This window comes from Macaca mulatta, chromosome 5 (assembly GCF_049350105.2).
Source record: "Macaca mulatta isolate MMU2019108-1 chromosome 5, T2T-MMU8v2.0, whole genome shotgun sequence".
NCBI lineage: Eukaryota > Metazoa > Chordata > Mammalia > Primates > Cercopithecidae > Macaca > Macaca mulatta.
Genome location: NC_133410.1, coordinates 163,907,774 through 164,196,131, shown reverse-complemented (window position 1 = coordinate 164,196,131; position 288,358 = coordinate 163,907,774). Strand labels below are relative to the sequence as shown.

The 288,358-nt window shown below is 37.8% G+C and overlaps 2 protein-coding genes and 2 long non-coding RNA genes across 11 annotated transcripts; 1 reads left to right on the top strand and 3 right to left on the bottom strand.

Moving 5' to 3' along the window:
• Positions 1-39,823: 39,823 nt before the first annotated feature.
• On the bottom strand, positions 39,824-78,809 carry LOC144340863 (uncharacterized). 2 transcript variants are annotated; one of them, XR_013417360.1, is made up of 5 exons: positions 78,724-78,809; positions 56,585-56,697; positions 53,947-54,044; positions 52,900-52,993; positions 39,824-40,404 (listed from the first exon to the last, which is right to left on the bottom strand). It is a non-coding gene; the product is annotated as an uncharacterized LOC144340863 (long non-coding RNA). The 2 variants fall into 2 exon arrangements; XR_013417361.1 differs by lacking the exon at positions 53,947-54,044.
• An 11,588-nt stretch (positions 78,810-90,397) lies between these two features.
• LOC144340862 (uncharacterized) lies at positions 90,398-219,613 on the bottom strand. 3 transcript variants are annotated; one of them, XR_013417359.1, is made up of 5 exons: positions 219,480-219,613; positions 119,944-120,852; positions 99,823-99,921; positions 99,658-99,697; positions 90,398-91,062 (listed from the first exon to the last, which is right to left on the bottom strand). XR_013417359.1 is itself a non-coding variant. In XM_078002389.1 (5 exons), the coding sequence occupies exons 1-5, from the start codon at positions 107,360-107,362 to the stop codon at positions 91,008-91,010; spliced, it is 399 nt and encodes a 132-aa protein (XP_077858515.1). In that variant the 5' UTR covers positions 107,363-111,533; the 3' UTR covers positions 90,398-91,007. The 3 variants fall into 3 exon arrangements, 2 of the variants coding, with proteins under 2 accessions (XP_077858515.1, XP_077858516.1); XM_078002389.1 differs by lacking the exons at positions 119,944-120,852; positions 219,480-219,613 and adding exons at positions 104,683-104,787; positions 107,263-111,533; XM_078002390.1 differs by lacking the exons at positions 119,944-120,852; positions 219,480-219,613 and adding exons at positions 104,683-104,787; positions 107,263-111,533 and having other exon boundaries at positions 90,398-91,059.
• Positions 219,614-227,885: 8,272 nt separating this feature from the next.
• On the bottom strand, positions 227,886-234,471 carry LOC144340861 (uncharacterized). Its single transcript, XR_013417358.1, has 3 exons — positions 234,176-234,471; positions 233,174-233,438; positions 227,886-232,929 (listed from the first exon to the last, which is right to left on the bottom strand). It is a non-coding gene; the product is annotated as an uncharacterized LOC144340861 (long non-coding RNA).
• Positions 234,472-239,464: 4,993 nt separating this feature from the next.
• MAP9 (microtubule associated protein 9) lies at positions 239,465-269,659 on the top strand. 5 transcript variants are annotated; one of them, XM_015139384.3, is made up of 14 exons: positions 239,465-239,531; positions 240,443-240,585; positions 241,339-241,423; positions 242,934-243,254; positions 247,445-247,668; positions 254,297-254,396; positions 256,023-256,270; positions 258,879-258,949; positions 260,485-260,653; positions 261,214-261,303; positions 263,123-263,284; positions 263,406-263,551; positions 263,733-263,865; positions 269,277-269,659. In XM_015139384.3, exons 2-14 carry the CDS (start codon positions 240,511-240,513, stop codon positions 269,397-269,399), a joined length of 1,947 nt encoding a protein of 648 aa, XP_014994870.3. In that variant the 5' UTR covers positions 239,465-239,531; positions 240,443-240,510; the 3' UTR covers positions 269,400-269,659. The 5 variants fall into 5 exon arrangements, with proteins under 5 accessions (XP_014994870.3, XP_014994869.3, XP_028704664.2 ...); XM_015139383.3 differs by having other exon boundaries at positions 247,442-247,668; XM_028848831.2 differs by having other exon boundaries at positions 239,465-239,947.
• The last annotated feature ends 18,699 nt before the right edge of the window (positions 269,660-288,358 follow it).

Below are 288,358 nucleotides of genomic sequence, written 5' to 3'. Positions count from 1 at the left end.
CCTTTGGGGCTGAGGGTAGAGACGAGATGGAGGAATCATATGAAACTGTTAGCTCCAATTTGTGACATGCAAGGTTAGACTGAGAAGGAGAAACTGCCTGACCAGGTACATGTGTGCTGCTATGTAGTTATCAAGGTGTGGAGCTCCTCTCTAGAAATATATTGCAGAATGCGAGATAGCTCACTATCAGGGAGTACATTATATTAAAAACCCTCTCTGTTTACTTATCTCTGCTAGCTTTGCCAAGTTCATAATTATATACTCTCTATGAATTACATTAAATAATTTAACATGTCTGGCAATGACTCAAAACCTGAGACACATTTAGGAAAATGTCCAAGTTTCTGTGGTTTTTGTTCTAAGAATACTGAAGACTTAGTCAGAGACGTGGAGTACCTGTTGGGTTGTGTCCAGTGTACTTGAAGTGATGGTGGTTATGCTTACTCCAAAGATCAAGAATAAAACATTTTTCTGAGCCCAATCACTTTGAAAGCATGATAATTCTAAACATTTTATGCTTTTCACTTTCAAAAAGATTTTCAAGATAACCAAGAGTACTAGTTGATAATATAAAGGTTTTTTTTTTTTTTTAGAAGCATTCCAGCTAATACATATAAAAGAAATGTGGTAACTAGAAAATCATCAATTTGCAACTTGTAATGAAACAAATGTCAAAGGCAACGACAAAAATTTGCTGAGCTAAGGCCAAGATGACAAGGTCTTCATCATGAGAAAAACAAATACAATGTGATTGGACCCTTGCATGGTTTACCTTCGGTTAAGGATGCCCTGATGGTTTTTCTGCTATCTTCTGTATTCTCTTCACTGCATATCCTTGTTCCTCCCTCTTTTCTTCCTTGAATCCTTTTTTCCTTCTTTCACTCCTCTAATAACTATTTATTGAGACTATGTTGTAATTGGCATTGAAAATGCAAAAACTGTCAATGTGCATTCCTTGTCCTGTCCTTCAGGGACAGCATTGAATAAGAAAAGGGCAAGAGTGGCTGGGCACAGTGGCTCATGTCTGTAATCCTAGCACTTTGGGAAGCCAAGGCAGGTGGATCACCTGAGGTCAGGAGTTCAGGACCAGCCTGGCCAACATGGTGAAACCCTGTCTCTACTAAAAATACAAAAATTAGCCGGGCGTGATGGCACACACCAGTAATCCCAGCTACTTGAGAGGTTGAGGCAGGAGAATCACTTGAACCCAGTGGGGCAGAGGTTGCAGTGAGCCGAGATCATTCCACTTCACTCCAGCATGGGCGAAAGAGCAAAACTCCATCTCAAAAAAAAAAAAGGATAAGAGCCAGACACCAGTAGGGTTGAATACCGGCTCTATCATTTCTATGCTGTGGAATTTGGGGCATGAGACTTAGGACCTCTGAGCTTGATTTTCCACTTAGAGTTATTGTGAAGATAAATGAGAGAGAACTCTCAAAGCACCTAACACAACCACGTGGTAACACAAGCACTTGAGAATGGCAAGTCTACTACCTTTCCTGTCCCCCTGCCCCACACAATGGTGCGTGAGAACAAATAGGGCTTTCATTCCTAGCCCTGTCTCCAGTGTGGGATCTTCGACTTTGCTTGGGCCAGGGACCTGGACACTTCCGCCGTAGCTGCACCCCCCCAAGTCGTTGAATCACCCACAGTCCCTCTTGTGAGCTGTTCATGTCAGGTCTAATCACCACCAACTGAAGAAAGTCCATGGGCAGAAGCACAAGGGAAATGGAATCTGGTCCAGCAATTCCAGTTTAGCCTCCTTTAACCAAACAAGTATTGGCTGACAGGATGCAGCATGCCCACTTATACCATGTGCACCAGTTCTGAGTCTCATTTTTATTTTCACAAAAAGTTGAAGCTGTAGATGTGATTATGATACATGATATACTTCTGTAAACATAATAAACTTTTGGAAATATATTTTCTTCCATGATCTGTTAACTCTATTGACAAAAATTAATACTTAGTTGATAACTCACGAGAAGGAAACATTCTCATCTGTTCTGGCCTCAAGCCTTTCATTCTTCTTTCAGCCTGACACTCAGAGGTCTCTGTAACTCTTGAAATCTTGACCATCTATGAACTCTCAAATCTGGAAGAGCAGGGTTTCTTTATATTTTTCGAAGTCTCTTTTGCTCTATGTGTCATGTGTATAATCTACAGTTTTAGATGGTTCTGAGGGTTTTAGTTTCTCCCTTTCCCCTTGTTGTCCTGACAAGGGCAAGTAGGTTTTGATGGGCTTTGGGTGGGTGTTCTAGATAACAAACTTCCATAGGAGAAAGAGAATTTGCATCAGAGCCTATCTCCACCACTCTCACACGAAAGGCCTGTGCACAGGGACCTGAAACTGAGGTCTTTAGCCTAGATAATGTCTTCTATTTCTTACATTATGTGACATCATTATGACTTTTTGCTACTTCTATGGGAATTCTCTTGTGAAAAATTGCTGTAAACGAGTTTTTTAAAAGTCAGTTACGATGAGGGGAAAGGACAGGGCAATTAATACTTGGTTGATAACTCACAAAAAAGGAAACATTCTCATCTGTCCTGGCCTCAAGCCTGTCATTCTTCTTTCAGCCTGACACCCAAAGGTTTCTGTAACTCTTGAAATCTTGACTGTCTATGAACTCTCACATCTAGAAGAGCTGGTTTCAATCAGTGTAACACAAAGTACTGGTGACATTCCTTAGGCTGGATGGTCAGGAATGGCTTTGCTGAGGAGGTAATAATAGTAAGATGAGATAACTGCTCTACTAGGATCTGGGGAAGAGCATCAGAAGCTGAGAGAGCAGCAAGGTCCTAAGGCAAGAAGGAAGCTGGCAGGTTGGATAACAATAAGGACAATGATCAGACTGAAGCATAATTACAGAGGGCAGACTAGCAGGGATAAGTGGTTGGAGGCCAGATAATGTTCTCTTATAGGCCAGAGGTATGGTGGGCCAGGACAGATGTGGTTGAGATTGTCTTCTCCAGCACTTTAAGGAGCTGTGAGTTGGGGCAGGGGTTGAGATCGTTCCTTTAAATCTGGAGGAAAGGTCACCAGCAATATCTCCAGAAATAATGCTTAGTATTCTAATACCATGATACACTGCTAGAAATGATTTTTCAAAAGACTTAAATCCAAGGTGTAACCTAGTACCTTTTATATGAGGAGCGTTCGCTTAAGAAGAACCCAGGAGGCAGAGGCTGCAGTGAGCTGAGATTGTGCCACTGCACTCTAGCCTGGGTGACAGAGTGAGACTCTGTCTCAAAAAAGAAAAAAACAAAACCACAGTGTGATACCACCTTATTCCTGCAAGAAGGGCCATAGTCAAAAAATAAAAAAATAATAGATGTCGGTGGGGATGTGGTGAAAAGGGAACACTTTTACACTGCTGGTGGGAATGTAAACTAATACAACCACTATGGAAAATAGTGTGGAGATTTCTTAAAGAACAAAAAGTAGAACTACCATTTGATCCAGCAATCCCACCACTGGGTATCTACCCAGAGGAAAATAAGTCATTGTACAAAAAAGAAAAAAAAAAAAGATACATGCACAAGCATGTTTATAGCAGCACAATTCGCAGTTGCAAAAATATAAAACCAGTCCAAATGCCCATCAATCAACAAGTAGACAAAGAAATTGTGGTGCACCACACACACACGCCACATCTATACATACATATATATATGTATATATATACACATACCACAATTGTATATATATGATATATACATTGTACATATTATCTATTGTAGACTATATATATATATATACACACACACACACTGTGGAATACTACTCAGCCATAAAAGGAATGAAATAATGGCATTTGTAGCAACCTAGATGGAAATGGAGACTATTATTCTAAGTGAAGTAACTCAGGAATGAAAAACCAAACATCATATGTTCTCACTTATAAGTGGGAGCTAAGCTATGTGGATCCAAAGACAGAATGATATGATGGACTTTGGGGACTCAGTTGGGAAAGGGTGGGGAGGGGGGTGAGGGATAAAGGACTACAAATTGGGTACAGTGTATACTGCTCAGGAGATGGATGCACCAAAATTTCAGAAATCACCACTAAAGAACTTATTCATGTAACCAAACCCGATCTGTTCCCCAAAAACTTATGGAAATAAAAAATAAAAAGAAAGAAAAGAAACAGAGTTATAGTCTATTTTTTTTTCCATGTAGGATGCTTTTGGTCAAAGGATACCACATAAAATCAACAGAAATAAATTACAAAACAAACTCCAAGATAAGTGACAAAGTTCAAAATATAATGTAATTTTAAGATGCCACTCAATAGAAATGTTCATTAGGTAACAATGCAGGGTTCAAACATCGAAATGAATATATTATATTTTAATTTAAAAACATGACAGGCAATATCAACTTTTATTACTGAGAATTTCATATAAGTACTGTGCGCTAACCGATAGCACTACTGGAGCTCCTTATTACTGGGAATTTTAAACCCAAGTTCCATCTGTAGTTTTGTTAACTGATGATATAATAGGATGAGTTGCTCTCACAATTAAAGTAATTAATGAATGTAGATTTTAAGAGTAGACTGGTAATGACACTGTTTCATAATGTAGACTGAGAGGGAATATTATATATTAATAATTGTGACGATGATAAAAAGAGAGTTTTGTTGAGGGTGATCTAGTAAACTGAGTAAATGTTTTGCAGACAGATTTCTGTTCTAGTCCCTGCTCTCCTACAGAGAACTCATATGAATTGCTAAAAATCCTTTGACATGGCTTAGGCTCCATAACTTCATCTGTAAAATAGGAATGATCGTGTCTATCTGTCAAAATTATCTTTCTTTAATAAATGAGATAGTGTTTGGCAAGCCTCTACTGAAGTGGACTTATACTCTGTAGTCCTCCCATCATCTCTCCTGTTACTCGAGCCTCCCTTGCCCACAATCTACCCGTACCATAAATGTAAGGCACACCAAAAACTGATGTGCTTCAATAATGTGGTTAGTTTCATTTGGGTTTTGAGAGTTACTCATCAGAGTGATTTATGATGCATCTTATCCCAGAATAGTTTCTGCAGAGATAATAATTTAGATGCCGGTCCAGTCTTTCTCCCATAGAAAACATATCCATCATGATAACGCATTAGGGTTTAAGTCTTAGAATTAACAAAATGAAAACTCCCTGAAAAATTTAGCACAATTTAATACACAGCCTCAAGTAATGAAAGAGAATGTACCACATTCCAATATATATGATACATACCAATATACCATATACCAATGTAGTATACATATAAACTAGTTACTGAGGTCATTGATGCTATTATACCTAATGAATCCATTTTTAAAAAAGAGAAAATAATAAAAATAACTAGTTAAGGAATAGATATGAGTTAGGGTTCGTGGAAATAAAATTTTGACTGTTCATGTTCCCAAACCAAGAGTAGGACTGTTGTTTTATAATTAATGAAAACAGAGGAATCTTATCATCTGCATGCCAGACTGAAAGAAATGGCATATCATAAATTTGTCTTCCTTGTTCTTTTGCAGTGTTTCAAAGTAAGTACCTTATCTCCAGGGAAATGCATGCAGCTTGCTTTTAGTCAGTTTACTGATTAAAGGAAGGAAAGCCGAAGGCACATTTGCTCAAAACATGTGGCCCCAAATTTGGCAACTCATTTGTTGCTGTGTGGTCTGCACTGTGCCCTGCTACCTTGCTGATGCCATTCTCCATAATCTGACTGTGAGGGGAAGAAAAATCAGCTTCACAGAATGTGTTCTTCTCTATTTGTATTATGAGGTAAAAGGTAGCATGCACTTTTAAAGCTAACAGAAGCAAATTTTAATAGATGCTAAGTTCATATTAATACTATCTGATATGTTCACATATAATTACAGTGTTAAAGGATTTGGGATAAAAAACAATCTTATGTAAGGTTATGTAAGGACTGAAATGGAGGACTGGGTAAGGCTATCATAAGGCAAAAAACAAACAAACAACAACAACAACAAAAAACCAAAAAACAAAACCAGCAAAAGTGGTGACTTGCAATCAGTGATTACTAGATTTGTTTGAATTGTTAGTAACCAGGGCAAACAGCAACAAGCTGGTCAAGATTTATGGCTGTCAGTGCACACTCTTTCCAAACCACTACTCAGAAACTTAGAAGAAGACATATTTCTAAGAAGAGAGAAAGTTTTCCCTAAGTTCTGGTTTTTGACATGTTTGCTCATTATCTGTCTCACTCAGCTGACCCATCACAGCAAATATATCTGTATCTTTTTCTTAAATGGAGCAGCAAATCCTATTTGCATTTGTTTCCCACTGTCCCCTTCCCTTGGTAAATCTAACTATAGTATTTAAAGAGTTTATGTATTGACTTGCGCGGTGGCTTACACCTGTAATCCTAGCACTTTGGGAGGCCGAGGCAGGTGGATTGCCTGAGCTCAGGAGTTCAAGACCAGCCTGGGAAAAATGGTGAAACCTCGTCTCTACTAAAATTTAAAAAAAAAAAAAATTATCTGGGCATGGTGGCGTACACCTGTAATCCCAGTTACTTGGGAGGCTGAGGCAGAAGAATTGCTTGAACCCGGGAGGTGGAGGTTGCAGTGAGTTGAGATTGTGCCATTGCACTCCAGCCCTCGTGACAGAGTGAGACTCTGTCTCAGAAAAAAAAAAAAAAAAAAAAAAAAAAAAGGTAGTTTGTGTTTATATAGGAAATAAGTAGGGCTAAATCCCTACTTATCCCTAATAAGTAGGGATTTAGCCCTACTTATTAGCCCTGGCTAGCAGGAAAGTAAGGAGTTATTTTATAAGAAATGTTACTAATTAATGTGGCGATGAATCAAAATGCATGATTCATATCATTGCTGCAAATAAATTTATATAGGATCACTTGAAGTTTGGTAACAGCTATGCCTTGCTAATCAACATAAGTCAAATGTGAATGTTGTAGAACATCCTAAAATGACCTGAATAGCAGCGATACCCATGAAACTTCTATGAAAAATCATTATCTGTTAAACAGAATGGTATTTCTTATAACCTACACAATCCCATCATAATGTATATTCTTTTTTATTATTTGGTTAAAAAAACACATACCAAAATTTATCCTTTCAACAGTTTCCATAATGTCTGTTCCTAATGTTGCTTTTAAGATCCAGCAAGTTTGTAAAGCACCTTTTGTGAATCAGCAGAGGTGAATACATTCAATATCATTTTAGGACCACATTATTTGCTGCAGTTTAATACTTGAAAATATTTTATTCATATAAAGTACTTTTTTCCCCAAGCTAACCACATCATTAGAATTGCCTGGGGAGTGGGCATTAAAAAAAATAGATTCTTTCCTGGAACATTTGATTTAGTAGTTCTGGGGTTGAGACGAGGGATCTGGGTGTTTAAAAAATTCCCTAGGTGATTGGTTTGATCAGGCTGACTAGGAAACACAGATACAAAGAATGCGTATCCCTACTTATTAGAAATATCCTATTTCCCATCCAGCATGGGAATTCCCATCCAGCATGGGAATTTCTACTTATTAGAAATATCCTATTTCCCATCCACCCATGCTGGATGTAAAAGAAGATGGGAAATATGTATTACTGAGTAATAGGACTTTTCTTCATTCGTGTAGGGTTTGAATACTTGAGGGTTCTCAGGAGCTGTTGCTGTCACTTTGATGCCACCCTCCTAGCTTAAGACTTCCCTTTTAATACCAACCATGGGAGTAGTGGGGCAGGTGGGCTACATGTTATGTGCTAGCCTGATATGTCTTAGGGGCTTAGCATGCCTAACTTATTTCTACAAATCTTTTATTAAACAAAAATTATGCAAGGGAAGTTCCTAAAACATAGCTTTAGGAAAATTGTCCACCCTAAAGGAAAATAGTGGTTCAACAAATAGTCAATTAATAAAGGTAAGTGTCACCTTGAGTGTTTTATTTAGTGCACAGACTTAAATATTGGATATGAAGCATAAGTCTCTTTTTTTCTTTTAAAATAAGAACGACTTCTCTATTTAATAAACTTGTAATTTGCTCCTTTCTATGTCACATTTTGTAACAAGTACAAGTGATAAGCATCTGGCTTTTAAACAAAAGATAAGTTTGTGCAAGCATAATGTAAATATTAGAACACAAAAAGAGAACCGAGGCTATTAGAAGCCTATGAGCTGATATAAACATTTTAAAAAAGCAAGTTTATAAAACAGATACAATTTAATTCCATTATTTTACAATAAAAATAAACATATTAAATCAACACCTATATGAATAAAAAAAATGAAGACCGGAAGGAAATATATAAAAATGTCAATAGTGGCTTTTTATTTTTCTGATTCTGAAATTCAGGGTATTTTACTTTTATTCTCCCTTTTTATTTGTATTTTAAAACTTTTAACAAGATGTATATTTATGATAAAGAGCTATTTACAATTATCTTGAAAAAGTCACATTGCTTTTCCTGAAACATTACTGAGAATATGTTTTTTCGTGACTTGCTTTTCAATTCCTCCTTTAAAATTGACCTTGGAAATTTTGTCTGATATTTGTATGTTCACCCAAGCAGTAAATTTATGCACCAAAAATCAGCTACAGAAAGTTCACACTGAAGGGTGTGTTTGATAAGGTGACATTAATAATATACTGTCAATTCTATATTTATATATCTTCAACTCATTTGGAAATTTTTAGCTCTAGATAAAAACAATTTAATCTTTTATGTGAAAAGAAAATGGGAACAGTGTTCTGAAGAAATAATTTAACAAAAGGATTAGGGAAAAGGTTATGCATTATAACCTTATAAAGAAGTGATTTTTTAAAACCTCAAACTACTTACGTTTCAAAGTAAAAATGTCCTTTTTATGACATAATTGTTTAGAGAAAAATTGTGGTTGGATGCAGTGCCCCCTTCACCTCTCTCTCTCTTCTCCTTTGAGAGAGGCTTGATTCTGATGCTGGCATGTCCAATAATGGAGTGAAGTAGTTACAGGTAACTATCAATTTCCTCAAAGGTTTTATATGAAGATAATTATGCTCCCCTTAAACATCCTATAGGTGTGATTTAAAGATAAAATTAAGATAGCGGTCACTTTGATGTTTTAAAATCACACCCAAAGAAAGCATACTTGGATCTAGTCAAGTTGAAGATGGTCCAGATTTACTCTCCCTCCAGATACCACCAATCCACTGAAAACCATGTATGAAATAATGGTATTCAAAGATTGACATGAGACAGCAGAAGGGAGGATCCCTAAAAGAAGGAAAATAAACCTGGTAAACTCTATGATGGTTTCAGAACTGCAAAATTTGTAAGTTTTCAGCTGAGTAGTGATAAAGTCATGCATGTGAGGAAATTATCAGATGCTGGAGAAATAACTGCTTTTGAGTTTTAGAGCTCACTCAGAATACTTTGTGTCCTCAACAACCAGAGTTGAAAGGCCTTTTTAATTCAGAGTATCTTACTTAGAAGAGTGTTGCATCAAAAATAAGGTGAAATTAGCCTTAACCTACAAGATACTCTAGGACAACATATTAATGCAAAAGTATAAAACTGTTTTCAAATACCTTAACTGCATTGTAGAACATATATCCAGAATATTAACAGGAATACAAAAATATCTAGCACAGAGAGAGGTGTAATTATCAATTTATGGCTTCTAACTAAAAATTAAGAGACATGGAAAATAGTAGAAAAATAAGATATACAGCTAGCTTAAAAATTAAAACAAACGAACTCAGAAATGACCAAATGATAGAATGAGTAGATAACAAACCTACAATTCTATACATTCAACAAGGTGGAAGAAACATGTTGAAAGAGACCTAAATGAGTTTTCAAAATTTAAATTAAACTTCTAGAAATGAAAAAACAGTGTGCAAAATAAAACTACAGTGAATAGGATTAACACAAGATTGGACATTGCAGAAGAAAATGTTAGTGAACTTGAGACATAGTGATATTGACAGGAGGCAGAGAAATTCTAGGCAGAAATGGGTTCCTCACAAAACTCCATCCTCAAGGCAAAAAGCCTGAAATGGCCGCCCAAAGTGAGAACTTCTATTCCTGTTTTCCCACTCAAATGCTGCCTTTTCCTAAATCACTCATGACCCACTACATTCCCCATCCTGTGCTTATAAAAACCCCAGACTCAGGTAGCAGAAAGGGGAAGCAGCTGGATGTTACAGCTGGATGTTGGGGAAAAGCAGCTTGACTTCAGAGGGACGGCTTGGCATTGTAACTTCAAAGAATTCAGCCAGAGATGGCTGGACTTAAGGGGAAGATTACCTACCTACCCCATACCCTTTCCAGCTTCCCTTTCCACTGAGAGCCAATTTCATCTGCAATAAAATTCACATTTACCATCCTTCAATTCGTTTGTGCAATCTCATTTTTCCGGAGCCACAAGTGTGGATGCAAAAGACTGTCAAACCGGCCCTTTGCCCTCGCTGGCAGAAGACAGCCATCTCAAACAAAAAGGCAGAGGGCCCACTGAGCTGTTAACACTGAGGCATCCATGGATGGCAGAGCTAAAAGAGCACTGTAACATACATTCTGGGGCTTCAGGGGTCGCAGGGCCCACAGAGATGCTGCCGCAGGGCCTGCACAGAGTTTGCTCCTGCCGGTGACCATATTGCTCACCCAGCTCCTGCACCGCTCACCTGTGTGCGCCCTCCCACAAGAGGTGGAACACAGCGAGTTCAAGTGAGTGGAGTTCACTCCTGCTGGCGCTGAAGTGGCCAGCTGGTTCCAGCACTCGTGCACTCCAGTTCCCACCTCGTTCACTCACATGCTCCCTCCTGCCAGGAGTTGAAGCTGTGGGCTGAGTAAACGAGGTACCCCTATTGTGAGTCCTGTTAAGGGGTCAGGGAAATATCGTGCTTCAATAGTAATAGGAAATTTCTAAAATGAGACACAGAGAGAAAAAAAGACTGAATAAAGTAAATAGAGCATCAGTCAACTGTGGGAAAACTTCAAGATGCTTCAAATATGTAGTTGGAGTCCTTGAAGAGTAGAGAGATGGCTAGGTGCAGAAATAAGGACAAAAAAATGTTCCAGATTTGATGAAAACTACAGAACCACAAGTCTAATAATTTCAAAATTCCAAATACAAGAAATACGAAAAAAGCTATCTTAAGAAACATCATAATAGAATGGCTTAAAACAAATGACTAAGAGAAAAACTTAAAAGCAGTAAGTGAAAATAAGACAAATTAGGTACAGGAAAACAAAGATAATGACAAGAGGCTTTCCATCAGAAACACTACAAGTCAGAAATAGTAGAGCAGTATCATTAAAATTATGAAAGAAAAAAAACCTCAAACTGTCAAATTATAATGTTATACCAGTAGAAATATTTTCAGAAAATGAATACCCAAAAAAGGGACATTTTTAGATATATAAAAGTTAAACAAATTTGTCACCAGAAGGCATGTACTATAACAAATGTTAAAGGAAGTTCTTTAAGCAAAAGGAAAATTTTATCAGATGGAATCTTAATCAACAAAAATGAAATCTCTTTAAAATGTAATTGGCTGTTCAAAACAAAAATAATAACTATGTCTAGAGAGCTCTATAACATATGTAGAAATAAAAAGTATGTCAATATTGACCCAAAGTTGATAGGGGACATGGAAGCATCTTGTTGTAAGGTTTTTACTGTAAGTGAAGTGCTATATTATTGCTTAAATGTAGACTGCGATAAGTTAAGGATGTTATAGTATAGGCCATGGATTGGCACACTCTTTTTGTAAAGGACAAAATGAAAAATAATTTAGGCTTTTTGAGAATATGATTTCCATTGCAAGTATTCAACTCTGACAATATAGAAAAAAATCGAAGACAATACCTAAGTAAATTAATGTGTCTGTGTTATACTAAAACTTTATTGACCAGAAAACAGAGTGAACTGGATTAGGCCTATGGGTTATAGTTTTCTGACTCCTGATATAGAAAGACCTGAAAGCACTCACTTAAAAAAAAAGAGTTACAGTTAAGCCAACAAAAGAGATAAAATGGAATAGTAATAATAATAAAAAGTATATTAATACAAAGAAATACAAAAAGAAAAGTAGAACAAAAACAGATGTGACAAAGGGATGGGAAATAACAAGATAGTAGATTTAAACCCCAAAACATAAATAATCATATTAAACACAAATGACCTAAAAATCTGAATTAAAAGGCAAAGATTTTTGAATGGCATAAAAAAAAGATTCAATTAAATGCTGCCTACAAGAATCCCAATTTCAATGTAAAGAAACAAATAAGTTAGATAAAAGGATGAAACATATGACATAATAACACAAATTTAAAAAAAGGCTCGAGTAGCAATATTTGAGACAAAGAAGGTTTCAGAGAAATAATTTTGCTAGGGCTAAAAATCCAAGCCTGGGTTTTCAGAAAATAAAATTATGGCTTTTTCCTTTTGCAAATTAAGGAGCTCTTTAATGAGAAATTCTCATTCCATCTTAAGTGGGGTCTCATATTAATGGTGCACTTGAGGTTGGCAGCAGAAACAACTTCCCCATCCCCAGTACAAGCATTGCTGTGCATATGCAGATCAATCTCTTTATGTCCCAAAGTGGCCTCGCATCTTCTCTGGGAGAATAGCTGAATGGAAAATTTCTCAGGGGTGATATTTATGCCCCAAAGTTGGTTAATTCCAGAAGTATCATGAGAAAAATATCTTTACATTAAGATTTTTTGGAAACTGGTATTTTATCATTGTACCAAATATCTGATTAGCTTTTCTTTACTCAGTTTGCTAGAAAACAAAACAGGTGAAATTATTTTTTAAACACTTGTTGTTCCACAGCCAACATATTCATTACATTGGAAAAGAACATTTATTCACTTTATACAATTAAGAATATTCTGGGTCAGGTACAGTGGCTCACACCTGTAAATCCATCACTTTGGAAGGTCAAGGTGGGTGAATCACTTGAAACCAGGAGTTTGATTGAGGCCAACCTGGCCAACATGGCAAAAACCAGTCTTTGCAAAAAATACAAAAGTTAGGTGTGGGAGCGCATGCCTGTAGTCCCAGCTGCTCGGGAGGCTGAGGCATGAAAATCACTTGAACCCAGGAGGTGGAGGTGCAGTGTGCTGAGATCGTACCACTGCACTCCAGCCTGGGCAGAGTGAGACCCTATCCCCACCATCAAAGAAAAAAAAATTATGTAGCTACTCAAAATAGACCTATTATTGCATAGAAGTAGAATTCCTTGTATTGTTTTGTTTTTTTCCCCCCATGGAAAATGCAAAAATGTAGCCAGGGTTGGAGAAAAGATTTACAGTAAGGATCCAAGAAATCAAAAAAGACTGGTCAACACTTCAAAAAAAAAAAAAAAGAAAGAAAGAAAAAAAAAGTACTTTGAAAATACAATCAGAATACGATATATAGCTGCAGCATGAAAAAGCCAAGAAAATTCTGACAACTTACTCTCTCAAACGGTAAACAATTCCAAAGAAAATTGTGTTTTACCCTAGAGATCTTGTGTTATTCTATGTGAGCCAAAATAAGAATGAATATTTCCTTTGGAACTTCAGGAATCTTGGTTAGATAAGATGAACTAAATCTACCTTAGGCTATTCAATTAAGAATGGGGAATCTAGTGTGCCATTTAGAATAACTCACACTGTTGTCGTTGAACATATAGTTAGCTGTGCTCTATAACATAATAAAATGAAAAAAATCCCTAAAAGGCTAACATCATAAAAAATCAGTTAAATTATGTTAGTCCTTATGGCTGACATTTTATAATGGAGCCCAGATTAGATTGCTTTATATATAATATTAAAATTTAGGGCAGAAAAGGAGTGATTGATCAGGTTGCTTTTCTTCTTTTCTGTACTTTTACACAGGATCAGAGCTTTGTTTTCTGTGAATAGAGGGGTCATAAACTCAAATTCCAGAAGATGCTGCCAGGTAACACACTACCTTGAAGTTGAGAGCACATAACACATCTGAAGATATTAATTTAATTAAAAACAAAAGCATGTGTCCTCTAACCAAACACCTGCCTATAACTCAAGTGTTTGTGACTCTTGGAACAGACTTTGATTTCTTAGAACAATGGGTACCTCTGTGTCTAGAAAATTATCTGACCTAGAATGACACCCCGTAGATATTTAGTACAGAGAGTTGACTTATCTCTGGTGATCTATAGAATGGCTTGACATTATTGGAGGCTTCCTTGAAGAGCTTAATTTTTAGGGAGTGTGAACTAGGGATTTTTACAAAAAGAATTAATAAAAAAAAAAAAACCTTGAAGTGATTTTAAAACTTAATGACATTGTGAACTCTATTCTTTTTTGAAGAAGGTAAAGTGTGACTAGTGCCAATAGTCATCTAAAGCATCCTTATTTAAATGGATTTCCTTCAAGCTGATGTTTTGAACCTCTGTCAATGCCTAAGTAATTCCACTAACTTAAGGCTAGGTGCCAAATAGTCACTTAAAATAAAAAACAATACGTTAGCAACAGCATGCTTATCACAGATGTATTGGAAGGACTGATGACTGAAATTGATTACACATACTATGATTCTTATATAATCCTCAAGAGACCTTTAAGGGAGCATAAGCAGATTCAGTGACTGCAAGAATTTCAGAAAGAACCCCTTCTAATCACACTCAGTGGATTGTTTAGCTTACCTGAATATTTCTGTCCACTATCCAAGTGAACAGTGAACTCTATTTGGAATTTGTGCTGAAAATCCCCCATTTATCTCTCACTCATTTATTTTATTAGAGACAGGGTCTCACTCTATCATACAGACTGGGGTGCAGTGGTGCAATCATAGCTCACTGTAAGCCTGAAACTCCTGTACTCAAGTGATCCTCCTGTCTCAGTCTTCCTAGTAGCTAGGACCACAGGCATGTACCACCATGCCCAGCAGATTTTTAAATTTTTTGATAGAGACAGGGTCTTGCTATGTTGCCCAGATTCGTCTCAAACTTCTTGTCTCTAGTTATCCTCCCACCTCTCCCTCTCAAAGTGCTGGGACTACAGGTGTGTACCATTGTGCCCAGTTCCCTTTACCTTTTGAGATCCTTTATCCTCCCCGGTTTGTTCTGTGCCCTGGGAGCTTGGCCTGTGAGGAATGCATCAAAAGGCTGCCTTGCCCTCTGACTTCTGATTGGATTCAACAAATGAGTGAAACTGAGAAGAGATCAGAGGGACGGAGGAGCATGAAGTTGTGGTATTTATTTCATTGGCTCCCTCTCTTGGAGGTTGCCACAGGTGGGTTGCATCCCTCAACCAAAGTACACAACTCCCATGAAGAGGTCTTCCTTCCCCGGACAACTCTCTCTGTCACTGTGAATCTCAGTAAGGTCCCCCTGTCCTTCGCCTTCAAGTGTAAGAATAGAGATAGCTCCACTGTTAGGATCCCTAGGCTGGAGCAATCATTCCTATTGCTTTTTCTAAGCCCTGTCCACATCTTTTATATAGTCCTTATTTTCTGCTTCCTCCAGGTATTGTCTATTTCCTGCTGGGAGTCCACTTAATACACATGCAGAGTGAGGACAATGAGCGTTTGGTTGGGTATATGAGCAGGGAGAGAGGAGGCCAGCCGCAATGAACGAACCATCTCGCACACTCATCTCAGTGATCTGATAAGTGGCACACAAGAACGTGTGTGTTTGATAGTACGTATTACTAAAAAAAGAAAAAAACCTACTTTAAAAGGATCCTAATAATTCTCTGAAGCTTTTTGTTAAACTTAGTGAATAGCATTCTAAAATCACACAGTGAGGTACAGCTTAGTTTGATTACTGAGATGTTCTTAGTCAAATCAACAAAAAACTTTTGAAATGCTTTATCGTTGATATTATCAAATATAGTCATGAGCAAAGAATAAGCAGAAAATGATAGTGAGAATGTAGACAAATATGGAGGAGAGAAGACTGGGGAAAAAGTCTGACATTAAAAAAGTCATCATATGACTGTTTATCCATAAGTAGGTTTAAAGTCTGCCCAAGTAGTGGGAAAGTTAACAATGGCCATGTAAATCAGATGTGCTTAAAGTCAGTTTATTTTGTATCTTAGAATGCTTCACTTTTGGGGTAATATCTCCATGGTTGAGTGCTTCCAGGCTGTTAGTGTTGCAATTCTTCTTTCATCTGGGCGAGCTTTATTTGATCACAGAAATGTTAATAGCACTGCATCTGGTCAATTCTCTAATGAGCAGAAGTGTTTTCTTGATCAAAACTTCCCAGACAGCAGAGGCATAAATAGATGTTTGCATATATCATTGACTTCATGTTTCATTAAGCTTGAATTCAGAAAACATTTCTCCCGTACAAATATGCAATACTTGGAAAGCTGAAATGTGCTATAAAAATGAAAATGGCTTACTAGTGCAACCAGCTGGATTCTCTCACTGCTCAAAATGTGGTTTTTATTACGAATGAATTGGCCTTCAGGGGAGAATTTCAAGAATATGAACTCTGATTACTTAATATTACCAGTAAGTACAAATTAAATAAAGTGAACTGTGTAAATGAAGGCTGTGAATACTGGAATCCACCACTGAATACATTTCACAAAGATATCTTTGGGCATGTTTTAAAGATGTGTGCCTGGGAGTACTCAGGCTATGGTGTGGTAAATCACTGGCAACCTATTTCTCACACTTAGGTCTGCCATGAAGAGATAAAGAGAAAACATTTTATTTTCATGCAGCAAAAGTATATTCCCATGAAGAGGTGGAGAGTTCTTTTCTAGAGGTCTCTGGGAAATGGACAATTTTATTTCTGGAAAAAAACTAGTAAGAATTTATTCAATACAAAGAGTAGAATACAGGTATCCTGAATGTGTTATGAAATCTGGTTTCTCCACCTCCAATGACACGGCTGGCCACAATCACTTTGAGATCCCACCATATTTAACTTCCATTTTAGGGTCTAAAGCCATAAAAGTGAAGCAGTCTCTCCGATGATTTAAACCAGTTAAAGTCACCCTTCTGCTTAAAATCTTGCAGGAGTCCCTCATATCTTTTGGAGCAAAAGTGAAGTCTTTACAATGGCTCTCAAGGCCCTGCTCCCACCTCTGGTCTCTGACCCAATCCTTCTTACTGTCCTCTATCTGTCCTTGCTTACCAGTCACTCCTCTCCAGTCCCGTTGTCTCCCCATCTGTTCACAGTTCACATAGGCACAGGTCTTGGATCCAGCCTTTCCTCCACCTGGATGCTCTTCCAAGATATGCACATGGCTAACTCCCCCATCTTCTTCCAGTCAGCTTAAATTCACATTCACTACAAAGTCTGCCCTAACAGCCTGATTTCGTAAAGCACACTGCCATCCATCTTCCAACTCCCTCTTATCCTCTCTACCCTCTTCTACTTTGATTATGTTTCCAAAGCGTGTATCATCATCTAACAAACTATACAATTTATTTACATGATGTTTACTTTTATTATTAATCTCTCCTCCACTGGGATATAAGCATGAGGCAAAAGTCTTTGACTGTTGTTCACTGAGATACATCAACACCTAGAATGGTAGCCAGCCTAGGGTAAATGACGAATACATATTTGCCTAATTTTAAGGACTGTAGATAAAAACAACGACATCCAACTTTTTTAAAAATTCATTTAAAAAGCCCCAAACCTAAAAATACCTGAAACATATGAATTTCTACTGAGAAAGGAAGAATAACACTAAATAATTAGCTGTAAGCCTTTAATATATACTACTTGCTATTTAGACAAGTAGTCAACAAACTTTTGCCTGGGCCGAATTTAGCTGGCCACTTTTTTTTTTCTTTTTTGTGATCAAACTTTTGTTGGATCACAGCCACACCCATTTGCTTGCATATTGTCTAAGACTGCTTTTTCTCTACAACAGCAGAATTGAGTATTTGTGACAGAAATCTTCTGGCAAGGAAAATCTGTTAACTGGCCTTTTAGATAGTTTGCCTACTGACTCCTGATTTAGATCCAAGTTAACGACATTTTGCAAAGAAACCGATGTCCAAATGATAGCAATTATCCAAATAAATGTTTTCAGTTTATATATTTGCTATAGTTTGAATGTCCCCTTTAAAACTTATGTTGAAATTTAGTGGCCAGTTTGACAGTTTGGGGAGGTGGGGCCCTTAAGAGGTGATTAGCTCATGACAGCTCTGCCCCCATGAATGAATTAATGGCTAGTTATTGTGGGGGTAGATTTCTGGTAAAGGGATACATTTGGTTTCCATTTGCTGTCTTGCCATGTGATACCTTTCATCATTGGATGACCTGGCGCCGTGCTCTTGGACTTCTCAGCCTACAGAACCATGAGCCAAATAAACTTCTGTTCTTTATAGATTACCCAGTCTGTAGTATTCTATTACAGCAGCAGAAAATGGACTAAGAGTAGAGGAAATCTAAACAAGAGAGACTGCTTAAAGTGCTATTGCTTCATGCTGCAGCTATCTTTGTATCTCTCTCTGATATATTTTAAGTGTTTAAATTTTTTCTATAATTTATGGACTATAACTGAAATTGAAATATGCCAGAATTCTAAACCAAATGCCCTCTTGAAATCCCATCTTAATTTATTATTCAAAATTCTATGTACTTTATAATGTTATTTTACATTTTATTTACATTTTATAATATGCTAAAATTTTGGTAATATGTCCTTAGCGCCCTGTTTCTATTTAAAAACAGTTCCTTTGATGTTCTCTGAAAGGTATTGTCAGATATCATTACACTATATTTATCCCTCAAAAATTTTCTTGAACAAAGATATAATTTTTCTTAACCTTTTATCCTAGAAGTACAATTGGCATACCTTATTTAGCAACATAGTTGTTAATCTAATAGATGCATTATAATTAATAATAGAAAAGGCAGATTAAGATGACGGATTTATTATTATGCTTAGTAAAACATATGATAACTAGTGCTTTTAAAGGAATGCATTTTGGTACTATTTTAAATAACACTGAATATACTCAAAAGTCTTTTCTAAACAGAAGTTAAAGTCAACCTGAGGCAAATATCTGTATAATTCAAATGAAAAAACCCTTTTGTCAATTCCCCAAATATTTTTTAGATTATTTTCTACATGTGTGGTATGTGAATGTGTGTGGTTTATATGTGTGTGTGTTTGTGTGTGTGTGTATGCAGATAGACAGACGGACGGACAGACAGACAGAGAGATAGATACATAATATAGAGGGTTCTGCCTGGAGGCTGGCATATAGGAAGTTTTTAATAAATATTATTGTTCTTTTTCTGTATAGTCTTTCCCTTTCACCAATAGGTATCAGAAGTTGAGAAGACCTTTAGAAAATTCTTGCTAATAGAAGAAATGGAAATAGACAAATTAGGTAAACATGACCTTAAAGTCTTCATGATAGACCTGAATTTTACAGCTAGTCCTTTTATATGGGCCATCCAACCAGACAATTGACTGCTTCATTTGGAACTTAGGCTTCAAAAGAAAATTTATTTTGGGGGAAACTAAGCCTGAGAAGATTAATTTATCACCAATTTAAATACCATTTTTCTGTCATTAGCATATGGAAGGGTATGCACATCAGATTCACAAACAAAGATTTATTCAGCCCCTACCAATGTCAGATGCTTTCATAAATGAGTTATTAAAGTTAAACATGTAGAGACATTTATTAAATAGTTGTTAAATATGTCAATAACTTGGATTGAATATGCCATTATAACCCTCTTTGAATGAGGAAATGAGGCCACAATGGTTTAACGACTGAGTTTCTTGATAAAAAGGAATATTGCTTATAACAACTTGTATTGCCAATAGTTATCACAATGCATGGTATATAGCAAATGATACATATTTAATGCATAAATGGGGATAGCCTGAATCCATATTGTCAGTAAGATGTAGAACCCTAGATTTGAAAGAAAATTCCTGATTTCAATACCAGTATTTTTTTTTCTAGGGTAAAGGAAAGCATTCTTGCACAGGGTAAAGAAAAGCGTACTGCATATATCATTCTAAATAAAAATATACCGTCTTTTAAATATTTGTTACAAAAATAGTAGTAGCCAGGTGAGTAACAGCAAGGAAGGGTTTAACAGCTTAAAACAGGGGAATGTACTTAAGAATGTTTCAGATTATTGCTCGATTTAAGTCAGAGACATCTTTGTAGACAATCATATGACAAGGATGAAGAAGATTCTAGAAATAAAGTGCAAAGCTTATACTTAAGGAAAATAGTTGCTGGAAAATATGAGAGCCTCTGGCTTATTTGATATAACACCATTAGTCAATAATCTGTATAACTAGTCAATATTCTCTACTATATTCTGTACAATTAGAATGATTCTGCTATGTTGTAAGTTACAAGGATCTGATATAGTACATTTATGGGATGTGCAGTTAGAACTGAAACAGGGTTGGGAGATGCTAAAATAAGATACTTATCCCAAATACTTTACTGGGGAAAAGAAGTGAATCCAGGGAGAATTTCATATATACATTCTTCAGAAATTGTTCATAATGTTTAATTTACTGTGGGTTCTTTGAATTCACACTGGATTCCCATAAGCTGCAAGAATAAACCATTAGCTTTATTTCCTCAGAATTTGCTTAGTAAGCTCTTTCCTTTTTTTCAGCTTACATAGCTAATGCCCACACCTCTTCAAGTCTATGCTTAAAACCCTCTTAGTATGGGAGACCATCTTCAAATTTTAGAATTTATTTGGACGCCCAAATTGTGCTTCGATAGGACTCTTTTTCCATTACATTCATAATTATTAATTTAATGTATATTTTCCTTGGTAGCATAAAATCTATATCTAATGTATATATTTTGTGTCAGTGCAACATCTGTATCTCCAGTGAATAGGACACTGCCTGACACAGGTAGATGCTTAATAAATACTTAATGAACAAAAAAACTTCTAGTGAGAAGACTGTGAAAGTTTGGATGATGCGTTCATTTAGATTGACTGAGAAGCAGACACCAAAATGGAATCAGGTGTGCAAGAGATTTATTGGTGAAGGGAGCAAAAGAAGGCACAGAGAACCTTCAAATTGTGATATGGGTCTGACCTCTGTGGAAGGAGAGAGGGAAGGAAGGAGTATTGGGTAGAAAGAATGGTGACTATGGTACAGGCACAAAGGATGTTTAACCAGGCCAATAGGGAGCCTTCAAAGTAAAGATGTCCACTGGAAGAGTCCCATGTTTTCCCAGAATGGGTCTCCCTGAGAAATTCTGCTATACTTAGTCATTGGTTAGGAGCAACCACAATGGTCGGTGTAGAGAGACAACAGCAGTGGCCATCAATCAAGTATGCTTCCTGCAGGAGATCAGAGCAGCACATTTTGATGGCTGCCACACATGGAAACATTGAGGGAGATTTCCTACCAAACTGTCTTTTGGAAGGCTCATTTACACAAAGTTTCTAAAAGTATATGTGATTTTAGTCATGTTAGTTTAAAAATTGTTTTCTAAGGTAAGACACTGATTGTTATATCTTATTTGGCATAGGTATCACTGATCTAGTAGTGATAAAGTTTTGCTTCCTGCGTTTGTTTTCCTAAAATCAAAATAAATTATTGAACTTTTGCTAGAAAATGTGAAAATGAAGGGGAAAATCGTGCTTATAAATGGCAGCGATGGCATCTTTTCCAGAACTGAACTGTAAACTATGTACTTAAGCTACATCAGTGGAACAGGCATTTCTTCTCTCATTAGTAATCTGTGATGCACGGTTGATAGCTTACCATAAAAGACTAGTTAGGGTGCAAACACCTGCACAATATCTTTAATGTTCATAACCAGGCAGTATGCCTCTGGAATCCAGAATATCCTTCAGTCTCTAGGCCTATTGCTGTTGCATTTCAACAAGCAAGGTGATTTGAATCAGGAAGATATATTGCCTGTGTTACCAGATTTATTTAGCAAGCAAGTGGAAGATGATTTGACTGATACAACCTTCTCCAGGGACAGAAAGCAAAACCATAAATACACTGTTGTTAAGATATCACAAGACCTGTGGGATATAGGCTGCTGACAATGCTTTATGTCAAGATCATTGGTTTTCTCCATAAAAAAATCTTAGGATCAAATTATGTGGGCCTCTGTAGCCTGGGCTAAACTCAAAGCCTGGGTTCAATGAAGATATCCCGACTCACTGTTACATGACTTGAAATTACTAAGGACTTCTTTTTTGTTGTTGTACTTGGAGAACTGACATTTAGGCAGTCAGTTTCCTTCAGAAGCTTCTAAGGCATCCAAGTATTTATTTAAGATATGAAAAAATTATGCCTACAATGGCTGGTGCCTATAAAATCTTGCAAAAGCACTGACTTTGAATATTTGATGTTTTTCTTCCTTTAGAAAGATAACATTTATAAAAAGGGTATGTGAATAGATAGGATTACCAAAGATAAGGTAAATAAAAGCATAATTCCTAACAGCATGAAAGAATATTTTCAAGTTATTACAAAGTTTAAAAACTTAGGTTTAAACAAGAAAGATACAAGGTATGATATCTTTATGAGTGAGACCAATCACTCTCTGGTGGCCTAAATATTTGCCTTCCTAGTCAGTGATTGCATTTCCATGACTGTTACCCATCTTTTTAAACTAAGCACATATTTATTGCTTGCCAACTACGTGCTAAACACTATTGAAGGAGCGGGAGATACGTCCAGGAAAGTAAGTCCCTGTCTTCTTGAAGCTTATTTTATAGCTAGAGAAAAGAGTTAATTAAACATATAAGTAAATATATCATATGCCAATAATTATTAAGAACTGTGAGAAAAATAAAGCACAGTAAGGGACCAGGTAGTGGGGAAGAGGGAGAGGGGTGGCAGGGATACTGCTTCCTCTTTCCTAAAGAATTGCCATGGAAGGACTCAGTGATAAGGTGACATTTCAGCAGAGAACTTCATGAAACAAGGGAGTAAGATATGCATATATCTGAGAGAAAAACATTACAGGAAGAGGAAACATCAAAGTCAAAAGCCCTCAGGTAGAAGCTTGACTGAGAAGTCAAGGAACATTGAGAAGGCCAACGTGGCCAAAGGGAAGTGAACAAGGGGAATAGTGGTAGAAGAGATTCTGTGATAAAAGAGATGCATGTGATTTATTGAATAAAACATCCCTAGGTATTCCCTGGTTTTATCGAACACGTAGGTCAGGGTGAGAAATCTGTCCATGATATTTTGGAAGAATTTGAAGCATGACCTGCATTGCAAACTAGGAAGGTGAAGATTTAGAAACCAGTGAAGGAAAATGAGATCTGACTGTATCCCCTGAAAAAAAGCCATTCTTAGGTCGCATTTGAGGTGCTTCCGTTTATTTGAGGTGTGATTGAGGGGTATCTTCTAATTCATTTGCTGCTGCCCACACTGTTCGCTACTTGAATCCTCATTGCAAAGCTCCGCCTTGTCTCTTGAAAGTTTTAAGGGCAACTACATAACTGATCAACCGAACTAGAAGCCTCGTAAGAGTATAATAGGGTGCAAGTAAACTTATGACAGAATAACAGAAAAATCTAGACCGTTGCAGGGAAGCTCACATGTGTGGTCATTCCATTTAAATCTAGGAACTCAGCATCTTTGCAGCCAGCACTGGCTACTGGATGCTGGTGAAGCTGGAGACACTGAGCTGAGTGTTGAGGTTTGTGAGATGCACCGCATAGTCGTTCCTCCAGGTTTTGCTAATCCACTAGGGTGCTGCAAGGGAGCTGGACACAGATCTATAATACCAAAAGTCCCATGGACCTAGTCTCCATTCAGACTTAAGGAACCTCATCATTACTCTCGGGATTTGAGTCTTCCCATTTTCAAAGTACATGTGGATTCTCTTGTCCTTAATTGTAAAATATCCTCAAGAGTTCAGGCTTTAAGAATATACAAAGTAGGTAGAAACAGAAAATATTTTTAGATATATTTAACTGTTATCCATATAATAAAATCTAACTCTTTTGTGGGAGTGGCAAATAGTTCCTTTCTTCTGCTCATTATTTCAGAATTATTTGAGAGGTAGACAGAGATTACCAATAGAGATATCTGTAGGCCAGCTGTATTACTGATAAAGCTGATTGGAGAGGTGGTTTGAGATGTGTGGCCAGATGCACTTGTAAATACTTTACATGTTGAGAATTAGACCTATGCATCCACTTAGTAACCAGCATACTGGACAACTTCAGTTCTCCTCAGAAGGGATAGAGCCCCTGAGAAAAGGTCAGAACATGAATGGGTAGAGGATATGACAGGCTGGTTTCAAAAGTCTAGCAGGGGCTCCAATCCTACCCCACAGAGAAATTACTTTTTCTTCCATTGTGAGTGCTGCGGTCTCAATGTATGTGCTCCTCAAAATTCATGTGTTGGAATTTAGACCCCAAAGTGATAGTATGAAGAGGTAGGGCTTTTGGGGAAGTGATTTAATAATGAAGGCTTTGCCTTCATGAATCGATTAGTACTGTTATAAAAGTAGTCAGGCCGGGCGCGGTGGCTCACGCCTGTAATCCCAGCACTTTGGGAGGCCGAGGCGGGCGGATCACAAGGTCAGGAGATCGAGACCACGGTGAAACCCGTCTCTACTAAAAATACAAAAAATTAGCCGGGCGTGGTTGTGGGCGCCTGTAGTCCCAGCTACTCGGGAGGCTGAGGCAGGAGAATGGCGTGAACCCGGGAGGCGGAGCTTGCAGTGAGCCGAGATCGCGCCACTGCACTCCAGCCTGGGCGACAGAGCGAGACCCCGTCTCAAAAAAAAAAAATAAATTAATTAAAAAAATAATAATAAAATAAAAGTAGTCAAAGGGAGTGTGCTTGTCCCTTTTTAGCCCCTTTCACCATGACAGGATACAGCAAGGGGCACCATCTTTGAAGCTGAAGCTGGGAGAGGAGCCCTTGCCGGACGCTGAATCTGCTAATTCCTTCTTTTTTTTTTTTTTTTTTTTTGTTGTTGTTGTTGTTTGAGACGGAGTCTCGCTCTGTCACTCAGGCTACAGGCTGCAGTTCGGTGGCGTGATCTCAGCTCACTGCAAGCTCCACCCCCCAGGTTCACGCCATTCTCCTGCCTCAGCCTCCAGAGTAGCTGGGACTAGAGGCACCCGCCATCGCTACGGGCTAATTTTTTTTTTTTTTCTGTATTTTTAGTAGAGTCGGTTTCACCGTGTTAGCCAAGATGATCTCGATCTCCTGACCTCGTGATCTGCCCTCCTCGGCTTCCCAAAGTGCTGGGATTACAGGCGTGAGCCACCGCGCCTGGCCGCTACATTTCTGTGTGTTTTTTTTTGTTTTGTTTTTTTTGTTTTGTTTTGTTTTGTTTTATTTTTAATACTTTAAGTTCTAGGGCACATGTGCACAACGTGCAAGTTTGTTACATATGTATACTTGTGCCATGTTGGTGTGCTGCACTCATCAACTCGTCAGCATCCATCAACTCGTCATTTACATCAGGTATAACTCTCAGTGCCATCCCTCCCCTCTCCCCTCTCCCCTCTCCCCATAATAGGCCCCGGTGTGTGATGTTCCCCTTCCTGAGTCCAAGTGATCTCATTGTTCAATTCCCACCTATGAGTGAGAACATGCAGTGTTTGGTTTTCTGTTCTTGTGACAGTTTGCTGAGAATGATGGTTTCCAGCTGCATCCATGTTCCTACAAAGGACATGAACTCATCCTTTTTTATGGCTGCACAGTATTCCATGGTGTATATGTGTCACATTTTCTTAATCCAGTCTGTCATTGATGGACATTTGGGTTGATTGCAAGTCTTTGCTATTGTGAATAGTGCCACAATAAATATACGTGTGCATGTGTCTTTATAGCAGCATGATTTATAATCCTTTGGGTATATACCCAGTAATGTGGTGGCTGGGTCATATGGTATTTCTTGTTCTAGATCCTTGAGGAATCGCCATACTGTTTTCCACAATGGTTGAACCAGTTTACAATCCCACCAACGGTGTAAAAGTGTTCCTTTTTCTCCACATCCTCTCCAGCACCTGTTGTTTCCTTAGTTTTTAATGATTGCCACTCTAACTGGTGTGAGATGGTATCTCATTGTGGTTTTGATTTGCATTTCTCTGATGGCCAGTGATGATGAGCATTTTTTCATGTATCTGTTGGCTGTATGCATGTCTTCTTTTGAGAAATGTCTGTTCATATCCTTTGCCCACTTTTTGATGGGGTTGTTTGTTTTTTTCTTGTAAATTTGTTTGAGTTCTTTGTAGGTTCTGGATATTAGCCCTTTGTCAGATGAGCAGATTGCAAAAATTTTCTCCCATTCTGTAGGTTGCCTGCTCACTCTGATGGTAGTTTCTTTTGCTGTGCAGAAGCTCTTTAGTTTCATTAGATCCCATTTGTCAATTTTGGCTTTTGTTGCTGTTGCTTTTGGTGTTTTAGACATGAAGTACTTGCCCATGCCTATGTCCTGAATGGTATTACCTAAGTTTTCTTCTAGAGTTTTTATGGTATTAGGTCTAACATTTAAGTCTCTAATCCATCTTGGATTAATTTTTGTATAAGGAGTAAGGAAAGGATCCAGTTTCAGCTTTCTACTTATGGCTAGCCAATTTTCCCAGCACCATTTATTAAATAGGGAATCCTTTCCCCATTTCTTGTTTTTCTTAGGTTTGTCAAAGATCAGATGGCTGTAGATGTGTGGTATTATTTCTGAGGGCTCTGTTCTGTTCCATTGGTCTATATCTCTGTTTTGGTACCAGTACCATGCTGTTTTGGTTACTGTAGCCTTGTAGTATAGTTTGAAGTCAGGTAGCGTGATGCCTCCAGTTTTGTTCTTTTGACTTAGGATAGTCTTGGCAATGAGGGGTCTTTTTTGGTTCCATATGAACTTTAAAGCAGTTTTTTCCAATTCTGTGAAGAAAGTCATTGGTATCTTGATGGGGATGGCATTGAATCTATAAATTACCTTGGGCAGTATGGCCATTTTCATGATATTGATTCTTCCTATCCATGAGCATGGTATGTTCTTCCATTTGTTTGTGTCCTCTTTTATTTCACTGAGCAGTGGTTTGTAGTTCTCCTTGAAGAGGTCCTTTACATCCCTTGTAAGTTGGATTCCTAGGTATTTTATTCTCTTTGAAGCAATTGTGAATGGGAGTTCACTCATGATTTGGCTCTCTGTTTGTCTGTTACTGGTGTATAAGAATGCTTGTGATTTTTGCACATTAATTTTGTATCCTGAGACTTTGCTGAAGTTGCTTATCAGCTTAAGGAGATTTTGGGCTGAGACCATGGGGTTTTCTAAATATACAATCACGTCATCTGCAAACAGGGACAATTTGACTTCTTCTTTTCTTAACTGAATACCCTTTATTTCTTTCTCTTGCCTGATTGCCCTAGCCTGAAATTCCAACACTATGTTGAATAAGAGTGGTGAAGGAGGGCATCCCTGTCTTGTGCTAGATTTCAAAGGGAATGCTTCCAGTTTTTGCCCATTCAGTATGATATTGGCTGTGGGTTTCTCATAAATAGCTCTTATTATTTCAAGATACATTCCATCAATACCGAATTTATTGAGCATTTTTAGCATGAAGGGCTATTGAATTTTGTCAAAGGCCTTTTCTGCATCTATTGAGATAATCATATGGTTTTTGTCTTTGGTTCTGTTTATATGCTGGATTACGTTTATTGATTTGTGTATGTTGAACCAGCCTTGCATGCCAGGGATGAAGCCCACTTGATCATGGTGGACAAGCTTTTTGATGTGCTGCTGGATTTGGTTTGCCAGTATTTTATTGAAGATTTTTGCATCAATGTTCATCAGGGATATTGGTCTAAAATTCTCTTTTTTTGTTGTGTCTCTGCCAGGCTTTAGTATCAGGATGATGCTGGCCTCATAAAATGAGTTAGGGAGGATTCCCTCTTTTTCTATTGATTGGAATAGTTTCAGAAGGAATGGTACCAGCTCCTCCTCGTACCTCTGGTAGAATTCGGCTGTGAATCTGTCAGGTCCTGGACTTTTTTTGGTTGGTAGGCTATTAATTATTGCCTCAATTTCAGAGCCTGCTATTGGTCTATTCAGGGATTCAACTTCTTCCTGGTTTAGTCTTGGGAGAGTGTAAGTGTCCAGGAAATTTTCCATTTCTTCTAGGTTTTCTAGTTTATTTGAGTAGAGGTGTTTATAGTATTCTCTGATGGTAGTTTGTATTTCTGTGGGGTCGGTGGTGATATCCCCTTTATCATTTTTTATTGCATCTATTTGATTCTTCTCTCTTTTCTTCTTTATTAGTCTTGCTAGCAGTCCATCAATTTTGTTGATCTTTTCAAAAAATCAGCACCTGGATTCATTAATTTTTTGGAGGGTTTTTTGTGTCTCTATCTCCTTCAGTTCTTCTCTGACCTTAGTTATTTCTTGCCTACTGCTAGCTTTTGAATGTGTTTGCTCTTGCTTCTCTAGTTCTTTTAATTGTTATGTTAGGGTGTCAATTTTAGATCTTTCCAGCTTTCTCTTGTGGACATTTAGTGCTATAAATTTCCCTCTACATACTGCTTTAAATGTGTCCCAGAGATCCTAGTATGTTGTATCTTTGTTCTCATTGGTTTCAAAGAACATCTTTATTTCTGCCTTCATTTCGTTATGTACCTAGTAGTCATTCAGGAGCAGGTTGTTCAGTTTCCATGTAGTTGAACGGTTTTGATTGATTTTCTTAGTCCTGAGTTCTAGTTTAATTGCACTGTGGTCTGAAAGACAGTTTGTTATAATTTCTGCTCTTTTACATTTGCTGAGGAGTGCTTTATTTCCAACTATGTGGTCAATTTTGGAATAGGTGCGATGTGGTGCTGAGAAGAATGTATATTCTGTTGATTTGGGGTGGAGAGTTCTGTAGATGTCTATTAGGTCAGCTTGGTGCAGAGTTGAGTTCAATTCCTGGATATCCTTGTTAACTTTCTGTCTCATTGATCTGTCTAATGTTGACAGTGGGGTGTTGAAGTCTCCCATTATTATTGTATGGGAGTCTAAGTCTCTTTGTAAGTCTCTAAGGACTTGCTTTATGAATCTGGGTGCTCCTGTATTGGGTGCATATATATTTAGGATAGTTAGCTCTTCCTGTTAAATTGATTCTTTTACCATTATGTAATGGCCTTCTTTGTCTCTTTTGATCTTTGATGGTTTAAAGTCTGTTTTATCAGAGACCAGGATTACCCCTGCTTTTTTTGGTTCTCCATTTGCTTGGTAGATCTTCCTCCATCGCTTTATTTTGAGCCTATGTGTATCTCTGCATGTGAGATGGGTCTCCTGAATACAGTAAACTGATGGGTCTTGACTCTTTATCCAATTTGCTGGTCTGTGTCTTTTAATTGGAGCATTTAGTCCATTTACATTTAAGGTTAATATTGTTATGTGTGAACTTGATCCTGTCATTGTGATATTAGCTGGTTATTTTGCTCGTTAGTTGATGCAGTTTCTTCCTAGCCTCGATGGTCTTTACATTTTGGCATGTTTTTGCAATGGCTGGTACCGGTTGTTCCTTTCCATGTTTAGTGCTTCCTTCAGGATCTCTTGTAGCGCAGGCCCAGTGGTGACAAAATCGCTAAGCATTTGCTTGTCTGTAAAGGATTTTATTTCTCCTTCACTTATGAAACTTAGTTTGGCTGGATATGAAATTCTGGGTTGAAAATTCTTTTCTTTAAGAATGTTGAATATTGGCCCCCACTCTCTTCTGGCTTGTAGAGTTTCTGCCGAGAGATCTGCTGTTAGTCTGATGGGCTTCCCTTTGTGGGTAACCTGACCTTTCTCTCTGGCTGCCCTTAACATTTTTTCCTTCATTTCAACTTTGGTGAATCTGACAATTATGTGTCTTGGAGTTGCTCTTCTTGAGTATCTTTGTGGCATTCTTTGTATTTCCTGAATTTGAATGTTGGTCTGCCTTACTAGGTTGGGGAAGTTCTCCTGGATGATATCCTAAAGAGTGTTTTCCAACTTGGTTCCATTTTCTCCCTCACTTTCAGGCACACCAATCAGATGTAGATTTGGTCTTTTCACATAATCCCATATTTCTTGGAGGCTTTGTTCATTTCTTTTTCCTTTTTTCTCTAGAGTTCTCTTCTTGCTTCTTTTCATTCATTTGTCTTCAATCATTGATACTCTTTCTTCCAGTTGATTGAGTTGGTTACTGAAGCTTGTGCATTTGTCACGTATTTCTCATGTCATGGTTTTTATCTCTGTCAGTTCATTTATGGCCTTCTCTGAATTGATTATTCTAGTTATCCATTCTTCCATTCTTTTTTCAAGATTTTTAGTTTCTTTGCGCTGGGTACATAGTTCCTCCTTTAGCTCTGAGAAGTTTGATCGACTGAAGCCTTCTCCTCTCAACTCGTCAAAGTCATTCTCTGTCCAGCTTTGATCCGTTGCTGGCAATGAGCTGCGTTCCTTTGGAGGGGGAGATGCGCTCTGATTTTTTGAATTTCCAGCTTTTCTGTCCTGCTTTCTCCCCATCTTTGTGGTTTTATCTGCCTTTGGTCTTTGATGCTGGTGACGTACTGATGGGGTTTTGGTGTGGGTGTCCTTCTGTTTGTTAATTTTCCTTTTAATAGTCAGGACCCTCAGCTGTAGGTCTGTTGGAGATTGCTTGAGGTCCACTCCAGACCCTGTTTGCCTGGGTATCAGCAGCAGAGGCTGCAGAAAATAAAATATTGCTGAACAGCGAGTGCTGCTGTCTGATTCTTGCTCTGGAAGCTTCGTCTCAGGGGTGTAGCCCACCGTGTGAGGTATGAGGTGTCGGTCTGCACCTAGTGGGGGATGTCTCCCAGTTAGGCTACTCAGGTGTCAGGGACCCACTGGAGCAGGCAGTCTGTCCCTTCTCAGATCTCAGCCTCCGTGCTGGGAGATCCACTGCTCTCTTCAAAGCTGTCAGACTCCACCCAGAGGTGGAGTCTACAGAGACAGGCAGGCCTCTTTGAGCTGCTGTGGGCTCCACCCAGTTCGAGCTTCCCGGATGCTTTGTTTACCTACTTAAGCCTCAGCAATGGTGGGCGCCCCTCCCCCAGCCTCACTGCGGCCTTGCAGTTAGATCTCAGACTGCTGTGCTAGCAATGAATAGGCTCTGTGGGCATGGGACCCTCCGGACCAGGTGTGGGATATAATCTCCTGATGTGCCGCTTGCTAAGACACTTAGTAAAGCGCTGTATGAGGGTGGGAGTTACCCAATTTTCCAGGTGTTGTATGTCTCAGTTTCCCTTGGCTAGGAAAAGGGATTCCCTTCCCCCTTGTGCTTCCCAGGTGAGACAATGCCTCACCCTGCCTCAGCTCTGGCTGGTCGGGCTGCACCAGCTGACCAGCACTGATTGTTCGGTACTCCCCAGTGAGATGAACCTGGTACCTCAGTTGAAAATGCAGAAATCACCCATCTTCTGTGTCGCTCATGCTGGGAGCTGGAGGCTGGAGCTGTTCCTATTCAGCCATCTTGCTTCCCACTCCACATTTCTGTTTTTTTACAAATTACCCAAAGCATTTTGGTGTAGCAGCACAAATGAACTAACACAATGAACTTCAAGGGAAAAGGAGCTTTCCCATAGGAGCTCTCATTCTCTAATTTGTTTTCAGCAGCAAAAACAAACAACAAAAAACCAGCAAGTTAATATTTCAGTGCATAATTTTGCCTAAACCATGGGCTTTCTGAGTACAAACCTTTAAAAAAGAAGATAACTCTCTTACCCTAATGTTTAGTTAGTTCATAGTAGGTTTTATTACAATTACTACTATTGTTATTATCATCATTATTTGAGACGGAGCCTCCCTCTGTCACCCAGGCTGGAGTGCAGTGGTGTGATCTGGACTCACTGCAACCTCGGCCTCCTGGGTTCAAGTGATTCTCCTGCCTCAGCCTCCCGAGTAGCTAGGACTACAGGCACCTACCATCACACCCGGCTATTTTTTGTATTTTTAGTAGAGATGATGTTTTGCCATGTTGGCCAGGCTGGTCTTGAACTCCTGACCTCAAGTGATCCACCCCCCTTGGCCTCCCAAAGTGCTGGGATTACAGGCGTGAGCCACCAGCCCGGCCAGGTTTTCAATATATATTAGTTATGCATGCCAGCATGAACAGATGAATCATGACTTTTTCATTTTATTTCCCTAAACAGAGACTTTCAATTGAACTACTTGAATTTATAAGTTATTTCTTATCCTAGAATCCATATGTTTTTATCTTGTTCTAAGAAAACTTACCACATTAGCTTCTACACCTTTCCAATATAATATTTCCATTCCTGTCCAATGGCTCTAGTGAAAATTAGTTATGCCGTGTTCACTTTTGCTTTGTGATTGTTTAGATTGTAATATTTATTCCCTGTTCTAATCCTCTACACCACTCTTCAATGTCATGTTGAAACTACACATTTTTTCTCATAAATTCCTTATTAAGGAAGCCAAAGTATTTTTTCTCCTCAGACTACTATAACTTATACTGATTCATAGAACTCAATTGTTACTTTTCAAATATTTCCTTGTGTGACTGCTGTATATATTTTTTCTCTTCAAATAAAATTATTGAGAATAAGAAACATACCTACATTTTCCCCCCTTGCTTTCATACCTGGAAGAGCACTGAGCAGATAGTAGCTGCTAAGTACATCTCACTGACTGTGTTAAATAAACAAAAGCCTGATGTTCTACGTCATTTCCTGCCTGTGCTCTGTAGTTTAATGGTCAACAGAAGATCTTTTGTGGCAATTTATGTTTCTGAGTCAAGTGCATTGTAATCAAACATCCTCCACACGAAGTCAGAAGTTAAACTCCTGCCACTGTCTTCCCCTTTTCCAAGCACAGAAGACTATTTTTCTAAGGAAGTTCTGAGAAATTATATTTCATCATAATTAGCACGTAATTCCAACTCAGTTAACCTTTGCATGTTACATGATAACATCTCTTTGGTTTAGCTTCAGGATGTGATGATGTCATACAGTGTAGGTGGGGAGCATATGTTATTACAACACTTTTGGAGGACAACCTAGCAATGACATCACATTTTATACATTTTATGAAAATGTATAAAATCTTGGCTATTAAGTTCTGGTTTCTTATCCTGAGGGAATGGTTAGAAATACGTGCAGGATTTAGATGAGAATGTTGTGACATTATGAAAAGTGGAAAACAAGTTCTATGTCAAGAAATAAAGATTGATAAAATAAACTAATATATGTATCATGTGTATATGTGTTATGTATCAACATACATGGTTATGAAAAATAACAAAATAATTTCATTGTGTAAGTTAGAGTTAAAAATAGATGAAAAATTTTAAAAATTAAAAATTGATGAAGAAATGCAAAATATGCAAACATAACAGATAAAATGGAGGAAGGTATAAACATTTACACAATGGTGATACTGGTGTTTCTCACTAGATAAGTGGAGTGATATGTATTTTTCTCTTATTCAGTTACTATTATCCTATATTTATTTTGGTTATCTTGGGTTGCTCTGGAAATGAGTAAAAACAGAAGTCATTTTAAATTTTAAACAAAGGTGTTAAAGTATGTAATTGTCTAGGAAATTTGTAAAAGATCGCTATATTCAATCAATTTAATAATGCTTGTGAATACCCAATTAATTCCGGAGAGGGGATGTGAGATGGGGCTGACACACTTTTGAGATAAATGGGCTCTAGGTTGAATAAAAGGATGAAGTTACCAAGGTTTGAAAAATATTTTTTACCTGGGTACACTGGAAAAAATCCATCCTTTCCTAGGAGCTAATGGCCTTTATGCACAGCAATCTGCTACAGCAGCCTGCACAATTTTATTTGCCTCCTCCAGATGATGTGCATACTAATTAGTCATGAGAATTCCCTTCTCACAAGGTCAAAGAGTTAATGTTAGAAGCATGGTTTATAGGCACTTCTTTCTTTCTACAAACAATGATAAACTTTCACATTTGGCTTATTAGAAATAAGTTTAAAATAACATTGAAAAATAAATATTTTAACAAAGAAAATTAGGGCATTAAGAGGAAGAGACTGGATGATGTGTTCATGGAAGAGGCCTGTAGACTTTATAACAATAATAGTTATCATTTTTGCAGTATCTTTTGTCCTGGCTTCATGAGGATATTTTAAACAATAGTTACTTAAGATTTTTGAGCGAATTTAATGAATTTCTTATTGTTGCTTTATTCTTTAATGTCTAGGTCATTCATTAATTCATGGCATACTTACAGGCAACTTCAGAATTATTGTAGATTCCATTCTAGACCACCCCAATAAAGCTAGTATTGCAATAAAGCAAATCACACTAATTTTTTTTTGTTTGCCAGTGCACATAGAAGTTATATTTTCACTATACTATGGTCTATTCAGTGCACAATGGCATTAAATCTTAAAAAAAAATGGACATACCTTAACTAAAAATACTTTATTGCTAAAAAACTGCTAACAGTCATCTGAGTTTTCTTTTTGCTGGTGAAAAGTCTTGCTTTGAAGTTGATGACTGCTGATGGATCAGGGTGGTGGTTGCTGAAGACTGGGTTGGATGTGCCAATTCTTTGTTTCATGAAAGATTTCTCTGTAGTATGTGATGCTATTAGATAACATTTTACCCACAGTGGAACTTATTTCAAAATTGGAGTAAATTCTTTCAAGTCTTGATGCTGTATCAATTAAGCTTATGTAATATTCTAAATCTTATATTGTCATTTCAACAGTGTTCATAGCATCTTCACCAGGACTATATTCTATCTCAAGAAACTCCTTTTCTTGCTCATTCATAAGAAGCAATCCCTCATCTGTTCAAGCTTTATCATAAGATTACAACAATTCAGTCAGAGATTCTGGTTCCACTTCTAGTTCTCTTGTTATTTCCACCACTTCTGCAGTTATTTCCTCCACTGACCTCTCACCCTTCAAAATCATACATCAGGGCTGAAATCAACGTGTTTCAAACTCCTGTTAATGTTGATATTTTGACTTCCTCCCATGAATCACAAGTGTTCTCAGTGACATCTAGAATGGTGAATCCTTTCCAGAGGTTTCCAATTTATTTTGCCAAGATGTTTCAGAGGAATCACCATGGCACCTACAACCTTACAAAATGTATTTGTTAAATAAGACTTGAAAGTCAAAATTATTCCTTGATCCATGGGCTGCAGAATAGACAAGATGTTCTGTTGGAAGTCATGAAAATAACATTAGTCTCCTTGTATATCTTCACTAGACCTTGGGTGACCAAGTGCGTTGTCAATAAGCAGTAATATTTTGGAAGGAATCTTTATTTCTGAGCAGAAGTTCTCAACAGTTGGCTTAAAATATTGAACAAACCATGCCATAAACAGATGTACTGTCATCCATCCAGGCTTTGTTGTTTCATTATAGAGCATAGACAGAGTAGATTTAGGAAAATTATTTAAGGCTCCAGGATTTTTGGAATGGCAAGTGAACTTTAGCTACAATTTAAAATCGCTAGTTGCATTAACCCCTAACAAGAAAGTTAGTCTGATGTTTGTTTTTTGTTTTTGTTTTTGTTTTTTTTTGAGACGGAGTCTTTGCTCTGTCACCCAGGCTGGGGTGCAGTGGCGCGAACTCAGCTCACTACAAGCTCCGCCTCTTGGGTTTACGCCATTCTCCAACCTCAGCCTCCCGAGTAGCTGGGACTACAGGCGCCCGCCACCTCGCCCGGCTAGTTTTTTTTTGTACTTTTAGTAGAGACGGGGTTTCACCGTGTTAGCCAGGATGGTCTCGATCTCCTGACCTTGTGATCCGCCCATCTCGGCCTCCCAAAGTGCTGGGATTACAGGCGTGAGCCACCGCGCCCGGCCCCTAGTCTGATGTTTGAAGCGAGGCATTCACTTTGCTGTAGATATGAAAGTCCTAGATAGCATCTTCTTCCAATAGAAGGCTGTTTAATCTGCACTGAAAATATGTTGTGTACTGTAGCCACTTTCACCAATTATCTTAGTAGATCTTCCAGATAACTTACTGTAGCTTCTCCGTCAGCACTTGCTGCTTCACCTTGCATTTTTATGTTATAGAGACAGCTTCTTTCCTTAAACCTCATGAACCAAACTCTGCTAGCTTCCAACTTTTCTTCTACAGCTTCCTCACCTCTTTCAGTCTTCATGGAATTGAAGAGAGATAGGGCCTTACTCTGGGTTAGGCTTTGGCTTAAGGGAATGTTCTAGCTGGTTTGTTCTTCTATCCAGACCACTCAACATTTCTCCATATCAACAATAAGACTGTTTTGCCTTGTCATTCATTCATGTGTTCACTGGAGTAGCACTTTTACTTTCCTTTAATAATTTTTTCATTTGCATTTACAGTTTGTCTATTTGGTGCAGAAAGTCTAGCTTTGTGCACATCTTGGCTTTCAACATGCCTTCCTCATTCAACTTAATCCTTTCTAGATTTTGTCTTAAAGTGAGAGACTTTGAGATTCTTCCTTTCACTTGAACACTTAAAGCCAGTTGTAGGGTTATGAATTAGCCTAATTTCAATCTCACTGTGTCTCAGAGAATAGGAAGACTCAAGAACAGGGAGACAGATGAGTGGATAACCAATTGGTGGAGAGGTCAGAGCACACACAACATTTATCAATTAAGTTTCCTGTCTTATGTAGGCACAGTTGCAGCCCCCCAAAATAATTGTGATAATAACGTCAAAGATCACTGATAACAGATCACCATAACAGATATAATCATAATGGAAAATTTTGCAATATTGGAAGCATTACCAAAATGTGACACAGAGACAGGGAATAAGCACATGCTGTTGGAAAAATGACACCAATAGATTTGCTAGATGCAGGGTTGCCACAAATCCTCAATCTGTAAAAATCACAAAACCTGTGAAGCACAATAAAGCAATGTATAGTAAACCAAGGTATGCCTGTATTTTTATATGTATTTATTGAGCACCTGCTGTGTTCTCAGTGCTGTGCTGAGGTTCAGAAGTTCTGCTCTTAAGGAGTTTATAGTCTAATTGAGGAATAAAGGGAACTCAATTTATATTCCTGTGCTTTTCACTCCTAGCTAACAACCTTGATTCTTAGCACATTCCTATGGTATTTTAAATGGGTTCTTTTAGACAGAAATAGCATATGACAGGATTTCCCTGGTTGGCACTTCACCACCACAGGAAGCTGTTCAGGCCAGGCCTTTATAAATCTGAGATGCCTGAGTACCCACAGACAGGACTCTTGGGACTCAGTATTCTGGGAATCCCTCAGCCTTAGCCAGCCACACTCTCTATGTCTTATCATTTTTTCTCATACTCTGACCAATGTATAAGTCCCTTAAGACACACTGCAATTTTCCCTCAGGCTTTAGCTCCTTGGATTCACCATTCCACTCCTCCTTTCCTCTCTTCATCTTTTCTCTGAGTGTTCCCTGCAGCTCCAGTAAAGTCACTTCCAAGTCAACATATACAACAGAACTTCCTTACAACCCTTGGCTTCAATTCAATGCCTATGTTTGTCCACACACCACAACTCATTATAAATGCCTAGCTTCAGCCCCCAGCATCCACTGCAAATAGCCCACATAGTCATGAAATCTGTTTGTTGTTGTTGTTGTTGTTGTTTTTCAGAGTTTTACTCTGTAGATGAGGCTGGAGTGCAGTAGCGATCTCAGCTCACTGCAACCTCCACCTCCGGAGTTCAAGTGATTTCCAGCTAATTTTTTTGTATTTTTAGTGGAGACGGGGTTTCACCATGTTGGCCAGGCTGGTCTCAAACTCATGACCTAAAGTGTTCCACCCACCTCGGTCTCCCAAAGTGCCGGGATCACAGGGGTGAGCCACTGCACCAGGCCTATAGTCATGAAATCTATTGCGCACTTTTGAATCATTCTCTTCAATGATCTGATAATAACGTTCTGTACTTTACAAAGCAATTTCTTCACTTGGCTTAAAAGATAACACGTCTTTTTCTTCCCCTTTCCAATGTTTCTCTCTCCCCAGTTCATTTTTTTCCCTTGAAATATTGCTGCATTTCATCTTGCATCATGGATCTTCTGCTTCTCTCACAGTAGATATCCCTTTCGGATGATTTCATTACTGCCGTGACCTTAATCTACTTACGTAAGACTGCCAAATCTCTCTCACAGCCCAGATCGCGCTCTTAAATCTCTCCCTTTGAAACTCCCCAAGGTATATTGTACATTCTCTGTTCACTAAGTGGAATTCAAGATCCTTTCTGCAAATATGCTTCCCCTTCACCAATCCCCAGTTCAGTAAATAGTACCACACTCCGTCCTTGTCTAGAAACTTTGGAATCACATTTAATTTTTTTGTTCTTCCTCACTCTCCTTATCTAATCTGACACAAGTCTTATCAATATTTTTCTGTCTGTAGAAGCAGTCTATTTCTCTCTGTCATCCTGAAAAGATTCTGACACAGGCCACCTAAATTACTGAAACTGCCCCTAAACTAGCCTCCTTGCATTCCTCTTTTATAAAACATTAAAACTCTTCACTTAATAAAGTTCAAACAACTTAAAACTCTTCATTATAATAAAGTTTGGACAATTTCCCATGGCTTACAAGATGTGATGGACAGACTCTAGGGTGGCCCGCATTACGCCTACTTTATGTTTCTGGTACTCATAGCCTTGTACAGGCCCCTCTCACTGAGTATGGTGAGGTCTGTAACTGGCTTCTGAACAATAAAATGTGGCAAAGGTGATTACATTATGTCTTGCCAGCTGATTCACTATAGAGACTCCTATTGCTTGTTTGATGAATCAAGCAGCCATGTGGAGGAAATACATGTGGCAAAAAATCTCAAGGCATCCTCTAGAAGTTGACCTCTAGAAGTTGAGACTCACATTTAGTAGCTGATAGCCAGCAAAAATCCGGGCCCCACAGTCCTATATCTTTGGGGAATTCTACCAACAACCTCAATGAACTTGGAAATGAACTTATACCCTGTTGAGCGTTCATGTGAGAATTCAATAAAGGAGGGGCAGGGGAGGCATGGAGGACTGAATTGGGGCAAGGAATTATTATGATTATTATTTTATTTATTTATTTATTTTGAGACAGAGTTTTGCTCTTGTTGCCCAGGCTGGAATGCAATGGCGCGATCTCGGCTCACCTCATCCTCCGCCTCCCGGGTTTAAGAGATTTTCCTGCCTCAGCCTCCCGAATAGCTGGGATTACAGGCACTGGCCACCATGCCCAGCTAATTTTTGTATTTTTAGTAGAGACGGGGTTTCATTATGTTGGCCGGAGACGGGGTTTCACTATGTTGGTCTCAAATTCCTGACCTCAGGCGATCCATCCCCCTCGGCCTCTCAAGGGGCTGGGATTACAGGCATGAGCCACCGTGCCCGGCCATTATTGTTATTTTTTAAAATTCTCCAAGTACCAAACCTTTGCCAAGTATTGGGCTGTATAGCCAAAACTGAACAAAGCAGGCCCAGTCCCAGTTTTTGTGGAACTTATAGAATATAATAGAAAGCAGATATTTCACAATTAATTATCCTAAAATAATTCCTTGTCCTGAATCAGTTCACCTCCCCTGCCCCTCCTTCATTCCTTACTCCTCTCAATACATGAACTCATTCCTTAGATCTCAGCTTAAGTGTTAATTTCTCAGTGAGGACTTCTTCGATCCTAGAGCAGTTTAGAGCCCTGTGATAACGTGCCTGATACATGCTCCATAGTACCCTGAACTGCATGTGATAGGACATATGCCAGTTGAGGATAATTAATTGTGAAATATCTGCTTTCTATATATTCTATACATTCAATAAGAACTGGGACTGGGCCTGCTTTGTTCAGTTTTGGCTATACAGCCCAATACTTGGCAAATATTTGGTACTTAGAGAATATTTTTTTTAAATGAAATGAGTTAAGTGAAGCAGGAAAGACTGACAAAAGAATTTGGGGCAGAAAGAAGATACTCAGATTTTCTTGTGCTTGAATTGCTATTTAATAACAACTTACTGCACAGATATTTATAATAGTCAAAAGTGATAGAGACTCTTTATTTATCATGTATATTTAGTAGACATGGAGCCAGAATTTTTAATATTGAAGTGATGAGAGTGAGAGGAAGAAGGGTAAACTCCTACCAAAGAAACACAACCCAAGGTGAAAAGCACATTCTCAGATATGAAAGAAAACATCAAACCTTGGTTTTCCTTTGGTTTATTTATAAACAATGACAATAACAAGACAGCAACAATAACAACAAAACACAAATGTGTCAAGCCCTATGCTGGGTGTTTGGAATACAGTGAAAGACAAGAGGGGTCTCATTCAGGAGGTGAGAGAGGAGTCCTGCAAACACAATTTGTTTGTTGGAAACACAACAAACACATGGGAAAGAACTATATGGGAAGACTACTGGTCTGTATGAGTGTTTCAGTACCAGTACCATGCTGTTTTGGTTACTGTAGCCTTGTAGTATAGTTTGAAGTCAGATGGGAAAGAACCGGGGCTCAGGAGGGATTACACACCATGAAAGGTCCTTCTGTGGAGGAGATCAAGCCCCTAGGAGGGGAAGACGTTCATTTCTTCTTGATCACCAAAGTTCTGGGAACAAGAGTAATACAAACATTCCAACTTTTAAAATATGTCTCTGAGAATAAAGCATAAAACAGAAAGAAAGAAAAAACAATTCATAGTGAAAATAGATGAATACAAAAATCGTATTGGGTTTAATGATAAAATATTTTTTAAACCACTTAAATTTATATTTTGTCATTTGATTTTCATAGCAATCTTTTACAGAAAGTAAAGCAATCATAGGTAATTCCTTTTATACATGTGAAAATAGGACCTCAGAGAAGTTAAATAAGTGGCTTAAGATCACAGATGGTCTTTGAATCATTCTGCTGATTCCAAATAAAAAATACTGCTCAATGGATCCCATACAAATAATTAATGAGAAAAACCTTAGTGTATTGTATGGGCAGCAGTTTTCAAAAAAACTTTGTTTATTTTATTGGTCAATATCTAATTAAGCACATAAAACAGATGATGGCATTTAAACTTAATCCTGTGATTAACTTAGTCAAATAGGTATATAGTGTCCTTCAACTACGTTTTGTCTTCTTGCATGTATTGATGAGTGTGTATTAATTAAGAAGCCTACTAATATCTATAGGATTTCTTTTTGATGTAATTTAAAGACATTTCCATGTCTTATATCCTCTAAGGAGACAAAGAACAAATGATAGCATTAGGAAAAAAGGCAATACTCCGGATATTTGTCGTTACTTTGTCACCTTTGTCCCACTTCAGATGCTCTGAAATTCTCATCCCTCCTTTTTGATATATGCCCATAACAGCAGAAAAATGAGGATATCAGAGATACGAAACACAACAATCATAATAATTTGCAATTATAAGGAAGTGAATAACAATAGCTACTATAATGCCAAATATGTGGCCATCCCTGTGTTAGAGGTTTATTGGCGTTATTTATTTTTATTTTTATTTTACCTTAAGTTCTGGGATACAAGTGCAGAATGTGTAGATTTGTTGCATAGGTTTATGTGTGCCATGGTGGTTTGCTGCACCTATTAAACTGTCATCTAGATTTTAAGCCCTGCATGCATCAGCTATTTGTTCTAATGCTCTCCCTCCCCTCACCCCCATGCCCCAGACTGGCCTCAGTGTGTGTAGTTCCCATCTCTGTGTCCATGTGTTCTCATTGTTCAATTCCCACTTATGAGTGAGAACATGCGGTGTTCATTTTTTTGTTCCTGAGTTACTTTGCTGAGGATGATGGCTTCCAGCTTTATTTATGTACCTGGAAAGGACATGATCTTATTTTTTTATGGCTGTGTAGTATTCCATGGTGTATATGTGCCACATTTTCTTTATCCAGTCTTTCATTGATGGGCATTTGGGTTGGTTCCACGTCTTTGCTATTGTAAACAGTGCTGCAATAAACATATGTGTGCATGTGTCTTTACAGTAGAATGATTTATGTTCCTTTGAGTATATACCCAGTAATGGGATTGCTGGGTCAACTGGTATGTCTGGTTCTAGATCCTTGAGGAATTGCCACACTGTCTTCCACAATGGTTGAAATAACTTACATTCTCACCAAATCAGTGTATGTTTGTTGGCTGCATAAATGTCTTCTTTTGAGAAGTCTCTGTTCATATCCTTTGCTCAGTTTTTGATGGGGTTGTTGGTTTTTTTTTCTTGTAAATTTGTTTACATTTCTTATACATTCTGGATATTAAATCTTTGTCAGATTGGTAGATTGCAAAATTTTTCCCCCATTCTGTAGGTTGCCTGTTCACTCTAATAATAGTTTCTTTTGCTGTACAGAAGCTCTTTAGTTTAATTAGAGCGCATTTATCAAACTTGGCTTTTGTAGTAATTGCTTTTGGAGTTTTCATCATGAAGTCTTTGCCCATGCTTATGTCCTGAATGGTATTGCCTAGGTTTTCTACTCAGGTTTTATGATTTTGGGTTTTACATTTAGGTCTTTAATACATCTCTAGTTAATTTTTGAATAAGGTGTAAGGAAGGGTCCAGTTTCAGTTTTCTCCATATGGCTAGCCAGTTTCCTCAGCATCATTAAATTGGGAACCCTTTCCCTGTTGCTTGTTTTTGTCAGGTTTGTCAAAGATCAGATGTTGTAGACATGTGGTGTTATTTCTGAGGTCTCTGTTCTGTTCCATTGGTCTGTATGACTGTTTTGGTACCAGTATCATGCTGTTTTGGTTACCGTAGCCTTGTAGTATAGTTTGAAGTCAGGTAGCATGATGCCTCCAGCTTTGTTCTTTTTGCTTAGGATTGTCTTGGCTATACAGACTCTTTTTCGGTTCCATATGATTTTTAAAGTAGTTTTTTTACATTTCTGTGAAGAATGTCAATGTTAGTTTGATGGGAATAGCATTGAATTTATAAATTACTTTGGGTGGTATGGCCATTTTCATGATACTGATTCTTCCTGTCCATGAGCATGGAATGTTTTTCCATTTGTATGTGTCCTCTTTTATTTCCTTGAGCAGTGGTTTGTATTTCTCCTTGAAGAGATCCTTCATGCCCCTTGTTAGGTGTATTCCTAAGTATTTTATTCTCTGTAGCCTGGAGCTATAGAGATGGCTGCCACCATTCTCCTGGCCTGGGAGCTTAGTGTGTTAGGCAGCTATCAGTCCCACTGTTGGCTGTCGCTCCTCCCATGAGATGCTCAAATGGTTTAGACAGCAGGCAGCCTCAGCTTTGGTGCTTGTCTCCCATCATCCCTGGGGAGCTGGGCAGGCTTAAGCAGATTCTAACTTAGTGGCTGTTAAGAATCTGTGTGGCTCTGTGATTAGGACACTAAGCCCCTGTGGCATGGGGTCATGAGTGGGATCTGCTGATCCGTGGGGTGCACAGTTTTCCCAGGGTGGGTAGCACCCTCACTCACCACCTCCTTTGGCTAGGGGTGAGGGATCCCCTGCCCCGTGTGGCTCTCAGGTGGGCTGCTGCACCACACTGCTCTGCCTTCCTCTCAGTGGGTCACGCCAGCCGCCTAGTCAGTTCTGATGACAGAACCTGGATACCTCGGTTGCCTGTGCAAGATTCACATGCTGTTATGGTTCTTTTCTTTTCTTTTCCTTTTTTCTTTTCTTTTCGTTTTCTTTTTCTTTTTTTCTTTTTGAGATGAAGTCTCACCCTGTCACCCAAGCTGGAATGCAGTGGTGCAATTTCGGCTCACTGCAACCTCCACCTCCCAGGTACACGCAATTCTCCTGTCTCAGCCTCTCGAGTAGCTGGGACTACAGGCACTCGCTACCATGCCCAGCTAATTTTTGTATTTCAAGTAGAGACACGGTTTCACCATGTTGTCCAGGCTGGTCTCGAACTCCTGACCTCAAGTAATCTGCTCACCTCAGCCTCCCAAATTGTTGGGATTTTAGGCGTAAGCCACCGTGCCCAGCCTGTTATGGTTCTTTTGACAGAAATGTCAGATTGCTGCTGCTTCTAGTCAGCCATCTTGGCCCCGCCTGGCATTATTTCATTTAATCCTTGCCACAGTACTATGTTGGGATTACTTAGGAAATTCTGAGAGCAAACCAACTATACACTTCAGTTAGGGAAAAATGAGACTGAAACCAGAACTAGAAGGTCATCAGATCTGTGACCACACCAGAGATCAACTTCTCTTGCAGTTTCTCTCCCAGGTCCTACAGAGCCTGTCTCTTGTAGTGTTTGTGTTTCTCTCAGCATGTCTCTTAAATTCTTCTTTTGTTTCTGAGTGTCCAGTCCTCTGTGAATGCTCCAATCCCAGTTTTCAGGAAGAACACCTGGAATGTAATCCAAGTGCCTAACCACAGCCACGGGCCCTGCCTTGTCAGGATGCTTTCCAGCTGCTAGTCTTCTGCTGCCTCACTCTCTGCCTTATTTCTGGCCCCATTCTCAGTCTTCTGACATTTTGCTTGCTTTCCCCTTTCTCAGCTTAAGTCTTCTTCTTGGGTGGCTCCTTAGGGTTTCAGCTTAAATGTTCCTTCTTCAAGAGAAAATTCTGTAACCTAATTTAGGTCTCTTAATAGTTTCTATCTAACCACCTCCACCACTCTCTGTTTGTTTCTCTCACAGAAATAATCACAGCCTGTAAATATTTTATTTCATGCTTATTTGTGTATTGTTCATCACATCCATTAGACTATATGTTCATGAGGGCAGTAATACTATTCCCCTTCGTTGTTGACTCCTTAGTGCCTGGTACAAGTTATAGAACAAATAAAAGGCCATTGTAACTATTTTTTTTTTGAATGAAAAAATGAATCCATAAATTGGCTAACTACCATCACCTTCCTTTAGCGGAGGGCTTCCAGAATACCCCATTGGATTCCTGGCAAAACTCTGGTTGGAGAACAGGTCAACTGATCTCTGTAAGATGAGTGACTGTCTCCGGAAAAAGAATTTCTAGGTGCTGCCTTCCAGAGCAGGGGACTGTGAGTGGGACAGTTCCATTTAAAAGACTTGAAGATGTGACTGAAAAGTAACATTCAGTTTTAAAGCAAACTCAGAGAGGTTAATTGTCTTTTTCAAGGTCAGTATTTGAATTTGGATTTGCGTGACATTAAAGCGCAGAACGTGTCCATGCCAAAGAAGCCCCAGCTGATATGATAAAATTGACTTTCTTATCTGTCAGTCTTCAATTGACATTGTGTTCTGCACCTCTGCAGGAGGAAAAAAAAAAAATAGGAGGAGAATGGTTGCTGGGCAACCAAGGCACCAGGATGTCCTGGTTGCAGCATAATCAGTTGAAACCTGGAAAGCCTCCCAGGATTAGATTACCAGGAGTAATTATTTATCTTGCCTCTAATATCCTATCTGAGTTGCCTTGAATTCCAGTCTCACATATGAAAATTATAAGCATTATCTCCCATTTCAGATCATCTAGAATGTAATTATGCTCTGTGAGATAATTTAAGTCTATTGGCTGATGATTTAATCTATTGAGAAATTTATCCAAAATTATGGTATCGGCCCAGGGAGAGTTTCTGTATGAGCCATAATTTTGTAAAAAGGAAGTTTTCTTGATTTTACGACAGTTATATTTCACCTGCATGAACTCACACATCCAAACAATTAAATTATTTAAAATATAACCAATAATTCAGATTTGTTTTGGTAGTGGATTAAGATTATAGAAACCCAGCTTCACGTTTCCCAGTAAGGTACAAGTCAGCCCAACTATGCAGAACATGCAAAAAGAGGTTCCCAAACCTACTTGTTAACACTTAGGCACTCACTGGAGAGTATGAAGGGTGTGAAATGGAAGTCGTTGGGCTAGTTGAAGATTGGTGAGGCTTTCTTTGGAGAGATTAGTGCTCGGTGTCCATCCTCCCTCCCCACCTCCAATCACAGTGAAGGAATAGAGTTGTGTGTTCACTTCAAGACCAGCAAGGAGGTTTCAACTGACCACCAAATGAACTTGCTGTGTGCCCCTGCATTTGAAGGACAAAGTGAACTGATAGCATCACCTATGAAATCCCAATTGTGAGAAGTTGCTTGTAGTAAGTTTCTATAGCAGGGTTGGGGTTATGTTTTTGAGAGAAACTGCCCTGCCCCTGACTACAGTACTAATGTATGTATTTCCTATGCACCTATGGGCCATGTTTGAGAAGGATGGAGGTGTTGTTTCAGACGTTATGTGGAAGGTGGAAAGACTTCGTAAGAAAGATGCCAGAAATGGTCAAAATTAAGTTAGATGCACAGGGACTGAGAGAGAAGTCGTAAGTGGTCAGCTGGAAATTAAAGTTCCATTCTTAATCATGGGATTCAGGGGCAACGTCTCCTAAGAATCTCTGTAAAGGCTCCAGGAGAGAAAATGGCAGTATTGGGATGAGTCAAAAAGAGAAGAAGACCACCACAGTCCCTTTCCACTGTAGGCTTTCTGCTGGACCAAGGCCAAGCTGCTAATCACATTCAGAGATGAGACTGGTACGTTGGACTTATTGCTAAATGGAATTTGTTTTGGAGAACCACAGGGCTGAAGGTCTTTTCACTGTGAAAATATCCAGAAAATATATGGAGCCCACGTATGAGAGAAGAACCAGCTATAGAAGGACATTTCTAAACAGTGATGGAAGATAACAAAACAGTTTTCTTGGTTTCTTATGATGCCTCCTTATTAAAGGCTTCAGCTATTTTCTCTTCTCTTCTCTTCTCTTCTCTTCTCTTCTCTTCTCTTCTCCTTGCCTTGCCTCTCTTCTCCTCTCCTCTTCTCTCCTCTTTCCTCCTTTCCTTTCCCTTCCTCCCTTCCTCCCTCCCTCTCTCCCTCTCTTCTCTCTTTCTTTCTCTCTCTCTTCCTTCCTTCCTTCCTTTCTTTCTTTCTTTCTTTCTTTCTTTCTTTCTTTCTTTCTTTCTTTCTTTCTTTCTTTCTTTCTTTCTTTCTTTCTTTCTTTTTCTCTCTCTCTCTCTTTCTTTCTCTCTCTCTTTCTCTCTCTCTCCTTCCTTCCTTCCTTCCTTCCTTCCTTCCTTCCTTCCTTCCTTCCTTCCTTCCTTCCTTCCTTCCCTCTCTTTCTCTCTTTCTTTCTTTCCACAGTGTCACTCTGTCATCCAGGCTGGAGTGCAGTGCTACAATCTTGGCTCACTGTGACCTCTGTCTTTCAGGTTCAAGCAAGTCTTATCCCTCAGCCTCCTGAGTAGCTGGGACTCCAGGTGTATGCAACCTTGCCTGCCTAATAATTTTTGTATTTTTAGTAGAGATGGGGTTTCGCTGTATTGGTCAGGCTGGTCTCGAACTCCTGGCCTCAAATAATCCACTCCACTGGGTCTCCTAAAGTACTGGGATTACAGGCATGAGCCACTGCACCCGAGTGGCTTCTGCTATTTTTCTAAAAAGAGCACTCCACTCCTGTCCTAGCTCTGTTAACATCTGTGACTTAATTTCCAACACTTTATAACTGAATTTCCCAGTCCCCAGAAAATAAGAGCTGAATGATGAGGAGTAAGATAAAGAGTGAAGCTAGAATAAAACACAGTGACAAAAATTATACATGCAGACATCATTTAGGCTCTATATTATTCAAGAGTTTTCACCAAATACAGAAAAGACTCATATTTATTTATTTATTTATTTTTGAGAAGGAGTTTCACTCTGTCACCCAGGCTGGAGTGCAGTGGCGTGATCTCGGCTCACTGCAACCTCCACCTCCCAGTTCAAGCAATTCTCCTGCCTCAGTCTCCTGAGTAGCGGGCATTACAGGTGCCTGCCATCATGCCTGGCTAATTTTTGTATTTTTAGTAGAGACACGGTTTCACCATATTGGCCAGGCTGGTCTCAAACTCCTGACCTTCTGATCTGCCCACCTCAGCCTCCCAAAGTGCTGGGATTTCGGGCATGAGCCACCGTGCCCAGCCAAGTCTCATTAATTTGAGCTAACCAAGTGGAACTAACACGATGTCTTCTGTGTGCCAGGCACTCTGGCATTCATCAACTCTGTGTGAATCTCCTTGAACCAGAGCTTCTCCACAGGGTGCTGGGAATGGGTTTTAGGATGGTCAATATATTCAGAGCCAGAAGGGTCTGAGGTTGAGGCAGGCCTTGCCTCTTCATCCTGTGCCTCTTCATCCTGTGAGCTACTCAGGCAGGACTATTTCCCTCTCGTGTCCTAACTCGTAAAAGGTTGAGAAGGTATCCTCTAGGAAATTCTGTGAGCTAGATATTAATAGCCTCATTTTATAAAATAGAAAATGGAAGCTCATAGAGATGCTATTGCATTTGCACTGAAGAACTAATGTTCAATCTAACTTATACTCTTCACTACATATTTTCTTCCAAATGAAGAGCAAATTAGAAGGCTAGATCTTTTCATGATCACTTATGAAGCATGGGTTTGTGAATGAAGCATTAAAAGCAGAGTTTAACTCCTTAAATAAAGTTTCAGAGTAATTTAACATTATTTGTATATGGTGATACATACACTATTTCTTTTTATTTTTTATTTTTTTTGCTTGTTTGTTTGTTTGTTTTTTGTTTTTGAGACAGGGTCTCACTCTGTCGCCCAGGCTGGAGTGTGGTGGCACAATCTTGGCTCACCGCAATCTCTGCCTCCTGGGTTCAGGCGATTCCCCTGCCTTTGCCTCCTGAGTAGCTGGGACTACAGGCGCGCACTACTATACCTGGCTAATTTTTTGTATTTTAGTAGCGATGAGGTTTCACCATGTTGGCCAGGATGGTCCCGATCTCCTGACCTCATGATCCACCTGCCTCAGCCTCCCAAAGAGCTGGGATTACAGGTGTGAGCCACTGCACCCAGCCACATACACTAATTGTTAATAAGAGCTAATACTATATGAGAAGCATTATTCTGAATACCTAATACGTATGCATTCATTTAATCATCACACAAAAATCAATAGCGGATACCATTTTATTCCCATTTCCCAGAGCAGGAAACTGACACAAGGAGAGCATCAGTAACTTACCCCAGGAAGTAAGGTTAAGATTTAGGCTCAGCAGAGTCTGACCTCAGAGTGAAAGCTCTTTACAATAATGAGCATTGCCTTATTTTTTATTGGATAAATATTAAATGAATATATAAATGAGAGAAGCCATGAAGAAAGGGATATTATTAAATTTAATAACTATGTTATATGGATTATTTTATGGATATTTAAATGCATAAAATGAAATACGTTTAAACTGATTTAAGAAGAAAACTCTGTGAACGGGGTTGAATAGGGCAACCGTCAAGTAGTAGGTGAAGCAATAGTAATACACTAATGAAACGCACAGGATGTTGAACAAGTACCATGCTTCAAATCCCCACCTATCACTGCATGCTCTTAAGAAAATTATTTATCATCTTAAAGTTTTAGTTCATTTACATAAAATGGATGATTATAATATCCTTGTCGGTGTTGAAGGAGTTTATGCAGGTAAAATGCCTAGCACAACGTCTGTCACACAGTAAGCACTCAATGGTGGTTAAATAATAATAATAATAATAGCAATAGTTTGCATTTAAAAATATCTGAAAGTAATTGTTACAAAGATTAAGATTATAATTGCCATATTAAAACAAAATATCCATATCAGAGTTATTTTTGTCCTTCCATGCAAAGACAATACAGAATAAAAGGTATATTAGAAGTTAATTAACTAAACTTTCTGTGATTTTGAGCAACTGACAATCTAAGCGTTAGTAAAATGGTAGTAATATGTTACATGGTTTTTCTGACTTTTTGAATATGGAGGTCAAGAAATTGAAAGCTTTGACTGAAGTTACTTTTTCTAAATGTAGAATTATTATTCTTGTACCACATGTTTCTTGCACAGACAATAAGGTTGGTAACTGTGGCACTGTAATGTGTATGTTACAGAACATCCTGGCCATATCTGTGAGTCTTGGCAGGGAAAAGGGCACACAAATCTCTGAGCAGTCTTTTCAATCTTGGAGGGAAGATCGAAAAGCTAATGCCATAGAAGATCCTAGCCCAATATATTCGCTTTATAATACTATCTTTATCTAATAAGGTTGCCACAAATATAGAATCATATACTATTCGTTGCTGCCAAGGAGTGTTGTGAATATAAAATGGGAATGCAAATATAAAAGTTACAAATGTAAAGAATTATTGTTATTGGAAAGTGTGTGTAACAATGAGAATTCTTAAGACTATCTTACAATTATGTATTTTCAGATAGTCACTGTTTTCAACATGGATAACAATGTTCAAATTTGAGTTTTTAATCTTGTTCACTTTTATCTCCAAGTGGTGTTTGAAGATGATATACTCAGAAGAGAATAATATATTTACTGCATTTTCAAAGTATCAGTAGCTGTTACACAGCGATCATATTTTTGAACTGTATAATCTTATATTGAAAGAGTGATTGCTTGCAAAACATTTAAGAAATGATAGTTTTTATTTATAATTAAGATGGGCTCACTGTATGATTTTAGCAAATAATGTATTCTTCCTATGCTTCCTCTGAAACATTTATTTGATAAGCATTATAAAATCTGCCATTTTCGCCTTATGTTTCTTATGCACAGTGAAGTAACTTGACTGAAGATAAGTTGAAACCTTTGAAATGTTGGAACTATTTGATAGTATTAGACAACTTTGACTATGCCCCTTACCCTGAAAAAAGTATGCGTTGACCAAACCAGATGAGGAAAGCTATTCAATTCAGTTCAATCTATATTTACTAGCCCTTTAATGTACCTATCAGTGGATTCAATCACTCTATTCGAATTATCTATCTGTAATTTCTACCCAATATCAATTTCTTTATACAATTCTTTTTGCTCTCATTGCAATATGGAAACTATTAAAGTGGGTGGGGAATGTGGCTGGGGCCATGGCTGGGAGTCTGAAAGAAGGTTGTAATGTCTCATTCACTGTGCATGCAGCATCACTCAGGAGACGGGGCTGCGTGGGAAGATAGAGTGAGCTGTGGTAGATGGGTGTCAGGGTTTATGGGATGAAGGCAGTGCTATGTTGGTAAATCTTTTGCAATGGGCTCTGATGGGGAGGTCTGGTTTGAGTGTTGGCCAATTTTCATTGTGTAAATACTCCTATTTTGGCTGATTTCAAGTCACCTATGTGAGTCATTGAACTGGGAGCTGGAAACATCAGCACAATTGGTTCTATTAAATTAATGCAGTCCAGCTGCAGCACAATACTGGCTCAGGGGCATGAAACTTAGAAGAAAAAAAAAATGACTGCTCTTGTCATGCCCATAAAAGAACCACTAGTGAGATTTGCCTTTCAAACAGAACTAAAAACCAAGACTACACTTGGTATCTTCCCACCCTGAAACTAGAGAGTCTCCGAAAGCCATAATTTGAAACATTATTCCTTCATACTTGAACCATCTAATTTAGGAAAATTGTAGTTATATTATAAAGTCTCCTCCCTTCTCCAGGGGCTGTCTTCCTCAATATTCTGGCATTAGTGAACTTTGTTTTCATTGTCTATTCTTTACTCAGAAATGTATACTCTTTGAGTTTTTAATAAGGACATAATTGTTATTATGCTTGCTTTTTATGGATGAATATAATCATTTTCTAGACATAACATACTGTTTTTCTGACTTTTTGAATATGGAGGTCAAGAAATTGAAAGCTTTGACTGAAGTTACTTTTTCTAAATATAGAATTATTATTCTTGTACCGTATGTTTCTTGCACAGACAAAAAGATTGGTTACTGTGGCACTGTAATGTGTATGTTACAGAACATCCTGGCCATATCTGTGAGTCTTGGCAGGGAAAAGGACGCACAAATCTCTGAGCAGTCCTTTCAATCTTGGAGGGAAGATCGAAAAGCTAATGCCATAGAAGATCCTAGCCCAATATATTCGCTTTATAATACTATCTTTATCTAATAAGGTTGCCACAAATATAGAATCATATATAGTCATGCATTGCCTAGCAATATTTTAGTTAAGGACAAACTGCATTTGGTGGACCCATAAGATTATAATGGAGATGAAAATTCCTGTCATCTAGTGACATTGTAGCCATGGTGTTCCAATTGCCGCAAGATTTAGCACAGTAACATGCTGTACAGGTTTTTAGACTGGGAGCAATAGGCTATACCATGTAGCCTAGGTGTGTAGTGGGCTATACCATCTAGGTTTGTGTGAGTACACTCTATGATGTTTGCACAAGGACAAAATTGCCTGATGACATTTTTCTCAGAACATAGACCTGTCATTAAGGGACAGTCAACTGTAGTAATATCTTTAGAAACATTTTAGCTGATAAAACGGTGTGCTTCTCTGGTGATTCATCACCTTCCCAAGGTCACACTGCCAGTTGGTGGCAGAGTCGGGGGTCTCCTGACTCACCGTCCAGTTCTTTCATACTCTACATGGCCTCTCAAGGTAGACCCAAACCTGGATTCTCTCCATGAAGGTTGTACCAGCTAAGATGTAACTTGTCCTGTTTAAGAAGTTGCCAAATGGTTCTCAAAAATATACTAAGTTGGATTAAGAGGCTATTTATATCTTGCTGTAAGCAAGGAGTGATATAAAAGCAGCTGACATGTCAGAAAGCCTTTGTGTGGTTTCTAATGTTGGCCCTGTGTGTTCCTTATTGCCAATAAGCACTATATTCAGACTACTTGGTAGTGACAGAGCTGCAGAGATACCATAGGCATAGAAGGCGATCAGTATTTCTCCCAAGAACAGCATATTGTGTGAGGGAGAGTAGTGCCACGCTCAGATGCAGAGATAAGAGATGACTCTGCCTGGAGTGAAGGAGAATAGCTTTATTTTCCATCCTGATGCCTATAACATTTATCATATGTAAGTGAATTAAGTAACTAATACAGGCTAAAACAACCCTTCCTTGAAATATTTGAGAAGGATTTTCTCGATTGTCCAAGGAGATAATGCATCACATTTATTAAGAGCAAAGTGTTAAATATAGAGAGACTACAAAAAGGAAACCTTATATTTTACTCAGGTCTGAGGGGAAGATTAAACTTTTCCCACTTATCCAATCAGTTTATTTAACACTCTCCAGAGATTCCCAAAGAAGAGGCCCAGCCTCTTACTAATCAATCAATATATATTTACTTTAAATAGGTATTTTAAATATCCCATCACTTACGAGAATGTTAAACAAAAACTTTATGATTGAAAAGTTTTGTTGTAGAATTATCTTCTTGACAAGTAGATCCTAAGAGAGCACAAGAGCTCACATTCTGGAAAAAAAAAAAAAAAAAAAAAAGGAATTAAGTAACAATACCCAAGGTGACACGGGTGCATAAAGAGATACAGGGGAGGGGAGGGGAGGTATGCACTTAAATAGTTCACAGAAAGGAAAGTGACAATAAAAATCCAAAACCTCATCTCATATCCTGAGTCACAATGGGCCACACCTGCAGAAATGACAGGATTTTGACATGCAAAAGAACTGGAAGTAATTTTCTCTTGACAGTAATATGAATTTCTCCTCCAAGACAGGCTGGCAAAGAGTGCACAGAAGAATAAGAAGTCACAAATTTGGAAATTCCAAGGTCAAACCCCAGTAGAATCTCACTTAATAAAATCAGTAAATGCCACTTCAAGGTTGGTTGATGGAAATGAGAGAAATTGACAGCATCTACGATGTAGTTATCCTCCCAAAGGTCAGAGCAAAGGGACAGAGCAGGCACATCTTCCAATATTCCAAGACTTAGTTGTAGAGATTTCACTTCCCAAGACTCACCATGCCAATCTTTTGAAAAATATTTTCATAAAGTTTTTGTTTACTTTATATGCAGCTTAATTATGTGCAGTTTAATAGAAAGAATACTTGAGCACAAAAAAGTATATACTATTTCAAATTTTAAAATACAGTGTTTTAGCTCGTAATAATCTTCCATTAAATGGAAGCATTTGCTTATCTGCTCTCACATCCTATATAAACCTGTCCAAAATCATCGTCGATTACTCCTTCAGAATGCCTTCTAACCCCAACCACGCTGATCGCACCTACTGTTAAAGTGCTCCTCTGAGCCACGGGCAGCTCTCATGTGGACAATCATCTCTTAACCCATCTCTCTGCTTTGACCCTTGGGTTCTCCATAGTGCCTTCTCAACACAGTGGACAGGCTGATCCTCTGATCCTTTAAAAATCTAAAATGCAAAATAAGCCGAGCGTGGTGGCACACACCTGTAGTCCCAGCTATGCGGGAGGCTGAAGCAGAAGAATTGCTTGAACCCGGGAGACAGAGGGTGTACTGAACTGAGATCATGCCACTGCACTCCAGCCTGGGTGACAGAATGAGAGTCCATCTCAAAAAAGAAAAAAGAAAAAAAAAAAAAAAGCAGCATGCGAGAGCATTATGAACCTGTGCTCACACACTCCATTGCACTCCAAGAAAAAGACAAAGTCCTCCAATGGTCTCCCCTCCACCACTCCTCTCCCTGTCTCTGCTTCCAGCCCCGCAGGAGCCTCCTCCAGCCATTGGTCTTCTCACTGGCTGTTCCCTCTGCTTGGAACACTCTTTCCTCAGAATGGCATGAATAAATTCCTAATCTTCTTCAAGTGTCAAATGTCACTTTCTCAATGAAAACTACCCATCCCACTCCAAGTTTCCCTTACCCTATTCTGCTTTTTTTCCCTTTTATGGTACTTTTTGTCTGCTAATATTCTCTACAATTATTACACTTATCGTTAACTGTCTGTCTCCCTGTTTTAATGTAAGATTTATGAGGACCAGGGTCTTCATGATAATCACTATTATATTTTGGCACCTAGAACACCAGACACAGGGTTATTACTCAAAAAATATTTGTCAATGAATGAACTATAGACAATGGCATAAAAACTCAAATTACAGGACAGGGGTAAAATTTCATTAGAAAAAAATTTTGCTCACTTTGGAAGACATAAAACATAGGCTACATCATAAAGATATTTTGAATAAATAATTTGCACATTTAGTTTAGTGCTTATAAACAGTGTCAATAACATTTTGAGCTGATTACACAAATTAGAATGTGATTAAGAAATTTTATGTTAGGAAATAAATGATTTGTAAAGAACAGTTGAAATGATCAATCTGCTTAGAATAGTTTTTACTTATATTTTAAATGAAATGAAGATAATAAATAGCATTTGAACAGCTGTTATGCTTTGTAATGTTCCTGTTCCTGTTAGTGCTGTAAGTCAATGGATAAGCACTTTGACAAGCTCATTATATGCCCCTTCCCTAATCTCAAACAAACCAAAAGGTTGGCATTAGGATTTATGTCCAACAGACAAGGAAGTTAGAGCTGAGAGAATATTGGGAGACTTGCAGGTGCTTAATTAGCTAACTTAAGACCCTACCCATGTGCCATATTTCTTGATGATGCCCAAATACATTTGCTTTGTCACAAAAAGCAATAGGAGTGATTGTCTTTCCAAATCCTAGAAGAAGCGTCTTTTATTCATATTTGTTTCACACTAGTCTAAGGCAGTTTGGACATACTAATTTAACACATCTAAAATAATCGTGTAGATATGTTGCTAATAGCTTCTGTCATTTTGATGTTACATTATACAATTTTAAAATTTTATGTTAGAAATTTCTCACTAAATAGGAAAAAATTATGAGTTCTAAAATTGTAGCAAACCAAGTTAAGTGAGGCATGCCAAATTCAGAGACATTTAAGTATGATTTACTAAAAATCTATTGTAATCCACTGCCAACTAGATGTAGGCATTGTTTCAGTGTCCCCAAATATACAAAGCTTGTGTGTAAGAAAATCAGGTTAATATACCTAAAAACACTTTACAATGATTAAAATGGAGTAAACAAATCAGGTAAAATGAATATATATGTATTTTCTTCAACTGATTCTAACAAATGCTGTCTTAAAAAAAAATTGGTCTGCAAACATAACAAATGGTTAATTTTCACAGAACCTGGAGCAGCAGGCCAGGCGGGGTGGCTCATGCCTGTAATCTCAGCACTTTGGGAAGCCAAGGCAGGTGAATCACGAGGTCAGGAGTTCAAGACCATCCTGGCTAACACGGTGAAACCCTGTCTCTACTAAAAATACAAAAATTAGCTGGAGGCGGTGGCAGGCGCCTGTAATCCCAGCTACTCGGGAGGCTGAGGCAGAACTATCGCTCGAACCCAAGGGTCGGAGGTTGCAGTGAGCTGAGATCATGCCACTGCACTCCAGCCTGGGCAGCAGAGACTCTGTCTCAAAATGAAAAAAATCTGGAGCATTATTAACGTGATTAATTATTTTGATGAAAGAAAAACTTCAGCTGAATTAAATTTAAATAAGTTTAACTGAGCAATGAAGGATTCGCGAATCAGGCAGCCTTGACAGTCAGAGTAGGCTCGGAGACTCCAGTGCAGCCACTTAGTAGAAGTAGATTTACAGACAGAGAAAAGTGAAGTGACTTGCAGAAAATGCAAGTGAGGTACAGAAACAGCTGGAATGGTTACAGCTTGGCACTTGCCTTATTTGAACACCATTTAAACAGTTGACTACATTTGATTGACCAAAACTCAGTGATTGGCACAAGTGTAGGCTACGGTCTGTTTACACCTCCACTTGTTATAGTTCATGATGTACAGAAAAACCTTTACTCCAAACTTAAAATGTGTAAGGAAGCAGCTTTAGGTGAAATTTGACTTAACAGTATGGAACGTATGACACATGTCTTAAGTGTACAACTTGCTGAGTTTTTGCCAACTGAACACACCTGTGTAACTGACATCCAGATAAAGAGACAGAACCAATGGAATTCCAGAAGCTTTCCTTGTGCTCCTTCCCAACCACCACAATACAACCTCCAATTCGCTTACCCCCATAAATGTTCATCACTATGCTTGGTGAAATCCAGATTCTTCATTTCTTTATGACATTTCTAAACATCTGGAGACAAAACTTATCTTGGAGAGTAGTAGAGGCTGCCACTCTACAAAGAAATAAATAAACATTGTGCAGCTGGTAGGTCATGAGTGACCGCTGGAAAGCAAGACAAAGTCACGCTTCGTTTCTCCATTGCCTTCTCATCCTAATAGATCAGATTCAAGGTCTATAGTTTAAGTCTTCATGTTCATCTAAATTTCCTGGAGTGTTTATATTACTGAAAAAGGATTGGAGGGAATGGAGAACCTGGAGAATTCTTCCTTTTATATTCTCATAAATAACCAAAAAGGAATTATTTTAGATATGTATTCATGGTGTTAATCTAAAGGTTAATCTAACCTTTAGAAGGGAATCTCAGGTCAGGGAACAACTGATAACACTAAATATTCAGTGATCTCATTTTGGGGGATTAAATTCCTTAGCAAGAACAATATTGTAATTTTATTTTCATTTCTAAGGAACTGACCTTTTACACAATTTCTCTGGTGATATTAGTATTAAGACATTTTTAGAATGTCCAAATGAGGTTAATATCTTGTTCAAGAAAGGATGTAGTAGTTTGTATATCTGTGGTTAGAGTTTCTTAAAGGAATCTGTGCTGGGAAAGATGTTATGTTGAAACCAATCTGCTTAGTGTCATGAAGAGGAATCTTAAAAGCAGCACCATCTGTCTGCTCCGTCACATTGAAAATGCAAACACGCTGACCTCTTAAATTATAGCAGACTCTATTTTCCCCCAAAACTTCATTCGCTTTATCCTGGTCTAATCAGAAAAAAATATATGCTTTTTAAAATATTTCTAAATATAAAATAATATCACATTAACGATAACATTTTATAAAGTAAATTTTAAAAGAATTTTTAAAATCCATAATTCCATTATCCACAGTAGCTTTTAAAATGTTACTCTAGATGGTTTATCTATTATCCTGGACATATATGTACATGTGTTTATTAACAAAGATAGGGTAATACATTATGTATTGTTTTGTAATCTGATTTTTGTCACTAATGCATTTTAAACATATTGTCTCATCATCAGTTATTTATTTGTAAAATGTATTTTATTTCCAAGATGTATTTTAATGAACACACTGATGACATATTTGATAAGTATTTCCAAATTTGCCTTCAGGTAAATTGGTAAAAAGATTGTGCCAATTTACCTTTCTACCAACTCTAGGAGATTCACTTTTCCTACACTTTTACTAAAATTGGGATAGCAGTTGCCTATGGTGAAAACGTTTTCTAAGTTTGCGATCTTTGGCTTAGTACTCTGGTTGAATATTTTTATATGTATCTGTTTATATTTGTATGTTGGTGTATATAAATTTTCAGTATCATTTTCATGTTTTTTCATTGATGTGTTTCTCTTTCTTATTTTCTAATGAATGAACATATTCAGGATTCAATTATCAGATATTCATGACACAAGCAAGTCTTAGTTTAAAATTTGTCTTTCAGGTTTGTTCATTTCTCAATTTAAATCAAAATTTTTTTCTTTACAGAATGAATAAGACCTACTATTTAATAGCACAGCAGGGTGACTATAGTCAATAATAACTAACTGTACCTTTTAAAATAACTTACAGTATAATTGGATTGTTTGCATCTTAATGGATAAATGATTGAGGAGGTGGATACCCCATTCTTCGTGATGCACTTATATGACATTTCATGCCTGTATCAAAGCATCTCATGTACCCCCCCAAATATATACACCTGCTGTGTACACACAAAATTTAAAAAAAAATAAAAAAGGTTTTCTTTATAGATTATTGGTTGTGATGCTTCAGTAAGATATTGCCTTTATTAAGTTGTATAAATCTTCACCCATATTTTCCTTTATTCCATATATCACTTTTTTTTAACATTTAGTCATTTTTTTCATTAAAAAATTGTCAATAAGTTTTTGGGAAACAGGTGGTGTGTGTTTACATGGATAAGTTCTTTAGTGGTGATTCCTGAGACTTTGGTGCACCCATCACCTGAGCAATAAACACCTCACCCAATTTGTAGTCTTTTATCCCTCACCTCCCTCCCACCCTTTCCCCTCAGTCCCCGAAGTTCATTGTATCATTCTTATGCCTTCGCGTCCTCATAGCTTAGCTGCCACGTATGAGTGAGAACGTAAGATGTTTGATTTTCCATTCCTGAATTACTTCACTTAGAATAATCATCTCCAATTTCATCCAGGTTGCTGCAAATGCCGTTTTTTTTTTTTTCCTTTTTATGTCTGAGTTGTATTCCAGAGAGAGAGAGAGAGAAAGAGAGAGAGAAAGAGAGAGAGAAAGAGAGAGAGAAAGAGAGAGATTTATATACCACATTTTCTTTATCCACTCTTTGATTGATGGGCATTTTGGGCTGGTTCTATATTTTTTGCAATTGTGAGTGGTGCTGCTATAAACATTTGTGTGCAAATATCTTTTTTGTATGAGTTCTTTTCCTCTGGGTAGATACCCAAGAGTGGGATTACTGGATCAAATTGTAGATCTACATTTAGTTCCTCAAGGAATCTCCAGACTGTTTTCCACAGTGGTTGTATTAATTTACATTCCCAACAACAGTGTAAAAGTGTTCCCTTTTCACCACATCCACACCAACATCTAACATTTTTTTGATTTTTTGATTATGGCCGTTCATGCAGGTGGTATCGCATTGTGGTTTTGATTTGCGTTTCCCTGATAACAATGTTGAGCATTTTTCATATGTTTGTTGGCCATTTGTATATGTTCTTTTGAGAAATTTTAATTCATGTCCTTAGCCCACTTTTAATGGGATTGTTTGCTTTCTTCTTGCTGATTTGTTTGAATTCCTTCTAGATTCTGGATATTAGTCCTTTGTCTAATGTATAGGTAGAGAAGATTATCTCCGACTCTGTGGGTTGTCTGTTTTCTCTGCTGATTATTTCTTTTGTTGTGCAGATGCTTTTAAGTTTAATTAAGTCCCATCTATTTTTCTTCGTTTCTGTTGCATTTGCTTTTGGGTTCTTGGTCATGAAGTTTTTGCCTAAGCCAATATCTACAAGGGTTTTTCTAATGTTATCTTCTAGCATTTTTATGGTTTCAGGTCTTAGATTGAAGTATTTGATCTATCGTGAGTTGATTTTTGTATAAGGTGAGAGATGAGGATCCAGTTTCATTCTTCTACATGTGGCTTGCAATTATTCCAGCACCATTTTTTGAATAGGGTGTCCTTTCCCCACTTTATATTTTTGTTTGTTTTGTGTAAGACCAGTTGACTGTGAGTAGTTGGCTTTATTTCTGGGTTTTCTATTCTGTTCCATTGGTCTACATGCATATTTTTATACCAGTACCATGCTGTTTTAGTGACTATGGGTTTATAATATAGTTTGAAGCTGGGCAATGTGATGCCTCCAGATTTGTTATTTTTGCTTAGTCTTGCTTTGTCTATGCAGGCTCTTTTTTGGTTCCATATGAATTTTAGGATAGCTTTTTCTAGTTCTGTGAAGGATGATGTTGGTATTTTGATGGGAATTGCCTTGAATTTGTAGATTGCTTTTGGCAGTATGGTCATTTTCACAATATTGATTCTACCCATCCATGTGTATGAGGTGTGTTTCCATTTGTTTGGGTCGTTTATATAATTTCTTTCAACAGTGTTTGGTAGTTTTCCTTGTAGAAGTCTTTCACCTCCTGGATTAAGTGTACTCCTGAGTATTTTTTTTTCCAGCTATTGTAAAAGAGGTTGAATTCTTGATTTGATTCTCAGCTTGGTTGCTGTTGGTGTATAGCAGGGCTACTGATTTGTGTACATTAATTTTGTATCCTAACTTTGCTGAATTTATTGATCAGTTCTAGGAACGTTTGGATGAGTCTTTAGGGTTTTCTAGGTATACAATTATGTCATCAGCAAAGAGCGATAGTTTGACTTCCTCTTTACTGATTTGGATGCCCTTTATTCCTTTCTCTTGTCTGATTGCTCTGGCTAGGACTTCTAGGACTATGTTCAACAGAAGTAGTGAAAGTGGGCATACTTGTCTTGTTCCAGTTCTCAGGGCGAATGCTGTCAACTTTTCCCCATTCAGTATAATGTTGCCTGTGGGTTTTTTGTAGATGGCTTTATTTCGTATACATATTTTATTTTATTTTGTAGATGGCTTTTATTACCTTAAGGTATGTCCCTTCTATGCCAATTTTGCTTAGAGTTTTAATCATCAAGGGATGCTGGGTTTTGTCAGATGCTTTTTCTGTGTCTATTTAAATGATCATGTGATGTTTGTTTTTAATTCTGTTTATGTGGTACATCACATTAATTGACTTGCAGATGTTAAACAATCCCTGTATCCCTGGTATGAAATCCACTTGATCATGGCGTATTATCTTTTTGCTGTGCTGTTGGATTTGGTTAGCTAGTATTTTGTTGAGAATTTTTGCATCTGTGTTCATCAGTGATATTGGTCTGTAGTTTTCTTTTTTTTTTATGCCCTTTTTTGGTTTTGATATTAATGGGAAACTAGCTTCACAGAATGATTTAGGAAGGATTCCCTCTTTATCTTGTGGAATAGTGTGACTAGAATTGGCACTCATTCTTCTTTGAATGTCTAATATAATTCAGCTGTGAATTCATCTGGTCCTAGACTTTATTTTTATTGGTAACTTTTAAATTACCACTTCAAACTTGCTGCTTGTTATTGGTCTGTTCAGAGTTTCTATTTATTCCTGATTTATCTAGGATGCCTTTATATTTCCAGGAATTTATTCATCCCCTCAAGATTTTCTAATTTATGCACGTAAAGGTGCTCATAGTAGCCTTGAATGATCTTTGGTATTTCTGTGGTATCGGTTGTAATATCTCCCATTTCATTTCTAATCGTGCTTATTTGGTTTTTCTCTCTCCTTTTCTTGGTTACTCTTCCTAATGGTCTATCAATTTTATTTATCTTTTCAGAGAACCAGCTTTTTGTTTCATTTATCTTTTGTATTTGTTTTTGTTTCAATTTCATTTAGCTTTGCTCTGATCTTTATTTCTTTTCCTCTGCTGGGTTTGGGTTTGGTTTGTTCCTGTTTTTCCAGCTCCTTGAGGTGTGACCTTAGATTGTCTAATTGTGCTCTTTCAGACTTTTTGATGTAGGCATTTAATGCTAAGAACTTTAATCTTAGCAACAATTTTGCTGTATCCCAGAGGATACAGGCTTTTTTTCTGTATCCTTTTTGATAGGTTGTAGCACTATTATTCAGTTCAAATAATTTTTTAAATTTCCATCTTGATTTCATTGTTGACCCAGTGATCATTCAGGATCAGGTTATTTAATTTCCATGTATTTTCATGGTTTTGAGGGTTCCTCTCGGAGTTGATTTCCAACTTTATTCCACTGTGATCTGAAAGATTACTTGCTATAATTTCACTTTTCTTAAATTTGTTTAGACTTGTTTTGTGGCCTATCATATGGTCTATCTTGGAGAATGTTCCATGTGCTGATGAATGTATGTTCTTCAGTTATTGGGTAGGATGCCCTGTAAATATTGTTTAGTCCATTTGTCCTAGGGTATAGTTTAACTCCATTGCTTCTTTGTTAACTTTCTGTCTTGATGACCTGTCTAGTGCTGTCAGTGGAGTATTAAAAGTCTCCCACTATTATTGTGTTGCCATCTATCTCATTTCTTAGGTCCAGTAGTAATTGTCTCATAAATTTGGGAGCTCCAGTGTTAAGTGCTATATATTTAAGATTGAGATATTTTCCTATTGGACTAGTCCTATTATTGTTACATTATATAATGTCCCTCTTTGTCTTTTTTAACTGTTGTTGCTTTAAAGTTTGTTGTGTCTGATATGAGAATACCTACTTCTGCTCTCTTTTGGTGTCCATTTGCACAGAATAACTTTTCCCACCCCTTTACCTTAAGTTTATGTGAGTCCTTATGTGTCAGGTGAGTCTCTTGAATACAGCAGATACTTGTTTGGCGAATTCTTATTCATTCTGCCATTCTGTATCTTTCAAGTGGCGCATTTAGACCATTTACATTCAACGTTAGTATTGAGATTTGAGATACTGCTCTATTCATCATGCTATTTATTGCCTTAATACTTTAGTGTTATTTTGTGTTATTGTTTTGTAGGTCTTGTGAGGTTTATGTTTTAAGAAGATTCTATTTGGGTGTATTTCAAGGATTCGTTTTAAGGTTTAGTGCTTCTTTTAGCAGTTCTTTTAGTGCTGGCTTGGTAGCAGTGAATTCTCTCAGCATTTGTTTGTTTGGAAAAGACTGTATCTTTCCTTTATTTATGAAGCTTAGTTTTGCTGAATACAAAATTCTTGGTTGATAATTGTTTTGTTTGAAGAGGCTAAAGATAGGACCCCAATCCCTTGTAGCTTGTAGGGTTTCTGCTGAGAAATCTGCTGTCAATCTGATAGGTTTTTCTGTACAGATTACCTGATGCATTTGTCTTACAGCTCTTAAGATTCTTTCCACTGTGTTGACTTTTGATAACCTGATGACTATGTGCCCAGGTAATGATATTTTTACAATGAATTTCCCAGGTTTTCTTTCAGCTTCCTGTATTTGGATTTCTAGATTACTAGCAGGGCCAAGGAAGTTTTCCTTGATTATTCCTTCAAATATGTTTTCCAGACTTTTAGATATCTCTTCTTCCTCAGGAACACCAATTATTCTTAGGTTTGGTCATTTAACATAATCCCAAGTTTCTTGGAGACTTTGTTCATTTAAAAAAATTCCTTTTAGTTTGTCTTTGTCTGATTGGGTTAATTCAAAAGACTTGTCTTCGAGCTCTGAAGTTCTTTCTTCTACTTGTTCAATTCTATTGCTGAGAGTTTCCAGTGCATTTTGCCATTTCTAAGTGTGTCCTTCATTTCCAGAAGTTGTGATTGTTTTGTATTCATGCTGTTTCACTGGAGATATTTCCACTCATATCCTCTATCATTTTTTTGATTTTTTTTAAGTTGGACTTCACCTTTCTCTGATGCCTCCTTGATTAGTTTAATAGTCAACCTTCTGAATTCTTTTTCTGGCAATTCAGAAATTTTGTCTTGGTTTAGATCCATTCCTGGTGAGCTAGTGTGATCTTCTGGAGTGTTGAAAAACCTTGTTTTGTCACATTACCAGAATTGTTTTTATGGTTCCTTCCTATTGGGTAACCTATGTCAGGGGGAAGTTCTGGGACTCAAGGGCTGCTATTCAAATTCTTTTGCCCCACAGGGTGCTCCCTTGATGTGGTGCTCTCCTCTTTTCCCTGGGGATGGGGCTTCCTGAGAGCCAAACTACAGTGATCGTTATTTTTCTTCTGGATTTAGCCACCCCGCAGAGCTAATGGGCTCCAGGATGGTACTGGGGAGTGTCTGCAAAGAGTCCTGTAATGTGTTCCGTTTTCAGGTCTCCCAGCCATGAAAATCAGCACCTGCTCCACTGGAGGTAGCAGGGGAATGAGATGGACTCTGTGAGGGTCTTTGGTTGTACTTTTGTTAAGTGTGCTAGTTTTGTGTTGGTTGGCCTCCTGCCAGGAGGTGGCACTTTCAAAAGTGCATCAGCTGCAGTTGTATAAGGAAGAGACAAGCTTGTCCTAGGGTAACCTTTGGATAAGTATTCAGGTTTCTCAGGTGGTGGGCAGGGCCATAGAGCTCCCAAGGGATTGTGTGCCTTGTCTTTGGCAACCAGGGTGAGTAGAGAAAGCCCATCTGGTGGCGGCAGGGTTAGGCATGTCTGAGCTCAGATGTTCCTTGGATGGGGCTTGCTGCGGCTGCTGTGGGGGATGAAAGTGTGGCTCCCACGCCAATGGAGTTATGTTCCCAGGGGAATTATCACTGCTTCTGCTGTCTCACACAGTTCACCAGGGAAGTGAGGGAAGACTGGTAGCCACAGGCCTCACCCAGCTCCCTCACAGCCCACAGTCCAAAAGGCCAGTCTCACTCCCACCATGCCCCCGCCAACAGTCCCAAGTTTATTTCCAGGCAGCTGGTGTGGAGGGCTGAGGACTTGCCCCAGGCTACAAGCCTCCCAGCTGAGAAAGCAGGCTGACTCACAGTTCCTTAGCTGTCCCATGGAGACTGCAGCATCAGTCCACCTCCTTCAAAGCGTCTGTGGATTCTCTCAGCTTTCCTGGTATGTTCCTGTGGTAGTTTATGGAGCAAAATTCAAGATGTGGGTCTCCACACACTGCTCAGTTTGCCCGAACAGGAGCTGCAAAATAGTCCTGCTTGCTATCTGCCATTTTCTTAATAAGCAGCCTACATTTAGTCCTTAATTCTTATCTGGAATAATCTAACACTAGAAAAGCAGCAAAAATATTATTTCATTTAAAAATTATTGCATAGTTATAAACAACATTTATTGGATGATGCATTCTTTTCCTACTGATTTAAAATGAACTATTTGTCACAAATTCTTATATGCATTTCGATGTATTTCTAGCCTTTTTCTTGTTCTATTTATTTAATTTAATATTTTATCATTTTCATACTATTTTTTAAACTTTTTAAACTTTACAATCTATTTTAATTTCTGATAGGGCCTGCTTTCCTGCTTAATTTACATAATATTACAGTCCTTTGTTCATAGTAAAGGATCCTTCTATCAGTATGCTTCCGTTTACTTCCTCCCAGGCTTTGACCTCTGTTGGTACACATTTTACCTTTACACATTACAAACCGCATGTACCATGGGCTAGTAACATGTAATAGCAACATATTGTTATTATTTTTGCTTTAAATAATTACCTTTAAAGAGATTTTAAAAATGTATTTTATGTTTACATGTACATTTGCCATTCTGCAACTCTTCATTCCTTTGTGTAGATACAGATTTCCACCTGGTATTGTTTCTCTTCTGACTGAAAGACTTTCTTTAACATATCTTGCAACTTAATCTTACATATCTTACAAATTTGTTCAGATCTCTTTTATGTTCTAAAAAGTCCTTAACCTTTAGTTTGAAAATTTGCTTTTTCTGTGCATAGACTTCTACATTGACACACTTTTTTTTTTTTTTTTTTTTTTAGACAGAGTCTTGCTCTGTCACGCAGGTGGAGTGCAATGGCACGATCTCATCTCACTGCAACCTCCACCTCCCAGGTCAAGCAATTCTACTGCCTCGGCCTCCCGAGTAGCCGGGACTACAGGCATGCACCACTACGCCCAGCAAATTTTTGTATTTTTAGTAGTGACAGGGTTTCACCATGTTGGCCAGGCTGGTCTCGAACTTCTGACCTGAGGTGATGCACCCACCTCAGTCTCCCAAAGTGCTGGGAGACAAACTTTTCCTCACTGTCTTTCAATGCTTTAAAATGTTGTTTCACTGTTTTATTATTCCCAACAGAAAGTCTCACATTATTCTTATCTTTGTTTTCCTGTATTATATGTCTTTTTTCTCACACTGCTTTGTCTCCAGGATCCTGTGTCATCTTGGTGTCCCAACCTGCTCCTTTTCCCTCTCTTAGGATGGGGACATTGGGTCCAGTCTCCCCAGCTGTAGAGGAGGGTGTAGCCTAAACCGGGCCCCACCCTTCTTTTTCCCGTTTCACCCCAAACCCCTTGGTGAGCACCACATCTCTCAGTTTGTCCAGAGAGAGACATTTACAGAAATAATAAAAAGAATTGTTTAAAGAGAGAAAAAAGGCTGGGGGGGTCTCTTTATCTCTGTTTTTTAGCATTTTGATTATGATGTGCCTTAGTGCAATGTTTCTTCTTGATAGGTTTTTAAAATTAGGTACTAGGGGTTTCTTTGAACTTCTCAGACAAGAATCTTTATAGTTTTCATCAAATTGTAAAAATTTCCAGCTACTATTTCTTTAAATATGTTTTCTCACCTCCCCACCTTTCTTTTTATTTATTTATTTATTTTTTTGAGACAGAGTTTCACTCTTGTCACCCAGGCTAGAGTATAGTGGCTTGATCTCTGCTCCCTGCAACCTCTGCCTCCCAGGTTCAAGCGATTCTCCTGCCTCAGCCTCCTGAGTAGCTGGGATTACAGGTGCCCACCACCACGGCCAGCTAATTTTTTGAATTTTTAGTAGAGATGGGGTTTCATCATGTTGGGCGGGCTGTTCTCAAACTCCTGACCTCAGGTGATTCGCCCACCTCAGCCTCCCAAAGCACTGGGATTACAGGGGTGAGCCCCTGCGTCCGGATTGTTTTCTTACCTCCCCACCTTTTTTGGAGACTTCGATTACATATATATTAGACTGATTTAAATTGTCACACAGCTCACTGATACACTGTTTTTTTTTTTTAAATTTCTTCTTGTATTTTACTAAATACTGTCTACTTCTTCAACTTTACTAACCTTTCCTTCTATAGTGTCTAATCTGCTGGTAATCTTCTCCACTGTATTTTTTATTTCAGATGTATTTTTCATCTCCAGAAATTGGATTTTTATTCTTTTTTATATCCATTTATCTCATTATGTTCATGTTTCTTTATACTTCCTTGATCATATGCAGTATGTCCTTAATAGGCATTATAACATCTACTAATTTTATCCTAGTTCTGTTTCTACTGACAGATATTTCTCCAGATTAGGCATATTTTCCTGCTTTTGGGGGGCATCTCTGCTAATTATGGTTTCAGATTTTGCAAATAAAAATACCGCATGCCAGTTAAATTTAAATTTCAGATAAATAACTGTTATGTACTGAATGTACACCTCCAATTTATATGTTGAAATCTCAACCTTCAATACGATGGTATTAGGAGGTGAGGCATTTGGGAGGTGATGAGGTAGGTCATGAGGACAGAGTCTTATGAATGGGATTAGTGGCATTATAAAAGAAGTTCCAGATAGCTCTCTAGCCCTCTTTCTGCAATGTGAGGATGCAAAGAGAAATTGGCAGTTTTCAGTCTAGAACAGGGCCCTGACCAGAACCTGACATTCTGGCACTTTGATCTCAGACTTCCAGCCTTCGAACTGTGAAATATATAGTGCCATTGTTTTAGTCTATGATAATTTGTTATATTAATCTGAACAGACTGAGACAAAAACACAGTGGTTTAGTGTGAACATGTCTATGAAATATTTGAGACATGCTTATACTAGAAAGACATATACTGTTTTTCAGAAATTCAAATTTAACTAGATTTTCTGTGTTTTATTTGGCAGTCATCATTCTGGTAATTTTTTTTTTCAGATGTAAAATTGACATTATTGTGTGCTGCACTATTTATATTTTAAAAAATATTTTGAGCCGGGCGTGGTGGCTCATGCCTGTAATCCCACCACTTTGGGAGGCTGAGGCGGGTGGACCACGAGGTCAGGAGTTCAAGACCAGCAGCCCACAGAGTGAGACTCCATTCCCCCAACCTTACAAAAAATATATATATTTTGAACTGTTTTCTAAGATTTAGTTAAATTACTTGGAATCACTTTGAGACTTTTGGGGTTTGCTTTCAGGTGTTGTCAAGGTAGATCAGACACAGCTACTAATCTAAGGCTAATTTGGTTCCCCTTCTGAAAAACACATCCTTCTAAGGTTTCTACTCAATGCCCTGTGTGTTAAGAAATCTTTCCATTCTGGCTAATGAGAACCAAAACTTTTCCCAATCCTTCCTTGTGATTATTCTACCAACTCCTTTCCAGTGGTTACTCCCTCCAACCCACCCCTGGGATCACTTCCTCACATACAGGAAGTGATCAGTACTCAAAGACACAAGCGGTATCTCTGGGGAATTCTGGAACTTACCATCTGTGTGACACCTTTTCTCCAGAGCTCCACCATATGAATTTGAGCAGCCTTGACCTCCATGAACTCAGAGCTCAGTCTCTTTACTTATTGAGGCTTTTGACTTTGTTTTGAGGTACTGATTCTTGTGCTGGAATTTGAAAATTCCAGGCAGTAAGTTGGAACCCGTGTGGGGCTGCAAACCGGGAACTCTCTCCAGGCAGTGAGTTGGGACTCTTGTTGGGTTCACTTGCTTTGTTTCCCTGTCCTGGACTACCTGTCATCCAGTGATCTAAAATTGTTATTTCATATATTTTTTTTCTTCTTTGTTTAAGCCAAGAATGTAAACTTAGTAACTGTTATTTCAACATGGTGAGAATCAAAAGTTCATTGAATTTTGATCAGAAACATTATATTTTTATAATAATTTAGGAACATTGAATATCATTATAATATTAAGACTTCCCATTTAGTAATGTGTTAAAAAGTTTAATTAATTCAAGCCTTTTAGTATATTTTAGGTAAGCTGAACTTCATATGAGTTCTGCATATCTCCAACTAAAGTTATTCAAATGTATTTAATGCTTTTTTATTGTTGTCATATAATAGTTAATGAGATATTTTACATTTATATTTCAAATAAATTTTTGTCATATTGGAAAACCACTGATGTAAATATTTTGTTACTTGACAAGTTCCTTCACAATGCATTTTCATTTTGAGTAGTTTTACAATTATTGTTTAGATTTTGAAAATAAAACGAATTCTACCATTTATACTTCTGTCAGTAGCATGACCGCCTCTAATGCTACTCATTGAGTGTTTGTTATGTGCCAGTTACTGAGGTATGCTCAAAAACTGCCTAATTTATTCTCATCAAAACCTTATGAGGTAGTTATTATGCTCATCACTGAAAGTTAACTAAGGCTCAGAGAGTTATTAATTGCCAAAATATAGACAACTAATAAGGGATAGAGACAATAATTTACCTAACTTGCTGGATTGAAATAGTGTACTATTGTGTTTTAAAAATACTTATAATTAAAAGAAAAAAACATAATTTTATCTCTTTTTTTTTTCTTTTTTTTTGAGATGGAGTCTCACTCTGTCGCCCAGGCTGGATTGCAGTGGCGCAATCTTGGCTCACTGCAAACTTGGCCTTCTGGGTTCACGCCATTCTCCTGCCTCAGCCTCCCGAGTAGCTGGGACTGCAGGCTCCCATAACCATGCCCGGCTGAATTTTTGTATTTTTAGTAGAGACGGGGTTTCACCATGTTAGCTAGGATGGTCCCGATCTCCTGACCTCGTGATCCACCCACCTCGGCCTCCCAAAGTGCTGGGATTACAGGCGTGAGCCACCTCACCTGGCTTATCTCTTTTTTTAACACTAAAATTCTCTGTTTTATTTTTCTTATTTTATTAGATCAACTGGAAATTCCATATCAAAATGAATGCATAGTTTTGATAGAAGGCATTATGAGTATCTTCTTGACTTTAATGAGTATGTCAACGATAGTGATAATAACAATTATAATAATAATGGCTATCATTATGGTAGAGGTAATGTTACCTCACAACATTGTTCCAACCAAAACAAGACATAATAAAAAGGATAAGGTTCCAAAATGAGAGTCACATGGGTTTTTATTCTAATTTTGATAGTATGTTGGAAAGTAGGTGATGTGTAATTCTTTACCCCTTGACTGTGGGCCTGGGGTGTGTGACTCATTTGCCACGACATAACCAAAATGTTGCAGAGTGTTTTTATGATGGGCTTGATGATGTGGGCCTCTGCCATCATCACAGAACTTGCTCCAGTCGCCCCCTGATTGTAGGAGGCTGAGAGATGTGCAATGCAGGCTAGAACCACAGCCCCTCAGGGTGAGCAGAGCTATCGCAGCCACCTCAGCCTGAAGCATAGCTGCACCAGGCAGCCAAGAATAAATGCTTGCCATTTGATACCACTTGGTGTTGGGATGGTTTTTTATACAGTATGATAACAGGAATAGCTAATTAGTATAAGTATTTCCTTAAAATATTGTTTTCATTTCTTCATTAAATATTTATTAAGCATTTACTCTATGCTGTTGTGATGATACGTGCTAAGTCTGAAATAGCAAATAAGAAAGAGACAATATCTACCCTCATGACACATATTCTCTGGAAGTGTGAGAAGAGTTTTTTGAAGAGTATAATTTTCAACATAAAGAAAAGCAGAAGAGTCCATTAAAAGAATCTTATTTTGGCAGTGTTGTCAGACTATTTTTTTAAATTTAAATATGCAAATAATCTTAGAGAAGTGGAAGTACTCAGAGAGGAAAAATGGTTGAAAAGGATTGGCAATCGATTTACTAAGAAATTTGAAAAATTCTTTTGACTTAAGTAATGTTAGTTTGGATTAGAGGAATGAAGATATAAACCTAGGTAATATCCATATGAGGCTGTTCTTATGGGACCTTGTGTAACTGTGTACCAATTTATATAAATAAATGTGTAACATATATAAAATACATGTACATAAATGCATATATCATACAATGCATCATTTTATAAACATAAGAGAAAGTAATACATGTAAGGAAAATATATGGAGAAAATGAAATCAATAATGAAAATGAGCTACTCTCTATAGACTGTCTATTCATCATAAATTCTTATAAGATAATTTGCACAGTCCTGCAGTGTGCTATTTAGTTAAAATTGCCTTTGGAAGGATGTGGAAGTGTGCCAAAGCGAGATCTAGATATAATTAAAGGGAGCTGTTTCTCGTTCCTGTCATATAAATCTTCTGTAGAATACTGTTGGTTGTTATGTAAGAATTGTTAATATTCTTAATTCCATCAAAGTATCACACAAATGAAAACTCGCTTTAGATGTGGATGACAAAACTTGCCACTCGCCTTGTCTGGGGTACCAGGCAACAACTCTGGTGGCCTGTATTCGTGCTTGACCAAAATGATATGATACTGCCTGCAAATGATACTTTTCTGTGGCAGAGATCCACATTCCAGCTGCACCAAACCCATACAAATGTGGTCCCTTATTCAAAACCAGGAAAAAAACCTCTTTCTTTCTTCTGCATGCTACAAGTATCTTTGGATCTGTTATTGTATTTTTTATCTGCTATTTAGTGTCACGCTCCCTGAACATGGGGATACTCACCAGTTAAGTGCACATCACTACAGACTCCTGGGGCCCTTGAACACCTGACCATAACCTTCCCTGTTCCTGTGCTCAGGCCCCTACTGGGGGCAGAGGGCAGCAGTGGTTGCTGGGGAGCAGCAAAAGCCCATCACAGAGAGATGGAAAGGCAGCAATGGAAAGTGTGCCAGTAGGAGGTTAGACAAGCATGAGCAAGGGTTTTAAGCTCCTAGCAAATGCTCAATTGCCCCATTAGCTGTCACTTATAAAACACAAATTCAAAGACAAAATTATTAAGAATTTCAAGAATGAGACAGAAGGGCATTAAACCCCAAGAAAGGGTCCTGCTTCTGGGTGTGAGGTTTTGAGCTAGAACTCTGACCACAGGACCTGTGAAGTGGGCCCTGGGGTACAATTGTCTCATGGATAAAGACAAAACTGAAGTTTCTGTCCCTGCCCTAGCCCACGACATTGATGTCCAGTGCTGCAGCTTGGCAGTGCACTCTAACAGTTATTACTCAGCTGCAGCTGCTGGAAATTAGGCCATCCCCACCCCCAGCCCCAGGCTGGTATCCTCTAGCTCTGGGTTCCTGAGCTTTTTGTCTACAGATGGAGGGGGGATGAATGCTCCATATCCTGAGTTCCCCGGCACCCTGCCCCTGTTCTCAGCTGCTCCTCCACCACTGACCAGAATAAAATTCAGAGGTCAGCTGGCTCCTGTGTTGTGCTTTCTCCTTCAGAGTAACTGTAGCTAAAATTTCTAGACTCATAGGCTGTATTCTCTACAGCTGTATTCGGTGTGTGACTTGGAGCAAATCAAATCTACTTCTCCAGATAGCTCATTTCAGCAGGGATCAACTATCCCATTTTCAGTGAGAACTTCAAAGTCATTATGTGGTTTATATCTTTAACTTCATCATCAACGCCACCTATGTAACTTATACACTTTCTCTGGGGTTGGGGGTGCTATAGTCTGAATATTCATTTCCCTTCAAAACTAATATGTTGAAATCTAAACCTTAATACGTTGTTATGAAGAGGTGGGGCTTTTAGGAGGTGATTGGGTCATGAGGGCTCCACGTTGTGAGTGGGACTGGTGTCCTTACAAAAGAGGCTGACGGGGAATGTCTGCCACAGTGTGGGGACCCAGCCAGAAGTGTCATCTTTGAAGCAGAGAGGACGCCCCTCCAGACACCAAATCTGCTGACGCCTAGATCCTATACTTCCCAGCCTCCAGAATTTTGAGCAATAAATTTATTTTTTCTTTTTCTTTTTCCTTTCTTTTCTTTTCTTTTTTTTTTTTTTGTTTTGTTTTGTTTTTGAGACAGAGTCTCCCTCTGTCGCCCAGGCTGGAGTGCAACCCCACGATCTCTGCTCACTGCATCTTCCGCCTCTCAGGTTCAAGCAATTTTCCTGCCTCAGCCTCCTGAGTAGCTGGGATTACAGGCGCAAAAGCACCACACTCGGCTAATTTTTGTATTGTTAGTGGAGACGGGGTTTCACCACGTTGGTCAGGCTGGTCTGGAACTCCTGACCTCGTGATCCACCTGCCTTGGCCTCCCAAAGTGCTGGGATTACAGACTTGAGCCACCACACCTGGCCTGAACAATAAATTTCTATTGCTTACAAAGTATCCAGTGTAAGGCATTTTGTTATAACAGCCTGAATGGACTAAGACAGGAAGTGAAGGGAAGGCTAGAAATTAATGACTCTCAAAGAGTCACATCCTGCAATAGCTGAGTCAGACCAAGAAGCTCAGTTCAGGCCAGACTGGGTGGGATCCTTTACTTGAGTGTATCTATTCTGCAGTCTTCCATGTGATCAGCTGTAAGTGTTGGGTTTACCACTTGAAAGCAGAGTTTCCGGGGACAGAGGAAAGAGGACATCCTGACAATTCATCTGATCCGTGAATACTGAAAATATTCAGTTCTGGAAAGGCCAACTGTAGGGACCAGTGAGAAGATGCAGGAGCTGAGATTCAGTCAAAGGCTTGCAATCCTGGAGACATAGATTGCAAAAGCCCTGTCCATAGCAAGGGCTGGGTAGAAATTTATCTCCAGTAAAAGAGTCTTTGCCAAAGTATTTTGCTATATGAGTTCACCATGATAGCCAACCACTCTCCCTCTTTTTATTTATTTTTATTTTTATTATTATTACTTTTTTTGAGACAGAGTCTCACTCTGTCGCCCAGGCTGGAGTGCAATGGCACGATTTCGGCTCACTGCAACCTCTTCCTCCCAGGTTCAAGCAATTCTCCTGCCTCAGCCTCCCAAATAGCTGGGATTACAGACGCCCACCACCACACATGGCTAATTTTTTGTATTTTTAATAGAGACGGGGTTTCACCATGTTGGCAAGGCTAGTCTCAACCCCCCGACCTCAGATGATCCACCCACCTTGGCCTCCCAAAGTGCTGGGATTACAGTCATGAGCCACTCAAAAATAAATAAATAACAAAAAGGAATGTGAAAAAATTACCCAGATATTACCTGCACTTCCTCCACACTCTGCCTGAAGGAGGGTAGCTTAAATATGTGAAATAGTATGAGCTCCCAGAGCAAGCAACACTGCTCACTCAGGGTTTGGGAAGGCGCACTAGCACAGGTCTTTTAGCAGGACGCTGCCGTGCCCCTTTAGGGGTTGCTGTAGACACCTCCAGAGATGGGGAAGGAGTTCATGATTGCTTATATTAGGTTGGTGCAAAAATAATTGTGGTTTTTGCCATCGGTCATAGGTTTTGCCTATGGCAAAAATCACAATTACTTTTGCATCCACTTAATATTACTTTGCTCACAAGAAAAACCATTGGTTTGTAGTGAAATTCAATTACAAGATATTTTTTATTAAGATATAAACAGATACATGTCTTCCATAACTGTGGAGATACCAAGATAAAAAGGCAAGAAACAAGAAGAACTAAAAAGAAGGGGATGTTGGATAGAATATCCTTGGATGTTACTCATTTTTTCCTGAGTGCATCTATGTAGTTGGTTATATTTTAGAAAAGTTTGCAACAACCCTGACAGACATTTCTTGCAAATAGTCACCATATTTGTATTAGTTTGCTAGGTAACATGATTGAAACACAGAAATTACTGTCTCACAGTTCTGGAGGCTAAATGTCTGGAATCAAGTTGTGTGTGGGGTTGGTGCCTTCTGAGGCCTGTGAAGTTCTATGCCTCTCCTGTAACTTGTGGTGTTTTGCTAGGGATCTTTGGCATTCTTTGGCTTCTCTGTTGCATCACCCACATCTCTGCCTTCAACTTCACATGGAGCTCTCCCTGTGTGCTGTCTATGTCCAATCACCCCTTTTTAAAAGAGCACCAGTCATATTGGATTAGGGTCTCACCCTACTCCAGTATGATCTCATCACAACTAATTTCATCTGCAACAGCCCTATTTCCAAATCAGGTCCCACTCTGGGTACTGGAGGTTAGGATTTCAACATATGCATTTGGTGGCAGTGTAGGGGACAATTTAATGCGTAACAGTAATCTATTTGACCTATCTGCTTTTCAGAGATGAATCATTAGACAGTGGTACCAGTGGTTTCAGATTTCATTTAGTAGATTTTCATGAGTTCCCTTAGGAATCCAGCTTAGCCATTTTCCAGGGGACATTGAGGTCTTTTATTCTGTAAACCCAGGGGAATTTCAAACCTGTCCTGACCTAACAGGGTAGAAGAGGTGTCCAGCAAAAATAGCTTCTTCTTTCTGAGCCATTACAGAGGACACTAGTTCCATCAATCTTTGTTTCTCTTTTCTTGAATATTATAAAAATCTCAACCTAGCCGGGGGCAGTGGCTCATGCCTATAATCCCAGCACTTTGGGAGGCCAAGGCAGGTGGATCACCTGGGGTTAGGAGTTCGAGACCAGCTTGGCCAACATAGTGAAACCCCGTCTCTACTAAAAATACAAAAAATTAGCCAGATGTGGTGGCAGGCACCTGTAATCCCAGCTACTCAGGAGGCTGAGGCAGGAGAATCGCTTGAACCTGGGAGGTGAAGGTTGCAATGAGTTGAGATCGCACCATTGCACTCCAGCCTGGGCAATAAGAGTGAAACTCCATCTCAAAAAATAATAATAATAAAAGAATAAAAAATAAAAATAAAATAAATCTTAACCTAATTCCCAAAGAATATAATGTTTTTATTTTAATTGGTAATTTTTATACCTTAAATCTTGAGAATAGAAGTATTAAGTTGGAAGTGGAAACCACAGTGTTCTCGTAATTGCTCTAACAAGACTTCATGAACTTTATCTTTTCCAAAAATAATAATTCTATGCACAATACACTTCTACAATAACATATTAAATGAACTATAAAATGAACAATTCTCAATATGCGTTCTTTTATAAACTGAAAATCAAATTGAAAATTGACCATTTTAGCTAAAAGAAATCATTGGGCAAAATGGAATGGAAAAGTTTACTTTTATGGTTAAATATCCTCTTAAAAATGGTGCAAAGAATCAAATGCTTTAAAACAGACATTATAATAGCAAAAATAGGCTTACAGAGGAAAATCAAAGAATATCCTGTAAATTTTACATCTTAGGTAGTGAGAGAAATGTATGTTATAAGTAAGAATGTCATTGAGCATCACATTCCAATCAATTTCTATACAACTTGTTCCTGAAATGACTGTCAACAGGGTTTACTTAGTTGCATACTCACTTTTGAAAAGTAAGATTGATGGGTCAGTTACTGAAATATGTGGGAAGAGGGGCTGGAAGAGCAAGAGATTCATTTCCTGTCAGAATTTTTTGTAGTTATGTACCCAAACTGGTAAGAAGTCAGGACAGGTGTGAGAAAATGAGGGAGCACCAAGAACAGGATCTAGGCTCCACAGGGTTTGGGAATGGGCATACATCAGGTAAAGCCTTCAGTCCTCCTGACAACTCGCTGCAATAGAAAGTTGGACAGCCCTGGATTCCCAGATCTCAGTGAAAGGTGAAGTGGATATTGCAAAAAACTTAGGGAGTATTTACAAGAGCAGGAGGTAAGAAAAACATCTATCGATGATTCAGGCATAAGTAGCAAGCCAGGGCCAAAGATTTTACGAAAGCTTATTGACTAAACTCCATCCAAGTTATCTGGGGCCTAAAACTGCACAATACAATTGGAAGGATGGTTCTCTTTTTAAAAAGAATGCAAAATTACAAATACAAAAGTAGGTACAAAAGTAAATATTAGTTTAGAACGACAATAGAAAACATTACCCATTTCCAGAGTCTTAGAGCCTCATTTTTTGGAATATTTTCAGTCAATTTACCATAAATGTCTTCTTAAACATAATCCCTGACTGCAACTTGGCTTCTCTTCTCATCTAAATTCTGCTAGGCCACCTGACAAATGACAGAGCTCAAGGGTTCCAGATAAGGAAGGAGCCCTGAAGCTTAATCCTCCTTAAATTCTCTAGAAATCCATCTTGTTTGGATCATGAATAGCCAGATTATGATTTTATTTTATTTTTTATGTATGTATGTATGTATGTATGTATGTATGTATTTATTTTTGAGATGGAGTTTTGCTCTGTCACCTGGGCTAGAGTGCAGTGGCACGATCTCAGATCACTGCAACTTCCGTCTCCCAGATTCAAGCTATTCTCCCGCCTCAGCCTTCCAAGTAACTGGGATTACAGGTTTGCGCCACCACACCTGGCTAATATTTTGTATTTTTAGTAGAGACGGGGTTTCACTATGTTGGCCAAGCTGGTCTCGAACTCCTGACCTCGTGATTCACCTGCCTCGGCTTCCCAAAGTGCTGAGATTACAGGCATGAGCCACTGTACCCAGCTTGCCAGATTATTATTTTAAAATTGCAGTCAATGATGTTCCAAATTCCATTAATATTGTGGAATTCTAAATCAACCTAAGTGTTTATCAACAGATGGTTCGATAAAGGAAATATTGTATATAATACCATCTATTATGTATAATTACATGTTGTTATTATTATCATATATAATATTATCTATTATATAAAATTATATGTAATTTTTATTATATACTCTATTTGTTATATATAATTATATGTAATTATAGTTATATATAATATGTAATTAGTATCTAAATATATATTTTATATAGTTACACATATTTATATATATTATATATTTATATATAATATATATCAATACAATTATGTATTATATAATTGCATATTATATATTATTATATATTATATACAATTATATATTATATGTACAATATAACATATTATATAATTGTATATTGTGTATATAATTATAAATTATATTGTATATAGTTATATTGTATGTATTGTATATTATATACCATATATAATATTATATATTAAAGTGTATATATTATATACAATGTATATTACATATAATTATAATTATACATAACGTATAAATATATATTATATATAAATAATAATATATAAAGATATATAATATATAAACATATATAATTATATATATGCATAATGGAATAACATTCAGCCATAAAATGAAATCATGTTTTTCACAGCATCATAGATAAAACCAAAGGCCATTGTCTTAAGTGAAACAACTCAGAAATGGAAAGAAAAGTACTACATGTTCTCACTTAGAAGTGGGAAGTAAATATTGTGTACACGTGGACATAGAGTGTGAACTGGTACACACTGGAGACTCAGACGGATGAGGAGTTGAGGGGGATAAGGGATGATAAATCACTTAATGGGTTCATTGTACTTTATTCAAGTGATGGATAAACCAAAACCCCAGACTTAATCATCACACAATATATCTCTGTAACAAAATTGCACTTGCACATTTGAAATTTATACCAAAGAAAACCTAGAAACCTAGAGATTATCGAGATGAAACAGAGCAATTTTATATCAGTCAAATAGAGTTTATAAAGGCAGGGAATTACCAAGGTTATAAAAGCCAGAACTCCTTGCCTGATGCTCTTTCTAGTACAGCCCACTGCCCACTACTAGTTGCCTCACCTCAAGTCTCTTTTGTCAGAACTAGAAGGATATCTTCAAGAATATGTGGTCTATTTTGTTTCAGTTTGTTAAACAGCATTAGCTGAGTGATGTCTAGATGTATCTATATATCATTTATCTATCTTTCTATTATCTGTTTACCTATCTGTTTATCCTATCTCTCTATCCTGTCATCTATCTATCTATCTATCTATCTATCTATCTATCTATCTATCTATCTATCTATCATCTATCTATTTAATCTATCTATCCTATCTATCTATGTTACTTTGTTCTCATGCTGCTAATAAAGACATACCTGAGACTAGGTAATTTATAAAAGAAAGAGGTTTAATTGACTCACAGTTCCACATGACTGTGGAGGCCTCACAATCGTGGCTGAAGGCAAATGAAGAGCAAAGTCACCTCTTACATGTCGGCAGGCAAGAGAGCTTGTGCAGGGGAACTACTCTTTATAAAACCATCAGATCTCATGAGACTTATTCACTACAACAAGAACAGTATGGGAAAGACTCATCCCCATGATTCAGTTACCTCCCACTGGCTCCCTTCCACAACATGTGGGAAGTATGAGAGCTACAATTCAAGATGAGATTTGGGTGCAGGAACAGCCAAACTGTATCACTATCTATTATCTGTCTATCTATCTATCTATCTCTCATCTATCATCTCTCCTATCTGTCTGTCTATCTATCTATCTATCTATCTGTATATCTATCAATCTATCAATCATCTATTTATCTACCCTATCTGTCTATCAATCAATTGTGTATCAATCAATCATCTCTCTGTCTATCTACCTATCCATTCTCCTTACGTATATATTGGGAAGACAGAAATACATCAAAAGCTTTTCCACTTCCTTTCCCCTGAGCACAACAGAGCAGCTTAGCAGGTCAGCAAGCATGGACAATAAATGACTATAAATCAGCAAGTCTGCCTCACAACTGAGCAATATCTGTTAGTCACTCATAATCTAAATAATATTGAATTAATCTTTGTAAAGTGCTTAATATGTTAATTAAGTGCTAAGATATTAATCCTATTAATACTAATTCCTATGGATATAAATATGTTTGTGTGGGTTGCATACTATTTTTAGATACAAATGTCACCCAAAACACCTGATTAGTGTCACTATTCTGCATCTCCCTCTAGACAGCCTGACCCAGCTTTATGCCATTGTCATCTTATCTCCCTGTTGCTGTGTGATTTTCAATCAACCTGACCCTACTGAGTCCTATCTTCAGGTTTAATAGGCTAACTTTATTTGCAAAGCTCTAAATAGTTTTACTTCAGCTTGGATTTGTAAGATCTGAGCCTCATTACTCTCTCCACGCCTTCCTTTCATTCACTGTAAGAGTTATTTGCTGATGGCATTTCTTGTTTGGCTCACATATCCTGACCTCCAGAGCTAAATCTTTACACTCCTTGTCTCAGAATGAAAGAATTTGACTCAAGTGTCTTATGCTGTGCCTTTTGGATATAAGAAGATAGCACTGCTGCTTTCAGGATGGTGACTACGTGGTCCACAGTGGTGTTAGCAGAGCTGGCTCCTTTCTTTGACTCTGTCTTCTCCAGTCCCTTGTGAATGTGAATTTCTGAGGTGCATCTTTTACAGATCTGAGGCTTTGTTCCTGAGTCTATTTTCCAGTGTCTCGGAGATGAGAATCCATGTCCCAGCATTTCTTCCTGTGACACAGGCCCTGCTGTTCAATCCTGCTTTCAACTCCAGTCCCACATTGATGCCATAGTCTGCCTACTTGCCTTTTAACAGGAAGTTTATGATGGTCTTATTCTGTTTGTGCCATTCCTATTACAGTCCTAAATCATCCACTTGTATTCTTTCAGCAAATATTGATAATACCTCCTAGGAGTTAATACCTCTGAGGTGTCAGGCACTATATTGGATGGACATGATGATAAGCAAAACTTGCCTTGCACAAATGAGTTGTATGGGCTTTCTTTCTGTTTGTCAACTATCATATGAATTATATACTAATAAACACTTGAGGAAGGATAATACATTTATATTTACTATTTTTATAAACAGCATGTATTTTGGTTGGCTTTAAGTTCTGATTAGTGTCTGGTTGGCAGATGACCTTTCTCATGTAGCCCTTCATACTTGAATACTCTGAATCTCTGTACATTAATAAAAAATGTATTGTACACCTGCTGTTGTCTCCGTGTGAAGCATATGAATCAAAGTGAAATAACTGTTCTGTAATCTGAGTTGATAGCTTTAGACAATTCCAAGAAGAGGATAGTTTAATCAAATAAAACATTTTTTTAAGAACAATCCTTACAAATCCTATTTTAGAGTTATGAGATTGAATTTAATGGCAACATAGCAAAAAAGTAATAGGTAAAGACCTAGCATATAACAGAAATGGGTTGCATAAAGAGACTAAGTTAAATTTGCTCATAAACTATAAAGTAACCTGTGGGGTTTTTTAACTTTTATAGAAGCAAGAACAGTAAGATTCTATACCAGAAGATTCCTGACTAATTGTCAGGCATCATGGGAATTTGTTAATCTATTTTTACAGAGAGAATACTCCTACCAGCACATCACTGCTAATTATCAACTGAAATGGTACAAAAGGGGATAGTATTCTGCTCGCAGATTTATAAATCCAAAATAATATAATTTTTTCCAGGTATTAGAAAGTGCTATGTCAGAATCGTGAAGCAATTGCTAAATGAACCAAAGGTGTGATTGGGTGAGAGTCAAGGTAGAACTTATGTTTTTAACACTTTGCAACCAGAAGGTATTATTTTTGCTAAATATCTTTAGGATACATTTTGAAGTATGTTTCAGATGCATCCTCTGCTCTCAAGTCTGCTTCTTTGCCTCAGGGCAATGGAAGCAGTGGGCCTCAGTTCTATTGTTTGCCTGTTTGGACAGCATGGACATCTGGCCAGGCAGAATAGCTGAGTTGTCCAGATTGGCCTTCTCAGGAATTGGACTAAGACACACTAAAAATTGGACTAGCATTAGGTAGTGGATCCTTGGAAATAGAAATGGACAGAGACTTGAGAATAAGGAGGTCATCTGGGGCCAAACTGGGGAGAAAGCACAGAGAGATGCCTGCAGAGGAAACAGGATGAGCTGGGATAAGAGGCAGAGAAAGGAGGTACTTTGATTCTTTATAGATTATCTCTTGAGTTCTGGGAGATTCAACCAGCCCCACCCCCAAAACCTATTGAATAGTCATGGTAAACCCCACTCCTTTCCCTAAGTGGGCGTGAGTGAGTTTCTCTTTCTTTTAAATGTCTTTAAGTTCATTTTTGATGACTAAAATGATAATACATTCCCAAACTTGTCATGTTGATACAAAGAATTCAAAGTTAAGGTGACTGGCATATAGAATTGCTATTAGCTTTCTCTCAGTACCAGCATTTTGGAGGGATTCTGGAATACAATGAAATAAACTAAAGAGGTACTTATACATATTGTCAACAAAAAGAGTCAAACTCTGAGAAATATTTAAAGAGACATATTCTGAGCCAAATACAAGTGACCAATTGTGCATGACACAGCCCGCAGGATATCCTGAGAACATGTGTCCAAGATGGTCAGGGCAGAGCCTGGTTTTATACATTTTAGGGAGAAATAAGACATCAATCAAATATATGTGAGATATAGACTGGTTCAGACCAGAAATGGGGGACAACTCAAAGTGGGAGCTTCCAGGTTATAGGTAGATTTAAAACTTTTCTGATTGGCAATTGGTTGAAAGAGTTATTGTTGATAGAAAGGAAAGTGTAGGTTATGATAAGGAGTTGTGGAGACCAAAGTTTTATCATGCAGATGAAAACTCCAGGTAGCAGGCTTCAGAGAGAATAGACTGTAAATGTCTCTTATCAGACTTAAGGTATGTGTTGATGTTAAATGCTGGTTGCCTTTTCCTGAATTCCAAAAGGGAGGAGGGCATAATGAAGCATGTTTGATCCTCCCTTCCTGTCATGGCCTGAATCCATTTTTCAGATTAACCTCGAAGTGTCCTGGCTCAGAGGAGGGGTCCACTCAAGTGGTTGGGGGCCTTAGAATTTTATTTTTGGCTTACAGTGTTTTATAATAATGAGGGATAAAAAAGGAAATAAACTTTCTCCTTGTTTGTGTGGAGCTGTGGATGGATCGGAAACAACATGTGGCCCATCATGCTCTCTGCTGCCTATCTCCAGTGCACCGCCATAAATACAGTTTCCAGAGCAGTTGGAGGAACAACTGGGACACAAGGAGATTAGTGAATATTCATTACTTTTAGCTGCTGCCAAGGTGAATCTTCCCAAATCCTGATTATGTTTATTTAAGTGAAACATCTGCCAATAAAAGGGAGACATGTTTATAGTAACGGCAGCTCCATGGCTTCTGTTCTCTGAATAATCATCACACTGACACTGACCGTATTGCCTTCTCCTTGGCAATTTTCTTTTGTTCTTTTTTTATTATTACTGAGTAATAAACTCGGTAAAGTGAACTTTCTCATGCTACTGGGATTGCTAGCAGCTACAGCAATAAAAGAGCTGTTTGTTGTCTTTCCTGTTGGAAAATGGTTGGTGGGAGCAAGGGAAGCACTCAGGAAGCAACCGGGTTTGCTAACATAAACCACACTCGAGCATTTCTGTCCAGAGTTTATACACTAACCAGGGATAAGCCAGCTGAGAACTGTGGGAACACGCTGTATATCCTCACAGATACAAGCAGCCCAAGTGTGAACTGTGTTTTCAATATTTCAGTAACAGTAATAAATATGAAGTCAACTATGAGGAGATAGAGCTGTGGAAGATATGCGAATAGACTTCATCTGTATTTCCTGAGTATTCTTGTTTCCGTTATTTGTCCATAACTTTATTTTAATAAAAATGGGCTATTATAAGAAAATAAAACTTGAGGTCTTCCATGTTTCTATTCAACAAATACCTTAGGGCCCATTTTGTGAAGTATCCTTTCTCTAAGGGTGACTAAGATGAGTCATGCATAGTTTCTGGCTTCATGGAAATTTCAGTCTAGTAGAAGTGGGAGAAAGGCAGGTACATATTTACTTGTTTGTACCAAGCACCCACTACATGTAAATCATCAGGTCAGGCAGTGGGGATACAACAGCAGCTAATAATAACACAAAATACCACACGATGTGTGGTTTAAAACAAGAGAAATCCACTCTCTCATGGTTCTGGAGACTAGGAGTTGGAAACCAACATGTTGGTAGGACCATGCTCCCTCTGACGCCTCTAGTGAAGAATGCTTCCTTGCCTCTCCCAGGCTCTGGTAGCCCCAGGTGTTCCTTGACTTGTGGCAACATAGCTCTGATCTCTGCCTCTGTCTGCACATGGCTGTCTTCCTTATGTGTTTGCATTTTCACATCATCCTCTTCTAAGGATAGCAATCATATTTGATTAGGGCCCACTCTACTTTGGTATGACCTCATCAGAAATAATTACATCAGTACTGACCCTATTTCCAAATAAGTTCATATTCCAAGGTACTGCGGGTTAGAACTTCAAAATATCTTTCCGTGGAGGGACATAATTTAACCCGTGACAAGGAACACTTAGGGAAATACGCTGTGTATAAAAGTGGAACAATCACATGTCTGTAGAAAATAATGAGATATAAAAATAAATGAAGACTTAATAAAGAATTTTGAACAACTTGAGGCTTAGGTAGAAAAGGGAGAGGAAGAGCCTTGTAATCCTAGTTATCTGGCCCATCCTCTGATGGTCATCTTGAAACCAGTCTTGTTCTGAATTTAAGAATGTTGATCTTTCCCCCTACCCACTAAAAACTTCTGTACTTCGTTGCCTGTGAAGTTCACAGTAGCAGGGCCTGGACCCCTGAGCTCCACTATCAGATCTCCCAAACTGGAGGCTGACCTGCTTGAATTCCTGCCAACACTCTACCTGGAGAATTTCCTAGTTACTTATTTCAGTTAGAACAGGACTGAAATCCAAGTTGTAGCTGTGCTCAGATCTCGCCTTAAAGTACTGAAACGCCGTCAGTCCTGGGTTCAGTTCTTAGTCCTACATCCCTGTGTAATAAATAGTCTTTGGAGAACCTTCCTCTGACAGCACCCCGTGTTCAGCTTTCTCAGCTTTGCCTACATTTGTGGGTCAGCCAACGCGTGGCCCTTCCTCTGTCACTCAGCCCCAGTGTTGGTGGGTGGAAGGAAGCAAACAGATCTGAAAGATGCATTTACTATTATGTGTGGAACAATGGGCAGTCTGGAGAGTACACGTGGAATGGTGGGCAGGCAGTATGATATTGTACAGAGCATGGACAGAACTTGGGGGAGTCAGATCAATAGATAATAATTTTGGACTTATGGTACTGCAAGAGATTCATGTTATCAAAATAAATTAATACAAAAGGTGGGCTTACTTAGGAAGTTTTAGTTTCTAAGGAATAAAAACTGAATATGCGACCAATACTAACCAAAAAACTGCACGCTCAACATACTAGTACACTTTTAGCTTTCTCCTTTTTCAAGGAAGCACATATCACCTGTTTAAACACTCCAACACAAATGATGTTGCTTGCAGCTTTTCAGAACAACGAGCTAGTTTATTTTGAAAACGGACCATATTATTTATTTGCCAGCAGACAATTTATCTACAGGAAATGATTATACACAAACACTCACAATGGCTTATTCAACAGGAATCCTGTCTTAGAACAGGTATTTCCAGTGGTATTCTTCCATGAATAAATACAATGCCCACTGAAATACAAAGTTCTCACGAATGGCATGTTGCAAACAGGTTTCAACAGCACCAGTGGGGTTCAGAGTCACTGTGACATGACTTAGCAGAAAGAATCACTTTTGCAAAGGCACCTCCATGAGGTTTGGTTAAGAAGCTTGTAATCACTACCTCAGGTGTTTACTCATCAATGTAGATTCTAATTTTAAAAGATAAAATATACACACCGCACTCTTTAAACTCTTTTTGTTTCTGAAAACAATAGTACAATTCTTCCCCCTCTAGAATATTTATCATCAAGTTTATTTTCACAGATAAATGAAAGCACTTAATAGAATTGGTTCTCTTTGATTCAACTCGTTTATGAGCTTTTTTTCCCTCCCTACTTTAATTTTGAAATATTAGGTGACTGTACAAAATGACCAAAAAAATTTGGGCGATTGTTTTATGTAGATACTTCCCAGATTAAAGAACATTTATGGGTTTTTTTGTTTTTGTTTTTGTTTTTGTTTTGCAATGAAACTTATCTGCTTCTGGAATCCTTGCATTTCCTAGTAAGAGCTGGCTGCATTTACTCAACCACTACCGGGTTGTTGTACTGATAATACAAGTATGCTATGGTCAGAAAACATTTTTCACTTTTATTTTTTGCTAAAAATTAACTAACACTGCTAAGTTTTTCTTCATTTGGTTTTCAAAACGCCTGCCTGGAAAAGATAAATTTTAGGAAGTACGAGAGATAGAAAGAAAAAAAAACAAAAAAGAAAAACTTTGAAGAGTAGATGAAGAAAGATTGTTTCAAGTAAGAAGAGAAACTTGGAGGTCTGCATGATTCATGATGGTAACAATAAATAAATCCACCCAGGACAGGTAGAGTACTAGGAAGAATTCAGGAAGTAAAGGCATTCTTAGCAAGATCTAAATGTAGTGGTTGATATGCCAAGCCTGTACATAAATGCTTTGATTTAATTTTTCCTTCAATTTTATATAGTAGATACAATTATGTTTATTTCATAGCTATTAAATTGAGAAACAGAATAAATTGCCTAAACTACCACAGCTGGGAAAATTAAGACTTTATTGCCTGCCCCATGACCACTGTGCAATAATGCCACCTGGAGAAAAGGAGGTTAAAAGCCAGATCCTAAGAGCTATAAGATTGTTTAAAATTTTTTGCAGCTTTGTGTGTATAGGGAAAATTACCAGTTAGTTCATGCAGATGTTAAGAGTTTGTTCTCCCTTGGAGAAACATAGAAGTAATAGAATAAAATCATCATTACTTTGATTTGATTTCTATTTAAATAGAAATTGTCTCTGTGAGAAAATAATTGACAAATAAGAATGCATATATATATATATATATATATATATATATATATATTTTTTTTTTTTTTTTTTTCTGGAGACAGAGTCTCGCTCTGTCGCCCAGGCTGGAGTGCAGTGGTGGGATCTCGGCTTACTGCAAGCTCCGCCTCCCAGGTTCACGCCATTCTCCTGCCTCAGTCTCCCGAGTAGCTGGGACTACAGGCGCCTGCCACCTCGCCCGGCTAATTTTTTTGTATTTTTAGTAGAGACGGGGTTTCACCGTGTTAGCCAGGACGGTCTCTGTCTCCTGACCGCGTGATCCGCCCATCTCGGCCTCGCAAAGTGCTGGGATTACAGGCGTGAGCTACCGCACCCGGCCTATAAATAGGATTTCTTTTTCTTTCTACTTTTTCCCCTTTCTCAGTTGCACTTAAGATGCAGAAACTGGAGTTCATTGTACTCTTCAATTAAAGGCACACTGGTATTAGTGGTCTTCATAAGGCCTGTCTCTCTTATTTTTCTCTTCATCCTTGCAAATGTGTTTAATGAATGCTCTAGGATATAGTCATATCCTTAAGAGATGTGAGAAATTGCTTTCTCAACATATTTGTCATTGAGTAGACACCACTCTTTTCATTAAGGAATGCTGGATTGAGATCCAAAATGTTTCAGTCTGCATTCTCACCAGACATGCCTGAGGATTCCCCTTTCCTTCTGTAATTGCCAAATTTTCCTATAATTTAACTTTCTACATTTGTATAATTTTAGGAGTCAAGAGTAAAAAAGGAGTATTTAACTACTCTGGCTACTGTTGGTGGTATTCACCATTTTGTACCCTTGTTAGCCACTCAAGTTTCCCCTTTGGTACTATCTATGTAGAGATTTGACTGATTTTTCTATTTCATTTCCCCTTTTTCTCAGTGACAGATTTCCCAACTATCTATTACAAATATATCCTCCTTTATTCTAGTAGCCTTTTAATTTTAGGTATCAAGTTTAGGACATCTAGGGTTTATTTTTGTTTATATTTTGTGCAACTTAGTTTTTCTCCATATAATAAAATCTCATACAATTATCCACTTTTAAATACTCTTTTTATTTCTGTCAATGACAACAGATTTATTTCACCTCTATTATGCTCCAACTTTCTATCCAAATGATACTTTGTTTGTGCCTCAATATTGCATTCCACTGGTCTTTTTGTTTCCATGTGGGAACCATACTACCTATTCTACTTTATTTTGTATCATTAAAATGACGTTGTGACATGTCTTCATACACCTTAGGTTGAGTCTCTTTCTTTCTTCGCTCTTCTTATTCGTAATCTTTGTTTCTCACAGACCTTTGTTTGCCCATATGATCTTCGAATCAGTTTGCTCAGTTCCTCAAAAACTTCTCCTGAAATGTTGTCAAAAAAGGTACTGAATTCGGCCGGGTGCAGTGGCTCACGCCTGTAATCCCAGCACTTTAGGAGGCTGAAGTGGGTGGATCACGAGGTCAGGAGATGTTACCATCCTGGTAACATGGTGAAACCCCATCTCTACTAAAAATACAAAAAAAAAAAAAAAAAACTAGCCAGGCGTGGTGGCTGGTGCTTGTAGTCCCAGCTACTCGGGAGGCTGAGGCAGAAGAATGGCTTGAACCTGGGAGACAAAGCTTTCAGTGAGCTGAGATCGCACCACTGCCTCCAGCCTGGGGACACAGCGAGACTCCGTCTCAAAAAAAAAAAAAAAAAAAAAAGAAAGAAAAAAAAAGACAAAGAAAATGTACTGAATTCATAAGTTAATTTGAGAAGAATGGCATCCTACAATGTTAAATTTTACCAATCATGAACATTTGTTTATCTCTGCATTTGTTTAGGATATTTATTTATTTATTTATTTATTTATTTTATTATTATTATTTTTTGAGATGGAGTCTCGCTCTGTCACCCAGGCTGGAGTGCAGTGACAGGATCTCGGCTCATTGCAAGCTCTGTCTCTTGGGTTTATGCCATTCTCCTGCCTCAGCCTCCCAAGTTGCTGGGACTACAGGCGCCCGCCACCAAGCCTGGGTAATTTTTTGTATTTTTAGTAGAGACGGGCTTTCACTGTGTTAGTCAAGATGGTCTCAATCTTCTGACCTCGTGATCTGCCTGTCTCCGCCTCCCAAAGTGCTGGGATTACAGGTGTGAGCCACTGTGCCTGGCAGGATAATTTTAAAAATATTGGTGATAGAATCCTTAACATGGATTTTCTTATTTGCTTATTATATGTAGTAACACACAACAGAAGTATACACACCTATGTGCATAGTTCAGAATTATCACAAAGCAATCAAATCCATGTAAATCACCATTTAGATCAAACATAGGAATGTTGTCAGCGTGCCGTAAGCTTCCTCATACTCCACTCTTCCCCAAAAGTAAATGGTGTTTTGACTTCTAATATTCTAGATTAATTTTGTTGATTTTTAATTTTATATAATGGAATCATATAATACACAGGTGGTTATGGGGCTACATGTGAGAAAAGCGATTTCCAGAATTCGTCACTTAGCACAATGTTTGATTTCATATTGGTGTATCTGTCCTTCTTGGACCCTTGGTCTTTGGCATCAAACAGTATGGAAAGTGGGCTGCTGGAATAGAAATACGCTGACTCATGATGGCATCAACAGCCATTTATTGAAATCCCAAGTCTTTTTTTTTTTTTTTTTTTGAGACAGAGTCTGGCTCTGCCGCCCAGGCTGGAGTGCAGTGGCGGATCTCAGCTCACTGCAAGCTCCGCCTCCCGGGTTCACGCCATTCTCCTGCCTCAGCCTCCCGAGTAGCTGGGACTACAGGCGCCCGCCACCTCGCCCGGCTAGTTTTTTGTATTTTTTAGCAGAGACGGGGTTTCACCGTGTTAGCCAGGATGGTCTCGATCTCCTGACCTCGTGATCCGCCCGTCTCGGCCTCCCAAAGTGCTGGGATTACAGGCTTGAGCCACCGCGCCCGGCCTTGAAATCCCAAGTCTTAAACTTTGAATATAAATTCACAAATGTATTTTTCTTGATTTGGGATAAAACATACTAAATGACTAGATTGTCTAACAATCCAAAATTTTAAAGTGTTTTCCCTCAAAAAATGTGGAATTATTTAATGAAAGGATGATCTGCCAGATCAGGGAACAGAGTTAAGGGCATTCTTAAGGTTGATACCCTATGATATGGTGCTAACCTTGCCTCCTATTGACAGTGGGGTATAAATAACCTAAAGGTCAAGTGAATTTGGAGCTTTCTCTGCTGAACCATCTTCTGTGCACTGTGAAGTTGGTGGAGCCAATGTGAAGGCACCTACTCCTCTCTGGCAGGTATGTTAATACTCTCACTTGTGCCAACTAAAGAAAGCGAAATCATTTGCTTTTCTATTTCTTCATAAAATCTTAAACTTTCACCCAGCTCTTTCAGTTGCTGTGAAAATTTGTGTTTCTGTGATGAACTGCACAGGCCTTTGAGGAGCAGGCTTTTCCTTTCCCACACAATATGCTATTAATAGTCCTATTTTAATTGGATGAAACTTTCATTTTCATTTTTTCTTTTGAGAAAATCAATCTGTGCTAGTTGTGGAAACAATTATTCAACATGCAGCTTTAAAAACCTGTTAGAACACTCCCTTAGGAAAGTCAAAACCAGGCAGGATTAGCTTTCCAAGAGGGACGACAGTTGTTTACACTCAAACGTCGTGCAATCCAGCAAATCTGCAAGGTTTATTTTTAGCATAAATTTAGCTATTTCATTTTCCCCTACAACTGAGAACATTAAAATGATTAACATGATTTTAAATCACTCAACAATCTCATGTTAGAAAGATAGGAATTAGACTATGTGCAGAAGGAAACAGAAAAAGACTGGGTACATTGTAATTACCACTTCATTTTTCTTTTAGTATTTTTCCAAATGCTTTTTTCCTCTAATATTTTATGTAATCCAATAGTAAAAAATAAAATACACAACTTCAGAGAAAAGTCAATGGTGCCTTTGGAGAAATCAATTTGGCGGTTTTATTGTCTCTTTAAATTCTTGATGATAAAATAAAATTATAAATGTGATAATAATAGTACACACCTGTTCAAGTTCCAAGATCATTGACACATAAAGAGCAAAATAAAAGAAATTTGGAAATATTCTGAATATTTCCCCTTAGGAAATTGATTTTTAGGCCAGTTAACCTCTGGGGATATGGTTTCCTTATCTATAAAAGTGAGTGATTGAGTTTATTGTTATTATAATGTATTCATCAATAAAATAAGCAGAAATAAATTCAAATATACTTGAAAGACAACAAAACATAGTCTATTATGGTAAGAAAAAATTGTTCTGTTAATAGGTAATATAATTTGTAGGCTTAAATAGAATCTTAAGTTAATCAGCTGGCTTCTATGAGATTCAGTTTGTTATCAAAATGAAAGAGTTGGACTAAATCAAGTGTTCCTTACCTGGGTTATGATTTTTGGCCCAGAAGAACAAAAGGCCCCTGATACAGTATGAACATGCTGAATGCATGTATACTTTTTCCGAGGAGGGTTTATAGCTTTCTTTTCAAATTCTCAAAGAGGTCCAAAGCTGGGAACACACTAGATGATCCCCAGCGTCTCAGTTGCTCTGACATCCTAAGGTTCGTATGACTTGCAGCTCCACTTGGCTTCTGCTGAAGGAAGAGACGGTTTTTTTCGCTGAATTGACAGTCCAAGTGATTATTTTAAAATCAAAATTATCCGTTGTCTATAAAAATATTTCACTATACATAAGACAAATATCCTGGCTAACCGGGATATTCTGTCAATCAACTGTCATGAAGTTCCTGCAATATTTTTGTTGTCTAAAAAGAAGACCCAACTTGATTACAAATTCAATTTACATGGAGACATAATGTCCATAAAAAGGAAAAAAGTTGTTTTCATATGTAATAGGGTTTGTCTTGATGAACAGATGGAAAGTAACCCAGAAGCAGGTGGGTTGTGTACACATTTGTTATGTAAGAAGAGGCAAAAGCTTTGGCTTAGTAAGAAAGTCATCTCCAGTGAAGAGCGTGGGAGAACTTTTTTCCATTGAAACAAAGGCATAATGATGAAATGCTAAAGCTGTCAAAATAAAAATTGCTTTAGCAACAATGTTAAGTTTTGTCCTGTTGTCTGAAGAAGGGAAGAGTACAGAGATGGAGCAGATACAAAGCTTTCCTCATCCCCAACAGATGGGAAACGTGTTGACACCTGGTGGAAAATGCTTCTGGCTTAGTCAGGTTTATTCTTTCAAATTTCTGTTCTCCTTGTGAATTGTCTCAAGTGACAAGATGCAGACCTTTGGTATATAATAAACTCAACCACTGATTTTTAGTTCCTGTAATATAAAGATTTTTGTTCAGATATCCTGGGGCTAATCTGTTGTGGGTTACCTAGGAACTGTTCTAGTTCTTTAGACTCTTGAAGGGAAACATTACTTAACATTTTTTTTCCTAGTTTATTTTAATGTTTTTGACTATGGAATTGTATGCATGCTAACGTATACAGTTGATATAGGAGAAAGAGAAGGAAAGGGAGGACATTCCATCAGGCTGGATCCAAAGGACCTGCATCATAATTGAGATAGAGATGTCTCGGTGGAAGTGGACCACATCAAACCAGACAAAACAATCGTCTATTGACAATTGATATGCATGCATGTAGCCAGGCATGGTGGCTCACACCTGTAATCCCAGCCCTTTGGAGGCTGAAGTGGGCAGATCACCTGAGGTCAGGAGTTTGAGACCAGCCTGGTCAACATGGTGAAACGCTGTCTCTACTGAAAATACACAAATTAGCCGGGTGCAGTGGTGTATACCTGAAATCCCAGTTAGGTGGGAGGCTGAGGCAGGAGAAACGCTTGAACCTGGGAGGCAGAGGTTGCAGTGAGCTGAGATCACACCACTGTACTCCAGCCTGGGTGACAGAGCAAGACTCTGTCTCAAATAATAATAATAACAATAATAATAATGATAAATGATAATAAAGATATGCATGCATGTACCTTGCTATTAATGCAAATGATTTCCTCAAAGATGAGGCTTCAAGGATTCCTATGGTAATTTTGGAAGAAGATGCTAATGTTAGAAGGTACAGATGCAGCACAAGCAGTTGAGAGCTTTTAGATGGGCATTTATTCACTTTCTCTCTGTTCTATGGACAGGAATTCAAAAATACCAAGGCATAATTACTGTCCCAAGAAATTAACTGTTTTGTAGTAAAGAAAGGCAAAAAGAAGAATGGACATAAGATAGGAGATGGAGGATTTTCAGAATATGATGACTGAATCTAGATGTAGGTGATAAAGAATGATGATCAGATTGTTATTTCTTAAACAAAGGGAAAACTAGTAGTAAAATTGTAAGTGGAAAGATCACAGGACTGTATCTTTGCCAACTGTTTAGATGACTATGGAAAGCAGTTTCCCTCTGAAATTTGGATTTCAAGCCCCTGAGAGAACTTTGTTCCAGGACTTAAAGGGTACTAAAAGAAAAATTAAGTCTTGTCCTACCAGGTGAAATGTCCCAGTGAAATAGCAAGAAAATGAAATCGAGGAATCAATGATTGGAGTTAGAGGGAGAACATGCCTAGAAGATACTCTTTAACATATGTAAACCTGCTTAAGCTAAGTGAGTAACCAGAGACTGTGTGTCTATAATTTATCTCTTGTGTATAAATTGTATACCACAGTCCTTCCCTCTGAGATAAAAATAGTCATGCATATGAACTTACAATACCTGTTCTATGTTTCAGTGAGCCCTGTGAAGGAGGGACACCTTCAAAGAAGAAAAAGGATAAAGACTACCAGCGTATGGGCCCTAACACCACAGAGACAAATACAATCTTGTACATTTTAGCACTCAATAAATGTCATGGTAATGGAATAGGGAGGAGAGCTACAGATGTTCAATTTTTCCAAAGCAGAGATATTCAAGAGCTATATTGTGAGAACTCAGCCAGAAAAAAAAAAAAAAATTGTTTGGGAACTTGTTGGGGAACATTGATCAGAGACAACAGAGGCACAAGTCTGTAAAGCTCCCTAGAAAACACAGAAATTATCCTGGGATTTGTTTGCACAAGAGAGCAGGTTTTGAGGGCATCATAAATTATCTTTAGAAAGACTTAAAGCTTTATGTTTCCCTTTTACCCTTCAACAATTCTTGGAAAACTCTCTCCTTTCAGGGGTAGAGGTGTTATATATTCCTGGATTCTCAGTGGAAAATAAATGGTATTAGTAGGCATGGTGAAGAAAGAAGCATGTGCCTTCTTGATCACTTGATTGCCACACTGTGATATTAGTGATCTTGCCATAGTTTTTTGGTTTTGATAGCTAGGTTTATCCACAGCTCCTCAAATCTATGCCTAGATTGTGACCATTCTTAACCAGGTCATGTAGCTAGCACATGGTGAATAATTATTTTGTGTCATCTAGAATGTAAAATTTGAACTATTCTGTAGAGGTTTCCAGGAAACATTTTAAGATAAATATAAGAAAGAAGTCTCTAAGGAGTCTTAGAATTTTATGTAGTTGATATGACCTGTCTAGTAAAATAGTAGACTCCATGTTATCAGTCATTCATGAAGAAGTTGGATATCTACTTACCAGGAAGTGACAAAAAATTTCTTGCATTTAGTAAGAAGGTTGTTAGAGGACACCTAAGGCTTTGTCAAATCTTGCTTCCTAATTGTGGGGCTACATGGTGGTGCTCAGAGGGGGATAAGTGGAAAGAGGCCTAGTGCTTACTTAAAGAGCTGTGGTATAGACTGATTGCTCACACCAACCAAATAAACAATCCCACGCAATGTTTATAAAACTATGTAGTTCAGAATTCAAGGAAGTTGTCCAAATTTCAAGACCCAGACAGTTAAGCTCAGGCGCTTAACTTACAAAGCCAAGAAGGAATTTAAAAATCAAGACAAATCCAGAAACAGGAGGAAGAAAAAAAGCTGGTGTTATCATTTACAGACAAATTCTAACAGAGGAGCAGGCCATAAAAACTTGGGAAAAAAACATTTTAAAGTGTCCAGCTGCCTCTGGTTTATGTGAAGAAAGAAGATGAAAAATGAGAGGGCAGGATCGGTAACTACTTTACCTACAATGTTTAGAGAAGGTGAGACTTGGAATCTGAATCCTAAGAAGAGGCAGCTAAGAGAAGATCTGAAAATCAGACATTTCCAACAGAAGGCACAGTGAGTACAGAACATGAAAATTATGAACAAACTTGGTGTGTTTAGCAGCAGAAAAGAAGGCCAGAATACATGGAGTTTAGGGACTAAGAAGGAGGATGGAGGAACTTAAGGTTGAAGTGATAGGAAAGTGAAACCCATCCAATAGTCCCATAGAATAGTTTTTTGTTTTTTTTCTTTCTAATAAACATAGAAATTGACCCTTCTGTTCTTAAAGCTTAAAACTTATATTTATTTTATCTGAATTCTTTCCTCAGGAAAGGGTCCCCAGGAATCTCAAGAAGTATCAAACAACTGAGACTCACCAGATCACCACATCCAGATAATGAGTTGCCAACCCCTCACTCATCGTGACTGATTCCTTGCCCCTTCCTAGTTCCCGCTGTCTTATACATTGTTACATTTCTTCCTTGCTGTCTAAACTCCTACTATTGGTGGGTCAGGAGGTGGATTAGAGACTGATCTCCCATCTCCTGGGCTGCAGCACCCAATTAAAGCCTTCTTCCTTGGCAATACTCATCATCTCAGTGATTGGCTTTCTCTGCAGCGAGCAGCAGGAACTAGACCAAATGTGTTTTGGTAACACAAGGACCACTTCATGTAGGGTTATGTGGAGTTCGTTAAGAAATTTGGATTTTATTTTGTTTCTAAAGAAAGCCACAGACTTTTTAACGTGAACAACTATCAGTGAAGAAAAGATCGTATAGACAGGAGGAAACAAACTCTTTTTACCTCAAACCATCATGGGACAGACAGAGTTGAAACAAGAGACTCAGTCATATTTCCAGGAGAATAAATGCCGTTAGGATTTTGAATTATATGGTCAGTGTATCTCTTGGCTATGGGAACAACTCAGGCTTCATGAGGGCACTGCCGTGAATATAAAGGGACAATGGAATCTTTATTCACAGAAGTCAAAGATCCAGAGGGGCAAATAGAAAGTTGTAAAACTTAGGAATAGGGACCAAAGATGATATATGACCCCATGGAATAAGTTAATTTTGGAGAGAACCAAAAGAACTATGAATCTAGGCAGAATGATTCCTTGGTGGCTATCTTAGAAATCTTGGATCCTAAGTCAAATTGATTCTGAGAGAGAACAAGTAGAGAGAGCAGGGGTCTACTAAGCAATGACATTTTGAAGGCCTCATAAGTTTGCGATGCTGACAGCTCTTCTGTAGTTACTACCCTTGGCCAGTAACTCGCATATGCTGAACACTAAATGTGGGAAAATCTTGGAGGTGTGGGAAGCTATAGATAAAGACATTGCAGGCTGGGTGCAGTGGCTCACACCTGTAATCGCAGCACTTTGGGAGGCTGACACAGGCAGATCATGAGGTCAGGAGATCGAGACCATCCTGGCTAACATGGTGAAATCCTGTCTCTACTAAAAATACAAAAAATTAGCCAGGTATGGTGGCGGGCACCTGTAGTCCCAGCTACTCGGGAGGCTGAGGCAGGAGAATGGCATGAACTCCGGAGGCGGAGCTTGCAGTGAGCCAAGATGGTGCCACTGCACTCCAGCCTGGGCGACAGAGCAAGACCCCCTCTCAAAAATAAATAAATAAATAAATAAATAAATAAATAAATAAAGACATTGCAATGGGACAGGAGGAAAAAAGTTGCATTACAAAAGCCTGTTTTTAAAAAATGAAACTTACTAAACTGCATCTGGAAATCACACTGTGCTTGTAAATTATACAACCAAATGAATATTCCTTCACAAGACTCACTTTGGAAGCCAGACACTAATTTCAAAAAATGCTTTTTTTTTCTCATGGCAATTTCAGAGCTCTTTTACAAGACATGCAGGTGCATACTTTTGTGACCAAACTTGTCTGATTTCTTTAGTAACATTCCTCTTTGATCTGTGACTGAAGGCTGGTTCTCAAGTCAAATCCACTCTAAAGAATGAGTATTTGTCACCACTTACAAGTTTTCACAAAATATTCTTTTAATTTTGAAGAAATGTTCAAAATTGTTTTGAGTGTCACACCATCATTATAAAGCATGAAATTCCCGAAGTAACTACAGGAGTTTTCTGCTTTCATTTATAATTAATTCTTAAAAATTTCTATGAAAAACTCCATATAAAAAGTCAAAGGATAAACTACTCCTTATAAACAATTTTAAACATATTCAAAAATATGTTTAAGCACTGTATATATATTTGTGTTTACCATTTATACATATTTATTTTCTTTCATAATTAAGCAGACAATTGGATGACATAAATCTAAAGGGTAGACAATTAAAGCTAAGAATTTGCTTCTTCCTAGAACTGTGTCAATTGTATTGTTTTATCATTTGTATCACATTTTCATTTGTTCATGTTTTAGAACTTTCTAAGTAAAGAGAGTGGAAAGTAATAAAATATTTAAATAACTGCACAAACAGTGCCATCCAGGTAAAAATGTCACATTACACAGTAAGTCTGGAAATAGGTTGTTCAGAGCCAGTAGGTTAGTGCCAATCATTCTCCCCCTCCATCCCTCCACATATTTCTCACCCTCAAAATCTCCTCATGGACCAGGATGGCTGCTGAAACTTGAGCTCTCATATCTGAGTTGCAGATTAAGTAGAAGAAAGCTAAGAGAATTAAAAATGTGTTCCTTCTAGAAGTAGATTCTTAATAAACAGTTTTCCAGAAGTCTCATACATGTCCACTTGTATCTTGTTGGTCAGAACATAGTCATATGACCATAAGCTGACAAGGAACTCAGTTAAAAATTGATTTCTCTTCTTAAGAAGGACAGTGGAGGGTCATGAATGCTGAAGAGACAACTAGAACTCTCTGCTAAGATTGAGTTAATTTCCTTAGTATCCTGCTGCTGTGGCAGTCTCCATCTTGTTTCCTCAGATCATCTATACAGGACCAATAATTCTCTCCATTACATTATAAGTTCTTCTCTCATATTTGAACAAAACCTGAGTACAATTTAGGACATCAACATTTACTTTTGTAATATTATGAAATTAGAAGCCTGACTCTTCAATAGTTATTTGATTACGTAGATTACTCATGTTTATTGTAAAAGTTTATCACTAAAGGACCTCTTCATATAACCAAACATTTACTTCACTAGAAAGAACACTGTAGAGGAGGCATTTGAAATGATGCTTTGAGTTAAAGTTGGTTAACTCTCCGTCAAACTTGTTGGCTGTTATATTTGTGTTTAATACATGTTTACACTGGAGAAATTTCAAAACACTGTAGTAGTTAAAATTGAAGTAACTTGAGAAACACAAATTCCACCCTTCTCCCTTTGTTTCTTTACCGAGCAAAGCTCCTTTTGGACAATTTGTCTGACATATTAATAACTTTCAAATCCATGTCTTGGCTATTGTGATTAATGCTGCAATAAACATGGGAGTGCATATATCTCTTCAGGATCTTGATTTTAATTCAATTGCACAAACATACAGAAGTGGGATTGCTGGATTATATGATAGTTCTATCTTTAACTTCTTGAGGAACTTCTAAATTATTTTTCATAGTGGCTGCACCATTTGATTTTCCCACCAACAGTCTACAAGTCTTCCAATTTCTCCACATCCTTGTCAACACCAGTTTTTAAAAAATTATATAATAGCCATTCTAACAGTTATGCAACAATATCTCATTGTGGTTTTGATTTATGTTTTCCTGATGACTAATGATGTTGAGTGATGATATCTTTATTTTAAGTTTTTTTTTTTTTGAGATGGAGTCTCGCTCTGTCACCCAGGCTGGAGTGCAGTGGCACGATCTAGGCTCACTGCAAGCTTTGCCTCCCGGGTTCATGCCATTTTCCAGCCTCAGCCTCCCCAGTAGCTGGGACTACAGGCTCCCGCCACCAAGCCTGGCTAATTTTTTCTTATTTTTAGTGGAGACGGGGTTTCACCGTGTTAGCCAGGATGGTCTCGATCTCCTGACCTCATGATCCACCCACCTCAGCCTCCCAAGGTGCTGGGATTACAGGCGTGAGCCACCGCGTGCGGCGGAGTGATGCTTTTAACTATTAGTGGGAATAGTTAACTATTAGTGAGAATAGTTAACTATTAGTGGGAATATCTTTTTCATATACCTGTTAGTCATTTTTACATCATTTTGGGGGAAATGTCTATTCAAGTCCTTTGTCCACTTTCTAATTGACTTACTTGCTTTTTTGCTATTAAGTTGTTCCTTATATATTTCGGAAATTAATCTTTTATCAGATATATAGTTTATAATTGTTTTCTCCCATTTCATAGGTTGACTTTTCACTCTGTTATTTCTTTTGCTTTGCAAAACTTTTTAGTTTTATGTAATCACACTTGTCTATTTTTCATTTTGTTGTTTATGCTTCTGGTGTCATACCCATGAAATAATTGCTGAGACAAATGTCATGAAGCTTTGTTTTCTACTACGCGTTTTACAGTTTTAGGTCTTACTTTTAATTTTTAACCTACTTGGAGTTGATTTTTATGTATGGTGTGAGAGGAGTGTTCAATTTTCTTATTTTGCATTGGATATTCAGTTTTCCTAACATCATTAATTAAAGAGACTCTCTTTTTCCCATTGAGTATTCTTGGACCCTTGCCAAATACCAATTGACCATATAAGCATGAGTTTCTTTCTTGGCTCCCTATTCTGTTCTTTTGAATGATTATTCACAATAGCCATAATGTGGAAATGGCCAAAATTTCCATTGAGAGATGAATGGATAAAGAAAATGTGTTATAAACATATAATGGAATATAATCTAACCATAATAAACAAAGAAATCCTGCTATATAAGAAAGCATGAATGAACATTGAGGACATTATGCTAAGTAAAATAAACTAGTCACAGAAGGACAAATATTATGTGATTCCACTTACATATGGAGTTTAATTTAGTAAAAGTGGCAGAAACAGAAAGTAGGATAGTGGTTGCTGGAGGCTGGGTGAGAGGAAAATGGGTATTTGTCATTTAGCAGGCATAGTTTGAGTTAGGTAAGAAGAATAAGTTCTACAGACACCTCTAGAACATCATGTAGAACAAATGCTGTACAATATTGCGCCTGTAGTTAATATTACTCTAGTATATACTTACAAATTTGATAAGAAGACAGATCTCATGTTATTTGTTCTTACTGCAATTAAAAAACAAAGAAATAGCAAAATGCATGTGTTAATATTTGAATTCAGAACTTAGATCACTTTCCAATCTTTGTGTATTACTTTCAGAGTCAATTACTGGCCAGGTATGATGACTTACACCTGTAATTCCAGCATTTTGGGAAATTGAGGCAGATGGGAGGATTGCTTGAGTCCAGAAGTTTGAGACCAGTCTGGCCAGCATAGTGAGACTCTATATCTAAAAAAAGAAAAAAGGAAAATTAGCAGGGTGTGATGGAACGTGCCTATAGTTCCACCTACTCAGGAGGCTGAGAGAGAAGGACACCTTGAGCCCAGTGTTTGGGGCAGCAGTGAGCTGTGATCTCACTATTGCACTGTAGCCTGGGCAACAGGTGAGACTCTATCAGGAAAAAAAAAAAAAGTCAATTACCAATAAATACGAGGACTGGCTATGCTCTGAACTTAGTCACCTTTAAGACTCACACTTCAAAAGTCTGTTTCTAAATAACAATCATGATAACTGAACAAAAAAACAGAAAATATCGAACAAGAAAGACATTAAAGCAACTAGAAAAGAATAAAATTATCTTGTCTGTAAGGCCAATAAAAAATAGACAAAATAAAATAAAACCTTACATTAAAGTTTAAATACACTTTCCGATCATGAAAATAATATTATTTGCTAAGACTGCACAAACTATGAAGTTGTAAAGGAGTCTTTATGATTTTGGTTGTCTTGTCCTGAATCTAGGTTTCCATTCCTGCAGTTTTTTATTGTGGTTCAGATTTCAGGATTTCTTATACCTAAAGAAATTAAATTAAAGTCATCTTATTTTGAATTGAGTATTGACTTGTGTTCTCAATGGGTTTCTAATGCTAATATAAATTAACAATGTTGAAGTACACCGACTGGCACGAAAATGGAATTAGTGAAACTCCCATGGAAAAAGTAACCCAACAACACAGTCATGCATGTTAAGGTATCATTAGAATAATTAGAAAATCAGGTGTCATTAACAAAGAATTTTGCCATAATCAAGTAAAAGGGCACTGAAATTGTAGGGTATAAGTGTTCCATCATATGTAGTAAAATTATAACAGCAAAGTATGTCTAGCAGCATTTATAATTAGTTTTATAATAATCAAAAGATAGAATAAAAATAAGAGAATAGAAATATGATCTAAATGATCTCTTAATAACCTTTTTAAAGTTTATACCTGTATTTTTGGGCACGTAGTTAAACTTCTCTTTTTTCTCATCCATAAAATGGAAAAATGTAAACCTAAATAATAGAGCCATTGGGAGGACTGGGTTAACACAAAGAACCCAGAGCAATAATTCTATTATTATGATGATTTAAAAGGAGCAAATAATTTTGATAAGTGCAATCATACTGAATTTGAGTATATATGTTTTGGTCTTATTTTTCAGAGAATTTTCTATAACTAACTGCAATAATTGCCTCACAGCACTTCTTTATTCAATTGCCTCGAGTAGAAAGAGAATACAGCTTTCTTGGTTGCAATTACCATTAGTATGCAAATTCTGTCATTAGCACAGAGTTCTGCAGAGAAGATAGTTGGAAAAAAAAAACACAAAACAAAACACTGTTGAGCATTCTTTCACAGCACTGCATAGTTTCTCCATGGTGAGGGGGAGTAAAACTCTGGATTAAATGAGTGTAGATATTAAAGCTTCCTATTATCTATCAGCCTTTTCATAGCATTTGCTCTATTTATGGCACAAATTGTACTGGTATGAACCTTGCATGTGGTATGTTGAAACCAAAGTGGGTTGTTTTGATTTAACACAGGAAGTGTATTACAAGGTCATGATCTCTGAACCCAGATTGCCTAAATTCAAGTCTTTGCTCTGCCCCTTACTAGTTGTTTAACCCTGGGTAAAATATTTAAAATCTCTGGGTGTCAGTTTCCTCATACTATAAAATGATAACAGTACCTACTCCACGGGGTTTAGTGAGAATTAAATGAGTTAATATACATAAAGCACTCAGCATAGTTCCCAGACCTAGCAATGCCCAATGTCAGTTATTACTATCAGTCGGTGTGACAGCTTCTCTCACTACCTTTTTTGGTCTATATAAAATATCTCTCTAACTTTGGAAGAGTTTACCTTTTTTCAAGCCAAAGCATTGCTGTTATTGTTTTCAGAGCACTTAAATCCATCTTTCTGTGAGCAATCATTTAATATTATTGTCCAGAATTTTCCTTACAGTGAGGAAACTATCCTTTGGTTGCAGGTCACTGCTAACTCTGTGCCCTCTCCTGCCCAAAGAGGAATTGAGCAGACTCTGCTCTCCTCTGAAGTTCCACTATGCACTCAGAATCCAGACTAAAAGAGACCTCACACTGCAGTCAGTGGCTCCGATGGTAGGCTAGGCTAAGGGAATAATTACATGTGATTTTCATTCTAATTTTGTGCCCACAGGGGAGCCCTGCTCAATGCAACTGTTAAACTGTGTTCATTTTCTTCCTCAAATGGCTTAAGTCAAGTTCATTTTCTGAGGGCTGCCCAGACCACTTCTCTGAGTTACACATTTTATATAACTCTCAACTGGTCATCTCTATCTAGATGTCCAACAAGTGCTTCCTATCCAGTGTGTCCCAAATTGACTCATCATCCTTCCTCTAAAAATACCTCATCTTCTGGCATCTTCTGTCTCAGTTACCCAAGCTAGAATTTTTGACAGCTGTCTCTTCCTCCCACCCTACATTGAACCTTAAACTTCTTCCCAGCTATTCTAGGATAGTCCAGATTTCAAATATTCTTCCCAACTCTCCATAATTTATAAGCAGTCTAAAGTGCTCAGCTGAGCTTCAAGACTGTAAATTTGCAACAGAGCCATTACGTAAAGCTCTGAGATTTTCTCCAATGTAACTCAGTTCAGAGAATATCAATTCTGATATTTGACCATAGGTTCTATGTATTTTGTGATATAGTGTATAAATCAATTAATTCCTGAAGATAAAATCAGAATGTGAAACCTAAATCCTAAAAAACACAGTACCCTGGAATCAATGCCTCATAGTTAAAGCGAAATCACATTTACATGTCTATGACATCTGGTAAATTTGTACTTGGTTTATGTGTTCAATAAGAAAGGACATATGAAAAGAACATATGCACTGTCTGTGCAACATAGTGAAACTGTTTCTACAAAATATAAAATTAGCCAGGCATGGTGGTGTGTGTCTGTACTCCCAGCTACTCCGGAGGCTGAGACTGGAGTATCACTTGAGTCCATGAGTTCCAGGCTTCAGTGAGCCGTGATCACCCCACTCCACTCCAGCCTGGGCTACAGAGCAAGACTATGTCTCAAAAAAAAAAAAAGGAAAAAGGAAAGAACATGGCATTTGCCATTTGCCATTGACACTGAGTTTATTCAGCTTAGTATAGTTTTTTGTTTTTTGTTTTTTGGGGTTTTTTTGCATTTTCTTTCTTCTTCATTCTTTGACACTGTAAAGTACCAAGATGGGAAAAAACTTTAAGTAATATTCTTTAATTTCAATTAAAGTCTTTAAATAAATTATTACCATATAAAGACCAAAAAGCCTGACATTTCCTAGCAATGCATAGACATTTAGCTCAAAAAAGAATAGCAAAAAATAGTAATTGTCTGTTCCAAGTCTATCTTGTAGATGAGAAATTTGGGCCAAGATTGACTTTTGACTTTCCAGTGACCAAGACAAAATATATGAAACCAGATTTATTATTTGTGTTGCTTTCATGCTCACCATTTACAACTACAGACAAAGCAATATTTTAGCATATTCATTGTCCCTCTTTGCCATTTTAAAGCTTGTAAATGAACATTAGTATTATTTAAGAAGGTCAAAAGGGTGACGGAAGAAGCCATTCTCATTTTCTTTAAGTCTGAGCATTAGGTGTGGGGTACAGGCTGTGACAGGCACACATGTCCCCAGGGGTCTTGTTTTACTACTGAGGGATACAAGGAAGTTCAAGCCCTTAACCCCTGTCCTCACATTCTCAAAAAATGTAGTAAAAAATAAAATAAATGTAATTTTAAAATGAGTATGGTTGTGCTTCATGATAGGCAGAGGTGTGTGAATGTGTGAGTGTGTGTGTGTGTGTGTGCACGCGCGTGCATGCGTGTTTAACATCTCTACCTAATGTGAGAGCTGGACATTCAATCTAGCTATCCAGTGGTAATTACTTGTGCAGATGGAGAAAAAAAAAAAAAACCTCAAGTTAATTTAAAAGAAATTAGCATCATTGTGTAAAATGAAACAGAACTTTCAAAGTTTTTAACATTGTTTTTTCCATGATTCCTTGTATGAGGCAAGCAAATCACCATCAACAAAATGTTTCCCATGAGGAAACCAGGTCAAAGAGGTCAAATAATTCCTCCTGAATCCCATAATTCTGAGGCAGAGCATTGGTTCAAAGACCAGAAATCCTGGCGCTAAGTCTTTCCGTATTTCCACCCAAGAGTCTTGTGTTTTGGAAGCAACTCATTTAACCTTATCTGAATCACCACCAAAGTGCCTAAAACCTGCAAGATGATAAGGGCTTGCAAAATTTAAATAAATCACAGCCTAGAAAAACAGCCACACTTTGTCAAACCATCAAATAGTTGGCAGCAGCTTCTTTCCTTTTAGGGGTTTTCTTGTTGGAGTTGACATTCGGGTTAGAGTAGATTCTAAAATGGTTAGACTTATACAACTTTGTTGTAGTACTCACTCAGAAGAACTACTGCCAACAAAATTATTCCAAAAATGCTAGTCAAGTACAATTCCAGTTAGAAATAAAGGACACCGAAATGTGTGAAGTATGACAATTTGGTTTTAGTAAATGGGTTCTATGGACCTAAAGTAAAGCCCCATCACCTCCAGAAGATGATCTTCTGTTGAACAAAGACTAATTATGCCCCTTTCTGCATGCTTCAGGCCTAATGAGATTCCTGGCATATAGAAGTGGGATAACTCTGAGAAAAAGTTTGGCTGGAGCATGCCTAACCTGGGACTACAGTCCTTGGGGAAAAATTTCTTTTGCATCCTCCATGGTAGGCACCTTGTTCTTTCATCCTTTTACTCTCTCCCTGGTCATGTTCATCCATGTTTCCTGTATGCAAAGACAAAATTAAACACACCTAAAAATAGAAAGGCACAGGCACAGAACTATCAGAATGGATGCTCTGCAGTTAAAATGGGTGTTGACATTGAACAGCCAGCACCATTGTCTGGGTGAACATCAGCCCTTTGTTTCCTATGAGAAAAACTTGTCAGAACTACCTGTCCTAGACACAAGTTTTTCATGCCTTTGAAATAGCGGAGGCTGTGTTTCTTTTGAAGCTCATGGATATACTTGAGAGAGTCCAATGACAATGTGAAATTCATTACAAAATTATCTATGTGCATTTTTCTGAAGAAAAAAATCTATAATTTTCCACCAGATTCTGGCAAAAAAAAAAAAAAGCCCATGACTCAGAAAAGTTAAGAAGTACTATTTATTTGGGTTAAAATGATAAATAAATCAGTACACTAAAATGCTAGAGAGCAGAGTAGACTCATTCCCCAGCAGGGTACTATTTAATTCCCTAACAGGTTATATAATTGATATAGCACAGGAGTCCTTTAAAGACCAAAGGAAACAACCTCTATTTATGTAAATTGTAGGATGGACCCTAACACTTCAGGAGAGCTGCCTTTTCAGAAGTGTCTCTGGTGACAGGGAGATCATTAGTCTTGAAAAATATTCTCAGCCTGTTCATGTCACTCAATGATTTAAATTTAATAAGAATTTGATGATGTATAAATGTATCTTCTACCCCAGAGTTTTATTGGTAATTGAGAATGAATTTATTAAATTGGCCCCTGAGAGGTTTGTGTTGAGAAAAGGTGACTTGAGCAAGAGCACACTGAGGACCATCATGAAGAAGGGAAAGGACCCAGAAAGGATTCAAATCTCCCTAGCAGCTGAGGTGACTGACATAATTTTTCTTCCATGGGGAACCTCAGCAATGACTAAGAGCACACCCATGGTAATCTAGTGCAGTCCTTCTGTGTCTTGCATGAGTCACGTTGTTTCAGAACAGGAAAGTTTGGGGTTCTAAAGTGACCTTCATTGACTTCTTTGTCAAAGACAGGTACTTTCTTCTGGGAAGCTGGAGTGGGCAAGCCTGCGTGGTTTGAGGTCAGAGCCCACATACTGCTACCTGTTCCTATTTCTGGAATATGGAGAGAAAATCTAGGGAAGAAAAAGCATTTATGGTGATGAAAACCATTAGGAGAAGGAGAGCAGTTTTTTGAAAATTAATCTTAGAACTCATGTAGTCGCAACTGAGTAGCTTCTGTCATCAGTTACAGTCTGATTGGATTAAGACTCAGAAAGATGTAACTTTTAGCTTACTCTTACCTATTTCTTAGAAGTATCATTCTGAAGGCAATCAATGGCACTTCTATTTCTAGGTTTCTACCCAATGGTCTAAAACCCTAGTAGGCAGTTCTTCCTCCTCTTTATTCTACTAAATGATGTCAAGAAGTCAGTCATTTCTATTACCCAAAGAGATTCCCACCTGTGATTGGCTCATACCGACAATCACTAGGCACAGCACTTTATGGCTCCCTTTCATTGATTCTATTGTTTTCCTCCCTGCAGAGAGAAGACCTTTTTCTTCTATCAATTATTTTAAAATAGTATCTAATTCATTTCAATATTAATGAACCTCTGGATCAGATAAGAAATTCTCCTAACTTTTAAAGGGTTCAGATTAATTTTCTTCATGTCACTAAGAAACAAAAGCAAACAAACAAACAACAATAACAAAATTCAACTGGGTACTAGACTGAGTCTTCACTGGTATTACAGTAACACTGCTAACAGTTTTCAACAAGTCTTTGAAAACTAATCTCTTGTATTCATCTGTAGTGAGGTAAAGTATCAGAAGAATGTTGGAGGATGCTTAAATTTAAAAAGGAAGGATGCAATTTGCTAATACTTGCTATGTAAGAGATACTTTGTTGTGTGCTTTGTATGTATTATTTGCTTTTATACCTACAGAAAACCCCATCTTACATAGAGAAAACTGAAGTTCAGGGATGAGCTTAACCTGCTCAAAGTCTCAATTGGTGGGCTTTGAAGAAAGGATTTAAACACAGATGCTTGAGTCCAGTAACACTGTGTAAAACCTCTGCTCTCACATAATAGCTTTTGAAACATCAGACAAAAGCTGAGGAACCTAAATCAAGACATTTTGTAAAATGCTTTAATTAGCAAGACTAAAATCAGGTCAATAAAATATGTATATATTTAATGCTGAAAGTGAGATATGGAAAAAAACAAACAACCAAAATGTGCAACATTTTTCTGGAGTCTGGTTGAATCCAAAAGGTTGTTTAGTGGCCTTTTGTGTTTGTTTGTAGTTGTTTTCTCTGTGAAAGACAAATTGTTTGTAGTCTAGCATTTACATCTCATTTCTGATCTAATAACAACACTTGTCTTTTCACCCTTTTGTCCTTGAAAATGTTCTTCAAGGCCCAACATCTTTTTCAAAATCTGTCTCTTAATTTGTAGCTCAAATGCAGAAGCAAAACTTACCCTTGAGACAACATTCAGAGCCATTTCTTAATTTAGGGCATGAGTCAGAATCCAGCAGAGCCATCCATGATTCTACAGTATACAATTCAATTTTTGGCATCAGACCAGCAAGACTTGTAAAAATAATGAGAAATAATAATTCTTCCAAAATCTCATAAAAGTGAAAAAGACTTCAAAACTCAAAAATTCTTAATTACATTTATGGACATCAATGGATTCAATTATGACATTGTACAAGAAACTTTTCATTTTTATCCAAACAGTTTCAATAATTAAATCATATTTTTTTCATGTTTCCTGACACTTGCTGTTACCAACAGTGCACTAATCTCTATAAAGGGCCAAAGAAATCAAGGATAATGATCTCCTACTGCTAATTCACAGGGAGGTTGCAATTTTTACTGTAAAACGTTGTAGGAAGTAAATTGCAGACTTGCCATCACTAAACAAACAGCTTGAAATGATAGACTAAAACAAAATAGATGAAATTAGAGAGAAATGCATGGAAGAATATACAGCTCTAAATTTAGGCCACAGAAAAGTCACAGTGGGAAAAAGCAGTCTAAGAGTGGGGCTTGTGACAAATAAGTAGAGATATTTAATTTGGGGCTTAAAATAAATCACTGTAATGAAGATCTTTGAAAACAAAATGCTATTGTAGGTTTTATTAATAAATTCATAGGTTTAAAGTACATGGCAGTTCTATTACCGAGAGTCCTGCTTGCTCAATGAGTTGTTCTCTGGATGGAGACAGTGACAATTTGGAAAATTCCCTTATAGGGAAAGATGAAAGGAAATAGGGATACCTTATCTACATGAGTGGATTTAACATGAAAATAAAGGACCACTGCCTTCAAATGGTTGAAGCACAGTCATCTGGAAGAATGCGGATTAGAACTATCTGCTGAGGGTTCAGGAGGTAAAGCAAGAACCTGAGGGTCAGAATGATAAGCAGTTTTGTTTTAACTTAAAATATAAAACAATTTCTAACATTACTCACACAAGAGTCTATATTGCTTGCAAAGTATTGTGTTAGGTGCCTGGTGCTGAAAGAAGAACCACGGTAAGAAAGGGTGCTTACATCTGCAGGGAGCTGACTTCTCAATGACCACTGTGTTCCTACACTGTGTAGAGGGCTGAGTTTGGTATCTTTATAAGAATAAACTAAGGGGAGGGGATGATACTCATTTAAATTTTAACCTAAGAATGAAAATCACTATAGGAGTAAGTCCTGAATCATAATACAAATACCCTGGGACAGATGGCTTAAGGGTGTTGAAAGTTTTCTTTGGTTCCATGTTTGTTTGTTTAATGTATTTGTGTTCTTTTAAAGTCAACAATTCTGAAACAACAAACTGAAGTTTCTGCTTATTCTTTTCTTTGCCTTGATACATTTTTCCAAACATAATGGTTAGAGTTAATGGAATAATCATGATCCCTCTTTCAATACCTACAGTGACACCCACTCCTTTGTAATTGAGTAATCCCAAATCACTGAATTTTTCTCTCTGACCAGATTTGTATGATGTGTACATTCAGCCTTCTTTAATACCCAGGAGACTAGGTCAGTGAGCTCACTTTCTAGGGACAGAGATTAAGGATATCTTTTCCTTACCTCCAAAAGGTTTATTGAAAGCAATATAATGCCATTAAAATGTTCTTTTGGTGGGGCGGGAGGGGAGTTAAACATAGTTCTAAAGTAAATCATTCAGTCTAAATTACCAAAAATCTTATGATGGATATCTACTTTGCTTGCTGAAATAATAACAAATCTTTAATTTGAGCTGTGTCAGAATTGCTGTTACTGAACTATAGGTGCATTTGTTAAGAGGCACAATTGCAAACATCATGTAAATGAAAAAAAACTTACCTAAGAATGTTATAAGATATTTATACATAAGGATATAGGAAATTTCCAGAAAATGATAACTTCTTGCAGTTTATCTTATTCAGTTCTTTAAGAATGAGGAATAAAATTTGTGTCTGAACATCAATGAGACAGTTAATACAGCCTTCCATCATTCTTACCACATATTCTTAAATCGTTTTAAATCTCTCTCTTCTTTCCTGGCTATTTTCCTTTTCTCTCCTTTTCATTCTACCTGTCCTTCCTTCATGCACCATTTCTCTCAGGGGTAATAAGGATAAGTTTCCTGACTTCTGTTTAAGCAGTCTTTGTAGAAAACTAAGGGAATTAGACCCACTTATCTCTGGAAAACCAGTTACATTCAGAAGTCCTGATGAAGATTCTAGATAGATCATAGATAGATAGATAGATAGATAGATAGATAGATAGATAGATAATAGACAGATAGATAGAATTCTTTGTATGATTCAATGTGACCATATTTTTAAATAGCAAACTAATCGTTCCAATAATTTTCACACACATTTTATAAATAAAACTGGAATGAAAAGTATTCAAGGCATACTATTTCTGCAAAGCAGTCTCTATCTTCACCAGCAGAGAAAGCATCGTTATTGTTTTCATCAGCATGTAGAGAAGCTGGTGGTTGTGTTTCCAGCTCTCGGCATCCTTTGGCGGCAGAGATCGGCTGCCCTGCTCATCACAAGGCCAGCTAGAAACATTCAATTACCAGCTGTGGGAGCACAGCTGAGACTATTATGCTTCTCCCCATCAGTTTGAGTATTGAAAACAACTGTTGAAGTCCCTGGTAAAGGAACAAAACTACTTTCAGAAAAGTTGACATCTGAAATACCAAATTCTCCTGGCAACAAGCTAGAGAAAACTTTCATTAGTTAAAAAAATAAGAAGGAACTGACAAATTAGTTTTTCAAGGAAACCGACATTTACATATACTTATAGATTACACAAATGCTAGGCTGAGAATAAAAGCTTATAATTTGGTACCAACTCTCCACAGGAGAGCCTAAATACAGACAATTACAAAAGATTTAAAAAATACACAGAATCCATTCCTGTTTGAAGATATGCATATTCGAAGTAATGGGAAAGCTTGCAAGAAACAGTCTGTACAAAAAAACTTCCAGAAGCAGTACAAAAGAGGACTACTCACAAATCACCGTTCAGACTTGAAAGTAACTTAAAACTATTTAGTACACTCTTCTGTTTTTTCCAGCTATGGAACCTGTGAAAGGAAAATAAATCTCGGGACCCCCAAATCTCTAAGCCAAAAGGAAAAGTCAAGCTGGGAACTGTGTCAGGCAAACCTGTCTCCTATTTTATTCCTAAAAAAGATAGCTAAGAAAGCTACGTGCCTGCCTGACAATTCGCCCACAAGGAATTTGCTCACAAGAAATAGGGTAAAGACCTTGAGGACATTTCAGGGTGAAATTCCAGTTCTGTTGAATTCACCCTGGCAATGTAACTGATAGCTCATCTTCACAGCTGTAGGGCAGGAGGTCATCCCTCTGCTCACCTGAGACAAATACAGATCTGATTGCTTCCTCTACCCTATTGTTTACGTAAAAATGCAGATTCACTAAGCCAGCCTAAGGCCTAAGTGACTATTCCGCTACCCTCCTCTCACATGTAAATTGTGTATTCAGTGAAAAGCTAATCAGAGACTCAAGAGAACGCAAAAGACTTGTCAAAAAGAATTGTCTTTTATCTACCTATGACTGAACAAACCAATGTACATCTTACATATATTGATTGATGTCTCATGTCTCCCTAAAATGTATAAAAGTAAGCTGAACCCAACCAACCTGGGCACATGTCATCAGGACCTCCTGAGGCTGTGTCACCGGCACCTCCTTAACCTCGGAAAAATAAACTTTCTAAATTGATTGAGACCTCAGATTTTTTGGGTTACAAACTAAGGAGATATTGTAAATAAAACAAGGACAGGAAATTCACCTGGGGGAGAACCAGACTGAAAACTCTGATCTCTTAAGGAACTGTTTGTTCACAGTTCCTTCCATCTGAGAAACATTCTCTTCTATGAGCACTTCCTGAGGGCCTAACACATGGATGGCTGTGTGCTGAGTTTGATGGAGCATGCGTAGATGAATCTTCTTGCAAACTGCTCACATGGTTGGAGGAGCAATACCATATGAAGAGATTTGCTAACACCCAATATAAAGCAGTGTGTGCAACATAATTTCAATATAAGTTCTACATTAAACACCATCTCCAAGAACTGGCAAAGTTTAAAACATGGCCAGCAAGTTTAAACATGTGACCTATGACTTGATAATGCTGCTGCTGTTATTGATGCAGTTAAAATATAATAAGTCAGTATTCTATGCTTCTATAAAGGCCATTTTTGACTATAGATTATTGAGCCTTTTTTATGTTTTAAAAATGGTTCCTGTTTTACTTTATGTATTGACCTTAAAATACACTAAAGGTCTAACTATGAGTGAATCCATAGAATAATTTTTATATTCTTCTGATATATTGTCATTGAAAAATTATTCTAGCAAAACACTTATAAAAAGCTCTTAAAATGAGGTATTACTGCTTAAATTCAAGCATAGCGCAGTATATTGTTTCTAACTAACAATTAAATCGGTAATATGATATACTCTAAAGTCTTTAGGCCACAAAATATTAAATTAAAACAGTACTTCATAATTAAATGAGAATCAATAAGAGAAAATATTTAACTACACATTTGCCTTTGAAATGAATCAATTCAAGTTGCATTTTGCATATTCTACTATAATTTGGTTTTCACATTGTTCATGAAAAGTCTTTTCTGGAAAATAAACTAGGGAAGAAAGCTTAAAAATTATTAGTGAAAGTGACAAAAATTAAATGTATGCCAAGAAGTTTAGAAATTATTTGGAGATGTCATTTGTGTTCCTGTTCTCCTTTGCTATCTTAAAGAGATATCGATGGGAATAGGAAAGCTCTACCTTTTTTTTCCCACAATGTCAGTTCTCACCACAATAAAGCTCAGATTTGATTTTATGGAGATGTCAAAAAAAAAAAAAAAAAACTCGAAAATCATTTCTTCAATTATTTATCTTCTTGTTATGAACATGTTCCTCTCTCTGTGTCTACACAGATTATCACAGATTATCACCATCAGTGTTCATGAGAGCTCAGGTCCTAGAAAACTATCAGAGTTGTTTATTATAAAGCATTTGCCTAAAATACATCCTTTTTGCATGTGAGCCTTATAGATAAAAATGATCCTGAGTGGGCCAGGCGCGGGGGCTCACGCCTCTAATCCCAGCACTTTGGGAGGCTGAAGAGGGAGGGTTATGAGGTCAGGAGATCGAGACCATCCTGGCTAACACAGTGAAACCCTATCTCTACTAAAGATACAAAAAATTAGCCAGGCATGGTGGTGTGCACCTGTAGTCCCAGCTACTCAGGAGGCTGAGGCAGGAGAATGGCGTGAGCTTGCTGTGAGCTGAGATCGTGCCACTGCACTCCAGCCTGGGCGACAGAGCAAGACTGCGTCTCAAACAAAACAAAACAAAACAAAAGATCCTGAGTTAAATAGGTGGAGGACAACCTCTTTTGTGCCCCATTATATGCTAAAATGCTACAAACCATTCCAAAACCTTTACAGTATGCTATTGAAATCTAAAAACAATACAAACAACAACAACAAAAAGAGTAAACGTTCTGAAGGAAAGAAAATAATACTAAAGGCAACTTAAAAAATAATACCTGTAAAAACCACTTTTATAAATCGTGTTCCCTCATTTCCCTTCCACAATTATAACACCATGGAAAAAACACCAATTTAATTTTTTGTGGTAGGGTAGAAAATCGCAGTAAGCTTTCTGGTGACCATCTGTGATTTAATAGCCAAAACGTTTATTTTAAGACTCAATTATGTAGTTTCTGTGAAACTATTTGGGATTCTACAATCCAAACCGATGATACTAGATAAAGTGTAAATATAAAGCAGATGCAAGTAAATTATATTAGAAAAAGTTTAAAATGGTGCTTGATATTTTCTAGTTTAAGTATGCCAAATGCTAATATGCACTAGGAATCAAATGTTGAGAAACAACTTAGATCATCTTTTCTTCTTTGCTTCCTGCTTTAGTCGACTAGTGCTGCCATATCAAAGTACCACAAACTGGGTGGCTTCAACAACAGAAATTTATGGTCTCACAGTCGTAGTGTCTAGAAGCCTGAAATCAAGGTGTCAGAAGGTTTGGTTCCTTCTGTAGGAAAATTTGTTCCACGCCTTAGCGTCTGGTTGGTGATTTGCTGGAAATCTCTGGCATTTCTTGGCTTGTAAAAGCATCACTCCTATCTTTGACTTCTTTAGATGATGTTCAGCCTGTGTGTATTTCTATCCAAATTTCCTCTTTTTAAAAGGACAACAGTCAGGGGCCCATCCTACTTCAGTATGACCTCATTCTAACTATAATTTACATGTGCAAAAACCTCATTTCCAAATAGTGTGTCATTCTGAAGTTTTGGGGGTTAGGATGTCAACATACGAGTTTTGAGGGAAGACAGAACTTAATCCGTAACATTTCATAATGGAGAAGAGAAGTGTGAAAACTGATAATGAAATACAAAATGATAGTTTTTCAAATGATTTCAGTGGACATTCCAGTCAGATGTTCATGTTTGCAATGCAGAAGCCAAAATAATGAGATTTGATCATCTACCAAGAGAAAATTAGTATTCAATATTGATCTATGTGATTGGGGTGAAAGGTTAAATTGTTAGTAAAAAAAATTCATTTATTTGTGAATAAAGAAATATTTTTTCCAAAACATTTCTCTCATTCAACTATACTCTTGTTCTCTTTTCTCTTTAGAAAATTAGATATTATTTAGCTAATTATAGGGTTTTGATGCCAGGGATATTTAGAATATGTTCAGTATACAAAGTTAATTATTGATTGTCATTGTTTTATTAAATTAATAATTGCAGAAAATTCACTATTTGTAACACATATTTTTGCCAAAGTTGAATTATAAAATTAAAAATGAGTACACAGACAATTTTAAAATATGCATATCAACCAAACAGACTTTGGGATATGTCCCCTAAAGAATCAAAATCACTTGAACACAAGGAGTTTATTACAGTATTGTTTATAATAGCAAAAGTCTGGAAAACAAACTGAATTCCATTAAGATTGCACTGCTTGAATAAATTAAGGTTTACTCAGTCTATGTCATATTATACTATGATTAAAAATAAAGATTGATATTGATTTTTTTTATCTGAAGTGATGCCCAATATATGTTTTAAATGTGAAAAATGAAAAGATAGTTTCCAACAGATGTGTATAGTATAGTGCCACTTTTATTAAAAAAAAGTATATGTGCATGTATGCCAGTGTGTTTTTGCACTGACCCAGTAAAATATGTGGAATGATAAATACCAAAGTATAAATATCAGTTATTTTAGAGGTTTGGCATTCAAAGAGGGAAGATGAAATTATTAACAACATTTCCTAAGAACATGGACATTCTCCTTATATGATCAGAGAAAAATTAACCAAATTGGGAAATAAAACACAAAAACAATAGTATAAAACCACAAATCATATTTCAAATTTATCAACTGTCTTATAATGCCTTACAGAGCTGTTTTGCACAGTTTAGGTTCCAATCCAGGATCACACTGCATATCATGCTTATGTCTCTTTACACTCCTTTACTCTAAGATAGTTTCACAGATTTTCTTTGCTTTCTTTATGTTGACAGTTTTCAAAAGTGTAGATCAGCTATTTTAAAGAATATGTCTCACAATGTTTTTTCTTTGTGATGATTCCTTATAATTTGATTCACAAAATGACATTGTATTCTTTTCACTGCATCATGTCAGCAAGCACTTGGTGTCAGTTTGTCCTGATATGGTGAAGTGAACATTGATCTCTTCATTAAGGTGATGTCAACCACTGGAATTGTTAACCATAAATTAACTATTTACCCCTATATAATTAATAAGTAATTAGTAGGGAGATATTTAAGACTCTGTAAATATCCTATCTCTTATTAATCTTTTTAATTTGCATATAATATAAATTCAGATTTTTATTGTATAATTGTTCAGATGTCTTATTCCTGCACTGAAATTATAGAAAATTAGACCAAGATTTCCTACTGAATTCTTGGTCTAATTTTCTATAATTACTAAAAAGGAGTGTAAGCTATTCAAATATATGTTTGGATTTTTCAATTTCTCCCTATATCTTAACCATTTTGCTTTTGTATTTTGAAGCTCTGTTATTAGGTGCATACTCATCTATAATGGATACGTCTCCCTCAAAAATTAGCCCATTATCACTGTGAAATTTCCCTCTTGATTTTTCTGATAATAATAGAGCTACTTTAACTTTCTGATACTTACTATTCTGTGGCATATATTTTTACATTCCTTTCTTTTAAGCTACTTGTTTTCTTCTGAACGAAGCTCACCATTTGGTTTTACTTTATATACAGTCTGACAAGCTGGCCGTTTAATTGTAATGTATATTCTATTTGCATTTAACATAATCATTGGTTAGGTTTAGGTTTACTGTTTTGCTATTGTGTTCTATTTGTCCTATTTGTTTTTTAGTCCTGTGTTCTTCCTCTTCTACCACTTTTAGCTAACCAAGTATTTTTGTATTCTATTTTAATCATTTTAATGACTTCTTAGTAAGAACTCATAGTTGTATTGTTATACTACTTCATAAAAAATGTAGGAACATTGAGGCCGGGAGTGGTTGGCTTCCACCTGTAATCCCTGCACTTTGGGAGGCCGAGGCGGGTGGATCACAAGGTCAGGAAATCGAGACCATCCTGGCTAACACGGTGAAATCCCCGTCTCTACTAAAAATACAAAAAATTAACCGGGGGTGGTGGCGGGCGCCTGTAGTCCCAGCTACTCAGGAAGCTGAGGCACCAGAATGGCGTGAACCCGGGAGGCGGAGCTTGCCGTGAGCCGAGATTGCGCCACTGCACTCCAGCCTGGGTGACAGAGTGAGACTCTGTCTTAAAAAAAAAAAAAAAAATTAGTAAGAACACTGAACCAGTGGATCTGCATTTACAGTTCTGATGGTATTATTGTCATCTTTTTCATTTGTATATGTTACAAACCCATTACACATTATCGGTTTTTATTTTTATAGTAAATTAACTTTTTTAAAAGTAAGATAAGTATGAAAGATATTTTCTAAACATGCATATTTGAGCCAGGTGTGGTGGTTCATGCCTGTAATCCCAACACTTTGGGAGGCCAAAGCAGGAGGATTGCTTGAGCCTAGGAGGTCAAAGCTGCAGTGAGTCCTGATCGTGCCACAGCACTCCTGCTTGGGTGACACAGTGAGACCCTACCTCAAAAAAATAAAAATAAATAAAAATAAAAAAGACAGGAAAAGACAGGAAAAGAAAGGAAAGGAAAGGAAAGGAAACGAAAGGAAACAAAGAAATAAAAGAAAAGAAAAAGAAAAAATATTCATGTTTTTACTATTAGTAATACTTTTCATTTCTTCCTGTGGATTTGAGTAACCATCCAGAGTTATTTTTTAATTCAGCCTGAAAACCTATGTGTAGCACTCTTTTATATTGAGATGGCCTTACTTTGCCACCCAAGCTGGAGTGTGGTGGCATAATCGTAACTCACTGTAGCATTTCTTTAATGCTTTCCTTTATTTGAAAATATCCACAGTTTGCAGACTCTGTTCATATTCTTAGTTTTTTTCTTTCTGTCATTCATATTAGATAATTTCTACTAATTTATCTTCACATTCCCTGGCCCTCTCTTATGTTCTCTCCAATCTGTAGTTAATCTCATCAAATGAGTGTTTTATTTGTGTGTTGCAATTTTCAGTTCTAGAACTATTATTTGATGATTCTTTTAGTTTCTATTTTTCAGATGACATTTCATATCGATTCATTCATTACAATCATTGCATGTTGTTTTGTGCTTCAATATATTTATGATAGCTACATTAAAGTCCTTTTCCATCAATTACAACCTCTGAGTTTTCTTAATGCTGGATTCTATTTACTACTTCTCTTAATTGCGGTTTTCATCATTTTTCTGTGTGTTTGTGTGTCTCAAAAAAAATTACCAAAGGAAACAGAAAATGAAGTGCGCCTAACAATTTTTAAAATTATTTTCTTAAAATATGAACGGATTTAGCCAACATCTTTAGTAATTACATGGATATCTTCATTATCCCCAGTGAAGCAATGCTTAAATCAATCTAAGCATTAAAATTAATCTTACAGAGCTAGAATTCCTTGGGTAACAACAAATCTTCTCTTCATTTTATATAGGAAACAAATTTAATATAAATTTTATTCTTTACTGCCAAAACAGAACCATAAAACAACAGGATATCACCCACTAGGAAAAAAATTCTTAGGCATTGCTTGTGTTCTTACAAACTGGTGAAGATTTTCTGAACAGCGATCTGGTAATATTTAGTCAAATTAAGAATGCAAGTATCCAATGACCTACCCTACCAATTTATAGGTTTTATATCCCATAGAAATTCTCAATGAGATTCATGACTGTTGTGGGCATTGACTGTCGTAGTAAGAAGGTAGAGCATGTCTGAGAATACATGAGCACTGTTTATGAGCTGGTGTTTTGGAGGGAAACAAAGTGCTTATTACTAAATAAATTAAGATTAAAACGTGGTGGATATACATTATGAACTCCAGAATGCAGTTAGAACCAATAAACCAGATGGACATACATAAACATGCATAGATATAAGCACACTTGCCTGAACAGCAAATGAATATGAAATATTTCTTGGATATAATTTATATGAAGTAAATAGCAGATTAAATTAATAAATTACCAGCTAGATATGAAACAAAGATTATTTTTAAACAGTGCATATGTATTCAAAACATATATCAAACCAGAAGAATTGTTTTCTATGGAAGAGAGAAATGAAATTGAAATCTTGGATGAAGACTATACCAAAAAGAATAGATTGGCTTCTTCTTAATACTAATGATGATAATGTGCAATGAACTGATGGGTACATTCACTCAATTCTTTACCGTTAGGTACACTCAAAAAAAAAAATATCCCCTTGAGTTAAAAAGAATTTCACATTTTAATCTTTTAAAATTTTCTGGCATATAATTCAAAAATATCTATTTAAAGGCATATACTTCTAGAAAATCATTTTAGGGAAAAGCCATAAATACCCATTACTGGAAACAAATTTAACACTCAATAACAGAAAGCAGTTAAAACTCATAACTATATTTAGTCACTAAAATCATATGATGTAAATGTTTAGAAAAGAGAAAAATAGTTATTAAATGTTAAGATATATACAAAACTGGTATGAGTATTATGATTCCAATTTTGTTGGAAATGTGTATATAAAAAAAGAGAATAAAAAGATACTCCAAAATATTTACAACAGTGATGTTTTATGTCTGGAATGATTGATCAATCCTATCAACAAACCTTAAAGAAATCAAAGAGGCAGGAAAAAACTACAATATTATTTATTTTCTCATCCTTTCCTAAGCCTATATATGAATGCCTTTTTATTATGTTTCTGTTTTTGCCTTGCTTTCACTCTACCATTCAGTAAGAGCTACCACTGAAGATACCATTTGCTATGGGCTCAACGTTTGTATCTCCCTAAAATTTTCATGTTGACATCTTAAACCCTCAGATAATGGAATTAGAAGCAGGGTCTTTTGGGACTGGTGCTTCTATTTTAATAGGTCCAAGGGAGGCTGTTTGCCCCTTCCACCACGTGGACACAAGGACATGGTGCCATCTATGAACCAGAAAGCAGGCCCTCACCAGACACCAGATTTGCTAAAATCTTGATCTTGGAATTCCCAGCCTCCAGAACTCTGACAAAGTTTCTATTGTTTATAAGTCATCCAGTTTTTGATAATTTTTTAATGTAGCAGACTGAAAGGACTAAGACTCCATCTAATGAATGGAAATGGATTTATCAATTTTCAATCCAATTTTCCTAGGATACAGAAAAAAGAAAAAAATGTAACTATATGTACTTAAATATTTCTCACTGATATCTCACAAAAATATATAGATTTATGCAATTTACTTAGTAAGAATATTTAAGGAGGAAGATCATGGGTGAAAATGAGGAAGTTTACTCTTAGCTCTATTTATTTGTCTTTGCAAATTCATCAGGATTACTGCTTGATCTTATGCCTTGTGAATGCTATCCTTAGGATTTCTATAATTGTAGTTCAGTTTTAACTTATTGTATGTATCATAGTATAATTTGTTCTCTATCAGTGTGTATCTCCACCTAATTCACCTACCACCGTACCTACAAAATTTTTGAGATAGCCTTCTTTGCAAAGTATTTAGTCTCACTTTGTCATTTTAATCCTTCCAGCAACATTATTAACCAAAAATTCCTTACAGCCATATTTTCATCTTCCTTTTGCCCCTTCAGTGGTTACTAAATATTTCTAGCAGCATGAAATAAAATACTCATTATATTATACTTTTACCTTGTGAGTTTGAGTCCAATGTAACCAGCTATTGTTTAAACAGCAGTAGTAAAGTGATAGTGCAATAAAATGAAATCCATTTAACAAACATTTCCTACTAAGTGCAACATATTATGCCAGATGCTGCAGGAGAAAAAAAAATGTACAAGCCTGTCCTATCTTCTAAGTGTTAACAGTTTCATTGACAATAGTAATTATATTATATTTTTACTCTTAATGTTCCTCTTTGAGGAAATGTCTCTCCCGAAGCACTCTCAAGACATGAGTTTTTTGTCTGTTTCTCTCCTGCAGCCTTCTTACCTTCCAGCCTGCAATAGGGGTAGGTGTTCCATTTGTCCTCCTTGTGGCTTTCAGATCATCCCTCCTCCGTCCTCGAACAATCCTCCATTTTTAAATCTCATTTCTCACTGATGCTGTCATCCGTGGCAACTCCATCAAAAGCCCAATATCTGAAATGTTTGTTCCTGGCTCCCCAATCCTGTCTAAATTCTTGGCTATTAATTTATACTTCGTCTAATTTCCTGCATTCTCAGTTCCTAGAGCTTCTCTCCCATGAAGATCTCTTCTGGGAAGCTGAGACAGGAGAATTCCTTGAATCCGGGAGGTTGCAGTGAGCCTAGATCACGCCTCTGCACTCCAGCTTGGATGACAGAATGAGACTCCATCTCAAAAAAAAAAAAAAAAATTGTCTTCCACCTGTCTCAACAACCCTAACTTGCCATTACTAAAAAACACAGCCCTGTTATAATTTCTATTTCCTTTACTTCGTTTATGACCATCTCCTTTCCTTCTTGCACATTCCCTTTACGTCTCGGACTTCAAAAATCCTCAAAACGCACTGAAAAGACCATTCCTATGATTCTACCTTTTTGCTCCTTATCCAGTTTAAATTCCAATGTCATTATAGTCACTCCCATGCTTTCATCCTTAACTCTCTCGCTTTTATCTCACTTGGCAAGTCACAGCGCTAATTAATCCAAGTTTCCACCTATTCCCTGCTGCACCAGAGCAGTTAAATGGGGTTGGTGAAATACTTGCTGTGTGTGAACCTCAAACATTCCATAAAGTGGCCTGGTGGTCCCACTGTGCTTCCCCAGTCCACTCCTTTTCCCGCTCTCCTCAATGGACGCCTTCCCATGTATCGTCTCTGCAAACTTCCAGTGCTTTCCTCCGTCGTTGGTCTCAGCAGAGAAACTTCTTTTCTCCTCACTGAAAAAAAATTGCAGCTATCAGGACCCGGTGAGGCGGCTCAAGCCTGTAATGCCAGCACTTTGGAAAGCCAAGGTGGGTGGATGATGAGGTCAGGACTTCAAGACCAGTCTGGCCAAGATGGTGAAACCCCGTCTCTACTAAAAATACAAAAATTAGCCAGGCATGGTGGCATGTGCCCTTAATTCCAGCTACTCAGGAGGCTGAGGCAGGAGAACTGCTTGAACCCGGGAGGCAGAGGTTGCTGTGAGCCGAGATCGTACCACTGCACTTCGGCCTTGGGGACAGAGCAAGACTCTGTCTTAAAAAAAAAAAAAAAGAAAAAGAAAATATTGAAGCTATCAGAAAAGTATTTCTCAATCCCCCTCTTCATATCTTTACAGCATTCGCACCTGTGGACTCTGTCTTTAGTGAGCCATCTGTGTTTTTATCTAAAGCTAATTCCACCACATGTGCCCTAGATCCCATTCGCCAGCAATTCTTCCCTCTATCTCCTATTTCTACAATTTTCCTCTCTCTACTAGATTATTTCCATCAGCCTACAAGTATGCGGTTATTTCTCCCATCTTAAAAAAAAAAAAAAAAAGAAAACCTTATTTGACCCCATTTTCCCCTTTGTGCCAAAATTTTTCGAAAGATCATTTATACTGGATGACTCTAGTTCCTTTTCCCAATTTTTCTACTTTAATTAAAAAATAGCTTTAGTTTTTAAATAGTGAAGCCATTTATGAAAATTCAAAGGCATATAGGACTAATTGTTGAAAAAAAATTGGAACATTAATAGTCATTCCTAAATTACTAAAATATTGTAATCTTTATAAAAACAGATAAAAAGTTGAATATTATTGCTTTTTGATATCTCAAACTACAATGACAATACCTGTCAGACTGAGAGGTACTGATACTGTCATGGACTAACAGGTAACTATATTTATTTGATTTTATATTTTGGTTATACAGAGCTTTACCTGGTCAGGTCTTCAACAGTTATGCAACACACTTTTACAAATGTACCAGTAAAGATAGGAATAGATTCCAATGAAAACACTGGTTCTTGTAATGAAGTTTAATTTTTTCCACTTTAAACTGTGTTCTAGACTTTTAGCAGAATAAGCAAAGTCTTTTCCTGGGATCAGTATTACAGAACCAGTTTCTAGCTTCAGGTTTTAGGCTTTTAATTCAGAATGTTAAAAGGTCTATTTTTAGGAATAACGTTTTGTGCAACGTTTGATCTCATTTCAAGGTAAATGAGATGTGAAATCTGAATCCATATTCTGAAACTTTTTAGTCTCTCCAGTAATTCCCAGTGATGCCAAACCTGAATGTTTTGAAAGAAGTAAGTGTTCACAGTGCCAACATTAGAGAAATATTTACATTGTTCTTGGGTGCATATTAATCTGAATGCCGTCTTATTTAATCTTCATAAAGCATTAGATTTAAAAAATTAGTATGAGGAAAGATAGCATTTCTACAGAGTTGAACTATAAACCACCTAGTTTCCAGTCATAATACCTGTCTCAGTTTACTTCTCATAGCTCTAAACCTGGAATTGATGATTTCATGGAAAGATAAATTCCTAAAGAAGTGAATTCATACAAACAAGGGATTAAATGCTAGATCTAGAACCTCAAAATTATATACTTTTTAGTCCTTATGTTTACCAAGCAAAGGACTTGCAGGGGAAAGGAATGCATCATCTTTACTATTTCTATATTTAAAATATTTAACATATTGCTTTGAATTATTTAGTGTTTAAGAAACTATAGTTCTATTCTTGGGTGGCCAATTCATGATGGAAGAAGAAAGTAATTATGGTAGCATATCTGAATAGCACCATCTGCTTTTTAAAATTTGCCTTGGCCTATGCATGTGAATCTGAAAGCTGATTAGTGCTTTGAGTAAAGAATGTCAGGAAGAATGTCGAGAGACAGTAGAGCAAAGAGATATAAATGATGTTTCTAAAGCTAATTAATCAATTAGATAAAGGCAAGTTGGGGGAAAGTGGAGCTAAAATAAGAGTGTCAGTGAAGACATGGGAGAATTCAAGATGGTAGCATGGTTTCTAGCTTAAGTGACTGGATAAATAGTAAAGCTATTGACGTGGATAATAAAGGAGGAGAAATGAGTTTGAGGAAAAAACAATAACTTCACATTTGTACTTGTTTCATTTGAAGGACCAAAACCATGCAGATTGACACCAATCTCTTTTTAAAAAGAGGTAAATATATACATTCCGATGCCATCAGAATACCGTGGATAGGTGAAGCCAGGTAGGAATACCTGTACTGAGAGAAGGGAATCTGGCAGAAAGAGGATCCTGGTATAATATGAACCTCAAAGAAACAGGCAGGGGAACTAGTAGAGAAAGAGAGACAATAAAGACCAGAAAGGCAGCAGGATCTGTGTCACAAAATCATGGGTTTTAGTGAGAGGTTATTTCAGAGGAGTTTGGAGGTGAGGCTTGCCCGTTTTCACAGCATCGTTCAACCCACCGAATGGCCTTCACCTTCCCTTCTCCTCCCTTATGAAACGTTTCCTGCTGAGTGTAAGCCTCTCTTCTCCCAAGCTCAGAGTAATCTCACCCAGTAGCTTTTTAGATACCTAAAAGCACTTTATCCAAGAGTTCTTCTTTTGGCAGCTTAATGTTCTTAATTATTGCTTACAATTTCAATCTTAAACAGTTACAACCTTAACCTTTCCTCATGCTCCTAACTCTCTCTATCTTGTGCTACTCTTTCCAATAACCATCACCATTACTAATAACTGATAATCAACAATCTCACCTTCAAGCTGTATTAGTTTGCTCAGGCTACTGTACCAAAGTCCCACAGATCAAGTGGCTGAAACAGCAGAACTTTCTTTGCTCACAGTTCCGAAAGCTAGAAGTCTGAGGTGAAGATGTCAGCAGGGTTGACTCTGTCTGAGGGTCATGAGGGAAGATCTGATTCAGGCCTCTCTCTTTGGCTTACAGTTGGCCATCTTCATTCTATGTCTTCACATTGTCCCCCTTATCCTCATGCCTGTGTCCAAATCTCCTCTTCTTGTGAGGGCACCAGTCATATTGCGTTAGGATCATCCTAATGACCTCATTTCAATGTATTTACCTTTGTAAAGACCCTGTCTAAAAGAATGGTTACATTCTGAGGTATTTGGGATTCAGACTTCAACATATGAATGCTGAGGAGACAGAATGCAGTCCATAACAAAAACTATTCTAACTTTCACCCCTGCACTAGAGAGCATCTCACCCTTACATCTATTCTCCCCACTGCTTGAACCTAAATTTACTCCCCTCTCCTGCTCTGTGTCTTATACAGATTACATCAAAAAGCTCTCTTGCCTTCTGGTTCCATGATGGATTGGGCTAATGGGAATCATTTTAGAAAAATAGAGGGCAGGAGGAGAGTGAAATCAGTCTTGTATTCCCAGAATCCCCGACTGCCCAATAATGTGGGCCATCTTGGGATCCTGGCAGAGGACTTGCTCCTTACAGCGACCTTCTTCAGGTTGCACCCTTCTCCTCTTGCCCCTTCAGGCTTATGGGTGGTAACCCATTGGTATTCTCAGGGTGCTACACTATTGTGCCACGTAGGCTGCATAAACTCTGACCTATATTTGTAAATAGTCTTTTTGCTAAACTTCCTCAATTGCCCAGTTTGAGTATTCCAACTGTTTTCCACGAGGGCCCTGACTAATGTAATCTCCTGTTTTTCCATCTTATTTTCTAGTATTCACCTTCCAAAAACTTTCTGTCCGGCTGCAACTTTCGGTCTGTTGATTCTACTGCTATTCACTATCACTTGTTCCCTTTGTGTCCTCATTTTCCTCCTTACTTGGTTTATATTTTGTCATCAGATCATTCCTTTGCTCTCATCTTCAACTCTGTCAAACTGTGGCTGAGTTGCACTGCCTTGGCAAAAACTCAAACCAGTTTAAATCAGCTTTCTCCCTATTCTGTGCCTGCACCATCCAGGTAAATGTAGCAGAAGGAAAGTATGCAAATGTGCTGAACTCTTGAACCCTAACCAAAACCAAAACCATGCCCCGAATGCAGCCTGGTGGTTATACTATATGTTGCCAGTTTATTCACTGTCTTGCTCTTCTAGATGTCATACTCCCCTCTCTTCTCAAGCAGCCACAATCTCTTCTCCAATGCTCATGACTTTGTTTCCTGTTTTCACCAAGAAACTTGGAGCAGTCAGAAGAGCTCTTATTACTCTGTTTCCTTCTACTTCTCTTTGTGCCTGTAATTTTCTAACTTATGTCCTATTTCTGTGGAGGAATCACTTATCTAAACCCAACCCTTTCATGTGTCCATTAGATCTGTTTCCCTCTTTCTTATTTTTGTTTTCTATTGATGTGATTTGGATCTGTGTCCCCACCAAATCTCATGTTGAAATGTAATCCCCAGTGTTGGAGGTGGGGCCTGGTGAGAGGTGATTGGATCATAGGGGTAGATTTCTCCCTTGGTATTGTTGTCACAATAGTGAGTGAGTTCTCATGAGATCTGGTTGCTTAAAAGTGTGTAGCACCTCTCCCCAACCCCTCTTCCTTCTGCTCTGGCCATGTGAAACATCTTTCCTCCTTCACCTTCTGCCATGATTGAAAGTTTCCTGAGGCCTCCTCAGAAGCAGAAGCTACCATGCTTCCTGTACAGCCTACAGAACTATAAGCCAATTAAACCTCTTGTCTTTATAAATTACCCAGTCTCAAGTATTTCTCTATAACCATGTGAGAATAAACTAACTCATCTATCTTTGATGGCATGACTGTTTACTACTCTACTGAATCATTCCCATGAATATACAAAGGTACAGTTAGTTCTCCCATCTTCAAACAAAAATCTTGTTCTGAATTCCTTTCTCCATCCTGCTATCTCCCCATTTCTCACTCTTTCTTTATAGCAACATTTCTGGATAGAGTTTCTTATAGTTGGTATCCCCAATTCCTCCCTTTCCATTGCCTCCTGAACCCATCGCAGTTAGGTTTTGACCCCCTACCAATTCACATAAAGTATTGTTATCAAGTCACTGGTAATCTCCATGTTCCTAAATTCAGCTCTCAGTCATCATTATCCTTGACTTATCCCAGCATGTGGCACAGTGAATATTTCTCTACCTGGGAATGCTTTCTTCCCTTGGCTTCCTGGACATCATACTCTCTCGGTTTTCTACCTACCTCTCTGGCAGCTCCTGCTCCTGCTCCTTTGCTACCTACTCTTCATTCCTCCAACTTTAGACTTTGGGAGTCCTCCTAAACTCAGTCATTGAACCATTTTCACTTCTGTATATTCATGCCCCATATTCACCTACTCACATAGCTTTGAATACCATCTTTTTGGTGATTACTGTCAAATGTGTATCTCCAACCTCGATCTGAAGTCTAGACCCATTTGTCTGACTTCCTACTTTATCTTTCCACTAGGGTATTTAATAAATACCTGAAACTTCACATTTCCACAATTGGGTTCTAATATTCCCCCCAAAACTTCCCTTATCTGCAGTCTTCCTTATTTCAGCTAATTACAATGCAATACTTCTAGTTGTTCAGGTCAGTAACCTCACAATCATCCTTAACTCCTCTCCCTCCACCCCATTTGTAATCAGCAAATCCTGTTGGCTCCAAAGGAAAAATAATTCCAGAGTTTTCTATTTATAACAATTTCTCCTTCTACCCTTGCGGTCCAGTACACACTCCACTTTACCTGGATTATTATAAAAGCCTCTTAAATCTCTCTCTGCTTCCACCCTTGCAGCCCTTTAATCTTTATTCAGCCTATAATTCAGCAGGCAGTTATCCTTCCTACATATAAAACAAACCATGCCACTCCTCTGCTGAAAATCCACTAATTTCTTCCCATCTCGTTTACATAAAATCCAAAGCCCTTGTTCTGACCTACTTGCCAGCATGAACTCATCCCACTTTCTTCCCTTCCTACTACTATGCCTCTCCCCTTCACCCCCTTGAGTCATCTGGCCTCCTGGCTTTACTCAAATACGCCAGCGATGATCCCACTTCAGGGCCTTTGCACTCTTTGTCTCTGCTTCTATTCCCCTAGATGGCCAAACAACTCACTCCCTCACTTCCTTCACCTATGTAGTAAAACATCACTTTTTCAATGAAGAGTTTCATGGACACTTAGCATTTCAGCCCCTTAACATTTACTTTCACTATTTCTTGCTTTATCTTTTCCTGTTGCATTTCTACTATATATCCATATAAATTTGGGATGGTGGAAATATGGATGGGAAGAAAAGGAAAATGAGAACAAGGAAGGAGGCAAAGCTCAGGGAATAAAGGGATTTGTATGCCTCGTAATAGTATCTTGATTATATCCTGAAGCCAAGGAGGAACTATAAAGGATTTTAATCAAAGAAGTGGCCTAAGTTGTGTTTTAGAACAAAATCATGAGCAGCAATAGGGAAGACAGAATGGGAAAAGTGAGGAGCTAGTACAATAGGGTCAAAACTGAGTGCAGAGAGTACATTACACAGGAAATGAGTGCCTAAGGAGGATGTCAGTGTGAGCCAGAGTCGGCCTGAGATGAGCTATGTGCAGTAGGCAGAATTGCACAAACACCCAATAATGTAGGTACAAACATAAAAAAATAAAATCACCCAGCGTAAGTTGAAAGCATCGTAATAGTTAGCTTTGGAGCAGTAGCTTATGAAACGTTTAGAAGATTAAAAATCTTTTCAAGGAAAAAAATTAAGGCTCACATAAAAAAATAAGAAGAGTTCTGCTAAAGCATTACAAATTATAATTACAATTGTAAGATATACCAGGAAATCTGAATTGTAACCAATTTTATAGTACTACAAAGGGGAGGTAGTAAATCTTATATTTGCCTCTAAGTCATAGCTATAAATGTACAGAGAAAACTGAGAAACTAATTTGGAATCCTCACTGCTCATGCTCAAATATTGATGTAAATGGATAGATCAGGAACTCTAGAAAACATGGGTAAAATTTCTCATGGAAGACCTTGTACAACCAAGGGGTGATATGAGATGAGGCACTTCCAAAAGAGTAGAGATATGAGAAGATTGAAACGTGCTGAGAAAGGAATGCTTGATAGAGAATGCAAGGAGAGAGAGTTAGGAAAGATAAGCCCTGAGCCTTAAAACTGAAGTTTTCTATCAAGTCATGCCAATAAAACCTATGATGTTTTTGAACACCTACTCAGAAACAGATATTTCATATTTAATCCTCAAGCAATGTCCTGAATTAAGTTAAACTGATCCTCTGTTATTCATGAGAACCAAAACTTGAGATCAGAGAGCTAATGAGTGGTAGAGCAGGGATCGAACCCCAGTAGTCAGAACTTGCTTCACCAAGCTGTGCCAGTGAGATTTCTGAATCAATTCAGATAATATATTCTAATGGAGATCTTGATGTCAAAGAGAAGCAAAGATTTCTAGCAGTCCTTCAGTTTTCTTATGTAAGCAGCAAATACCCACAAACATATGTCTGGCCCTAAACTCTTCTCAAAGCTCCAAACCGGTATATCAACTACCATCTTGAAATCATTATTCGCATGTTCCAAGGTTATCTCAGAATCAACACCTGCAAAATGAACGTTTGATGTTCCCCCTTAAATCTGCTCCTGTTTCTGGGCTATAAGAGATTATTATTGAGGGTATGAATAAGGCAAGTTTGAGTTTATATACTGTCTCATGTCTTCCATCCTTCTCTCCGATCCTGTTCCCTGTTCGGTATTCCCTTTTCAATGAATTCAAACTGTGCACGACAGAAACTTGGGAATCAGTCTTGGATCTTGCCCAGCTCCTCACCATTCCTATATCCTATTCCCCATCAGTACAGCAGCCAGAATGATCTTTTCAGAATACGAATGTATCAGATTATGAGCTCTTCAGTGATTTTCCAGTGCTTTCAGTATAAAGAGCTGTATTCCTAAAGTGGTTCCATGCACTGGCTGTATCTGGTTCCTCAGCTCATTTTAAACCATGCTACTTCTTGTGCTCTGCATTGTTCACACTGGCTGTCTCTCTCTCAAGACAGGCCAAGGTATCTTCTCACACAGAATATTTGCATACATGTGTATTAGTCAGCTTAGATTGCCATAACAAAATACCACAGACTGGGTGGCTTACACAGCAGAATCTAATTTCCTAAAAATTCTGGAAGTTAAAAGTCCAAGATCAGGGTGCTAGCTTTGTTGGTTTCTGGTGAAGACTCTCTGACCTATAAGTGACTGCCATGTCACTGTATGTTCTCATTTATATGATCTCTTCTTTGTGTGTGCACAGGGTGGGAGGGGGGAGTGGGGGGCGGGGAGAGAGAGAGAGAGAGAGAGAGAGAATTCTAAGGTACCTTTCCTTATTTCTTATTAGGGCACTGATTCCATCATGATGGCTGCTCCTGACCTCATCTAAATTTAAGTATCTCCCAAAGGGTAATCTCCAAATTCCATTACATTGGGGTTTAGGGCTTCAAAATATGATTTTTAGGGGGACACAATTCACAGCAATGCCTTTGCCTTGAACACCCTCCAAATTCCTTCTCATTGCTACCCTTAAAGAGCCACTTCCTGGACAGCCTTCTGTGATTCCTCTCTAGGAATGTCACCAATCCTCCTAAAACACAATTATGTTCCTTTCTTCTTAACACATATTACAGAGGAAATTTTACATTTACTCATATGATGACCTGAATAATGCCCCCACCTCTGTATTCTGTTGTAACCTCTGAAGGAAGGGACAATATCTTTTTCTACTCACCCTTATATCTCCAATGTGTAAAAATGTGCCTATCATATATTACATAATAAATAGATGCCACATGAAATAATAAATGGGAAAATGGTTCCTAATTTACATTTTTACTTTCCATCTAAATGACCTCGGATGGATCACTCAACTTCTCTGAGCCTTAGTATTCTCATCTTTAACATAAGAACCACCTGTAGTGCACCTAAAACAATTTAGGTGTAGTGCACCTTTAACAATTACCTTCTGCAGTGCACCTAAGACACAGTGTATTATGTGGCAGTTAGTAGGTGTTCAAAAATACAAGTTATTTTCAGGAGTGGGATGATGAAAGATTTTTATTATCCATCTCAAATATCCTCATGAATGTTCAAAAATATTGAAAACAAAATAGGTTCATTGTTTTTGTTATTATCTAGATTCATGTGAGACATTTAAGTCACTGAAAGACACTAAGAATAGGAGATCTCTTTAAGAGAAGTATCGCAAAATCTAGCAAAAGTCAAGATGTAATGATGCTAGTAAGTTTGAAAGCCACAGATTAAAAAGCTATCCTTTTTATGTATACACTTAGAAATAACTTACTGAGAGATAAAAGTATCATATTTGAAAATATAAAAGTAACCAGAGTCTAGTTCCCATAACCAAAGTGGCCTGTCTGAGCTGAACTTCAATGCCCTTCAGCCTCTAGGAATACAGAATTCTAAATGGTTTATCATGAGAGAAGTGCTGTCATTACTCCACATGAGAGGGACTATTATCAGAAAATCATAATAAAAGAGATGAAAGTGATTTCATGACACTTGAATCTGCACTAGTGGATGGCTGCAGAAGGTAAAGAAGAAACTGTAAGACAGGCCACCTCTCCTTTAAGGGATAATAATTTTTTTAAAGTGGGAATATGTAGTAATAAGCCAAAAGGGCAAGTCATAAAATGCTTGCCTATTATCTCAGAAAAGAACTAGAAAATATATTTAAAAAATTTTAAGCAAGAAAAGTGCAGAGGCCTTTATTCTGTATAATATCTCAAAGAGCTAGGATCTTAGGATCTTTAGGATCACTAAAATTTAAAACTTAATTATATATCATGCACATTTCAGGTGAATTATCTTCAAAGTCTATTAAGATTTTGGTAGTTACTGATTAGAAATATATACACTTGATATAACTTCAATAATAGAAATAATTTTAGCCACAACTGTGCTTGGAAATACTATTTTTCCCCAAGGGAGCACTTTTCTTGAGTTTTCCCGTTGTATGTTTAGCATTCTTATACTTGTTTATGGTTTTTCAGTGTCTCCTTCCCCCCAATTAGACTGTGAGCTCTTTGCATATAAGAACCTTATCTTATTTTGGCTAACCCCCAAAGCACCTGAATATGGCAGAAGCACAGCTTTTGTATACATTGACAGATGAGAAATCTTGACATTTTCAATAATATCAGTCACCATAAGTGGTGATGAGCAGGGAGAACTGGGAGTAGAGGAGAGTGCTGAAGCGGAGTCAGTAATGAACACAACTAAGCCACAGCACCATTGCATATACATTGTTACAATGAATTCTTGCAAAGTGGTACTGATAGAGAAGTGGAAATCAAATGGGAAATCAGTGGAAAGACAAATTCTGTACAGCTGTCAGTGAAAGAAAGCCATGAGCTATACATCTCACATTTAGCGGAACATTTTCTATGTACTGATAGGGTTCAGGGCACTCTACCCTGAAAGATGACACCTTGGCATACTGAATATTTTAAGCTAAAGGAATTTGAAAATATGGCAGAAGCTAGAAGGTCTCTCTGACCTTTCCCTGCCCTTCTCCGCTGAAGCAGGTCATGAAATTTAGTAGGAATTTTCTGACCTTTCCCTGAAGCAAGTCAGAAGACCCTCTCATATGAGAATGCAAGAGGTGCTCTTCTTATACTGGAAGGGAAAAAACATCCTTATCTCCAAAGATGAAGGGATGCAGAGAGGAATCTGAATAAACCAGCCGTGCTAACTGTCCCTTAGTTTGTTACGTTTAGTTCACACCCACTTCGTGCTATCATATTTTTTCATGACTCTCCATTTTACATCAAACCTACTGTTAAAAAAAACTGTTTTAACTGTTTCTTCAGGTCTTTATTTTCTTAGGAAACCTCCCTACAATGTAAAATATACATTAAATATATTTGTGTGCATTTCTCTTGTTAATATTTTGTTATAGCAGCCTCAGTCATGAATTTAGAAGGGTAGAGAAGGTAAAAAAAAATTTTAGCAGTTCCCTACAGTGCCAAGCATTAGTCTAAACACATTACAAGTACTAATTTATAGGAAAATCGTAAGTCTTAGCTACTAACAGATAAGAAAACTGAGGCAGAGAGATGTTGAAAGAAACTCACTTGGCCGGGCGTGGTGGCTCATGCCTGTAATCTCAGCACTTTGGGAGGCCGAGGCGGGTGGATCACCTGAGGTTGGGAGTTCAATACCAGCCTGACTGACCAGGAGAAACCCCATCTCTACTAAAAATACAAGAAAATTAGCAGGGCATGGTGGTGGATGCCTGTAGTCCCAGTTACCCAGGAGGTTGAGCCAGGAGAATCACTTGAACCCTAGAGGCGGAGGTTGCAGTGAGCCGATATTGCCCCATTGCACCCCAGCCTGGACAGCAAGAGCAAAACTCCATCTCAAAGGAAAAAAAGAAAAAAGAAACTTAGTTAAGGTGATGCAATTATTACATAAGAGAGCTTTTTGTCTCTTCACCACAATCTATCATTGCCTACCCCTGTCAAGAAGTTTAATTTGGTTTTAATTATGTGGAGGGAAAATGAGGATTAGGGTTAAAATTATGTCTGTTTAAAGATGATAATTCTAATTATTTATTGTACTTTCAATCTAACATACTCTCTATCTATTAGATAGATTGAAATAAAAATAGCACAGCATGGGTAACTAAATTATTTTTCTTTACTGTTTTCTTTCCAATATCAGAGGTGGAGGGAGGAGTAGGTGCAAATCATTTATAATTTATTCATAATTGGAGAATGTAAAGTACATCCATATCAAATATCATTAACCTCATTTAAGAAAAATTCTCTTCAATGTCATCTTGAACTTTATTTTCTTTGGAGAGTTTATTTTTCCAGCAAATAAACTTGACAAGCAAATGTGTAATATTTTCTATGGAATTTGCCAACTTCAGAAATTAAATTATCAGTGTTAAAAGGGCTTGGTTCCTATAATAACATTTTTAGGTATGTTATCCGCAAGGAACTTCTCACAGTGTCGTGGGAAATTCCAGTTTGGAGAGCAGATGATTAAAATAATTGAATCTAAATAAGGCTTGTAAGTTTTGGTTCTTGCTTTTCTGACTCCAAGTATAATTCTCCGTATTCTTTTTTTCTCACACATTTGTGATTTGTTTTTTTTTTTACTAACAACCATGAACGACTGTCTCAGGCTTCTTTTCAAAATTATTTATGCGATGTGTTAAGATAAGAAGATAAGTTAAACATGGCAGTTTGGTGCAGGCCAACCTTCACAGGTGTTTTGACTTCATGATGATCATGGTGGTTCAGAAGCTGGCTCTTACCTTTTCAGGTATAAAAACATTGTCATGCATCATAGAGTTGATAAGTCAATGGAAAACTGACATACATTACCCAAATGTATAAAACACTGTTGCATAAAGACAATCCCAAATTTTACTCATATAGATGATTTATGTAGTGTTCACCTAATAAGAAACATATATAGTGAAAATGAAGTTATCATTTAAAGATTGCTTTGTAGATCTAGAATCAGGGGATACAAAAGGGCAATTGCATCAAGATGATAAAAATCAAGGCATGGGTTTTTAGTGTGGCAGGCAGAGGTGACTGCTAAGCAAACTAGAATACTTCTCTTAGACAGGGCCGAAGAAACAATAATCAATTCTTACCAAGAAATGCTTCTTTTATATAATCCTTGGAAGATGGCATGACATAGGGTCAAGAGCAGACTTTAGAGTCAAATTCTGCTACTACCGTACGATCTTGACTATAATCTCTACAAATTTCAACTCCCTCACCTAAAATGGGTACAATAATACCTTCTTCACAGAGTTTTGAGAATATTAAATTCAACAACAAAACCAGAAATGCTTAGTCTAGTGTCAATATAACAAAGTGGTTTTCTTCCTTTTTATGCAGAACATTGTGACAGTGGTATCCGATTCACTCCATTCAGAAGGTAGAGACACTATTCCCTTATTTTTTGTATTTCCACATCTAAATCATCCATAGAGTTATAAATCAGAGTTCACTGTGGAATATTCCATTGATTAACCTCATTCAATAAGTATTATTTCTTACTAGCTTTTCTTCTAGAAAGCAACTGTCTCTTGGAGACCTTAGAATTCCATACAATAACCTTCAACATAACAGTTAAGTTGATCAGATAATATTTACCTCTTACTGACCTTTGATTCCCATCTACAATTTCTTCATCTTTGTTCGTGTACATAAAGAGTAAACATAAATGACACATATAAGCTAAGTATCAAATAATCTATGAAACAACGGGAAAAAAAGGATATAGCTTTAAGAATGCTTACAATTACAACTATTTTTCCTAAGGAACAGTTAATGGAATCATTTAGTACAGACAAGTGTTAACAAAGCTTTGCCATTTGATGTCATAAATTATGAAATTCAAATAGATACCATTTGGAAGTACATTTTCTTTGCTTAATTAACTGCACTCACTCTTACAAGGTTTTCTGAGAAAAATTTAAGAAGAGTAGTTGAGTGTGTGTTTGAAATCTGGACTTTAGGGTCATCTCTGACCCGTCTACCTAATGGTATATGTCCTCAACAAGTTACAATACCTCTGAGTCTTAGCTTCTGTATCAATAAAGTTGAACTATTGGGCTTATTTTGAGGATGAAATTCTATCATATATAATTTACTTAGCATAGCAACTGCCACAGAAATACTAAATAACCACACTGTTATTTTTATCAATTGTAGTAATTTGCTAATGTTACAATGTTAGCCCCAAAGCATACATACCTACCTACATATATACAGATATATGTTCATAAATATACTTTTCAACACAAAAAACACTAAGCCATCACAGCACAAATGTGAAAGGCTCTCACATAAATCACTAAGTAAGTATGTAATATTTAGTTTGGCACATAGCTAAAACTACAAAAAAAAATCCCACCCCACACTCTACCCATGAAGGGGGGGGGGTCAAGAGAATTCATGTCAACATAATTACCAATATGTGTCACCATCCATCAGGATCAACATACAACCCTGTGGCTATTGGCAAGAAAAGAAACATGCAAAAGTCAGCTAGTGGCAAAGACATGTCACTTTCTATTATTACTAAGAGAACAAAATAGAATATTTCTCTGATAGTAAAGTACTTTCCCAGTTTAAATTTAGCACCACATTTCTTATGATTATGAAGTTTTGCACTCTAACTATTTTAAATCAGATACAATGATTTTGCATCACAAGCAGTAGGTTAACTAAGAAAGCCAAGAGGAAAATTTTCAAATATATGTGTGTATTCCCTCTGGTGCTTTGTCCCCTCCTAAGAGCAAAGTGGAGCCAAATAAAACCCAAAAGATGTGAAAAGTGAAAATATGTTATCACCATTTCAAGTTCAAGAACTTAGGCTGTTTTCATAAGAAGACAAACCAGCACGTCAGGATGGAATACACTGCTGTCTTCTGGAAGATCAGTTAAGCAGATAAACGTTAGTCTAGGACATCTCTTAAAGACTAAAAAGAGTAGTAAAATACACAGGTAACACCGTTATATTTTAAATCAAGTTTCATGCTCTGAAAGTCAACCATTAAAGCAGACTTTTCTTTTTCGCCTCTTTGATACTGTATTTCCATACTATGTGCCAAAGCATTATTTCCACACTGCATATAACACAATCTAATGTAACTTACAGGCCAAAATTATTAGCTATATCCACACATGACATTTTAGCAGAGATCTCACTCATCATTACTATATATTTTGCTATGTTATTCGTTCATCTACAAAGTTCTGTGAGCCTCAACCCTGGATTGAAACAATCAGATGACTGTTCTGCCAATGGATCCCAACAATGCTGCCAAGGGTAGAAAAAAAATCACACAAGAGAGGAGGTAGGTGCCCCGGCAAAGGCTTGGTATCCAACTCCACCTGGGTCCTTGGTGCAACCTAGCGATTCCCTTTAGGTCCTAGTCTGTGTGCTTTCCCACTACTCTCAGGGGATTTCTCCAAACTTTGTCCTTAAAGTAAAAATCCACTACTACATCGCCTTCCCTCTCACAGCAAATGGTTTCATTTTCTATACCACAGAAAAGAGAAACCATCAAAGGGTGGCTTGCTCCATAGTCCGCATAAACTTACAGTTCTTTCTTTCTTTTCTCTCAGCAGAGAAAGAGGCAGCACTACCTGCGCAAGTTTAATGTATTCACCTTTCTTCTCCCAAGAGTTTAGGGATTCACTCCATCATGTGTCATCTCTCCCTCCATATCTATAAAAGTTTCTCTTATTTTTATAGTATTATCATGATAACAGGTTCTCAATCCAAAGCAAAAAAAAAAAAAAAAAAAAGTCCATCTCTTTCTTGATGCAATGTCCCTCTGTAGTTATTGCCCAACCATTAGCTGTTAAAAGGGGTATCTGTACTTTTTAGTTTCCATTTGCACCCATTCATTGCTCAATACATTGCAATCAGGCTTTGTCATGAGCATTTCTTTCCAATTGCCCTTTATAAAGTCAACAATAACCTCCTTGAGGTATTGTCTAATGCACTATTCTTAGTCCTTACCTTAATTTCTCTGTGGAATTTTGAATCTTGAACTTCTCTCTTCAGCTTTGGTGGTTACTACCGTGCTATTTTGCTCTCCTTCTAACCTCCCTGTTCACGTCTTCTCACTCTCTGATGTTATTTCTTTTTATTCTATTTATCTATAAATTTTTATTTCTTGTCATCAGTCTGAGGACCCGTACCATCTCATCACCTAGTTTTTATTGCTTCATACATAAATGACAGTGCAAAAATTGTCAACATCCCAGATCTCCAGCCTGAACTCCAAATAGAATTATCTCTTAGACATCCTCCTTGGTTCCTCAGTGATTTACAGCCAAATCAAAGTCAACATGCTTAATATAGAACATTTTTACTGTTCCTCCTAACAATGCTTTTTCTCTAAATTCCCTACACAGTATCTAACCAATTACTGAAGCCAGAGGCTTGTGAGTCACTCTAGATTCCTTCTTCTTATTCATCCCCCACACCCAATTAATCACCAGCTCTTACATGTTTACCTACTAAAGGTCTTGGGTTTGTGAATTACCCACTTATCCCAATTGCCATTGTCTTTTTACTTGGCATATATATGCAAACCTTACCTCAGATTTAGAAAGAAGTAAAGGAAAAAAATTAGGAAAGAAGGAAAGAAACAAGGAAGGAAGGAAGGAAGGAAGGAAGGAAGGAAGGAAGGAAGGAAGGAAGGAAGGAAGGAAGGAAAGAAGGAAGGAAGGAAGGAAGGAAGGAAGGAAGGAAGGAAGGAAGGAAGGAAGGAAGGGAGGAAGGGAAGGAGGGAAGGAGGGAGTGAGGATGGAAGGAAAGGTGAGCTAGATATAACTTTCTAATCATCTTCCTTGGTTCAAGTCCTCACCATCTCAAATATGGATTATCTACAGTAGCCTCCTAAATGACTCCTTCCATCCTTATCCTTCCTGTCAAAGATATAGCTCCCAAATATAAATCAGATTATAATACAACCCAGATTACAATCCTTCAATTTATTCCCAATTTAGGATTGCCCAAACTACTTTAACAATTAGACCCAGCTGTCATAACCCAAGCACTGGTAAAGTCATCTTTTACATCTAGTGTTACACTAGTATCAGTCAGGCTGATAGAGGCTCTGGCATCTTCAACACATGACAGCCAAACTTATTCAGAACATCACCATCCAAATGAGACAGAAGATGACCCCTATAGGAGAGGCACCTATCACTGCCACTTTTCATTCCTAGAACTCAGTCATATGGCTACATCCTGTTCTGAGTGGGGTTGAAATATAGGCAAGCTATGACCAAAGAAGAAAAAAGATTCGGGTTGTGTACTATCAGCCTCTGCCTTATTTCCCCACAGATGCAACATAAATTCAAATTTCTTTTGTTAACACACTACATCTGTCTACTCTCTGTCATCTAGCATTAACTCCTTCATACTGATCCATGCAACCTATGTGTTAGATATAACCAGATTGCTTTCCTTAGCCTTGTTACGCTCCATTGTACCTTCAGGACATCACCAGGGATGTTTCCCTCTGCTTAAGTCACCATTGGCCCTACTCCCCCTTTCTTCCTTTAGCTAAATTCTTCACTTTCATAATCTACTTTAGGCCACACTCTAAAACACCCAGTTGGATATAGGTGGCCTTCACTTGTGTTCCTACAGCACCCTGCAGAAGCACTGAACAAAATGATATATAAACATAGACTTACGTGTCCATTTTCTCCAATAACTGTGTATCAGTCAATGTATTCCACTGAATACAATGAAATGTATTTATCAGGGTGATTATGTAAGATAATGTTTCCATCAGCACATTGAAAATTATCCCCATGTTTTTTCTAAAACTAATTAAATTAGGGCCGTTTTGGTAGCAAAAAAAGAATTCAATATTAAAGACAGATTTTCCCTTACTAAACATTTTAAATATTTGTATTTGTCAATTAGGTATTTTGGAAATTGTGCTCCGACAGTCTCTGTGAAAATGCAGGTTCTTGAACTTTACTTTTTACCAGTTTAATGTAAATTAATGACTGAGAGCCCATGTGATATTGACTGATTAAGTGTATCATAGACAGCACAAATATATACACACATATACATGCAAGTGTGTAGACACTTGTGATTATGAGTATTTTATTTTTATGTCTTCATAAACAAATGAGACAAATCACAAGTTATTTTGGGGAACTGCAATTTGATAGTCCTCATGTATGTACAAAGAAAGCTTGGATTAGAATTTAAATAAAATTTGCTATGTAGACATTCTTTAGTTTAATTAGATCCCATTTGCCAATTGTAGCTTTTGTTGCAATTGCTTTTGACATTTTTTCATGAAGTCCTTACCCATGCCTATGTCCTGAATGGTATTACCTAGGTTTTCTTCCGGAGTTTTTATGGTTTGGGGTTTTACATTTAAATCTTTAGTCTATTTTGAGTTAATTTTTGTATAGGTGTAAGGAAGGGGTCCAGTTTCAGTTTTCTGCATATGACTAGCTAGTTTTCCCAGCACCATTTACTGAATAGGAGATCCTTTCCCCATTGCTTGTTTTTGTCATGTTTATCAAAGATAAGATGGTTGTAGATGTGTGATGTTATTTTGGAGGTCTCTATTCTGCTCCATTGGTCTATACATCTGTTTTGGTACCAGTATCATGCTGTTTTGGTACCAGTATCAAGACCTAGCCTTGTAGTATAGTTTGAAGTCAGGTAGTGTAATGCTACAGTTTGTTCTTTCTGCTTAGGATTTTCTTGGCTATAGGGGGCCTTCTCTGATTCCATATGAAATTTAAAATAGTTTTTTCTAATTCTGTGAAGAATGTCAATGGTAGTTTGATGAGAATAGCATTGAATCTATAAATTACTTTGGGCAGTATGACCATTTTCACAATATTGATTCTTCTATCCATAAGGATGGGTCAATAGGTGCAGCAAACCACCGTGGCACACATATACCTATGTAACAAGCCTGCACATTCTGCATATGTATCCCATTTTTTAAGAGGAAATTTTTAAAAAATAATTTAAATAAAATTAATTTTAAAATAGTTTTTTTCTTGATTCAATATAAGTCAAAGAATTCTAAGTGAATTTTAAACATCTACCTTTATTAATTTAAGAGTTAATAAGATTTAAACAAAAAGAAATCATTTACTGAGTTTGGGAAAACAAAACACTTTGCTGAAATAATCGTATTTTATTAGAAGCATAGTAATGTATTAAATTGAGATGACCTGAATTCAATTTCCTTACTTACCATTTACAAAATGTGTGACATTGGGAAAATTAGTTTGTATCCATGATCCTGCAGAATTTCAAATGCTAAATGGAGATTTATCTCATGGTTAAGAGATCAATGCTATAAAGAGACTTTCTTTTAAAAAAACATTTTTAAAAAGTTATCTTTTCAACGACATAAGAAGCTTTTGTGGCAAGCTAGTGTTGAGTACTGGACCAGGTTATCCTTGAACTTTAGAGGGTCATTCTACCATTTTACATGTGAATAAGCTCCTTCTTAATAAAGTGAGATATTCATGTGGTTCATTTTATGTGAGTGTGCCTGCAGCTTTTCATGTATATAAATATGCACACACACACACAAACACGTACACACATCCCCTGGTGTGAGGAAGTCAGTGGAGGGAGGGGTTCAGTCTGTCCAGGAAGAGTATTTTTTTACTGTTAATGTTTACGATTACCAGCACGTAGTAGTAATAAAAGTCACCTGGCTTTTATTTGTTTTATTATTGTTTTTAATTCTCTAATGACAGCATATCCTGAAATAGCCTGCATCCAGGGTGTACAGATCTCACTGCCCCGACCGCTGATTACTCCACTGTAAATATGTATATTTATTCACAAATAAGCAGTATTATCAAAATGCAATTAGAACACTTTTTTCTTTCTTTTCTCACACCAAATCACCACTATAAAAAAAGTCTCAGTGATGCAAGGCAGCTATTTACATCAAGCTATCCAAAACTCGGCAATATACATCTTACATACTTTTTTTTTTTTTTTGAGGCTAGGGTCCCGCTCTGTCGCCCAGGCTGGAGTGCAGCGGCTGATCTTGGCTCACTACACCCTCCGCCTCCTGGATTCAAGCGATTCTGCTGCCTCAGCCTCCTGAGTAACTGGGATTACAGGTGCGTGCCATCACGCCTGGCTAATTGTTTGTAGAGACGGGATTTCACCGTGTTAGCCAGGATGGTCTCGATCTCCTGACCTCGTGATCCGCCTGATTGTCTGACCAAAGTGCTGGGATTACAGGCGTGAGCCACCGTGCCCAGCCTTATGTATCTTCTAATACTCATCAAAGAAAGTTGTCTGCTGATTAAGGGCTCAGTTTAAAAAATCTAAAAAGAAAAATACACTTGGCAAATAGTACGTTCTTGTTAGCTGCCTCCAGCAACACAGGTAGACCCCTGGTATTTTTAATATCATTCTCCCTCTCTATAAAAACTGTGGAAGGCTCTACGTGAGAAACGTCTGTTTTTCATTTCTTTTCAGAATTTTGTTTAATGTTTGGATGTCAACAACTACTAGTTCTGTTTTCATTGGTCAGTTTTCTGTTCTGGGCTGGAAGTGTTGCATGCTTCTCATCATCATAGGCGGTATTTCCTGAGGACCTACTAAGTCTGCTTTCAATGGAAGCAATCAAGAGTTAGGGCTGAGCTTTCCTGTTTGCTTTGCACATATGCTTCTCTCTTTCTCCTAGGGAGAGGTTAAGGCCTTTGATCTCTATCCTTCCTCAGCAGGATCACCTTTTATCTACTCTGCTTCCCCACGAGGACAGGGCACTAGAGTGGCTGCCTTCTCTGTTCCTGATAAATTAATTAACAACCTGGGAGACTTAAATGATTTGGAAGGATCCTAAAATCCTCTCACTTGATACTTTCACAAAATAGAATATGTTTATTCACTTTACAAGACCTATATTTTTAGATCAATGACCTTTGGATGTATGATTCATTCTGATTTCATTTTTTTTCCCAGCGGGTGCAGTTTCACATAAGCCTATTTAAAAACAATAAAGCAAGCAATGTTTTAAATGGAATATAATCTATTCTACACCTGTTTCCTTAGACTATTTTGATAGAAGTGAGTGGTTTCTATGATAAATTGTACTTTTACTATGCAATATACAACTAAAATATTTATATATTTCCCACGATTTTTTAATGTCATTTTCAGGGAAAAAGCCATACATAAAAACCAAGGTATTTTTAGTTGAAATGACAGAATATTTTCTAAGCATAATTTAGCTGAGCAGGAATTTATTTTTTAGAGTTTTTTCTCAGTTTTCTTGTCTTCTTATGTAATGAAAAATGCATCTGGATAGAAATAACTCCTGTAGATAAAAATTGTGTAGCACAATCTGCTTACATGATTTTGTCCATTTTGGTCAACAGAATCTTGAATGTAATGATCAAGAGTTTCCAATAGATCTTGATATCTCTATGTAACCATAGAAATTAATATTTACCTAGAAATAAGATCAAGACATAAAAACTATCTCTTGAGGAGGACTGCATTTACAATCTAGAAAGACAATTATAAAGTTTACTATAAATATTTTCTAATGATACACTATGACCATATTTCCCCCTTTGTTCTCACTCAGTATCCTCTTACATTACTTTATGTGTTAGAAGCAAACAATCCTTTCCTACCATCTCCACTTTGTTTCTGGAATATTCACTTGTTTCTACCATCAGTGGATGAAATTTCCAATCAGGTACCATAAATTTCAGAATCACTCTTGGATTGAGTGACCATATAAATTGTCATCCAAATCATCTCACTGTTGAAAAGTGAAAGGATAGCTATTTATTAGCTATACAAGGGCATCAGGTGAAATCAATGTTGGTCTATGCAAATCAGGGTATATAGTCACATTATTTTTAGATGATCTAAAAGTCCAATCTAGTTTTATCCACCACAATAACAAGCCTTCAGCTCTTGTTTAATTACTCTTCTCTCCAGCACCAACTCAAACCTGCTGCAAGAGTGAAAGCCTACGCACAAAAAGGGGACAAAGTGGGCTTTTTTTTCCTTGCCTTACCTCCTTCCCTATTTATGTGATAGTGCTTTGGTATATTCCAACATGGTATGTAGAAGAGAGATAAGAAAGATAGAGAAACATGTCTCGACTGATGGATACAGTTGTCAAGTGGTATTGGCGATCAGACATGTTGTCCAAAGCAGACTCTCAGATCCCACACTGAGGACATAAGAATGCACTTCTAGTGTGGCAGGCCATGCCTCTCCTCTATAAGGGCATTTATGGTTCTCTATTCAACACTTGAGCTTCTGGGGATTCTTTCCTCTGTGATATTTATCACATCTCCAGATAGTCCTCTCAGACAGAGTCCCTGTCCAAACAACCCCAGGCTACCTCTCTTCTATAAACCCCACAATTGGTCCATGGCAAAGACCCATGCCATGAATAGAAGTGTGGCTTGCTTTCCATACCACATCCCCTTGATCTTTCTGCTACAGACAGCCTCTTACCTTTGATTTCTCCTAGCAAGAATAACCTCAGCCTGGATCTCCGCAGCCTTACGGAACACATGCTAAATCCTCTAAGGAATGTTTCTGAAGCCTCTCTTAGTCACTTGGTACAAGTGAGAGTGAAGCTCTCCACCATCTTCCTCTATGGGGAGGGGTGGTGGTGAGTCAGGGAAAGTCAAAGGCATATCAGCAACTCACTCCGAAATGATCCCCACCAAAATCACTGGCCTCTTTAGCTCTCTTATAAAGGTTGGAGGCGAGTGATTGGCTAATGAAGATTTGCTTTTACTATTTTGTAGTCTGTCTTGTATCAGTGATCCAGCATTTTGCTTTGGGCTGTGGAAGTGCTTGCCGTTGATTGTTTACTTATTCTTGGCTTTTAGGGTCTCTGGAAAAACACCCAAGAATCAGGGACAAGCTTATTAAACATTGTGTTACACGTGAAAATGAAATGTGTAAATTAATGTACATATAGTGTCTAGTTCAATTACTGGCATATGGTAGTTGCCCAACAAATGATAGCTTAAAACACAAAAACGGCCAGGCATGGTCGTTCACGTCTGTAATCCCAGCACTTTGGGAGGCTGAGGCAGGTGGATCACCTGAGGTCAGGAGTTCAAGACCAGCCTGCCCAACATGGTGAAACCCTGTCACTACTAAAAATACAAAAATTAGTCAGGCATGATGGCAGATGCCTGTAATCCCAGCTACTTGGGAGGATGAGACGAGAGAATCATTTGACCCCAGGAGGAGGAGGTTGCAGTGAGCCGAGATCAAGCCATTGCACTCTAGCCTGGGTGACTAAGCGAAACTTCGTCTCAAAAAAAAAAAAAAAAAAAAAACCCACAAAAATGAAGAGTCTCTAAGGGACTCAGTGATCTGGCAACTGTAAGTCTAATTTTCTGGTCTCCAAATTGCTCGTCTCATGACCACTGCTCTAAGGTAACTACTTCTAGCTTGAGAACTCTTAGTATGGAATTTAAGGAGTTGTTTATGTTTTGTGCAAAGGGCAGTCTCTAAGTTATTTCTCTTTATCCAGTGATTTCTCTAGAAATTATATTCTGAAAATATCAGGTTAGGTAACATTGTACTACTCATGATCCCTACTGAATCCTTTTTATATCTGTGTTCTCTGAAAGCAATGTTTTATCAATAGCAGTAGTTTTGGACTTTGAGGCTCAGAGTGTTTTGTGACAAGTTAATGAAAGTTATAAACCTTTTCAGTAGAAAACGTGCATTCACACACACACATATTTTGACTATAATTTCAAGAAGTCCTGTGTTCCTTGAAGTCCAATATTTGGAGAGCCCGGATTGCAGGTTCTTCAGGTTCCCGAGAACAGAGTCGCTGCATTGAAATGGTGTGAGAGGAGAGGATGGAAGTGTTCATGATTATTCCACAGCCTTTTGGAGGGAAGATAATTTTTTTGCCTGGAATCCAAACCTAACAATGATTCCCCCTTGAGTAAACATATGCTCTCTGTGAAACTGTTGCTTGTCTTGTTAAAACCATTGGCTGATCTTTCCTTCTTCCCTTCCTCCTGGCCACTATTACTGCCACTATTATCACCCTGCTTCATTTTACACAAAGTCTAGAAGCATAAACGGAGTCCTGGTGTTTTTTCACTTCTTGCTTAATGATTTCACTTCACCAAGACATCAACAAATATGTACACATGATTGATTTCCCCTCAGTAACTTACCGTTTTCTTCAATATCATCAATATCCATCCAAGCAGAGATATTGCAATGTCCATAGATAATTATCCTATTGGCTCATGAACAGCTGTAAACACCAACATGTGGAGCTGCAAAGCAGCTCATTTTACCTAAATGATTGCATTAAGGAAGATAGATAGCCACAAGGAAGAGTTGGACATGGGCGGGGTTAGAGAGGGAAGAAACACATGCCATGGTTCTTTAGGCTAAATACTGTGAATGGTATTCATATGTGTCTCTGTTGTAGCAATGGTTATACTTAAGTTGTTGTTCCCCTACTTTTGTGACCTGTTTGGGACTGCTATAATAGCTTTCAACAGTGAATAAAAATATTACAGACCATCAGACTTTCCTCAGAGGACTTCTTTTTTATGTCAAAGACCTTCAGTGAATGTGTTGTCTTGCTTTTCTGAAGAAAATAGTTTTATAGATGGAATTATATCCTCTTACAGTTTTGTCCTGAGCAGAGTACAGCTCTTATATGTATATGTATGTATTTCTATCCTCTGGCTTTTAATATCTTCTGACTAACTTTAGGGCAAAGATGGTAGTGAGAATATTGGTAGGGCTAGACCTTGGTAAATTATAAAATAAATGCACTGAATTCATTCTTCTTTACTCTTCCTGCTCCAAGCTACCTCTTCTAACTAAGCTGGGATATAGTCAAAGTATTAAGATAATTCCCCAAAACACTAACTAAAAAGCTAACCAATCTGTCTGACAAGCTCGTTTCCTAGCCATGGGGGGTCTCGGAATTTTATTAGACTGTCAGCTCCTTGAGGGCAGAGACCATGTCTTTAAAACAAAATCTATATTTGATCTCTAGTGCCTATAACAGTAATTATCCCAAAGTAAGTGGACAGTAAATACTCAAATGAATGAAAAAGGATAAAAATTTTATAATTCATTTTAATGTTGTATCTATCTTCAAGTTTATTGACATGTTTAAGAGTTCTGAAGACCCTAAACAATAATTTCACTGATTGAAAGAGCATTGTCTTGGATACAACCACCCAATAGGCTGGGTGCATCATTTTCTGGTCCTTGTAGAAATTATACACCTTCAGGCTGGGCATGGTGGCTGACACCTGTAATCCCAGTACTTTGGGAGGCCGAGGCAAGCGGATTGCTTGAGCTCAGGAGTTCGAGCCCAGCCTGGGCAACATGATGAAACCCCATCTATACCAAAAATACAAGAAATTAGACAGGCATGGTGGTGTGTACCTGTAGTCCCAGCTACTCGGGAGGCTGAGGTGGGAGGATCCTTTCAGCCTGGGAGGTGGAGGTTGCAGTAAGCCGGGGTTGAGTTACTACTGCACTCCAGACTGGGTGACAAAGTAAGACTTTGTCTCAAAAAAAAAAAAAAAAAAAAAAAAGAAACTATACTCCTTCATTAATATTAAATATAGATATACATAATTGTTGATGAAGAAAGACAGAAAGAGAAGCATTAATAACTGGTACTCAAAGCATCTCTATAACTCTATCTTTAGTGAAAACTCTGAGGGAGACTGCCTTATAAAAGAGTACATTTGTCATTTTGATAACTGATCCTTCTACCATGGGGTCCAGATGCAGTAGCCTTATACTGAACTTCACTAATGGGAAAAAGTGTTACTGCCCCATTTCTATGTATGAGAAACCCACCAGAGATATCAGAGCTCTGAAGAGAGAATTTCTGTAGAGAACAGAATGAGCCTCTTGATCACTAAAAATAACCAAGGATATTTATCAAAAAAAAAGTTTGGCCATATAAGTAGTATAAATAATCCCAGAGAAAATGTGTTGGTCTTCATCCTAAGATAATATTGAGTTTCTATGGGTATTCATGTGTTGGCAAAGGAAGGTAGGCGGAGTGCCAGTTTTTTTTATATACTTGTGCCCACAATAGCACCAAGTGATTTATCAGATGCAGTATAATAAGAAGATCACTGACTACCTGAAGGTGCAGGGATTTTTTTTCAACTATTCAAAATAACTGGTTTTTGAGAACATATGGTGGAACACTGGCAATTTTCCAGTATACACACTGCACACTCACACATGCACACACATGCCCACAAGACATTGGGATTTTTAATTTTCAAAGTAAACTTATCTTCTGAGTTAAATTATTTGATAGTCAATACCAATAAAACCAAAAGTTTGATTGTCAAATGTGCACATCATTTAGTGTTTCATCCTCAACATTTCCTTAATGGTTGCACTCAGTCACATGTGTACAGAGCTTTTACTATGGTCATATGAATGCTGGGAGATATATTTCTGAGATTTTTTCCAGTTATAGCATTAGATGCGTTCTGTTTTTTCACACTTTTCAAATTTACTTTATGATCAGTTACATGACTGAGAATTTGCTCCAGGTTAGGAGTCCAATTTGTGACCACAATACAATAAAATTGGTTTATATAGAAAGAAATCTTCAGCTGGAGTGATTATCGCTATTTTAACTAAATGAGTTTATTTTCAACATACTATTCTCAATGACAAAAACTGTATAATTTTTCAAGAATAATACATATGCTTTATGTGATATAGCTTCTGCAGAGGATTTATATTTTAGTCTTTATTGTGTCATGAAAAGAAATGGAAAAGTTAAGAGTCAAAGTATCCAAGCACTTTGGGAGGCCAAGGTGGGAAGATCACGTGGCCAGGAGATTGAGACCATCCTGGCTAACACGGTGAAACCCCATCTCTACTAAAAATATAAAAAATTAGCCAGGCGTGGTGGCACACACCTGTACTCCCAGATACTAGGGAGGCTGAGGCAGGAGAATCGCTTGAACCCGGGAGGCAGAGGTTGCAGTGAGCCAAGATTGCACCATGGCACTCCAGCCTGGGCCACAGAGCGAGACTCTATCTCGAAAAAAAAAAGAGTCAAGGTAAAAGTTGTATAAGTTAATCAAACATGTGAACTCACAGTGACCCCCACAGTTTGCACAGTTTGCAGGCCTGAACATACATAGATACACAAGAATATGTTGAGCAACTTTACCCTCCTCACAATCTGGGGTACCTCTTCTGTTTCTATATTTGATCAGCAAAGGTCATCCTGTACTTACTCATCATTTCAAGTTAACAGTAGCTCTGGAATTTATGCTGTACTGAAGTAACTGTGTGTAATTCTACCTACAAGGAATCATGTGAAAGAAGAAGTCATTTAATTGCAACACCATTATAAAGTCAGAAAGCAAAAATGCAATTTTAAAACAAAAGCTATTTCAAGACATATGGTACAAAAGGAAGAGGCAGCGGGTCAGGGAAACTGGATTCCCATTAGGATGTGCCAACTTCGTCGTGTGACTTTACAGGAAGCACATAGCCTTTCTGGATTGCAGTTCCTATATTTACAAAGCAGATGAGGTGGGGTGGGTATCTGCTGAGTCTCTTTCCAGTTTGAGCTTTTCTGTTCTCATTCTGGAAGCTACAAGAAGGACAGGCAAATGGGGTATTATCACAGATCATTGGCCTTCCTGAGGTTTAGTTCAAGGGAAAAGGGCTTCCTCCCACAGTCATTTTATGCTTCAGCAGAAAATGCAGAAAAAAATGCTTCAGGTAAGTATGAACATCTTCATTAATAAAATCGACTTCCCTCATGTTCTTAGACATGATGCTTGAGAGACCCACCAAATTCTCTACTTTGGTTCAAGAAAAGGAAAGAAGGCCATAAAATACAAGTGTTACCTGGGACAATAGACATACTAGATCAATGTCTCTTACAAGTCTTGATTAATTTTTGACAATTTTACACTCTTAAAAATTACTATGTATCAACACAAAAACCTGCACATGGATGTTTTTAGTAGCTTTCTTTATAATTTTTGCAAAAACATCGAAGCAACCAAGATGTCTTTTAATAGGTAAACAGATAAACAGACTGGCCTTTTCCTTAGCTCTTAGTAGGATTACACATGCAAGCATCCCCACCCCAGTGAAAATGCCCTCTAGATCACCGGATCAAAAGGAGCAGGTATCAAGCATGCATGAATGCACCTCAAAACACTTTGCTCAACCACACCCCCACGGGAAACAGCAGTGATAAATCCTTAGTAATAAATGGAAGTTTGACCAAGCCATACTAATATTTAGGGTTGGTTAATTTCGTGCCAGTCACGTGGCCATAAGATTAACCCAAGCTAATAGAACTTGGCGTAAAGAGTGTTTAAGGTCTACCCTCAATAAAGCTAAACTCCATTTAAGCTGTAAAAAAACTCCAGCTGAAATAAAATATACTACAAAAGTGGCTTTAATATCCTGAAGACACAATAGCTAAGATCCAAACTTGGATTAGATACCCCACTATGCTCAGCTCTAAACTCTAATAGTTATATTAACAAAACCACTCGCCAGAGTACTACAAGAAACAGCTGAAAACTCAAAGGACTTGGTGGTGCTTTATATCCCCCTAGAGGAGCCTGTTCTATATTGATAAACCCTGATGCACCTCAGCACCTCTTGCCACCAACCTATATACCGCCATCTTCAGCAAACCCTAAAAATATCACAATGTAAGCACAAGTACACACATAAAAACATTAGGTCAGGCCGGGCGCGGTGGCTCACGCCTGTAATCCCAGAACTTTGGGAGGCCGAGGCAGGCGGATCACAAGGTCAGGAGATCGAGACCATCCTGGGTAACATGGTGAAACCCCGTGTCTACTAAAAATACAAAAAATTAGCCGGGCATAGTGGTGTGCACCCATAGTCCCAGTTACTCGGGAGACTGAAGCAGGAGAATGGCGTGAACCCGGGAGGTGGAGCTTGCAGTGAGCCCAGATCAGGCCACTGTAGTCCAGCCTGGGCAACAGAGTGAGACTCTGTCTCAAAAAACAAAAAACAAAAAATGTTAGGTCAAGGTGTAGCCCATGAAGTGGCATGAAATGGGCTACATTTTCTATGTCCAGAAAATTTCACAACAACCTTTATGAAATCTAAGAGCTCAAGGAGGATTTAGCAGTAAACCAAGAGCAGAGTGCTTGGTTGAATAAGACCATGAAGCATGCACACACCACCCGTCACCCTCCTCAAATATTACTGTAGAAATCACTATTACTAATAGTTTTATATGCACATATAGAAGAGATAAGTTGTAACATGTTAGGCATACTGGCAAGTGTGCTTGGACAAACCAAAGTGTAGCTTAAACCAAAGCATCTGGCTTACACCTGGAAAATTTCACTGTGAACTGATCACTTTGAGCTAACTCTAGTACCAAACCTCGCTAAAAAATATTATTAAACTATCTTAATCAGGTGATTTACTTTAGAAAAAAGTATAGGTGATAGAAATTTTTACCATGGCGCAATAGACATAGTACCATAAGGGAAAGATGAAAGAACTATATCAAGCACTAAAAAGCAAAGACAAGCCCTTATACTTTCTGCATAATGTATTAACTAGAAATACTTTACACAGAGAACTATAGCCAAGTCCCCCAAAAACAGACGAGCTACCCAAGAATAACTGAAAGAGCACACTCACCTATGTGGCAAAGTAGTGGGAAGATTCAGCAGCAGCGGTGACAAGCCTACCAAGCCTGGTGATAGCTGGTTATCCAAGATAGAATCTTAATTCAACTTTAAACTTAGCCACAGAATTACTTAATTTCCCAGTAAGTGTAACTAACTAAGGGACAGCTCTTTAGACCCTAGGAAACAACCTTCCTACAGAGAGTAAAAAATATTACCACCATAGATGGCCCAAAAGCAACCACCAGTTAAGAAAGCATTTAAATTCAACTTCTAACTATCTTCAATTCTAATCACTCTACTGTTCTCCTAACATCACATTGGACTAATCTATTACGTAATAGAAGCAATAATGTTAATATAAGTAACATGAAGATATTCTCTATTACATAAGCTTATACTGCATAAGCCTACATCAGAATAACCCACTAACAGTTAACAGCCTAATATTAATAAACGATATAATAAGCACCCTATTATTTACACTGTTAACCCAACAAAGGCATGCTCTAAGGAAAGTTTACAAAAAGTGAAAGGAACTCAGCAAATCTTACCCTGCCTGTTTACCAAAAACATCACCTCTAGCATTACCAGTATTAGAGGCACTGCCTGCCCAGTGACGTATGTTCAACAGCTGCCATATCCTGACCATGCAAAGGTAGCATAATCACTTGTTCCCTAAGTAGGCACTTGTATGAATTGCTACACGACGGTTCATCAGTCTCTTACTTTTGAAATTGACCTATCCGTGAAGAGATGGATATAAACAAATAAGATGAGAAGACCCTATGGAGCTTTAATTCATTAATGCAAATAAAAACTCAAACAAGCCTATAGGTCCTGGCCTACTATCTCTGCATTAAAAATGTTGGTTGGAGCTGGGCGCGTTGGCTCACGCCTGTAATTCCAGAACTTTGGGAGGCCGAGGCGGGTGGATCACGGGGTCAGCAGATCAAGACCATCCTGGTTAATACGGTGAAACCCCGTCTCTACTAAAAAATACGAAAAACTAGCCGGGCATGGTGGCAGGCGCCTGTAGTTCCAGCTACTCAGGAGGCTGAGGCAGGAGAATGGCGTGAACCCAGGAGGCGGAGCTTGCAGAGAGCTGAGATCACGCCACTGCACTCCAGCCTGGGCGACAGAGCAAGACTCCGTCTCAAAAAAAAAAAAAAAAAAAAAAAAAAAAATATATATATATATATATATGTTGGTTGGGTGACCCCGGAGCATAATTCAACCTCCGAACAACCTAAACTAAGACCGCACCAGTCTACGCGAGTTAACACACATTGGCCCAATTAATTTGATCAATGGAGTAAGTTATCCTATGGATAACAACAAAATCCTATTCTAGGATTCCCTATTGGCAATAGGGTTTACAACCTCGATGTTGGATCAGGACATCCTAATGGTGTAGCTGCTATTAAGGGTTCATTTATTCAATGATTAAAGTCCTACCTGATCTGAGTTCAGACCGGAGTAATCCAGGTTGGTTTCTATATATTTAATATTTCTCCTAGTATGAAAGGACAAGAGAAATAGGGCCCACTTCATAAAGTGCCCTTGCCGCATAAATGATGCTATCTCAGTCTAACAAACCATCACACACCCTACCCAGGAACAGGGTTTGTTAAGATGGAGGAGCTTGGTAATTGCATAAAACTTAAAATTTTATAATAAGAGGTTCAACTCCTCTTCTTAACAATATGCCTTTAATTAACCTTCTACTCATTATCCCCACTCTTATTGCTATAGCGTTCCTTACACTCATCAAACGAAAAATCTTAGGCTATACACAACTATGCAGAAGACACAGAATTGTCGGTCTCGATGGGCTGCTTCAACCATTCGCTGATGCAATAAAACTTTTCACCAAAGAGCCTTTACGGCCTTCAAAATCTGCTATTACCCTTCACATTATTGCTTCAACACTAACCTTTTCCATCACTCTCCTCTTATGAACTCCCCTCCCTATCCCAGACCCTCTAATTAATTTTAACATAAGCCTCCTATTTATACTAGCCACATCAAGCCCAGCCGTCTCCTCTATTCTATGATCAGGATGAACATCTAATTCAAATTATGCACTAATCAGCACATTACGAGCTGTGGCCCAAACAATTTCATATGAGGTCACCTTGGCCATTATCCTGCTATCAGTTCTACTGATAAGTGGCTCATTTAACTTATACAAACTCTTCACCATGCAAGAATTCCTCTGACTGCTCCTAACATCATGGCCCTAGCCATAACATGATTCATCTCCACACTAGCAGAAACTAACCGAGCCCCTTTTGATCTATCAGAAGGAGTGTCAGAGTTAGTCTCAGGCTTCAACATCGAATACGCCACAGGCTCATTTGTCCTCTTCTTTATAGCAGAATATATGAATATTATCATAATAAATGCCCTAACTACTGCTATTTTCATAGGAGTACTACACACTATATACTCACCAGAATTCTATACTACAAATTTCATTACCAAGACCCTTCTTTTAACCACTCTATTTTTATGAATTTGAATGGCATACCCTCAATTCCACTGTGACCAACTCATACATCTTTTATGAAAAAACTTCCTACCACTTACACTAGCATTTTGCATATATCTCAATGCTTGTCCTAATTTCCACCATCCCACCCTAAACATAGGCAATATGTCAGACAAAAGAATTACTTTGATAGAGTAAACAATAGAGATTAAAATCCTCTGATTTCTAGAACTATAGGAATTTAGCCTACCCCTGAGAATCCAAAATTCTCTGTGCTACCTATCACACCACATCCTAGATTAAGGTCAGCTAAATAAGCTATTGGGCCCATACACCGAAAATGTTGGTTATACCCTTCCCGTACCCCTTAGCTCAACTTATTATTTCCCTCAGCCCATTTTCACAGGAACTCATATCACAATGCTATGCTCACACTGATTTCTCATCTGAACAGGGCTAGAAATAAACATACTAGCACTTACCCTAATCTTAATTAAAAAAATAAATCCCCGCTCTACAGAAGCAGCCACCAAATATTTCCTTACACAAGCAACCATATCTATAATTCTCATGACAGGTATCCTTTCCAATAACCTGTTCTCCAGACAATGAACAATAATAAACACTATCAATCAATTATTATCCTTAATAATAATAGTGACCCTAGTAATAAAACTAGGAATATTCCCCTTTCACTTCTGAGTCTCAGTGATAACCCAAGGAATCTCTTTAATGTCTGGTATACTTCTCCTCACATGACAAAAAGTAGCTCTTATCTCTATTATGTTTCAAAGTTTTTCATCAACAAACAGGAACATCCTCCTAACACAATCCTATCCATTATAGTGGGTGGTTGAGGGGAACTTAACCAAACAACTGCGTCAAATCCTAGCCCACTCCTCAACATTACCACCCTAAATCTGATTATTTACCTTATCTTAACAACAACCGCATTTCCAGCACTCAACCTGAGTATAAGCACCACAAAGCTATCATTATTTCACACCTGAAACAAATGAACATGGTTGACACCTGTAATTCCACTAATTCTACTATCCTTAGGAGGTTTATCCCCATTAACAGGGTTCCTGCCTTAATGAATCACCATTCAAGAATTTACAGAAAACAATAGCCTTATTACCCCAATCATTACAGCTATCATAACCCTACTCAACCTGTACTTTTACATACGCCTAGTCTATTCCTTCTCAGTAATACTATTCCCCTCATCTAACAATATGAAAATAAAATGACAATTTGGAAACACAAAACCCATACTACTTTTCCCCCAGCTTGTCATCTCTTCTACCCTCCTCTTATCCATCTCTCCATTAATATTAAATATAACTTAGAAATTTAGGTTAAATAAGACCGAGGACCTTCAAAGTCCTTAGTAAGTAAGTTACTCTTAATTTCTGTAACAGATCTAAAGATGGCAAGATGCTATTCTGCATCAATTGAACGCAAATCAACCGCTTTGATTAAGCTAAGCCCTTACTAGATTTACGGAATTCAAACCCACGAATAAAATTTAGTTAACGGCTAAGCACCCTAATCAACTGGCTTCAATCTACCCCCGCCGCCGTTGGGGGAGAAAGGCAGAGAAGACCCAGCAGGATTGAAGCTTCTCCTTTGACTTTGCAATTCAACATGAGAAATCACCTCAGGGCTGCTAAAAAGCAGCCTTGACCTCTGTCTTTAGATTTACAGTCTAATGCTTACTCAGCCATTTTACCTTTTCCCCACTTATGTTCATCAATCATTGATTGTTTTCAGCTAACCACGAAGATATCGGAACACTATACCTGCTATGGCGCAGTGGAGATAGTAGGCACCGCCTTAAGCCTTCTAACTCCAGCAGAACTAGGCCAACCAGGAACTCTGCTAGGAGATGATCAGATCTACAATGTTATTGTTACCGCTCACACATTCGTTATAATTTTATTTATGATAACACTAATCATGATTGGGGTTTTCGGCAACTGGCTAGTCCCTCTGACCATTGGTTGACTGGACATGGCATCCCCCTGAATAAATAATATGATTTTCTGACTTCTCCCCCTATCTTTTCTACTCCTACTTGCGTCTTCAATAGTAGAAGCTGGAGCTGGAACCAGCTGGACAGTTCGTCCCCCTTTAGCAGGAAACCTAGCACATGTAGGATCCTCTGTGGCTCTGACCATCTTCCCGCCCCACTTAGCAGGTGTTTTTTCTATTTTAGGGGCTATTAATTTTATTACCACAATTATTAACATAAAACCCCCAACCATATCCCAGTATCAAACACCCCTTTTCGTCTAATCAGTCCTCATTATGGCAGCCCTTCTGCTCCTTTCCCTCCTAGTCCTAGCCGCCGGCATTACTATACTGTTAACTGACCGTAACCTCAACACTACTTTTTTTGACCCTGCTTGTGGGGGTGACCCCATCTTGTACCAACATTTATTCTGATTCTTTGGTCACCCTGAAGTCTATATCCTTATCCTACAAGGCTTCGGGATAATCTCCCACATCGTAACATATTATTATGGAAAAAAGGAACCATTTGTGTACATGGGCATAGTACGAGCCATGATATCAATTGGCGTCTTAGGATCTATCATATGGGCTTACTATATATTTACAGTAGGAATAGACATAGACACACGAGCATACTTCACCTTCGCTACCATAATTATTGCCATCCCTACTGGTATCAAGGTCTTTAGCTGATTAGGTGCCCTGCACCACGGTAACATCAAATGATCTCCTACAATATTCTGAGCCCTAGGATTCATTTTCCTTTCCAGAGTAGGAGGTTTTACCAGCATCGTACTAGCTAATTCAGCACTAGATATTGTCTTACACGACACATACTATGCTGTATCCTGTTTCCACTACGTTCTATCAGTAGGAGCAGTATTCGCCATTACAGGGGGCTTTGTCCACTGATTCCCCTTATTTTCAGGTTTTACAATTAAGCAGACCTACGCTAAAATCCACTTCATCATTATATTCATACGTGCTAATTTTTTTTTTTTTTTTTTTTTTTTTTTTTTTTTTTTTTTTGAGACGGAGTCTCGCTCTGTCGCCCAGGCTGGAGTGCAGTGGTGCGATCTCGGCTCACTGCAAGCTCCGCCTCCCGGGTTCCCGCCATTCTCCTGCCTCAGCCTCCCGAGTAGCTGGGACTACAGGCGCCCGCCACCACGCCCGGCTAATCTTTTGTATTTTTAGTAGAGACGGGGTTTCACCGTGTTAGCCAGGATGGTCTCCATCTACTGACCTCGTGAGCCGCCCTCCTCGGCCTCCCAAAGTTGTGGGATTACAGGCGTGAACCACCGCGCCCGGCCTATTTAACCTTTTTTCCACAGCACTTCCTCAGCCTATCGGGTATGCCTCGACGTTACTCCAATTACCCTAAAGCGTACGCCACATGAAATATTATCTCATCCATAGGCTCGTTTATCTCACTAACAGCAGTTATACTAATAATCGTTATGATCTGAGAAGCCTTTGCTTCAAAATGAAAAGTATTAGCAATTACACAATCATCTACTAATTTAAAGTGACTTTACGACTGTCCACCACCTTACCACACATTCGAAGAGCCAACCTATGTGAAAACCTAAATGAGAAAGGAAGGAATCAAAACTTCAGAAACAGGTTTCAACCAGTCCCCTAACCCCTATGACTCTCTCCATAAGATATTAGTAACATTATTACATAACTTCGTTGAAGTTAGTTTATAGGTTAAATCCTACATGTCTTGATGGCTCATGCAGTTCAATCAGGCCTTCAAGACTCTACATCCCCTATTAGAGAAGAACTACTCACTTTACATGAGCACGCTCTTATAATTATTTTCCTAATTAGCTCCCTAGTCCTATACATTATTTCCCTAATACTCACAACAAAATTAACTCATACTAGCACAAAAGATGCCCAAGAAATCGAGACTGTGTGAACTATTTTACCTGCCATTATCTTAATTTTAATTGCCCTCCCATCCCTATGTATTCTGTAAATAACTAACAACCCTTCTCTTACCACCAAATCAATTGGCCACCAATAATATTGAAGCTATGAATGTACAGACTGTGAAGAATTAAGCTTCGATTCTTATATAATTCCAACAGCAGACTTAAAGCCAGGAGAACTTCAACTCCTCGAAGTTGATAACCAAACAATTCTCCCAACAGATATCCCCATCCATATATTAATCTCATCCGAAGACGTCCTGCACTCATGAACTATCCCCTCATTGGGCCTGAAAACAGGTGCAATCCCTGGATGCCTAAATCAAACCACCCTAACTGCTATATGACCAGACCTTTACTATGGACAGTGCTCAGAAATCTGTGGGTCCAATCACAGTGTTATACCTATTGTCCTAGAATTAACACCCTTAAAATGCTTCAAAACCTGATCCACGTCCACACTATAACATCACTGTAAAGCTATCTAGCATTAATCTTTTAAGTTAAAGACTGAGGGGATCTACACTTCTCTGCAGTGAATGCCTCAACTAGATACTTCCACATGATCCATTGTCATCGTGTCAACAACCATAACTTTATTCTCCATTATTCAGTTAAAATTATTAAATTTCATTATACATCTCGTACACCAAAAAGAATCAAAATGCAAAAACATAAAGCCCCCTGAGAATTAAAATTGAAGAAAATCTATTCACCCCTTTTACTACCCCAACAATTCTAGGCCTACCCACAGTAGTATTAATCATTTTATTTCCCACCCTACTATTTCCAACCTCCAATCATCTAATTAGTAACCAATTGGTTTCCATTCAACAGTGACTAATTCAACTTGTACTAAAACAAATAATAAGTACCCATAACATTAAACGACAAACCTGATCCCTTATACTGATCTCCCTAATTCTCTTCATTGCCTCAACCAATCTCCTCAGGCTTCTACCCCATTCATTTACACCAACTACCCAATTATCAATAAATCTAGGTATAGCAATCCCCTTATGAGCAGGTGCAGTAATTATAACTTCCACTTTAAGACGAACACATCCTTAGCTCACTTTTTACCACAAGGCACACCTATACCACTTATCTCTATGCTAGTGATCATTGAAACTACTAGCCTATTCATTCAACTGATGGCATTAGCTATGCAGTTAACAGCCAACATTACAGCCGGACACCTACTAATGCATTTATATTGGAGGAGCTACACTAGTACTATAAACTATCAGTCTTCCCACAGCTCCAATTTCTTCATTATTCTAATCCTACTGAACATCCTTGAATTCACCGTAGCTCTTATTCAGGCCTATGTCTTCACACTACTTGTAAGCCTTTACCTATATGACAACACATAATGACCCACCAAACACATGCCTACCATATAGTCAAACCTAGCCCCTGACCACTAACAGGAGCTCTCTCATCTCTCCTAATAACATCTGGCCTGGCCATGTGATTTCACTTTAACTATATCACTCTTTTAACCCTAGGCCTACTAACCAACACACTAACTATATACCAGTGATGACATGACATTCTCTGGGAAAGTATATTTCAAGGCCCCCACATGTCAATCGTCCAAAAAGGCCTCCGATATGGAATAATTCTATTCATTATCTCAGAAGTATTCTTTTTTGCTGGTTTCTTCTGGGTATTCTACCACTCTAGTCTAGCCCCACCTCCAGAATTATGGGGACATTGACCCCTAACAGGCATTTTTCCCCTCAACTCCTTAGAAGTCCCTCTCCTGAATACATCTGTGTTACTTGCATCAGTAGTTTCAATTACTTGGGCTTACCACAGCCTGATAGAAAGTAGTAGAAAGCAGATACTTCAAGCGCTATCCATCACAACTACCTTAGGAATTTACTTGACCCTTCAAGTCTCAGATTATTTTGAGGCCCGGTTTGATTCCCTCTGACGGAATCTATGGCTCAACATTCTTCATAGGCACAGGCTTTCATGGACTTCACGTTATTATTGGATCAACGTTTCTCACTATCTGCCTCCTCCGCCAGTTAAAATTCCACTTTATATCAAACCACCACTCTGGCTTTGAAGCTGCCGCCTGATATTGACACTTCGTAGACATAGTATGACTATTCTTATATGTCTCTATCTACTGATGAGGATCCTACTCTTTTAGTATAAGCAGTACCACTGACTTCTAATCAATTAGTTTCGATATTATCGGAAAGAGAGTAATCAACCTGACACTAGCCCTAGTAACCGGCACCTTACTCGCCCTATTACTACTAATAATAGCATTTTGGCTCCCACAACTTAATATTTATACAGAAAAATCCAACCCCTATGAATGTGGATTTGACCCAATAACTTCCACCCACCTCTCCTTTTCCATAATATTCTTCCTAAGAGCCATCACACTCCTCCTCTTTGACTTAGAGATTGCTGTGCTACTACCCCTGCCATGAGCCCTTCAAACAACCAACATGACGCTAATAATCAGCACAGCCCTTCTATTAGTTACCATTTCAATCCTAGGCTTGATTTATGAATGAGCCCCAAAAGGGTTAGACTGAGTTGAATTGGTAAGTAGTTTAAGTCAAAATAAATGATTTTGACTCATTAGATTATGATAGACCATATTTACCAAATGACCTCTATTAATATCATGATTATATTAGCATACACCATATCACTGCTAGGAGTGTTAGTCTATCAATCCCACCTAATATCATCCCTATTATGCCTAGAAGGCATAATACTATCAATATATATCATAAATACTCTTATAACTTTAAATATAGATTTCACTCTAGCATCCATAATACCCATTATTCTCCTAGTATTTGCTACCTGCGAAGCCGCAATGGGCCTTGCCTTACAAGTTTCAATCTCCAGTGCATATGGCCTAGATTGCATACAAAATCTAACTTTACTTCAATGCTAAAAAGTATTATTCCAACAATTATACTGTTACTGATGATATGATTCTCTAAAAATTCTATAATCTGAATCAACATGGTTATCCACAGCCTACTCATCAGCCTCATCAGCCTACTATTTTTTAACCAATTCAGCAATACTCGTCCAACTTCTTATTAATATTTTCTGACCTGCTGACATCACCCCTTCTAATCTTAACAGCCTGACTACTGCCTCTTATAATTCTAGCAAGCCATTATCACCTGTCCAATGAATCACCCCCATGAAAAAAATTATATATTTCTATATTGATTTCCCTACAGATGTTTTTAATCATGGCATTCACTGTCACAGAACTAATTATATTTTATATCCTCTTTGAAGCCACACTAGTTCCTACCCCAATTATCATCACTCACTGGGGCAACCAACCAGAACGCCTCAATGCAAGCTCATACTTCTTATTTTACACACTAGTAGGATCCCTTTCTTTACTTGTAACACTTGTTTATACTCAAAATACCTCAGGTTCACTAAATATGCTAGTAATAATACTTACTATCCAAGAGTTATTAACCTCCTGATCCAACAATCTTATATAACTAGCATGTATCATGGCCTTCATAGTAAAAATACCTCTATATGAACTTCACCTATGACTCTTCAAAGCCTATGTAGAAGCCCCTATTGCCAACTCAATATTACTTGCAGCAGTACTCCTAAAGCTAGGCAGGTGCGGTGTAATACGGCTTACTCTTACCCTCAACCCCGTAACAGAACATATAGCCTACCCTTTCCTCATGTTGTTCCTATGAGGAATAGTTATGACAAGCTCTATTTGTCTATGACAAACTAATCTAAAATCACTTATTGCCTACTCTTTCATAAGCCACATAACACTTGTTATTATGGCTATCCTCATTCAGACCCATTGAAGCTTTAGAGATGCAATCACCCTTATAATTGCTCATGGACTCACTTCATCCTTACTCTTCTGCCTAGCAAATTCAAACTACGAGCGAGTCCATAGCCAAACCATATTGCTTACCCAAGGCCTTCAAACACTGCTCCCACTAATAGCCTCTTGATGATTTCTGGCAAATCTAACTAACCTTGTCTTACCCCCTACCATTAATCTAGTGGAAGAACTCTTTGTGACTATGGCCTTATTCTCCTGATCAAATATCACTATTATGCTTACAGGACTTAATATACTAATTACAGCCCTTTACTCCCTGTATATGCTAATCTCAACACAACGAGGAACACTTTCATATTATATTAACAGTATGAAACCTTCCTTTACATGAGAAAACACATTAATACTTATACATCTTGTGCCTATCTTCCTATTATCCTTAAACCCTAAAATTATTATGTGGTTTGCATGCTGTAGCTATAGTTTACCCAAAACATTAGATTGTGGATCTAACAATAGAAGCCTGCAACTTCTTACCTACCAAGAAAGTATGCAAGAACTGCTAACTCATGCCCCGATGTTTAACAACATGGCTTTCTCAACTTTTAAAGGATTAGAATTATCCATTGGTCTTAGGAACCAAAAACATTGATGTAACTCCAAATAAAAGTAACAAACATGTATCTTCCATGGCTATCACAGCCCTAATCCCCTTAATCCTACCGATTACTGTTACCTTAGCCAACTTCTGCAAAATAGGCTCATACCCAAATTATGTAAAAACATCTATCGCACGTGCCTTCATCATTAGCCTCATCCCAAAAACAATGTTTATATGCACAGACCAAGAAGCCATTATCTCAAACTGACATTGAATGACGATCCAAACTCTCAAATTCTCACTCAGCTTCAAACTAGACTACTTCTCCACAAAATTTACCCCAGTAGCACCACTCATTACCTGATCTATTATAGAATTCTCAATATGATATATAAATTCAGACCATAACATCCATCAATTTTTCAAGTACTTATTTTCTTCATCACAATATTAATTCTGGTTACTGCCAACAACCTCTTTCAGCTCTTTATCAGATGGGAAGGTGTAGGAATCATGTCTTTCTTACTAATTAGTAAGAATTACTAATTCTGAAGGTATGGCAGAGCAGATGCTAATACAGCAGCCCTCCAAGCAGTCCTGTACAACCTCATCGGTGATATTGGCTTTATTTTAGCTATAGCATTGTTCATGTCCTCCAACACATGAGAATTTTAACAAACATTTTTTCTAGACCTCACCCCCAACTCCTTCCATTAATTAGCCTTCTCTTAGCAGCAGCAGAAAAGTCAGCTCAATTCGGCCTCCATCCCTGACTTCCATCTGCCATAGAAGGCCCAGCCCCAGTCTCAGCCCTACTTCACTCCAGCACTATAGTTGCAGCAGGAGTTTTCCTGCTCGTCTGCTTCTACCCTTTAATAGAAAATAACCTATAAATCCAAACCTTTACATTACGTCTGGTAGCTATTACTACCTTATTCACAGTCATCTGTGCTCTAACACAAAATGATATCCAAAAAATCATAGCATTCTCCCCCTCAAGCCATCTAGGCCTTATAATAGTCACAATTGGCATTAATCAGCCACATCTAGCATTCCTTCACATCTGCACCCATGCCTTTGTTAAAGGTATATTATTTATATGTTTAGGATTCATCATCCATAGCCTCAATGATGAGCAAGACATCTGAAAAATAGGAGGGCTATTCAAGACTTTACCCCTTACTTCTTCTTCCTTTATTATTGGCAGCTTTGCACTTACAGGCACGCCTTTCCTCACAGGCTTTTACTCTAAGGCCTCATCATTGAAACCTCAAACACATTCATACACCAATGCCTGAGCCCTTTATATTACTCTTATTGCCAGTTTCTTGACAGCTGTTCATAATACCCATATTATTTTCTTCACTCTTATAGGACAACCTTGCTTCACAACTGTGGCTGCTATTAATGAAAATAACCCCTTCCTAATTGACTCAATTAAGCACCTAACAATCGGCAGCATATTCACCGGATTCCTCATCACCAACAGTATTATGCTTGCTTCATCCCCCCAAACAACCATACCACTCCACCTGAAGCTCACAGCTCTAGGTGTGACCCTCTTAGGCTTCTCACTAGCAACGGAGCTTAATCCCATAACTAATAGCTTTAAACCAAAATACCCATTACAGACATTCAACTTCTCCAACATACTAGGATTTTATTCAGCCACAATTCACCATACAACCCCCAACTTAGGCCTATTCCCAAGCCAAAACCTGGCTTCACTTCTACTAGACCTAATTTGACTAGAAAAGTCTGTACCGAAGACCATTACACCATCCAAATTTCAGCCTCCATTACCATATCTACTCAGAACGGCCTTAACTCTACTTTCTTTTTTTATCCCATCCCTTCTAACCCTACTCCTAATTATCTAATCTATCATCCTGAGTAATTTCAATCACAACATAAATACTAACAAATAATGATCAACCAGCAACTACCATTAATCAGCACTCATAACTGCACAAGGCAGCCACATATACAGAATCTTCAGGGAACAACCCTGCCCTCTCACCCTAAAAAATCCTCCAACTCTTTGTGCTATTAAAATCAATCATGATCCTCGCTCTATCGTGCTCAACTATTCACAGAACCAGCATCAACTCCATTATTGGTTCTCATAATAAGGCTCCTCAGATGTCAATACTCAACCCTCATGTTTCAGGATACTCCTCAGTAGCCATCGCCATGCTACAGCCATAAACAACCATCATACGACACAAATAAATGAAAAAAAAAATCCATCAACCCCATGAAAGCACCACCAAAATTCAACAAAATACCTCAACCCACAGCACCACTAATAATTAGCTGTAGACCTCCGTAATAGGAGAAGGTTTTGAAGAGAAACCTACAAACCCTATAACCAAAAAGACACTTAAGAAAAATATAGTATATGCCATTATTCCTACATGGACGATAACCGTGACTAATGACATGAAAAATCATCGTTGTATTTAAACTATAAGAAGGCTAATGGTCAATATCTACAAAACACACCTGCTAATAAAAATTATTAATTATTCATTGATCTTCCCACATCATCTAACATTTCTATATGATGAAACTTCGGCTCACTTTTAGGTGCCTGCCTAACCCTCCAAATCATTACAGGACTGTTTTTGGCCATGAACTACACATCAGACACCCCAACGGCCTTCTCTTCAGACGCTCATATCAGCTGAGATGTAAACTTCGACTGAATGGTTTGCTATTTCCATGCTAATGGCGCTTCAATATTTTTTATCTGCCTCTTCTTACATGTTGGCTGAGGTTTATGCCATGGATCATTTACATTTCTAGAAATGTGAAATATTGGCATCATCCTCCTACTCAAAACAATGGCAACAGCACTCATAGGCTACGTGCTCCCATGAGGCCAGACATCATTCTGAGGCACTACAATAATTACAAATCTACTATCAGTCATCTCATATATTGGAACTGACCTAATGCAATAAATCTGAGGTGGGTTCTCAGTTGACAAAGCCACCCTTACACGATTCTTCGCTTTCCATTTCATCTTACCTTCATCTTTACAGCCCTAGCAGCTGTTCACCTTTTATTCCTACATGAAACAGGATCTAATAACGCTTCAGGGGTTTCATCAGTCCCCGACATTACTTTCCACCCCTGCCATACAACCAAAGATATTTTAGGTTTGATTTTTCTCCTCTTCCTCCTGATAATTCTAGTACTATTTTTGCCTGACCTCCTGGGCGACCCAGATAACTAAGTACTAGCCAACCCCATCAACACCCCATCCCACATTAAGCCAGAATGGTACTTTTTGTTTGCCTATGCAAACAAAGTGTTTATCCAGACAATAGAATATTATTCAGAGCTAAAAGAAATAAGCTATAAAAAGCTATGAAAAGATACGGAGGAATCTCAAATGCATACTACTAAGTGAAAGAAACCAATCTGAAAATGCTACCTACTGTATGATTTCAACTATATGACATTCTGGAAAAGACAAAATTACGGCGACAGTAAAAAGATCAGAGGTTGCCAGGGGTAAGGGAGGAGAGAGGGATGACGAGGCAGAGCACAAAGGATTTTTAGGGCAATGAAACTGTTCTGGATGATACTGTAATGGTGAATATATTTAATTATAAACCCACAGAATGTACAACACCAAGAGCAAACCCCATTGTAAACTGACTTTGGGTGATAATGATGTGTTCATGTAGGTTCATCAGTTGAACAAATGCATCACTCTGATGGCAGATATTGATAATGGGGAGGCTCTGCATGTCTGAGGACAGGGAATATATGGAATATTTCTGTTATCTTCCACTCAATTTTGCTGCGAACCTAAAATTGCACTAAAAAAATAAAGTATATTTTAAAACATTATTGTGGACATCAAAGACTTTTGTTTATTTAGGATATATCCATAGTGTCAAATCTAAAACTATGTGAAGTTAGAAAAATGGTAAAAGTTTATTTTGCGTGCAAGAGAACAATTCACAAACCAGGAGAACTCAGCCCAAGGTGGCAAGAATCTCCACTCAGAGCAGTTACAACAGAGTTTTTAAAAAATAAAGGAGGAAGTATGTGACCTTTTCTGTGACTGGCTGTTATACATCATCATTTTGTTAAAGCAGCCGGAGCTGTTTAAGCTAATTGTCTATAGCTGATTGTCTAACTTCGTTGATGCATGTTGACAAGGATATAAAGCTTATGTTTATGATTTTGTGTTTTGTTGGTGCTTACAGCTAGTGTTGGTGGGAAATCAAAATGACCCAAATTTTGGCTTTGTGGTAACAGGTGGTTGAGTTTGGGCTATATCTACACTGTGACCTCCATTTTCATTTTTTATTAATGACATATAGAGTGTTAGAAATTAAAACTGAGAATTTTTGAATATTTATTAATTTGTTTTAAAATAATAATAACAAACCTATTTGCTTAATATAAATACCATATTTTAGGAAAAGTAACTACATGTTTCCAAACAAAAAATATCTGAGAAGAGCAGCACTCTTTTATATTTCATAACTGTCTTGCTTAATAGATAATGGCTGGATTCTCGTATCTACTTCTGCATTCAATCTGTTTTGATGTATTATTTTTGTTGAAGTACATAAAGAAAATTTGGCCTCTCATGAATATAGTTGAAAAGGGGAGGAGTATTTTAATGGTCCTTTCAGACAACTGTGGATATTATTTTTGATACTACACCAAAAATCAATAAATTATATTTTATTAAAAGTTAGCTACTATATGGAACCTGAAACCTTATTAATAACTTTTTGAATTCTGATACATGAAAATTCATCATCATATCTTGAACTTTCAAAGAATCTTTTCCCATGCTTTGTTTTGTAATACCATACACTGATTATTTGAAAAATATTGGTTTGCTAAATTATAAAGATCTTCCAAATTCAATACACAATATCGAGAAAATCACAGTCACTAATAACATCATTAATCAGAAAAATTAGCTATGGATTTCTCATAACCTTCAGCAGCCTTCTCCTCCATCTGAGTAATCAGAATTGGGGAACAAGGTCACTCCTTACTGCACAAAAGTAAGGTGAAGGTGGGCAAGGGATGATGGAACTGGATGTACCATCATATGTTATATATATTCATACAATGTTGTGCCATTCATGTATATATGAATGGCCATAAGTATATTTAAAAAACAAAGCAAAAATATTTGCATTTGGAAAGTGACTGGAGAAGGAAGCATGCCAAAGTTCAGTGCTGTTTTTCTTAAGTTATTAGGGCTATGGATAATTTCTTTCATTTCATTTTATTTTTATTTTTTTCTATATTCTCGATTTGATCTTCTTGAGGACCCCTTTGAATAGCAAAGCTGAAAAGGTGCGTGTCCTACATTTGATGATAAATGTTCCACTTGATGCTATCAAGTAAAATTGAAAACTGTATGAACTCTATGTACACGAGTCATTGTTCTTATGTGTAGTTATGGTGAATTAAACAGATGTTTAGCCTGTTTTTATCAAAGTATCCTATGACAGTTTGCACACTTTGTGTCCACTACATGTATTGTGTAATGATAATACATAGATGAAAGGAGAAAACCAATTAGCTCTGTTTTTCAAGTATAAATTGTATCTATGTAAATTATATAAATATAAATTATATTTGAAATATACTGTGCATCTGAAATATCAGAAGTGTCTCTGACATATTTCCTCATCACTTCCTTTAATTCATACATTATTAGGCCAACATTAACAATCTTGGAATACATATTCTAACATTAGATCAAGACTATCATGTTAAAAGAAAATCTGTTTTTCAGTTTGTGACATGAATATAAGTACTTCTTGTTGGTCAAAAATATGTTTATGGTAAAATCATCCTAATAATCCATTTTCTGTTTCTGCTCCTGCCGCTAGAAATGCTAGTGACTAGAGCTAAATATGATGTGTGTGTTGTAATCACTATTCCCATTTCACTGGTCTTTGAGCTCTACATAGCAGGAAATCTCATCATGGGGGAGGATTGAGCTCTTCCTGGTAAAGGACAGTCATACCTTGGAATGTGGTAGCTCTACAAATCTACATTGCTAACACCAGTCAACTGTTCTTATGAAATACTATGATTAATGAAATAACTATTTAAATACTCATAATGAGCTGATTTTCCTAAGAGGGAGGGACTAATGACTGATAACTTAATTTTGGTCTCCTATTTGGTCCTCCTCCAGGTTCTAACTTCTAATCAATTCCTACATTGATACTTTTTGAAAAATAGAAAAAACACTCAATGAGCTCCATTTTTAATTAAAATTTTAATTTTTAGATAATTGTAGATTCACATGCAATTGGAAGAAATAATACAGATATATCTCATGGGCCATTGACCCAATATCCATCAACGGAAAAACTATAACAATGCCAAAAAAAAATCAAACAACACAAAATCACAAGTAACATGTTGATATTGATATAAGCAAGACACTGAATATTTTCACTACCACAAGGATCCCTCATGTTGCACTTTTATAGCTGCACACATTTTTCTCTTACTTTCCCCTTCTCCTTAACACCTGGCAGCCACTAATTTGTTCTACATTTCTGCAGTTTTGTCATTTCAGGAATAATATATAAATGGAATTACAAGATACAACCTTTGGGATTGCTTTTTTCACTCAGTACAAATCTCTGAAGAGTCATCTAGGTTGTTGCATTAACAATTTTTTTTTTTTAATTACTGAGTAATTTCCCAAGAAATGGAGGTACCACAGTTTGCTTAACCATTCACTTTTTGAAGGACATCTGGGTTGTTTCCAGTTACTGGCTATTATAATTAAAACTACTACACATATTTTTGTGTAACCTTCTGGGTGGATATAAGTTTCGTTTCTGTAGGATAAATGCCCAGGTCTCCAGGCTCCTTATTTGGCCTCTGTTGACTCTCAAGTTGTAGCAGGGAGCCCGTCTTCAACTGCTAGGCAGGGTTGAGAGTTCCAACTCCACACTAGGTGTCTGCTGGTAACTCACCGACTGGGATGGATATGAGTGCCTTGTCATGGTTCCCTAGGTGGCCTCTACTAATAACACCACAACTACCAACACTACTAAAGTCATGTGGACTCTGTTAACAGTAAGGTGGACTCCTTACCACCCAGTGGGAATAAAACTACCAACTCCTTACTCAGCTTTCCCAGACATTACCCTGGAAGGGAGGGTGAGTGCCTTGTCACAGTCAGGCATGAGTGAAAAGCTTGGCTTCCCCACTTGGCCTTTGCCGTGGGTAGGGTAGAGCCGCAGTTGTTTTGTGATAGTTGTGGCTGGCTGGAGTAGAGCTGTTATTGTCTAAAAGTTTTCTGTCTTGCTAGTCTTCTCAAGACTGTCTTGAATTTTTGGCTAGAGAACAGGCTTCTGTTGGAGATTTGTTTATTGTTTTGTTAGTGTCCATTGGTACTTCTAGGTTGACAGCTTCTTTAGTTCCAAGTCTGGGGGATATATGAGGAAAACAAAAAACAAAAAACAGTGGAACTCATTACCATGGTCTTCCTTGGTTCTTCAGGCTCCTAGCTTGTCTGCCTCCTTCTCTCTACCTTTTAGGGTCTTATGTTTGACTTATATATAAATGTTCCAGGTTTTTAGTTTTACGTAATGGGAGGAATCAGTAAATATATGTCTACTCCATTTTTCTGGAAGCAGAAGTCCAACCCCACATTTCTTTAAGGAGTAAAGCTTACCTTGCTCTGTCTGGCTTTCAAGTGCGTCCCAATTTACATATTATATCTTCTCATTGGTTTACAGAAGAGGAGTCTTTTACTTACCTTAAAAATAACTAATAATTCTGACATTTAGACCTTTTTTTCTTTTTTGAGCATTGCATATGAAATGGTTTTACTGCTCCTCTTCTCTGAACCAAGCTATATTGGTGTGTCAAAGCCAATACAAACACTTGCTCCAAGCAGCCTCCCCCAGTTAAAGAAGCCCACATTGATTTCTCATTATTCTCATAGCACTTGCTCTCTGAACTACTCATTTTATCCTTTATTACATACACTGTTATCTACAGACATTGTGTTATTTGGTGACATTTGTTATTTAATGATTTTCCCATTACTTCCTTGACCTCAAAGATGATCTTTACACAAAACAAAGAATTTTATTTCATAATATTCTGTGTCACTCATTTTTGTACCAAAAATATTTTCTTCAATTCCTGTTCATATTCATATAAAAAATTGCAGTCGTTTCTGAACTACATTCCAAATAGACTTTTAAATATATAGAAGCTTCTTAAAAAATAATCTGGAATTACCAGGATAGTGTTAGTCTAGTTCACAAAATGTCCTAGCATCTGAATGCTTAAAAAATTACTACTAGTTAATATTTGTATTTTATCAATGAGAATTTGAAGCTTTAGATAAAGTCAGTTTGAAAGGAAAAGGGTCAGGCATTGACAGTCAGCTGTAAGCTATACTGACCATGTAATATCCCCTTAACCAGATCAGTAACTAGTTTTTGAAACATATGATCAAAATTTCTTTTTATAGCATAGTGTTAGCTTCTGTATAAATACAATTCTTAGTAACAATTTTGAAATTAATAAGATACTTCTTAGAACAGATCTACAGATTTTTGTATCTGATGATTTATTATTTATTATTTAAAATGTCATATTCTTGCCCATCTTTTATAATTTTGAGCATTCTTCCAGGTTGTGGTAATAAAAACACTTCAAGATTACTTACTTTTATGTAGTAGAAAAGCATACAAGTTAAAATGGAAACCACATTAATGTACAAAGCAGAATCTCTTACTTTAATGAGAGTTTTTAAAGAGTAAAGAAGAATCAACTTGAGGTACAAAATGTGTGTGTGTTGTGTTTTTTTTAACCTCAACTGTGAATATGGCTCTCAAGCTTAGTTTATGCTATTCTTAAACATTGGCTACTTTCCTGGAAAGTGAGGTATAAAGCAAACACACATCAAATCGTATTTACTATTGAAAATTAAAATTTTCAGAGGTTTATCTCAGAAAAAAGCTCCCAAGTTATAAAAAGTGTTTGCAAATAAATACATTTTTGGACATCTATAATACACTGTTTAGGTTTGCAGGAGATCAAAAAGAAAAATTTAGAATATACTTAAAATGGCAATAAGGATTATTTCTATAATACTTTACAATTAACAAAGTTCATGTGTGTACATTATTTAAATTAAATTGATTTTCAAAGAGTCTGCAAATTAAGCTTTACAGTTTTCATTTTAAGAATTTTAGCATTCACTTTGAAAATAATTTTCTTTGCCACTCAGTAAATTTTCTGTGTATTCTAATTCCCCATGTAATTTGAGATGACTTTATCATCATATGCTCCATCAATCCTTATGATATTTGCACATTCATTTTAATCAAACATATTAAAAAGATATTACACAATTAATTTCCATTTCACAGAGTGTTTTTCCTTGGTTCAATAGTATGCGGATGATTAAGCACCCACAGTGCTGCTATTGTTCCAGATATTCACCTGACCTCAATTACTGAAAGAGGGTAAGAGGCCCTCAATCTTCCTGCTTTGTGGTGTTACATTGTGAATAATCTCTTTAGATTCTAAAGTCTAGAATGTATAACTTATGTTTAGTCAGTTATTCGTCCACATTGTTTAGCAAGTTCATTGAATTCATTTATGCTAGATAAATATAGTGGTAGATTAAGATTTTAAATCTTATTCTATATATATTTTTCAGAAGTTTTTTTCATGCTTCGGCAAAATATTTATATTCCCAAAACAGGTACATCTGTACAAACTGTATGCCTTGACCACAAAAATCTTCAAATGAATTTAGTTGTTGCAGAGCCTATGCAGAGTCTCCCCCCAAGTCTATCTTTGCCTCTCCTTCCTGAGCACCCTGCTGGATAGCATTTCCCTTCTTCACTTGCATTTGGTTACAGCCATATGACTGACTCAGTGGAATGTGAACAAAAGTCAAGTGCATCTGTCCTCAGCTGGCCCATAAAATCCTCCCCTGCATGGGTTTCTTCTTCTGATTGCCCAGAATGCTGATGACCCACACTTACCTTGGAAGCCTTATTAAGAATGACAGAGTGTTCATTATCCTGAGTTTTGAATGACTGTGTGAAGAAAGGCTGCCCCACCGACCCATTCACCGATACTACTGTATTACATGAGCAAGAAAACATTTTCCTTGCGTTTACACTCTCCCACATTTTTGCATTTACTTGTTACAGTCAGAGAAGAACCGAGATTTTGTCCATCTTAAGCTTATACAATTTGGGAGATCCTCTTTATGAAAAATAATATAAATTACAAAGACAAAATTCACAAAAGTGAATTTCCTTTAGAATGAGATTTTTAAAATCTCAATAAATTATAGAAACCTTAGGAATTTAAGTTATTTTCTTCTGATATCTCTTTTGGCAATTAGCATGATTTCTTAGGCAAAAATGTTTCTTGGTTGCTTGACTTACTCTTCCCACCTAAAACTCCTTAAAACTAGCAGCATCTCCCAGCTCTCACAGAGGCCTTGACAAGGAAAGGACCCTGAAGCTTAAGCTTCAATAGCTTCACAGTGAATCTGTCTTTGGTTGCATCAGTTTATCCTAATATGAAAATACAAGTCAGGTCTCATAGGTAGGCAGAATGAGAATGGTACGAGCAATGAGCAGAGAGCACAAAGCTTAGTGGTTGCACAACTAGCAATACCCTCTTGAAGTAAAGGAGAAAATAGTTGTATTTATTTAAGCCTTACCTTCCATTGACAAAGTAATTTTGCAAATCTTTCTCAAGTTTTTAGTAGTTGATATTGCTCATGTATGTGGCTGACACATAGGGCAACGCTTCTACGCTGTAATCTACAGGACTTGCCCTTTCAATACTTCTAACTTCAAGACAATCAAATTTTAAACCTTTTCCTCAAAATGGAGAAAATTAAGTTGACCTGTTTTCATACTTGTACTAGAACACATTGTGTGGTCTCTGAAAATGATACCCTAAAATGATGGCCTTAGAAGCAGCTCTCTCTGACCTTCTGCTACCCTCATGGCTCTGGCCTCTCATCCTCCCCCAGGCCCACCATGAAAACTAGAATCTTTCTTTCCAAGGTGGGTCATAGAAACCAGAGCTCCTTTTCCCCTGGAGCCAGCCATTAAAACCTGAAAATATTATTCTAACCACCACCCACCATTCTGTATAAAAATGGGCCATAAAGAAATGAACTGACCTACCTTTTTTAGTTGTAGGCCATAACACCCTCATTCCGGAGAGGGTCCTACCATACACCAAGGAGGAAGGAATGCTGCACAATGAGGCCAAGAGGAGTCTAGACAGACAGGCCTCACTGGGTTTCCCAACTCTATTGGAAGTAGATCATTCTCTTTTTGTCCAATCGTATTTGCACATGGCTGTCCATATTTTGCTGAACCTAAGCATTAAAATGTACAATTCCTCTCTATCTTTGCATCTTCATTTTGAAGGTTCCTGTGTTATGTAACACTATGATCAATTAAATTTGTATGCCTTTTCTCTTACTAATTTGACTCTTGTCAGTGATTTTTCAGCACATCTTCACAAGTTGAAGGTAAAGTTTTCCTTTGGTTCCTACAACACCATAGAAAGCATTTGAAAATATGCATATAGGGTAAATATGTCCATTGCCTGCAAGCCCTTTCACATTTCCTAGTCTCACATATTTTTAAAAAAATTGGTAAATGCCAACCGAACCTGTAGTGAGATTAACTGATGGTATGAAAATCTTTGTATTGTAAGGAGTCATTTTCTCCTTAAACTTTTCATGTGCTAAATCTATACATTTCTAAAAGCAATTTTAGGAGTCTAAAATAACACAGCATCAACCCAAATTATGTGATTTAAAATATCCATATTATGATAATAGTCCAATAATGCCCCATATTGTTTGAATATCCACGGAGTATATCACAAGGAGTTAGAACTTTCTGTGCTGGTCGAACCTCGTCTACCGCAGCTCAGGATCCTGGTCTCCTCTGGCTGGGCTCCTTTTCCTCAGGGTCTGCAGATGCCCTCACAGCAAATACTCATACACTTAAGAACCTTTAAGAGCTTTGAAAAGCGCTAAACTCACGCTGAAATCTAAGAGAAGAAAGTAAACCATCCTCTCAACAAATATCAGGAATCCATATCTTTCTTCTTCTTGCCTCCCTAGTGAGACCTGACAACAAGGACACAAATTTCCCAATGAAGGCATTTCCTCGGAATCCAGTACTCGCTGCTCTCAGTCCTAAACGCTGTGTCCTGAGGGCGGTCTTTCTATTTACCATATGCCAGAAAAAGAGCACAAAGAGGGAATGATAAAATGACAAACTGTGTTTTCCTTTAGAGACCTTTTCCCTAGAAATGGTTCATTAACCAAACAGAGAAACCAATCCACAAAAACCATCCTAAGGTTTTGAATGTTTAACATCCTCGGCAGCACTGGGCCACACTGCCCCCTGGAGGTCGTTTGTGGGTATTGTGCAGACTCTCACTGAAATAAAAGGCACAATGTGTTTCAGACACGCGGAAACTTTTCCTGAATCACATCCTTCGATTTGGAAAATTTGTTTCCTTGTTTTCAAGTTTTTGTTTGTTTGTTTGTTTGTTTGTTTGAGTGACAGAAGGAGAAAGCATATGAATTCCTGGTATTAATTGAGGGAGCCTTCCTCCCCCGAGAATTCAAAGCATAGAGCTCTGGCTGACGCAGAAATCTTACGGAATAGAACGGGAACACTGTTAAAACTGGAATGTAGATATGCTTTGATTAGGGGTCACTTGTTGTAATAAGGTATCTAAAAGGTTTTTCATAATGCCTGGTACATAAATGCCTAGAATATATTAAACGGAGGAAGGGAGAGAGGGAGTGAGGGAGGGAGAGAAAATCACAGTACAAAGGGCCAGCCTGAGATGCAAGGTATGGATACTGTGGGCGTTGTTTCAGGTTTAAAGTTGGACGACACCTACCCATCCTAACCAACACCCTATCCAGCCTGCTCCCTCACTTGTATTGATACATGTCCCACCTCAGCATCTTTTACCCCGGTTTCCCAGATCTGGATGGTCTAGGAGACAGATAAATGATGAAAGAACTGTGTCCAACAGCTCCAAGGTGGAAAAAGAATCTGAGAGCTGGTGGCGGAAAAGCAGAAAGAGTTATTCTGTAAGAGAAAATTCCTGGAGAGACTCAATTTAGAGAAGGCAGCCAAAGGGTGGGGAGCAAATAGGTGGTGAGGATCAGCCCTCTAGAGGTGTCAGCCCAGAACGATGGCAAAAGCCATGGCTGCCGCAGCAGAGGAAGCGCAAAGCTGCAGACAGTGTCTCACATGTATAGATTATGTGTTAGGTAGCCCGTTTCCAAGGGACAACAGAAAGAATTAGCACCGAGCTCAGGACAGGATCCCAGAAAGAGAAGGACTAATTTTTCTGCATACCACATACTGGCTCAGACTATCTAGATATGGGGTTCTACTGTAAATAGAATCTGTTTACTCTCAAAAGCAAGTGACACAAGAGAAATTTAAATTTACAAATAATGCTTTTATAAAAGTTATTTTTCTTCCTCCTTCTTTCTCCTTCCTTTCCTTCTTTCCCTTTTTTCTTTTCTTTCTTCTTTCTTTTTCTTGGTCTTTCTCTTTCCTTCTTTCTCTTTTTGAGGCAGGTTTTCACTCTGTCACCCAGGCTGAAGTAGAGTGGCATGATCACGGCATACTGCAGACTGTACCTCCCCGGCTCAATTGATCCGCCCACCTCAGCCTTTCAAGTAGCTAGCACTACAAGGATGCACCACCACACCTGGATAAATTTTGTAATTTTTATAGAGATGAGGTCTCACTATGTTGCCAGGCTGGATAAATTATTTTCTTTCAAATTGTTGGCAAAACATTTTAACACAACAAAAACACTCTTGCTCTTCTTTAATGTTATTTAATGTTGTTTCCGAAAAATCTAAACACAGAGCAATAATAAAAGAAAACATTATTTTAATATTTAAAAATATGTCATTTTCACTCCAATCAGGAAACAGTTGAGGGGACGGGCGTGATGGCTCACGCCTGTAATCCCAACACTTTAGGAGGCTGAAGTGGATGGATCACCTGAGGCCAGGAATTTGAGACCAGCCTGTCCAACATGGTGAAACCTTGTCTCTACTAAAAATACAAAAATTAGCTGGGCGTGGTAGCACCGGCCTGTAGTCCCGCTACTTGGGAGGCTGATACAGGAAAATTACTTGGATCCGGGAGGCAAAAGTTGCAGTGAGCCGAGATCCCGCCACTGCACTCCAGCTTCAGTGACAGAACAAGACTGTCTTGAAAAATAAAAATAAAAAAGGAAACAATTGACAAATTTGAGTTAGTTGCTTACTGTAATATTAATATATTCAATCTAGGTATATTTGAAGACACAGCACACTTTTACCATTAAACTTGTTACATTGTTATATTTTCATAGCCCAAAGTGTATCCAGAACTTGTTCCTTCTGGTGGGTTCTTGGTCTCCCTGACTTAAAGAATCAAGCAGCAGACCCTCGCGGTCAGTGTTACAGTTCTTAAAGGTGGTGTGTGAAGTCTGTTCCTTCAGATGTTCAGATGTGTCTGGAGTTTCTTCCTCCTGGTGGGTTGGTGGTCTTGCTGACTTCAGAAGTGAAGCTGCAGACCTTCGCGGTGAGTGTTACAGCTCTTGAAGGTGGTGCCTCCAGATTTGTTTGCTCCTCCTGGTGGGTTCATGTCTCACTGACTTCAGAAGTGAAGCCACAGACCTTCTGCACACCTTCTCAGTGAGTGTTACAGCTCATAAAAGTATTGTGGGCCCAAAGCCTGAGCAGCAGCAAGATTCACTATGAAGATGGAAAGAACAAAGCTTCCACACTGCAGAACATGACTCCAGCTGGTTGCCCTGCTGGTGGTGGCGAGCTTTTATTCCCTTATTTGGCCACGCCCACGTCCTGCTGATTGGTCCATTTCACAGAGTGCTGATTGGTTCATTTTACAGAGTGCTGATTGGTCCATTTCTACAGCGTGCTGATTGGTGTGTTTACAAACCTTTAGCTAGACACAGAGCGCTGATTGGTCCGTTTTTACAGAGTGCTGATTGGTGTGGTTACAAACCTTTAGCTAGACAGAAGAGTTCTCCTAGTCCCCACCTGACCCAGAAGCCCAGCTGGCTTCACCTCTCAAAAGCACAGAGGGACAAGCCTTACAACTGAATATTGATAAAAATGGAGTAATTTGGGTAAACTATAAATATACTCACATATTTGGGAATAAACTGAGATAGGTTTTACCTTTAATTTTTCCAAACTGATTTTCTAAACATTACTTTGGTCACCAAAAGTTGTGTTAAATTAGAAAAACTCCTCATAGAGTGATTTTCCCCAAAACAAAACAAAAGAAGCAATAGGTTTTTTTAAAAGGAGGTTCACAAACTGAGGATTCCGGATTAAACATTTTAAGATATCCAAACTCACACACACATAAAACAAATAATTAACCTTGGAAAAAAGTCTACCCTTAAAAAAACAAAACAAACAAACAAACAAACATATATATAATGCTTGTTTTTAACTAAAATACTGTTCAAATATGAGGGATAGATTATGGCGTTGCTCAGCAGTTTTGATGTGAATCACACCAGTTAAATTGAATGTCATCCTTGGCAATATGTATAAGCCTGGACTTATCATAAGCCTCATAAAATATTCAGATAATTTGTTTTTTGATTTGTTTTGTTTCAACTGTTATATTCAGATATCCAAAGAAAAGTTTTAAAAAAATAAAGTGAAAGGAAAAAAGGAAAGGAATAGAGTGAGACAATCTGAATGCTGAATGATAGAATTGCAGTGTTCATGTCAAGGCGTCCTTTAATACCAGCCGTCTCCCCATTCGCTCATTTCATTCATTCAACAATTATTGAGTGTCTGTCATGGACCAGGACATATTCTAAGCTCTGGTGATATATTCAACAAAACAATGACCCTGTTCTTACTATTTTTGTTGAAAGAGACAGAAATTTTGAAGCAAGATGGCCGAATAGGAACAGCTCCAGTCTCCAACTCCCAGCGCGAGTGACACAAAAGACCGGTGATTTCTGCATTTTCAACTGAGGTACTGGGTTCATCTCACTGGGGAGTGCCGGACGATCGGTGCTGGTCAGCTGCTGCAGCCCGACCAGCGAAAGCTGAAGCAGGGCGAGGCATCGCCTCACCTGGGAAGCGCAAAGGGGAAGGGAATCCCTTTTCCTAGCCAGGGGAACTGAGACACACGACACCTGGAAAATCGGGTAACTCCCACCCCAATACTGTGCTTTAAGCAAACAGGCACACCAGGAGATCATATCCCACACCTGGCCGGGAGGGTCCCACGCCCACGGAGCCTCCCTCATTGCTAGCACAGCAGTCTGTGATCTACCGGCAAGGCAGCAGCGAGGCTGGGGGAGGGGCGCCCGCCATTGCTGAGGCTTAAGTAGGTAAACAAAGCTGCTGGGAAGCTCGAACTGGGTGGAGCTCACAGCAGCTCAAGGAAACCTGCCTGTCTCTGTAGACTCCACCTCTGGGGACAGAGCACAGTAAACAATAACAAAAGCAGCAGAAACCTCTGCAGATGCAAATGACTCTGTCTGACAGCTTTGAAGAGAGCAGTGGATCTCCCAACACGGAGGTTGAGATCTGAGAAGGGACAGACTCCCTGCTCAAGTGGGTCCCTGACCCCTGAGTAGCCTAACTGGGAGACATCCCCCACTAGGGGCAGTCTGACACCCCACACCTCACAGGGTGGAGTACACCCCTGAGAGGAAGCTTCCAAAGCACGAATCAGACAGGTACACTTGCTGTTCAGAAATATTCTATCTTCTGCAGCCTCTGCTGCTGATACCCAGGCAAACAGGGTCTGGAGTGGACCTCAAGCAATCTCCAACAGACCTACAGCTGAGCGTCCTGACTGTTAGAAGGAAAACTATCAAACAGGAAGGACACCTACACCAAAACCCCATCAGTACATCACCATCATCAAAGACCAGAGGCAGATAAAACCACAAAGATGGGGAAAAAGCAGGGCAGAAAAGCTGGAAATTCAAAAAATAAGAGCACATCTCCCCCGGCAAAGGAGTGCAGCTCATCGCCAGCAACGGATCAAAGCTGGACGGAGAATGACTTTGATGAGATGAGAGAAGAAGTCTTCAGTCTATCAAATTTCTCAGAGCTAAAGGAGGAATTACGTACCCAGGGCAAAGAAACTAAAAATCTTGAAAAAAGAGTGGAAGAATTGATGGCTAGAGTAATTAATGCAGAGAAGGTCATAAACGAAATGAAAGAGATGAAAACCATGACACGAGAAATACGTGACAAATGCACAAGCTTCAGTAACCGACTTGATCAACTGGAAGAAAGAGTATCAGCGATTGAGGATCAAATGAATGAAATGAAGCGAGAAGAGAAACCAAAAGAAAAAAGAAGAAAAAGAAATGAACAAAGCCTGCAAGAAGTATGGGATTATGTAAAAAGACCAAATCTATGTCTGATTGGGGTGCCTGAAAGTGAGGGGGAAAATGGAACCAAGTTGGAAAACACTCTTCAGGATATCATCCAGGAGAACTTCCCCAACCTAGTAGGGCAGGCCAACATTCAAATCCAGGAAATACAGAGAACGCCACAAAGATACTCCTCGAGAAGAGCAACTCCAAGACACATAATTGCCAGATTCACCAAAGTTGAAATGAAGGAAAAAATCTTAAGGGCAGCCAGAGAGAAAGGTCGGGTTACCAACAAAGGGAAGCCCATCAGACTAACAGCAGATCTCTCGGCAGAAACTCTACAAGCCAGAAGAGAGTGGGGGCCAATATTCAACATTCTTAAAGAAAAGAATTTTAAACCCAGAATTTTATATCCAGCCAAACTAAGTTTCATAAGTGAAGGAGAAATAAAATCCTTTACAGACAAGCAAATGCTTAGAGATTTTGTCACCACTAGGCCTGCCTTACAAGAGACCCTGAAGGAAGCACTAAACATGGAAAGGAACAACCGGTACCAGCCATTGCAAAAACATGCCAAAATGTAAAGGCCATCGAGGCTAGGAAGAAACTGCATCAACTAACGAGCAAAATAACCAGTTAATATCATAATGGCAGGATCAAGTTCACACATAACAATATTAACCTTAAATGTAAATGGACTAAATGCTCCAATTAAAAGACACAGACTGGCAAACTGGATAAAGAGTCAAGACCCATCAGTCTGCTGTATTCAGGAGACCCATCTCACACGCAGAGACATACATAGGCTCAAAATAAAGGGATGGAGGAAGATTTACCAAGCAAATGGAGAACAAAAAAGGAAGCAGGGGTTGCAATACTAGTCTCTGATAAAACAGACTTTAAACCATCAAAGATCAAAAGAGACAAAGAAGGCCATTACATAATGGTAAAGGGATCAATTCAACAGGAAGAGCTAACTATCCTAAATATATATGCACCCAATACAGGAGCACACAGATTCATAAAGCAAGTCCTTAGAGACTTACAAAGAGACTTAGACTCCCATACAATAATAATGGGAGACTTCAACACCCCACTGTCAACATTAGACAGATCAACGAGACAGAAAGTTAACAAGGATATCCAGGAATTGAACTCATCTCTGCAGCAAGCAGACCTAATAGACATCTATAGAACTCTCCACCCCAAATCAACAGAATATACATTCTTCTCAGCACCACATCGTACTTACTCCAAAATCGACCACGTAATTGGAAGTAAAGCACTCCTCAGCAAATGTACAAGAACAGAAATTATAACAAACTGTCTTTCAGACCACAGTGCAATCAAACTAGAACTCAGGACTAAGAAACTCAATCAAAACCGCTCAACTACATGGAAACTGAACAACCTGCTCCTGAATGACTACTGGGTACATAACAAAATGAAGGCAGAAATAAAGATGTTCTTTGAAACCAATGAGAACAAAGATACAACATACCAGAATCTCTGGGACACATTTAAAGCAGTGTGTAGAGGGAAATTTATAGCACTAAATGCCCACAAGAGAAAGCAGGAAAGATCTAAAATTGACACCCTAACATCGCAATTAAAAGAACTAGAGAAGCAAGAGCAAACACATTTGAAAGCTAGCAGAAGGCAAGAAATAACTAGGATCAGAGCAGAACTGAAGGAGATAGAGACACAAAAAACCCTCCAAAAAATCAATGAATCCAGGAGTTGGTTTTTTGAAAAGATCAGCAAAATTGACAGACCACTAGCAAGACTAATAAAGAAGAAAAGAGAGAAGAATCAAATCGACGCAATTAAAAAATGATAAAGGGGATATCACCACCGACCCCACAGAAATACAAACTACCATCAGAGAATACTATAAACACCTCTGTGCAAATAAACTGGAAAATCTAGAAGAAATGGATAATTTCCTTGACACTTACACTCTTCCAAGACTAAACCAGGAAGAAGTTGAATCCCTGAATAGACCAATAGCAGGCTCTGAAATTGAGGCAATAATTAATAGCCTACCAACCAAAAAAAGTCCAGGACCAGATGGATTCACAGCTGAATTCTACCAGAGGTACAAGGAGGAGCTGGTACCATTCCTTCTGAAACTATTCCAATCAATAGAAAAAGAGGGAATCCTCCCTAACTCATTTTATGAGGCCAACATCATCCTGATACCAAAGCCTGGCAGAGACACAACAAAAAAAGAGAATTTTAGACCAATATCCCTGATGAACATCGATGCAAAAATCCTCAATAAAATACTGGCAAACTGGATTCAGCAACACATCAAAAAGCTTATCCACCATGATCAAGTGGGCTTCATCCCTGGGATGCAAGGCTGGTTCAACATTCGCAAATCAATAAACATAATCCAGCATATAAACAGAACCAAAGACAAGAACCACATGATTATCTCAAAAATGCAGAAAAGGCTTTTGACAAAATTCAACAGCCCTTCATGCTAAAAACGCTCAATAAATTCGGTATTGATGGAACGTACCTCAAAATAATAAGAGCTATTTATGACAAACCCACAGCCAATATCATACTGAATGGGCAAAAACTGGAAAAATTCCCTTTGAAAACTGGCACAAGACAGGGATGCCCTCTCTCACCACTCCTATTCAACATAGTGTTGGAAGTTCTGGCTAGGGCAATTAGGCAAGAGAAAGAAATCAAGGCTATTCAGTTAGGAAAAGAAGAAATCAAATTGTCCCTCTTTGCAGATGACATGATTGTATATTTAGAAAACCCCATTGTCTCAGCCCAAAATCTCCTTAAGCTGATAAGCAACTTCAGCAAATTCTCAGGATACAAAATTAATGTGCAAAAATCACAAGCATTCTTATACACCAGTAACAGACAAACACAGAGCCAAATCATGAATGAACTTCCATTCACAGTTGCTTCAAAGAGAATAAAATACCTAGGAATCCAACTGACAAGGGATGTAAAGGACCTCTTCAAGGAGAACTACAAACCACTGCTCAGTGAAATAAAAGAGGACACAAACAAATGGAAGAACATACCATGCTCATGGATAGGAAGAATCAATATCGTGAAAATGGCCATACTGCCCAAGGTAATTTATCGATTCAATGCCATCCCCATCAGGCTACCAATGAGTTTCTTCACAGAATTGGAAAAAACTGCTTTAAAGTTCATATGGAACCAAAAAAGAGCCCGCATCTCCAAGACAATCCTAAGTCAAAAGAACAAAGCTGGAGGCATCACGCTACCTGACTTCAAACTATACTACAAGGCTACAGTAACCAAAACAGCATGGTACTGGTACCAAAACAGAGATATAGACCAATGGAACAGAACAGAGTCCTCAGAAATAATACCACACATCTACAGCCATCTGATCTTTGACAAACCTGAGAGAAACAAGAAATGGGGAAAGGATTCCCTATTTAATAAATGGTGCTGGGAAAATTGGCTAGCCATAAGTAGAAAGCTGAAACTGGATCCTTTCCTTACTCCTTATATGAAAATTAATTCAAGATGGATTAGAGACTTAAATGTTAGACCTAATACCATAAAAATCCTAGAGGAAAACCTAGGTAGTACCATTCAGGACATAGGCATGGGCAAAGACTTCATGTCTAAAACACCAAAAGCAACGGCAGCAAAAGCCAAAATTGACAAATGGGATCTAATTAAACTAAAGAGCTTTTGCACAGCAAAAGAAACTACCATCAGAGTGAACAGGCAACCTACAGAATGGGAGAAAATTTTTGCAATCTACTCATCTGACAAAGGGCTAATATCCAGAACCTACAAAGAACTCAAACAAATTTACAAGAAAAAAACAAACAACCCCATCAAAAAGTGGGCAAAGGATATGAACAGACATTTCTCAAAAGAAGACATTCATACAGCCAACAGACACATGAAAAAATGCTCATCATCACTGGCCATCAGAGAAATGCACATCAAAACCACAATGAGATACCATCTCACACCAGTTAGAATGGCGATCATTAAAAAGTCAGGAAACAACAGGTGCTGGAGAGGATGTGGAGAAATAGGAACACTTTTACACTGTTGGTGGGATTGTAAACTAGTTCAACCATTATGGAAAACAGTATGGCGATTCCTCAAGGATCTAGAACTAGATGTACCATATGACCCAGCCATCCCATTACTGGGTATATACCCAAAGGATTATAAATTATGCTGCTATAAAGACACATGCACACGTATGTTTATTGTGGCACTATTCACAACAGCAAAGACTTGGAATCAACCCAAATGTCCATCAGTGACAGACTGGATTAAGAAAATGTGGCACATATACACCATGGAATACTATGCAGCCATAAAAAAGGATGAGTTTGTGTCCTTTGTAGGGACATGGATGCAGCTGGAAACCATCATTCTTAGCAAACTATCACAAGAACAGAAAACCAAACACCGCATGTTCTCACTCATAGATGGGAACTGAACAATGAGATCACTTGGACTCAGGAAGGGGAACATCACACACCGGGGCCTATCATGGGGAGGGGGGAGGGGGGAGGGATTGCATTGGGAGTTATACCTGATGTAAATGACGAGTTGATGGGTGCTGACGAGTTGATGGGTACAGCACACCAACATGGCACAAGTATACATATGTAACAAACCTGCACGTTATGCACATGTACCCTAGAACTTAAAGTATAATAATAATAAGTAAATTAAAAAAAAAAAGAAAGAGACAGAAATTTTAAAACAAAACAAATAAACTACTAAATATATAATATCCTACTGTAATAAGTGCTTAAAGAAAAATGATGTAGGGTAATGGAATAGAGAAGAGTGAGAAGGGTTGGGATAGAAGCTGGCAACATGGGCATCTCTGATGTGGTGGCTTCAGAGGAGAGATCTGAATGCAGTTCTTAGCATCTATCTATGGGGATTCCAGAAGAAAGTATTAGGTGGGGGGCTGCAGATATAAAGGCAGCAAGCTGCAACAGAGTCAAAAATGGGAAAAGTAGTAGTAGAAGTAGTCCAAGACCAGAGTATGTAGGGCATTGTAAACACTTATGAGGATTATATTCTGACAGATGTTTGTGACACACCATTGAGCTAGCTATAAAAATGATGCTTTAAATGCCCACAAAGAAAATGGTAAGTAATAAACATAGGCTATCAATCTTATAACTACATAGCTGGTACCAAATGATTTACATTCTGCATATTTCCACTACCTCAACTGCAATCAAGCTAGTTTTTCTTTTTATAGCTTACACTATTAAAAAACATTTTTTTTCACTTAACATAAGACTATAATGTTGGCCAGGTGCAGTAGCTCATGCCTGTAATCTCAGCACTTTGGGAGGCTTAGGCGGGTGGGTCACAAGGTCAGGAATCTGAGACCAGCCTGGCCAACATAGTGAAACCTTGTCTCTACTAAAAATACAAAAATTAGCTGGCTGTGTTGACACACCCCTGCAGTCCCAGCTACTTGGGAGGCTGAGGCAGGAGAATCAATTGAACCTGGGAGGCAGAGGGTACCGTAAGCTGAGACCGTGCCACTGCACTCCAGCCTGGGCCATAGAGCAAGACTCCATTAAAAAAAAAAAAAAAAAAAAAAAAAAGACTATTATGTTGAATATAACTTTCTTTTTTTTTGAGACACAATCTCACTGAAACAACGTGTTTCATCTCTCCTTGACGACTTCCACAGTTCTGATTAGAACCCATGGTATGCCTCCTGGGAGATAATCTCTACTGTACAGATTAAACATAATAGGTACCAATAGAAATTGTAAAATAATACATCCCATGTTAAATTATAGAAAATATATGACTCTATTGATCTAAATATAATATAAGATAGTTGTTTCTCACCCTCCCCACTTGTAATTCTTGGTCAGTCTAGTAAACTATATACTAAAAATCCATTATCAATCAGGTATTTTTTATGATACATCCACATTATTCAAGTGCTTATACAATAAAGCTGCTATTTAGAAATCTTTGCCAAAATCAGGAAAAATGCTCTTCTCTTTTTACGAGGCCCTGCTCAATTAACTGAATCTTTTCATGAGTGGTCAAATAAATATTTAGAGTTCTAGAAGATAGGAATCAATGGAAATGTGATTATTCCTATATTTCTACTCAAATTCGTAAAACATATTATGCAATAATTACATGTTACTTATACGAATTTCTCAGTCTTTTTCTACTAGACTTCAGTTTAATTTAAAAATACTGACCAGCTAAATTACTCTTATCTTTAGGGAGGTGAAAAAAAAAGAGAGATTTGTTCAAGGAAAGAGAATGCCATTGGTAACACTCCCAAAGTGAGATGGAAACTCGACTTCCTGAGGCTTTTTTATAACCTAGACAAGATGACATCAGCTATACCTCATCTTACTTTCTTGGGGCATTTTGTGACAATCATCTTTATATTAAAAAATTATACGTAATTATTATGAATAATTTTTTTACAAAGAGGAAAAAAGTAATTGCCAGATTATTTTGAGCTTCCATTTTGTTACTTTGTAACTTGCATGTATTTTCTCAGTGGAACATAACCTTCAATGCCTTGCACACCATGCCTAAGAAGCAACAGTAAGATTTTGCCAAATCCATCTTTCCCAGATGAAGCAAAGATTACCACATGTCAAACATTCAAGACTTTTGGTCTACAAGGAAGGTTTATTCAAAGATGTTCTGGATCAGTGGGCTAAATCTCTCCCAAATCCACCCAGAATTATACTTTTAAAATTTCACAATTTCTACCAAATTGTTATTCTCTCCTTCTTTCAAACTTATGCTTATTTGGAAAATCTTAAATAATGGTTTTGCTTCCCACATAGAGACATTCCAGGCCGAGCACGGTGGCTCACTCTTATAATCCCAGCACTTTGGGAGGCCGAGAAAGGGGGATCATCTGAGGTCAAGAGTTCGAGACCAGCCTGGCCAACATGGTGAAACCCCATCTCTATTAAAAACACAAAAATTAACTGGGAGTGGTTGTGCATGCCTGTAATCCTAGCTACTCTGGAGGCTGAGGCAGGAGAATTGCTTGAACCTGGGAGGTGGAGGTTGCAGTGATCTGAGATCATGCTACTGCACTCTGGCCTGGGAGAGAGTGAGACCCTGACAAAAAAAAAAAAAAAAGATAAAAAGAAAAAAGAAATATTCCTATGTCTAATATAGGCTTGATTTTCCAATTATTTTATTTATTATTTATTTATTTTGTATTTATTATTTGTTTTTGGAGACAAGATCTCACTCTGTGCTGTCGTGCAATCAGTTCACTACAGCCTCAAACTCGTGGACTCAAGCCATCCACCTGCCTCAGCCTCCCGAGTTCTTGGGACTGCAGGCTCACACCACTACCCACCTAATTTTTTTTTTTTTTTTTTTTTTTTTGAGGAGGGGCAGGGAGGGTGTTTTGTTTTTGTTTTATAGAGACAGGGTCTCACTTTGTTATCCAGCCTCAAATCTTTTTTTTTTTTTTTTTTTTTTTTGAGACAGTCTCGTTCTGTCACCCAGCCTGGAGTGCAGTGGCCCATCTCCGCTCACTGCAAGCTCCGCCTCCCGGGTTCATGCCATTCTCCTGCCTCAGCCTCCGGAGTAGCTGGGACAACAGGCACCCACCACCACGCCCGGCTAACTTTTTGTATTTTTAGTACAGACGGGGTTTCACCTTGTTAGCCACGATGGTCTTGATCTCCTGACCTTGTAATCCGCCCACCTCGGCCTCCCAAAGTGCTGGGATTACAGGCTTGAGCCACCGCGGCTGGCCGCTCAAATTGTTTTTATATGCAGCAAAAGAAAGATGAGATTCAATAGAACTATAATTCACATAAAATAGAATCTTGATAAATAAAGAAAACTTCACTCTCTTTACAACGTGATTCTTCCTGAATTCATCATACATTCAATTAGTCAAAACTACATTCTGCTCTTTCTTTGGCCTTCTTGAAGACTTGGTCATTAATTTTTAATTAATATTCACTGGCTGTAATGCTCAGAACATATTAGATTTGCAAACTTCATCAGACCACCAAGGGCAATGTTATATCTGAGTGGAAGGAACAGGTTTGATCATAACCTATGCATAGGATCACATTAACCATGTGAAAAGAGGGTGTTGAAGGAGGAATCTCAAAATTGAGAGAGTGATAACAAATCTGAATGTGATCACTATATTAACAACCAGTTACCCACCTTGTAGAACTTTTAAAACTTTAGCACATTATTTATTCCCAAGATAGAACTAAGCAATGTAATCTCTCAACCACAATGAGATAATAAAAAGGAACCAGCTTACATGTCCAAAAACTAAATCACCTCTTCATATCTTTTTCAATAAAGAAGATATCCATTTTTCTTCCATACATTCTGTATACAGTTTCTCAGCTTTTGTGATATCCCTGGTAGTAGTCTAGGCCTTTGTGATATATTTAGGGAAAAAAATAAGGAAAAGATCACATTTTTGCTGGGGGAGACAGATGATTAACAATAAATCTAATACATAAATTATGTAGCATGTAAGAAGATGAAACTTCTATGAAAAAACTACAGACTATCATAAGAAGAATGAAAGTGGCTACGGGGAGGGGCCTATTGCAATTTGCAATAAGTGAATCAGGGTAGACTTTGTTGAGAAAATGTCATTGACTAAAGACGCAAAAGAAGTGAAGAAGCAGCTCATGTAGCTATGTGAAGGAAGGGTATTTCCAAGAGGAAATAGGGAGTGTAAAGAGCCTAAGGAAGCAACACACTTGGCCTAATCAGAGAATGCAAGGAGGCCAGCATGGTTGGACCAGGGTGAAAGAAAAAATCAGCTAGGAAGGTGATGCAATAATCAGGCCAGGGATGATTGCGACTGGGACTAGAGTGGAGGCAGCAGAAAAAAAAAAAAAAAGAAAAATGGTGAGATGTGGATAGTACGTTGAAAGCAGAGCCAATATAATTTTTCACAAAAACAAATTCAACATTTGTCATCCACATGTCAATATTCATTATCCATAGGTCATCATTAAGAGAAGAAAAGAAACAGAGAGAGAATTACCATTTATTGAATTGAACTCTGATCTAGACAACAGTAGCAAGTTGATGGTAAAGGGATGCAAAACCAACACAGGTCTCTGTGGATTAATAATGAGTTTCCAAATCTCTTGAAGATTCTGCTAGCTTAAATTTTTTAAAATAACTAAAATGTAAAGAACTTTAAATATACACATGCCGAAGAGTCAAAGTAGACTTATTTTGTTGTTATGTTTTTCAATAGGCTTCTGAAAACACAGCTGTTAGAGAGAACTGAGTGAAATAATCTATACAATAAGAGCCACTTGTCTGAAAAAAAAAAAAATTCCCAAAAGATACTCAGAGTGGACAAGAGCCCAGGAAGGAAACGTCAAAGTAGAAAAGTCCTGGGAAAAGTGAAGATGCCAAACAAAATGCTTATTTGTAACAATAGAGGGAAAGTAATGAAATGTCTTTTATAATTGCCAGAGTTATACAGAAAACCCTCCAGTCCCTATTCACATAACCCCCATTAACCCAGACCTTGAGTCCTTTTTGTGTCCTCTACTGAACTCAGAAACCTGGATGTCCTAGAATATTTAGTATCACTTTTCTCAAGGGGAGCAAAGTTTATTTAAAACAAATATTACACTGATAATAGATAACACATGTGTGCTACATGCCAGGCTCAGATTATCCTGTATGACAACACCCCTATGTAGTAATTGTCTCTTTATCCCCATTTTATAATGATGAGTCTTAAGTCAAAGGAGTTAGGTGTGTCCAATGTTGCATAGCTAGTAAGTGGCAGAATCCAGTTTCTAATACAGAACAATGCAAGAGGGTTTTTGGTTACCTCTGTGAAAAATCACAGTTTTCTGAGTAATAAGAAGGTAATTGTCTGCAAAGCAAACTGAATAAACAGAGTTGTGAAATAAAAATACATTTTGAGCAAAAAATCCATCATTTAATGTTTTTCCTCAGTTGTGATAAGGTCCATAGTTTAGTTCGATACCTTGCCTGTGCAACTTATTTCAGACCTAGGACACCATTTCCTCACTTCTCTGCCTATTTAAAACTCACCACTCAATGCCTTACAACCTCCTTTATGCCTTTCCTCTCATTTTGACTCATATTTCCCTGTCCCTAAAGGGCTTATATCTTCACTGATGATTCTGGGGCTTAATCATACTATTTGCCTTGTTGTTGAAGTATTCCTTGTAAGTGTATCTGGGGTGATAACTACAGGCAAAAATTGATGTCAATAGATGCACTGAATTGGTCATTTTCTATCATTGAACTTTGCACTATTTATGGTTTTCCATTTTCAATCAGCAGCAAACAGAACAAACAAACTGATATGGTTTGGTTTGTGTCCCCACCCAAATCTTATCTTGAACTGTAATCCCAGGTATTGAGGAAGGAACCAAGTGGGAGGTGATTGGATCATGGGGGTGGTTTCCCCCATGCTGTTCTTGTGACAGTGAGGGAGTTCTCAGGAATCTGATGGCTTTCTAAGTGTCTAGCATTTCCCCTGCTTGCACTTCTCTCTCCTGCCACCACGTGAAGAAGGTCCTTGCTTAACCTTCACGTTCCACCATAAGTTTCATGAGGCCTCCCCAGCCATGTGGAACTGTGAGTCAATTAAACCTCTTTCCTTTATAAATTATCCAGTCTTGAGTATTTCTTTATGGCAGTGTGAAAACAGACTAATACACAAACAGACATCGTTTAACTTTGCAAATCCAGAAAAAGTCAATTCCAGATTAAAAATCAGTCTTTTCTGTAACTTCTCAGAAATCAATGCAGTATTGCTTCCCCAACCATCTCTTTTGTGGGAAGGGCTTCTATAGGACATCATAGCAATCAAAATGGGAAAGGGATGCGGAGAAGTGGGACATCTTTGATCTGTGACCCTCCTCTGTTCTTACAGGCTTCCACAGTGATGTGATGGGTCAGCCAGTTCTTGCAACTGGCCTTTGTCACCATGACATAGGTTAGCTGATGTTCAGAGTCCTACACACCCTCCTTGGTTTTCAGTTGGCATATTCAACAGCAGAAACTTTCAATTCTCTGGCTCACTCCTTCTCACTTCTAGGCACTTTTGGGAGCCCTAGAAACTTTGGAAAATTCTCCCACCCCATTCTGGGCTTTGGGAGAGCAGGAAGCCACCTCAGACTCCTTTTTGCCTTGCCTTGCCATCTTTGCTAAGCCCTACTCTGGTTCCATTCTGGGCTTCTCTAAGAGGGTTGCAGTGCTCTTAGACCATGTCCTGAGAAATAAGATACAAATACTCTATGCTCTAGGATTCCTTCCCTAGAAATTGTACGATGTTCTATCTTCTTCCTCCAGAACACAGGATGTGGTCTCAGTAGAGGGCAGTAGGAAGCATCCCACAGTAATCTTTAAACTATTTTTCATCTTTCTCTTCCTCACAGCTCCACTCCTACCTCCCAACATTATTATAAAAAGGTATTTTCTGAGCCAGGCGCGGTGGCTCATGCCTGTAATCCCAGCACTTTGGGAGGCTGAGGCAGGCAGATTACCTGAGGTCAGGAGTTCAAGATCAGCCTGGCCAACATGGTGAGACCCCGTCTCTATTAACAACACAAAAATTAGCTGGGCGTGGTGGCACATGCCTGTAATCCCAGCTACACTGGAGGCTGAGGCAGGAGAATTGCTTGAGCCCGGGGGGACGTAGGTTGCAGTGAGCCAACATCGTGCCACTGCATTCCAGCCTGGCCAACAGGGCAAGACTCCGTCTCAAAAAAAAAAAAAAAACAAAAAAAAAAACCCACAAAAAATAAAATAAAATAAATTTAAAAAAGAAAAGAAAACAAAAATTATACTTATTACTTCATCCTGTGTTCTTCTCTGCTCTGTGGTTTTCTGATTAAAATCTACCCTGCAAATCCTTTAGACTTTGCTTTTAATATGCAATGCTAAAGTTTTCAAGTTCAAAGTTGAATATTAACTCTCTTCTTTTGTTCTGTATGTATGTAGTAAGAAACCTACTTGAAACATTGTACATATAAATAGTCATTGATGAGACCTGAGCCATAGGGGAATGGGTAGTAGTGAAAGACCTTGAAAACCATAAGATTTAAAATAAAAATTTTGTTCTACTAGTATGTCTTCTTATCAATAACTAAATGCAACCTTTCTATAGCTTCTGACTTATATATTCCCAGAGCTAGGCACCTAGTTGTATTCTTGACACATTAAGTGAATAGATAAAGTGAAGACAAGAAAAAATAGCTACTGAGAAATGTTTCAAAATGTGTTAACATGCTTTGGAAAAATGCAACATTAGTAATAATAACTGTAGTTATACTAACTGCTGGGGCCATGAACTAGATGCTGTTCTAGTGCTTTGTGTATATTTACTCATGTAATCCCCACAAGTCCTGTATGAGTTAGGTACTATAACGAAGTGCACAAAGGTAAAGCGATTTGCCCAGGGTCAAATACTAGAAATCTGGGAAGCTGAATTCCAACCAAGGCTGTTTAGCTCCATATTTTGAGCTCATACCAACTCTGCCACTGGTACCTCTCAGTACAATTTTTTTATGGATATGCCAATTATTAAAAATACATGCAAACTTATGCCAGACCATTCAATGCATGTTACACAACCTCATCTCTGCCTTCAACCACTTTGAACTTGAAATTATTTTCTGATGTTTTCCCTGAAAACTTTGGCCTGAAAATGTTAGATGTTGAGATTGTGCTGCCTCCTGTTTTTGCATTTGTTTTCCTTCTTTCTCTAATTACAGTGGACATTTGGTGAATTTTTTAAACAAATATGTATTTTATTATCATTTCTTAGATGCTGGCTTAGAGTATTTGTCTCTCTAACTCATATCTGCATGACAATTATCACTGTCTGTGCTTTTTCATCCTGTTTTCTGTTCTTCCTTCAGGACATTTTGGAGGTTAATTTTCCAGACTGTCCTGTCAAACATAGCAAAGCCTCATTTTACTTTACTAATTATATGTAAACATGTGTTGTCTGAGCTAAGTTAATGTCCTTGCTACCTGCTGCCTGGACTTTTTTATGACTCCAAAATGTCATCCAAAGTATCCTTCCCACATCTGAAATAGCACAAAAGATTTATTCTGCTAAAATCCTACCTTCTCATATGTCAAAGGCATTGAACATTACTGTGATAGGCAAGACCATAGCAAATCATAACCAACAAGCTTTAGCAATATCTGTTCCTTGCCATATGCTACATACTTATTCTGGTCCTGTGTAATACATTTCTTTAAAATAGGTCAAAAGCTATCCAATGACAGGAACCAGGATTTCTTGAACTGAAGCCAATGGTATATATTACGGGGATGCTTGGTAAAGAATGATTAAAGACAATGACAATGATGGCACATTTGTGCTAACTGGCCTTAAGTTAATGTTATAAAGGGGAGAGTTTCCTCCCTGTGATTAGACTGAATCAAGAACATCATAGTTGTAAACCACATAAATATATATTATGCTTTCCATAATGCAAGATTTTGACCTGCAACCTAATTTATATTAATGCTCTCCATTTTAAAATTTTTTTATGCTTTTATGATCACTTAGAAAAAAATCTCAATTGCATATTCATAGTCATCAGTATCACTCACTAATATTTAGGTTTATCAAAAAAAACTTATAAATGTTTTAATTTGGATATTAACATCTTTAATATTCAGATTTTAGTCCAGATTTTAGTCATGAGCTTACATTACCATGTCAATTTTGAGATCAAATTCTTCAACAGAAAGTAGTAAGAAAATAATCTCACCTCACTTTTTTTTATCTCCTACAGCTAAAAAATCAGAAAACAATGAAACAAATTTTATATGTCTCTAAATTAAAAATTAAATAAATTTAATTGCTGGCAGTTTTAAATAAAGTTTAATTGTAAGCTTACATATAGTATTTATCCCTCCTATGAAAATAATGATCAATACACATCAATTTGAATTAAATAAATAAGCATTTAAAAAATAATGATAAATTTTGGCTGTTACTATAAATTTCTCCATGACAAATACTTACCACACATACACAACACACACACACACACACGCACGCGCGCGCACACACACACACACACACCCCGGCAGTGTCCTCCCAGATAAATGATTGGAGCATTTTACAATGCATCAGTTGGGAGTTTCCCAAATAGGATATCTGGCAGACTGTCTAAAATATTATAGATAAACTCTGTCAATCACAACCCTCCCAATACTCCCATGCTCAAAGAGTGTTCAATCAGAAGTGTTTTACTTCTGAGCAGAGCCAACCACCAGTTCTAAACATTTGAAGAATAATTCCAACTTTCAAGAAATAAAACAACAACATCCAAAAACCTAGAGAAAACAGCAATAGAACCAGAAACAAAAGAGAAACATGTAAAATGCTAATTAGTGATCTCATACAGATATAAAAAATATTTAGCAGTTAATTAATAAGAGTAGCAGAAGTAAGCAAAAATAAGCAGAAGGGTTGGCTGGCAGAAAGAGATTTCAGGTGTCTCTGAGAAATAAAACAAAAAGGCAAGTAACTGGAGAATATAAGGGGGGGAAAAGAGCTGAAAGATTGATCCATGATGTTCAACTTCTAAATAAGGAAGATTCTACAAAGAAATAAGGAAACATGAAATAGGAAATTATCAAAAATATAACTGAAGACAATTTTTCAGTACTGGAGGACTTAATCTCTCATTGAAAGGAGACCAAATGTTTAGAGCAAATAATGAAATTATAGCCACTCCAATGCACCTACTTATAAATTTCAGAGAAACAGAAATATCAGTCCTAGAATTTTCCAGAAAAAAATGCAACAAAAACGAAACTTACATTTCTCCACAGCAAAATTAGATAACAGAAGACATAAATGTAATTCCTTCAAACACCCAAAGAATATTGTTTGTTATTTAAAAATAAAAATGTAGGTTATTTAATTTATTTGTAACACTTACTTTTACATACAAAGAAAATTTACACCATGTCTGCCTCTTAAGAAGCTCTTAAAAGTTATGCTTCAAGGGAAATAGAAGAATACACCAAAAAAGGGAAAGACATAGAAAGAATATAGAAAAGAGTGAACAAATCCAAGAGATAGAAGAAGATAAAGCCAAGTTTTATATTCACAAGAGAAAAACTTACCTCATGAAGCAGGAGGGTATGATGTAGGTTTACAATTGTCAATGCTGAAAATTAATACAATGATTGACACACTAGAGAAGCTCAGCAATACATTTTGAGAAGTAGAAGACATGACACCACCAAATCTAGACCTGTCCCAGAAAAAGTGGCAGCAGTAAAATGTAGCTACGTTGGTAAGAAACAATACACAGAAGATGTGTGCACTCTGGAGTGAGAATGTCATTTGCAAGTCCTATGACTTTAACTTATTTTCTGAAGATGGACATAAAAATACCTTATTTTCTAGAATCTTACCCTTGAATTTCAACAGGCTTGTGACCTGCTTGTAACCAGCACAAAGCAAAAGAAGTAATATTGCATGACTCCCAATGCTAGTTCATAAAAGGCAATTCAGCTTCCTACTTAGTAACTGGGTCAATTTCCCCCACCCCTCTTTGTAGTGCAGAGATACCATGGTAAAAATCTGACAGCTCTGGGCTACTGTGCTGTGAGGAAATCCAGATCACACAGAGAGGGCACCTGTAGGTGTTCTAGATGACAGCCCCAACTGAGATTAAAACCAAAAGCAACCATCAACTGCCAGATTTGTGAGTGGAAAAACCTGCAGATGATTCCTTGCAGATAACCAGCCCCGACTCTGCTTAGTCCCTGCATAAATTCCAGATAGCTTAGAACAAAGACAAGCTATAGCTGCCGGACACCATTCAAACTTCTGACTCATAGAATACATGAGCATAATCAATAGTTCTTAAGTATCGGGGTGTTTTATTTTGCAGCAGTAGTAACCAGAACAGATAAATAACATAATTTTGCTGTGCTTCTGATTCCTTATCTGTAAAATGGGCACAATAACACCTTAAAGACAGTGGTAAGGATTTTAAAATGTGTAAGAGGAATTTATAACAATGCCTAACACTAAACACTCAGTGTCTGTTGTTGTACTACAACAGCAGTTGTTGTTATTGTTGTTATTATAAATATTATTCATCAACCTCAAAAATCTGGAGATAGGAAGTGAAACATAGGTGTCTGGAGTACTGCCTATAACAATAAGCTGCTAAAGATTCCAGTATTATAAATTTTAGCAGAAATTATCTAAATTTACTGGAGGCCTTGTTATTACACTTGGGTAAACAAACTATTTTTATGTCTTCCCTTTTGGCTTAAGATAATATAACATCTATGTTTCTACAAAAAGAAAGAGAGTGGGAAACAGAGAGAGGGGAAGAGAGACTGAGAGAGATGTTGATTTTCTTTTTTTCTTTTTTTTTTAAGTTTAAAGGAAACAGTTGAAGAATCCAAAAATGATGTAATTATATCAAAAAAGGGAAACTGGTGGCAGGGAATGAGTAGGCTCAATCATATCTGTCATAACAGAAAGTAAAAAAAGATTTTAAAATTATATATTAAAATATGGTAGCTGAATTATATTAAAGATGGTTTTTATGAAAATTCATTACAACTAAACCAATTGCTGGGGTCTGTCCCGCAGACCCTGACCCAAAGACGGACGAATAACATATACTGACACAGATATTTTGGCTGTCAGGCCCGCTGAGGGTCCAGGCCACTTACAGACACCAAGGAGGGTGCTGTAAAGAGTTGGCCGGGCGCGGTGGCTCAAGCCTGTAATCCCAGCACTTTGGGAGGCCGAGGCGGGCGGATCACAAGGTCAGGAGATCGAGACCACAGTGAAACCCCGTCTCTACTAAAAATACAAAAAAAAAAAAATTAGCCGGGCACGGTGGCGGGCGCCTGTAGTCCCAGCTACTCAGGAGGCTGAGGCAGGAGAATGGCGGGAACCCGGGAGGCGGAGCTTGCAGTGAGCCGAGATCGCGCCACTGCACTCCAGCCTGGGCAACAGCGTGAGACTCCGTCTCAAAAAAAAAAAAAAAAAAAAAAAAAAAGAGTTGTAGCCCCGGCCTCTCTTGGCCAGCAAAGCTCACATTTATTTAGTAGAGATTAAATGACAAAGGTTTTAAGTGAACACCGCTATATGGTAATTGACATTGCTGACCTCCTGCATTGAGAGCAATTATGCACCTGGGGTAATCAAAGGTTGGTCTTAGGACCACATGAGTAAACAAGCTATTTGGATAAGCTCCCTTAAATTCCTGTGTACGTACTCTAAGTTATTTACTCAAGGTAAGGATTAGGCTGCCTTCAGCCAGATTTATTACTGGAGCTTATGCAAACCGCCTGGCCTTCCAAGAAGGTTTGTGCCTATTTTTTATAACTATCTTTAAAATGTTTCCCACTAGCCTGACTGAACTCCCACACTCTTAAACATTATTTATTGCCTTTAGAAAGACTGGGTGCCAAAAGTGTTGGATTGAGAGACCAAGGGTATCATTGCCTGTTATTGTAAGTTCTTTAGTTCTCTTTGATTTTTATATTGTATACTAGTCATTTTAATTAAAAGGTTGAAGATTTTCAATAAAGTGAAAGCCACGGTTATTTGAAAAGATGTAGATCAAAAGCTACAAAGAGTCTCAAGGTACACTGTAATCTGATCTAAACTTTCTGTTGGTCAAGTGATGCTTCAAAGAGCAGAAAGGAGCCCCGTTGTTCTCAGGCTGAAGATTGCTAATATTTTTACAGAGAACAGGAGCATCTAAGAAGTTCTCACCAAGTAAAGTAAAATGACATTTCCTGACAATACAAAGGCTGCCTGCAGAAGAATATGAAAGGCAATCCAGGAATCATCTTAATGTTTAAACAAAGAAAAAATGTATCCAAAATCTCTTGGATTAAGAGTACCTTCAATGTCCACACAAAAGATATGGACACAATCCCATATTAAAAGAATACACACTGTAATAGTTGCCCCTATAAGCAAGAAGCTTTGTTGCCCCTACAAGCAAGAATCTTTGCAACAGATGCAAAATCTTTAGAGATGCTTGAGTTTTCAGAACCTCTGCCATCCTCCTGAAGTGAAAATGGGTTTAAAATAAAAGATAATAAAATCTTCTGAATTAGGCAAATTTCCTGGGAAGTACAGCTATGAAGCATCCCAAAATATGTATATCATTCTTAATCATTTTAAGAAAGCCAGAAAAAGCAATGGAAAGAAAATTAAATTGAATGTGTGGGATTCAAATATGGGAATGCAAATTGGACATACTTGAATGACTCTTAGTATAACAAGCTATTTTGGTGTTCCTTATGTAAATAAGTTCAAACAAATTGCAGAGTTTGAAAAGAAAATCAAGCCTCATGCCTGCAAAATCTCACATCAAAACCAAAAATATTTTAAGTGGAATCATCTAATATTATGCAAAAAGATAAAACCTTTCATGCTTATGTATATATTCATAAACTGTACATTATAAGGAACTACATGCCTTAATGATGTTACTATATGCATTAATTAATGAAATGGCATTACAATAAATTTTGCTACTTCTAAATTCATTTAATATTTTCTTTTTTGGCACAATAAGACAATGAGGTTTTTCAAGACATTTGTCCTGTGCCACTACTTTTTACTTTGCCTTTCAGCTGATTTCTATTGTATTAATTTTACAAAAAAAAAAAAAAAAAGTTTCTTGGGTAACACAGCATCAGACTTCTGAATTTGCAAGAAATTAAGCATTTAATAAAATAAAGTGCTTTTTTTGTTTTAATTTTTTAGAATAAAAGCTATTTTAAGACAAATAGCATGAACTAAATAGCCTATAAGCCTTTTAATGCCTGTGTGCCCATATCCTATAGCTCCCTTCTAAAGGGATTGTTAAACTGAGGGTCAAACTAGAGACCACTTATTCTCACCCTCCTTGGCCACAGCTAGTTGTAGCAAGCCTGATTATCTAACCCAAGAATTGACAATCTACAGGCTGATGGGCTGTAGATTGAATTTGGTAGATTGAATTTGAATTTGGTGCCTAAATTTTGCCCAAGAGGATCATGCTACTAACTGGACCAATCAGGTCATCATTGTCTCTACTGAAGTAAGAAATTAAGCCTTGAAGATACATGATGTAAGTAGCAAGAATAGGAGCCAAAATATCACAAAATGCTAGCTGAAATTTAATAAAATAGGGCATTAGAAAATGGATCAGAAAACAGTAGTTAAGTGAATATCTTAAGTCAGTTTCCCCAGAAGCACACTCTGAAACAACTTTGTGTGCAAATCATTTATTAAGGAATAAGTCCTAATAGACACTAATAAGGGTTAAGGAAAGCAGGACAGTGGAGAGGAAGATAATAATATGAACTCAAGCAAAGTACCAAGTAGGTTTGCATGGGCCTGAAGGGGGTTCCAGGACATGAGAATTTCAGTGCTAAAAGTGGAAAAGTTGGGGGCAAACTGGGATGAATTGGTCACCCAGCTTCAGACTGCTCTGGCAGGGAACTCAGGAATGTAAATCAGGTCTCGGAGTTATCTGATGGGAGGAAAGGGAGTTAAGGCTCTTCTAATCTCAGGCCAGTTGGTCATTTTTTAAAGGACTATCTGGAAGGAACATAATTTTCTAGGGATTTCGGGATTCCAGAACACGAACAAAGAAAAGATCCAGTAGCCCAAAGGCTACTGAAAAACATTTGCAAATTCTAGCTATTAGATGTGGAAAATGTCAAAGGAGAGGAAAGAGGTGACAAGCAAATAAAAAAACAAGCAAATAAAACAACCCCTAAGGGATATGGGTGGAGCACCATTAATATGTAATCTGTCTCCAGAGCTATTTGAATCTCTATTTGGAGCTTTCCAGTTGTAAAAATAGATTCTAATCAAGGCTTCACTGTTCCTGGATTCCCAACTGTATTCTAGAGATGTTTGCCTTCCCTATTTTTATAAGTATATTTTCCAATAAACCTCCTAAATATAGCCTGAAAGAATCTCTGTTTGTTGAAAGGTGAAAGATCTAATTAGCATGCAATATTTATTTGTGAGTATAAATCAACAAGGCAGAGACAAGAAGCCCAACAGATATATGAACAAGACATATGATCATGCAATTCACAGAAGGGAAGCCCAATTGGCCCATACAGTTTTTGAAAATATGGTCTGAAAAAAATACTCAAATGTACTATTACTAATATGAATAATAGCAAGTGTTACCAAGATAGTGGAATTTAGACATTCTGATACTCTGCTGGTGCAAATACTAACTGGTAGAGTCATTTTGGAAAACAATCTGATAGTATTTAATTACGTACTCATATATCCAGTTACTTATGATGTATGTAATTATGTTAAACATACTTCGGCACAGAAAGTATTAATTTATGTATATGTCAGTTTGATTTGTAACCTAGATGGGATTGTTACAGTAGGTACTTACAGGGACATGAGCAGGCAAGAGAGGCTCCCCACCTCCAAGGAATGGCAAGTGACCATCAGGTGATGGTCAGGAGGTTGTTAAACTCTCTCTCTAAAACAATAATTGGTTGCAACCGGCACCAGAGAAAGGTAGCCTCGCAACAGAGAGAAAACACCTGAAGCTGATGATTAGCAGCTTCTCAATAAGATCTCAGGAGTTAGGTGAGCAGGCTCAAGCATGCGCAGTAAGAGAAAAAATGGCTGAGTTTAAACAGTATACGACCTTCCTCTAGGAAGGCTCAACTGGTAAGGGAAAAACACCTCAAGCGAGCATGTGCACAACTTCAGTAAACGCACTGCATGCGGCCACTCCCCAGTACTGGCTGGCCACCATGCATGAGGACAGTCCACCCAAGGGAAAAATCAAGGGAGGAGAAATGGAAACCTCGAACTACGCCGATGTATAAAACCCCAAGTCAAATGCCAAATAGCGCACTTGGATCTCTCAAGTCACCCACTTGGCCCTCTTCCAAGTATATTTTAGTTCCTTTCATTCCTGCTCTAAAGCTGTTTGTTTGTTTGTTTTTGTTTTTGTTTTTTTTTCTGAGACGGAGTCTCACTCTGTCGCCCAGGCTGGAGTGCAGTGGCGCGATCTAGGCTCACTGCAAGCTCCGCCTCCCGGGTTCACGCCATTCTCCTGCCTCAGCCTCCCGAGTAGCTGGGACTACAGGCGCCGCCACCACGTCCGGCTAGTTTTTCTGTATTTTTAGTAGAGACGGGGTTTCACCGTGTTAGCCAGGACGGTCTTGATTTCCTGACCTTGTGATCCTCCCGCCTCGGCCTCCCAAAGTGCTGGGATTACAGGAGTGAGCCACCGCACCCAGCCTCTAAAACTTTTTAATAAACTTCCCCTCTTGCTCTAAAACTTACCTTGGGCTCTCACTCTGCCTTGTGTACCCCTGCCTAATTCTTTCCTCTGAGGAGGCGAGAATCAAGTTTACTGCAGACCCGTTGGACTTGGCTGCTGCTAACAGGATCGATTGCCCTAATTGGGAAAGGAGACTCTGTCACTGGTCAGCCAGAATTCTAAGCAGGAAGTCACCAGGAGTTATCTACTACAAAGATTTCAATGCTTTTTATTTCCAACGCTAGAGGATTTGCTAAGTTGCTTGATACATATTGGAAATGGATTTTCGTTGGTAAAATTAATAGTATCATGATCTTTCTGATCCTTGCACAAATGGCATTAAGAGTTTAGTGAGTCAAGGAGATTGTACCCTTTGGTTGTGGTAAGTAATACTTGATCCTTAAAATGTCTTTCATCCTTTTGTAATGCCTAAGGTTCTTGTCTAGCCACGCCAAAGAATTGGTGTGGCGGCTGACCGCGGCGGGGGGATAGAGACACGGACGGAGGGTGAGAAAAAGCTGTGGGCTTTATTGAGCAGAGTGAAAGTACAAAGCTTCCACAGCATGGAAAGTGTCCCAACAGATAGCCAGACTTAGATTATACGATTGCCTTTTAAACTCTTTAAGGTGGGAAATCCGTGCGGCGGGAAGATGTTACCAGAGCCAGAAACAAAGACAATTAACCATTTGTGACATGTCCTAGAGCTTGAGGAAAACCGGAATTGCAACTTAGGTTTTATTTACTTTATGATCTTGCAGCAGCATGGCAAAGGAGGCAGGATCTTACAGGACTTTTCAAAGTAGGTTCACAAAGAATTGGAACTGGGAGTATAGATAAGGTCCGCTGGTCACAGAAAAACGGGCAGTTAACATTTCCTTTAGTTTCAGAGGAGGGGGAAGGGAGAGAGGGAGAGAAGACACAGGGAAAATTACAAAATTTTCGCTGTTTATAGCTTTCTTGGGGAAGAAAACACATGCACAAATCCTGGTGTTAGGAAAAGTTTAAGCATATATCTGCAATATTATTTATCCAGGACCAAAGTAAGTCCTGATGCAGGAAATGAGTGAGTTTCACAGCTTTCTGAGTCCCTACTCGACCCAGGAAGCCCAGCTGGCACCTCCTCTCACTTTCATCAGTTCTCAGAGGATTTTGAGTTTTTTTACTTCAGTGGATGATGGGCCATAGTCTGCCATGGGAATCTTGTTTTGTTTTCTTGAAGTAGAAATTTCGAATAACATATTTTTGAAGCCCCAAAGAAGACAGGAAGCTTGGATTTTGATTGAGATTATACAAAATATTACATGACCTTCTGTTGTCTGTGTAGCAGAATGTGCCATGAGACTTATATTCGTGGTAACTTTATGACAAGGGTGTAGAAAAGCAGTTGATCCTAATCTGCATTTAACTATTGCTAGGTTTTGAGTTCTATCACAAGTAGGCTAATGGTCCTATAGGCCAAGGTGAAAGGCCAGTTCAGTGGTCTGTAAACATTTTGCTTGTAATCCCCTAAATGACTATGTATAAACTGTGTTCTCTCACAAACATTAGTTAACCTTCAAAAGTTGTGTTAATTTCAATGAGATAGAATTTCTAGATTTTTCTAAATATTGGTATTAAAAATAAATTATAAGATACTCTATCCAATGTATCCAATAGAAATTAAGTAGTTTACAATTATGCACTTGAAAGAATTAAAACAACATATCAACATCTGAGAAGAAGACATATCCTAATTAAACTACTCTGGTTTTATGAAATTCAGGGACAATTTTTTAAGATAAGACTTTGGGAGCATTTTCTCTGAAACTCTAATAGAAGTTCTGCCTTGAAGACTGCAACTGAATGATCTTTGTTGAAATAAATAGCAAACCAAGGAATGGCATTGGTCCACTGGTAATTTTAAAGCTTACCAAATGTGTATTGATTATTTTAATAAATACATTATTGACAGAAGATTTCAAAGCTTGTTTTTATTTTGTTAATCTAAATGTAACAAATACATGGTGTCAAATCTGCTAACATTCCATTGGCCAAAGCAAGTCATATGCCAGACACCAAAATCAAGAAGCAAGGAAATATGCTCATTTTTCATGAGAAAAATAGAGAAGTCATGTAGCAAAGGACAGGATACAGGCAGAGGTAAAGAACTGGTGCTATTTCTGCAATTAAATAGGTAATAGGCTCTTGCACTGTTCTGAATGGAGCAAGCATAAAGAGAGCAAGCCTCTTACTTCCAAATTTTAAGGTAATTATTTCCAATCAAATGAAAAATGAACCAATCACTTTGATGAGGCAACTGATTCAAATTCTGTGGAGGAGCAAGACATGGGTTAAGAGGCTATAAGGAAAATTCTTTCTTTTTGTAACCAGAAAGTAAAAAAATAAAATAAAATAAAACATTCTTCTTTGAGCTATAAGAACAAATGTTTATTTTTTATTTTAAAATCATTCTTATCAAAAGCTATCAATTTGGCATTTATTAAATGTTGAATTATTTTCTCACAATCCTTCTCATTTTATTTTTTTAGGTCGCTTGTGAAAATGAGAAAAGCATTGACTCCTAGATTAAGCATTTGTAATAGTCTATGTAACATTGGTAAGGGTTAACAAACTAAGAATGAAAATAGTCCACAATTGAAAATGTTTATATTTTATTTGGATTTTTGTTTTGCATTCTTTTTATTTTAGTGTTCTTGTTTACTTAATCAAAATAAATTGTGTGCTTGTTTCTGAAGGCATACAATAGTTTTGATTACCCCATTAAAGGGAGCCAAACAGAGACATTTCATGGTTGAAGTAACTCCTTTGAAGCATATTATTGGAAATGCTAGACGGTATCTGGAAAAGAGCACCCCCTTTCTAATCTGCTTCTGGGAACCTCCTATGAACCAGCCATTGTGCTGCTTCAGGCAGAAAAGATCATTTGCAGTTGTTCCTGGTGAGTCATGCACCATCTGAGTTCCTTAACATCGGCAATGACTTCCAGTCCTTCCTACCCAAAGGCTTTTCTGTAGTTTTGTAATCCTCTAATTCTCTGTATCACACTCCTTCTTGCCTGAAATGTTTGGAGTAGTTTCTGTACTCCTATGCAACTCTGGCTGATGCAGTCAGTATTTGCTACTAGAAGTAGATCTAGGTCCATCAGAAAGCTCCTATGACTACCCTAAAAGAGTTTCTTCGGCCGGGCGCGGTGGATCACGCCTGTAATCCCAGCACTTTGGTCGGCGGAGGCAGGCAGATCATAAGGCCAGGAGATCGAGACCATCCTGGCTAACACGGTGAAACCCCATCTGTACTAAAAATACAAAAAAATTAGCCGGGCATGGTGGTGGGCGGCTGTAATCCCAGCTACTCGGGAGACTGAGGCAGGAGAACCACTTGAACCCGGGAGGCGGAGCTTACAGTGAGCCGAGATCGCCCCACTGCACTCCGGGCTGGGTGACAGAGCAAGACTCTGTCTCAAAAAAAAAAAAAAAAGAGAGAGAGAGATTATCTTCACCCTTGTGCCCCAAGGACATTGTTTACCAAAGCAAACCTAATTTTATCTCGGTACTTACATAATTACAGTGCAAGTTGAATTCATAGTCTTACCAGATTTCCTTTATGAAAATTAAGACATGGTTGGGAAAGTGTGTTCCTGAAGAACTGAACTTGAGTAATAAGGACGGATTCAGAATGATTTGTTTATCCTTGTGCTTTGGGTTCTATTGTGCCTGTTTAGAAGAAATTAGTTGACTTCCTTGGTCTCAGGGTTAGATTTCTTCTCTTGGAAACCTTTTACTATCTTGATTTGAGGCAGTTATCCTATTATTTGAAATGTGCTTTCCCTACTTCTTGTTGTCTCTAGATCCATAACTAGAGTTAGATCTCAGCATGCTGCATGCAAACAAGTAGAAAGTATGTAAAACATTAAGATCCCAAACTATAAAACCACTATGGAAAAATATAGAGAAAATACCTCAAGACATCAGTCTGGTGAAGATTTTATGGGTAAGACCTCAAAAGCACAGACAACTATAACAAAATAGATGAATCAGATTATATTAAACTTAAAAGCTTTTATACAGCAAAGGAAACAACAGAGTGAAAAGATACCTCTTGAATGGGATAAAATATTTGCAAACTATTCATCTGACAAGAGACTCATATCCAGAATATACAAGGAACTCAAGCAATCAACAATTGAAAAGGTCCCATTAAAAAGCAGGCAAAGGAATAGATGTTTCTCAAAAGAAGACATACAAATGGCCAACAGGTATATGAAAAATTGTTCAACATCACTAATCAGGGAAATGTAAATCAAAACCAGAGTAAGACATCACCTTACTCCAGTTAGAATGGCTGTTATTAAAAAGGCAAAACATAGCAGATGCTGGCAAGGATGGAGAGAAAAGTAAACGCTTACACACTGTTGGGAATGTAAACTAGTGCAGCCACTGTGAAAAACACTATGAAGATTTCTTAAAACTAAAAATAGAAGCACTACATTATCCAGGAATCCTACTACTGGGCATTTATCCAAAGGAAAAGAAATCTATACATCAAAGGTCTACCTACACTTACAAGCTTACTGCAGCACTATTCACAATAGCAAAGATATGAAATCAATCTGTGTCTATCGGCAGACAAATGGATAAAGAAAATATGGCATATATGCACAATGGTATCCTATTTGGAAATAGAAAAATAATGAAATTATGCCATTTGCAGCAACAGGGATATAATTGGAGGACATTATATTAAGTGAAATAAACCAGGCACAGAAAGACAGATACAGTGTTCTCACTCACATGTGGGAGCTCAAATCGTTGATCTCATGGAGATAGAGTCTAGAATGATAGATACCAGAGGGTGTAGAGGGCAGGTGGGTGGGAGTGGGGGATAAAAAGAAGTTGGTTAGTGGTTGCAAACACAGAGTTAGATAAAAGTAAGCTCCAATATTATCTAGTAGAGTAGACTGACTACGGTTAGAAACAATGTATCGTATATAACAAAGTAGCTAGAAGACAACACTGGGAATGTTCCCAATACATAGAAATGATAAACACTCAAGGTAATCAATACCCCAAATATCCTGACTTAATTATTACCCATTCTATGCATGCAACAAATACTCACATGTACCTCACAAATATATAAAATATTTTGCAGCAATTTTAAAATGTGTGTGAAAGTAAAAGGGAGAGAGAGCACGAATACCAAAATAATCACAATATATTTTTAATTTATTTTAGTTCAAACCTGAGGAATACTGGTGGGAATAGATTCTAAGGGTGTTAAACTGGGGAGGAACTCATCTAACATTCTATCAGGCAGAAGATATTAACAGACTACATTTATCAGAAGTGCTTTATTTAATGAGCAAGCTCAAGCAGCTAAGAGTAGTTCCAATGGTTGATTGTTTGATGGAAATCTGGACTCAACAGTGTCTTATATTAGTGAACTTGAGATTCCAGAACTTTGTGTATTCCAAAGAAGTCAAAAGAAAAAAGGAGATAAAAATGTTGTTGTAGCTTTGTTATGCGGATCTTGTTCACCCAACGCCTGCTATATACCCTAAGAAGTCCCAGAATATATTCCCTCTGCAGCACTAAGACATATAGTGGGGAAGGGAGCTCTATTGCCCTTGGAAAGCTCTAAAGTGGTTCTTTGAAGGTCAAGAATTATGGCAGATATGATTCAATAAAACGTACTCCTTGATTTTATGGGTGAAAAGTGGAATCTGAGAGGCAGAGGCCAAGTGACAGCACTTAATCTCTAGATACAAGGTGTCTTCTGATTCTGGAATAGGCATCAAAGTTGGAGCAATAACCAGAACAATGTAACCTGTAGAGATCTTTAGAGGCAGCTAACTGCTGATGTCAATTAGATTGATGGGAAGCCTACAGAAGTCTCATGGGATCTCTAAAACAAATACACATAAGTCTAGGTTTTTAAACAGAGACCAGATATAGGTCACTACAGTTGCCCCTAAATCAGTTTCCAGACCCGAGCCATTTCACGAAGCCACTTGAAGGGGAGGATGAATATTATTGAGGAAGGGCCATGCAAAAGCACAAGTATGAGCTGTGAATCTCCTTCTAATCTCCCTGAAGGGGACCTGTAGCCATTCTACCATGGTGCCTAAGCACCGGGGAAAGAGAAACACTGAACACTGGTTCTAAGAGAAAGCTAATATCTGGGGATCCAAAATATCATAGTGCTCCATTAGTTAAAAGGAAAGGCATACTGGAAATGCTCCCAATACATAGAAATAATAAACACTCAGGTAATAAATGTTTCACCCAAATGTTTCACTGTAGGCCCATCTAGTCTGAGAGTCAACCTTCTGCTAGTTTTCAAATTTGCAGTTCGGCAGAGACATATTCTTCAACTTGCAAAATCCCTACCTTGGTTCTCTCAATGTGGATTGAGGGCTATGGTGGGAGGAAAAGTAAACAGGAAGACCTGGAATTGGCTTCCCTTCCAAATAATCGGTCAAAAGTAATAGTGCATTACTGAGGGAATGGTAAAGGGCACTGCTTTTAACAAAGACCAGAAGAATGTAGGGGTAGGGATTCCTTTACTTAATCTTTATTGAACTCACCTATTTATTCTGTATGGAAGACAGACTGATCTTGAAAAATAACAATGATTTACGGTAGACATTTTAAGTGGTAACTTTAATTGCAACTGTTGTTTCAGATGTGATCTCATTATGGAATGAAATCCCCAGAGCTCATGACTTGCAGCGATAGATCACTAAGAGCCTTTTTTCTTCTACATATTGATTACCAAAGACAATTGGATCAGTTTATTTTCATGTGGCAGAAAGAGTACCATACCTTCTCTGTCCTTACTTAGGGCTACATGATCTTGTTCTGTCATAACCTAGGGCACAAAATAATTAGTAGATGTTCTTAGAATACCACATTGACCACCATATTTAGACCTACTGAACAGGAAGTAGCAAATATCTTAGATGTCCTGGTAAGATACATGCATACCAAAGAGTGGGAGGTATATCTCCATGAATATTAATGAGCCACCCATCTCAGGAAAGTGTCTAGAGGTCCAATGTCCTGGATATATTAAGATGTTAACTTCAAACATAAAGATATATTATTATATAAAGATACATTGTTGTATCTTGTAACTCTTCCCACCAAGAGAAAAGACATTATGCTTGGTGGGTATCTGTGTATTTTGGAAGCAACACATAAAACAAGTGAATTTGTTGCTCCAACCCAGTTACTAAGTACCTATAAGGCCACCAGTTTTGGATGGGCCCAGAGGAAGAAAAGACCACAGTTACATGCCACTTTGAAACCTGACTTAATGACCCAGTAGATACCATGGTGCTCAAAGTATCTGTGGCATATAGGTTGGTTGCATGGGGCTTCTGACAAGCCTTGATAAGACCAATGCACAAAAGCCAGAGCCATACTTACTTCTGCAAACAGCTATTTCTTTGAGAAAGCCTCTGGCTTGCTACTCATTCCTGGTTGAAATTGATAATCTTAAAAACATGAATTGTTGCCTGACTTTCCAAGTGGTTAAGTTGAGGGTATAAAGCAGCACACTATTATCAAAGTGAAATATTTCATGCAAAATTGGGCTCAAACAATTTTGGAAGCAAAAGTAGAGCTACATGAGTAGGTGCTTCCTATTTCCATGGCAACTACTCCACTCAAGCTGCATTTCACTTTCTCTTCATCCTAAACAAATACCTCACTGGGGATTTCTTATGACCAGTTGACTGAAGAAAAAAATGTAGGCTGAATATTAATATCAAACAGAAGTGGACTGTGGTTGCACTATTTCAGCCCCTGAAAGTTAGCGAGAGTGGAAAATCCTCCAGTGGACAGTGCTCCAGTGATCTGTTTATTCACGTTTCATGGAGTAAAAGAGGGATTATGATTTCTCTACACCAATTCGTGGGTTAATAATTTTTCTTATGATCTCTTAGGAATGAAAAGATTAGAGAATTGGTGACATGGAGGTCTGTGAATAAACTGTTTAAAATGGGTGCAAAGTTTGAGTACAGGTACATCTCAATTTATTATGCATCATCTTGTTGAGCTTCAGAGATATTACATAGTTTACAAATTGAAGTTCTGCTCCCACAAGTATATCAGCACTACTTGTCACACAGTGTGTGCTCACTTTGTGTTTCTGTGTCATATTTTGGTAATTCTCACAGTATTTCAAGTTTTTAAATGATTATTTTATATTTAATGGTGATCTGTGATCAGGTATCTTTGATATTACTATTGAATTGTTTTGGGGTACCTCAAACTGAGCCCATATAAGACATCAGACTCAATCGATAAATATTGTATGTGCTCTCACTGCTCCACTGATCAGCCATTCCCTCATCTCTCTCCCTCTCCTCAGGCCTCCTTATTCCTTCAGACACACAGTATTGATATTAGCCTGATAAATAAATCTACAATGCCCTCTGAGTGTTCAAGTGAAAGGAAGAGTTGTACATATCTCACTTTAAATCAGAGACTAAAAATGATTAAGCTTAGTGAGAAAGACAGGTCAAAAGCTGAAATAGGCTGAAAGCTAGACCTCTTGTGCCAGACAGTTAGCTAAGCTGTGAGTACAAAGGAAAAGTTCTTGAAGGAAAATGAATGTGCTACACCAGTGAATATACAGCTTTATTGCTGATTTGGAGAAAGTTTTAATGGTCTAGATAGAAGATCAAACCAGCCACAACATTCGCTTAAGCCAAAGCCTAATGCAGAACAAGACCCTAACTCTTGAATTCTATGAAGGCTGAGAGTGGTCAGGAAGTTGCAGAAGAAGAGTTAGAAGATAGCAGAGATTAGTTCATGAGGATTAAGGAACTGAGCCATCTCCATAACATGAAAGTGCAAGGTGAAGTAGCAAGTCCTAATAGAGAAACTGCAGCAAATTATACAGAAGATCTAGCCAACATCATTCATGAATTGAATGGCTACATTAAACAATAGATTTACCACGTAGATGAAGCAGCTCTACTGGAAGAAAATGCCATCTAGGACTTTCATAGCTAGAAGAGAAGTCAAGCCCGGCTTCAAAGCTCCAAAGAACAAGCTGGCTCTCTTGTTAGGGGCTAATGCAGCTGGTGACTTTAAGGTGAAACCAATGTGCATTTACCATTCAAAAAATCCCAAGGTCCTTCAGAATTAATGTTAAATAGACTCTGCCCATGCTCTGTAAATGGATCAACAAAGCTGGGATGATGGTACATCTCTTCATAGCATGGTTACTGAAGATATCAAGCCCACCATTGAGAACTACTGCTCAAAAAAACAAAAAGGATTCCTTTCAAAATATTACTGCTCACTGACAATGGATCTGGTCACACAAGAACTCTGATGAAGATGCATAAGGAGATTAATGTCTTTTTATGGCTGCAAACACACCATCCATTCTGCAACCCATTCATTGACAAGTAATTTTGATTTTAATGTTGTATTATTTAAGAGGCATATTTCGTAAGGTTATAGCTGCCATAGATAGTGATTCCTCTGATGGCTCTGGGCAAAGTAAATTGAAAACTTCTGGAAAAGATTCACCACTATAGCTGCCACTAAGAACACTTATGATTCATGGGAGGAGGTAAAAAAAAAATCAATATTAACAGGAATTTTTAAAAAGTCGACTCCAACCCTGGTAGATAACTTTGATGGATTTAAGATTTTAGTGGAGGAAGTAACTGTGGATATAGAAATAGCAAGAGAATTAGCATCAGGGGTGGAGCCTGAAGATGTGACTGAATTGCTGCAATCTCATGATAAAACTTGAATGGATGAGGAGTTGCTTCTTACGGATGAGCAAATAAAGCGGTTTCTTTAGATGGAGTTTACTTCTGGTGAAGATGGTGTGAACGTTGTTGAAATGATAAGAAAAGATTTTAAGTATTACATAAACTTAGTTGCTAAATAGCAGCAGGGCTTGAGAGGACTGACTACAATTTGGAAACAAGTTCTACCATGGATGAAGTGCTAACAAACAGTACAAATACTGCAGAGAGACCTTTCATGGAAGGAAGAGTCAATCAATGAGGCAAACTTCACTGTTGCCTTATTTTAAGAAATTGGCACAGCCACTTCAGCCTTCAGCAATGACCATCCTGATCAGTCAGCAGAAGCAGCCATCAACATTGAGGCAAGGCCTTCCACCAGCAAAAAGATTATGAATCCTTAATTCTCAAATTATCATTAGTACTTTTTTATCAATAATGTATTTTTTAAGGTATGTCCAATTTTTTAGACAAATACTTTTATGAATTATGAAAGAATAATTATGAATTATTCATAATGGTGATGAATCCTTCATTCTTAAGATTAAGAATTTATGAATTCTTAATTCTCAAATGATCATTAGCGGTTTTTATTAATAATGTATTTTTAAGGTGTGTCCAATCTTTTAGACAAAATGACATTTCCCACTTAATAGACTACAATATAGTATGAATATAAGTTTTATATGCATTGGCAAGCCAAAAAACTGGTGTGACTCACTTAATTGTGATATTTCCTTTATTGTGGTGGTCTGGAACCAAATCCCCTATATCTGAGGTATGCCTGTGTTTTTGCTTTAAATGAATCCTCTGTGTAAAAGCCAGGACTGTTGACAGTCTGTGAACATTAGCCGGTCTTTCTTTAGCCACCACAGTGTTTGCCCAAAGGAATCCTTAATAAGTGGCTGTCGCAGCAAGGATGGAGGTTATGCATGAGCTCAGCAAATTAAACTCACCTTCATCATGCTGATTTGACTATTTTTACTACTGAATGCCTAACCTTGCAACAGCAGACACTAACACCAAGCCTTTGCTAGGACACCATATTCAGAGGTGACCAATTGGCCACCTTTATTCAGTAAGGTTGTTTTGAATTGTACCCATCATAGAATGAGTTGATGTTTGTGCTCAATACAATTTGCGTATTTATTCTGTATCTGGATTTGTCTTCTGTTTAGATTCCTGTGTCAGCGTCACCACCCATTTGACTGAGGAATTCCTTTTACAGAAGGAATAAGTGATGCACTGGCCTGACCCCATGAGATTCCCGGTTGTATCGTGAATCTCCTTACTGCAAAGCAATGTGCCTAATGTTGCAGTTGAATGTCTTATTGAAGTTTCAATGGCTGCATTGGTCAGGGCAGGGTGCTCTCCTACAAGATGCAGTGCATGCAGTCAATCAGTTCTGATATCTATGGCTGATTCTCCCAGAGGTAAGTCGGGTTCAGGAAAAAAGGGTTGAAGTAGAAATGAATAAATAATCTGAACACTTTGTGCTTTTTGTATCTGAAATATTAAGCTCTGCTCATATGAAGATCTTGTTTCCTAAAGGATTAATGCTTGCATAACTAGACAAAACAATGGTTCCATTGAACTGGAAGCCAAGACTGTGACCTGGCCATTTTGGACTACTTTTGCCACCACATAAACACTGGAGTGATTTATCTTGATTATCAAGGGGGGAAATGGGGTTGTTTCTACACAATGGAGGCAGGGAGGGGTTCATCTGGAATGTATAGTATGCATTATATGACATAGAATAGGTGATTGACTATGTAATAAAAAACACGTAAGGTATATCACACATAAATATGTATTCACAGCTCCATAACACTTATTGACTCTTCAGGCTATGCATTAGGGGAATGTGTTACATGTTTATCTCTAACTTTTCAACATCAGTCAGAAATAGAGATTTCCAATTTTTTCTTCTGTTTTGCAGAAGAAGACACTGAAACTCAGAGAGGTTGAGTAACTTACCCAAGGTCACAAAGCTACATCATGGAAGAGTCAGGGTTTGAGCACAGGGCCCTGATCCTAAAGCCAAAACTTATTTAATACATTTACAAAAACAAAGTATCACTATTTAAGACACACAAACACAGTGGCAACTTGCAACTTCTTGTTGAAATTCCAGATATAAAGAAAAGTAAAATATAAAACAAGTATTTAAAAACAGAAATTATAAAACTATAATTTTATATGTAGTCATGGAAATTATAAAAAGAAAAAGCAAACATAAGGAGAACAGTGGATTAAATCTATTGAGATAATAGCAGAAATTAATGCATCAGGACCAAACATAACATAAATCTAAGATCTGGTTCTGTTAATAAATAAAATTTGGTAAGTTTAAATCTAGTTTTGACAAGCATCAAGAGCATTTATAAAACTGTCCACTAATTTAAAAACTAAACAGGTGGTGACAGAGTGACAGGTGTAATGTAATCTGTACAATATTATTTCTGTTGATTGATTACAATTCTTCCATCTCTGACATTGATTTACAACCTTGCTTATCTTCCTTCTGATCTTTCCCTCTCTAAAATATAATTTAATTCATTTTTCTTGCAAAAATATATTTTCTTCTACTTACTGCCATAAATGTCCAACAATAAGAATATTCTAAACTCAAAGGGAACATTAGTTACTCATGCCATCTTTGAAATACGCACAAGACATTCTGTCTTGTAAGATCTCTCTGGGCTCCCTGAAAGAGTAATATTAGCACCTACAAATAAATAAGTAAAATCCAGAATACAGAAAGATAAGCAGAGGCAAGCTCACAGACTTTTAAATAATTCATGCTGAAAAAGATATGAAGTACAGATTACTGAAATAGGTATGGTAGCTGATTCAAGAAATAGTCTGCCTCTTGAAGACAAAATTAACACCATTATTATCATTACCATAATCTAAAAGTACTTAAGCTCTCATAAATTCACTGTACTCTCCTGGGAAAAGACTGTTAAAGTTTACCCCTCTCCAATAACAAATACAAAACTGAAAACAAATACAAATAGTATATAAGGTAGCATTTAACTAAAGAGGTACGTAACCACCTAAGGTTTACAGCACACACGCAAACCACACACACACACACACACACACACACACACACTCTCTCTCCACATAATATCACTTAATTACCATTCATCAAAATTATATACAAGAATTATTTTGCCTTCCTCTATAAATGCCCCCCATATGTTAGCGATTAAATGATAGAATCTCTTTTATTATTTTTATTTTTATTTTTTCTTTTTTTTTTGAGACGGAGTCCGCTCTGTCGCCCAGGCTGGAGTGCAGTGGTGCGATCTCTGCTCACTGCAAGCTCCGCCTCCCGGGTTCATGCCGTTCTCCTGCCTCAGCCTTCTGAGTATCTGGGACTACAGGCGCCCGCCACCTCGCCCGGCTAATTTTTTGTATTTTTAGTAGAGACGGGGTTTCACCGTGTTAGCCAGGGTGGTCTCGATCTCCTGACCTCGTGATCTGCACACCTCGGCCTCCCAAAGTGCTGGGATTACAGGCGTGAGCCACCGCGCCCCACCAAATCTCTTTATTTTAAGATTAGGACAGCAAAGAATAAAGATAGATATACACAGAGAAATTATCACATTGTATTGGGTTAATAATGAAAAGTTGCCTGGAGGATGTGAAACGGGAAAGGCTTTTGAGTGATGGTATATAGGAAGATTGGAATAAGAGATGTTTCTCTTTAAAAAATGCTTCCAAAATGAAGTGTATGTCCAACAATAAAGCATAGATTGTCAGAAAAGAGTGACACAACAGGCTAAGAAGCAGATTTGCAGTCACAGAGTTATGTATTTCTTTTAACATTCATTTACAATTTTATTACTATTAATTACATGTTTAGTCCATTTCCAGTTACAAGTTGTCATAGGAAATGAAATTGTCTTTTAGTAATAGTAGACAAATTAAGTATTATGGTTTTAGGGAAACTAGTTTTCAGGTTTCACACAACCCCAGGAAATTACTTTAACTTTCTTTTTCTGTTCCCTTTGAAAAGAGTAGTCTATATTCACCACATCAGTGGCTATCAACATTTTTGTCACTGAATACTGTAAAAAATATATTTTATACCACAACCCAAGTGCACATATATACATATACACATAAATATATCTTATATATGCACATAAATGTACATGGTCTACTTTTCATACACAGTATATTTTTATATATGGAAACACAATCTTTCTGAAATGGTCCATACCTTTTCAATTTGTAATGCGCTGAGTATTTTTTATTAATCTAGTCTAGTTTATGCTAGAAACTTCTTTTTAATCATGATTCCAATTATATAAATGTGATGACCTACTAGATGGTCCCCATTCGTAATTTGAAAAATGTTGCACCTCTTAGTACAGCACTCACTGGTTTAGTCTACAGCATTGGCTGTTTACCCCGTGCCTCATTCTTTCTACCCTCTGTGCATTATTCTGCAGTTTTCAAGCTCTTCATCTATCCATACATATGGCCACATTGCTTCTGTTTTAAGTGTGCAGGTTAATCAATATCAAATAGGTTTGTTGAACATTTGAGGTAATCATCAATTTTTCTTTTTTTGTATATAGTCTGACTGCTCAACTACACTGTGAATTTCTGGTGAAAGCAATAGGAACTATATTATAGCTTTGACTGCATTGCTCCCGATTCTATTCATATTGAAAGTGTTAAAAATTCACAGCTCCATATGTTTCCTTCTTTCAAGATTTAGACTTATATTGACATGGATATAGAGCATATGCTTGAGCTTTTATAGGAATAAATACAATAAAGGTAGTATAATAGGAACATAGCAAAATCTAATCCCAGAAAATGGAAAGCAATGCATAAAGTGACAAATACTTTACACAACAAGAGTAGAATCCTATTTAAAAACTGGTAAAGTTTTTCTGTGTGTGTACCAAAAGTATGATCATGAAATCAAGCAGAGTTAAATATTCTCACCAATAACAAAATGTCTAAAGTTAAAAAATAAAATAAATGGAAACACATTTATTGGTGTTTCCTGTAAGAGAAATGTAGTTTATTCTGTGATTTTGGATAATTCAGTGTGTAATATTCAAAAAAAGAATGCTTACATTCCATGAAATTTAGTCAGCTTAGTCTATCACTGTCTTCTAATTCATCTTAAAACCATTTGGACGATTTCCTTTTGCACTTTTACTCCATGACTAAATTCTTTATTTGCTAAAATAAAAGAAAATTATTAATGCCTTTTAATAGTTCAATTACTGAAATGTCTCGTAATAGTAACTTTCTGTAGCACAATTCTGTCCTCCCAAAATCACCTTAAATATAACAGAGTTCAGGAAGCTTTGGAAAGGAAAAGCAACTTCCAAAAAATCGCAGCAGAGAGCAGGCAGATCACCTCAGGTCAGGAGTTTGAGACCAGCCTGGCCAGTATGGTGAAACCCCGTCTCTGCTAAAAATACAAAAATTAACTGGGCCTGGCGTCATGTGCCTATCGTCCCAGCTACTCGGGAGGCTGAGGCAGAAGAATCACTCGAACCCGGAAGGAGGAGGTTGCAGCGAGCCAAGATTGCGCCACTGCACTCTGGACTGGGCAACAGAGTGAGACTCTGTCTCAAAAAAAAAAAAAAAAAAAAAAAGGTTCATCAAATAAGATGAGATTGTCTTCCTAAGAAAGAAGTCTTCCCGGCCAGGCGCGGTGGCTCACGCCCGTAATCCCAGCACTTTGGGAGGCCGAGGCGGGCAGATCACGAGGTCAGGAGTTCGAGACCAGTCTGGCCAACATAGTGAAACCCTGTCTCTACTAAAAATACACAAAAAATTAGCCGGGTATGGTGGCATGTGCCTGTAATCCCAGCTACTCAGGAGGCTGTGGCAGGAGAATCGCATGAACCCGGGAGGCGGAGGTTGCAGTGTGCCAAGATTGTGCCACCGCACTCCAGCCTGGGTGACAGAATGAGACTCCATCTCAAAAAAAAAAAAAAAAAAAGAAAAAAAAAGAAAAAGAAAGAAAAGAAAGAAGTCTTCCCAATAGAAATTGAATCTATTTCTGAACCATAATCTATTCCTTCATTCCCTTGGCATCATAGCAGTATCAGGGCTTACTTAGACTTGATTCTCTTGTCCTTCAGCAGCCATTGCCAAAGACAAGAGAACTAAGCCTAAGTAAGCCCTGATACTGCTATGCTGCCCTGGGAAAGAGGGAATAGATTGTGGCTCAGAAATAGATTCAATTTTTCTAAAATTGTCCCACAGAAAATAACAAAATCACCTTGCATTGAACCTGATTAGAAACATACCCATGAATGTGGATAAATTAATTATCCTAGTAATTTTTTTAGTAATGGCTTGTATAAACAGGTGCCAAGCAGATATACTTGTAACATTTAAATATGAAACTGAAAAATAGTATGTTGGATGATAAAATAGAACTCAATAAGTTGTCTATAGATTGAAAGATTGAAAAAGAGATGTCCCAAACCAAAAGACAGTCTTTAACACATTAAAATTTAAAATCCTACATTTGGGTTTAAAGAATATTTGAATCCTATGGGACCTGGAAAACTTCAGCATTTTGGTTGATTACATGCACACAAGGTAAATGAAGAGTGGAGCCTATCTGCTGCCAGGAAAACATTAATGTAAGCTCAGGTAGTGTTAGCAGTGTCCATACCTAAAAATAGGATTACTCCTTGTTCAGGTTAAACAATATCTGGGTTACTCTGTTTATCTTAAGGTACAACTCTTAAGGGATGAAATCAAATGGATTATCCAAAAAACATAACCAGGATGGTGATGGGTTTTTGAAACAATGATAAATAGCAGTACATGATAAATAGAAGTAAAGGAAAATGGTAAATTGAAGACAGTGTGCTAATAATTAACATAAATCTTTCCGCAAGTGAAAATTTTGTCATGTGAAAGGAAGATTAGATTTATTCTCTATGACTCTGCAAAACAAAACTACGGTCAGTGTACAGAAAAAGGGGACGCAATTTTGATCAAGCATAAATAATAAAATTGTGATAATTAGAGCTGTTCAATAATGGAACACATGTGTCATACGCTGATGTATTCATTCTATGTCCTTGGAAGTTTTCAAACAGGTCCCATAATGTTATTCAAAGGATTCATGTACCAAGAATTACATTATTTCCAGGGCATTCTAGGATTCTAACTACATACAAGTAAGTGTAGCACAGTTCACCTAGACAGTAGAACTCTCTGACTGAGACATAATATTCTTGAATTGCTTTGTCTAAAACACATTTGAATATAAGACTGATGTTCATAAGCTAGATGCAAAATCATGTCTCATTATTTCATTGTCTAACTTCATTTAAAACAGTGAGTTTTTAAAATGTGGGTCCAAACTTTCAAAAGATTTGACTTTTGAAATATAAACCCTCTCAAAAAAAATTTGTACTATCTTTACCTTTTCAGATATTACAGATTTTTTTTCTCAATACCTACTAATCTCAGACACACATCACTCCAAATTTTAAAACAAAACAGAAAACAAACATTAAAATAAAAAAAAAAACAGAAAGAAGCAGATTCGCTGTGAGATAATAGGGAGAATTTGTCTTATCTAACAGATATAATATTGACTTTCCAAAGGAAAATATTTGTGGGCTTTAATCACAGAAGAGAAAGAGACATGTAATATATAATGCAGGAAAAAGAAGTTTGTATAAAATTTTTACAGGGCACATTCTTTGTTCTTTGTCCATACTAGAAAAAATTAGTTGGCTATGGGTTGCAAAGAACATGCTGTTACAAAACGAAAAGTTGACATCTGGATCCAGCCCAAAGAATAAAAGCATCACCCTACAATATTTACTTAAGAATCACAGAAGTTCATTTTAAGGTTAAGAAACTTGCATAATAGAAAATTTTAATCAAAGTTTACTCTAAGTTTGGCTACAGTGTATGTATATAAAATGCCTAAAATGGAGTATGTAATTGGGCAATGTAGTGCCTTTGAAGTTACATAAAGTATTTAGTAATGCCTTACCGTCATTGCCTGTTTTAAATATAAAGAGCTTTCATGTTAGTTCCTGTGACCTAATGAATTTCCTCAAGAGAACTTTATTAAATTGTATCTTCCTAATGCTAGGAATAATAACTATAGGAATAGATTCAATTTAAAATGATTTATTTTTACCCACAAAAGACCATTTCCCAGTAACATTTAAATAATGTCTTTTTTCTTTAACGTTTATTTTGAAAACAAAATAAAATAACATTTTACCTTTATGTTTTTATTTCACATCTAGTTTTCACTTTGAGACAATAGATCAAATGATGTTTAAAGGAGACAATAAGTAGAGTTGCATAAAATAAAAATGAGAATAAAATCTTGGAAATAAAATTGCAATTGTATTTCACCCTCTTCCAAGGGTGAAATGAGAGCATCTAATGAGCAAATTTAGGTAAAAAATCATTCTCATAATATTCACAGGAATATATATTGTAAAGACTTTCCTGGAAGGCATTTTGGCAGGAAGGATAACCACAGTTAATTTTAATATACTTTAACCTGGTTATTCTACCTCTAGCATGTATTCTAAATAAATATCCTAGAATATATCCTAGAATGCATCTAGGATGTATTCTAAATTAAAAAAAAAAAAAAAAAAACTATAAACAACTAAATGTGCCACAAGGCTGCTCATGCAACCTGAAAACAACCTAAAGGACCATAATTATAAATATATACATATAATTATATAACCATAAAATAATGCACAATTCAGTTTTTGATTAACCTGGAAAGATTTTCAAGTGGCAAGACCAGGTTATAGAAGAATATATGTAATATACCATTTTTGTGTGTAGAGGATAAAAATATGGAAAAGAACCCTAACTATGAACAATGATCCAGGTTGAGTTTGGGTGGGTAGGGAAAGGATTGGGAGGTGAGCAGCTTATATTAAGTCTTTTAAACACATGGATTTAAACAATATTTTCTTGACACATTAAACTAGTAAGTTTCTACTTTCTAATAAAAAGAAAAAGCTAATCATTCAAAAAGCTTTATTCAATGGCGTAGTTTTTGTTTCAATGTAACTTTTAATCACTCTAAGCAAAATGAAGTATCTCAAGAATATTAATGAGTACACGCATGTTCCCTCCAGATAGTAAATCCTTTGCTGCCATCTTCTGGAACTTGATCACTAATATATACTCTGAGCTTCCCAGAAGAGACAAAAGAATAATTACATTCTTACATGAGCACAATGCTAACCCCAAATTAGCTGTTAGGCACATGCTAAATAATTTCTTTTATTCTCATTAACCTACAGTTGGGCTCTGGATTTTCCTTGAGAATCCTTAATGGGATTATTTTTTACAAAGAAATTCCCACTAAGTAATGCCTGGGATTTCTTCAGTGCTGGATTTTAATTCCACAAAAACTCATAATCTTACAAATACATATAATGATAACAGATAAAATAGAACAATTCGAATAAAGAGTAACACGTAAATAAGTGATTTTAAAAACCTGAAACTAGGTTTACCACCCCCCCCCCTTTTTTTTTTTTCAAACATTAGTTTGGGGCATTTTATTTAGGAAATCTTACCCAGAAATCCAACATACAAACAAAGAGAACTGGGCATCCACTTGTATCTTTCTTCCAAAAAGTGCCTAAAAGTGTATTTGCTTTCGTGTGTGAAACTAGATTTGTCTTAAAGGGATGCTGTACAAAGCAGGAAGGAGCCAAGCAATTCCAGAAAGGTGGATGAACAGAGGAGCTACACATGGGAGAAATGATACAAAAAAGACAGTGTGTGCTAATCGATCAGGAAAGAAGGAAAGCACTGGGTTAATTTCTTACATAAGAATAATGTGGTTTTGTATGTGTGAGACGCCATTAAAAGTAAAGATTTCTTAAAATTTCAGTGATATAATAGAGGCTATGTAATCAGTCTCGTCTGTGACATTTCCAGGAAAAAGCAATATTCTTTCAAACCTACCTGGGTCTTAAGATGTGACTGTACTGTGCCCTTTCCCTTCACCACTCACGTCTGGAAAGATAATGAACTCCCTCAGCCCCACTTCCTTATCTTCCATTCACTTGCAGACTTACTCAATCATGCTTCACCTTTCTTCTCTCCCTGTTGAAGCTGGTGAATGTTTAACTCTTAGGGTGGGGAAGGATGTAAGAAGGGAACACCCTGATTTGTAATATTGTAGCATTTGCTGATTTCAAGTAATTCCACCGCCACTGATTTAAAGCTGATGTCATCGAATGCAGAGCTGGGCTTGGATGTGCACAAGGGACTCTCCTGAGTAGGTATGAGCTCCAGCACACCTCCCTCTGATCCCTCTACTGAAACTGCTCTTACCTAGGCGTGGTACATTTCCCGGTGACCTCCTAGGGAAAGATACAGTTTGCTTCTCCACTTGACTAACAGGCAGCACAAGAAACTCCCTTATTGGTGAGCCATTCTCCTCTTTGGTTCTCTTCCTATTTCTCTGGCAGTTGCTTGCCTTTCTGTGCTATGTACGACCTCTGCCCATAACCTGACAGATGCTTCCCAGGGTCCTATCCTCTGCTCCCTTCTGTAGTCACTCTCCTTATAATCTCAGCCCCTCACCCACTCCCATATATCACAGGCACCTCAAACTCAGTCCGACATCGTGCTGTCCCCTCTTCCTTTTTTCCTGCACCGGCACGCACTTCAATCGTATTATTTACGATAGTTTAAAAATGTATCTGTTCTTTTCTATGTTCACTGCTATTGCCTAATTTTATCTGCATGTCGTATCTCTCCTGAGCAAATGCCACAGCTTTTTGAGTGATTTTTTTTTTTTTTTTTTTTTTTTTTTTGAGACGGAGTCGCGTTCTGTTGCCCAGGCTGGAGTGCAGTGGCCGGATCTCAGCTCACTGCAAGCTCCGCCTCCCGGGTTCACGCCATTCTCCTGCCTCAGCCTCCCGCGTAGCTGGGACTACAGGCGCCCGCCACCTTGCCCGGCTAGTTTTTTGTATTTTTTGGTACAGACGAGGTTTCACCGTGTTAGCCAGGATGGTCTCGATCTCCTGACCTCGTGATCCGCCCGTCTCGGCCTCCCAAAGTGCTGGGATTACAGGCTTGAGCCACCGCGCCCGGCCAACAGGAGTAATCTTTCTAACGTCCATGTTCCTACACAATTTTGTACACCAACTTAATTTTTATTCTTTCCCTACCTGATTATTTCCCTAACTGGATAGTGAGTCTTCCTGGACTCAGATAGACCCTACATGACCTCGACAAAGGTTTTCAGCTCTCTGAGCTTTTATTTCCTCATCTGTAAAAATGAGTGTAATAATCCCTCTCCGCATTCCTTGAGCCCAGGAGTTTGAGATCAGCCTGGGCAACATAGTGAGACCCTATCACTACAAAGTAAAAAAAAATAAAAATAAAAAAATGATAACTCTTCTCCCTCAGGGAGGCTGAGAAATGTAAGGAAAATGAAGCAAATAGGCCTGGCACACAGCGGTGCTTCACACATGCTTGAATAGACAAAAGATGGAATGCATTTTACAGGAGAAGAAACCAAGGCTTTTCTCTAGGGACATGACTCCCATGTGGCCCATAGGTGCTTGTTCCAGAAGACACATCACTACCACCTGTGCAGTGCATTCAGAACCAGGCTGTGGACCAGGCTGTAAGAAGGAACAAAGTCAAAAAATGGCCTGATCAGCCTTAAAACTGAAGTCACCCACGTTGTCGTGGGCTTTTTCAGATAACCTGGCAATAGATAGAACGGCTCTGAGAGACGTAGGGGAGAAACATCCTGGGAAGGCCAGGAGGTGATGTGGGTGCCCTCTGTTCATTCAGTTACCTTCTGAGCCATTTGTCCTCCACTTTCAAAGCCCTTGCCTGTCTGGCACCATCAGGGTACCCCCCGTGCTACCTCACTTGCAGTTTCTTGCACTCGTCTCCCAATCACCTCTACTCATTTATCGCGGGCTCTAGATTCCCCTCTACACCAGGCTTTATCAGAGCCTCCAATCCACTTTCAGTATCACCTTTTTCACTATCATCCACTCATGTCCTTGCTTCCTTCCTAACCCCGTGTTGTTAAATCGAACCATGGCAAATCAGACCTATCTGTATGTATAGATCTATAGATAGAATACGATAAAATTTATACATTAGACTTCTTCAAAATTCAAAACTATTGCACCTCCAAAGACACCATGAGGAAGTCAAATTGTCCCTGTTTGCAGATGACATGATTGTATATTTAGAAAACCCCATCGTCTCAGCCTAAAATCTCCTTAAACTGATAAGCAACTTCAGCAAAGTCTCAGGATACAAAATCAAGGTGCAAAAATCACAAGCATTCCTATACACCAATAACAGACAAATAGCCAAATCATGAGTGAACTCCCATTCACAATTGCTACAAAGAGTATAAAATACCTATGGATCCACCTTACAAGGGATGTGAAGAACCTCTTCAAGGAGAACTACAAATCACTGCTCAAGGAAATAAAAGAAGACACAAACAAATTGAAGAATATTCCATACTCACGGATAGGAAGAATCAATATCATGAAAATGGCCATACTGCCCAAAGTAATTAATAGATTCAATGCCATCTCCATCAAGCTACCAATGACTTTCTTCACAGCAGTGGAAAAAACTAAAGTTCATATGGAACCAAAAAAGCCTGCATTGCCAAGACAATCCTAAGCCAAAAGAACAAAGCTGGAGGCATCACGCTACCTGACTTCACACTATACTACAAGGCTACAGTAACCAAAACAGCGATATAGACCAATGGAACAGAACAGAGCCCTCAGAAATAATACCACACATCTACAGGCATCTGATCTTTGACAAACCTGACAAAAACAAGAAATGGGGAAAGGATTCCCTATTTAATAAATGGTGCTGGAAAAATTGGCTAGCCATATGTAGAAAGCTGAAATTGGATCCCTTCCTTACACCTTATACAAAAATGAATTCAAGATGGATTAATGACTTAAATGTTAGACCTGAAACCATAAAAGCCCTAGAAGAAAACCTAGGCAATAACATTCAGGATATAGGCATGGGCAAGGACTTCATGACTAAAACACCAAAAGCAATGGCAAACCAAAATAGACAAATGGGATCTAATCAAACTAAAAAGCTTCTGCGTGACAAAAGAAACTACCATCAAAGTGAACAGGCAACCTACAGAATGGGAGAAAATGTTTATAATCTACCCATCTGACAAAGGGCTAATCTACAAAGAACTCAAACAGATTTACAAGAAAAAAGCAAACGACCCCATCAAAAAGTGGGCAAAGGATATGTATAGACACTTCCCAAAAGAAGATATCTATGTAGCCAACAGACACATGAAAAAATTTTCATCGTGACTGGTCATCAGATAAATGCAAATCAAAACCACAATGAGATACCATCTCATGCCAGTTACAATGGCAATCATTAAAAAGTTAGGAAACAATAGATGCTGGAGAAGATGTGGAGAAATAGGAACACTTTTACACTGTTGGTGGGAATGTAAATTAGTTCAACCTTTGTGGAAGACAGTGGTGATTCCTCAAGGATCTAGAACTAGAATTACCATTTGACCCAGCAATCCCATTACTGGGTGTATACCCAAAGGATTATAAATCATGCTACTATTAAGACACATGCACACGTATGTTTATTGCGGCACTATTCACAATAGCAAAGACTTGGAACCAACCCAAATGTTCATCAATGATAGACTGCATTAAGAAAATGTGGCACATATACACCATGAAATACTATGCAGCCATAAAAATGGATGAGTTCATGTCCTTTGCAGGGACATAGATGAAGCTGGAAACTATCATTCTCAGAAAACTATCACAAGGACAGAAAACCAAGCACCACATGTTCTCACTCATAGGTGGGAATTGAACAATGTGATCATTTGGACACAGGGTGGGGAATATCACACACTGGGGCCTGTCCGGGGGTTGGGGGCTGGGAGAGAGATAGCATTAGGAGAAAAACCTAATGTAAATGATGAGTTGATGGGTACAGCAAACCAACATGGCACATGTATACCTATGTATCAAACCTGCAGGTTGTGCACATGTACCTTAGAACTTAAAGTATAATAATAATAAAAAAGAAAGAAAGTGAAAAGAGGCTGGATGCAGTGGCTCACGCCTGTGAACTCAGCACTTTCGGAGGCCAAGGCAGACAGATCTCTTGAACCCAGGAGTTTGAGACCAGTCTGGGCAACATGGTGAAACCTCATCTCTACAGAAAATAAACAAAATTAGCTGGGCATGGTGGTACATGCCTGCAGTCTCAGCTACTCGAGAGGCTGAGGTAGGAGGATGGCTTGAGCCTGGGAAACAGGCAAAGGTTGCAGTGAGCCATGTTTGCGTCATTATACTTCAGCCTGAGCAGCAGAGCCAGACTTTGTCAAAAAAAAAAAAAAAAAAAAGAAAGAAAGAAAGAAAAAAAAAGAAAGAAAGCATTCCCACCCTTTGCCCTACCTTTGAGGCTCTGTCAAATGCAGGTGATGGTGGCCAACTCCCTTCTATAGCAAACTGAATAACTGACTTTGCTTGTTCTCATTTGAGTGCTCTTTGCTTATTTCTGCACTTTGCACTAGGGGTGGCAAGAGTGATAGGGACAAGGGGACAAATTGAGGTCTATTTTGGAGATAAAACAGGTCAACCTTGATAATGTATTAGAAAGTAGAGGGGGATACAGAAAAGAGAGGCATCAGGAAGACTCCTTGAGACCAGGCATGGTGGTTCACGCCTGTAATCCCAGCACTTTGGGAGGCCGAGCGCTCTTGAGGCTGGGAGTTTGAGAACAGCCTGGCCAATATGGTAAAACCTTGTCTCTACTAAATATAAAAATCAGCTGGGCATGGTGGCACACTCCTGTAATTCCAGCTACAAGGGAGGCTGAGGAAGGAGACTTGCTTGAACCAAGGAGGCAGAGGTTGCCCTCCAGCCTGGGCAACAGAGCGAGTCTTTGTCACAAAAGTAAAAGTAAAGATAAAGAAGACTCCATGGGTGTCTGTCCCTGGCAACTGGGTGGATGGTGGCATCGTTTACTGAGATGAAGGTCAGAAGAGGAGCAAGTTGGTGGGGTGGCTAAAAGCCAAAGTTAATTTTTTCATGTGAGATAACTATCAGATGAAGGTGCCAAGGAGGCAAGTACTCCCTGGGTCTGTGCTCAGAGGGAAACCAAGCAGGAGAGAGGACATGGGAGTAGTCACACAAAGATGTGTTTTACAGCCGGGAATATGGATATCACGGAATGAGACAGTATAGACTAAGAAGAGATGAGGAAGCAGGACTGAATATGTAGGAATCCAGTTTCTCTTTGTAAATATTTCTTTTCTTCTTCTTTTTTTATTTTTATTTATTTATTTATTTTTGAGATAGGGTCTCACTCTGTCACCCAGCCTGGAGTGTAGTGGTGTGATCAAGGCTCGTTGCAGACTTGACCTCCTGGGCTCAAGCGTTCTTCCCACCTCAGCCTCCTGAGTAGCTGGGAATCACAGGTGTGCACCACCACACTTGGCTAATTTTTTATTTTGTAGAGACAGGTCTTGCTATGTTGCCCCAGCTGTTCTTCAACTCCTAGACTCAAGTGATCCTCCCATCTCAGCCTCCCAAAGTGCTAGGATTACAGGCATGAGCCACCGTGCGGAGCTTGTAAATATTTATTGAGTGAATAAGACATTCTTCAGCTCTGAGTAAAGCTGAATGCCTCCCGAGGGATTAGATTAGAAATTCCCACAGTCTAATGTGGGCAGAAAACGAGGAGGCAGCCTCAGAGACTGACAGGAGCTGCCACTGAGGACAAAGAAACCCAAGGAGTGTGGGGATGAACCCCTATTGCTTCAGACCTTCACATGTGCTGTCCTCTCTCTAGGATTACAAAAGTCATGTGAACTCATTATTAGTAAGTCAAACACAGTGGAAGCACATGACAGAGAGAGTGGAAGCTGCCCATCACCCCCAACTCTCCATTCGTAGGCACTGGTGATCGGTGTCTGCAGATGTTTTCTGTGCCTATTCTAATGCATTCTCTCACACACACATTCACACCATATTTTCCTCCATGCATCCAAAATGAGAAATACCTCATTTACTGCATGCTTTTTTCTCTTAATGCGGACTCTTTTCATGTACATAGAGAGCACATACTTACTTATATTTCAGTACAAATGTACATACAATACATTCAGTACACAGAGAGGTGCCTCATTCTTTAAGATAGATGTTTATTAGAGTTTGATTGTATGAATTAATCACAATGTATTTAAACAATCTGCACTAATGAAGCATTCCTCTTTCTTTCTTTTTTTCTTCCTTTCTCTCTCTCTTTCTTTCTTCTTTCTTTCTTTTCTTTCTTTCTTTCTTTTCTCTCCTTCCTTCCTTTTCCTTCCTTCCTCTCTCTCTCTCTCTCTGTCTTTCTCTGTTCCTCTCTCTCTCTCTCTCTCCCTCTCTCTCCCCGCCTCTGTCACCCAGGCTGTGGTGCAGTGGTGTGATCACAGTTCACTGCAGCTTCAACCTCCCTGGCCCAAGTGATCCTTCCTCTTCAACCTCCTGATCACAGGTGAGCACCACCGTGCTACAGTTTTTGTAAAGACAAGATCTCACTATGTTGCCCAGGCATTTTTTTTTTTTTTGTAATTATAAATGTGGCAATGCTCTACTTTGTACAGTCTGTACAAACACATGCCCTTAGACAAATAAATTCTTAGAAGTAGAGTTGTGAGGTAAAAAATGGTGAATGCTTTTAATTTAATAGATATTGCCAAACTGCACTCCAAAGACTTCAGAACAATTTTTGCTAACAAGTGTGAATTAAATTCCTTGTTTATCTATGCTCTTGCCAAGACTGGATATTGTCAAGCATTCAACTCAGTCAATTCTATAGAAAAAAATTGATATTGTATTATTGTTTTAATTTGCATTTCCTAGAATATAAATAAGGTTTCTAATAGGTTTTCACATTCTTTGACAAATTTTATGTAGCCTTTTTAACTTTTTGATTTGTAAAGGTTATTGGTATATTAGCTGTCTTGTGTAAGTATTGCAAATACTCTTTTTTATTTAAAAAAAATTTTTTTTTTTTTTTTGAGACAGAGTCTCGCTCTGTCGCCCAGGCTGGAGTGCAGTGGCCGGATCTCAGCTCACTGCAAGCTCCACCTTCCGGGTTTACGTCATTCTCCTGCCTCAGCAGCCCGAGGAGCTGGGACTACAGACGCCCGCCACCTCGCCCTGCTAGTTTTTTGTATTTTTTTTAGTAGAGACGGGGTTTCACCGGGTTAGGCAGTATGGTCTCTATCTCCTGACCTCGTGATCCGCCCGTCTCGGCCTCCCAAAGTGCTGGGATTACAGGCTTGAGCCACCGCACCCAGCCAAAATTTTTTTTTTTACTTTCTTTCTTTTTTTGTTTTAGAAACAGGGTCTTGGTCTGTCACCTAGACTGGAGTGCAGTGGTGTCATCACAGTTCATTGTATCCCAGATCTCCAGGCTCAAGCGATTCTCTCTCCTCAGCCTCCTGAGTAGCTGGTACTACAAGCACGCATCATTACACTCGGTTAATTTTTGCATTTTTTGTAGATATGGAGTCTCACTATGTTGCTAGGCTATTCTCAAACTTCTAGGCTCAAGCGATCCTCCCACCTCAGCCTCCTAAAATGCTGAGATTACAAACATGAGCCACCACACTCAACCGCAAATACTTTTTCTTTACTTGTCTTAATTATTTGTTCAAATATAAATATAGATGGGCTATATGTTGCCCAGGCTGAAGTGTAGTGACTATTTACAGGTGTAATCATGGTTCACTGCAGCCTTGAATTCCTGGCCTCAAGCTGTCCTCCTGCCTCAGCCTCCTGAGTAGCTAGGACTACAGGTATGCACCACCATGCCCAGCTAATTTTTGTTTGTTTTGTAGAGACACGGTATCACTATGTTGCCCAGGCTGGTCCCTGGCCTCAAGCAATCCTTCTACCTTAGTGTCCCAAAGTTCTAGTATTACAGGCATGAGTCACCATGCCTGGCCAGCTTGTTAATCTCCATTTTTGCCTTATAAAGTCTTAGAATTATATGTGGTCAAGCTTATGAAGGCCCTTAATATTCTAATTTTTTTCTAAAACCTACTCATCTTTATTCTAGAAAGTTATTGGTTTTATTCTCTTACATATAAGCATCTTTGAACTATCTGTAATTATTTTGGTGTTGAGAGGGTAGGAATCCAGCTTCTCTTTGTAAATATTTATTGAATGAATGAATGAGACATTCTGCAGCTCTAAGTAAAGTCGATGGCCTCGCAAGGGATTAGATTAGATGGTTAATAATATTGTCTGTTCACTCTACAAATATTTCTAAACCAAATGCCTGCAAGGAAGAATGCAATGGTGAGTAAAATCAGATATAGCTCCCACCCTGTGGCTACTACAGTTGATGGGACAGGCAGACATTGGCCAGATAATAGAAATAGATGTAAAATTTACAAAGGAGATACGTGCTCTGGAAGAGCATATAATAAAGAAAATTACCCTAGCCTGGGAGGTCAAGAAGGTGTTATTGGCTAAGGAAGTTTCTTGGGAAGTACCCTCAGGACCAGCACCTGTGAGAGGGGGAAGCTAGCCGGCCTCGGCAGGCAGAGAAAACTGCATTGGAGTTGCAACAAAGGTCTTAGCCAATTCCACAGGGAGCTCTAGAGGGTAGATGACCCTTCAAAGTTGCACTGAATTGAGGCAAGGGGTCTGAGCTTTTATTGCCCACCCCATCTCCCTCCTCCAGTGGACCAGGCAATGGATGCAGGCTGTCCCCAGGTAGCTTTTTTCAGCCAGGGCATTTCCCAGAGTGAGACTCATCTGTGAGCATCAGCCTCCAAGTCTCCCAGCAGCTGGGGAATGAGGGCCCGGTCCTGAAGTGACATCTGGGTGGCAGGTCACAGCATCCACTGCAGAAGTCTTCCATAAAGAAGTTGGGGAGACCTTGAGTAGAGTACTGATGGGTAAGTGGAGATTAACTAGGCACAGAGAACGAAGACTTTTACTAAGAGCAACATAATTTCTCCAGCACAACGCCATGGGAAGGCTTTCTACATCACAGGCAGGAAGGGAAGTAAGGAGACTAATTAGGAGGTTACTAAAGGAATAGGTTTATATAATACATTAAAATCTAAATATGAACATATGAAAAACTAGAAAGACAGAAAAGGTAAGTCTCCTGATAACCCCAGTCCTCAGAGACAACAACTATTAAGGGTTTTTGTGTTTTTATTTTTTGTTTGTTTGTTTCTGTTTTTGGGGGGATGGAGTCTCACTCTGTCACCCAGGTTGGAGTGCAGTGGTGAGATCTCGGCTCACCACAACCTCTACCTCCCAGGTTCAAGCAATTCTGGACCAGCCTCCCGAATAGCTGAGATTATAGGCGCACACCACCATGCTCGGATAATTTTTTTTTTTTTTAGTAGGGATGGGGTTTTACCATGTTGGCCAGGCTGGTTTCAAACTCCTGAGCTCAAGTGACCCACCTGCCTCAGCCTCCCAAAGTGCTGGGATTACAGGTGTGAGCCACCACACCCAGCCAACTATTAATGTTTTTGTGCATTTCTATTTTAATATTTTTTATTTTTATTAAAAAAAAAAACAGAGACGGAGTCTCACTATGATACTCTGGCTGGTCTCAAACTCCTGGGCTCAAGTAATCCTCCCACCTTGGCCTTTCAAAGTGCTGGGATTACAGGCATGAGCCCCCATGCCTGGCCTACTGTATTCCTTTTCCATCTTTCTTCTCTGCACATTTTACTTAAAAGCTAGGATTTTATTGTATATGTGATTTGGTTTTCTGCTTTTTTCTACACATTTTTTTCTATACCATTACTGTTTCTAATCACAAAAGCAGTACACGCCAATTACATAAACTCAGAAAGTACAAATTTTTAAAAAGAAATAAAGAATACTTCTGACCAGGTGCAGTGGCTCACACCTGTAATTCGGCACCCCACAGTTTCCAGAGCTCCTATGTCCATGGTCCAGCTCAGCACCTGGCATGCTGAGAATACTTGGGAAATGCCACTAAGGACTGTCACCTCAGGAGGGTCTCTTCTCATCTCCAAAGCTGTCTTCCGCTTAGTGAAATGCATGCAGACACTGGGCAAGTGTGTATTGAGCTTCTAATCTCTCCCAGATACTGGAGACACATCCACAGACTGACAGAGTCCCTGCCCTTGTGCTGCTCTCCCCTTGAAGAGACAGACAATGGTGACAGGTAAAAAGCTAAGACATCCTGAGCTGTGAAGGAGGCAAGCAAGGGCTGAGGGATGGAGGCAGCAGGGTAGGAACAGGTAGTGGTGGCCTGAATGTCTGGAACCCACAGCCGGGGCAGGACCCTGCTCTGCTCTGCTTGGGGAACTAGCTGGGCTCTGAGTCATGAAGATGGACAGTGGGCAGGGTGAGGCTGGCACAGTGCAGTCCCTTCCCCACTGCTGAACACGTCACCTTCGTTGGGTGGGAGCACAGATTTGGGGAAGTTGAGAGCCATCCTGATCCTAGAGGTGGTTGTTTCTGAAAGCAAAAATCCAAGGCTTATGCTCCTGGGACAGGGGAACTCTGGGACTTCGAGTCCTCCCCATGGCCTTCACATTGGGCAGTGAAGACATCTTCCTATTAAATCTGAAGGAGGGAGAAGTGGTGTCACTTGGGGTGTCAGCTTTCATCTCACTTAGTCCTTAAAGCGGCCCTGCGAGGTGAGGACCACCATCAGCCCAATTTACAGATGAGGACACTGAGCACTGAGGCTCAGAGAAGTTACGTGGCTTGCCCAAAGTGACACAGCTACTTCGTGATTGAATGAGATTGAACCCAGGTCCTTCTTAGACAGCGCAAACTGTTGATGGAACACTCTGGCTCACAGATGAGCAGGTAAAGTGGAACAAACACTTTAGAATGATTTGGCAATATTCACCAAAGCTAAACATTTGCCTCCCATGAACTAGCAATTTCATCCTTGCACATGTACCTTACACAGATGTGTCTATATCTTCACTAAAATACAAGTGATATGGTTTGGCTCTGTGTCCCCACCCAAATCTCAATCTCATCTTGTAGGGAGATGATTGAATCATGTGAGCGAGTCTTTCCCGTGCTGTTCTCGCGATAGTGAATGGGTCTCATGAGATCTGATGGTTTTAAAAATAGGCGTTTCTTCGTACATGCTCTCTCTTTGCCTGCTGCCATCCATGTAAGATGTGACTTGCTCCTCCTTGCTTCCTGCCATGATTGTGAGGCCTCCCCAGCCATGTGGAACTGTTAAGTCCAATAAACGTCTCTCTTGTAAATTGCCCAGTCTTGGGTATGTCTTTATCAGCAGCATGAAGCAGACTAATACAACGAGTAAAACAACGTTCATAGCAGCACTATTTGTAATAACCTCAAACCAGAAACTTCCCAAATATCCATCATAGAAGTATAGATTGAAAAAAACCATGGTACCTTCAAAATTAGAATACTATACATCAAAGAAAACGAATAAATTATGGCTTCAACGTGAATGAATCTCACAAACCTCATGTTGAGTTAGACCTATAAGAATAGACAATGTGTGATTCCATTTATATAAAGTTATGTTCAGGCAAACTAATCTCCAGTGATAGAGTTTACCTGGAGGTAGGGGTGCAGGGAATTGAGCCTTCTGTGTGGCCTGAAATGTTTACAGTAGTCCCTCGACATTTGTGGGGAATCAGTTTCACTACCTTCCACGGATACCAAAATCCACAGATGCTCAAGTCCTGATATAAAATGGTGCAGTATTTGCATATAACCTAAGTATATCTTCTAGTATATTTTAAATCATCTCTAGACTACTTATGCAATCATGTGTCAGATAATACATTTCAGTCCATGCCAGAATGTATATAGGATGGTGGTCCCACAAGATTATAGTGGAGCTGCACTATACAGGTGTACCATTGCAAAAAATTGATATTTAAAAAGAGGTGGGGTCTTTTTATGTTGTCCAGACTAGTCTAGAACTCCTGGGCTCAAGTTATCCTCCTAAATTGGCCTCCCATAGTTCTCGGGATTATAGGCGTGAACCACCACAACTGGCCAGGCATACCAGTTTTTATTGTTTATATTGTATTTGTATGATCCTTTTGTTTTTCGATACACAAATAGCCACTATTGTGTTACAATTTTCTACAGTTCTCAGTATGGTAACATGCTGCAGAGGTTTGGATCCCAGGAGCCATCAGCTCTACCATTCAGCCCAGGTGTGTGTCTGGCTGTACTCTCTGGAGGAAGCTAAGGAGAAATGACCTAACAGCAGAGGGTGAGTCTGAGGTGGGATCCTGGGACAGGTATGAGAAGTTGGGCAAAAGCAGGTGAAATCTGAATAAATTTTACCATATTAATATAATTACTGCATTAATAACCTTAGAGAATTGTTCACACTATCATGTAGTTAATAGGATTGCACCCATGTTAAGTTTCTTAATTTTTTAAAAGAGAAAAGGTCTCACTCTGTCACCCAGGCTGGAGTGCAGTGGTGTGATCATAGCTCACTGCTTCCTGGAACTTTTGGGATCAAGCAATCTTCCCACTCAGCCTCCTGACTAGGTGGGGCTATAGGCACACACCACCATGCCTAGCTAATTCTTTTATGTTTCTCTAGAGACAGGGTCTACCCATATTACCAAGGCTAGTCTCAAACTCCTGGGTTTAAGCAAACCTGAGCTTCCCACCTCTACCTCTCAAATTGCTGGGATTACAAGTGTAAGCCACCACACCCGGCCTAAATTTCTTAGTTTTGACAAATGTGCCATGGTAATGCAAAATGTCATTATTAGGGGCAGCTGGATGGAAGGTGTATATCTAAAATCATTTCAAAAGTAAACATTTGTTTTAAAACAGGAAAGTGGTTATACTTCCGTGAGTGTAAAGTACAAAAGGCAGGCTCACAATGCTGTCAGAATTCAGAACACTGGTTTCAGGCCTAGGGGCACTGGAAGGGGCTGGGCATGGTTGGCTTTGTGATCTGGGGGCTGGTGTGTTGTATTTGTGAATGACTTTTGAGCTGCACACTTACCTGCAGTGATGTAAGTCATATCTTAATATATTTTCATAAGTTTAACAAAAAATAAAACGAGAATGGGAAGCTTGTTTGGGTTGTGGGGCCTCAGGTTCTTATCCAGCCATGAGCCCTGGCCCAGATGGTCCTAGAAGCTTGGAAGGAACTGAGAACATTCCAAGTAGAGGTGGCAGAGCCAAGGCGGAGCACACTGCTGCACGTCCCTAGCTGTGAATGAGGTGTCCTGGTCAGAAGCAGTGCTGTGTGCACTGCAGGGCGAGCTGGTCCATGTCCACATTGTGGCTCAGTGCAGTGAAAGCCAATCTCATCCCCTGCTGTGGCTGTAGCAGCAGCTGCAAGGCTTCGGGATCTCACCCAGCTTCTGCAAGGTGAATTGTGACAGTGGCAGAGCTCCACAGTGCCAGGGTCCCCTGCATGGTCATGCTGACTACAGCTGAGAGCCCACCACACCCCTGGTGCCCCTGTCTTCCCAGGGCTGGGGTCGAGGCCAGGCCCCTCTCGGTCTGGGAATTGTGCCCTGGGAGGGGGCCTCTGTCCCACAGTTTGGGACAGAGGCCCCAGGACATGTTGCTGATAGACTGGGGCTGCTGGGATGCCATGCTCACCTTTCTCTCTCATGGCCTTGATGAGATCAGCTTCCACATTGAACAGGAATTTCCAAGGTGTCTAGGGCTGCGGGGTAGCTGGTGGGGTGCCACCCTGGCTCTTTCCAGGCATGCCAGTCACTGGCCACCAACAGGGCCAGATGCAGGTGTCCATGTTGCAGCTGGGGTAGCTCCCAACCTCTCTCTTGGTCCTGATTGGTCTGGGCAGGGCCTGGTGTCGGGGTCTCCATGGGCTTCCTGGGCTAGACCTGTCCCAGTGATAGCCCTAGCAAGCAGAGACGACAAAAAAAAATCAGCTCATATGGTCCAGCTTTGGGGTCTTGGAAGAAGTTGCTACCAGTATGAGGGCAGGAGGTCAGTTTCCTCCAAGATCCAGAGAGCATGTCAGCCATCCTTGGGGTCAGGAAAGGAGCCCAGCCTCTCCACCAGCCAGATAGGCCTGCAGTAGGATGGGGCTGGAGCTGGCCATGTGGATCACTTGGGCCAAATGAGGGGAAAAGGAAGACCATGGGGCAGAGGAGGAGCATGGGGGCAGCTGATGGCCTAAGGATAAGGCACTTGAGAGAAGGGGTCTGTATTAGTTTGTTTTCACACTGCCACAAAGGAATGCCTGAGACTGGGTAATTTATAAAGGAAAGAGGTTTCATTGACTCACAGGTCAGGAAACTTACAATCACGGCAGAAGGTGAAGAGGAAGCAGGCACCTTCTTCACAAGGCGGCAGGAGGGAGTGAGTGGAAAATGAGGAAGTGCCACACTTTAAAACCATCAGCTCTCCTGAGAACTCACTCACTATCAGGGACAGCATGAGGGAAACTGCCTCCAAATCCAATCACCTCCCACCAGGTTCCTCCCTTGACACATGAGGATGACAATTCAAGATGGGATTTGGGTAGGGACACAGAGCCAAACCTATCAGGGTCTCAGTCTGTCTTGCAGCTCCCCTGGGGCTGGGCTGAGTGCAGATTTGCTGGCCCTGCTCGACGGCACGTGGGGGATCTACCTGTATGCCACCATCTGTTGCTTCCTGGTTGTGGTGGCCTGCTTCCTCAAGAGGAGGGCAGATCAGCTCCTGCCAGCCTCCCACAGGATCTTGTGGAGCCCTGGCCATCCTTCCCGGATGAGGACATGAAACCGGGCTCCTTGCCCTTCTTGCTGCTTGAGTGGCAAACCTCGGGTCATCCGTAGGTCTCGTCACTGCCTCTGCTTCTAAATGGAGAGTGTTTTGCCAAACCTTCCTGGGAGAGGCCCTTTATTTGTTCTATGTTGATAAAGCCGGGTTAAGACATCTTGACAAGCAGACAAGAGTAGCACCCAGGAAGGGTGGGTGTAGGGTGCTGGCCTTTGGACTTGCCTGGAGCTGGGGATTACCAGAAAGCAGGGATGTCAGGCCTAAAGTTAGGAGAAGGTGGTTATGCTGGGTGTGTGTGGCTGGCTTGAGTCAGGGCATAAGTGAGAGCTAAGGTTTGTCAGCACGCAGCAGGGGCGGCTGACACCTGATCTAGAGGCTGCAGAGTCCAGGGGTTGCTCTTAGTTCCTGGATCCAGGAGGAATTCTGGAGCCTGAGTCTGGGGCTGCCTAGGGGTGGAGGTGGTGGGAGGCAGGGGGAGGGGCAGGAGAGGAGGCTTTGCATGGCAGGGTGACGGACAGGAAGCCGGCCAGGGACCAGTTTGCAGTGGTTGCTCCCATCCCCGCCTCTACCCCCAAACCGACCCCTAGCCCCACCCTGGTGCAGGGTCGGGCCTGAGCTTTTGTCCTTTGCTTTGACCTCAGCAGATCACAAGATGGAAGTCACAATCACAAGTGGAAGCACCCGCGGGTGCGTCACTTGAGTCAGTGGTGACCTGCGGTTTCTGCTCCTTGGAGTGTTGGTGACCACCAGGAGAACATGGAAAGGTCCACACCCCTGACCTTGAGGGCCCTGGGAGATGGGGGACCAAGGTCCTGCTGCCCTGCGTGTACACTGAAAGGTGGCCTAGGAGTCCTGTCTGAACAGTGGCAGGGAGGGAGAGGAGGAGGGAGAGAGAAGTGGAGAAGAAGGAGAGAGAAAGAGAGATGGGGAAAAGGGAGTGAGATAGAGAGAGAGGAAGAGAGACGGGGAGAGAGACAGAGGAGGCTGAGAGGAAGAGGAGGGAGAGCAATAGGAAGAGAGACATAAAAGTCAGAGAGAGACAGGGAGAGAGGCTCATGAATAGGAGACAGGGTCACTCTTGATCCCAGTTCCCAGTGAAAACTGTAGGTCACCATAGTAACCACACATGCAAGGAAGTCTTCTGCCTGCTGCTTGCAGTTCCAGAGAACTCCTTCTGGAGAGTAAAACCTTTGACTGCTGCCCTTCCTCAATGGATTTTGGTTGTGTTTTCTGGTGAACGGTGATGTCTCCCCTATTGCCTTCCTGGGCTCAAGGATCCATCAAAAGCTGACACGTCTTTGGGGGAGGCTCTGCACTGCCTTCATGTCACCAGATTCCCCGGGAAGCTTGTGAACTTGGCTTGGGCACTAAGCAGCTGGTTACACTGGGCTGGGGCTCTGCTTCTGTCTTTCACTAAGAGGGAGAGCCAAGAAAGAGATGGAAGCATGGTCTGCAGAGAAGAACAAGGGTCTGAGTTGTCATTTCTCTTAAAAATACTCATTCCCTCCCGTGCCACCTTTGTGAGGGCATGAGGCACAGCATGTGTGTGTGTGTGCACGCTGGTATGTGTATGTACGTGCGTGTGTCTGTGAGTGTGCACGTGTGTGTGTGCACACTGGTGTGTGTATGTATGTATGTGTGTGTGTCTGTGAGTGCGTGTGTGTGTGTGCACTCTGGTATGTGTATGTGTGTGCATGTGTCTGTGAGTGTGCGGGTGTGTGTTGCAGGGGTTTACAGCGGACGGAATATGGGAGGGCAGCTCCAGATCAAAGCTACACATCTCTCTGACAGAGTGATGAGCGTTTCCGGGACCACAGCAAAAGAGTGTTTTCATTTGTATCCATTTTTATTGGCGTTGAAACCTATATTTTTAGTAGCATGTAAATCTTAAGTTGCTTAACTATTCTTAGAAGCATTTACACCAGCATTTACTCCAAACTTTTTGGCATCAGAGACCAGTTTTGTGGAAGACAACTTCTCCACAGACCCAGGAGAAGGGGAAGGGATGATTTGAGAATGATCCAAGCCCATTACACTTATTGTGTACTTTATTTCTATTATCAGTACGTTGTGATATATAATGAAGTAATTATACAACTCATCATGATGGAGAATAAGTGGGAGCCCTGAGCTTGTTGTCCTGCACCTATGGTCCCACCTAGGGGTGATGGAAGACAGTGACAGATCAAAGCTACACATCTCTCTGATAGAATGATTGAGGTTTCTGGGACCACAGCAAGAGAGTCTTTTCATTTGCATCCATTTTTATTAGTGTGGAAACCCATATTTTTAGTAGCATGTAAATCTTAAGTTGTATGTACATCTTAAGTAGCATGTAAATCCTTCGCATGGACAGTTCACAGTAGGGTTTGTGCTCCTACGAGAATCTAATGCTACCACTGATCTAACAGGAGGCAGGGCTCAGGCGGTAATGCAAGGGATAAGAAGGAGCTGTTCCTACAGCTGAAGTTTTGCTCTCTGGCTGCTGCTCACCTCCTGCTGTGCAGCCTGGTTCCTAACAGGTGGGGACCCCGATTTACCCAGTAAGATAGATACGTTATTATGGAAATTGAAATTATTCACCCTGCACCACCCAAAATTACCTTGCACACCTACATCCACCAAAGGGTCCCGTAGCACACTTTGGGAGCTGTAGACAGTAAGCCTGGAGCTCCATTGTGCACTCCATCTTTTCACCATCCATGGGCTACCAGGCTGTGTTAGTTTGCTAGGGCCGTCTTACAGACTGGCCACAGACTGGGCACCTTCAACAACAGAATCTTACTGTCTCACAGTACTGGAGGCCAAGAGTCCAAAATCAAGTTGTCAGCAGGCGGGTCTCTTCTGAGGGTGGAGCAGGAAGGCTGTGTTCCAGGCCTGTCTCCTGAGGTGTGGGTGGCTGTCTTCTCCCTGTTATTCTTCATTAAGGGTGATTCTGGTGAGGGCTCAGAGGAGGAAAGCTGGACAGAATGTTTGTAGAATATGGAGGGGGCCGGGCATGGTGGCTCATGCCTGGAATTTTAACATGTTGCGAGGCTGAGGCAGGAGGATTGCTTGAGGCCAAGAGTTCAAGACCAACCTGCCCAACATAGGGAGACCCAGTCTCTAAAATAAAATAAAATAAAAGAATATGGAAGGGAAAGGTCATTCTGATAAGTCTTAGATGGAAATGAAGAACATGCTATTGGAAACTGGAGGAAAGGTGACATTTGTCACAAAGTGACAAAGAACTTGGCTGCATTGTGTTCATGTGCAAGTGTTTTGGAAGGCAAAACTTATGAATAATGAGACTGAAATTTGCTAGAAGAAATACCTAAGCAAAGTATTAAAGGAGCAGCTTGATTCTCTTGAATATGTATAGGAAAATGAAAGAAAAGAGGAAGGATTTAGAGACAGAAGTTATCATCAAAAGGGAAGAGAATTTAGAGATTTGGGAAATTTTTAGCCTTCTCAGCCTGTCCATATTTTAACAAATAAAGTGTGGAAGAGAACACAAAGGTTGTGGATCAGAATACATGGATCAGGGCTGTGCTCTTCACCAGGACAATGAAAGAGCAACCCGGAAGGCGTTTTGTGGATTGCTTGGGATGCACTCTCATCACAGGCCCATGTTGCGAGAGCATTGAGGGCAGTACAGTTTCCAAGGAAGGCCCTAGGGTGCCCTGGGGATCTTGGGGTTTGCTTCCCAGCAATCCCTGAAGTCACTGGTCCCCACATTCTGGTGTGGCACCCCTTGGTTGCTCCAAGTGTTGCTCAGGGGGTCCTGGTGCAGTGGGGGACATGATGTCACCCCTCCAGAGGGCACAGGCAGAAAATCCTTTAGCAGCATCTACGTGGTGCTAATTCTGCAGGTGTGCAGATTTTGCTTTTCCCTTATAGAAATTGTGGAGGCAATGAAGAAATTAGCAGGGATAGATGTGTAGCTGACAGTTGAAGAACCTCCTATCTGTTGATATAAGAATGTGATTGGAGCTAGAAGAGCCTCTTAGAGAATACTCAGCAGCATTGAACAAAAGGAAACAAACAAGGAAGGAGGAGAAAAGCTAAAAATGGTTCGGGAATATAGGCAAATGGTGAGATTGTTGTACAATAGTTCCCCTTTATCCACAGTGTGAGCTACCTATGGTACAGTAAAATAAGATATTTTGAGAGAAAAAGAGACTACATTCATTTAACGTTTATTACAGTATGCTATAATTATTCTGTTATTTATCTTTGACTGAGCCTAGTTTACAAATTCAACTTTACCATGGGTATGTAAGCATAGGATAAAACATAGGATATATGGGGTTTAGTATTATTCATGGTTTCGGCACAGGCACTGGGGGATCTCCAAATGGATCCCTCTTGGATAAGGAGGAACTATTGTACTTTTAGGAAAAATGATTTTTTAAAAAGTATGTTGAGTTAATTTGTCCCATTCCTCTTTTTATTGAAAGACTCAGTTTTTATATCCAATGTTGTAGCTTTTAATCTTTGGGTTTTATACAACAGAAGTTAAAATAACAAGAGTTGACTTCTCTCCAGGCCCTTTGCAGCTTAGTTGCATGAAGAGCAGCATATCTAGTACCGAATACAATTTCAGGCACTCTTCCAAGTGTTCCGCTTGCATTATTTCATTCAATTTTACAGCAGCCTTTCAGTTGTCTATTATTAGTACACTTTTGTTTTCCCCCAGAAGAAGAAACTGGGTCATAAAGACCTTAACTTGGGACAATCACGTGTGTAGGAAAGGGTCACCAGGATTCAAACATGCAGTCAGAAGCAGTGTTCTGCAAACGTCACTACCGTACTATTCTGTCCCATCCACTGACACTGTACTTGGATTCAGAGAACTTCACATCCTAACTGTGGCAAAACGACGAATGTGCTTTATCTGCAACACGTGCAGATAAGGGCCCTTACTCTTTTGGCAAGAGTAAGGCTATCTGGGTGGGAGTTGGGTGGGTCCTGTCTCCTAGGCAACAACACATGCACACAAGCGGCCAATAAAGAACCCCTCTCCCAAGACCCAGGAAAGTGATGTCACTTCCTTCGTCTAGGTGGTTGCCGCAGCGACACGTTAGGCCGAAGAGCGGTGTTGGGTACCCCAGAGACCCGGCAGTAGGGAAGTCACTTCCTCCCGGAGACGCTGTTTCCTAGCAACCGCCCTCCGCCTCTGTTATTAGCCCCTCCTCCTCGCTCGGTCCAGGACCGGCTCTGCGGGCGCAGCCAGGCCCAGGCCAAGGTGAGCAGGTCCTACCCGAGGCTTGGCTCTTGGTTCTCAGGGTCGCGGGGAACTGGCCACGGGCGTCCGGGGCTGGGGACAGAAAGCGGGACCTGGGGACAGAAAGCGGGACCTGGGGACCATGGGGGATCCCGACAGAGACCGCGCTTGGGCGTGCACGGGCCTGGTGTTCGCTGGTGCTCAGCGTATGGCGTGGTGAGGAGCGGCGAGCACCCGGACGTCACCTGGCCTGGTAGGGAACGGCACCCGGGGCGCGCACCGCTATGGGCGGCCCTGCCAGGCCTTTGCTCCGAGCACGGAAACCGCGATTTTAATGCGGCTCATTGCGAAAGCTTCGTCGTTTTGTTTACTTGGCTCTCTTTAACACTTTTGTGAGAGGAAAGTGGCTTGCAATCCATATCGCTGGCTGTTTGCGGGTTAGCATTAAGATCTTTTTCTTTGAATAGCGCTATATGCAAATATATAGATACGTTTTTTTGATGTGGTGCTTATAATTTTTACGCCGACGATCCTTTTGATGGCCTTTTAAATAAGACATGAGTAATTTTGAAGGCAATGTTATACTTTAGAAGAGAGGTGAAAAATAAGGTGTTCTATTTTAATTGGCATCATTTTGTCTTATTAACTTGTAATCATTTATTTGCAGAGTTTTTAAGTAGTTGCAAAACTATTTTAGGATATCTTCCATTTGAATTTTTATTTTAGGATATCTTCCATTTGAATTTTTTTAAAATAAGCTTGTGATAATTTGCTATTTCTTTACAGGAACTCCTTTTACATTTTTAAGTGAAGATGTAGCCCAATGTTCATATGAGATGCTTTTCTTTGACCTTTGCGGGGAGAATACAATCAAATGTAGTAAAATAAATTCTCAAGCATGCAAAGTCTGATTTGTTTTTTGTATATTTCAGCCACCATCAGAAGTTGAATTATTCTAATAATTAGCTATTTTAAAAAGGTAACGAGAAAAAAATACACTATGTCTGATGAAGTTTTTAGCACCACTTTGGCATATACAAAGAGTCCAAAAGTTACCAAAAGAACTACTTTCCAGGTAAAGTATTTTTATTTGGAATCATTTCACAGTGTAAGCACTGTATTAGATGGGTTGAAATTGGTGAGTCTAGGAACAGTCCTATATAAAGCAGGGGTAAATCTGATATTTCTTTTGAGGTTTTGCACATGATCATGTTTGGACCGCATTCAGTATTACAAACTCCCCTATATGGTTTTAAGACTGCCGAAGTAGCCTCAATACTAGTTTCCTACTAAGTTAAAAGTGGAATTGCAGCCTTAAATTGCCATTTTTATATAAAAACTTTTTTTTCTGTTGTAACATAATGTTTAAGTTTTTTTCTGTTGAGTCACTACAATTTTGAACTCAGCCTCTAAGTTTGCAATATTGATTGCATCCATTTCTGAAATATGCCGAGACAAGAGCTCTTAAAAATACCAATTTCTTTCAAAATACCAGTTTTTAATAAATTATAATCTAAATTGAGCCCCTTCTTGTTTGTTAACCTCCAGCTCTAATTATAACCCTCAATTAATTTATTTGATAATATGTGTCTCCTCTAGTTTAACTGCAAGCTGCATGAGGAAGGGCTCTTGTCTGTGATGCTCTGCATTGAGTATGAGGCATAAAGTGGGTACATGGCATAAAGTGAGCTTGCAGGAAATATTTGTTAGATGAATGAAACCTAAGTCTGAAAGCAGTTGTTAATCAAGCATTGTTTGTTTAAAGAATTACTTGTAAATATGATACTTCCATGTTTAGATGGAAATTGATTTCAGTATCTCATTTCAGGATGAGCTAATAAGAGCAATTACAGCTCGCTCAGCCAGACAAAGGAGTTCTGAATACTCAGATGACTTCGACAGTGATGAGATTGGTACGTGACAGTATGGAAACGTGAACCAGTTTTCTTCTTTTTGCTTCCTTAGTTTTGTATTTAGCCAGCCCCCCAACTACCCATCCCCTCAATCACGTATGTTAAAATAATACCTATGCAGTCACTAGTTTTAGACTTTCAACGTTTTAATTAGTAGAAAGCCACTCTTAATTTTCAAGAAGTCGTATGAGTTTTCTTGTTGTTTGTTGTTGTTGTTGTTGCTTTGTTTTGTTTTGTTTTCTGAATGTGTATATGAAAATATAAATTAGTTGATGGCAGATTTGCAGTAAAAGGATGGCTGCCAGTGGTAAACCACATTGGAGAAAACAGGTTTATCTTTAAGATCAACCCTAGGAGATGCTATAGCTAGTTAGTAACTAGGTCCCACAGAACTAAACTTTGGTGCACATTAGAAGTACTTTTATAATGCTTACTATAAATCAGATTTTTTTTTTGGGCTGTGATAAGGGGTAAATTTAAAAACCACAGACTCTTCATGTTTCATATATCAGTACGATTATAATTTTGTTTCTCTTAGCTATGTAAAAATATTAATATTTTAGTTTCAGGTGTAAGCATTAAGCATATGGAATTCTAAACTTGGTGTTTTATTCTTTTTTTTTTTTTTTTTTTTTTGAGATGGAGTCTCGCTCAGTCACCCAAGCCGAAGTGCAGTGGCACGATCTCGGCTCACTGCAACCTCCACCTCCCAGGTTCAAGCACTTCTCCTCCTCAGCCTCCTGAGTAGCTAGGACTCCAGGCGCCCGCCACCACGCCTAGCTCATTTTTGTATTTTTAGTAGAGACGGGGTTTCACCACATTGGCCAGGCTGGTCTCGAACTCCTGACCTTGTGATCTGCCTGCCTAGGCCTCCCAAAGTGCTGGGATTACAGGCATGAGCCACCGCGCCCAGCCTGGTGTTTTATTCTTTAAAATTTGGTGAATAGTTGTTAATGATTTCTGTAAAACCAATAATAACCACAGTTAAATCACTGCTATATAGTTAACTTAGCATTCCTTATGATTCTTAGTAAATCTAGTATTCTGGTGTGGATGGAATTGTAGTTCCAAAATTTTTATGGAAAAAAAGATAATTAGTAGTTACTAATTAAATTCATCCATTCTTAATTTTATATGAGGAAGTAATTTTCAAATAAAAGTTTTACAGTCCATAACCTAATTTAAATGCTACATGGCTGATTGTTAGGGACCTTTGGATGGCTTTTTCCAGAGCAAACAGTATTTGGTTGTTTGGTACCCTAAAGACACACAATAAATACATTTTGAATAAATTAATGTAATTGGAATTTTTATTTCATAAATGTTAATGAAACATGCCTGAGTTAGCTGTGTTTTTAGAGCTGCAAGTCTATTCATAAAATACATTTGTGCGTATTCATTGTTAGAATTTTGTTTGTAGCTTTTAAGGTAAACTTTTTGATTAAGTTAACGTTACCTTGACAATTTTTAAAAATACTGTGGAAAACTTTTTTTCTTTTCAATTTTTCAGTTTCCTTAGGTGATTTTTCTGACACTTCAGCAGATGAAAATTCAGTTAATAAAAAAATGAATGACTTTCATATATCAGATGATGAAGAAAAGAATCCTTCAAAACTATCTTTTTTGAAAACCAAGAAATCAAATGGTAACATAACCAAAGATGAGCCAGTGTGTGCCATCAAAAATGATGAGGAAATGGCACCCGACGGGCGTGAAGACATCGTTGTAAAATCCTTCTCTGAATCTCAAAATAAGGACAAGGAATTTGAAAAAGACAAAATAAAAATGAAACCTAAACCCAGAATTCTTTCAATTAAAAGCACATCTTCAGGTAATTTGTTAGGATTACTGTAATTGCATTTCTTGGAAGTTTATTTTAAGATAATCAGTCCCAAAATTTTTTATATGGTAGCTAGTATATATTTAAGAAAAACAGACTTAACTTCAATTTTACAGACCTGTTGTATTTTGTCTTGCATCTAGGCTGTTGCCTGATAGAAGGCCAAAGCACCTTTCGTTATCCATAGCATCCGTAGCTGTGGATCTGCAGACACCTAGATGTGTGAGCTTCAGTTTTGTTTGTAGGCATGGAACTGGAATGGAATGCTGTCTAATCCCTCTCACACTCCAAAGATTAGAGTTACAACAATATTGGGACTAATCCTTAAAACAATCTTTGCCATACCAACATTGTGCCAGAAAATTTTCTTGACATTTGTGTATTTGAAGGATGAGTTATGTTATTGCTGCTGCTGTTTTTTGAAGCTTCTAGGTGCTCATTAAGAGAATCTCCATTTGGTCTCTGTATTGCCTATGAAATTCTACTAAGATTCAGTTTTCCAAAGCAAAGTTCCCAGTGTGATCTGGGGTTACAGTAGTTCTCCCCACAATTATACTGAGCTTTAAGCATAAAGGAACAAAGATAGAATGAAACAGAGACCAAGCCCTCTCACATACTCTGGGTCACCATTCATGAACTTGTATATGCAAGGTAAAGGATTTTGTGTTTTTCAATCTTCTTTCTGTTGTATAAAGGAATTATTAGTTGATGTTAACCATCATAAAAATCTCCTTCCATATCATCAGTAAATACAGTGCTGGTAAATATTTCATACTTTGCGTATTAGATACCAGTGGTAACATCAGACAAAACTTTATTTCAGGCATGTATTGGGGAACTGCTCATTTCTTCCTGACCCCACAATCTCATTAACTTTGAAATGAGCAAAGGATGTAAGCAGAGCAAAGAACACAGAATAATGTCCAGGACACCTGGGGAAAAGCCACTGTATATTAGTTGTATATGACTTCAGCAAATAAGCTTCACTATCCTCATGACGAAGAAGCTAAAAATAGCCCTCTTTCTATTCCTGCAAAATTGTTGTGAGAATTTATTGAAGTGCATCTCATAAACGATAAAAAACTACAAAAATGCAAACAGGATGCATAATGAAACAGAATTAACTTGTTAAAATGTGCCTCCCAAGTATAGTGAGTGAAATCAATGCTGCAGAGAAGAGGAACATAATTGAACTTTCTTATTACGAGAATGCGAGCATATAGCAGCTAAAAATTTGTCTGAGACAGGTGGACGTATATAATTAGAAGTTTATGGTAGACAATCAGGAAAGCAATAATCTACCTATTTCATACCTTAAAAAAATAAAAGAAAAAAAAAAACCTGTGGTACATTAAAATGGATAAGGAAATACTGTATTTTAACCACAAGGTGGCATCGGGATCCTAAATGCTCTACTTACATATGCAATGTTATGTTCGGTATGTGTAATATAAAAATTACCTAAATAGGCAATTGTATACATTGATTACCAAAAAAAGCACTTTTCTTAAAGTATAGGCATTTTTTTTCTTTTTGGGAACTTGACAGTACTTTTGGAAGTGATATTTTTGTAGAAAACATATTAAAGTTGTCATTCTCAGGTTCTTGTAAAAATTGAGGCTAGTGTTCCTAAGATAATATCTAGCATATAGAATATATTAAGTATTTTAATGAATAAATTAATATATGAATGATTTATCTTTGAAAGAGGGAATGTGGTTCATGAGTTTATGCTCTAAATTATTTGACTTTTTTTTTTTTAATACAGGTTTGGAACTCAATATTTTTAATGTGGTGAGATATTGCTGAGGAGCAAGTAGTGCTTTATGAAACTATTAGAGCTTGAAGGCTTTCTCTGTCCTTGCTTGTCTTTTGTAAAAAGTATAATAACCAGACTTCATAATCACTACTGAAGTGACAGTTGCTCTATAAAATGAAAGTATTTTTTGCAGGATATGTTTTTAACACTAACATGACTGAAATCATGAACTTTGGAGTCAGGATGCTTCTCCTTTAATCTGAGATCTAAAGCCTGCTAGAGTTTGTGACTTTGGGCATGAGACCTCTTTGTTCTCATTTTATTCATCTTTAAAAATGGGACAATAGTTGCCTACCTCTAGGAGTTTGAGGCAATTAAATGAGTTAACATATTTGAAGTGCTTAGAACAGTATTGGCATAAATTTAGCACTCTATAAATGTTCTGATTATTCACTTTATTATTTAGCATTTGTTTATAAACACACTCAGCAGGTATAAAGTATCAGTCATGTGGGATGCGTAAGTTCTAGAGATCTGCTGTACAACATTGTGCCTATAGTTAACAGTACTGTCTTCTGCACTTAATGTATTAAGAAGGTAGACCTCATGTTGTGTTCTTACCACAATAATACAAAAAATGGGCTCAATACCTTCTTTTGGGCATTATATAATACTCTGCTTAAACTGAGGTTCAAAAGACATGGAAGCATTTGTCAGGAGGAGAAGCAGGAAGTGGATATTCTAGGCAGGGGGATCAGCTTAGGTAAAGGTATGGTAGTAAGAGGGATTGGAGGGATTGTGGCATGTGTTCATGACAACTGTTAGCCCAGCATTTCAGAAACACAGATGACAAAATGGCTGTGGATAAGGCAGTGAAGGACAAAACCATAAAATCCCTTTTATGTTGTTCAAAGGCAGTTAAGCTTTTATTCTGTAGGATTGGATCATGGGGAGCCATTGAAGAATTTTGTAGAGAGGAGTGATGTGATCTGATTTGCATTTTGTAAATATCATGGAAGCAGTAATCTAGGAAAGAGTGGGTAAGGACCCGACAGTAGGGATGTAGAAAGTGGAATAAATGAGATATTTGGCAAGTAGAATCGATAGGATATATTGATACTTTGGATTTAGGGGATAATAGAGGGAGGAATCTAGGACCCTTGGATTTGGGGTTGAACATTTGGCTGGAGTTTAGGAGATAGCTAAAATTGTCAAGGAAATATTTATAATAATACCAACTTGGTATGGTTGTGGAATCTTCTGGCAGCGTTCATAAGCCTGTTTGTAGGTAAATGGGAGGAAGATGTTAATTAGAACAGTTTTGAAGTTTAGAGAAATGCATTTGTAGAACAATAGAAACATAAATGTGTATAGCAGGTAAAATTCAGGCAAAAAATATATACATGGAAAGTCTTCCCATTATGTTTCAAATGCTGGAGGCATATCAGCATTAGATTCTTGTTTTAAACTTGGAAGTAATGGAAATAGTGAAATTTTAATAACTGCTAAAGAAGTTTTATTGACTCAGAACAATTAACTCATAAAAGATTTCTTCCTCTAGTGAGAGTTAGCACTCCTATCCCTTGGGTGCCAACATCATCATCTTGATCCTTATAATAGCACTTACCTTTGTAATTTTGTTTAGAAAAATCAACCTGTAAAGTCCCTGGACAGGTCCATTGCTGCTTTGTTGATTATGAGGTTTAGTAATGTGTACAGGGCTTGGTACTCAAAGAGTTGATGGATGAACCTCTTCATTTTATAGTGGTAGAAACTGGGGCAAGATTTTGTTTTGTTTTTTAACATTTTTTTTGAATACTATAGGAGTTAATGTTGAAGAGTTAACTTCTTGTGAAACTAAACTATAGTGGTTACTTTCAGGATGACAACTTTTTTTTTACTTTGTTTTTTATTTGTTTGTTTTTGTTTTTTGTTTTTGAGATGGAGTTTTGCTATTGTTGCCTAGACTGGAGTTCAATGATATGATCTAGATCTCGGCTCACTGCAACCTCAGACTCCTGGGTTCAAGCAATTATCCTGCCTCAGCCTCCTGAGTAGCTGGGATTACAGGCATGAGCTACCACGCCCAGCTAATTTTTTTGTATTTTTAGTAGAGATGGGGTTTCACCATGTTAGCCAGGCTGGTCTCAAACTCCTGACCTCGTGATCTGCCCACCTCGGCCTCCCAAAGTGCTGGGATTACAGGCGTGGGCCACTGCATTTGGCCTGATTATTAACTATCATTTATTTGTGACTTATTTGAGCTCTGTATAGAGAAGAGTTGTGGGCTTCATCTGGACTCTTCAGGACAGAGAGCGAAGGGGCATGTGCACAGGAGGGAAGTATGGTAGCACCCAGAGAGATAGATAAAGCCATGGTCATTTTTTTGTACACATGCTTTAAGCATTTTATTTTTCAGCAGAAAACAACAGCCTTGACACAGATGATCACTTTAAACCATCACCTCGGCCAAGGAGTATGTTAAAAAGGAATAGTCACAGAGAAGAGAAAGATGGACGAGAAGATAAAGAAACTGCCCTCAGTGAAGAATTGGAGTTACATTCTGCACCTTCTTCCCCTCCAATACCGAATGGCACACAAGTAGAAGCTGAGAAAAAAGCATTCTCTGAACACCTTGATCCTGAGGTTAGCACTACCACTAAACTGCTGCATTGTGTTCTTGAATTTGTGCTTTTTTATCTGATTATGAAAAAGAGAAGGAGAGAATGAATTTGTGTGTGTGTGTGTGTTTTACATATTTTCTTCTGCAACTGATAAGGAAATAATTTTTAAAAATATACTGTATTCCACCGAATCTAAAACTGCACCAATTATAAAATGTAGCATTATTTTACATACCACTAAGGAAGAAGGAAATGCATACAATTAAACTATAACACACCACTGATTGTAGAGTTTATCCAGTTTTAGAGAAAGTAAAATGTCAAAAAATGTTGCTTTTCTGAATCTATATAATAGTGTTTATCTTTAATTTTTTAAATTTATGTATCTTTAAATTATGGAATTTATGGCTAAGAACAATATAGTCAGTGTCATTTTATTTATTTGATTTTATTCACTCAACAAATGTGTGTTGAATGTTCATGAAACTGTTCTGCGTTCTTTCGGTTATGTTCCAATAGCATTAAATGTGGCCTTTCAGGTTTCTATCAGGAAGTTTACTATGCATTGTTATTAAGGGAGAACACTTCGTTTTTCTCTTTGTATTTCATTATGAGAAGCAAATTTTCCCTTATGAACATTTCAGAAGGGAAAAGTACAGGAAGAACATTTCTTCCCCGTAATTTGCTTGGACAGATTAGGGAACTGCATGCCACCTGGCCAAGCTTCTTTCTTTTTCTCATCGCTTGTCTGCAGTGTTGGTGTGTAAGGATCTGCTCCCTGGGAGGTGAGGCAGAAGGCGCGGAGAGGAGCTCCTTTGTGCTCTGACTAAATGGGGGAACCCCCCAATTCAGACCGAAAGTATTAGGAAGCACAATAGGTTATCGATTCAAATCTTGTTCTGCAGTTGAACTTTACCAGTAAAACTGACAATTTGATATACGCCTGACACCACCATGCTGTTTCTTAATTTGTTCTGAAAACCAGAAGAAGAAACCCAAGCAATTACTTTATATTTAAGAAAATTATCTGGTCAGTTGAATATTGTGCTAGTTTCTTGTAGCTGCTGTAACAAATTGCCACAGACTTAAAACAACAGAAATGTTTTCTCTCAGTTCTGGAGGCCAGAAGTCCGAAATCAAGGTGTTTGCAGGGCCATGTTCCTCTGAAGGCATCATGGAAGAATCCTTCCTTGCCTCTTCCAGCTTCTTTCTGGTGGTTGGCAGCAGTCCATTAGCATTCCTTGGCTTGTAGCTGCATCATTCCCATCCCTGCCTTCATCCCATGTGGCCTTCTTCCCTGTGTTTTCTCTGCGTCTCTGTGTCTCTTCTTTCTCTTAAAAAAAAGATACCAGGCATTGGATTTAGGGCCCACCCTAATTGAGTGTGTCCTCATCTTAACTGTTTAAACCTGTAAACACCTTATTTCCTAAGAAAGTCGTATTTTGAGGTTCTAGATGACCATGAATTTTGGTGCATTAATGTTCATATGTTAAACCTAGCATTCCTGGGATAAACTCTGGTTAGTCATGGTGCAATATTTTATTGTGGAATTTGATTTGTTAAAATTGTGTTAAGATGTTTGCATCTATATTTATGAAGGCTATTGGTCGGTAATTTTTTCTTACAATGTTACCATCAGGCTTGGGTATCAAATGAGTTGGGGAATGTCTTTTCTTCCTTTATTCTATAAAGGTTTGGTATTTTTTTTTTCTTAATTGTACTGGTGAGAGGATTCACCAGTATAATTATCTGGGCCTGGAATTTTCTGTGTGGGGACATCTTTGTCATTAAATTTGATTTTTTAGATAGATATTTCAGTACTCAGTTTTCTGTTTTACCAGTTTGGTAATTGTGTCTATCAAGAAGTTTGTCCATTTCATCTGATATGTTGAGTTTATAAACATAGTTGTTCATGATAGTACCACATTCTTTTGTTGACTGTAAGATTATCATGACATTTCATTTTTTATTTCTAACATATATAATTTGTGTTTTCTGTCTTTCCTGCTAAATCTTGATAGGCATTGCTTAGTTTCATTAAACTTTTTTAAGAACCACTTTGGCCTTGTTATATGTTGGTGCAAAAATAATTGCAGTTTTGGCCATTACTTTCAGTGACAAAAACCTCAATCATTTTGCACCAACCTAATAATTTTCTCTATTGTTTGTTTCCAGCTTCATTAATTTTTAGTATTATTTCTTTTGGTTTAATTTGCTTATCTTTAGATTTGAAAATTTTCTCACTCATTTTTAAGATTTTCATGTTTTCTGCTAAACCTGTTGAAAGATGTAAACTTTCTTCTTTGTACTGCTTTAGTGGCCCCGATTTTTTGATGCCTTTTATTTTTATTATCATTTCTTTAAATATATATTCTAACTTCCCTTGTGATCTCCTGTTTTAGAAATTCATTTTTTTACTTGAAAAATAATAATTGTACATGGGGTACATAGTGATTTTTCGATACATATAATATATAGTGATCATTGTGATCTCTTTTTTGACCAGTTGGTTATTTTGTGGTGATTTATTTTATTTTCAAATACTTGGTTCTTCTCTACATATACTTTTCTGTTAATTATAAGTTAATTTTGTTATGGTCCAGATAATGTATCTTACGTGATTTCAAATTTTTACAAATTATTATTATTATTTCTAAATGGCCCAAGATAGTGTATCTTGTGGAAGTCTCATTTGCATTTGCAAAGTAGATGTGTTCTCCAGGTGCTGAATATAATGTTGTGTAGTTGAAGTTTGGTCAACATGGTTGGTAATATCATGCAGATCTTCTTTAGCCTTACTGATTTTTCATCTAATTTGTTTACCAGTTACCAACTTAGGGGTATTAAAATATCCAGTTACGTTTGTGGGTTTGTTTATACTTCTCTTTAGTTCTGTTAGTATTTTATAACTTTGTTATCAGGCACATACATATTTATTATTATTATGTTTTGAGCATTATGAAATGTCTCTACCTCTGGTAATATTCCTTTCCTTAGCTTGTAGATTGTTTTGTCTAATACTTCAGCTTTCTTATGACAAGTGTTTCCATGGTATATTTTTTCTATCTTTTCTCTTTCAAACTAATTCTGTCTTTCATTTAAGTGAATCTCTTACAATAAGGGTTTGGTGTCACTTTTTTTTTTTAATTATACTTTAAGTTCTAGGGTACATGTGCACAAGGTGCAGGTTTGTTACTAAACTATCGCAAGAACAGAAAACCAAATACCACATGTTCTTACTCATAGGTGGGAACTGAACAATGAGAACACTTGGACACAGGAAGGGGAACATCACACACCTGGTGTCACTTTTTTATTAAGTCTGGCAATCTGTACCTTTTAATGTAGTGTTTAGTCCATTTATGAATGTTTTGTCAATTTACTTTTAATGTAAATACTGATATGGTTGGATTTAGGAGCAATTTGTTTCTCTTTATTTTCTATTTATCTTTTTTTAAAATTATTATTTTTATTGTTGTTTCTCCTTTCTTGCCTTTTATTGAGGAGATAATCATGAGTTTTTTAGTTTTTTATTTTTATTATTATTGACCTTTTATCTATATCTGTTTGCATTATATTTTTCAGAGTTGATCAGTGGATTAAAGAATACATCTAGGCCGGGCGCGGTGGCTCAAGCCTGTAATCCCAGCACTTTGGGAGGCCGAGGCGGGTGGATCACGAGGTCAGGAGATCGAGACTATCCTGGCTAACATGGTGAAACCCCGTCTCTACTAAAAATACAAAAAAAAACTAGCCGGGCGTGGTGGCGGGCGCCTGTAGTCTCAGCTACTTGGGAGGCTGAGGCGGGAGAATGGCGTGAACCCGGGAGGCGGAGCTTGCAGTGAGCCGAGATCACGCCACTGCACTCCAGCCTGGGAGACACAGCGAGACTCAGTCTCAAAAAAAAAAAAAAAAAAAAAAAAAAAAAAAAAAAAGAATACATCTAAACATTATCACAGTCTATTTAGAATTGATACGGTATTATTTCACATTTGATATAAAAATATAGTTCCATATACTCCTGCATCCATTGTGCTATTGTCATTTATATCTACATATCATATAATCCCCACAATAAAGTTATAACTTTTCTTTAAAGAGCCCTTTAAGTTTTTTCTATTAGACTTTTAAATAAAGAAGGCTAGAATACATATTATATATCTATTGTATTATATATTGTATATATTATAGATAACATTCTATTGCTAAATATATTATAGATAATACATATTTGTAGATAATATCTATATATAGGTAATATATTCTATTCTCATATATTATGTAGATATATATAGATAACATATCTATAAATATAGATAATATATATCTATAGATAATATATATCTATAAATATATAGAGATAATATATATCCTTAAATATATACAATTTCTAGGGATCTTCATTTCTTCCTGTAGATTCAGATTATCATTTTGTGCCCTGTCAGTCTTACAAACTTATTTTACATTTCTTATAATACAGGTTTACTAGTGATGGATTTTTCTCAGTCTTTGCTTTTCTAAAAGTATTTGTCTCATCTTTGTTTTCAAAGGGTGGGTGATGTGATTATATCCTTCTTGTCTAATAGCTGCCTCCTTCTACCTCCAGCTGTTTATAGGTTTCCATTTTTATTGGCCTCTCTTGTAATCATTTATTTCATTGTCCTCTCTATATAATGTGTTGATTTCATCTGAATGCTTTCAGGAATTTTACTCAAGATTGTGGTTTTTATCTTTTAATTACAGCAATTTGACTATATGGTGCCTAGGTCTAGCTTTCTTTATGTTTATTCTGCTTGACGTTTGTTGAGCTTTCCAAACATATAAGTTGATACTGTCTGTGAAATGGGAAGATTATTTTTTCCCACCCTATTTTTCTCCCTCTCCTTTTGGTACTGTAGTTACACATGCATTGAAATTTTTAGTATATCTCACTGATCTCTGAGATTCTGTTTATATTTCTTAAATTTTTTTCCTCTTTGTTTTTCATTTAATAACTTGTATTACTCAGTCTTCAGGTTTACTGATTGCAGTCCAGAGAATGTATCTTTTATGATTTCAAATTGTATGAAATTGTCTTGTTTTGTTTTAATGGCCCAGCATAAGTGTATATTGTGAAAGTTCCATTTGCAGTTGCAAAGTATAAGTGTTCTCCAGGTGAATTTTTTATTTCACTTACTGTGGTGTTCAACTTTAGATTTTCCATTGGTATTTTTTATATTTTTTATATCTCTGATAAAATCCCCCATCTTTTCAGCCATCATGCATATATTTTCCCCGAAGTGCTTGAACATATTTATAATAGCTACTTTAAAGTCCTGTCCGCTACTGTAAAATGTGAGTCATCTCTGGGTTGCTTCCTACTGACCATTCTCTTTTTTTTGTTTGTTTGTTTTTTTAAATAAGTGCCACCATTTTCTGTTTCTTTATCTAGTGACTTTTGATTGAATACTAGGTGTTGTGAATGATATTTTGTAGAGATTCTCGATTCTTTTTTGTCCCTCCAAACACATTTTCTAGCAAGCAGATATCATCGCTGGACACAAATTCCCAATCTGGTTTCTCCTGCAATGGATATCAGCTGAAATTTCTGCTTAATTCTTTTCAGTTTCTAGCTTCTATGCTTTCACAGGATCCTCTGAGGTCTCCCTTATGCCACAAATAGAGGTGGTAAAGGTTTTTGGTGAATTTCATATGCAGATTTTGTGGTCACTGTCCTCTACTATTTTCCACATTGGCTGATCTCGTGGTCCTAGACTCTATCCTCTGTCCCCTCAAGTCATTCCACCAAGGCTGTAGCCTTCTATTACTGGAGCTGCATAGAGTAGAGAATGCCTTCTGGCAAAAAGCTACTAATTTGCAGATCTCCTCAGGTGAAGCTTTGTCTTTCAGAGTAGACTCCAGTGTCTCAGCACTTCTTCCATTTTCTCAAATGCTTTCTCTCCATTGCTTTTGATATATAATTTCCTTTGTACCCATAAAATATTGCTGGGAAAGAAAATTAAAGGATTTGTACAACAAAGTGGAACTTCTTACATTATAATATCATCACCTTTAGGCTAGATGATTCTATGAAGAAATGTTTACCTTAGATACACAAATAGAATCATCGCATTTCAGATATAATTTTCAGAATTTTGAGGAAAACTCAAGTGCATGCAGTCTATGTGCTTTTCCTATCTAAAATATTTGGAAGTAGCTGCTTACTTGATTTTATTAAATGTTTTCATTTGGATAACTAGTAATACTTGCTTGGAACTAAAGTATTTACCTGTCTTCTTTATGCTTTCCTTCAAAGGATAATTGTAGGAAGAGCTATCAAAATCAAATCTTGGCCTTAAATATTTATAAGAAATGTGATTTTAAAGTAATAGGAGTTTTGAAAATTGGTAAAAACAAATAGAGAGGTGGTGGTAGTTAGATAAAGAACTTGAATAACTCTTTCAGTGACCCCTTTTATTGACCAAGACATCAAGGCTTGAAAGTAAAGCATACTCACCTCCACTGGCTTGTCACACTTTGTGTTTCAGCAACAAATGACTAATAATGCAGATTTCAGAGTTACGCACTATTTTAATTTGTACTTTTAATAATGCTATTGTTCCCTAAAATGTTAATTACTAAACTTACATGGGAAATGTATTTTTTTGCAGAAACAGGATTCATGCTTAACAAGTCTATCATCATCATCACTTAAACAAATTCTTGGAGATTGTTTTTCACCAGGATCTGAGGGAAACACATCTGTAAAAGGTGGTTATATATAATAATTATATCTTATTTGTGAACTCTGTACTACTTAGACTCCTGTTTGTAAGAGAAATAATACTTCCTATAATTGCAAGAGAAATGCATGTTTTTATGAGTTTGAGTTTTAATCCTGATCATGTAGTTAACTAACTGTGATTTTGGATGCAGAACTTAATCTCTCAGGGCCTCAATTTCCCTAAGTTATATTATCTGTCTCATAAGGTCATTATGAAAATTAAGTGATATAGTGCATTTTAGCCATTAGCCTAGTTCACAGCCCACGTGGAGTGAGCACCTGAGATAAGCTATCGTTATGTATGTGTTGCTTTGATATTCTGCAGGACAACATAATAGCTAGGTGGAATTTTAAAGTGAGACTAAGCTAGATTTGAATACAGGCACAATTACATAAACAAAGTAGCTAACCTTTCTGACCTTGTATGTTGATCTTTAAAATGGGCAAAATAAGAGTAATCTGCCTTATACAGTGGTGTAAGAATTAAACATGTAAAGCATTTACAGCAATACCATAGTAAGCACTTACTGTGATATGTGAGTTGTGAATATAATTTCTTTTCTTAGTGATATGTAGCTTAATGAAAGCTAAAAGACATAGCTATTTCTAGGTCTGAGATATGTAACAAACATTTATTAAGTGCTTACTATGTAGCATCATTTTTGTCATTTTACAGATGAGAAAAGCTGAAGTGCAGTGACTTGGGAAAACATACCCAAGGTCAGTGATGGAGCCATAGTTAAATCTTGAGCTCCAAAGTTCTTGTTCTTTTCACTGATTAGATTAACAGCTCCAAGGAATCCAATAGTGAATTGAGTGATTTTAAGCCCATCGTACCTCAAAAGAAATTTCAAAAAATGGTCATAGTGAAACCAACAGAATTAAGACTTTTGATAGTGAAGATTCAGGTTTAGCTAGGAGGTGGATCTTGGTAGAACTGAAAGTTGGTGATCCCATTCTAAAATGTGGTAGAATCAGAATAGTAGAAGCAATTCTGTAAGTGCAAAACTGAACCTTCTTATGCCAGAGCTTGAGCCTGTTTCTTGGAGCACAGAGAGGATAAGCAATAGTCTTTATTGCTGCTTATGGTATCAGAGGCGGTACTGCATCTTGGTGAGATGACACTCACTAGAGGCTGTGTAAAATTGCATTAATTCGTGGTTCTTTCTGCATCTATACAATTCAACAGTTGTATTACTAATAACTATAGTAGCCTAGAGAGGTGTGACACCTTCTTATGCAGCCTGTTGTTCCAGCTGAGAAACTCAGGCTTTAGAGCTGAACAAATATTGTCATCTCACTTGCTTGGTTTGTATGTCAACAAGCTCTTTTGACGTGTCTTTGTTTTAGGGTAGTTATTCCATTCTGTTTATTAATATGCTATTTTTCTAAGTACTAGATTTGGTAAGTGCTTCATTAGTTAAGCGTAGACTATTTTTTTTGTAAATCACTTTTGAAAAAAGTTTGTGCAAGTTTAATATGATAGTTTTCTTCATATTTTGCAGGAAAAAAAGTTTATAGATAGTCCTCCTTTAAAAGAAAGCAAATGAATCTGGTATTTACCTTATTAATTCAGAAGGGGGTTTTAATGCTATTACTCTGTCTCAAAATAGATCCAAATGAAGAAATCACTGAAAACCATAATTCCTTGAAATCCGATGAAAATAAAGAGAATTCATTTTCAGCAGACCATGTAACTACTGCATTTGAGAAATCCAAGCAAAGTCAAGTGACTGCTGATGACCTTGAAGAAGAAAAGGCAAAAGCAGAACTGATTATGGATGTTGAGAGAACAGTTGATCCACTACTATCTAAATCTCAGAGTATCTTAACATCTACCAGTGCAACAGTGTCTTCAAAGGTATTTGTAAAAATTCATACCTTTCATACTACAGCTTAAAACTTGAAACAGAACTTTAAGAAATTTTATCTTCTGTGTTATATACTTCTGAATTACCAGTGGAAAATTTATCTTTTGATAGTGGTATTATATTGTCACATGGTTCTTTCTTAATCCAGTAAAATTTCACTTTAAGGAAAGTTTGTAGTGAATTTAATAAAACCCAGTGTTTAAAATTTATCAGAGGTGTATGATTATAATATACTTTTAAATATCTCAGAAATGCATACTCCTAGTGTATATATTTCCATAGGTCTTCACATTTTAAAAATATAACTATCTGGAATAACTTCTGAGATTTTAAATTAGAGTTATGTTTTTGGATATCACTTTAAAACATGAAACATGTTAACAATTTTAACGAAAATCTTAAATGTTTTTCAACATCCATGCTTCTTTAAAATAGATGGTTATCATCAGGAACATTATTATTATTATTCATATTTGATCCTTTGCCTTTATTTCCTAATTTTCAAAATAATGAGTTGGTGCCCTGGCACCTCTAGAGGTGATGAAATTGCTTTTTTTTTTTTTTTTTTTTAAATTCATATAAATTTAACGGGTTCAAGTGCTTTTTTGTTACATGGATATATTTGTGTAGTAGTAAAGTCAGACTTTTAGTATAAATTAAAATATACATTGTATCCATTAAGTAATTTCTCATCCCTCACCTCCCTCTCACCTTTCCTAGTCTCCATTATCTATTATTCCATACTCTATATACATGTGTACACATTATTTAGCTCCCACTTATAAGTGAGAACATGTACCATTTGACTTTCTGTTTATGATTTATTTCACTTAAGGTAATAACCTCCAGTTCCACCCATGTTGTTGTAAAAGACATTTTTTCTGTATGGCTGAATAGTATTCCAGTGTGTATGTGTGTGTGTGTGTACATTTTCTTTACCCAGTCATATGTTGATGTACACTTAGGTTGATTCCATATCTTTGCTATTGTGACTAGTACTGTGATAAACATATGAGTGCAGGTATCTTTTTTATATAATGATTTATTTTCCTTTTGGCAGATACTCACAGTGGGGTTGCTGGATTGAATGGTAGTTCTATTTTTAGTTCCTTAAGAAATCCCCATACAATTTTCCATAAAGATTGTACTATTTTATATTCATAAAACCAAGAGTATGTAAGCATTCCCTTTTCTCTGTGTTCTCACCGACATCTGTTACTTTTTTAACTTTTTAATAATAGATAAATATTCTGACTAGTATAATATATCTCACTGTGGTTTTAATTTGTGTTTGATGATAAGTGATGGTGAGCATTTTTTTTTTCATATGTTTCTTGGCCACTTGTATGTCTTCTTTTCAAAAAGTCTATTCACATTTTTTGCCCTCTTTTTAATGCGGTTATTTGTTTTTTGTTGTTGTTGAGGGGAACATTATTATTCTAACCTTAAGAAACAGATATGTGATTATGTAGGATTACTTGTTCCTAAACTAAATTGTGTCTGAGTGCTATACTTAAAAAATTTATGGTGTAGCATTTTCAGTCTTTGTTTCTCCTGAATTTTTCATTATCTCTTATAGCTGCAATTAACTAGCAGTGCTGTGTACTTAGTATCGGGGGAAGAAAACAGCGCTAGCTGAAAATTTGTGTTTGAGCAATACTTTTATAATATAAAATACAAGTTTTCTTAACGTTTATGGAGAAGGTTCATTAAGCCATGTGCCAGGTATATCATCCTTAGCTACGTTCCTTAGGAAAAAAACACTGACGAGTTAGGGATGTGTTTATATCTGTGCTCTCACTTTACCACTAGCACCCATCAGTCTACGTAAAGTAGAAAAGTTATTCCTTACAAGGAGAAAGGATATTCTGGAGTTTATAGACAGGATTGTAGAATGTCTAATAGAGGCAATTCTAAATTAGAACAGGCAATTTATATGTAAGAAGTAAGGTTGTAATGTATTTCTTTTGACTGGACCCTTGGCTTCATTCTTATTCTCTACTGAGTGGCCTTTTCTAAACAGGAATAGAATCATTCTCCATTAAAGTCTTTTTGTTGGTTTATCACAAGAATTCCGTCCAGACTCCTCATCGCCACCTAGTGATCGCACAAGGTTCTTCTCTGACCACGTCTTCCACTCTTCTCTGCCATTCACTATGCTTCAGCTCCATTCACCTCTCTGTTTTTCAAAGCTACCAAGCTCTGTCCCTTCTCAGGCTTTTACCACTTGCTGTTTCTTTCTTTCATAGACTTTCAAGTGGGCCCTTTGCACTCATTATCTGTCTCAGCTCTGATGTCAGCCCCTCAGGACAGCCTTCCCTGATCAACTTCTTCAGCCCCACTCTGGTCATTCTCTGTCGCTGTACACTATTTTATCTCCTTCATGAGTCATGTTTGCTTATATATTTATTTTTGGTCAACCATCTCTAGAATTTAATATTCTTAAGGGCATTTTATTCACTGATTTGTTCCCAGTGTCTACTGTGTTTGACACATAGTAGATACTTAAAGAATAGTGATTTACTGGCAGTTTGGCTTCTAAGCCTAACAAAGATAGTTGTTATGAATAAATCATCTTTGGCATTTTCTGTTTAATAGAAAACAATTGAAGATAGAAATATAAAGAATAAAAAGTCAACAAATAATAGAGCATCCAGTGCATCTGCCAGGTAAGAAAGTGATCAATATTTGTCATTTATGGGCTTGCATTCTAGCAAAGCTAGTTTTAATTTAACTTTCATAAAGTAAATTTCATTTGGTGTTACTGTGTTTTCTCTTTATTTGCATTTAATAAAATGAAAAGAGTAGTTACTTCGTGATAAAACTCCTTGGTTGATGATATTATTTGAAATAAAGTAATTCATAAAAAGTAAGCCTATTACTGGTTGTTTTAGTGCCTGGAATGTTTATGCAATACCTTCGCTCTCCAGGATCGTCCTAGGAATATTTTTCTTCTTTCTTAATGTCAGTGATTAGGGATTCTCTGTGCTCCACACTGCTTCTGAAATAGAGCTTCTTTCTCCTACTTTTCCTGAGACAAGCAATATAAAATGGTAATAAAGCTGAAGTCTAGCAATGATACTTATTCATTATCAAGTATCATTGTCTAACATGAGAAATTGTACTGAAAGCCTTCAGAATCTATGAATTAAGTAGGTTTATTAAAATGATTATCTATATGGCTTCATTCACACCAGTGATAATGAATGCCTAACTCATAAGTGCTAATCAAAACCTTCTGAATCTTTTAAATTATCATTAGTCAAATTATCATTAATCAAATAAAACAGAGCTAACAAGCTTTTTCTGTAAATGTCCAGTTTGTGCGCATTTTAGGCACAGTCTGTATTGGAACTACTCATTTCTGCTATTTTAACAGGAAAGCAGCCACAGGCAAAACTTAAGTGAGTGATTACAGCTATGGTGCAATAAACTTTGTATACTAAAACCGATGGCTGGCCAGATTTTCCCACCAATCCCTGAAATAGATGGTACTATTCTTTCTAATTTTATATTTGGAATGCTTCATGTAACAAAATGATGAAAGAAAATAAATATTAAAAGAGTGATTATAACCCACTTTATTGTTTTTTCCATGTAACTTGAGAAGAAGTAACATGGTCCATATTTCTTAAAAAGTTTCTAATTACAAATATTTAAATAGAGCAATCATTTTAAAGCCATATAACTTAAAGGGGACATATTTAAATTATGTCCCCTTCAACATAATTTAATACTCTTCGTATACTAAGGCTGTACATTTTACCTACATCATTTTCAAAGTAAATACAATTTGTTAAATTATAATGTAGTTTTCAATTTTTTTTTGAGATGGAGTCTCATTCTGTTGCTCAGGCTGGAGTGTAGTGGCATGATCTCTGCTCGCTGCAACCTCTGCCTCCTGGGCTCAAGCTATCCTCCCACCTCAGCCTCCAGGGTAGCTGCAACTACTGGCGTGCACGACCATGCCGGCTAGTTTTTTGTATTTTTGGTAGAGACAGGGTTTCACCATGTTGCCCAGGCTGGTCTGTAACTCCTGAGCTCAAGTCATCCATCCATTTTGGCCTTCCAAAGTGCTGGTATTACAGGTGTGAGCCATCATGCCTGGTCAGTTTTCAAATATTATATGTGCATATTCTAACAGATCTCTCTTGTACCAAATGCAATTGTAATATTTTATCTTGATTCATTTGGATCTTTTCAGATTAATGACCTCTGAGTTTTTGAAGAAATCTAGTTCTAAAAGGAGAACTCCATCGACAACTACCTCTTCTCACTATTTAGGGACTTTAAAAGTCTTGGACCAAAAACCTTCACAGAAACAGAGCATAGAACCTGATAGAGCAGATAACATAAGGGCAGCTGTTTATCAGGTAAAAAAGGAAAATATTTTTAAGAGGAGAAGGATGATCACTTTCATAAGCCAACACTGTTTATAAAGAATAAAGCAATCCTGATAGGAAATTATGGTTTAATACTTAATTTATTGAGAAAGATTTTCCTTATAATACATGAGTAATCCATAGATATTTTACTAAATTATTTGCTTCCACACTTTGCATAACCAATCATAGTTGTTTTTAAGGAAAGAATATGCCATTACAATTTATAGAAATATAACACAAGCCAAAACATTGTAAAGTCTATATGTTTTCATTTTTTTATTCTTGAAGTTTATATGAACAAAAGGAGTTATTATGAACAAAAAGTTAGTAAATTTTTTCTTTCCTAAGATATTGTTAGGCATACATAGAAAAAAGATTTTATTAATTTATTCACAATTCTAAAAAAGATCGTTTTTTGTCTTTTTTAAAGTAGAATAGTATACTTTAGAAAATTGTACATGTGAATTTCAGAGAAAATGTTAATATAAAGAATTCTAATTCATTTAAGAAATTTTAAATATTATATAACCTTTTTCTTGTTCTCATAGGAGTGGTTAGAAAAGAAAAATATATATTTACATGAAATGCACAGAATAAAAAGAATTGAAAGTGAAAACTTAAGGATCCAAAATGAACAGGTATTCTGACATATAGAAGTAAAAATGTTTTGGATTTTTATTTCGGTGAAATATCCCTGAATATATAACTTTTCTAAATCAGCTTTTTAAATGGTAAAATAACTTGTATATTAAAGAATTGATTTGTTTTATTTCTGTTTTACTTTATAGATTTTAGTTTGATATAACTGTTTTACATGAAAACAGATTTTAATTTTGTATATGTATAGGATAGCTTTGTTCCTGCTGATTATGAAGTTATTATTGTTTGTGAGCACCTAATTCACTCTTAAAAGTTGACTTCATTTAGAACTTAGCCAAGAAGGCCAGGCACTGTGGCTCACACCTGTAATCCTAGTACTTTGCGAGACCGAGGCAGACGGGATCCCTTGAGGTCTGAAGTTCAACACCAGCCTGGGCAATGTGGTGAAACCCCATCTCTCCTAAAAATACAAAAATTAGCCAGGCATGGTGGTGGGCACCTGTAATCCCAGCTACTCGGGAGGCTGGGGTGGGAGGATCACTTGAACCCAGGAGGTGGAGGTTGCAGTTAGCTGAGATCGTGCCACTGTACTCCATCCTAGGTGACAGAGACTGTCTCAAAGAAAAAAAAAAGGCATAAGAAGATAAAGGATCATTAGACACTAGCTAGCCTTCAGTTTTCCTCTTTTCTCTCTTGAATTTTACTATACCACTTAGCCTATTACAATTTATTTTGATATAATTTGTTTAGTACAAATTATCAAGTCCAACCCCTCCCTGAGCTCTTGATTTTTGTATCCTTTCCCATCAACTGGAGGTGAACTTTTGTTCCTTTCTCTTCTGTACTGAGTCGCTTCCTCTAACTCCTGCTTAGAATACGCTCAGTTGTTTCCTATATTTTAAAGTCAAACTTCTGAAAAAAAAACTCCAGTGTGCTGTTCAATATTAAAATAGATTTAGAAGAAAAATATTTTCCAAAGCGAAGAGCGCGATAATGCATCAGTAGCGAAGGGAGCCGCCCTCCAGGGGGCGTGCCTGTCTATCTTGTTAACCAAGTTCATAGCAGTATGCTGCTGTGGTCAGTGCCATACCCCTTCTCATTTGATCTTCACAGCTCTGTGAGGTAGACAGTACTTTGACTTCTAAATTATGTTACCCCAATATTAAGGTTTTATGTCATTTAATATTGAACAATAAAGCAAACATAGAATATTATGGGATTAGATTGAAGGAAATAAAATAATAACTTGCTATACAGTCTCCAACCTATTTTTCAGTTGAGCACATACTTTCAACATTTGGAATACATTTGTATAGTAAGAACTTCATGTTTTGATACTATTCAAAATTAAGATTTAAACCAAAAATCTGCATCTTACTGCATGACTTGGCCAATTTGCCTTACTCTAACTTAGTTGATAAGCCCATAAGTTTACTGATTTTTTTCAAATATATTATTATGAAAATTTTACTATACCACTTAGCCTATTACAGTTTATTTTGACATAATTTGTTTAGTACACTTTCAAAAATAATAGTTGACATCTTTCTCATTAATAGGTCAATATGTGATAAATGTTTTTAGAAAAGGACATTTTAAAATCAGTGAATAATTCAGATAACATTCTTTGTAAATTAACTTATCTAAGCCATTTTAAATAAATTACTTTGAAAGTTAACTTCTAAGTACAATGAATATCAGAGGATTAAAGATAAATGTATATGTGTATATTTATATCTAGCCATATTTGTCTAATATTTACATCTAGCCATATTTGTCTAATATTTATATCTAGCCATATTTGTCTCTCTCTATATATATATATGTATATCACTCTATTATTTTTTTCCAATGTAGAAAAGAGCTGCTAAAAGAGAAGAAGCATTAGCATCATTTGAGGCCTGGAAGGCTATGAAAGAAAAGGAAGCAAAGAAAATAGCTGCCAAGAAGAGGCTTGAAGAAAAAAACAAGAAGAAAACTGAAGAAGAAAATGCTGCAAGAAAAGGAGAAGCACTACAGGTATTCGGGAGCTTTGCACATCTTAATTATTTTAAAACATTTGAAATTCAAATTAATGATTAATGTATTTTTATTTATTTTCAAATATTCACAGTAAGAAAATTATTCTGAACTTTTTCAGGCTTTTGAAAAATGGAAAGAGAAAAAGATGGAATATCTTAAAGAGAAAAATAGAAAGGAGAGAGAATATGAAAGAGCAAAGAAACAGAAAGAGGAGGAAACTGTTGCCGAGAAAAAGAAAGATAATTTAACTGCTGTTGAGAAATGGTAATCCCAAATCATACATATTTTGACATATTTTAAATTAATAACACTTCAGAATTTTATAAAATTTATTTACTTGAAATTTACTAATGCATTTCAATTTCATTACTGTCAAAGATGTACTAGGGAATCTTTATTATGTATTTTCCTTTAACTGTCCAGTGTTGTATACTATCCTCTGTAGGAATGAGAAAAAGGAAGCTTTTTTCAAGCAAAAGGAAAAAGAAAAAATAAATGAGAAAAGAAAAGAAGAACTGAAAAGAGCTGAGAAAAAAGATAAAGATAAACAAGCTATTGATGAATATGAAAAATGGCTGGTAGGTATTATTTGTCAATGCGCTTGAGTCTTTTTCATCTACCTTTTATGTCTTTTCTGTCCCTAATTCTATTGTGCCAGACCTACTGATTATTTCTACCTGGAATCTGCTTTGTTGAATTCAAGCTCTCCTCCTGCATATAGCATATTTTCTTTGATTTAGTCATTTCTATTAATGTTTCTACTATTCGCTCAAACACCTAGGCTTAAAACTTGTTAAAGTCTTCTTCCTTACCTGCATCCCCACATTTACCATTTACTATTGATGCCCATTCTTCCTTTGCTGTGATTCTCACATCTAACATCATAGAAAGAAGAAAAGTATACTATCGGGGCTACTACTTGGTGGAACTTGGTCATAACAAAAAGTAACACTGAATTTAATAGTGAGAAAATTAGTCCATCTTTTATTCTCTTTTGATATTTCTGATGACCTCAAGGAGAATCTCTTATTTAGGTGTTTTTAATGAGAGAGCAGGTTTGAGATTTAGGAGGAGCAATAGCTAGCTGAACCAGATGTATGTATATATTTGATTTCACTTAATCTTTATAAAAGTTACTTTTTGTTGATGTCAAGCAAAATGTTACTTTCCATTTTAGAATATCAATATAAATATGCATTTTTGTCAATTTTTATATAAGTAATACATTATGAATAAATACATAAGTAGGTAACACATTCATATGAATAATTAACATATTCATTTGATTCAGCAACCAAAAAGTATAACATTTTTGCACTGGAAGTCTATCCAGTCAGGTTTCTTATCAAACTTTAAAACAACTCATACCAATCGACTAGTTAAAAAAAATCATCCAGGTTATTTTTGATTTGCATTTCTCTCATTAGAATTGAGCTCGAAATCTCTTTTTATTTGTATACAAGCCATTTATCTATTATTTTCTCTGTAAATTGTCATTTCATAGACTTTGTACACTTTTCCGTTAGATTGTTGGGTTTTTTTCTTACTGATTTCTAGAACCTTTTGTTTTGTACTAAGGAAATTAACCTATCATTTTTTTATATGAGTTTCAAATATTTTTCCCCACCATACTGTTGGTTTCCCAACTTTCCTTAGGTGTCAAATTTATCAGTCTTTTTTTTTTTTTTTTTTTTTTTTGGCTATTGATTTTCAAGCATAGTTGAAAAGACCTCCACAATTTGAGGTTAAACAAAATTCTCTTATTTTTCTTTTAACAACTTTGTGACTTTAATACCTTAATGTTTTAAAATTTATTCTACTTAGAATTTACCCTGATAATGGTGGGAAATATGATTTTAACTTTAGTTTTTCCAAATGTATCCTTTATAAAGTAGCCCATTTTTACCCATTGATTTGAGGTGCTGCTTTTATTATATGATACCTTCTCATATTTTCGGGTCTGTTTCTTAACTTTCTGTTCCGTTGGTCAGTCTTGTGATTCCAGTGCCACACTTCATTATTAGACTTGATATTTCTAAATATCTGCTTGGATTCATCTCCCTTTATAGTTCCTCTTTCACAGTCTTTTTGACCAGTCTTGTTTATTTTTTTTCTATAAACTTAAGAATCTGCAGCAGTTAGAAAGGCACATCAGATATCATTTAAAAATGAGCTATTTAAAGATAGGATAAAAAGATAAAACAATAATATACTTAAGAAACATGCCAGACCAACATAAAGAAAATTGTAGAACTCTCCTGAACAACACAAATGAAGACTTGAGAAAATGGATCAGAATTGCCTGTGCATAGAAACACACTTATAATGATGTTATAAAGATGTCAGCTCTCTCTGAAGTAATTTAATGCACTTGTAACAAAAGCCAACAGGATTTACTCTGTGTGTTGACTTTAGTACTGCTATATGCTAATTCTGTGCAGAGAAATAATAATAAGGTAATCAAAACTGGTTCAATTTTGAATGAAAAAGGTAGTGTTTCTTGATGATTTCCTTAAGTTAAACTTTTAAATAAAGCTATGTTCCAAAAAACATTTTAAAGTCCACTTATATTAAGAAGATATATACTGACCGCTGGAATCAATTAGGGAAATTAAATGTAAATGTTTGAGTTTTCCATTTTAATTTTGTATTTTCATGAAAATGAAATAGAATTGCCTTAATAAGTCACATTTAGGTACACTATTTTTAATTATAGTACTTAATTACATTGTCATTCTCATCAGTCCTCTGAAGAACAAGATTTCCTTAAAGACCAAAGACAAAATAACATGATATCTAGTAAAATGTCTGCAAATATAGTACACCTATAAACACATAAATATACATGTTACAGATCCATTCTGCTTCTTACCAAATTCTTGTTGAAATTTGTTTGCAGATAGAACAGAAAAATTGTCCCTATATCGAAGTCTAATGACTTCAATTTTCATGTAAAATAACATCTCAAGCTTTTTATATACAAACTAGTTTGCACAGTAAGCATTTGGTGCATAGTTGTTTTAGGGGAAAGTTATAGCCAAAGATCAGGTAAGACTAAAATATTTTTCTTGCCAATTCCCAGCTTACTTCTCATTACCTTTAGTAAGAAAATGAGCAAAAAGCTCAGTTTTCCACAGGTGAATGTCAGAAGGACTTTTTAACAAGGTTCTTTTAATTACTATGAAGGTAACTATTGATTCTTGTGAATTGATATTACAGTTAATATAATTGTCTATTAGCTACCCTGACCAGCTCCCGCTAGTAAGATGAAGCATATTTCAAGTTACTGTCCCCCCATGTTAAGTGGAATTAGAAAAAGAGATTTATTCAGTCAATCTCTGTGGACACAGTCTGGTCACTGCTTTTCTTCCGCCTAGCTAGATGGTCTGCCTCTCTCTAAAATATTAAAATGATTGAAGATGATCTAATGACAGCTTTGGTTTTCACAATTAAAATTCTGAAAGGAAGTTCCCTCTTTGCCTTAATAGAAATAGCAAGCAAACAAACATGCAGACATTCTTATGACATGGAACGAGGATATGGATGTTAAGATTGAGAAGAAAACAAACCTCCCACTTAACTTTGTTATATGTGAATGGAAACCTTGTGCTGTATTGCCATATTATGCTTGTGGCATTTATATATATATACTGATGAAAAGATACATACATACCTAATCTTTTTCCATAATGCCTCTCCTCCCAAGCCATCAACCTACAGAGGCAGGTTTCACTAAGAGTTTTCCTGCTCCTTGAGGAATATGAGAAAAATACCACGATGAAGAAACCACCAAACCTTATAGTGTTAGCAGAGACATAAAGAAATAGACAATCCAAGTTGTAAGATGGAAAGACCAGATCCTACTAATATTTCAAATATACCTAGATAAATATTTAGATTTCATACTAATATGCAGATACTCAGTTACTTCTTTGATGGGAGGACGTGCAGGGAAATGAAATGATTCTCAAATTCACCTGTAGAATAAAAATATGGGAGATAATATTTTGAGAATAATGTGAAGTAGGACTATCCCTATCAAGCAATAAAATATAAATATACCATTCCACTTCTGTGAATCATCATTCTTTCTACTGTTCTCAATTGTTCCCGTCATGTTCCAGGATATATAATCTTCAAGAAAAATACACTGTCTGAACTCTGCATTTCCCTCTGTCTGTGGGCCCACTTTTGTCTGCTTTTCTTTATAGTGAAACATCTAGAAAGTTTTGCTTATACTTCCTTAGTTCCTCATATCTTTTTCATTCACTTCCCACTTCAGTTTTGTCTTTGTCCTCATCGCTACACCAAAATCACACTTTGAAAGTTACAGGTTTGCATCTACACGGTCTATTGTGTGTTTCTGTCCTGTTTCAGAATATCTCAGCATTCTACACTGTTGATTTCTTCCTCCTACAGCTGTCACCTCCTTTGGCTGTCATGCTCCCCTGATGTTCTCCTCACTTCTCTGCCTGGCTTCTGTGTCATTCGTTGAATTGTTTTACCTAAGTTCTGCATGTTACCACGGCCTGGCAAGGCCCATATGATCTTAGTCCTCATCCATCTCTTTCTCACCTTGTGCCCCATTTCCATTTCTTGTCTCCTGCCTCTTGGCAAGCCTTAGTCGCAGTAGATCTTTTTTGTTTCCTCCCACATCACAAATTTTTTTCCCACTCTCAGAGCCCTCACTACTACTGTTTGCTTTGCTTGCAAAGCTCTTCCCCAATATTTATCACGAATGGCTTCTCTTATCCATCATTTCACACTTCAAAGGGACTTTCCCTGAGCCCATTTTTTTGTTAAAAGTAAATACTCTTTTTTGTTCCTTCTCATAGTTTCAAAACACGTTTCCTAGAAATTGACACAACTTGGAATTATCCGTTGTTTATTTTCTTGTTTGTTTCTGTCCATTTTGAAAGTTGCCTGGGGGACAGAGACAATATCTGTGTGTTGGGATTTTAAAAAAATTTTTTATTTGCAATTGACACATAAAAAGTGTACATATTTATGGGATATAGTGTGATGTTTCCATCTACGTATACATTGTATAATGATCAAAAATGACTCACAAAGGTAGGCAAAATGTTTGATGCAAAGATAACATTAATATTTTTTATATGAAAGTACACAAATTGCTAAAAATTAAAGGCACTGATACCATACATTTAAATGGCCAAATAATTGAGCAGAAAATTTACAAAAGGGCTAAAGAAATGTTTGAAAATGTGCTCAAGTTCAATAATAAAGAAACATGAGGCAGATTTTTTAACTATTTGTAAAAAATTTGAAGTATCTCATACTGTCATGACATATTAAAACTTTGCACCCAGTAAATTTACTTCTGAGAATTTGTTCTCACAAAGTCATCACCAACTTATAATAGTTATTATCTTTGAGTTACAATAGTAGGTCTGTTTTTCTATTTTATACAATTCTTTTTTAATGTTCTCACTTTTATAGTTTAAAATATTAAGTGATATTAATACCTGTTGATATACTTACAAATTGGCAATGTTTCCTGGCTGTTTTTTTTCTTGTTTCCATTTTTTGTTTGTTTTTCTTGAGACAGAGTCTCACTCTGTTGCCCAGGCTGGAGTGCAGTGGTGCGATCTTAGCTCACTGCAACCTCCACCTCCCTGGCTCAAGCAATCTTCCCACCTTAGCCTCCTAAGTAGCTGAGACTATAGGTGTGTGCCACCACATCTGGCTAATTTTTGTATTGTTTTGTAGAGATAATGTTTCACCATGTTTCCCAGGCTGGTCTCGAACTCCCAGGCTCAAACGATCCACCACCTCAGTCTCCTAAAGTGCTGGGAGAACTGGTGTGAGCCACCATGCCCGGCCCTACCTGTTATTTCTTTATGATCTGTTAAACTAGGAAGTGATATATAAATATCCTATAATGGATTATTTTCTTCAGCAAGCAACCTGATTTGAAAATAATATTCATATATGTACATAAATGTATAGTGTTCTATTTTCTCTTTAGGAAAATAAGGAAAGGCAAGAAAGAATTGAACGAAAACAGAAGAAACGTCATTCCTTTCTTGAAAGTGAGGCACTTCCTCCGTGGAGCCCTCCAAGCAGAACTGTGTTCACAAAAGTGTTTTGATAATTCTAGTTCTTACATTATTTAGTTGTTTATCGGTTTGCCAATATTTGCCATAGATTTAAAAACATTCAATTATTTATAGTTAGAGGAATATATTTTAATTAAATGCCAGACACTCCTGCTGACAATGAGAGAGATACTTTGGAATGTAATCAGTGAAAGCATTTTTTTAAACTATAGATAAACTGCCTCAAATGAAGATCTAATAATCAGATTGTTTTTACCATTAAGATACATAAAGTTTTATCATGTCCTGATAATTCTTACAGTGGAGTGATTCATGATCTTTTTCATTAAGCTCTGTGTGTTAAGTATATTTAATTTCAGTAATAGAAATTATTCCATTTGTGGATGATTGTGAATCTAGATTCAGGTTTTTAAATGAATGGTCGCTGGGAAGTGCACATATATTATTCCTTCTGAAACTGATGTTTAGCTCAAAGCAGTTGCATTTGTACTGTGCAAGTTAGAATTTTGATCAGTTGAGGCTGTAGTTCAGTAGAACTCTAATCATCAAGGCTTTTTATTTAAGAACTGCCTTATGTTTTAATATGAGTGTACTTGATCTGTTCCAGGCTTATGTGACAATCATAGGCACTTTATAATGAGTCCACCTCTGAAATTTTTCTTTTTGAATTCTATCTCACTGTATTATTTCAGTGATACCAAAAGACATCAATGTCACAGTAGTGATATACTTATGCATTAGTTATGGAAATTCCACAGGAGTTCAAGGTCATTATCACTATAATTATTTTCCAGACTAAAGCCATAAAGGTGATTTAGGCAATTATTGTCATCTTAGCTAGTCCAGTTTTATAGCTTATATTCCGAAGACAGCTGTATGGGAAGGTAAATATGTTGACAATGTCCACAAAGCCTTTATTTATTTATTTATTTATTTAATCTCTGCGTGTCCTTGTAGTCATTGGTCTCATACTTGACCTGGTCCTCTGGTTTAAGACAGACCAAGTATATGCTCTCGGAGTTGAAATGCAGCATTAGTCAATAATGCAATGCAGAGATGATGGATGGGAATACACAGTTCCTATTTATTGAGCATCTAATATATAATCTCTACTGTATCTTTACAAATGTATTTAACATCTTTACAACAACTTTTCAGGGTAGGTGTTATTAGCTTCATCTTACAGATAAAAATACTGATGCTCAGATAACCCAAGTAATTTGCCATCCATCTGGAGTGTGCCTGAACTGGGATCAAACGGGATTCAGTCTGTCTGACTGAATCTGCCTCCTTCTGAAATCTCTGTGCTCTTTTTCACACTTCTCTGTAGCCTCAGAGACAGCTAAGTTCTGTCAAGACCTCTGCATAGTATCAACGTTACAAACACGTTTTAACTTTTAGAGCCTAAAATCATGTATTGTTATCCAAACATGATCTTTCTCTATAGAAATAGCTGCTTGTTGTTAGAGATGGTGGACGTCATTAAGTCTATCAAGTGAAATAAAAATCCATAAGATTTCATGAGTTACTCAGGCATCTTATAACTACTATCAGAATATCAGAAACCTCAGCACGTTATGTGACAAAGGCTTTGAGATGGTCACTCCAGACGTTTCACGCACTGAGCATCAGCCTTCTTGCTGCATTGCATGTGCAAGATAAGATGTCATAGGCGGCTTTGTAAGATTGTATCAGTGCTATAGACAATTAAGAGAAATTTCATAGATAAAACTAGAACCCTTTCAATATGGCCAGAACTATAATACTTTCTGAAATTGATCTAATTATCAGCAATATGTAGTATCAGCATGGAACTTAGGACCTCTCTTACTCATTCCTCTGTCCCCCATAGTTCCAAACACAGTGCCTGCCAAAATAGATTTAGTGTTTATTGTATTATCTATTTAGAGCTAAAAAGATATTTACAAATTCCAGGGAAGTAAAAGGAAAAAAATTGAAAAAGGTACAGCTACTTTTGGGGATGTGAGATCATGAATGTGTATCTTACAGATTTCACATTAATTATTTACTTTCCAATTATTTTCTTCTATATTATCATATTTAGTGGCTAACCGTTACTACCTCTTAGGTTGTTGTGAGAACTGAATTAATTAATGTAAAGTATTTGACACATAATAAGGACTTAAAGGTTCATTGTTGTCATTATTGATTTACTGTCATGAGCCCTACATTTCCCCATTTCATGAGTGTAAGAACATTAACATAGATAGGATTAATAATGGTTATTTGACATTACACATTTTCAGCAAGAAGAAATTTCTGTCTTGTTGGCCAGTCCAGGCTGTATCACTAAAAAAAAATACAGAGAGATTACATTTATTGATTTGTGTATGTTGAACCAGCCTCATCCCAGGGATGAAGCCCACTTGATCATGGTGGATAAGCTTTTTGATATGCTGCTGCATTCGGTTTGCCAGTATTTTATTGAGAATTTTTGCATCGATGTTCATCAGGGATATTGGTCTAAAATTCTCTTTTTTTGTTGTGTCTCTGCCAGGCTTTGGTATCAGGATGATGCTGACCTCATAAAACGAGTTAGGGAGGATTCCCTCTTTTTCTGTTGATTGGGGTAGTTTCAGAAGGAATGTACCAGCTCCTCCTTGTACCTCTGGTAGAATTCGGCTGTGAATCCATCTGGTCCTGGACTTTTTTTGGTTGGTAGGCTATTAATTATTGCCTCAATTTCAGAGCCTGTTATTGGTCTATTCGGGGATTCAACTTCTTCCTGGTTTAGTCTTGGGAAGATGTATGTGTCCAGGAATTTATACATTTCTTCTAGATTTTCTAGCTTATTTGCATAGAGGTGTTTATAGTATTCTCTGATGGTAGTTTATATTTCTGTGGGATTGGTTGTGAGATCCCCTTTATCATTTTTTATTGCGTCTGTTTGATTCTTCTCTCTTTTCTTCTTTATTAGTCTTGCTAGCGGTCTATCGATGTGGTTGATCTTTTCAAAAAACCAGCTCCTGGATTCATTGATTTTTTGAAGGGTTTTTTGTGTCTCTATCTCCTTCAGTTCTGCTCTGATCTTAGTTATTTCTTGCCTTCTGCTAGCTCTTGAATGTGTTTGCTCTTGCTTCTCTAGTTCTTTCAATTGTGATGTTAGGGTGTCAATTTTGATCTTTCCTGCTTTCTCTTGTGGGCATTTAGTGCTATAAATTTCCCTCTACACGCTGCTTTAAATGTGTCCCAGAGATTCTAGTATGTTGTGTCTTTGTTCTCATTGGTTTCAGAGAACATCTTTATTTCTGCCTTCATTTCATTATGTACCCAGTAGTCATTCAGGAGCAGGTTGTTCAGTTTCTATGTAGTTGAGTGGTTTTGACCGAGTTTCTTAATCCTGAGTTCTAGTTTGATTGCACTGTGGTCTGAGAGACAGTTTGTTATCATTTCTGTTCTTTTACATTTGCTGAGGAGTGCTTTACTTCCAACTATGTGGTCAATTTTGGAATAAGTGCGATGTGATGCTGAGAAGAATGTATATTCTGTTGATTTGGGGTGGAGAGTTCTGTAGATGTCTATTAGGTCCGCTTGGTGCAGAGCTGAGTTCAATTCCTGGATATCCTTGTTAACTTTCTGTCTCGTTGATCTGTCTAATGTTGACAGTGGGGTGTTAAAGTCTCCCATTATTATTGTTTGGGAGTGTAAGTCTCTTTGTAGGTCTCTAAGGACTTGCTTTATGAAGCTGGGTGCTCCTGTGTTGGGTGCATATATATTTAGGATAGTTAGCTCCTCTTGATGAATTGATGCCTTTACCATTATGTAATGGCCTTCTTTGTCTCTTTTGATCTTTGTTGGTTTAAAGTCTGTTTTATCAGAGACTAGGATTGCAACGCCTGCCTTTTTTTGTTCTCCATTTGCTTGGTAGATCTTCCTCCATTCCTTTATTTTGAGCCTATGTGTGTCTCTGCACGTGAGAGGGGTCTCCTGAATACAGCACACTGATGAGTCTTGATTCTTTAACCAATTTTCCAGTCTGTGTCTTTTAATTGGAGCATTTAGTCCATTTACATTTAAGGTTAATATTGTTATGTGTGAATTTGATCCTATCATTATGATGTTAGCTGGTTATTTTGCTCATTAGTTGATGCAGTTTCTTCCTAGCATCAATGGTCTTTACAATTTGGCATGTTTTTGCAGTGGCTGGTACCAGTTGTTCCTTTCCATGTTTAGTGCTTCCTTCAGGAGCTCTTGTAGGGCAGGCCTGGTGGTGACAAAATCTCTCTTGGTAAAAAATTTTTGCAATCTACTCATCTGACAAAGGGCTAATATTTAGAATCTACGAAGAACTCAAATTTACAAGGAAAAAACAACCCCATCAAAAAGTGGGCAAAGGATATGAACAGACACTTCTCAAAAGAAGATATTTATACAGCCAATAGACACATGAAAAAAATGCTCATCATCATTGGCCATCAGAGAAATGCAAATGAAAACCATAATGAGATACCATCTCACACCAGTTAGAATGGCAATCATTAAAAAGTCAGGACAAAACAGGTGCTGGAGAGGATGTGGAGAAATAGGAACACTTTTACACTGTTGGTGGGACTGTAAACTGGTTCAACCATTGCGGAAGACAGTGTGGTGATTCCTCAAGGATCTAGAACTAGAAATACCACTGGACCCAGCCATCCCATTACTGGGTATATACCCAAAGGATTATAAATCATGCTGCTATAAAGACACATGCACACGTATGTTTATTGCGGCATTATTCACAATAGCAAAGACTTGGAACCAACCCAAATGTCCATCAATGATAGACTGGATTAAGAAAATGTGGCACATACACACCATGGAATACTATGCAGCCTTAAAAAAGGATGAGTTCATGTTCTTGGTAGGGACATGGATGCAGCTGGAAACCATCATTCTCAGCAAACTATTTCAGGGACCAAAAACCAAACACTGCACGTTCTCACTCATAGGTGGCAATTGAACAATGAGAACACTTGGACACAGGAAGGGGAACATCACACATTGGGGTCAGTCATGGGGTGTGGGGAGGGGGAAGGAATAGCATTAGGAGATATACCTAATGTAAATGACAAGTTAATGGGTGCAGCACACCAACGTGGCACATGTATACATATGTAACAAGCCTGCACATTGTACACATGTACCCTAGAACTTAATGTATAATAAAAGTATTTTATATATATATATGTGTATATATATAGAGAGAGAGAGAGAGAAAGAGATGCCTTGTATTAGTTCTAAAAAGAATGCTAAGTAAGTATTAATTTCTTAGGCTTGCTTCCGAGGTAGGATGAGGTATTTGCATAGACCCAACAAGTCATTCCCTTCAAATTTTTTTTGTCTTACTATGATAAATAACATACTATTTCCTGTTTACAGCAACCTGTGATGAAATTAACTAGTTGAATAAAATCACCTCTTCTAGCACAAATAAAGCTGTGTTTGGGAAGGTGGGTGAAAATACAGTACTATTGTTTACTTCCTAAGATCCAAGGGAGAGAATCAAGCTTGATAATATTCTCTTGAATATATTTACTTATTTAAAAGGTATGATTTTCTCGTATTTCCTTAGGAAGTATGTCATCTCAATATAGATATTTACTCATTAGGTTTACATTAATTTGTATTATAAAGGAATGATTAATTCAAATTAAGGACATTAAAAGTATATAGACTTTCATATAAAAGTTCTGGTTTTGTAAATCACATTGGTCACTTAAAGAATGCAGAGATCTCAAAGTAAGGAAAACACATTTTATGAATATTTTAAAACATTACTTAAAAGTTTCCTTAGAAAGCACATTTGTGGATAAATTTAAATATTAATACTAAAAAATAAAGTAGTAAAGAGAATTTAAGTTTCATAATAATGAAGAAAGTGGTAATGCTATATAACTTAAAAGATGCAATATATCATTTTAGATCAAGAGGTTAAAGTTTTCTTAATGAAAGAAAATAACTATTTATGGGATAAAAACATTCCAGTGGTTAGTATTTGCCTCATACTTCAAAAATGTTAATCCGCTTATTGTTTAAAGTTATACTGAAACTGATATTTTCACTGTTGCCAAAGCAGTACCTGACAGTAGATAGGTATCCACAGTCTTATGTTCCTTAGAATTATAGAACTATGCCTCTGAAAGGGGTTTTAATACTTTAGTAAACCTGGCCTAAACTCTTTTATTTCTAAGTTGAAGAAACTGATTGTCAAGTACTTTTGACTTGTCCAATCTCCTACAACTAACTACAGTACATTGAGAGTTAGATCTCAGTATCAGGTGTCCCAATTGTATTCTGCTCACCATTCCACAATTTCAATATTGATAAAACTTCCACACTAACTTTTGAACTGTGGTTATTATTAATTTCATTGATTCATGTCCTCTTATTTATTTCCTTATTCCTCCACTGCCTTCTTCATAACTGTCCACCAGATCAAAGCTATTTGGGTACCTACACTATCATTTAAAGTAAGGGGAAATAATGAAGTTCCTTAAATTCTGTGTCATGGACTAAGATACAATAAAGAAAAGGAATTTCACAAAGTAGGGGAAATTACATGTTAGTCTTAATCATTCCTAAGAAAAAACTAGTAAAAGAAACTTAGATTTCCCTAATTTAATCTTGACTCCAATTTCAATAGTGCTATATAAAAAGGTATTTAAACCCATATGCTTCCTTTTACATAAAACAAAGGTATCAACTTTCCTAGTCTGCATTTACACTGGCTAATAGGATAATAAAATGCTGTGTAAATGTTAAACTGGAGCCTTCTCTGAGTTATTTTTACTTTAAAATTTCATGTGATTATGCCATTTTTTATATGTATATTACATGTAATTGTATAATGTTAATTTAGGTAGGCAAAATTCTTGGTATTGAATTTAGGGTGTCTTAAAAATTATTAAGAATATATTAATGTCTGCTTTTTGGTAGTATGTTTTCATGTAATGTTTAATGTATTAAAATCAACCATTCAAGATTTATTTTATTGGGTGACACTATTGACTGTGTTCCAAAATGCCCATAGTGTTAGGAAATGTGGTGTGAGTTTTATTTGTGGGCTAAGGATGAAACAATCGTATTATGCTAATATACCTTTTATTATAAATGACTAAAAATTTGGATATAAAACTGATGTTTTACTACACAGATTAGAGATAGATAATATAATTATATAATTATTAAATAATTAGAAAATGCAAATAAGCAAAAGTCACCCATGTTCTCAGTTCTCATCTCCCAAAGATAATTATAACTAACATATTATTGTGTACTCTTCCCATTAATTAGTTTCTAGTGTACTTTCTCCTGTAGCCGAAATTAAGCTGAGAAAAAAGAGATTGCTCCTCCCTCCTCTTTCTCTCTCCCACTCTGTCTCTCTCCTGTGCTATCTGTGTGTATATACAAGTATGTATGCATATATATATAATGTACAAAATATATATAAAATACAAATACTAATGTGCATATGTGCATATTTTCAAACATACACATATTTTTTATTATTTTAAATAAGAATGAGATCAGACTACATATTTGGTAGCCAGATTTTTTTCACTCAGTGATATATCATGAACATATTTCCATGCTAATATAATTTTCTAATAATTTTAGATGCTGTAACTACAATTTAATTGTTATTGGGCAATTTGTTGCTTAACAAATGGTAAAGCTTTACAAATGATAAATAATATGATCATTATTCTTGTAGCCAATATCATTATTAGAAATGATGAACCTCATTAAAGCTATAAAATTAAATAAGAATTTATAAATATAAGGAGTTATTCAGACATCTTGTATCTAGTATTACAGTGTCAGAAAACTCAGCAGGTTATATGACAGACTTTGAGATAGTCACTCAGAAGTTTTCACATGCAGGATTAACCTTGCTGCAGTTCATGTGCAAGATTTAAAAAGATGTCATGGATCACTTTGTAATGTCATATCATTGCTGTTGATAAATAAAGGAAATGTTATAAATAAAACTAGATGCCTTTTTATATTTGCAGAACTACAAGACATAGGATGTGAGTTGTTTAATGGGCATAGAATTTCAGTTTTTGCAGGATGAAGAGAGTTCTGGAGATCACTTGCATGTCAGTGAGAATGTATGTAACACTACTGAACCCTACACTTAAAAATGGTTAAGATAGTAAATTTTACATATATTTGGCCACAGTTTCAAAACCACAAAGCAATAATAATAATAATGCTTACTTGCTCATATAAGAGGGATATAGAGAAGACTTCTTTCCTGATTATAGAATGTCTTTTGTTTGGTCTAACTGGACCAACTTGCTCATCTCCGATGAGTCATCATTGATTCAATTACAGTTGCTAGGAGAATGTCAGATGCTGAAGCACTTAAACCTGGATTGAATACTGAGGAAGAAAGCAACAGTTCAAGTAAACCTAGTAACTCTTCATTTCAGATTTTGTTCTTGAACCCACTTTATTTTTGACATAAGCTTTAGGGTTCTTGTAATGCTTTTAAAACCAAATTATATTATGATTTCTGGGAGACTTGTAGTAACCATACAAAATAATGGAATCCATTCACTTGAAGTAGATATGATGAAACAAATCCCCATCTAGAGATTAATTGAATTCAGTTATATTTCTGTATGCATGGCCATATAACTTTTAAAAATAACTCCATGGTGTTCATGGATCCCCTTTGAGGAAAGTCTACTGTGATTCCTACCCATCCCACACACAGTGTAACTTACTCTCTTCTCTACACTGTTTCCCTACCCTAAATGACTGTTATTGAAGGCCGCACCTTTTAAAATGTATACGTCTATTTTCCAACTTAAATGAGCACTTTATGAGGACAGGAACTATATTTTCCACATTTTGACATATCTAGTTTATCAGTTGGTTCTGGATAATCTTTGGCTGATAGAATAGTAAGTTAAAAGTAAAATACAAAAATAGTGCATGAATATGACCGGGTGCAGTGGCTTACGCTTGTAATCCCAGCACTTTGGGAGGCCAAGGCAGGCGGATCACCTGAGGTCAGGAGTTCGAGATCAGCCTGACCAACATGGAGAAACTCCGTCTCTACTAAAAATACAAAATTATCTGGGTGTGGTGGCACATGCCTGTAATCCTAGCTACTAGAGAGGCTAAGGCAGGAGAATCTCTTGAACCTGGGAGGCGGAGGTTGCGGTGAGCTGAGATCACGCCATTGCACTCCAGCCTGGGGCAACAAGAGCGAAATTCCGTCTCAAAAGAAAAAAAAAATATATATATATATATATATATAGAGAGAGAGAGAGAGTGCATGAATGTTTGTAATGCATGTATATTATATAAACGAACAAGGACTTTATAGATAACATAGAAATTGTATGAGTATGAAAATGGAATTATATATTATGACTCATAACTAACAGTTTGAAATTTTACTTACATATTACACTATTTTTTCAGTTTCAACAAAATAATCTTTTAAATGAAAAACCACATATGTGTGTATCATTGCATTAAGTTGGGAAAGAAAATAAGCTCACATATATTCTAATATTTACAACTAAGTAAGCACTATCCAGAGCACTATTTTTTTTCTGTCTTGGTGTCCTTCCTTTGTCAATATTAAATACATTTAAAAAAAAGAAATAAGCCCAGGGTTTACTGGTTCATTCAGTCTAAAAAATGAATCCCAGATAGAACTATCGTTTGAATAGAGCTGTAATTCAGATATGCCCAAGCGTGGATGCTGAAGTCAAGGTCTACAGTGATGCTTCTATCCTAGTGAGTAGATTGCATGGTTGCTTGTGGCTACTTTTTTCTAATTTTTACTTTAGGGGCTTTTTCCCACACCCTGAACTATTTTTCTTGAAACATGAATTTGTTTCTATCACTAGATTTTTCATTTTAACAGACACAAATAAAAGAAATATTTGACTTTTTTCTGGTTCTACCACCAGAAAAATAATTGTAAGTGTGTTGATAAATGTGTGAGGACAAATGACCTCAGTATTGAACAGGCAAAATGGAGGGGCAAGGGTGATGATGAACTGGGGATACAGAGCCTACCTCTTCCTCAATAACAGCTAATGGTTGCCTTGACAGAATTTGTATTTTAAAATATCAGTGTCCATGTCAACTAAACAAAACTCTTAAAGTGAACACTGCAAGGTCCAAATGAAACAGCTCCGCAAGCCTTCCTGGTTATGTTTTCTTCCCCAGAAATTTCCAACTGGTGTATTGAAGCACATACATGAGCTAAAGTGCACTGATACACTACAAATGCTGTGGGGGGGGGGTTCCTGTCAGGGAGTTACAGAAGCTTAGGACAGAGCCCCAGTTGAGTGTGTCCCCTCTGGCTCAAACTGCTAGGCTTCTAGAAGGGTGCCACGTGGAGACTCGGGCTTACTGGTGTGCCACTTTGTACTTGCAGGTTACTACAAAGTGAGGGACATGCACAGTCACTGCTTTACCTTGGCCATGAATATCCTCAATCATATGAAATCCTTTTCAGTAGCCAGCTGTGGAGTATGCTACTTGCCATGGATAGGGGCCTGTGGGCTGCTGGAGGGGTTCATTTCTCAGATGCCCAAAACACATCACTGTAGGGGATCGATCAGTGTGGTTGGAAAAATTATAGATATAGTTATAGGAAATAGACATAAACCTTCTTGGAAGGGTGGGGATGTTGCATAGCTTCAGTAGATTTGGCTGAAGACAGGCAGATTCTCTTTTCAGGAACCAGAGAGCTTAGGGCGTAGATACAAATAATATAAGGGAGTTTATCTAAATAGCTTGTTTACTCATGTGGTCCTAAGACTAACCTTTGATCATTCCCAGGCAGGATGGCTCTCTCCTGGGGAGGGCGACCAGGTTAATTATCCACAGGTGTGTTGACTCAAAGCCTTTGTCATTAATCTGTGCTGAATAAATGCCCACAGGGCCAGCTAGTCAAGTTGTGCAACTGCCACAAGTCTTTCTGTATGTGGCCCGGCACCCTAACTGCTCTTTCACTGAATATTCAGGGTCTGAGTACATTATTCATCTGTCTTGCATCACTATGGTGGCCAGCCTAATGGCCAGACTAATAGAAGCTGGGTGGTGCCTGGAGGCTACATGGAGTCTCCTGGAGGGTACAGTTCTCTGTCTTCAAGTATATACTGCCTTTCATAGTTTGTGTGAACTTTTAGAGGCATCCAAACTAGCTACAGGGTGAATGCACTATCCATTCCAACCATGGAAGTGCCATTCATCAAACCAGAACTCCATGATTATCTTGATACACTGTATTTCACAAAATATTCAACATGATTTGAAGTTGCTTTATCACATGGAATCTTAGCATTTTAATTGTTAATGAAAGAAAAGAACACTGCTTGGTTACTTAAATATGATTCCAGTGCAAAGGATTTGATGATGCAGTATATGTTTTCAAAAATTGTATTATCTATTTATGCTAACAAAATGTTTGGTCTCTAAGGGTTTGATGAGATAATCTTTAAATGTCTTGATCAGGATTGCATGTGGACATCTCAAATATAAAGCTTGATATTTAAAAGTCACACAAGCAAAGTTAGTCCATTTTCATACTGCCATAAAGATAGTACCTGAGACTGGGTAATTTATAAAGGAAAGAGGTTTAATTGACTCACCGTTCCACATGGCTGGGGAGGCCTCAGGAAACTTGCAGTCATGATGGAAGTTGAAGGGCAAGCAAGGCACATCTTACATAGTGGAGGAGAGAAAGAGAGAGAGCGGGGAAATGCAAGACATATCAAACAAACATCTCGTGATAACTCTGTCACTGTCATAATAACAGCATGGGGGAATCCGCCCCCATGATCCAATCACCTCCCACTAGGTCCCTCCCTCAACACGAGATTACAATTTGAGATGAAATTTGGGTGGGGACAGAGTCAAACCATATAATTTCTGCCTCTGGCCCCTCCCAAATCTCGTGTCCTTTTCATATTTCAAAACCAATCATGCCTTCCCAACAGTCTCTTCCACCCATGAGCCTGTAAAATCAAAAGCAAGTTAGTTACTTCCAAAATACAATGGGATACAGGCACTGGGTAAATGTTGCTATTCCAAATAGGAGAAGTTGGCCAAAACAAAGGGACCCCATGCCCCATGCCCCATGCCCCATGCAAGTCCAAAACCCAGAAGGGCAGTCATTAAATCTTAAAGCTCTGAAATGATCTGCTTTGACTGCATGTCTCACATCCAGGGTACTCTGATGGAAGGTGTGGGCTCCCACAGCCTCGGGCAGCTCTGCCCTTGTGGCTCTTGAGGATATAGCTCCTGCAGCTACTTTCACAAGCTGGTATTGTCTGTGGCTTCTCCAGGCACATGGTGCAAGCTGTCAGGGGATCTACCATTCTGGTGTCTGGAGAATGGTGACCCTTTTTTCTCACAGCTCTGCTAGGCAGAGCCCCATTAGGGACTCTTTGAGGGCTCCAGCCCCACATATCCCCTCTGCACTGCCCTAGCAGAGGGTCTCCATGAGGGTTCCACCACAGCAGCAGACTTCTGCCTGGACATCCGGGTGTTTCCACATATCCTCTGAAATCTAGGCAGAAGGTCCCAAACCTCAACTCTTGTATTCTGAGACTGTGTAATTTATAAACAGCAGAGGTTTAATTGACCCACAGTTCTGCATGTCTGAGGAGGCCTCAGGAAACTTACAATCATGGTAGAAGGTGAAGGAGAAGCAAGCACCTTCTTCACAGGTGGCAGAAGAGAGAGAGAGTGTGTCGGGGAAACTGCCATTTTTAAAACCATCAGATATCATAAGAACTCCCTCACTATCACGAGAACAACAGAGGGGAACCACTCCCTTGATTCAGTCAGCTCCCATCAGGTCTCTCCCTCAATATGTGGGGATTAGAATTTGAGATGAGATTTGGGTGGGGAATCAAAGGCAAATCATATCACCCATTATACATTTTCAAACACCTTATTTTGACATTTGATACAGGTTCATTATTTTCTAATAATTTTTTATTTTACTTTTATATGAAGAAAAGGCAATTGCGTTAACCAAGCTTGATATAGGCACTCTTAAAACATTCAGAGTAATCAAAAATAACAATGATTTTTTTCTGATACCATACGACAAATTTTGGGAACCAGCTCTACCATTCCCCAGATAATCAGATACTTCATATCTCAGAGTACATAACCAAAGTTGTGACTCTTTCCAGAACAAAGAAGATCTGTCCAGGTCAGCTTATCTTCTCTCTGCTAGTTATAAAAGTGGATGGCAACATTTTCAATGATATCTTCTTTTGTTAAGAGAAAATGTTTAATCTCACTGGGTAGTAGGCAAGTTTAATAAAATTTCCAAAGACAGTCCAGGCGTGGTGGCTCATGCCTGTAATCCCAGCACTTTGGGAGGCTGAGGCAGGTGGATTACCTGAGGTCAGGAGTTCAAGACCAGCCTGGTCAACATGGTGCAACCCTGTCTCTACTAAAATACGAAAATTAGCTGGGCGTGGTGGCACACGCCTGTAATCCCAGCTACTTGGGAGGCTGAGGCAGGCGAATTGCTTGAACCCTGGAGGCGGAGTCTGCAGTGAGCAGAGATCGTGTCACTGTACTACAGCCTGGGCAACAAAGCAAGACTCCATCTGGAAAAAAAAAATTCCAAGGACAGAAAAAATACATAGTTTTTTGTGAGATATAGGAATGATTTTGGTCAGAGTAATGATTATCTATTATATGGAAGCCTAGTAAATGGATTGGATATGCCAAGTGCTCATCTCAGTACTGAGTATACCTAAATGGATAAAGCCAAGTTCCTGTGGTCATGTAATTTATTTTCATAGGGAAGAGAAATACTGAACAGATAAACAAGTACATATGTAATGTAACGTTTACTGATTATAAGTGCAAAAACCTCTAAGCAGGGTATGAGATTAGAGTGATAGAAGCTGTTTCATAGGATTGTCAGAGGTTTATCTAAAGAATATTGAGATAAACCTAAAAAGAGTGAATGAGCAAACCACGTGAATAACTACAGAATACCCATGTGAATTTGACCTGTGGGGCCTCATAGGGCACAGACTTGGATTTTATTTTAAGTCTCATTTGTAAAATTGGAGAGTTAATAGCAGTGACTGCACAAGATCATATAACATAGATATTTTCCTGAGTAGACAACAGACTTTAGGGAACAAGGGTGAAGAGTTTAAGAGCTGTGACAGTTGTTCAGAAAAAAGATGATAGTAGTTGCACAGGATGCCAAGTCATCAAATTTCAGTTGTGTTTTGAGGGAGAAGCTACAAGATGTGTTGGATGAGGCTGTGGGAAAAAATAGAATCAGGGATGGCATAGAGCAAAAGAATGAATGGTGGTACCATTTATTGAAATGGAGAACACTGGGAAATCAAGACTGAAGGAAAACAAAGAATTCTGGAAATGTTAATTTCAAAAGGAAGTATCATGTAGCTAGTTTGGATATTCAAATCAAGTGACAAAATCTCTAGAAACTTAAATTCGGGAGTTATCAGCATACAGATGGGATTAGATGGGATCATCTAGATAGTAGGTATAGATTAAAAAGAAAAGGGGGTCCCTGGCCAGGCATGGTGGCTCACGCCTGTAATCCCAACACTTGGGAGGTCAAGGCAGGTGGATTGCTTGAGTTCAGGAGCTACAGACAAGTCTGGGCAACCTCGGGAGACTCTGTCTCTACAAAAATTACAAAAAATTAGCTGGGCGTGGTGGTGCACACCTGTAGTCCCAGCTACTCGGGAGGTTGAGGTGGGAGAATCACTTCAGCTGGAGGAGGTTGAGGCTGCAGTGAGCCGTGATTACATCACTGCACTCCAGTCTGGTCAACAGAGTGATACCTTGTGTCAAAAAAAAAAAAAAAAAGGGCTGGGCACAGTGCCTCATGCCTGTAATTTTAGCACTTTGGGAGGCCAAGGCAGATGGATCACTAGAGGTCAGGAGTTCGACAACAGCCTAGCCAGTATGGTGAAACGCCTTCTCTACTAAAAATACAAAAAAATAATCTGGGCATGGTGACATGCACCTGTTGTCCCAGCTACTCGGGAGGCTGGGGCAGGAGAATCACTTGAACCTGGGAGGCGGAGGTTGCAGTGAGCTGAGATTGTGCCACTGCACTCCAGCCCAGGTCTCGCAGTGAGACTCTGTCTCAAAAAATAAATAAATAAATAAATAAATAAATAAATAAATAAATAAATAGTGAAAGAAAAAAGAAAAGGGGTCCCAGACTAAACCCTAGGATAACCCAACATTTAGAGGTCAGAAAGATGAAGGGACTCAACACCTGAAACTGAGAAGGAAAAGCCAGTGTGTTTAGACAAAATCCAGAAGAGGTGCATTCCCTGGAAAACAATGGAATAAAGCACTTCAAGAAAGAGAATGGCCAAGTAATCAGAAGACGACGATTGACTTATTTCATAATATGGAAGTCAGTGGTGACCTAAGAAATTAAGATTTCAACAGAGTGATGGGGATGAAGACCTGGTTAGTGTTTTCAAGAAAAAGAAGGGAGAGAGGCTATCAGAATCAAAGTACAGGCCACTTTTCAATAAGATTTGCTAACAAGGAATGAAGAAAATTGGAGAGGGGATCATAGATGAAGGGGATATAGGGTCAAGGCTGGATTTATATTTTTAAGATGGAAGAATTCATAACTTTTTTTGCAACAATTATTTAATAAAAATGAAATGGAATTATGCCTCCTGGGCTTTTACAGGCAGCACATATAGTAGCATTGCAGAAATCAACTAATTTAGGTGAAAATTATCTGTGCCATGCTGACAATAATGTTAGTATCTTCCCCTTTAGCAAGCACAATATAATAAGGAAAACATAATCTTGAGTAACAAAGTCGAAATGCAATGCCTGTATATCATGGAGACTACTTGATATCTGTCAAGGTCCTTTCAGGTCAATTGCATACATTTCTGCTCTTGCTAAAAAAATATTGACCAGCTGTAAAAGCTGGCAATAATGAATGTTTGTTTGGAATATTTACAAACAAAAAATTCAAGTGTTTTGATAAATCTCCCTAAGTAACAAATATGTTTATATGAAAATTCATTAAAGTAATTGTAATTTACTATAAATTAACAAGTAATCACAGAAAATATATTATGCAAATATACCCACACATAATAATTTTTAAATTGAAGAAAATACTTGCAAGGAAAATAAACAGAATAATATACAAATACTCCAGATATATATATAGTACACTAAAATTTTCAGTTTAGACTGAATGTCTCAGCTAAAACTACCCCCATACTAAGAAAACAACGACCTTCAAATAAATTATAATTATTACCATCCATGAGTCATGACAGCAAGTGAAATCTGTCATAAATATATAAAAGCAGCTTCAAGGTGTTTTTTCAAAGGGCAAAAGTCTATGTTTTATTAATGAGTCATACAGCAGAGTTGCTTATTTACAAACTCCCAATAAGATAAATGAGAAAACAAGTCGATGTGTTCTTCATTGTACTTAAACACTCAAACTAAACAAGACCATTACTTGACTAATTAAAAATTAAAATTAGGCCCTGTTTGTCCATCTTTCTTTGTGTTACAACTGCTTTTGGCAACTTTGTCATAAGTTCTTTGCCAAAGCTGATGTTCAAAATGGTGTTTCTAGGTTTTCTTCTATAAAACTTTTATAGTTTTAGGTCTTACATCTTTAATCCATCTTGAGTTGCTTTTTTAATATGGTGAAAGAAAGGGGTCCAGTTTCAATCTTCTGCATATGGCTAGCCAGTTATACCAGCACCATTCACTGAATAGGGAGTCGCCTCCCCATTGCTTGTTATTGTCGACTTTGTCAAAGATCAGATGGTTGTAGGTGTGTGGCTTTATTTCTGGATTCCCTATTCTGTCCCATTGATCTGGGTGTCTGTTTTTGCACCAGTATCATGTTGTTTTGGTTACTGTTGCCTTTTAGTGTAGGTTGAGGTCAGTAGTGTGATGCCTCTGTCTTTGTTCTTTTTGTTTAGGATTGCTTTGGCTATTCAGACTCTTTTTTGATTCCGTATGAATTTTATAATTTTTTTTCTAATTCTCTGAAAAAGGACATTGGTAGTTAGATAAGAATAGCACTGAGTCTATAAATTGCTTTGGGCAGTATGGCCATTTTAACAATATTGATTCTTTCTATCCATGAGCATGACCTAATTAAACTAAAGAGCGTCTACACAGCAAAAGTAATTATCAATAAACACACTTACAGAATGGGAGAAAATATTTGCAAAAAATGCGTCCAACAAAGGTCTAGCATCCAGAATCTCTAAGGCACTTAAACAATTAAACAAGCAAACAACAAACAACCCCATCCAAAAATGGACAAAAGACATGAACAGATCCTTCTCAAAAGAAGACGTACATCCAACCAACAAATACATGAGAAAATGCTTTACATCACCAATCATTAGAGAAATGCAAATCAAAATGACAATGAGATACCATCCCGCATCAGTCAGAATGGCTATTATTAAAAAGTAAAAAAAAACAGATGTTGGTGAGGTTGTGGAAAAAAGGTAACACATACTATGCTGGTGGAGTGCAAATTAGTTTAGCCACTGTGGAAAGCAGTGTGGAGATTTCCTAAGGAACTTAAAATAGAACTATCATTTGACCCAGCAATCCCATTACTGGGTATTTAACCAGAGGAAAATAAATCATTCTACCAAAAAGACACCTGCATTTGCATATTCATTGCAGCACTATTCACAATAGCAAAGACATGAAATCAACCTAGATCCCCATGAACGGTGGTTAAAGAAAATATGGTACACATACACTACGAAATACTATGCGGCCATAAAAAGAAATAAAATTATGTACTTTAGGGCTTGGCACAGTGGCTCATACCTGTAATCCCAGCACTTTGGGAGGCCGAGGCAGGTGGATCACGAGGTCAGATCGAGAGCATCCTGGCTAACACAGCAAAACCCCGTCTCTACTAAAAATACAAAAAATTAGCCGGGCGTGGTGGCATGTGCCTATAGTCCCATCTACTCAGGAGGCTGAGGCAGAAGAATCACTTGAACCTGGGAGGCAGAGGTTGCAGTGAGCCAAGATCACACTACTGCACTCTAGCCTGGGCGACAGGGTGAGACTCCGTCTCCATCAACAACAACAACAAAAACTAAGCAATTTACAGTAACACAGATGCAACTGAAGGTCATTATCCTAAATGAATTAACACAGGAACAGAAAGCCAAATATTGCATATTCTTACTTATAAGGGGGAGCTAAACATTGGGTAAACATGGACATAAAGATGGCAACAATAGACACCAGGGACTTCTAGAGGAGAATAGAGAGAAGATGTGGGTTGAAAAACTACCTATCAGGTACTAAGCTCATGACTTGAGTGATGGGAGAATTCATACACCAAACCCTATGTGCAGGTTTGTTGCAATTTACCCACGCAACAAACCTGCACATGTACCCACTCTACCTAAAAGAAAAGTTGAAAAAGAAAAAGAAAATTAAAACATTAAAATGTGATTAAATATATAGCATATTAGAGACTTTAAGGATTTAACCCAAATAATTTTAAATATACTTTCTCTTTTCTTTCAAAAATATATTAAAAGTTATACAGATGAAACATTTTTATCTCCCTGTCTCATCTGAAAAAGAACAAAGAAAGCCCATGAACAGAGAGCTGGGTTTTCAGATGTCAAGTGGCTTTCTATGTGGAAACAGAAGTTACAAGCATGTGACGACATATAGCCTTTTCAGAGCTATAATTATTTCTGTCAACTTTTGGAATTTAGTAAAAACATAGTCCCTTCTGACCTTTTCTGGGTTTTTTGATATCACCTGTATAGACAAATAGCCTGAACCAAAAATCAGTCAGGTTAGAGTTCATTGTTAGCACTATGAGTTACAGACATTGTCAGTTACTTAGCCAAGAGCCATTCCTCAATTATTCTTTGATAATAGAACCATAGTTACGTCTAGGGCAATAAGGTGCCCAGTCAAATACTGACTT

Excerpts from the sequence above, each read along its gene's own strand:
- LOC144340862 (XM_078002389.1), bottom strand. The coding sequence starts at position 107,362 with ATGCCAAAAATTGAATTGTATACTGTAGAATCATGGATGGCTCTGCTG. Across the intron at positions 104,788-107,262 it reads CTCTGAATGTTGTCTCAAGG|GAAACATGGATGAACATGAC; the intron begins GTAAGTTTTGCT and ends CTTTGCATACAG. Across the intron at positions 91,063-99,657 it reads TCTGTCTTCTTATCAAATTT|CAGAAGCCAAGTGGAGCTGC; the intron begins GTAAGTATATAC and ends CTCTTCCTTCAG.
- MAP9 (XM_015139383.3), top strand. The coding sequence starts at position 240,511 with ATGTCTGATGAAGTTTTTAGCACCACTTTGGCATATACAAAGAGTCCA. Across the intron at positions 260,654-261,213 it reads TAAGGGCAGCTGTTTATCAG|GAGTGGTTAGAAAAGAAAAA; the intron begins GTAAAAAAGGAA and ends TTGTTCTCATAG. Across the intron at positions 263,552-263,732 it reads TTAACTGCTGTTGAGAAATG|GAATGAGAAAAAGGAAGCTT; the intron begins GTAATCCCAAAT and ends TATCCTCTGTAG.